This window comes from Bombus vosnesenskii, unplaced genomic scaffold, assembly GCF_011952255.1.
Source record: "Bombus vosnesenskii isolate JDL3184/JDL3185 unplaced genomic scaffold, Bvos_JDL3184-5_v1.1 scf7180000013273, whole genome shotgun sequence".
Classification (NCBI taxonomy): domain Eukaryota; kingdom Metazoa; phylum Arthropoda; class Insecta; order Hymenoptera; family Apidae; genus Bombus; species Bombus vosnesenskii.
The window spans coordinates 4,810,795-5,099,152 of NW_022882931.1; the positions used below are offsets into that span (position 1 = coordinate 4,810,795).

At 33.7% G+C, this 288,358-nt stretch overlaps 3 protein-coding genes across 7 annotated transcripts; 1 reads left to right on the forward strand and 2 right to left on the reverse strand.

Annotated features, from left to right (window-relative positions):
• Positions 1 to 21,769: 21,769 nt before the first annotated feature.
• Positions 21,770 to 26,783, reverse strand: LOC117231799 (arf-GAP with coiled-coil, ANK repeat and PH domain-containing protein 2). Its single transcript, XM_033490589.1, has 12 exons — positions 26,535 to 26,783; positions 26,303 to 26,360; positions 25,920 to 25,978; positions 25,234 to 25,407; positions 24,475 to 25,119; positions 24,164 to 24,343; positions 23,974 to 24,080; positions 23,715 to 23,898; positions 22,735 to 23,617; positions 22,559 to 22,658; positions 22,356 to 22,476; positions 21,770 to 22,288 (listed from the first exon to the last, which is right to left on the reverse strand). The coding sequence occupies exons 1-12, from the start codon at positions 26,585 to 26,587 to the stop codon at positions 22,120 to 22,122; spliced, it is 2,733 nt and encodes a 910-aa protein (XP_033346480.1). The 5' UTR covers positions 26,588 to 26,783; the 3' UTR covers positions 21,770 to 22,119.
• Positions 23,663 to 31,482, forward strand: LOC117231800 (COP9 signalosome complex subunit 7b). 5 transcript variants are annotated; one of them, XM_033490592.1, is made up of 4 exons: positions 23,663 to 23,681; positions 27,393 to 28,047; positions 28,117 to 28,291; positions 30,230 to 31,482. In XM_033490592.1, exons 2-4 carry the CDS (start codon positions 27,400 to 27,402, stop codon positions 30,277 to 30,279), a joined length of 873 nt encoding a protein of 290 aa, XP_033346483.1. In that variant the 5' UTR covers positions 23,663 to 23,681; positions 27,393 to 27,399; the 3' UTR covers positions 30,280 to 31,482. The 5 variants fall into 5 exon arrangements, with proteins under 5 accessions (XP_033346483.1, XP_033346481.1, XP_033346484.1 ...); XM_033490590.1 differs by lacking the exon at positions 23,663 to 23,681 and adding an exon at positions 26,805 to 27,106; XM_033490593.1 differs by lacking the exons at positions 23,663 to 23,681; positions 30,230 to 31,482 and adding exons at positions 27,149 to 27,180; positions 28,353 to 29,813.
• Positions 31,074 to 205,375, reverse strand: LOC117231798. Its single transcript, XM_033490588.1, has 15 exons — positions 201,528 to 205,375; positions 77,262 to 77,404; positions 57,573 to 57,743; positions 47,241 to 47,385; positions 41,563 to 41,814; positions 40,503 to 40,677; positions 40,156 to 40,262; positions 39,887 to 40,036; positions 39,658 to 39,791; positions 38,917 to 39,075; positions 37,804 to 37,970; positions 36,473 to 36,849; positions 35,459 to 35,610; positions 35,168 to 35,375; positions 31,074 to 33,469 (listed from the first exon to the last, which is right to left on the reverse strand). The coding sequence occupies exons 1-15, from the start codon at positions 205,345 to 205,347 to the stop codon at positions 33,264 to 33,266; spliced, it is 6,366 nt and encodes a 2,121-aa protein (XP_033346479.1). The 5' UTR covers positions 205,348 to 205,375; the 3' UTR covers positions 31,074 to 33,263.
• Between the last annotated feature and the right edge of the window lie 82,983 nt (positions 205,376 to 288,358).

Below are 288,358 nucleotides of genomic sequence, written 5' to 3' on the forward strand. Positions count from 1 at the left end.
TTTACTTATTAAATATCGTAAGGAGTACGTTTTATATATTTTTGCGTATTCCATGCATTGTTGCATCTTGAAATTGCCCATAAATCCGAAATCTCAAAATCTCGACTTTGTAATAGACTTGATCTTATAATAAACAAGGACCACGACTAATAATGTTCACCTATTTCTTGTACGTATGTCGAACTGTTCATACTTTTTATTATACGAAGCACCGCACGAATCGGTCGCCACGATATTTTAGCTGGTCCTTATAAATCAATGAACAGATGTTTTAAACGAAAGTTGGTTGAGTAAGAATTTATGGATGTAAAAAGAGGACTTTTGAGAGATAAAAGCATCCTTTTTCCATATAATTTTTTTTATTTATATTTCTGCTGTCGATGATATTGGAGGTTGGTAACCCGTATTTTCCATTGAAAATAAGCGGTATAATACTCTTTTGGCTGGCTGCCTACCGCTTGCGTCGTCTAAACGTATAATGTAACGTAATAAATAACACGGTGTTCGCGAATATTGAGTTTCTCTAACGTTATTTTCCTCTATTTATACTGTACGAGAAACGGAGCATCAGCATACTATTTTTCTTTCTTTTCTTTTTTTTTTTTTTTTTGCAATCTCGTATGCTCGACGATTTTAATCTTCGATCGAGTTTCTTTATTAGGTACCACTGAAACTCGTTGCATATATAGCCTATAATCAGTGTTTACAATTAATTCCCCATCTCTTTGAATTTTTTCACTGGCCGATTCAAGAGTTCATCTAGTTGATGATCGTTCGCTGATTTAACGCTATAATTTCGCCTAGATGGTTGTGTGACGTTTCGGTTTTGCGGTTGGCTGATGTGAGAGGTTGCGTATTCCGAGAAGCAAATCAGGCGAGTTCATAGGAGCAGTCACGTAATCGGGCCGTGAGATTCCTTTCGGAATTTTCATGGCTTGAATTAAATGTAATTGTATCGAGGGAGTTACGTGTGATCGCCGTGCGTATATCCCATTAAACTCGAGTAGTCTCGGATGCTGCAGTATTTTCTTGTTTCTGGCGTACTCAGGACGCGCACTACCGCTGCAATTTCTAATCAAAATAAGTCGCGTATGGTCTCATCGACCAATTTCTACGTACCTCCATTAGAATCAATTTGCAGATGAATCACGTGTTAATTGCATCGGTGCGAAAGCACATGACTTCAATATTCCCTGAGAAGATGTCGCAAACCTTCGTGAACTTGCACTTTTCTGCTATTGCGATTTCTTACCGTTAGAACTGCCGCAAAGATCAAAATGGGGTTAGGTCATAACGGCCAATTTATGGAGTATATCTTAGATTCTTCATAGATTTCCGACAGCGTAGCTTTCAAGATCCAAATTATTGTTTTCTACAACACGCAGATGCAAGCTTATTTTTCTTCCTGCATTATTTTCTTTTACATTTGACATTTTATATTTTAATGGATTTGAAAATGTATTTAAAAATTCCTAGTTCCAATGTCCACAATCGCAAGATCGTGGAAAGATTTGTCTAGCTTTTGCTTTCTCATCGATCATTCTTCAATTGCACAGGACTAAAAATTTTCTAAAGCTGCCTCGAAACATAACATAAATGTATTGGAAATATCTGTGAACGTAATTTCATAACAGGTGTAGATTGTTTAATTTTATCACGCTTGTAAGATAATCCACGCGCGAGTAATCTTTATCGGATAATAATCGAAATGATAAAGTACGTTATACCATGGACGTATCAGAAACTATACTTCAACTACATCCAACGTCTTGTCCTAGTAACGTTCTATTGCTTAGTAAAAGTGTATGGTCGAAATATGATACACATGTTGAACTATAAGGGACACGTTCACGAAAACTCGCTGCATGACAGTGATCACGTACTGGACCTCTTGCTACGGGGAACTTGCCTGCTGGTTTATCGTAGGTCCCTAATGACGTCAACATCATCCACGAATGGCAAAGAAATTCTCCGAAAAAGAACCGGCGACTGGTCCGTCGGTGATTAAGAAGAAGTTGCCAATGCTTACCTAGTTATATACACAGGGAGGAAATGCTTGAATGCCACTTCCAAATTACAGTCGATGATATAATCTCTTTGTAATCGCGTTTAAATTGCTCGAAAGTAATTAGTTGCTCTCATTTTTGAAAAATTCTCGACAGAAACTGGTTATTACCCGTTACGTTCGTGTAATTTATTGTGCATTTAGTTAAGTATAAAAATATTTAATAAAGTATAAAGAATGAAGTTTTCAGTTTGAGAGGTATTATTTTTTGTGAATCACGAAATGTAGGTACTTTTCCTAAATAACTTTCGAACATTATACGAATCCTTTTTCTTCGAACGTGTCAAAGGGAAATTATAATCGTAATCTATTTCGGTACCTGTTATAAAAGTCGTTGGTACCTGTCGCCTGTGAGTCGTAAAACTCGTTCGTCACATGTACATCTGTTTCAAAGAAGGAACGATATATTATTGGATCTTCCAGAAGCAATTACCTCTTTAATTCTTAAAAAAGAAGACGCAAAAGTTCTAAAATTAAAAAAGTATTATTTCGTTGGAAGATTCTTCTCAAAAAGAAATGTTCGCGAGAGTTTGCACATTTTTTATGGCGTCAAAGTTCTGTAATCTGTAAAAAAGAAGGAAAAGCTCGTTAAATTAAGTAAAATGTTATTTTTCATCCAAAGAGACTCGGTAGAAAGAAATATTCCCAAGAGTTGACGAATTTTTATGAATGAAAATTACACAAGTGTTCCAATGAATGAAATACAGAAAAATCTCCGACTTAATGACTCTTTCTTTCTCACTTTTTTATCATTTCCGGCAAGCGAACGCGCCAAACGATTTATGAGCTCTTTCTTAGGGAAACATTTAGGTTATCGTCTCTCTTTTTTTTCCTCCTTTTTAAATAAATATCTATGGTTGACGCTCCCCTTTTCTTCCCGTCGTGGACGCTAGAGGAAAGTGCTGGCTTCGAAAATTTCCTTCATCCACCGTTCAGTTTTTAACGCACGTAGAACTGTTCCAATGACGCACACGACTTCCACGAAGAAAGCACGCTCGAGGGTAGAAGGTGGAAGCCGATGAAGAACTACGCACTGGCCGGCACGTATCTGTTAGATAACAAGTGATTAATTTCAACACACGGACATTAATTAAACGTCGAAACTGTGCGTGTGCCATGTTCTTGAAAAAAGCGCACCACTTAGCTTGATAAATTGTCGATAAAGAGGCACGCGGGTAACACGAGTTGAAACATCGATGCGACGTCGTTTCTTCCACGTTTAAACAAAAATCCGTGTCAATGAATTTGTTTTTGTAAGCAGAGACACCCCTCTCGTACGACCAGTATATAACAGTGGCTGATGCAAGTCGGTTCTTTCATCCGTCATCGAGTTGTAACATACATCCGGAAATTCTTACCAGGCAGATAATGGTTTTTGTACTCTTCTCTGGCGACTCACTGATTTTCTTCGTAGTGACGAAATTGAATTTTATCGCCGAAATAATTGTCGACAAGTACAGGAGGAATGATCGCAGCTACACTTTTTAATCCTTTGCGAAGTTTTAGAATGATAGAAACTGCAATTCTCATCAATTATAATTTTGCAATCGGTTGCATGTTTCCCGATTTCTTACTTTGGTTTCATAATTAGGAATTAATAGCGATACAACGCAAGAGTCGAAAGTCGTGAATGTATATACTTATAGAGATGTAAGTTATCGAAATATGAAGTTTTTTGATATTTTACATCGATGAAACAATAAATTCATTTAAAGTTTCTTATTACGATACGATCAGTCTCGATTTTATAACAGCAGTACGTTTCTGAAAAGTCTCAGTTACTTCTAGCATATCTTCATTAAATGCTCTCCATTCATCGTTCTCACGAGCGATCGTGTCAGACTTTTACCCTTCCACTAGTCTGTCGGTAGATACATACATGTAAAGAAATCGACGTATCCTCACGAGGAACAGTATCACTCATTAACATATATTTCTTCTTTGCTATCAATGGGTGATTCTTACAAGTATGAAGCACAAGCTCCATAGTAATATATATGTCTGACTACTTTACAGTAGTAAAATTTTAATCATCAATATCTCGAAAAACGTTGAATATGACGAGGCATTTTCATAAACCAATTGACAAAATCTACTAGCGTACGACTGTAATATTTCTTTCTTGATAATATCGTCGAAGTGGAGTTACAAGCTTCGTAACTACTTGTATCACTACTTTACTAATATCTTGAAAAATATACAACGTCTGAATAATGCGATATTTTTATAAACCAATAATGTGAAATCTATCAATGTTACTTTAAACCAGTTACTACCAGCGTACTATAATACTTTTCTTTTCACAAGTTCTTCCTTCTGACATAAAATATTCAGACTAATGGTTGATTGCCTATTTGATGCTCAGACTAGTAATTATGGAGTAGTGACTATCAAACGGACATAAACTCCATGATTATTAATCTCATCACTTTCCCACATCACTGTGAGTCCAATAACGAATACTTTGGAAAATATCAAACATCCGATCCGACAACGCATCGTTTAAAAAAAGAAGAAAACAATAACAAAATCTACCAGTATATAAAGTTTCAACTAAAAATCTAGATTGCAGACCTAAATATCTTGCACGTTGCTTGTGAAGCAAGCGTAACAGCTCGAACGAACGAACCGAAGGTTTAAGAATACGTGATCGTTAGTGCAAAAACAATTCCGCGGTGACTAGGCTTTGTTGCGCAATGGTGAATCAGACATTTAGCGAATTGGACTAATTATCGTAGCAGACGGAGTAGGAATTTCCGAGATCCGATAGCCGATCGGGGAGGTAAGGGACAGTCGCAGCGTTGGAAAAGGAGGATGATCGGGGTCGTCTTTGGCCATTCGGTCGAGTAAAGTGTCGGCTGAGCCGCAGACGGCGCGACGCCGTTTATTTGCGTCCGTGATGGGACGTCGGGTCGCCGCACAGGTGCGTCCCACGATTCTTGGCGTTTCATACCATCTTATTCGTTGCGACGTTTGCCACCGATCCGTTGAACGCACCACGGACTTTGCGAGCTCCACCATATACGTACGGATCTATTCGCGGTGGAACAGAGATGCTGCCAAACCTGAGGCTTCGTTGATTTTCCTCCGAAGCCAACGTAAACGTCTCTCATAACGACACGCGTTGTGTAACGACAAGAGGATCCGCAGACTCAGTGCCCGATTTTCCAAGCTGTCAGCTCGAAAAATGAGTTGATGGAATTGCAGATGGTGGCAAAGTTTCTGCTCTGTCTCGTACCGATCGTGCTGGGATCCGTTAATCCGTGTAATATTATACCATTCGTACCTACAGGCAGTTTCGTTAAGATTAAAATTTTAGAGCGATCAGGCTAACAAATTTGAAATTTCTCGTAGCTTGTAGATTCTTCATAGACTTTTCATTAATCTTAGGCTCTTTCTGGATTTTCTTTCCTTTTCTTTCAGAGATTGCAGATTCTTCGTAGATTTCTTATAAATTATAGATCCTTCATAGATCTTTCATGAGTTATCGATGTTTCCAAAATTTTCCATAGATCATTGACAATGATGCTTTTTCAGGGATTCGAATGATTTTTGTAAGTTATATGGAGTGTAAATTTATTTTTATCTTTGCATTATTTATGCAGGTGTTTATTCATATATCTTTCATTTTAATTTCTTTGGAACAATTTTTATGCTCAAGCCACTGGCACTTCTAACGTTAATACCACATACACCAAGGAATTGAACATTTCAACCATAAAAGCAGGTAAAAATAGAGTTCGAATAATTGAAAAATCCTTCAAAGGAGCTTGAAGAATTCTTCGGGCTTACTAGTGACCAGTCTTGGTCTTCCACTGTCATAAGATTACGAGAAAAGGCTACCTACCACTTCCTAGAAATAGTTGAAACTTAAACTCAGAAATGGTATTTTAAAATTTAACAAATCGGACGTTCGTTTAACAAAAGTCTGTTTTCTAGAAATGTTATCGTCGTTGAAAGTTTTGTTAGTTTCTGTCCCGTCAGGTATTTCAACGGAGGAGCTGTTCTGCCGCAAATGGGAATGCGGTTTTACTGGTGTTTTATGGCGCATTAAGTCATTGATGTCGCATGATTATTAACGAGATTACGCGATTCTTAATCTACCAATTGTTCTTCCAAGCGATACACGTACGATGTCAGTATAAATCCTCTATCCAGGTAATATAAATTCCTTCCGTGTGATATAAATTTATGGAAACAGGTGGCGTATTATTAAACGTCTTACAATCGTAAATTCCATTCTCTTGAACGATGAAATATGTTCTATATGTTCGTGAAACATGTGCATTTATGTCTAGAAACAGTTGGAGACATTATTTCACTATTTAATTCTCAAGAATTAAATTCAAAGGAAGATGCGTATTTTCATGATTAATCTTCCTATCATTCCCTCCTTATTACTCGTCTTATTAAATACATAGGTACATGCGAGTGTCAAGTAAGAACCAATGAAACACGTTGTATTGCTCCATGCTCTTTCGGTAGAATTAGTATTCTCGAATAGACGTAACAGTAATCACGTTTAGGATAATTAAGAAGACAAAAATCGCCAGAACTCTGGCAGCGTTATTGTATGAAACGAATCACGGGATGCTTGTCTCTGTTTACGCGTAACTCGACGAGGAAAAAGATAGAGAGAGAGAGAGAGAGAGAAAGGAAAAGAGAGAGAGAAAGGAAAAGAGAGAGAGAGAGAGAGAGAGAGAGTCTTGTTTTCCAGGTATGGGCCAACGCTATTTTCGCATCCTCCACTCGAAACCAGTCAGTACCGTGGATTCTCTGTCTCTGTTTGTCTTTCTCGTTTCTTGCGTCTCGTGCCAAAGCGATAATTATCGTTAAGTCTGCTACGATCGACGCTCGACGTGCTCGTAAGTACTGAAGAACGGCTATTATATAGACGGCGCCAGTCTTCGTTCGAAATAAAAAAGAAGAGAAAAGAAAGAAACTCGGTGAAAATGTAAGGTGACGCTCGAGAATGATGTTACGACGACGAGATGTTCATACGCGTAGCCTCGCGCACACCGTCCATCGTAAATCGTCGTATAAGTGGGAAGATTCTATCTCGTTCCATAATAAAAAAAGATAAAAAAAAGAGAAAGAAAAAAATAAAGAAATCGAATCGAAGAATTCGTTTTCGAAAAAAATTGCATTCGAAAGTCAATGGGGTAAGTAGGCGCGAATCTGACTAATGACTGGTATTTCGCATATTTCACTGCAGATTGAAATGCAAATTCATATCTTCATGAAGTCATTGTACGTTCTATATATTTTTTGCGCGTCTAAATTTCCCATAAATGCGTAAATATCAGCAATATACAAGATCGTTATTGTGACTTTTCGTGCACGCTGTAATTTCACGGTGTAATGTCAGGGAGCAATTTCTTACAAATATTCTAGCCTTTCTAATCTCAGAATTATTTATTGATGTATACCTATAGAAATGTACAATATACATGTACTTATTTATAGCTAAGATAGTATGAGGAATACACCCATGGAAATCAGTACCTGTTAAGTTTGACCAAAGTATATCTAGTAATCGTAGAAATAAGAAATTCGAAACGCGTTTAATTTTTACGAGTTTGATAGTTGCAACTTAAAGTCTAGAAACAAATACAATGAACATAAAAAGCAAAAGCTAAGTTATCTAAAATTATAAGCAACTCCTAAACTTTAAGAACAAATTAATAGTTGATACTTCCCTATACTGACGTTTTACAGCATACGAAACTAGTCGCAGTAACGAGCCGCAACGAATCCGTAACAACAGTTATCAATCAACTGCACGTCCTAAACAACTAATTTCCAAATAAATTTCTCTCAAAAACTTTCAGTAGCTTTCAACTAGATCTTGTTATTCTTGATTTTCATCTCATTTCCAGCCATAGAATCTCTCTTACCCCATTCTCGTATCGTGAATTATATCCCACTCTGTATATTTCGCGAGTACGCACGCGGCAGCGACATATTAAAAGGTCGAAAGACGTTTTTGATGGTGGTCGGATCCGGTGCGTAATCGCGGGCGAATTTACGCATATTTACCTAGCCAGACGACGAAGACGCCGGCGCCTCAGTGAGTGAAAACGAAGTTTAAAGATGAGCCGGATGGACGTCGCCGACGACGTCCACGACCAAGACGACGACACGTTTCTCTCTCCTCACGAATGATATCGGCAACAGAGAGACGATACCTTTTCGACCCACCAGCAGCGAATCTTAAAGCTGTCGACGTGAGTTGTCGCGGCGCCATAAGATTCTCGTTTTCTTTTCGAGCTTGTTGCTGCTCCTTTTTTTATAAACGATCTCCCGCCGCTGGAAATAATACGATCGTATCCGCGGACTTTTTCTCGAATCCTCGTCGCGAATGGCCGGGGCGAGCGTCCGTCGTGGCGCCAGTTTCATTCTCGCAACACCTTCTTTTTCCTCTTGCCGATTCTCATCTTATCTTATTTGCCTGTTCATTATAAGTTTCTTTCCTCGATCGGTTTTTACTTTTACTCTGTTATTTTTCCTACAGTCTGATACTTTGCGCATGCTAATTTACGATAGTCATACGGTAATAATATATCAGTGAATCGACAAGTTGCGGGTTATAGATTATAGACTTTTTTTTCACAATCTTATTATTTTACGGTAAATAAGATAATAGGGTAAGTCGTGGTTGGTAAAAGTTATTTGTAGGATTTATTATCGCTCGATTTATCGCTAATCTCGTTGCAGTTATAGATTTATTATTATTTATGTGGTAAGTTGGACGATTTAGTTAAATTAATAACATTAGTAAATCAACAAGTTACTGGTTGTAATTCTAAGGCAGGTAGGATAACAAGGCTATCATTTGTTCTATTACCAAAGTTATCGCTTCTATGAATTTACTAGCGCTAATACGTTGTCACTTGTAAAATTTCAGTAATAATATTGCGCAACAGGATCCTGACGTTAGAATTACGTTCTCGACGTGCATGCATCATATCGATTGTTACCATTCTGCGATTTAGAGTGAAATTGGAACTTAGTCCATTTGATGAGGTTGCATCTAGTTGCGCGTAACTTTAAACGCGGTGTTCCGGCAAATCATTAACACGTTGTATGCCACGTGGACCACTTACCAACCACTTATCAATTTCTTGACAAATGCGATTATAATTCGACATTAAAGCGAAATGGAAACACAACCAGCAGAATTGTCCGTGACTCTTCCATTCGCATTCTTCTTATCGCTCTTCTTTCGAATTTCAATTTGCCATGATGATAAATGTCCTTAAATCTAATATTAAACCTAACTTCTTTTTATTCTTCTTTTTTTTCATAAGTAGAATCCTGTTTATCTAAAGTTTATTTCTTGAAACAAAACTAACGTTTGTATCTGACTAGATGCACCGACATTTATTATTAACATTTATCATCTACTTCATTTCTCATTTCAATCGTGTATCGTTTATTCTAAATTCATTTATCTGAACGTGAACTCTTATTGTTTGAACGAGAAGTCATAGACGTTGGAAAAAAATCTATGAATTCCTATTACATAATCTCTTCTGATAGATTCACATAAAAACTCATTGTACATGAAACAGACAAGATAGCGGACGGCCACATGGAGGAACTTAAAAAGTCATGTTTTTTTATCAAGCATGTCCTAAGCATGTGTAAAAAGTGTCTTTGCCACTTGTCTTAAGCATTTTGAATATGTCGATTGTCATATCTCTTGTGCCCTCGATATCGTTTGTTGATTTAGTATCTATATCTAAGAAGCATACTTAAACTTATTTAAGAATCACACCGATTAACTCCATAAATTAAGAAATACGGGAAAAAGATAATGTTACAAGTATTATTTTTTAATGTTGTTTTTAGAATTCATTATTATACACGTGGTACGTCTACAACGAATAGATTCATGGAAATCACCTATCATCATAAGAAGATAATAAAAAGTTATAAAATTTGCAGAAAGTCACGATGATTGGTTTAATTTTCGAAACACTCGTACAGTGGGCAGAAAAATATTTTCTTACCACGTTACGGATTTCATTTTCATATTACTAAATTTTCATATTCGTATAAAAGTACTGGATCTTAATTAATTAATATATAAATGTTATAATAAACGCAACGATATGCAGATACTCTTTGCACTTTATGCATATCTTTGGATCTAACAGGTTGTATCCCCTATCATAACTATGTACAATATATAAAACTATTTCCTCTTGGTAACCAAGTGACATCAAATTGTGGTCTTCGTACGTTACCTTTAAAATCGTCGAATCGCTACGATATGACTTGCACGATGGCATCAGCTCGTTCACCGATTCTCCGATCCACGTCCTTTGCCGTGTGTAGACGCGCGGCGTGAGTTCTCATCTCGTCGTCGGGGTTGTTTCGTCTGTCCGTGAAATTTATGCGTATCGGCGGGCGAGAAGACGGTATAAGTGTGTCCATCACGTAGGTTAGGCTAAATCGGTTACGCTGAATCAACACACAGCAGAAGAGACAGCCCCGAGAACACGGGGACTCGTCTAGACGCACAAATCGCCTGCCAGCCAGCCGCCACGAGCATTGTTATAAAGACCACCCGCTTTTTTGGAAGCTATAATTAAATAAAAAACGACCACCGTTCTTCACACGTGACGAATGTCTGTCAGTCGTTCGATCAGATTGCAACGGTTTGCCTTCTCATTTTACGTAGTATATCTGCCTAAAGTAACGACTTTGAAACTTCAAATCCTCGCACCATGGGGAACGCTCGAGCTACGATAGAAACTCGTACATACTTTCAGCACCACCTGTCGAAATTGTCAGATTTTGTAATTTCGTATTCGTCGCGATCCAAACGTCTTTCCAAACACATAAGCAAAATTTTCAATTCGCGAATAAATAGCTATAGATATAGAGTTTTCCAGCGAAATAATAGAAAAAACGAAGACTCGAAAAGTACATTTTTGTTGATTGTTTCATTGCAACGTTACTTTATAATTAGACGAGCAGTTTAGAAACTATCCTGATCGACTCCGTGAAAAGAAATTAGATTCACTGTGGTATTTACCATTATTTGTGTCATTTTATTGCGACGAATGAACTTACGAAAGTAAGTCGTTTATTTCTTCAAAATTAGATATTAATCGTGCACTTAAATAACGAAATTAAGAAATAAATAGAAAGCGGAGATTGATCGATTTGGTATGTGACAAGATCGAGCGTGTCTAACATAAAATGGCTAAAAATGAAAGGAATTTGTTAGGTCAAAGCAGTCTGTCGTTCGAGCAAACAATGACTGGAAATAGTCTCCGACAACGTAACGATGAATGAAACGCAATTACTACGAATTATTTCGATGGTAGAAGAGCAGTTGTTCTGAATCGAGGAAGCTCGTACGTCTGGCCAGCAACGCGGCTAAATTATCGGCATGTAAAACGAAAAGCAATGAAGCAGTCGCTTGGCGGAGGTTCTGAAATACTAGTCTCCGGGTTTCGAAGTCAACATGGTTCGCGATAGTCGGCGACAGTTCGGTATCCGGTCTTTTCGAATCGCATAATTGGACAGGCTTTCGATGGAACTAGGCAAGGCGCTAGGAACGGCCAGCTGTGTCGGACACCGGGAATGTCGCGTGGCTGATGCAACCTGTGTTCGCAATGTGCAGTTTAGTCCAACTTTACGATCTTTCTTACTGTGGAAAGAAATAATGGGTCGCGCATTATCGTTCCGTGATAAAATAATTTCGTAATCGAAAACATTCTTTGAACAAAAATTCTCGCTGCAGAAATACAGAAATAATTTATTTTTTTTCCGTTCATTGATAATGGATTCTGTCTATTTTGAATAAAATTCCATTGCCTTGGTTTACAAATAATACAGAATAGTTGCACAGAATAGTACAGAATTACACAGAATATCTTAATTATAAAATACTTCTTATGATATTTAGCGCAGAAAACAGATCCCTAAGTAGGTTTCATTTGTTTAATTACGTTCGTGAAAATATAAATTTCTATCGACATCCGCAGTCTAGTAATAATTATATTCTTCGTGGAGTAACTCAATTTCCAACTCGATTCAATGTCCCGATGGAAAATTTTAGAATAGAATTTCTGAAATTAAGACAACGAGGAATACGAAGAGTTTGTTTTCAAATACGTATCATCCTCTCTCAAGAAATTTTCTTTTCCCTACAGACGCACAACGTGATATTGATAACCGATCTATCTTGCCACATCCTAACTACGAAAATATTACGTCAGTGGCTGTTAACATGTAAATATTATTGATCTAGCGGAAACTTCGTATTTCACATGACGCTAATGGTACCGACCCACGATCGAGAATTACATCTTCATTCGTCTTTTCTGAGTAACTTAGAATCGTTTTATTTTTTATAGTTCATCCTGTTCGACCCTGGCAGCTACAATTTTTCCTTTCACCCTTTAATCGATCGATACATTGATGTAACGATTATGCTTAGCATTACGTGATTTCGATTAAACGTTAATCGACTGAATGAGCGAGGAACTCGTTTATCACACTGATGATACGTGTACATCGGATACGTGGCTGCGCATAAGAAACCGAAAACATCGTGACGATCGAATCAATTGTCCGCCATTAATAGGCTACGAATAATATCGAATTATCATTTTATTTTTCTCGCTGGCTGGATACATGGATACAGGGGTATGTATCGTCACGGATATCGACTCTTTCCACGAATTCGTCGCATCTTCTACGACTTTTATACACGCCACTCGTACACACAAATGCACTATGCCGTGTGTAATTATGAACGGCCACAAGTGTGTCATGTACAGTTTGTTATTGACTTCGTTGGAAGCGTGTAATCTAATTTCGCGTCAACGATGCAGAATATTCTTAACACATTGTCTAGGTCAGAAATCGTGCAGTTCATCGCAATATTGACCTATTTGCTTGCCCGTAAGTCGCCTTTTATCACACTATGATCCCGTGCTAATGGAATTATAATTGATAATTTCGCGGATCCCGTTATCGCCCGATTGGACAAGTTCAGCGAACTCCAGTGATGCAACTTTGATCTTAAGTTTTGGTTATCGATCAGATCGTCGATGTCAGCGAATTCTTTAATGGGCGTATTTAATTCCCTTGGATTAGTATTATAACCCAAGAGCATCTCTGAATCACAGCAGTAATAATTATGGAATAGAAAATAAATACAAATTTTGCTTTAGATGTAAATAATATAAAACATAAAAGAATAATTCTCGTATTGCCACTGTTTCATATTTATGATTTATTTTCTCACTACTTTCATATCGAATGGCGAAATATTATTTCTAATCCTTTACTGGCGGTATAATAAAATTACAAATGATCGATTACGAAGAATACTTTTCAAATTAATTCCATGCTATTTATCTTCGGATGAAAATTGTGAAAGAACAAATTTTATAGCTGTCTTTCTAAAACTTATCCACAGTTCTTATTCCGTGAATACCTATCTATTACGAAAATAGATGTACAATGATGTATATATGGGTAACGCGTGAAAGAAATGGATCTGAGGAAAAGTAAAGGAATGCGAAGGGTTAACAAATTGATGAAGATTGCTGGAATCGGTAGCAGCGCAATAAATCGTTCTAGAAAGCATCACCGCGATTTCCCACGCTGGTTGCTTCGTATCAACCAAATTGCGGTTGTAAACGCGCAATACACCAATGTACTACGTATCGATTGATCGTTGGAAATTGGAGCGAAACCGCAGTACAGGTGCACGCGATGATCCATCAGTCTGATGCTAATCAGATCGATTTTCATATATCCTGAAGAAAATGACGTAACAACACAGCTACAGGTGTACGCACGCACGCACGTACGCACGAGTCTTGATACATGAATTAAAGACGCATTTTACCGTTAAAAGAGGGCAATTTACTACGTCGAATTCCCGCTGCGTTCTACTACCAGCGTGTGTATGTACTTTAAAGGCTAACTATGCGTCAGGTGTGTGATTTCTCTTTAAATCGCCTTGGTTTAATCACCTCGCGTGAGTTTAATCACCATCGCGATAGCACGAGGAAGTTAGATAGATTTTTTATACCTTTGAGAAATTTCATCATTATCATCGTGAAGGCATCCATTCGATTGTAAAAGCTCCGATAAATCATGTATTAGATTGGTATATATATTAAGCATCATTTCCAGATAATTCGATGCATTCTTTTAACTAGTTTCGTTATTATAGGTTTATGAGAATTATCTGTTCTAAAATTTAAAAATCCTTGCAGTGGAACTATTACAGTACCTGAACTTTTTTTAAGTAGTTTATGCATTAAAAAATTTATTATTTACGATGATCAATTTATTATATACAATACTTATACATTGAGCACGCGTGATTTATAACAAATTTCTCCTCCATTAGCATGCTTGATAACTGACGATAGACCAATTACAATTGTAGCAACTTGATAAAATCTTCTTTTCATGCAAAACAATACAGCGTGTAATAAATCGAGCAATATTAAAGAAAACGGCGAAAAGTTCAGATCATCGACGCGATCTTCGTAAACTAATTTCTTTCTAATAAATTGGTGACGAACGAATTCACATTAAACGTGTGACGTCCGATCGAACAGATTGGCAACAGATGTTCACACGTGGAATGTTCGCTATGCGGAGATCACAGCGAATGACTTTAACAAGGATCAATCGATCGCTATTGGGTTAACGGCTCGGCAGCGCGAAATTGCTAGATCGAATCTGCCTCTAGCAACGATAATGCGAATCGCGAGCGTGAATCGCGAATTCCGACGATCTCCTCTCCACCTGATCGTACCTTTCCTTTCCTTTTTATATTATAAGTCTCCGTATTCAACAGGTCACCATAATTTAAGATAAGCAAGAATGAAAACCGCTTCGAAAATAATGTCGAAAATATCAAAATGATCGATGTGTATACACACAGTATGCACCCTTGTTCAAAAGTAGGATGACATTTGCCATTTTCAATCGTGTTTGAAATATATAAATTGCCAGTATTAAATCACCCATCGCTTCCAAATTTTCTACAGAATAAATAATCAAATTATGTACATTCTGAATCTTTGAAATCTCTGAATTATAATATGTTATTAACCTTCATAAATTTATTACTCGCTTTCGATGGAATTTTTCATAATTTTTTACAAACATTTGTCGTAATCAAGCAAGTGTTCTCGTATTTTTAAACGCGAGTGTAACAAAACGGTATGCGTTCGCATGTAAGAAAATTCGAAGGAGATGATTTTTCATTAAATCACAGGTGGATCGAACGCGGTCATCGGCGTAGGTGTGTATCGTTATCATTGTCGCACGTTCGTTCCCCCGATTTCTGAGAAACCTGGCCTAAATTCGAGAGGCCCTAAAAACACCTAAAAATAGTTTCATAAGACGGTTGCGTCTGGGGATTCTGGATGTTATAAATCTGTTCGCTTCTTCCCTTTCTCCTCCCGGTTTTCTCTTTCGCGGCCTCTTCTAACGAGAATTGAATTTATAAGTGGCGAAACATCGAACGTGTTTCCCTCTGCCGTTGTTCCACCTTTCCTCTTTTCCATCGTAAGTCATCTTTCCTACTTCACACGTATCGCGCCTCGTTGACCGTCGATAGTTCAACATAAACCTCTTTCATGATCCAAATTAAGGGCTAAGGTGTGAAATGATATAGAAAAGTATGAAGTAGTTAGCACATTTTCCCTAAATAGAAAAATATATTAAAAATAGTAGATACTTTTCAGAAGATCGCCGTACAAATTGGAAACGTAAAGAAAATGTTTATGATTCAAAGAGAATTTCTTCGGTATCTTCAGATTTCATAAAATTGTAGGATTTGTACAGGAAAAATATTGCGATAAAAAGGAATATAATCGAATCCTTGAAATTTTCCTTCGTAAGCGATAGTAAAAAATATAATTTAATAACGTAAATTGAGTGAAAAGAAAGTTTCAAACAAAATGTTGCGTTAATGCGATATTGGTCCTGAATAGATTAAGTAAAAAAGAAAAATTCTTTTTTCTAAACTACTTGTCTGAATTATTACAAACATAAAGATTTATTACAACAAACCAATTGACCTTCAATTTGTAAAATTTACTTGCAAACTTTTATCTTTTTTATTATCAACATTGTTACTATCGTACAAGAGAATCTTTGAAAGTTATAATTCACAATGTACAAACTTGTACACACAAATGTAGAAGAGATCTTTGTGTAAAAGGTATTTGTCAAAAAAAGATTATTGTTTCTCACTAATAAATCTATTTTTTCACTTGGACGTAAGGATCGATCGAAAAACTTGCTTTTCTCTGGATACTGAAGGTATGGATCGAAGAGAGAGCCGACGAAAGGAGCATAGGGAAACAGAGTTGTTTTGTCGCGACCGGTGTCGAGTACGAGGAACCCAGAATTTCGTAAGCCAGCCAGACAGTGTGTGATTAGTAGGGTGAGTAAGCGATACTAATTTCGTCGATCGACCAGACGTCGGACTTTACGGTTCATTCTAATCTTCTACGCAGCCAGTTCCATTCGGCGGAGAATCTACGCACTTCGCGTTATATCGAGAACGCAAGAAATGTCCACATACATAAATATATTTCGACGCCCACATCGAGGTCTTTTTCCTTCGGTGAAAAATCGCTAGATGAAAAGAATGTTGCCGCTATAACTCGAGATTGATCGTTGATCCTTTTGATCAGACTGGGCAAAGTCTTCTACGCTGGAATAATTAGAGGATTTATCATTCCAAAGATCCGAAGAATTTTTCTCTACCATTAGATAGTCTCGTAAGTAAGATAAAATTTTTATAAGAGTTTGAAATTAACACGATGGAACTCGTTAGAATAGACGTTTTATAAAAGGAAATTACAGTTCTGGTAAATTTGGAGGTAAAAGCGTTAAATAATTAGTAGAGACTCAAACTTAAAAAACTTTCGAGTGAAATAAGGGTTGAATAAAACATTAATTACTTTTTGCCAAATACAGATATTGAGAAATTTTTTAAGAAAACCTACTATTATTTATTCCCTTTTAATATTAACCTTTTGCATTGCATAAATATTAAGGATGTTGATAATATATAAATTGTTATTTAGTTCCACTAATTCTACTAATAAACAATTTTTTCTATTGTGTTTAAATAAAAATCCATTTTTGAAACATAACTTTCGTTTCTAAAAAGTGTCAAAGTCGTTAATTCTGTTGTATATCAAAAATATTTCAAAAAGGATTAAGAAGTATTCGGAAGTAAACTAGCGGAAGAAACCACAGGCAAATTAAGTGAAATGATATGCAAAAGCAAAAGATTCGCGTAACAATCGTTTAACGTGTATTATGTATAACTAAATAGGTACGCCTTGCTAGCGATTCTCTTCTGTGCACGATTAAGTTCGTCGGTTCGGTTTTTATTGTCGATTTCGACGCGAAGCTAGTAAGCATAAAGCCGACAGGGAAATAAAAAGAAGAAAAAAGTTCGTTCGTGGCCCATGGCCAATCTCAATTGTAGTCGTGCTGAAACTTTTTGCAGGAGGCTTGATTAATGACACGGCTTCAAACCAAAAGAGGCCCGCGGCCTTATCAATGCTATAATTCATACTTTCTTTCATGGTGTCGTAAAAAATAAATTACACCGATGGATGCATCGTATCGGTTAGTTTTGCCGGTTCGCTGTTTAACAATTCGAAAGGAACCCCTTGGTTATCAATGCAAATTCCCTTTCCATTCTTCCCTTTCTCTCTCTCTCTCTCTCTCTCTATTTTTCTCTGTAATTTGCCCCTAGACTGTGAGAAAAGAAACGTATAAATATATATTCTCTCGGCTAACCTTAGAACTATTGTTCCAAGAGCGAACGTGCAAGTTAGTAAGTGGGTTCATTTTTACCGTGCAATCAATTTCTTCTTTGGGTTGCCTTCTTGGAAGTCCACGATCGGAGTAAGTCATTTCGCGGCTCGTCTCGCGGAGCCTTGAAGGTTGCTGGGTCGTTCAGGGCTAATTTGTAATTCCGGTGACGTTGGTTTTCTTCAAAGAACGGATCGTGAAAGTGGCCGTGCTAAATTAATGATCGGGCCGGCCGCTTGTTCGTATCTGTCAGTAGAATTAGTGGTGCTGGCTAAGCGTGGAATGACATATGCAAACTCTCGAGGCCGCAATCGTTCGAAATAGGAGCTCTTCTAGGCATCGTAGACTGTCTGCCGCCATAGTTACAGATGGATAGAATCGTGCATCATTATCATGCTCTTCGAGCGAGAATCGGATCGCGGATTCCCTTACAAACACTCTATCCTCTATCTTTCTTTATTAGAAATCAACATTTTGATATTTTCATCTTTTAATTGGACTTATCTTTGTGCATCGTATGCGATTTTCACTTTATGCGTTTTCTTCCATTAGAACTGGAATTTTCTATCCGTCATTTCTTTCACATACGTAGCAATTTCTTTTATCGTATATTTAAAAAGTTGAATTTTATGAAGCGTAAATTATCACGTTCTCGTCGTGAGGCTCGGTAGTGAGCAAAAGGGAGAGAATGAAAGAAATGCGTGAACACAGTGGATCAATGGCGTGAAGAGATTGCATACTTGTCCCAATGCGTGCGATTGATACATTGACAAACAACGTGCTTTATCAGTCAACGAGAAGGGCACGTTCTACCAATGAGACTACGTTTCTTCTTATCATTGCTATCATCCTCGAGCCAATCCACGGTTGGTGATCGACAACGGCCGAGATGTTTTCATATTTTCAAGCCAATGAATAGGCAGAAGATCACTGTGCAACTGCGATGGCTGACCATAGTTTCCACTTTCTATGCTGAATACATTTTTTCCAATTAATTTGCAACAAATTGCCTAACCAGTTTCGATTATTCGAAAAAACTGAAGATTACAGTAGAAATTTTCCTTCTTAGTAATTATCTACGTATAATTTCAGTGGCAATCTTGACAAATTAGAAATCAGCATTTTTAATAGCTACATAATTAATTTTTGACGGATAGAGATAATTAATGGATAATTACGTTTTCGATGAACGATCTGTTTATTGAGATTTTGGTATTTAAAGAAACGCTTCACGCGATGACGTATTTCGTACGTTTTATCTTTACGGAATACGTAAATACACAAATGCTAGCAACGAAAAGTGGAGCATTCACATGTAAGATAGAAAAATTGGTGATAAATTAGTTTGGGCATTCGTGGACGAATGTGTGTGAACACACAGTGATAACTATACAGCGATAGGGTATTGACCCGTTTGGATTAATTTACGCAACTTGGCAAGAGAGCAACGCGTAAATTATGCGTACACGATGCATAAGCGTTTCTTTCGTTTAATGGGGGATTTATCAATCTACGGTTCATAAATTGCGCCGTAATTTCGATCGTTTTCACAACAAATAAAGCGTTGCGTAAGTTCCTTCTATTCACACAAAATTTGATAAAATAACGGAAAGAATTGAAAGATTGTGCTTAATTGCAACGCGCGTTCGTGAAAGATATAGATTTTTTCTAAACATCTTTTCTCCTTTCTCCTGCTTTCTTTCTCGATTTGCGTAATATTTGTAACGTCAAGTTACGAGGATAAGGATTATTAAAAAGAATACGTATACTTGCATAATCACTGCTTTATGACGTAAAGTTTGTGTATAAGTATGATACATGAATTAGACTGTTTACAATTTTATTACAATGTCGCGCAGCAGAGAAACCATACTGTTTGTTTAACTTGCCTATAGACGTATGTACCGCGGAATTATTGTAACAACGTTTCGCAATTAGGCAGTAACTGGTGACGATTCTACAATAATCGACAACGTTTCAACAAATAGAAGATTCTACAATTAAGAAATTATACGATTAATGATATTACCATTTCTAGAAAAGAAATTGTCATCTTGGAAGACGTTTTTTATTCGTAATGGAAACAATTTGTAATATCGTTATTTTCCTTTAGTTTAAACGTCCTTCCTTTCTGTCAATTGTACGTATAAAACGGGTAAAAAAAAGAACTAAGTACAAAATACAAGTACTAGAATTAATTTTTTCATACAAAAAGAATTTTTATAATATATGAAAATTCGAGTAATAAAAAATCATTCGTAACAAAGCGTAGAAAAACGCACAGTCACGAAATCGAAAGATTTCTTTGTTTTTTCTTAAAATTACTTTGCGTTGTAAAAACAACAAGTAATAAAATACTAGTATATCGTAGATTAAAAAATAGATTATAGAAGAGTTTTGTTGCTGCTATTCGCTTGTGCAACGATGAGTATCTCATTTCGTTAGAATTATGCTTACGCCACTGTAGTCTTGTTTCTTAATTAAACAAGATTCTTATATCGAATAATCGAATACCAGATTCGAAAAAGAAACTATGGTAATACTATATCAAATAAAAAAATATATCAAACCTGAAAATCATTCGCCCATCGTTTTCATAAAAGCTCTCGTCGAAAGAAATTTTACAAAGCTATGTCAATGATCACAACATTGTACCATTGAATCGTAACTATCAATAAAGCCTCTCTACTTAAACAATGAAAAAATATTCAACAATGATTGGTATTGTTTCTTTTTTTTCAATTCTTATATAAATTTCTTTTTTCTATTACGTACAAGTAGACTGAAAATCATGCATTACTCTATAAATTTCTCATAAATACTGTTCAACATAGTTAGTTATATAGTATTAAAATATGCACAAAAGGAAGCATAACTTATTCGTTGTACAAGTCACAAACAAAGAACACTAATTCAACCGTCCTAAATGGATAAAACGCAGCAAGCAGAATGAAATTGAACCTGTTATAAACATGTTGTAAATGCAAATACTTTTTATATGTTTCTTTAAATAATGTTTCTCGAGTGTTAACTTTAGAGGATTTGCACAAGTAAAGCATTTGTTCAAGAATTAACATCAGATAGCGATCAGATCTACAAGTTTGTATGTACAAATGATTAATTTTTGGCAACAAATTCGATATATATATATATAATACGGAACTATATAGAATTATTGTTATTCTATTTTGGTAATCTAATAGGTGCAGTTTACAATTTTTTATAAATGTAACTATTAGATAAACTACATAATTCTATGTATTTATAATGTCACAATTAAATCGATGCTAATTATGTAGCATCGAAATCACTACTTTTAATTAAAAAAAAAAAAAAAAGAAAAAGAAAGAATAAGTTTCTTAGTACCAGTCGCACATACATCGCTGGTAGTGTTAAGTATATAAAAACAGATATATGTATAAAATTGTTCTTCCACCGCTAGACCATATCATATCGAAAACGCGTCGGCCATTAACTTTTTCATAATGTAGAATTTAAAACTACTTTGTCACGTATCTTTCGTATCACATAAACGATATATAAATATCTACTTAGTAATACAATTTACACTTTGCCATAGGTATTCGTAAAAGTTTTTCAAATTCCAGGTTGCATTTATGCTATATGGTATATCTGTTGTGAAATTTGTTTAAATCTGTAAGATCGTCTTTAAAATATATACAGAGCGCGCGCACAAATTATTATCGCGACATTTCTTTCTGTATATTTAGTAGGAAACCAGGAGGGAAGGTATACAAAAAGATTGGCATCTTAATATTTTATCACTGGACAGCGTAAATTTCCCGTGTAAGCAAAATATAATATTTTCTTCTTTCTTCTCTCTCTCTCTCTCTCTCTCTCTCTGTCTCTCTCTCGCGCGCGCAGTACATGTGATACTTCTCTAGCTATGTGTTGTTTTCTCTTTTTCTTTAATAGGAATACAAAATGCTAATAAATTTCAATAAACCTTTGTCGCACAGAGATCAAAGTTTAAAAGATACGACTTCCACGGTGTTGTCTTTGTTTCTCGTTTTCGATTGTTTATATCGTAAAGCTTCGGATCACGTTCTTCGTACTTACTTCATTACTCATTAATCAACTTTATTACCCTGCAAGGAACTGAAAGACGACATTTTCGATGTACCGCACTCCTTCTTCTCCTTCCGTTGTAGCCTGCTTTTTAGATTTTGCAAATAAACTTTGCACGTTCTTAAACCTCATTCGGGCGGTTGCGACGGATTGTTACTTTCATTTCGTCGTTGCAGTCGTTCTGGATGAGAGCAAGCTAGCTGGCTGAAGTCGCGAACGACGTCGTTGAAAGTTTCATCGCCGCTGATTCCGATCTCCGAGTCTTTCATCTCTTCGTTTAGAAGACCAAGTCTCAATCTGAAACATACATAAAATGAAATTACAATGAAATTTCCTTAATAAAATAAATTTACTTCGCACTTACAACGTAACAATGTCCGCATTAGCTTCTTTTACAGCTATTGACAGTGGCTTTACACCACTTTCATCTTCGATGTGTTGATCGGCGCGATGTTTTAGTAACAAACATACTTGGGCAGTATGGCCTAGATATTTTAAACAAACAACCAAATTTATAGTAAACTTCTTAAAATATAGAATTTATTACAAACAGAAAAAGATATATACCTAATTCTGTAGCCAAGTACAGTGGTGTTTTCCCATCAGCATCTTGACAATTAATACGTGCTCCATTCAGAATCAGATATTCACAAGACATCACAGAACCCTGTATTAGACAAAATTAAATTATCAAGAATTTAATTTAATTATCAAAGAATTTAGACAACAATTTGTATACTTACACTTATAATTGCCTGATGCAGAGCGTTTCTTCCTCTGTCGTTAACATTCGTCCATGACTTATCAGCACCAGCTGCCAAAGCTGCGCACATCACAGGAAGATTGTGTGCTGCAGCAGCTTTGTAAAGAAGCATCTCAGGATGCAAATTCTCGATATCCTCCTCGTCTGTGAACTCTTCATCTTCGCCGGCAGTCGAATCTTGGTCAGAACTTAATTCTAAGCTATTATCGATCGTTGGCTTTGGTAAATCGCATCCGAACATTAACACGTCAGATTCTATTTTACACTGTTTTTCCGTTCCCGCGTCTTTATTCTCAAACGTATCTTTCACATCAGATACCTCTGTGCTTAAGGACACTTCGCTTTTTATCGACAGGCTATTCTCCGAATTGCTCGTGGCAATCGTATTGTCCTTGATTTCAGGAATAAGAAGTTCGTTCTCGATGTTCGATTCCGTATTGCTATCGACAGCCTTAGGATTACTTTCGTTTATGTCGCTACGTGGCCGTGCTAAAATTTTCCCATACAGTGTAGAATCATTCTTTAGATCCATATTCGTGCTGTCGTCCGAGCTTAATGAATTTCTCTCGGTTTTCTTCGCTTTATCGACCGAACTCAAACTTTCGATCGATGTATATTTGCTGTCGTCAGAGCTCGTCGAATGATGACCCTCTTTTACGGATGATAACGTTGTTGTTTTGTTGCGGTTAGCGCTATCGATTTTGTCGCAACTCCGCGGTCGACGACGCAATTTACGGACACTCCATTTGCGAAAATGCATTTTATCGCGACTCGTGTGTTGCCCAGACGAGATCATGTTGCTTAAAGGCTTCACGAATTTACGCTCTACATATTTCGCTCTTATCCAAGCTTCACGTATATTACTGTCAATTTACAACAAACATTCAGCTATATACTTTGATCAGATTTATTACTTTTGGCAGAAGAGTGAGTATTGCTTTTTATACTAGTGTTACGTACCCATTGCATTTTGGAGTAGCTCTAATAATATTAGAAGGTATTGGTAGAGCTTCATAAACATTATTCACTACAGTGTTTCCAAGCTCTGCCATTACTTTTAGTATCTCTGGTTCCCAGTCATCTAACGTCAGAGAACGAACTTTACTATAATGAACCCCTAAACTTCTATGCACTCCAGAGCATTCTGAAAAGAAAGAATTGTTGAAAGAAAGTTTTGAAGAAAATTTAATTATCATTATCGTGAAAAAGTGATTTATACCTATGCAAAGTGTAATTCCAAGATTGATACTGGCCCATCTTGGATTAGCACCACCACAATCACAGCAAGTATCATTTCCAGCAATTTTTAGGATTTGCTCCCAGACTCTATACAAAACAAAATTAATTATGATATTTTAAAAATATGGTTTAAATTGAATTAATTATTCAGTACAGTTTTTGATATATACCTTGATTTCGGTTTTGTCTGTTGCCTGTTCGATCCTCTAACATTTTGTGACTGTGATTCCCGTATGCTAACTATAGTACCAGCACCCATACCTCTTTGAATGGCAGCACCAATTGCTTGCTGCATGGCAGTTACCCATGCTAAATAAGCTTCTTCGCTATCAGCTTGTAATATGTGACTTCTATAAGTTAAATTTATTCTTTAAAGTTATTTAATTCAATAAAGCATCTAAATAGAAAATTCATGACTGTATAACCATAAAATAATCTATCACTATATCAAATTGTATTATGATTACTAATGACTGCTCACTTTGTAGGACTTAATACTTCGAAACAATTTCTTCTATCACAGTCAACTACTGGTTTCACAGTGCAAAGACGAAGATCTTCTTCCATAATAGTGAAATCATTATCACCAGTCCTTTTTCTATATACTAGTTGATGGTCTCTTAAACAAAACCACCTTCTGTTCCACGTTTTAAATGCATTACTAGTGCGTTTAAAGAGGTAGCCTTCCATCTTAGGATTACTAGGTACTGGAGAAGGTATTAAGTCTCTATTCGTAACGTAAATATGCCGATTTTCCATTTCTTTCTCGAGTTTTACGGAATCGGCCCTCATTTTAATTAAGTTCTCCCCGAGATCTTTTAGAAATGGATCCAAATCTTGCGCTAGATCGCTACCTTGATGGTAATAAGTAATACACGCATTCATATAATTAAGTAGGGTACCCAATATTTCATGTCGCTTACGCGCTTGTATCATCGTTAAAGAATGAATATAATCCAAAGCTGTATGCCGGAAACAGGATCTCGTAGCTGATAAAATATTTGAAGTTTCTTCATACTCTGCCGGTCTGGACTTTGGAACTTGGGAATTTCGGTTTAATGCTATATCTAAGTCTGCAGAGATTTTTTCAAAGTAATGGCGAGATTCTTTCACCCTCTTAATGTCACTAAAAAATAATAAGAATGTTATATAAGAACAATAAGAATATTAAGAATGTTACATGTGTATACAGATAAATATGTAGATTACATATGATTATGTAATTAATTAGTTAAATTACCTTTTGATGAATGAGTTAAGATCTTTAATTACTGTCCTAGATGCTTGATCTAATAAAATAGTATGAAACTTGTTCATTTCTTGTAAAGCATGAATTAGTTTATTGAGTAAGGCCATTATCTCTGAATCATCAGTAAAGTAAAGAGATAATTCCCACAGGCTATTGGCAAATTGGCTGGAAACAAAACAATGCATACAGTAATTTTTTAATATCTTTTTAAATAAATAGATTAGAAAAACTCTAAATAGAAATAGAGTCATCACATAAATTAAATATCAACATTAAGGGTAATTTGTTATATTAAAAAGTATTTAAAATAATACAAAAATGTTTGTTTTACAAAAAAATATTTTTATTTGAACATAATATAAAAGATCAATAGGAAGTGCATAATCCCTGAGCAGCAAGTGTTTCATCTGTATCACTGTATATGTTAAACTGGCTACCATATGTATGAGTCATTCTCAACAGAGCTGTAATTCATATGTTTCCTGACTCTTCTCTATTGCTTGGTATCACCCTCTTCCATTTTATCATTGAATATATTTCACTTGAAACGATGAGTAGTTCCTTAATGACATATTTTATACAACCAATCAAATATTTATGGTTCTGTTATAAGATTCTATTAACCATGATGTAACTCCAATTCATTAATTACATATAATTTACAAATCATAACATACCTTTGCTGTCCTACAAAAAGTTTTCCAGTGTCAATCATCTGGCTACAGTTTTTTAACACCTGTAAAGATTTTTATTTTTAGCTTTTCTCAGAAAATAGATGATTATCACAATAATTCTTTTGATAGCTATGAGATTGCTTATGTAACATAGTCTACTACAATATAATTGACAATGCAGGAAACTACTGTCAAAATAGATTGACAGTTAAAATTATTACATTTAAATTCCCTTAGTAATTTGTAGTATCAATAATTTATTTTGGAGTAATACGAAATAACATAACCTTTTTACATTACTATAAATAATATAATATGGCTAGAAAAAACTTTCATATCTTTTTCACCTCATTTCTTTTTTTTTTTTATAAATTATTTATGAATACCTTGTCTAATTTTTGTTCGAGTAGATCAACGTTTGCCTCTACTTCCTCGATGCAGGATCTACGAAATAAGAAAGTAATATTCGCAAGATACTTATTTTTATTAATCAAACGCATTATCAATGTGGTGCATTAAGTGATATTATTCGAAGTTGCGCGTGCATGGAGTGCAACAGAGTAGAGCACACTAAGCAAACACAGAGATAGAAGCGTAGATTTTTCAAGTGATTCTCACCGAAACTTTGGCGTGTCTCGCAAACATTCCTCGAACTCGATTAAAGGCTTCATTTTGTACTATCCGTTGCCAGGAATTTTCAAGCGCAGTATCGTCCGACGAACTGCAATCTTGAAATTTTTCCGTTCACTATTTCCCATCAAACAGCACGATCATTTGGAAAGACTATTAACATAAACCGTTCGCATTCGCGGAGAACAACACATTCCCCTCTCTTCTGTCAAACAGAGTACAACACATTGAAGTTATCCCAAGCACGAGCCAGTGTTTGTCAGTACTGGCAACATCCACGTAAAACGAAATAACTTCGCAAAGAACGTATTGATTCTCTCTTGAAATATGTTGGGTCAAGTTTTTTCTTTCAATGATTCTTCTGTATAATATTTTGTCGTTGTCCATCCTTCATTCGCCTTTTTCGTAAGACAATAGTTCGTAGAGATCGTCATCTGGTGAAAGTACCATTTCCTTTTCTGTGGTACGACTTGCACGATTGTATTTACATACATGCTTGCTCACTTCCGAAAGCACATACGATAGGGAAAGTCATTCGATATTTGTAAACATCGAACAAAGTAAGTTCACCTTATGTAATGAACGTGTGCTCTGTTTAAATTTTCTTGATTAACGAAATGGCTTTTGAATCTCGGTAATAATATTAGAGCGAAGAGTATATGAAGATCGAGCAGTTTCTAACCTATCATATATAATGTTACTTTTAAGTCTGAATGAATTACAAATCTATAAATAGACACTTTATAAGTCTGTGGTTATAGTAACGGATTTTTCTTAGTTATTTTTAGGAGATTCGTTAGGTACCAACACGTTGGTTTATTCCATTGATTAATGTTTATTCAACAGGTTCAATATGACTGCTGGAACTACCACAGAAAAGTCAACTAGCAATCCTTTGGAGCAATTTGTATTGTTAGCAAAAACTGCCAAAGGAGCAGCTGCCATAGAGCTTATTAAGCAAGCGGTAGAGACACCAGGAGTGCATGTATTTGGAGAGTTATTAGATATGCCTAATATCAAAGAATTAGAGAATGGACCTTATGTTCAGTATTGGAATACTCTGAATTTATTTGCCTATGGGACTTATAAAGAATATTTAGAAAATAAAGATAAGGTTTTAGAATTGACTGCCACTCAAAAGAAAAAGCTCCAACATCTGACCATTGTAACATTAGCCACAAAGTCCAGATGCATACCATATTCTTTATTATTGGAAGAGTTAGATATAAAAAATGTTAGAGATTTAGAGGACTTAATAATAGAAGCGATCTATGCAGACATAATACATGGTAAATTAGACCAAAAAAATTCACAGTTAGAGGTGGATTATGCTGGTTTAGGACGCGATGTTAGGCCTGACGATACAGGTGTTGTGGCTGAGACATTAGCTGCTTGGGGTCAGGCTTGTGATACAGTGTTAGCATGTATCGAGGAACAAGTCACAAGAGCTAACGTAGAAAAACAAAAGGCTACTTATCACAAAGAAAGGATACAGAGAGATGTAAGTAACATGTACTCTGATAAAACACAAATGCTTGTGCTGATAAATTTCTATTTTTTCTGTTGTTAGATTGCTAACATAAAGAAGTCACTTGCTGCACAAGCTGGAGGTGGTGGAGTACAGGAAGCTGATATGGCCGGAGGCAGTTCTGGATCTGCAGGAAGCGAATCAAGCAGGGAAGCATTGTCAGCTCCACCGGATGCAAAGAAGAAGCAACAAAAGGTCAAAGGTATTAAAGGCAGTGGTAAGTTCTGGAAGACAATTCAGTAATCTTTTTTATATAAAATGTATCTCACCGATGACAGGATTGTAGTTATTACATGTAATCTGCATTAAAACCCTTGCAAGCCTATGTAAAACTGCGATAAACAATGATGGTAATGCAATTAAGAAGCACCATTGTAAACAAAGGGAAAAGTTCATTGTCATATTTTGGCATACCATACCAGATTCTAGATGGATTGAATTTTCATTAATTTTAAAAGAGAATCTTGTAAATATATGTAATGAGATATGGCATTATAAGTCACTGTTATGTTTGTTTAATGATATTTATATGAAGATTTTGTTACATTAAAGTTGCAAATTTTTTCTGAATTGTCGTTTATATTATGTGTTAGAGAAAATCGAAGGAAAGTGGGAGAGGGTAATATATAAACGAATTTATTCGTTCTTTTTAAAGTAATAACTTGAGTTAACAGATGCGAGGATAAGGTAACTTAAATATTTGAGACGGAACGAAGGAAAATTATAAATTTATTTGTACGTTGTACCTGGCTTTAGGTTTCGAATCGGTATTATTAATAAATTTTATATTTTATCATTGACATTCTTGGAAAACTAAGTATATTTTAATTTAGCGACTTTGTGTTAGAAAAGTAATTCAGTCATTATTATTAAACAGTATAAGAATTTTTCATCGTATAATCGCAAATTCTCTATTTTACTGCACACTAGATTAGCTGTGGTTAAGAAATTAAAATTATTGTCAAAGAGAATTACCGAGCATTATTGAGTAAATCGTTGTAAACACGTACTCGCAACTAAACTTAATATCGAATTAGTAATCTATTGTCAGCGATTCAAAGCAGACAAATGTAAATCGCGAACGAAACCATGTCACATGTCACATGATACATGGAAAAACAATTGTGATCGTCCTCACATCGATACCTTAAAAAATGAGAGAAAATGACGAACATTCTCTTATATGAAAGAAAAAGAAAGGTACTTTTATAACGAATGAGCTTTCAAATTTTTGTAAAACGTATAGCATGTACGAGAGTTTTTTTTAGTCAGGCCAAAGATTTTATATTTTGCGTTTTAAGGTGTGAATGATAACGAAACAGGGATTTGACAAATTTTATAGGCAAGTCTGATAGCTGTTGCAATGAATCTGCATATCTGTTATTACCGTGCCTACACAGAATATTGTCATCATTGGATGACGTTAGAATTCAGTGTGATGAATTGCTTAAATGTGTCTCATACAGTATTAATCGTTTTCATCGTCTCTGTTAACATTCGTATTGTCTTTTTTCTTCTTCCCTACAAAGACGATATATAACGTAGCCGTCATGAGAGGTGATGAAGTGTAACTAGTCGGATCGATCATTGTTATTAAAAAAAGTAAGAGAAAAGGGAAGGTTGTGTGTTTAGGAGGATGTAAACGGTATACGAACGACACGTTGCTTAGTGAACAAGAAATGTCAGTCGAATTACAAAACGTTGTAATTGCTAATGGAATAAAAAGATAATTTATTTTAGCGAGGTTTTTCTATTTCTCTGCACCCTTTAACGCCTTTCCTTCACGTCTGTGTGCTACGAGTGATCGTAAGGCTTAAAATAAATTTTGTTCGTAATATATTCCCTTTGTAGATGTATTTACTTAGCGTAGGAGTAAATAGGAGTTTAAAATAGATAATAGTATCAGTATCAGTTTCCCGTTTCGATTTATGGGAATTTTCCTTATTTTTACACTTTTCATTATTCGTAGATAAGCTTTTTGTATCTAGCTTATTGGAAATAAATGCTACCGGAAATCATGGTAAAGTTTTATTCTGTCCTAGAGTGGGCGTTTGTTTCACAGTAGAAAATCTTAATTTATCCTGTTTTTCTCACAATCTAACAATGTGTATAATAGGTGCAAGTCACAAATGATACGCCTAATGGGGATTTTCAGGATCCACTAATCCGGTAAGGCACCATGAACTGAACGATGAGCCAAATTGAGAAGTTCATCTTAGGTGAAACCTCGTGGCGTATCACCAACTCGATCTTGGATTCTATCTGTCTATCTATCTGTCTGTATCCACATCATTATACGTACAGTGCATCTTTTTCTCTGTAATCTTTTTGTACTTTTTGAGAAATAAAACAGATCCTAAAAATTAACACGTCATTATTGTAAAGCCTCGTTCAAATTGGTCAAGTTAGTTGAAATCAAGTCGTTTGAATTCAAGTAACCTGACTTCAAATGGATATCTAAAGGAATATTGCGTTGAAGAGAGTGATTGTTATTGTTAATGTCAAACGTTAACGAGATATAGTAAAAATATTATATGTGAAATATGGTTTAATACAAAGTTTGGACAAATTTGATTTTGGGAACCAATATAAGTAAGTACGAAATTGAAAATATACTTATTATCATTCCTTTCAAGTTAAGGAATAATTTAAAGAGTTTCAGCTTTTCTTAAAACTTTAACGCATATTTAAAATCGAAGAAAATGATATGTTTGCATTGTTAAAATATTTCAAATTATTCGAAACCAAGTGGCTTGATTGACAAAGTCCAGTGAAGAGATATAAAAGAATATTTCAAGTCAAGAAAATAACGGGTTGATACTAGTAACGAAGTTTCTAGTTACTTGAATTAAATTGCTCGAATTCAGATAACTTGGCTTATCCGAACAAGGCTGAAAATGGGCCCAGTGCTCATGGAAATCAAAAGTTGAATATAACCGTGCCTAACAAGCTTTCTTTACTAAATTCAGGGACAAAAGGAACAAGATAATATGAATGGATAAAATAATTTCCACGATCGTGATTTTATTTCGACGACTGTTTTTCTTTCTCGTTATCTTTCGATCATTTCAACGAATACATACATACAATTTAATGTAACATCATGTAAATTTATGTCTTTCTACTGCAGTGTTCGTACGTATTTAAAATATCCTTAAATCGTAAATAGTTCGCGCGAACTAGTTTAGAGTCCTCTTTTTTTCTTTCTCGACATTGTCATTGCATTGCATCGTAAAATTCTTCAACGCGTGACATTTTAATCTTGTATTCGAAGTCTTAACTCTTATGGAATTAATTACGGCTAAATTGGTTCCGTACGAACTAATGTTTTCGTTTTCATAATTTAATACTTAACGGTATCGTCTTTATGTACCTACAATCACATATTTTCAATGTATTTACATACTCTCAAATCAAATACAATCGTTCGAACAACAGTCAAAATACATTTACGTTCCACGTATTTGTATCATATATATAGCGATTACGCTTTCATTTGTTCAGAATTTCTTTATTGAATGAAATTGTTAATTAACTCCAACACTCGGCTATCTGTTAAACTTTTTATCTTATCAAGCATCGTTGTTGAATATGATTTTGCTTTTTTAAAGAAACACAGGGTCAGTGCCAAACGATGGATACTGGGCTTATTTGTATCCAAAGTACGACACGTAAAACACCCTTTTCGATTCTATAAAAATTCAAAACGTTTACAAATCTTTTATACACACGCGCGGGAATAGGTCGACGCTATATAAAACGGTTCAGAACGAATTGTTTGAAGTAGTCGACAACTCTTATTTCTTGAATAATTAACGCTATCGAAAAACAACTACGTACACGAGTTAAATTGGATATGTTTATCGTATGACCGCGACTCTACGAAAAGGAGTTCTTAACGTATGTATGTACATTAGAGTGTCTACGAAACATATGTTTCATCGTTGGTTTGCTTAGATTTTCTCTTTCGTTATGTAGAGATCAAGCGTTAACGTTAGATTAAAATTAGGGCGACTAGATGCTACGAGAAAACGTTTCGCGATGTTTCCGATCGATACGCAATCTTTGCATCGTTTTTTTTCTAATTCTACGTGTAGCAATTCCTATAGTCTGCAGAGAAAATATCGAAAAAAAGAAGAAACGATTATCTAAGGGTCTACGTTCGTACAGTCACACTTGGAAATTCTTTTTTTAAGGATATTGTTAGCTGTTAGCTTCGAATCGTGTAATTATCCTTTCGAATGACCTATGTGTGTGTGTTATTTCATTGAATATTTACAGAGAGAAATTTATGTACAGAACAATCGACGAATAATATTCTCGAACGATTAGCGTTTCTTTCGTCTTTACTTATTTTTTTTTTTATATTTTTCTTACAAAAATTCTTAATAGAAGATCGTTTAGATGTAATCGTATTTGGCAACGATATTTTCTACATACGTAACCTGCTTCCTCTTCTTTTATACACAATAACGAATTCGACTAACGATATTTACAATATTTCAATTAATTCAATTAACAGATAAATGGTTCGTGTTAATGTGCACAAACGTTATGAAATGATAGTGTATGTACAAAATAGATTTATGTATCTCACGTGATTATTACGTGTATTACGCTATGATCACAGAAGAAACCAGAGCAGTTTTTAAAACGCCACTTAACAATTGATCATGATCGATAATTATGCGTCTGGCACGGTGCAATTTGTTGCATCTAGCGCTTTCGTGATCTCGTGTATTTATGGTAATTAACAAAATCGATGTTCCCAATTTCTTAAATATCCTTCGAATATCGTTTTGTTCCATATGTTTTATCCTGTTTCTCGATAATTTAATTCCATTTGAGATACTTTCTTTTTTTTCGCTAACAGCATCGTCCATACACGAGACGAATTTTCAATATCGTTTATGATTCGTTTTGAACGTACGATAGCAGAATTTATACGATATTTTTTGCACATTCATCTTCATCCAGCCGTAACATCGTTCAAAGCGTAGCCTTAAAGAGAATTTAAACGTACGATGCGTATCGATATCGATATGATGAAGCACGTTCAGTCGTATTTACAAAATATCGAGACGTCATATTTGTTAATATCATTTTGCGTCCCTTCAAACTACCACGGGTTTTTTTGAAATTGGTTTCAAAGTCGCCGGCAAAATTGCTGATTCTATGGAAACTTGATGCTATAATGAAACCTCACTCTGATTTACTGGCCCGTTTCCTATTCGCGCGTTGTTATTCAATTGTTTCGTTGTTGTGGTACTTTCCTTCGATTCTTTGCTTGATATCACTGCATTCGAATCTTTGTCGTTATTGGTAGTAGTCTGAGTGGATCGGGAAACGACAGGGGGTGATGGTCTGCCATTTTTCTGATCCTTCAGCTCGTAATCTATAAACAAGTATATCTTTTAATTGAGGGATTTATAACAAAAACGATCGTTATCAGATTTGTAAAATTTAAGCTCATAATTAGATTGCAGACATTTATACAAATCCATAATTGTATAAACCCATATGGAAAAATAGAACTTAAGCGGAAATTTGTTTTGACTATTAAATATATTATTTAACGAGTATCGCACTTTGGACATCTTATAACATTTTGCATATTATGTGCGCATTTTTGCTTCTTTAAATTTTCCATAGAAAATCTCTATAAAACCAAGACAATAATACATTCAAATACGCAGTCAGAAACGAGACTCGTATGATGGAATTAATATTATACAAAATAATTTCTATTCTGATTTATAGCCGAATGAAAATTGACCAGTTTTACGAAAATAGTCCTTGTCGTGATTCTACAATTTCATGATTTAATTAGATACATTTCTTCTGCGATATCATTGCAAACACATGATATGATGTAATACGATGAGTATTTTGAAACAAAAATTTGAAATTTATTATGCTAGAGCTTCTCTTTTCCGGACGAAAAGTAAACGTAGACAAAGATAGTTTTTGTTACTAGGATCTTAATTAATTTGCACAAAGAATAAAAATGTTTAATTTTATTGTAGGGAACAGTTTGGTGTGTTTATGAGAATATATAAAGAACGTTACGCGTTATAAAAAATAATTTTTTAAGCTTAGTAGTTTTTAAAAAACTGTTCTAGGCAGCCGGTTGTCTAATTAAAAATCTCTGTTGATAATTAAATGCTTTCCTTGGGAGATGTAATGTATTAGAGTGTATACTCTAAAAAAAATTAAAGAAACGTATTTTTTTGAAAAATATTAAACCATTTAGAGGAATTATTTCGTAAAAGACTTTAACGTTGAAGCGAAAATTTGTTAAAATTATTAATTTTGTGATATATTGTTATGTGAACATAGGATTTGTTTGAATTTAAGTAATCTCTCTTAAACTAATAGATTTTTAAATGTGTTTGGTGCTTGCTGAAATGTCTGTAATTATGAGAAAGATTGTGCATGAATTATTGAAGCTTTTAAAAACAATATTAGAGAGAAACAGATCACCTAGATAAAAAGAAAATAGATTGAGTCTATCAAAAAGTTTATTAAGAGGTAGCCGTAGAAAGTAAGGAAGGATATAGAATTATATCAGAATATCGGATCAGAATGATATAAGAAATTATTTTTTTTGAAAGAATTTTGTGGTTCGCTCGTGATAAAGTTAAAGAAAATCAACTTATTGTTAGTTTAAGGAGCCTAACAATCGTCAGTTAGTAACTGTTGTTTCTTTCACATCAAAAGAACTTCAGCTCCGCTTGAAGCTCGAAAGAAAAATAACAAATTTACAGAGTTTTGACAAAGTGTAATTTATCAATTTATTTCAAATTACTTTTACACAACAGAGTTGATTACTGAATAATTTGTACGAGGCTTTAGCCTTAAGAAAGAAGAATCGATTAATCAAGTAATTAGTTTTCCTCAGCATCTCGCCACAAGAAGACGTGTAATTCACACGATGGAAAGAATTCTAAGTTCTTGAAGAAACTGTTCTCTTCGAATATTGAATTTTTACAAGAAAGCGTTAATCTTCTCAGAAATGAAAGAATCTAAGAATATGATTTTTTCTAATTTCTCAAATCATCTCTCAATAATATTTCAAGTCGAGGCTACTCACATTCGCTTTGAGTCGAGCAGTCTATAGTAGTGGCGATGTGTTTCTTGACAGCTTTATTCTGGTCGCAGGTAGCCGCAGTCAATGTAACTGGCGCTATCATGCTAGACGCGTTGGTAGCCGTGACTGCAGAACTTTTCGTCGTGCTGTATCTAGCTGGCATCATACTTTGACGCACGTTCCTGTCCGGTCGTATTAAAATGATGTACAACTGTCGGAAAGTAACGTAATGTTAAAGTTTGCAGCTCATTATACATTTTAAATTTTGTCGCAGTAAATCATCAACTGAATTACCTTAGGACTGAAGAGACACGCTATAGTTACGGATGCGGATAAGCTTATAGTGACTGACATCGAGGTGATTCTCAACGCGACATTGTTTCCAGTTCCAAAATACAGCGGCACGAAAGCCAGCCATATCACACACGTAGTATACATCGTAAAACCTACAGAGGAAACATGTATAAATTTGTGCATACGTATGCAAATTTATTTATGCAACGGAATATTTATTTGTCAGCAGTCAGCAGTTTTTGAGCACAAAAGAGAATTCTAAACCAGCAACGTTACTCACATTGTTTCGTCTCACGATTCTCATAGATCCAAGTGAACTATTCTCATTAATGTCTCAAGATTCTGTGTGCGTTCAAGAGCATTCTACAAAAGGAGGCTGAAGTTTATGATTCGAGGGAAGTTCAGTGTTTTAGACGCGGACTTATCGCTCGAACCCTCGCGCTTGAGTTATATTCCAACTTGCAGTCTTAAAGCCTTTCAGACCTAAATTTTGCGAGAGTACCCGGTTGCGCCGCTAATAAAATTTTCTGTCGGGAAATATCGCGTCTAGCTTTAACGAGTTCTGTAAAAGGTTGACATAGTTCTACCGTGGAATTTAAAGACGTCAGACTTCGATATCACTATGGAGATTCGATACAAAATGGAAAAGGCTTGATGCATTCGTTGCTACAAAAATGTGACCATGTCAAAAATCGTAAAATTTTTTGATTAAATTATACGTTTTAATTGAAGCGATTCAATGTGCTTCGGTAGCAGTGAAAGGATTAAACACAATGGATGGTAGACAAATTTGAAATTTTGAAGACTTTCAGAAATGTCTTTATTTTAAGAAATCTGTAATATTTGCGTCACTATACTGCCCATTGTTTTTTTTTTTTTTTTCGATTTTCTAAGTTTCTCATCGAAACGCACAGAAGTAAAAAGTTATGAAGGAGTTAGACCCAATGGTTGGTCTACAGGTTTGAACAGGTATACACAGCATACACGGTAATGCTCAAACGTATATATACTCACCGATGTGTTTGCTCTCGTTAAAAGCTTCTGGGATTTTTCTGGTAAGAACAGCGTACACGGTGCAAACGACGATCAACATGATAGGATAGGCGAAGGCGATCATGTAACTGGCATCAATGTAACTGTTACAAACGAGCAAATTGTCTTCTCTGGTTGGATAATGATGCATCGCTTTAGCTGGATCGATTATCATCCAGACACCGTTAACTAAAATTTGTACGAAGACTAAACCGGAACAAATGATCAGTTGTGATCGTGGAGATATGAAAGATGGTCTCTTGGCGCTGTGTTTGCTCGCATTGAAGATCCTCGATATTCGATTTGTCTTCGTTAAGAGCGCAGCGTAGACGACAGTGAAACAGAAACCAGCGGCAAATCTGTGAAACGATAGTTTCGTCTCTAGTAGTTCCTGTGACGTAGGTTTACGTACAAGTTATCCTTTTTGGTACATACACGATCAATTCACCGTAATCATATTTCATTATTTACTGGGATACGTGAGTGATAGTAAATTTGGATAAAATTGGATAAAATTTTATTTTCTTCTCGAATAGACAAAAGAACATTGAAATTCTTTGTTTTTTTTTTCTTAGTGGATAAGAGAATTTTGAAGCTTTTTATCTTCTCTAAAATATCGAGAGTGCTTTGTTGAATCATTTCAGGTTTTTCTAAATGGAACTACATAGTATTTTATTACAATACAGTATGTATCGGTTTCATCTATATGCACTGTTAAATTTATTGTATTAAACAGGTCAGTATCTTTAAACTGAATTCTATGCTTAAAATGCTTGAATTCTCTGCTCAGGCTATTCTGATCAGTTGACTTTTATTCGAATGTAATATTTCCTGGAAATTATCCTCTCCTTGCTGGCGTATTAGAATATTTATCGAGGTCGAGATGCAAGTCGAACAATTGTTGAAATTATATGCTACTCAAATTTCGAATAAACGATACTTTCCAAACGATCATAATAGCCTGATCATCATTGTAACAAATGTCATTTAATACAAATAAAACAGAAGTTTTTCGAGTACGACCTCTTTGAACTTTGACCTCTAAATAGATTTGCCGACGTGCTTTATATCCTTCTTTTGATTCCCCGTAATTGAACCGAATTTAATTCACTTTCACCCATGAAATGTGGTCCCTCGATTTTATCAGCTTTGCAGGTATCGATCATGCATTCCCGTTTCCCGGTTAATGTCAATTTGCCGGCTCTGTGGCCGACTCGTTTCTACGAGGAATTGAATTTTTTCGTCGGCAGCAGGTCGCTTCTTGCTGAAGGAAATATGGGCTACGCTTTGTTCTAGGATCTTTAACCCCTTACCTTTGAATGCCACAAACGATGTCCGTCGGTCTGAGAACAAGCGTGAACGTAACGAGATAACAAAGCAGAATGCCGGATAGTAGAACGTATGATAGCTCGCGACCAGATGCACGAACTACTGGTGTGTCGTTGTGCTTCAGAAATACGCCGCAGACGCACAAAGTTATCTGTCGACAGAGAGACGTTCGTGTTTTTTTATATTGGCGTTTGCTTTTATTCAAATCTTTATTGGTTTGAGCTATGAGGAATTTGATGGATATGGATATTTGATGGTTAAAGCGTTCATTTTAAGAGAAAAAGACAAGAAAGGAAGAGAAAGGTGAGGAGAGAAAAAAGAATGGGTGAAAAGGGAAAAGAAGTTAAAGGGGAAGGAAGTGGAAGGAAAAGAAGAGACGAGAAGAGAAGAAAGAACAGAAAATACAAAAGGTGATAAAAAGAGAAGGGAAAAAGGAAAAGAAACGTAAGAGAACAGAGAAGATATTAGGAGCCTGTCTGGACTTAGATTTATTTGACTTGAAGATATGAGAATATTTTTCACTATTAAATCTTCTTTATTTATAATGCAAAATATATAGATCCCAATTATTCTGATAAAAAATAAAAAGAGCGGAAAGATATCTTACAGTAAAATAGATTTGGATCAATATTTTTAGATCATCGTTACTTTGGATCTCGAGAATGAATATATAAAATATGAATACGTCGATGGTTGCTCCCTTATCGTTCATATAATGTGTTTTCAAGATAACCTTAATTCTCAATGTGCAACTTCGTGCTACCATTTTGATATTTACAAAATAATTCGAGCAATGAAATAACGGGATCGATAATGCAAATAGTTTTTGTGGCAGCAGTTTTATCGTAAACTGTCGACTAGCCTAATCCACTGTTGTTGAAATTGCATATTACGCAGTTGAACAGTCGACTGATGATTATTTTATCGTGTGTATACTGTAGATTGCAGCATGTAATGTTTTTAGAACAAATGATCTTTATCAGGAAACTTTTTCTTTGCTACCCTAGTTCTTATCTTTCCTTTAATTTTCTCTGTAAGCTATTCGTTTATATTTTCCTTCGTAAATATATTATTTCTCATTTAATAAAATTACTTACTAGAATTCCTGTGGCAGAGAATGACATTGCCCCTATCGCCCATCCGCTTTCTGGTCGTAGGAATTCCTCGGGGATATCACGGCAAGCAGAATGCATGTCGTCAGGTACTGTACCTTGACGACAAGGAATACATTGGTTCTCGTCTATTGGATGTCGTATCTGTTTAACAGACATTCAAATTTCACGAAAAACTCGCCCAAGGCAGCTCCGTGCTATATTTATTCTAGTGGCTGCTCGAGAGGTAGAACGCTTAAAGAGAAAGTTCCTTTTAGAGATTCAAAGAGGCGATCTTCTACGTTGCATTGAAGTCGTACGTTGTCTGTTAAGTTATCCACGAAGAACGAATGCGCGAATGACGTTTTAAGTAATATAGGGGCGGGCCAAAAAATATGACTTAGATACTTATTTGATATTATAGAAAAATTCCTTCAAGAATCACTATGCAGCTATTGTAGAGGAAAAGTAATATTCTGAAAGAATTCTTTTATCAAACATGTTGTTTACTGTACGAAAAAACATTGTCTATTCCGTATATGTCACAGAAATACGTCTATGAAAGGGGATGTTAACTCGAACTCGGTTGAAATATTTTTTCACCTTTGAAAATGAAATTCTATTCCACAGGTCGTTGGGTGACAAAATTGGAAAATTCGACGCAAACAAATTATCAGGCGTCGAATGGAAAATATTTCGCGTTAAGATAACCGAAACGATCCGTGGAGCGAATATCAGGTCACAAACCTGATATTGAGTGCAGTTGAAGCAGTGCCAACAGCATCTCTCACCCTCGACGTATTTCTTTGCTTGGCCGACTTCGCAGGGTAGAGAACACACGCTTTCCGGTGGCAGAGGATGTCCAAGTTTAAATTGGATTTCTGCAAGGAATATGCGAGTAGGTAGCGAGAGCACAGGTGCTGTTCAATTTCGCCAGAAAAAGACAGGATTGCGAAACGACCAATTTACTACTTACCGGGCATATCCAAATCTAATGTACCCTCGAGGTAATTGCCGACTCGAACCCACTTATACTTGCCAGGTTCTACCTGTTTGAAGTGTATGATGTTGTATCGAGCTGGCCCGTCTCCGTTCTTGTCGAATTTGAACATGTCACCGCTCAGACCTTCAACGAAATCGAAATCGATATTCGACATCTTTATAAATATTTTTAGTAATCCATAGAACACGAAGTTTTATCATTTCGAGGATTTCTTAAACTTCTAGTTTCATTTGCATTCTTACCTTCAAAGGATACTTTCTGAAGATACCTTAAGAGCTCCGTGCCGTTAGTAGGTTTCATCGCGTCGCAAAGTCCAGGTTTTCCGCCGCAAAGATCTTTGTGCATATCCCTGAACGTGGAATAAAAATCTACGTGTTCATCGAGAAATAAAAATCTACGTGTTCATCGAGAAATATGATTGCAGATGTTTAAGCAATAATAACGAAGCGAAGCTTGAACAGAAGTATCTTATATTTGATATAGTATAGTATTATATTAGTATTATATTTTGCTTTATTATTATTCATGCATACACATTTTAGATGTAGCACTTGTTCCGCTTGAAGAGAAGCAATGAAAATTGAATTACCGAAAGGCATAGGCGAACGCCATGACAGCATCGGAAACGAATTGGAGTTGATCCTCGAACGCTGTATTCTGTTTCGTTAAACGTTCTTTGGTCGTGCAGGGTTTCGTGTACTTCGTATTGTACGGAGTTACGGATGAGTTCGGGTATTTACATTGAAAATGGTCTTCCCAGAATTCTAAAATCATTCGCAACACGTTCCACTATAACACGTTATATTCTTCATTGAAAGATTTCAATAAATTCTATTTTCTGTAATCTTTTTCTCTAATTCTCTCATAGAAACCCTATGTTTCTTAATATATTCTCATTCATTTTGTACTTATTTGCGGTGCTACTATATGTTTGTAGTTTCACGTGGTTTTAAGGAAATTACTATGGAACACACTGAATTCACCTAAATCAATTATTGTTCGAACCATTAGTTTTCGTGTGTAATAGGCGTCTTAAGGGACTAATTGTCTATAATCTGATTGCTATTGCTTACAATCTTTCATTCGAATAAGAAGATTCAGAATTAACGATTTCTATAAGCAGATTATTTTGTGATAATGATATAACAATAAAAGAAAATAATAGACAACAAAAGTATAAAGCAATTAGTGAAACACATAAACAGACGAATGTGTAAGTGTCTATCTCCATGGTGTTATGAAGAGTTAAAAAAACAGTGACTTAAGTAATGGTAAAGACAGTTACATTTTCTTGAAACATAACCAAATATATATAAAAGCTTTTAGGTCTCTTGATCTTTATTTCTCTAATCATTTTATATCGCAAGAAAATCGCTTATGAATGACACTTCTAAATGAGGATCGAAAGAGAAAGTCAGCCTTCAATAAAAGTTTGAAAGAAGTTATACTTCAAATTAGATGCAAAATTGAAAGGAAGCATTTTCTGGAACTAGGTGCCTCCTGTTGTTGTTTCATTCAGATAGTTTCGTTAATCATTTGAGCGTTTAGTTTGGTATGATAGATAGATCACGCAGCCCTGGAGTCGTTATTCACGGAAGTTAGAATTAGCGAAGTTTAACGAAGCTCGCGTGTTTCAGTCGTCCGCTTACCAACAAACCACGGATTTCTTCGGTTGTTCTCGACAGTCAAATTCAGGAAGTATTCTTCGAAACCCTTGACAGGATTGGCTTGAGGTTGAACCGATAGAGTACCTTCGACTTCCGGCTCGTTACCATTGCTAACTAAACCTCTGGCGCTCCATCCATCGCTGCCGATCCACGAAAACGCACCGGTTACATTGAGGCGTCTAACGGCTCTCATAACTCCGGCAACTTCTTGATCCGAGCCGAATATTATGCATCCTAAATAAACAGACGTTAGTGAAAGAAAAGTTGATCGATACCGTTAGCATTTCCACTTTATTTATACTATATTATATTTTATTCATATTTTATAATATTCTCTGCTATTAGAATGACGAAGTTTGGAGCGTTAAACTTTGTCTCTACTAAAAGGAATTAACTAGTTGACAAATGAACATATATGAATTTTTATCAGTTATCAACTTCGAGACATTTATTCTGAGAATTTTTTAATTCTGGAGCTAAGACTATTTTCTCCTAATTCCGTCAGCTTCTTGGTCCGAGTTGAATATTATGCATTTTAAACGAACAGACGACGACGAAGGAAAAGCTAATTGACACTGTCGGAATTTTCACGGGCTACAAGATTCGCTAAGATCTACTATCAGAATTATGAACTCTGACAAATGTTCTACTTTAAAAGGAATTGTAAATGAGATATTTAGATTTTTATCAAATTCATTGAGCTTTAATAGTTCCGTTTTGAAATATTTTAAAAGTGAGAACTGATAATTCTCATAAATGTGGAATGATGAAACTAGTTCACGTGGAAATTATTTCCGATATTTCAGGAAGTTACGAATAATTACAGAAGTTTTATTAAAGAAGACGAAATTCCATATGCATCAATGTAATAACTGTCGTAATTCTACCTCTTCGTTTTCATTCATTCAAAATTAAATTTCCATTTAATTGTACCTAAGAATAAATCGATAATATATGATTGAATATCGATTGAAATTTATATTACGTAAGAAGTAAAGTCTTTTTCAAGTCGCCACAAGAAGAAGGATTTAATTACGTAATTTCGTCTCCTATATCTATCCCTTTAGATCGTCACTCTCTCGGTTATTTGAGTTCGCGAATGGATTAATTATGAATTTTCATAGAATCAAATATTTGCAATAGATGAAACCAGGTCATTCGTAGTTCGAGCAAAAAGATTCTTATTTGCAATCAGTCAAAAATTATCTTCAGTACAAAGAGATTTTCCAGCTCACCTGCTTCATAAATAACGGGACGTAACTCGTTTCAAACATTCTACAAAAGTCCACAGACAACTAGAAAGATATTTTTTGTTGGTTGGAATCAAAGGAAATACGACGGTAGAGATACTTTACGACAGGACTGGAATTTAATTTAATGCAATTGCTGCGTATTTCTTTTTTGCTGCCGTCTCCGCTGCTTTTCCTCCCTTCGAGTCTCTGTTTCAGGGGTGACTTAATTAATTTTCTTGAGAATAGAACCTATCGAAACATCGTGAGCTGAAGACTGGTATAATTTCATTGCAACCTGTATCCATCTAAATACCAGAAACTTTCATTTCTTTTATAGACTATTTTTGTATTCTACTTTTCCCATTATTTTTTCAATATAACAAGCAGAAATTAAACTTTTCACTGTCTTTCACCAAACTTTATCTTTCAGACCAAAAACAATCTTCGATCGTCTATTTTGATACGATACAAAACGCTGCAGATATGTATTGTATCGGTTCTCCATTATCGATTTTCAATTAAGTATTATCCCCTGTATGTCAGAAGCATATTGTCTTTTACCTTTCCTTTGTCTTCATTGGTATTTGATCTTCGATAGGTCCAAGTTTCAAAAAGATTACAGTAGTGAGAAGAAGACAGTAGTGAAAAAAAGACAAACGAAAGTTTAAATCTAAAGCATTTGTACTTCATATCGTATATTTAAAAAAGAAAACAATAGCGATAACCTAAATAAAAAAAATATTAGTTTAGTTTATCCGCAAGCTGTGACTTTCGAGGTTCCCGTAGGGAAATTTTGACTAGACAGTTCTACCAAATTCTAAGCGTTACACAGATTTTGTAAGTTAAAAACAGAAAAATTAGTTTCTAGAAAAGGGAGAAAAAATAATTTCTACTCTCGTAATACTTTTTTGTAACTTCGCGTGAAATTTTCGTTAAAAGAGACAACGAAACTCGTATCTAACATTTAGTACCATTAAATGGAATCAACTAGTTGACAAATTATCATACTCGGATTTTTATCAGCTACAATTCTACGAAAGGTAAAAATTACTCAATAAAAAAGCAACATGTATTTTCCTCCATGCAAATTAATTCGCGAAGTAAACATCTTCTCAATTTTGTTTCGCATACGCCTCGCGTCCGTCCTATCATTTTTCTTCTCGTCTCACACTCTCGACCTTATGTTTCACTGGTGCATTTACGGTGCACTGCTTCTTGACGAAGTTCCGTGTAATCTAGTTCCTCACAAAAAATAACCTTGCAACGAACGAGCTGTTCTACGCGGGGACGAGAAGCTCGAGTCCTTAACTCGACCTTAACTCGAGTCTTAAACAAAGAGTGGCGGATAAATGTGAGAATGGATCTCAGATTGCTCATCGATCAGCCCTGATAAAGTACACATCGATACCGTAGCTGCAACGGTAAGTGAAACGAAGCTGTAGAAGCCGAAGTATCCTTCATAAAAGGGAGCTGGTCAAAGGTTATCCCACCTTTCAACGTTTTGTTCTGTTCGTAGAACAGAGTAATTTCAACTCTGATGAATTCTAGGTATCGCTAAGAGAACAAACAGCTAATGAGAAACGGAGAGCTTCAATAGCTAGAAACTTTGGCTCGCGAATGCCATTTAAACGTTACGAGACGCAAATTAACGCGTTTACTCGTCAGTTTGCACAATAACCGTAAAATGTCGTGATTCGTGGAACGAGGAAGGTTCACGTAATGAATGAGGCATTGATACTACGCGATTTCAAGCAAAAACGTCTGCAACTCAACCACTGAAAAGTCTTGTTAAAAAGGAATTCTAAATAACGAGCTTGGCCTTTCGCTCGGATTTTTAGATATTTTAGACTTTAGTTAATATCTGAAAACACTGGAAAAATTGTAACTATAAAGTTACAGGAGATTCGATCTGTCTGCATGCGTGAAAGTTTCTGGCGAAACAACATGAAAATCACTTTCTGTTTAATCTTTTTTGCTTTTTCATTCTAACGAACTACATGTGCGACGAGTCACGCGATCAACCAAAAGTTTTAGCTCCTATACTATTATTACGAGTATTTTAATGTAGACACATTATACATTTTTGCACCTTGATATTTTCAATAAATGCATCACGGATTTTAGTCTACGCATAATATACGCACAAAAACTTTTTATAGTAAGTGTCGAAACATTTTTGTGTGCCTTTGTTCATAGGGAACTGTTCATTATGGAAGGGTTAAGGAGAACCTAGTGAAAAGTTCAATAATGTCGAATGTTCCTTGGGCAAAACCCGTTCATACGAAATAGGTTACACATAGTTGGATTTTAACTAGCCTACTCTCGCGTCGCGGTAATTCCAGCTTTGTATTCATGAACATTGAAGAACTTTATAGATTTTTCGATACGTCGAACTTTCCTCTTCTGGAGATGCGCAATGTGCACGGAAATATTCCATAACGTGCGATAAATGTTCCAAGTTGCGTTGCAATATTTTACGGCAGGTTTGATTACAAATAAGATTTCTCTGATATCGAGATACATGAGAATTCGTATCATATAAATTATGTTATTCCAAATTAATGGTTTCCTCTATTTGAGAGATAAATTGAATAATCAAATATAGGTATGTATTGATTAAATGTTTGCATTGCTGTTGGTTATTCTAACTACTAAAATAAATTCAAGAATAATATTAAATTATGATAACGATATCGGAGATCACGAAATCAAATTATCTTGCGATCATATTTTTGAAAAGATCATCTGTTAGAAAACTGAAAAATATTGAAAATTTTTACCGATCTTAATTTCGTATAAGATAAATACGTAAATAAAATCGAAAAATTGTTCGTTAAACTTTCTGGTTGATTATTGTATTTGTCTTCGGTCGTATCTGACTCAGGATGGCCGCTTTACTTGATAAAGGAGGCGCTCTTTTAATAGAAACAAAAGCGAAGAGATTCGGTTTTCCAAGTCCTATTTCGAAGGAACTGAGAAGTTACGGGACAAGTCGATGAAATTCCAGGGATTCACGTTTTATCTGGAAAAGTATCGAGTCGTCTTAGCTTCCTCCCATTTTGATAACGAAATGGGAGCACGGTTAAGATAAGAATCTCTATCATTCAAAGCTAAAAGACTCTCTCCTTTTTCTTTTATTATGTTCCACCGGAAGCATCTTTGTTTCACCGTTCTTTCGTTTCAATTTCATGTCGATGGGCCAGTCTTCTCCCCTTCGTCTCGTTTCGATCGATCCCTCTCCCTTTAGTAGCGAGCTTTGTCGTACCAAATACACTTTGATAACTCGATAGAAGTTCGTTTGCGAAATACACGCGAATATTTCGCGAACCGAAAATGTCTCTGTAAATGTTAATTATCGTGTAGAGTGCTATCATTGTTGAGAATTCTCTAAACAGTTTTCTATCTACGTGTAATAAATGCATTTTAGCAGTTGTTTATCGAAGCTGCTTTTACGTGTCGTTTACAAATTCTTGAGAAGTTATTTTCTTGTGAAATCCTTATAAGAAATTCTTCACTTTGTCGTGCATATGTTTCAATAGCTGACTTCAAATTTTTTCTACAAAATATTTTCCTATATAGCGATCATTCTAAATTGTAGAATAAAGATAGAATAAAATTTCTTCATATATTTTTCGTTGCAGTGATTATTAGATTAGAAGAAATATTTAATTTAAGAAATTTTAAGGAATACATAAGGATACTTTAAATCGTAGGATAAAAGTTCAATTTCTTTATACATTTTTACTTTAAATAGGCAAATATATGAACACGGGAAATATTTAATTGGAGAATCTTTTCAAAATGTCTATAAGTTTGCAGATACTGTGGACAATTTTAATTATAGAATAGAAATAAAATAGAATACTTTTGTACATTTTTAATTTTAGAAAATATATGTTCCTTAGCAGTATTCAATTTTCTCCAATGATATCAGCTATTTACGTGCTAGGCAACGCGGTTATATGTAACGCGGTTATAGCCGAAAAATCGATAGCTATGTGTTTAGAGTTGTGAGCTTTCCAATTTACGATTGGTTGCTATCGAGTTGGCCAAACCGGGAATCGTTGCGAGTGGATCTTACGATTTCGGGATTGTTTGCCATTGGATCTTTAATTTATTTCTACAGTTTACTTCTGCTCTGTACTCAAAAATAAGCTAGCTGTGTAGCTTTTCTTCTATTTTATTTATATATCATTTTGATCACGCCTCCGGTTTCAATACTTTTTTTTCTCTCTAAATATTTCAACGTCACGTGAAAGTTATAAATAAAAAAAAAAAAACGATTTTTACAATCCACGTACTTTTTCAAATTTTGTTTCTTTTTTACGAGGAAAAATCGAATATTTCTCACCGAGGGATTTGAATTTCATGCGAAATTCTATTTTTTCTATATTCTGTTACTTAATATTTCGAACAAAAATGGCTTACCTCGTGCTCTCGGCTTGGTTAACAATTTCAAGACTATCTCGTCGTAAGCCTTCTCTTCGGCAACGCCAGAATCTTTCACTAATTTTTCCTTAATGGCGATGCATATGTTGTACTTTCCTAGCAGCTCTTCCAGTTCTTCGAACGCCTGTAACAAACCGAACAGTGTCTTCGTAATTACATTGAATTTCTATTTTCTTCGTTTCTGTTTATCAGTGTGTATGGCGACTGCGACTCTAAGCAGACTTTGAAACAACGAGACGAAAGAAGAAAAGACAGCAAAATCCCGTTTCAAAGACGACGATGCTGAGCGAATTAGGCACTTTGCCTTTGATACAAAGATGCACTCTTGAATACGACATAAAAAGGTTAATACATCTCCGAGATGGATTATGCTTGTAAATAGCGAGAAAAATAAAAAAAACGAACTGGTAGCTAAGAACGTGGAACGAATCTCTATACTGGAATTCGTTTCTCCAACGGTCCTTTCGATTCGTCAGGAAAAGACAAGGGAGTGAAAAAAAAGATGGATAGCCTCGTCTAATAAAGATCTACGTTCTTTTGATCGATTCTGATTTCATTCCGGGGGAAAATAGTTTAATTCGCGTCGTCGCGTAATAAGGTCGCTCGTTATCGATTTCCGTTTTACGATAGGTAAACTTTGCCATCTCTGTGTCCTTCCGTGTTGATCGATCCGCCGTTACACGTGTCTGATGTTGATCTCTCGACAGATTGCCGCGATCCGATGATTCGACCCGTGGAAATAAATTACGCGTTAGCACCCGCCCGGTTAATATCGGCTCTTAGATGTCAAATACATCCGACGTGAGCCGAGATTAATTTCTCGTTTCGTTCAAACAACTAGCATAAATGGACGTAATGCTGTCGATGATAGCGTGTATCTCTTAGGTAATTACACAGAAATGGCTGCTTGATCGATTCGATACGAGGTTTTTATTGATTTCAAGTGTTATTCGTTCAAGTTATTCGTTATTCATTGCGTTGTACTACGTAGCCTTCCTATAAATCGTATTCTTGACGGAAGAAAGACATCGATTTCGTGAATCGGAATTGTTTGAAAACGTTTATAGTGTTGTCTAAGCTTCAACGATGTATTAGTTGTCTTCCAGAGTTTATTATTATTTTGTTGCAGCGTTTAACTACTTTCAACGGTAAAACTTGTCAGATATGTATCATTAATAGTTACGTCGGATTAATTCTTACGGTACAATGATTCGATAAATAAAGATAGTAGTAGACGTGTATAAAAATATTTTCTGACTATTTTCATTTAACGAATGATCGTAACTAAAAACATGACTATATCTTCGTGAACAATTGTCCATTCGTAGAAATGGTACATAGCCATTTCGATAAGATACGAATACCAATGTAGAATGGCGGGATAATTCATCTGTCATCTGTTGATACGTTGTCATCTGTTGTTGTTTATCATAAAAAATCGTGCGATCTTATCTGAAGATGGGAATTCGCATCACATACTTTTTTCTTTAAACAAATATTTGACGAACATTATTTGCCACGTCAATTGCAAATAACGAACATTATACGTATATTTTATTTTATTTAAAATTCATATCCGGTATAGATTTTCAAATTAATCCGTTGGAAATATACTGGGCTATGGATTTGTTTAAGAGAAAATCTGCGATGTTAACGAATTTTGGTTATCCACGAATTATAAAACTTCCTATATCCCCGGAATCATCGAATACATTTTCGCGAGAACTTACGACAGGATTAGGGAGATAAAAAAGAGAACAAACACGCGGAACGGTAATTTACAACGTTCATTTTTCTTCGCTCGGTCGAATCAGTTTCTAACGATAATGAAAATGCATACGCGCGTACCGCAGCCACGCGAGGATAAGCATTATATTGAAATAAAGTATGCAGCGTGAATGTGTCGCAGAAAAAGGGAAAAATGTCGTATATCCATGCATCGTGCAGCGAGAATAATTCAAGCTTGGCAGCAGCGAGTAACGAGAATGCAGAAATCACCGGAGGGTATCGTTAAAGATTCAAGAGAATTATTAGACTAACGTAGCTCGTCGCTCTGCTGTCTGCATGATCCATCTTCCCATTTTCTTCTCCTCGAAACGTAACAGCATTTTACGCTTCTTCCCTATTTTTACGAGCAAGCAATTTTCTCAAATCACAGCGAAAAGGAAGGAAGAAAGAAGAAGTCCCGATAATTCGTCGACGATTTCACAGTCTGACCTGTTTCCTTCCGCATCGATTTAGGACCATATTATACTTATGAGAGAACCGTCACATCGGTTACAAGGAAATTAATGAGATATGTTATAGCAGGGCCGTGACTTGCCAAAGCTGTTCCCGTAATTGCTCGTTCGAACATCTTAATGTAACATATGAAGCTGTACAAGTTTTACGAATCGCGTTATTTTCATGTAGCTGTTACACAGATGGTAAATTATCATAAATATTAGCAAGTGTTGGAGTTTCGAACGAATGGCCAATGTACCATTGGCAAGTAAATTTCCCATTTACGAATGGGAAGTCGTCAATTCCATTTTTGCGAGATATACACAATAGGAATTGCATAATATCACGCAGAACATTACGGCCGATAAAATGGAACATAAAAGCAATCGTGCAAGTGTTTCATAGGAAATATAGGTGCACGAAACTTCGAGAGAGCAGCCACATGTACGAAAAGACAATGATGATGAATGGCTGTTTTTAGATGATGATATCAAATGGAAATTTTGATAAATAGTTCTGTCGTTCTTCTTTTATGAAAAGAGGAGTTAATTTGAGTGGGATGAGGAGTGAGATAGTTATCACTAATTGTGGAAGAGAATGTAGGTAGAACCTGGGAAAGATAAAGTAACAACTTTAACGTAGAATGAATCGAGAAAACAGACGCAGCTGTAGAATGGAGGTAGGGAGAAGAGAGAAGAAAGGAAAGAAGAACATAACAGCATTGTATTCTTCTTCCCAGTATCTTCCAGGGGATGATATTTGATTTCTTGAACTTTGGTCAAACTAGAATGTTTTGCAAGAAATAGTTTTAGTCCGAAAACGGAAGAACAAGAAAAAGAAGTGGTAGGAGAAGAAGACGATAAATGCCGTTGCGTTATTATATAGTATCATCTTTGTTATACTTTGCAAAGAAGATGGTATTTAAATTTTTCGATTTCAATGGAGCTGAGGACATTGCTGGAAGGACGCTTAGAAAAGAAGAAGAGAGGAAGGAGGAGGAAGAGTAAAAGGAAAAAACGAGATGGCAAAGGAGAAAAAGAAGAAGAAGAAGATGAGAAGGAAGGAGAAAAGAAGATAAATAATATTGCTTTCTCGTATTCAATACTTTGCAGATAATAATATTTAATTTTTCTAATCTCGTTCGAACTATTGTAAGAGTGTCACGGAAAGAAATAGAATTTAGGTCAAGGAAGAAAAAAGAGAAAAGAATATTTAATATCTCTGGTTTCGTTCTTCTTGTATGTATATGTACATCAATTGAAAATACTGTCTTGTATATATAGAGTGTAACGTATGGAAATGAAGGGTACATCTTAAACCCTCAAGAACAAAATGCATTCAGTAACAGTATACGTGCTTGTGTGGGAAGGAGAAAGGACGTGCATATGTCATTGTTGAATCAATATCTAGGTCAATGGCGTTCCGCCGGCCATACACCTGTTCATTGTTCTGTAGTGGTGAAGTGGATACGTGATGAGTCGCGATAAATTACAAGCGAAGTTGACAGAATGTACCACAATTTGGCTGTCACGGGTACATACGACGTGACATCGTACAACGTATAACGCACAATATGAGACGATCCACCAAAAAAGAAGAAGAAAAGAAAAGAAGAAACTATGTAATATTTTCAAAATTAACTCTAAAATTCTGTATTTTATTCGTGAAAGCAAATTATGTATAAATTACCAGTTTGACTACTTTAATGTTCTATTTGTTGCGTGTACTATGTACATGTATGAAAGAGTTTGAAGTGGACAGAAGTACGTTTCGAGATATACCTGATTTTATTTTAAAAACAAATTAAATCTATGCTGTAAGTACATAGAGTAATCTATCGCAATCTATCGAGATCTAACTCGAAACATGCAAGCATTATCGTGCCACGATCACGCCCTGTATTCACGTCCCTTTCATCGTTTTCAATCAGTACATTTCATGGAATACCTAGCTTCCCCTCGCATTGGATCGCGTGAAAATTCGATTTTACCGTGTACGTGAAAGTCAATTTTATACCATTACAGACGTCTGGTTATTATACCACGCTTTGAACGAAGAAGAGGGATAAACGTGAGATGGTTATCGAAACAAGAAAAGGTTATCCTTTCAACCGTATCTGAGCGAATATTTATCAATCTCGAAATTCCACCGTATCGCGATATTGTTTATTGACTGTGACATTTTTATAAGATATCTGTATCCACTAGATCGTTTAATGAACGATTGTCGTCGCTTTCGTCGCTTTATTATACTTTTTCCCCGCGATACAACGAGTTTATATTCATCTTGACATAAGATCGTGCTTTCACGCGACACATGAATGGTAATTAGAACACCTTCGAGATACCACGGTCATCAATCTTTTTTTGCGACATGGTAGCACTTACCGGCGGTATCAAGATTTCAGAGCTTAGATAGATCAGCGCATTGTTGACTTCGAGTCCTTTTAAGCTTGAGAGTTCGCGAGATAAGAGATGTTAGAGCTTTTTGATCTGAACGTGCCTAGATCAATATTTCTTAAAATTTAAAGCGACGTTTTCGAACCTCGAGCCTTCAAGATCTACGCTTTCCAATTTATCTATTTATCTAAGCTTTTCAGCTTTCGGGAACTGTGCTTTCAAGATTGAAGCTTCCGGACTTTGAAAATGTCGAGATTCGAGTTTTTAACTTCGACTAGAGACAACCGTTTTAAATCTGGAGCTTCTGTGGTTCTTTAAAAGAGTAAAGTCCTTAAATTTTTAATTTTGATGTTAAATCTTCTCAAGCTTGAGTTCTTGTGTTAAAAATTCTCCCATTTTAAATTTTCAATGACAACGTTTCCTGACTTTGGAAATTCCAAGTTCGTGGCTACTAACTCTTAAAGATTCGAGACTAGATCTCATTAACCACGAGCATTTGACCGTTGGCCGTAAATTTTTTAAGTCAAGGTTGTTTGGCTATCTATTGAATTATTTCGAATAGAGTTTCATACGGTTTAGGATAAGATCAGTATCAGTATGGAGTTTAATTTAGTAATTGTCCTATTATCTTAAACGACGTATACCTGTACAGCAATTTCGTGACGTTAGAGCTGCTTTTATACCAGAAGAAAATTTGGGCCGAATATTGTGTTATAGAACGGATATGCTGGTCAGAAAAATGAAATTCCAAAAGGTAAAATACGGAATTAAATAAATGTTCAAATATTTTCCAGGGCCACTATATGGCTATCGCTCATACGAATCCATACGGTTCAATATTCAGTTGGGAAATTATTAATTGGATGCATTACTTTCTACGTTCTTATGGAATTAGTAAGTTGTAAATTTATGTAATCAAAATCAAAAGACTTAACCATAGTATCTTTGCGTATAATAATAACCTTAATGTATAATTAAATACACGATTCGGCGATATATTCATCGATCTCAGGTATTTTTCTCGAAATAACATCGATAGTCTTTCTGTCAATTTAAAGAAATCTACTTTGTCCATATAAATTTAAGAAAATTTTCTACATTTCAATTTATGAAGTCGATCGGTGTAACTTTTCACCGGCACGATTAATTTTTAATAACATTAACGGACGAATATTGATCGACATTCACACGAATCCGAGTTGACTTCGATACGAATAAATAAGACAAGGCTTATCATCTATTCGAAGGAATTTTTTACGCGCAGAAAACTGCATCTGTCCCATCGGCTGGCGTGAGGGTAATGTGGGCCATGCAAGGTCGTTTGTTATGTAGCTACGTATTTCGAGAAGAACGTAATTAGGTGTGTGCCTGTTTTCTCTATCGTACGTCTGCTCCCTTCCTCGTTTTTCCGTCTATTCGCGCTGTGTAAAATGTCGCGGGATTGACTATATGCACGCGATTTAACGTGCCTAGAATGAAGTATTTAACGGACTGTAATGTAATCTCGGTCGGTTGGTGGGTACCATTCTAATTGCGTTCGTTCATTCACTCGCGCTTAACACGATGAATTTATTCGACCACGATTTCCAACTGTGCAGCTAGTTGAATGTCATGCCGATTTAAAGTACGTCGAGCTCATTAGTTCTATAATTAATTGCACTTGAATTATAATTTCGAAATATACATGTTGGATATGAAAGAAAGAGGAGATCGAATCTAGAGCTTTTAAATATTTTCTTTCATTTTTTTAGAGATTGTTTCAGGATTATATATGTTCTTTCCTTTTCCAAGGTAAATCAGTCCTGTTTTTTTAGCATTATCGTTTGATGTTGTTTCAGAGATAATTGTAGCAGATATTTAGTTTGATAGGGAACGTACACGAACAGAGAGATTTCAAAGTTTGATAATGGTTGGCGTACCTGTGTCAACAGAACGATAAATGAACAATTAAATTAGAGGTAGCCGAATGTTCCAAATCGTGAAAATCGATATTGTAGATATACATAATGCTAAATGGACAAATGGAAGTTTAATATTAATACTTGCGTATATGAATATTATTGTTATAACTTGTATTCGACACTTTTTACCACGTTACGGTAACTGGAATATACAGGATGTTCGACAACAGATGGTAGAATCAAAATAAAACGAATATGAAGAATAAAAAAGATACGACACTTCGTCTGTTATTTAATATTATAATATCTAAGAAGCTAGTAAAATATCTCTGAAGCTTGGGAAACTTCTCTAAGCGCCAGAAGATGGATGTACAGTGATTCTCAAAGCCTGTATATAACATTGATTAATTGCCCTTGTCAAATATAGTTCCATAATTTTGTAAAATTAGCAGTTGAACTTTCTTTTATCCATCATTGCACATTAAACGGTTAAATTATCTTCCTATGATTCTCCATATCTATCTAAACGTAAGTTTCCTTCGAAATTTAACATTCCAGAAATAAATCTTCTTTATAAAAGTTTCAACATTTCAATCTGTTCTGCAAAACTTGTCACAAAATTTCTTAAAACTTTGGATGGAGGTCTGGTAGGTAGCGTACGTTGCATGTTATATATCATGTGTCTGATGTAATATCACATGGTTGACATATCCAACTACTCGCTTGCACTGTATCAAACGTAACTTTCAATTCTAGCTTTACCCTCAGGAAATTTCATTCTTCCATTTCTTTCAGTTACAGACGCTAAACGTATTTTATCCTCTTTAGAAATCTTTTCTCTCCATCGAGAATATTGTACAATTAATATATTAATCCAGCGAGGGCTTACTTTCAAAATCAATGTTTATTACTGTTATTATTCTCACTTTTTGCTGAATTATCCTGATTACTTAGTGGCTTATTATTTCTCGTTTTTCCTAATCTTTCGCTCGTATATTTCTCGTTAAAACCCTTCTGCCATTCTTTTATTTCTTTTTACAATCCCATTAAACTATTATTATTACCTCTCCCTTTTTTTTAGACTTTTTCCCCTTTTAAGCTAAAAGAATTGGAGATACCAATTATCGTGGAGTTCGATGTCGAACGAGTCCATTAACATCGATATTGCAACATGCATAGTCCGTTTCGGTTGCCGATGTATATCGATATGAAATACAGAATCGTTTATTTACATGCATGCATTTACACTACGCTCGTCTATTAATTTCGTTGTCGTGGTACTCTAATGAGATGTAAAGCCGATTTGTTTTATGCACGCACGCTACTCGTTTCGTGATCGTATTATTAACAGGCGAGTGTTCAAGATTTTGCACGCGATATGTTCATTTTTCATCTGTTTCCCTCTCGCTCTCTACCCTTTCTTCAATTGTTTTCTTTCGTTCAACGAATTAATTCCGAATATTATGCATGCATGTTACAAACGTATTCTTCTTCTACATTGTTTCGCGAAAACGTAGCGAATTTTATCTTCGTGTCTCTTTTCCATTCCTCGTTTTTCCGATATCTTCATTGCACAATTGCAATTAAAATGTCGTTATCGTCTTTTTCTCCTTCATACGTTACCATCCTTTCCAGTGAAATTAAAATTGGAATAGACGATTTATAAATGGAAGTACAAAATTAAGATAAATGGAGGAATATAATTATCTGACATAAAATTTATTCGATTCGGAATATCAACGTGGAACGAGACTGTACCGTATCGGTGAAATTAGTTTGAAATTTCAAAAACAAATTGTTGAAATCAATAATGGTACATGTAAATTTATGCCAGTAATATAAAAGACAAAGGTAATAAAATTCACAATTAAGGAATAGTTAAAGAATCTTTTCTCTAAAAATTAAGACTATTAGGCCGAATGATAAGTTCATTCGCATTTTCTTAAGTAGTAATTACGAGAGATAAGGAATTGAAATAAATAAAGAACGAACGAAAAAGTATTGATATCGATAAGAAGATATTAAACATGAAATAAAATATCTATTGACTTAAAAATTATTATCTGTCGTATATACAAAGACGAACACATATAGTATCCGTTATATCGTCACGCGGTTTTAGTTCACGCACGACTAGTGTGAAGGAAAATTTCAGTAAATTTCTCTCCATGACATTCACTGCTAAGAATAATTCCCCAAAATAACTCAGTTCTCTGTGGTTTTAATTACGCTCGATTAGCATAGTGGCGGTTACGACAGCAATAGGAAGTCGTGGAGCAGGCGGGAATGAGTGACGCGCCGTCAGACCCGGAAAAAGAGGAGACCGTCCAAAAATGAATACATACGTTGGCAAGTTGCAGCCTAGAATTGTACCTTTGTGATCGTCACGTTAAACAAGGCAGCCCGCGGCCGAAACAGAGAAAATGAAAGAACCCTGACGACTAGCGCGCTCTTGCATGGAGTTATTTGATTACGTATATGCCAGGCAAATGAGATATACTACAGTTTCTGGTCTGCCGTGAAATATTTAGTGAATTGTGGTCGAGTAGCTTTCACGTTCTTTGGCTGAACGGATGCTAGAATGCAGTTTCGTGGATTTTAATGTAAATTAATGTGACTACAATTTAACGGTATCAAAAGCACTCTCTATTTTTTATATAATCTCATCCTTCTTTGCCTTTTTATTTAAAAAAGTGGGGAACGTGACAGACAACAAAAAATATAAACTGAGGATGTATAAGAATTATTTGACAATTTAAAAAAATACATGTACTGATTTACCCTTCGCAATGGAGTTTATGGTTTGGAAAATGAAGAACGATGGCAATTCTGTTTAAACAAAATAAAATTCGTGGAGTAGAGAACAGATTTATACTTTTGTTATATTCAACTACTAATTGACAGTGACAAGTTTCTGAAAATTCGACGAAATAATGTCGTATTCATTCGACTCGTGTGAAGGGTGCGTTGCGGTAATTTGATCATAGAGATTCATTTATTTAAAAATTACAATGAATACGCCATGTGTGATGGTTAAATGGATATTTTCAGGAGTTGATAACTGCAGCTGTGATCGCATTGTCGGTTGAATGCATTGTTTCAGAACACTTATCCGGCCGAATCAATTAACTGTTCGTACCGAATTTCACAGGGGCGAGATCGTATTTTTCGCGCGTATCCGCTGATTTTCTCTGTGCACATCGGCGCGATATATCCCTGTTAATTCATCACTCATCCTCATTGCAGTTACGTATAAGTTCAATAATTATCTTCACGTCGTAATTCAGGTATCGGTCATTAAAACGATAGATATTCCGCTTCACGTGATTTATTTTTTGGTAAAATGGAAATGGAACGAACGATACACTAAAGGGCGGTTTCTACGAAAATTATCTTCCCATTCATAGAAATGATATAAAAGAGAACAGTGAATTTTTACGAATCTTGTTTATGAATATATAATACCGGTCAGTATAAAATATACAATGCTTCATTTTGTAGAAAATGAACATAGCTATTTAACGAAAAATAAATACAGCTGTTTAACGAGTATACTTATGATATTTATTTATTATTACTATTATTTATTATTATTATTATTTATTAATGTCTAATGGAAATCACTATTTGGAACTTAAAAAGACCAATGACCTTTTCTCAAATTTTTCTCAAATCACACATTATATATATTTGTACACTACATTTTCAGCAATAACATAAAAATTTAATTAATATATACAATTTGTAAAATATCTGGCTTAATATCAATGGAGAAAAACATACGTTACCTTAATTCCGTAATTGCTTTCCTCGTATATAATAGATACGTAACGCCACCCTATATTCCTCACGATGTCCACCATTGCTTTTACTTGATAGTGATCGCTCGGTATTGTACGCGAGAAATATTCGAAGCGTTGCTTGTTGGACAATTCCGGGCTGGTTGAGAAGAAAGAGACCTGAAAGAAGTCGAAAGTTTTTATCTTTAATGCCCCTTTGTATTTCGAAGAAAACTATCGAGTATGCCTTTCAATCAATCTCATTAGTAACGTTCATATTCAATTCTAACTTGAATTTTCGACCTCTGAGTTTCTTCGAAACGTTATTCCATTAATTTTGTAAAACTAGAGTATTCAAAAACTTTTTATATTTGCCTGGAATATTTTAAATATTCTATAAATTTTTAAAATAATATCAAAAGAATATTTTTCTGATTTCATTTTTAGAATAATTTTCTCATTCCCCTGTGTTACTTGGCTTTTCCAAAACATACAACAAGCATTATGCGCGAGAACATGAGTTATGCATATACATTGCTCTACAAATTCGTCTAGCGTAACTCGGATAGAATTAGTTTCCGTCTCATATGCTTGGGGACAAATGTCTAGCCATAATTACGTGTCGCTAACTTATGCCGCGATTCATCGCATAACATAAAACAACTTCCCAACATTAATCTTTTCCATATATTTCTTGCATTTTTAATTCGAAACTATTATATAAATTTCATTTTCTAAAACAATATCAGATACAAATATAGTACGTATCTCTATTATCCTAAGAATAAAAGCAATAGAGGTTGATGTATTTTTCTTGTATTTCTAGATAATTTGCAAATATTTGTAGGATGCGCGCAAATTTTCTCTGTGCACGTGTATATTTACCCATAATGTCGGTCATTTCGACGTTATATCTCGCGTAGTGGAACGCTAATAGAGGCATCGTAATAACGCACGATGAATTTAATTAGGACGTGAAATTGGACTCGTTGAAATTATTAAAGTCTCGTGTTTACTCGTTGTTCACTATCAGAATAATTTTAAGAGAAATCATAGCGATAGAAGTAAGTTAAACTTTTCTTCAGATGAGAGTAGTTTTCGAGATAAGTATGAGGATTTCCTTCTAAAATTTCGTAAGTGCGTTCGAAGTTGCCTCCAAGTATTCCGACGAAAATTATCGCGAAGGAAAACTACGAGTAAGCTCTTAATATCTACCAATCCTTATCTCAGATTTTCAATATCCAGACTGTTATTACTGTTTGTTTTCTTGTCTGGACAGAATAGCTACATTAAATAATTAATAATTCTTCCGTAGAATCGAGAATCGTAGTTTATCGATCTACAAATGTTTATCGTTTTAAAATTGTGTTCACTGTTGTAGGAATTTCACCAACACGATTTTTAAATTTCCAATTATACGAACGCCTATTTCTCTCTGCCTCTCTTTGGATTTGCATAAAATGCAAATACGAGATTAAATATGCTCGAATTACAAACTCAATTTTTTTGGATGGTTAAATAGTTATTAAGAATTTTTATTCAGAGGTTACGAAACAATCTTGAGACATTTATTCTAAGTGCAATATTTTTTAGTTTCACGTCGTAAACGATTACAGGTCCAGATTACTTCAGTTCATGATTATACAATTTTCTGAAATTTTCTATAAGCTTCGCAATTTTTATGCATAATAATTCTCAAACTCCTCATTTACTACCTTTTCCGTTTTTACACGAATTTCGGTGACTGAGAGGGTTGCATTTTATTCTCTTTATTTATATTTTTTCCGATTTGCTCCCATTCATTTTGTCATTCATATAAATTTAAATGACTAACAGGATTCCATTTGGTATTTCTAATTTTCTCTATTTATATCTCTCTCCAATTTATTCCCTATATTAATTTCCTTATTTACATAAATTTAAATAGCCAACAGAATTCTCTTCTTCTCCTGTTTCCAGGTTTCTTTATAATTTTCATGTAATTATCAATTTTTCTTACCAGTGTGTTATTTTTCCTTTACGTTTTTTGACATGGATCCGAATGATCAACCGGATTCCATTTTTTAACTGGTCTCCGCGATTTATTTCGGTTGAGCGGCTCTTGATGGGCGCACGACATTTTTCGCGAGCAGTAACGAAAGAACGCGCTCGAGTGAGATTCAAGCCCGATCTCCGGCAGGATTTTCGTTCGCTGTTGTATAGTCGTAGCCAGTCCACGGGTTGCGCCCGTGGAAGATGAGTTTATGTAGCGAGAAACGAGTCTGCGTTATCTCCTGTTACGCTGGGAGCAGCTCAGCTTCTCTCCACAACGTTGCACGCCATTTTATCCCAGGCACTTTCTGCGTTTTAGCATCTGGTAAATCCATATAGAATGGACCGAATATATTTATCAATTTCTTTCAGGCACAGATTTTTCTCCATACCTGTTAACTTTTTGCTAAAATATCGCTATTATATGATATGATTTTCATTTAAAAGATGGGAACCTTCTTATGCGATAATTTACTCGTCAATGATATCGTCATAGTTAGGTAGGTATCAAGTGGCAGATTATGAATTTCTCTTCTTTATTGAAGCGATTTAAATCTCCACGAACAGATTATTTTGCAATAGATTGTATATTATAAATTACTTTTTTATGCCTTCAAGTTCCAATCCTTCAAAAACAAAAGATAGTTTGCGCAAACAAGTTCTACAATCTGATAACTTTCCAATCGGAGAGTCACTTGCGATTAATTTCTAATTTAGAGAATTCACTCGTAGAATTTTATTTCTTTCGTTATCGAACATGCTACTCTTATGTGAAATATTTGCTAGTATTAGTAATTTGTAAAATCTCTCTAAAATTATGGAAACACGATAGAGCGACTTCTTTGATGATGTTAGATATTTGTTTAATCTGCAGTAGTTTCTATAAATAAGATTTGTATAGGTTTTAACAGTTTTTACTTTTTCAATGAACGATTTAATCATCAGCTCGCAATCTTTTCGAAGATATTTTCTTCTGTCTTTCGAGTTCTATCTTTGACCATCGTATTCCCATTTATCTGTCTTTTCCTTCCGTTTTTGCTCGCCAAGATTAGTTTTTGTAGACTTTTCTTCGATCTTTCCAGATTCATTTTTCCTCTTCGGCCTTTAAGCTTCCCCTGTCCGTTCTTGAGGAACAGGAGAGGTTCAAGTAAGGGTGATAGGAGAAAGGTGAGATAAATGATGAATGAGAACGGTTGTAATGGGCTGATCTACTCGTTCATGGGACCGATAGACCCGTGTCTTAACCATAAAATCATTTAATAGCTAGAACAACGAATCTCTGCAAAAGGGGATTTCTAAAAACAGAAATCGATAGAAAGTTCTCTTTCTTCTTATTTTAAGAAAAAGAACAAGAAGAGAACAAAATTAAAATTTTAGATTACAGCTTTTATATGTATAAATTCTCGTGAATGAAATTTATAGAAAGTGTTGGATGCTTCCGCTTCTTTATTTTATTTTCATTGTTTCAATGAATCAGTTTAGTACTTATGTCGAAACGTTTTTGCGTTTTCACAGGTAGTCTCATCCCGAGGTTGTTTCGAAATTGCAAATCCCTTTGTGAAGCGACTAAATGACGTTATCGTTAATTGAAACGGACCGGCTGCGCCCAAACCGCGCGAAATTGCAGGCCCCGTTGCAGAGACCTCAATAAAAGCGAAATAAACGAACGCACTCGATCGCTTTCGAGTCTTTCTCATATCTCGAAACAAAAGCTTTCAGCAGTTTCCCGATAGTTCTACAAATCCGTTACCATTCTCAGGTATTGTACTCGGCAAGCATATAAATGACAACTAACAAAGGAACAAATTGCAATTGTTGTACACCTTAGAATACGATCGCTAGATTGCGGATTTTTATGCATTTATGGGAAGCTTTAAGATACAAAAATCCATGGAATGTACATAATTTACAAAATCATAAAAAATGTGCGAAGTATAGTTATCCCTTATGATATTTAATAGTCGAAACAATTTTCTACTTGAGCTCAATTTTTGTTTAATTACATAAAAACGCGAATTTGTACAAATATCAGTAGTTTAACAATCATTGACAAAGATCTTCATACAATTCTTATAACTAGGCTATTTTTATTTACATAAAGCATATTGTACTTATTATGTAAATCTAGATAAGTATACAGTAATATAAAAGTACAAAAGTATTTTCCAATGAAGTGTCTTTTTTCAGGTGCTATACATTTCATTCTTATAATACTAAAGTTTCGTAGTCGTAAAATATTCTAAAAATACTCATAAAAATACTCTTAAATGATACGAAATTTAATATAGTCAATTAGATCTAATTAATTGATATTTAAAAGTAATATCAAAAATGCAACGATGCGCAAGTACTTATAACCACTATGAGTGAAACAGCTTTTAATCATTTTGGAATAGTATTACACTGTAATTTTGTATCGTAATATCGTAGGGTTTTTTGTTTTAATAAAAATGACCTTCTTATAGATTGTACGAATTTAAATAATTATGTAAATTCAAACGAAAATTATTGTTCTCTGTTCGTCATTCTTTTTCGTTTCATTATAGTAATTATCATGGAGAATAATAGAGTTTTGTTTCATTTCCTTTGAGACATTTCTTTGGTGAGATTACATCGAATACTAAATGAATTTTGGCCAATGATTATGCATTTGCAAACGATATGTGTTTGCAGCAGTCGTTTCACGCTACTGGACACTGTAAAATTACACGATTTTCGATGTGTCAAAACTCGTTGTTCCGAATGAAATCACGAGACCTCTAAAATGCTGTTCATATAATCCACAAGTATCCAATAAGGCCACTGATAGGCCAATAGCGGCGCGACTCTTTACCATTTGCTGATTGTTGCTGAATTACTTATGTAATTGCAATTCGTATTGTTGGCTTGCAGCGTAGTTATTGGTTTGTTCTCTTGTCAACTGCTGCTTTTATTGCTGGCTATAATTGCCATACATTCTTTTCATTACGACTTTCTTACAATTGCGATCCTTTTTAAAACCCAGGAGATATTACACGAAATATTGCAAAATTATTGTCCCGAAGAGTATTTCGTTTTTCTTAACGCTAGAACTAAAAATGATGAGTTTTATATTTTTTGATTTTGCAAATTACTGAAAGCATGCAGATGCTTTTGGCAAAATTAATTCTCAATGTTTTTCACTTTTTTTCTCCAGAACTGTTTTCGATGTTCGTAAAGCGCAAAACTAGTCGTTAGCAAAGTTTTTTATTAATTATTATTAGGTTGTCCCAAAAGTTTCTTTCGTTTTATAAGGAAATAATCGATGCACAATATTTTTTGTTTTATATTATTTTATTGAATTATGTATGATTCATTTTGTTCTATTGGAACATATCATACATAACTCAATAAAATAATATAAAACAAAAAATGTTGATTATGGATTATTTCCTTACAAAACAATCTAATAATTTATTTCTTACTTACACTCCGGTCCACAACTGTCACAAAACTTAGGAAAACGTGATAACCCTAATTTGCAACTTCGATGTAAATAACTTTTACAAATTTCTTTTTATATATTCAAAATCGTTTCCTTGAGACCGGCAAGTATCTTAATACTTACGAAGGGAAGTGTATTTATCAGCGATCTGACACGCTAGACATGATTACGTGTATCTATTTGTTTTCATTACATCACTTTAATTTCAAACCATTCGTATATTACAAATCGGTAGTTCTAATATGAAATTTTAATATATCATTCGCAAATATCATCACTTCATCACAGTCATTCTTATTCCCGTCAGAAGTGAATTCTAATCCAGTTATGTTGAAGATTTCCTAATAATATCTAGATCTGATGAAAGTTCTATCAATGAAAGTCGAGGCCTGAATAGGATAAAAGAGAAATCGTAATGATCCTCCGTGAGAGGCAGGTGAATGAGAACTTTGATATAAATGTCGAGACAGGCTATTAGCTGAAATAAAGGGGCGTAAAAATATTCACCACCAACGCCGAAACAGTTTTTCTCCTTTGTTTCTTTCAAACTATGCGCAAGCTTTTCATTCCTGTTTCGTCTTCAATTTTATTATTTCGCTCTGAAACCCTGCCATTTTTCTCCCATTTTTCACTCGTTCGCGAATATAATACTTTCCTTGAGCTTATTCGAACAACAGCCTTCTTAACTAACTTACAGCAAGTATTCTCGTCCGTGCTTCGAGTTGTGCTAAGATGTTATCATAGAACGATGGTCGATAGAAAGTTCGTTATAACTACAGAATTTAAAAAGCGTTTAGAAGCGAAGGCAACCGTGTGAAATCGCTTTAACCTGCTCCCGTCGATCCCGGGAACAAAAGACTGAATAACCGTAGATTGTAGTCGCTTTTTTGAACGACAAAAGAAATATGAATAATTCTTTAATCTTTCATTCTTCTACGATTTTATTTCTGATGAAAGTGAGGGGATTACAGCTGGTGTCGTTTTCGATTGTTTCAACGTTGTAGCATCGAATATTTATAATTAACGGTTGAAGAAAAATTTTAATTAAAGCTACATTCGATGACAACTGGCGCGCGTGGTTCTGTTTACAATTTAATCCGTAATTTCCTTTAAATTTTAATAATTTATTCATTTAATATTCGCGTTATGCAATTCGACTCGTTGTTAATAATGTAGCAATTAAAATTTTGCGATCTTTCTCGTCTGAACTTCGTTGCCCTTTATATTCTTTAGCCAGTCACTCGAGATAATTGCCGGTTAACTTTTTCTACTAGGTTGGAAAGTTTCTTGCGAACCTGTAAACTATCGCGAAGACTAATCGACTACCGGGCTCGAGTAATCTAATCGTTTTCTTGACCCGTGTTTCTTCAGCGTTTCACGTTTTTCTTTATCACTTCGTAATGGCCGTTTTGGCTTCCTTGCCATTTCGACGCTTTTATCGTTATAAAGCGCCAGCTAGAAAATAACGTGGCGGCTATTACAATAGCTCGAAAACAACTTTCTTGTCATTTGTCTTTCTCGTTCTACAACTTGTTCTTCCCCTCTTTGTTTCTCGACATTGCTTCCTGCAATTCGATACCATTTTTCAACGCAACACTTTTTCTGATCTTTTTAACCGTGTTTCCAGCAATAAAGTTTAGTAATTTCGAGAGTGACGATGCATTTATCGATTGGCTTCGACAAGTTTTCCCGAGAATATCTGTTAAACACTTATTAGCATACAAACAGCGATTGGATAAAACATTGTACATAATAATTATTAATTACGTAGTTGATTGTTGATATTCATGCATTTATTTATGAGATAGCTAATGATAGAAAAATATAGGGAATGCATATTATTCGTACAAATATATGAAATATCTAAGGTATAATACTTGTTACAGTATTTAGTAAGCGAAACGTATTGGCATTTAGATTCCATTTTTCTGGTTACGTTCATAAAAATATGAAATTTCCCGAAAATTCAAAATAGCCGTTTATACATGTAAATATAGAAAGTAATTATAACGTTTAATAAACGAGAAACAAATCATTCAGATCCAATTCCTGGAATATTTCCATTATTTCCACTATTTTCCGGTTCATTTTACAATCCTTCTGACATTACTTCAAATAACAAAAATCAAATAATAATAAAAATGTCTAGAGTGGCAAAAGGTATTGGCAGATATCCTTGTTTTTCAATGAAAAGCTTCTTCATCAGGTTCTGCGTTTCATCTTTATTCACATTCAATTTTTGTAGTTATATGCAGGTACTATTAAATCTGTATTCTCGACCAATCGCGGGGAAACGTAATCGAGAGGAGAGACGTCAACGAGAGTCGTAAATTCCCGTTACGATTATAACAATCAACACCGCGAATTGATCGATCCCCTGATTTCCGTTGAGATAATAGGGGTGATTGAGTTTGTATAACACTGTGATTTACAGAATTATAAATTATATATTTCCAACACTTAGATTACACTGTCGAGGAAAGATAAATAGATAACAACTTGTCGCACAAGGATGAGATAGATATGTGCGCTAGAGCAGGGCTCTTATAATGAAAGTTAATGTATTAGTGGACGTAGCACTATAATATATTTAGGAGAGGAGATGTATGTTCGACAACACCGAGAACCGACAAAGATTTGCGTAAAGTATGCGACTCTCGCGCTATGTGTAGACTGCCGCGTTAGGCGTTAGTTTTTAGACTGACTGTCGCTCTTTTTCTAATACGGAAGAAAAGTTCGGTGTGGGTGTGCCCCTGTGCCTAAAGAACGCGGATTCGTTGTTCCCACTTTCGTTAGGAAAAGTGAGGATAACGAACCGCGGTGTCGATTGGTCATGACCTGCACTACTGCTCGAAGGGATGAGTAGGAAGTCTCCTACCATCGTGGTGGATAGATGACCGTGTTCGTGAGGAAAACCTAGCTTGTTTTATTAGAGGGCTATTCGGATTTTCCTAATGGGTGCATACCCGTTTTCTCCGTGTTTTAAGTGCGCCTAATAAACCCAAGGACCTCTCTAAAAACCGACTGTGTTTGGAGAATATTTTTAAGCTTTAGAAATTCTTCAAGACAAACGGATTGAAGACACATGGCGAAACAATACAGGGAAGTGAAAGTTATGGTGGGTCCTTATGGTGGCTGGCGTGCAGATGTTTTAGGCGGCGTAACAAAATCATACGAAATTTATTACACTACCAATTAATTGTAGCCATTGTATTTATTTATTGTGAACTTCTTCGTTAAACTCTTATTTGGGATTTTTTACGAAGATCGATTATTAATTACTAATTTTATTTGTGTTGTCCAATTTCGTTTGTGTGCAGAACGATCGCGGACAGTTTACGGACTATTATTTATTCAGCTATACTGCAATGGGGAAATTCAATAGCACATTATTGATTGATATCAATAGCGTCGAATTTGATTCGATGACGGAATGCTTGAATTACGGTATAAACTGATTGCAGAAACAAATTTTTCTTATTCTTCTCGCGTTTTCGATAAATTTCCAGCCTCGCAACTAATTGTGGAACATGGTTTGTATCTGACCGTGTGGACCTTTATTAAATTTTATCATCAAATATGACTGGCGTTTATTTACTCGTAAATTTCCCCACTAGCGCAATATCGTCTGGCTGTATCTTTTTGTTTCCATCGCCTCGATTTTTTTTTATATAGATGTATTAAAAGGGATGCAGAGGCGAAACGAGGAGGGGTTAATGTTTATGAGTAAAGTTGGAATTAAAGTCCGTCTTAGTTTAAGCGTGCTATAGCTCGTTGGAGAAGAATAAAATTTCTTTTCGTTAGAGCATAATTCTTTGAGCAACGAAGCACGGATATTTGTTGCAAAACAAGTAACTACTAATTATTTATTTATACTTCTTAAATCAATTCGGAATTATAATAACGGAACATATGAGGGGTGAAACATTTTTAAAAATTTTTAATATGAACAAGTTGTAGGTAAAGTTAAGTAGTAGGTAAAGTAGTATCGTGAAATAATCATGTGAAACTTGCAAGCATTACGAGCTACAGTGCAGATAGAAAGTGAAAATGCTGTCACGGCAAATGGGAAATGAGTTATCGGACCCAGCGACAGGTCTGTAGCTCTTTCAGAAAAGCGGTTGCCTGGAAAGCCGAACGTGATCATATTTGGTCATGGACGACTATAAAAATGTGTATGTGATAGGAGTATGGGAACTATTCAGAAGGGACGCTTTGGCGGTAAAAGTGGTTGTTGTCGTTGGTTAACATGAGTTGTGAGTTGTTAGTTGGGACGAGTTGTGCGTGTCGTTAGTCGTTACGAGTTGATTAGTTGTATTGATTCAGTTATTCTAGTTGAAATATGTTAATTTATTACGAAATATTTTTAGTTAAATAATTATAGTTTTCTGTTCTATCATGGTAAGTAGGTATATAAAATAAAGTCACTATAATACGTATTCATAAAAGTCTGCAAATTCATAACAAAATTTTCTAAATCAATCTGGATGTCATATAATTATCTCATTTTTCGGAAAGAATTCAGCTGTATCATCTTTTCAGTAAGTTTCACAATTCTCTCTCTCTCTCTCTAATCTCTCTTTCAATTATTATAGTTTCAATTCTTTCAGTATAAAAATGTAAGTATACAGTATATAATATAATATACAAAAGTATATTCTTATTTTTAGAAATATGTACTTGTTAAGTATCACGGCTCTTATACTATTCTTCGCGCGCAGAAATGAAAGAACCATGAAACATATTATACTTAACATTAGCTTCTATTAACAGATGAAGGATAATTTTAATTATCCTAAGCCTCAAAGACGGATCAAGGTGGAGGATTAATCTGAATTCGATATAACTCACTAGATCGATACCATCATACAATGGCTGTGAAATGCTATTATTGCTGATGAATTACCTGCTTGATGAGACTGGCTAGAACTGCATGTTATCGCGTTTCGAGAGCTTCGTGCAAATACGGTCGATAGAGCGGACGTTCATACTCTCGATATAGAGTACGAGACTTTTGACTGACATATTATGTCTTTTGCAGGTGTGCTCTTTCTGTAATTTCCGTTGCCGAGCTAAGATAAACGTTTCAGCGATAAGCCAATCGCCCATTCATTCTCATCGTTACGCTGTCACACGATAAACGAGTTACGTAACATTGGTGAGTGATAAGAAATAATCTGCGATAAAAATCGTAAATTAAATTACAAAGTTTTTAGTGTCAAGGCATTCACGATATAAAATTGCTTAGTTACTTTCCTAGCCAAAATAGCTTAATCATATTATTTCAGTGATACGTTTAAAGTCTGTAGTAGACTTTACAAGTAAAATGACGCTCTACTTGTCAGATAGTAGTAAGGGATACGAATTAATACGTGATATAAAATGAAAATTAAATTTCAAAGTTAACTATGTCTAGGACGACAATAAGTAAATAAATTAAATTTGAGAGGAAAAATTAAATTTCCAGATTTCATGTGTTCCTAGCTATTTTATACAAAATCAGAAATTATTGCAAATGAATATAGTGGTTTCATATAAAGTACATAATACAAAATTTTATATTTATATACAGACGGGTAGATTTTAATATTCATAAATAGAACGGGAGTGTCACAGCCAGACACGTCGATATATCGACATTAAGTTACGATTTCGCGTCGTGAAAAATGTATCGTTTAGTCATAAAACATCTATTGTATTTTAAAATACCTCAATGAGCAGAACGAATATTGGAATATATATAGTTAGTGGATTAATTGATGTGTCTGTATATTTATCTATTAGCTTTTGGATTATATATATTATAGAAACTATATCTGTATCTATATTTATGTGGTGTATAACGATGTAAAGCGAAATTAACTAAATAATTGCTTCGTTAATAACGATAGATCGACTAATAGTGGAATAATTGACATTTATTTCGTGGAATCAGATTCGAGATTAGAGATTGTAAACGATATTAATTATAGTAAAAAACTGCTGATAAAGTTATTAATTTTATTATTTTAGTGCGACACGAGTTTATAGACAACGAAATAGCTATTCGAATTGCAGATGGTAATAATTAATCGCGTTCAATAGTATCAAGGTCTGGTCTGTGATGCGTGATATTCGATTGTATGATGGTATTAGCCAATTCTGAAATGCAATGACAGGAATAGTTGATAGTCCGAAGGACTTGTTATTCTCACGGGACTTCTGTAAGTTAACACCTCGTGTCTGTTCCGAAGCACAAAATGATTCGATTACGCCAATACATCTTATTATCTGAATCAAATGGTATTTCTGCTAATATCTGTCTCTCGCGAAAGCTGGATATCTGCATAGCACGAATCCAATAATAGAACCATTGGTACGTGCTTTCATGGGTTTGTAAAAAAATTTAATTAACGAGAACTCGATCTAAATATTTTATACATTTTTGCATATCGCGGATATTTTAATAAATTACTTTAATAAGAAATAATCAGTAATAAAAGTTCATAAAAAATGGGAGAAACTCCTAAAGAGAGTATTAGTATTACAATCCTCTATTTTAAATAAAGATGAGTCTCAATTGTTTACGGGACTGTTCTACCATTCTGCGTTACTTATTAACAACACTTTAGGAGGAATTGTAACGGAGAAATTGGCCAACTTCTATACATAGTTAATTAACCGTAATTTCCCCCAGTATCTGACCGAAACAAGGATATTACCTACTAAACCGTGCTACCTACTTTCGAAGTTTCGTTTCGCATTTCTCAGGATATCTCGTGTCAAATAAAAGAGCGTTGCTGTCGTGCTAATTAAAACGATTCAATTCGAACTTTTCAGGAAAATAAGTTATATGGAGAAATAGGTAACTTTTTAAACATTCTCTTCCGACGTAATGAACATGATAGGCCTCTTTTCCCTTACGTGTACCTAATAATAGGCCAAGTTTGTTAGTAAGCTGGCAGGCATGTGAGGTCAGACGTGCGAGTTTAATAACAAACTTAAATCCAAAGGAGGAAGTTCGCGTCATCCCTTTGCTGACCTCTCGTATAACTCCGAGGGGTGAGAAAGTAGCTACGCCGATAAATTCTTGGCAGTTACAAATTTTCCTAAGTTCATCGCGTCGCTCCCGAATACTATACTTATTAACCTTCTCCGCGTTCCTTATCCTATCTTCTCTTAACTTATCAAAAATGAAATTATTCCTTTATTACAGGCGTTCCATTTTCAATCTAGGCATTCGCCCTTCGAACAAAATTTCTAATTATTGGAAAGTTATCACTTTATTCGTTCCAACTCATAAATTTGCAAATTAAGATCCGTCTTGCGATATAATATAAAATATGTATTATATATTCCAAACATAAAAGAGAAATAATGGTTCTGTCGCGAATAAAGCTTCCTAAAGTTGTGGTTTATTGTTTATAGATTTTTTCCACCACAAATTAAAGATGACATTCCTCGAGTTATTATTAAAATTATCTAAATAGTAATTTATAGAAAAGGTGAATATTTGCGGAGAAAAAGCATAAATAGGGAAACGAATGAAGTAAAAGTTTTCTAAAAATCATAAACTTTATTTAACGAACGAATGTCCCAGTTTAAAGTAGAATACAAATGCTACCTTCTGTTTCATACACTCCGAAAATTTTCCGAAAGAGAATACTTTATTTTTATTCGCAAAAAGATATTGTGGCGCGTTTTATGAGTTGGTAGCTCTCAGGTAGACTGTTCGAGGGTAGGTTGATTTATATTTACTTCGGAACGTTACCGGAGTTCATTCTTCATTCTCAAAGCTCTATTTAGAGAGTATCTTTATACAGTCTTTCTGTTTCACGAGTTTATACCTTCTTTCGAAAATAGATAGAGACGCCTGTCAGAAATTACGCGACGAAATTAAATTCACGCAGTCTTTTGCCTAGGATTTATAGTGTTCCTGATCCAGCTTCCTCTTTTGCAAATCCTCACAAAATCTCTTTAAAACTTTATGCTTTCGGGGGTTTCACAAGCCGAATCTGTCGAGCGTCGAGCAACAGGACAGAAGTTTCCCAGTTTCGTGTATATTCTCTTACCCGCACAGAGTTTTGATTTATCGTCCTGAGTACTTTCAACCTTATAGTCCTCTCACAGTAGCTTCGCGTGTACATCAGGATCTTTCATAACTTTGTCCCGTTTTTTTCTTCAGCCAGGAGAAATATTTTAAAATTTCTTTTTCTTCCCTATTCATATCATAGAAATGCTTAGAATTTGACGAAGAGAATTTTACCACAACTTTGCCGTTTGATCTTCGTCAAAATTTTGTCAATTATCAAATTACGTTTCCTATTAAATTTTCAGAATGTGAATACGAACCCTTGCGTAATTCAATTTATTCAAAAACTCTTACACGCATGTTGCGTAGATTGAACGCCAATTGAATATAAAATATGTAGGAATACAAATTGATACTAAAAAAAACATTTGGTATATGTACAACACTCAAGTCTCATTTTTATAACACATATACTCACTTTTCACTCTCGATGTACGAAGTTTATTCTTTGTTCTACTAAAACCGGTTCTTGGTAAATACTGATGAACATAATACAACAGTGGATTTGAAAGAACGATTATACGAAGGACCATTACGCTTAAACGAGCGTGAATAGGTGACAGCAACTTGGATGAGCAGTGTTTAAAGGAGCACTGATGACCACGATTGGTGTCGCAGAGGCCAATCGCTTGCATCATGCGAAAAACAAACCGGTATCGGATGAAACGAGCAAAAAATGAAACGCAATTGTGCGTGTGTAAATGTTCCATTGTTCGTCGATGCATACGTCTTTTCCTAACTATCTACCGAGCCATTGGCATTGTCGTGAATATTTCAGCATTACGAACAACGAGCTGGATATGCATCGAAAAGGGAAAAAGGGAAAAATCGTCTTGTTCAAGAATATGTACAGGATACGAATAAGGTTTGTCGATATATGCTAAGAGGGATGGGAAAAAGGGTGATGTTTGGCGGAAAAGAACGAAGTGGATTGTAGGAATTGGGTGACAGCGGTGGGACTAACGAAGAATGAAAAGGGATTCGGAAATTTTGTCTTTGTCTGGTCCATTTTTTATTCCCAGCGAGGCGTAATGGACAGATTTATGATACTTGTTCTTTATGGGTTTACTCCGCGGTAACTAAGATTTATCAATTTGGCTAGATAAAGGTTGGGTCATAATTTATGTGTTTTCAGACTTTTCTTGCACACGTTAAAGACTGACGTTTCATTTGCAGCTTTTACTTTAGCGAATAAGAAAGAAATATTTTCTTAGTTCATAGAAGTACTATATAATTTTTACTATTTATTTTAATTAACTTTCCGTTTACATCTTTTTTTCACGAAATTAAAAATCAGTACAGGCGAATTATTTTTTTTTCTATTTCCTATAAATGCGAGTATAATGATACGTATGTATATGAGCCTCTTAGAAACGAAACTGATCAATTCATTTTTTATTTATTCCTTAATTTCATTGCATCAATGCGTAATTAATGTTTAACAGAAATAGGAACAAATCACACAATTGCAAACCTCGTTGACATTAAGGCCGATCTAGATATTCGAAAATTGCCACTTTGTAGTCGATTCATTTAAGACAAGAAACTTAATTTCCTTTCTTTTCTCCACGCAGAATTGTATTTCTACGCCGGTGACACATGAAAGAAATACAACAAAGGGGTCACGTAAAATAGAAATTACGTTGGATTGATTAATACGATTTGTGTGCAAAACTCGAAGACGCATACAGATGAGGAAGGGCAATATTGCACATGGAAACTTGATGTGCCACGGTTTAAGGTCCACTGATACTACTATCTTCGTCACATGATTAATGATGTGAAGTTGTTTATTGCCTCCACTGAATTTTCATGCTGTTTTATGTATATCTACGGATATTGTAGATTTTTTTCTGCAAAAGGAGATATAGGAAGCATAAAGTAATATCTTTGGATTTCTGTGTGACACTTATGTCATCGCAGAATTTTCAAATCCATTAGAAGAATATGACAAGCTGAAAATTATAGCGATATAAAAGTTTGAATCATGGGTATTCATAATTTCAAAAAATATAATAAATCTCTTGTAATGATAAATTTTAAACAGAATTTTATGAGTAATAACAATAAACAGATTTACAACACTGTCGATTCTTAGCCAACTATACATCTTCGTCTATAATAGATGCAAAATTTTGACAATCTCGAGGTGTAATAGGTATTTTTATCTGCTTTTTGTTAGTCTTATTAACGAGGAGAATTAAGAATTAAACGTTTCCAGAGTTTTCTCATTTTCGTTTGCTATCCTGTCGATGTGATTTGTAATAAAAAATTAACATCGGATACGTTGCTCTGTCATCTCTGAAAATTAGAAAAATAATAATCATATTGTATATGAGACACATAAATGAGTTCGCAACGCATGATAGACCCTTTTTTTGAATCTTATATACGAATTTATAATTTATAACGTTGGAAGAACTAAATCTACGTAAGAAACCAACGAATACGTTCTTCTCATACCAAACTTAAAAATGTTCACCTCTTTGTCTGATATGGACCATTGTATTCTAAAATTATGTACGAGTGATCGATGTTAAAATAAATCGATTTTGTCGAGGTATTTAATATCCACTGGCATAAAGATTCTTTAATACACCATTAATTGTGAAATATACTCTACGAAGGTTTATCGGGATAGCAGGATATTGCGGTCTCAATGAATCGATACGTTTCCGCAAATCAACCGGCAGCTTTTGAATTTACGAGGCACAGCAGAGGCTTTTATAAACGCCAAGTGAAATGTACAGCCAGGAGAAACGATATAGCGTGGTTAACGTGCCTCATGCACTGAACTTGTTTTTTCATTTTACCTAATACAGAGATATCAATTATACGCGTAATTCAACGATGACTGATCATTATCTGATACTTTTATCGATAACATTCAAATTCCTTATTTTCCGTTTAAACATCGATTTTTATTTGCCATAGTTTATGTAAATGTAAGCTGCTTAACATAGACATTGTATAATCTAGACATTATGTAACCGAATTTACAATGTAAATATGCGCAGTATATTATAGAATGGAAATTTCGTCTATTAAAAGCTACACATATGTGTATTATTATTGTATGCATTATATATGTATTGTATTTGCATATATAACAAGGGAAATACATCTCTAGATGCATGGAGAATGCAGAAAATTTTTAATTTCATGGTCTGTAGAAGTCTATTATAAAAAATCGAAATGTCTCGTGGAAATTTTATAAACTTGGAATGGCTCGTTTCTGTTGATTTTGTGTGCTTTTTATAACCAAAATTTAGAACGTAAAATTAGAATAGTGCTTCAATAGTTTTCTATATATCTTCCAATTTTCATTTCTTTGGTTTCAAGCCTTATATTTTAGTCTTCGATAAATCTAGCGTTAGAGAAGAACTGTCAAACTGTAGTTTTAACAAACAGGCATCTGAATTTCAAATTTCCTTTTACGTTCTCTTCGGGCATGTTCGGTAAATTTATCGCGTCTTTCGTTTTTACGTAATCACATAACAACATAGCGCGTCGATAACAGACCACAATATCGATTTTAACTGACGGTGACGCGAAAGGTAGTTATGCATCCTGTCGGAGGCACTAACCAACAAGAAAATCCACCTGATAGAATGGTTCGCTGAATCTTCAAATTGATTCTGCGAGTAATTCCGTGGGGCAATTCCTGTGATACAATGACCCGACGAAGCGTTTGTCGCCTCCACGAAATGTTAGCTCCACCTCCCACGGAAAATTAGTTCCGTTCCAATACGTAACATTCTCCTTGAAGTGGCGTGTCACGATGTTTTGCTCTTCTCCGCTTAAGTTGCACAAACTAATTGAAAATTCCTCATTCTGCTGGCGATTTAAGGCTTGGAAAGATGGGTCGAACATCTTAAAAAGATCTAAAGATGAAAGAGAATAAGAATATTCGAAATAAAATAAAATAAAATATATTTTGCTCTACTGTATTTTATTAATCGCGTTGCTTAGTATTTTTCTCATGCATGTAACTTCTCTGATTATTTGGTAAAATGCATCTATTTTATCGTTTGAAAAAATATATATTTGTTTATCACGATTTGTTACAATTACAAACAAAGTTAAAACAAGAATTCAGAGTCCTCTCAGAGACAAATAATTTATAAATTACAGATTAATTATCCGATTGTTTCTGAGATGGCAAAACAATAAGAAGACAATATTCTCTAGTTCATCCAAAAAAAATTTCTTCGCCTTCTCATTTCTCATCGGGATTCTTTAAATAAAAGTCAAAGTTTACTTTGAAGGAGATTCTAGAGAGATGCAAAGATATATCGATGGACCGATGAAGTTCCTGCCACTTAATTCAAGACACAGAACAGCACTCTCTCTGTGCCGTCGAAATGCAAAATTTGTAGCTTGCTTTCCACAGAAGCAGCCCGTAGAAACGTTCAGAAATTTCCCTCTTCCATTGGAATTTTCCACTCAACATCCAAACTTGAATCATTAAATTTTAATGCAACTTCCAGAAACGTTTTCCATTTTTCTCTTCTGTTCTTTCTTCCTTCTTTGGGTAACTTTTAACAATTTCTTTAAGAGTTAGATTCTAAGATACGTGGTAATCCAACTTCAAAAGGACATTCGTAGACGGCGTTGATGGTAACGACCGGACTACGAAACGGAAGAAGAACGGACTACGAAACAAAGAAGACGTTCTGAGATAGCTTTTTATGTCGTTGAATTTTCATTTCATAGCGTACTATGAGCGTTACTTTCAATCCAGCTTATTTTACGAAATATTCGCTCCAGTTTGCTTCTTCCTTGTAAATTTTCAAGAGAAAAGGAAAATGACGGAGAATCTGCCCTCTGTTCTCCCTCCTGATGCTATCGACGAATTCGCTCTGGTTAACTTCTATCTCGCACTTTCTAAAACCAGAAGTTGGTAACTGCGAAAGCTCGTATTACACGCATACAGTTTGATGTGTGTAATCCTTTTTGCTTGCCCAGGAATAAGAGAAAAGTAGCTAAACAAGTATCGTTGCCACGCGAATGAATACTGTTAACTTATTCGTTGGTAGTGATTGCTATCTGGTGCAAATGGAGAAAGTGGTGCGTTGGGAGAAAGAGTTGCCAGATGCGTGATAAGAACTTTTTCTGACCATAATTTTATTTCGTTCTTTGTATTCAGTTAACTTACATGTGTGCGTTTTATTTCAGTATTTCTTGAAGTAGAAACGAGATTGATTTAGTTTGTACGTTGGACGTGAGCTTTTTCGAGCTAAATTTTAGAATTTAAAACATAAAGATTTATACGAATATGAAGATATTTTGGAATATTGAAATTTAGAAGAATATGAAGATTTAGTGGAGATTACGTTACAGTGGCTACAAAGAGAAATTAAAATTTCTATTTATTCGAAGAATTGTATCGCGCAACTTCCGTAACAGCCGATTTCACGCCACACCAATTTTAGGCCGTGGTTTCCTTGAAGTTCCGTAAAGTTTCACTGTGAACAAAGCTTTGTAGTTCGCTGAAGTTAGCTAGTATTTTCATTTTTTAAAAATTGCAACCGCAAGTCTTTTAACTTTCATATCCTTCTTTCCTGAAGAATATCTATAAGATCGAAACTCTTTTATAGTGAATTTTTTATTCAATCATGTCCCGACTTGGAATAAATATGATCGTGTAAACGTTTTTTCCTAATTTTGCTATTCATCTTTCTACATTGCATAATATGTTATGTAAGTTTCAATCGGTTATACGATTCTTTTAAGGTTATTGCATTTATAAATTAGATCAAATAGAGAATGCCTTTGTCCTTCATTTTACAAAAGCGTTTCTTTCATTTGATCGAATGTGTGATCGTTTCATCAGTGGCGTAATATTTATATAGAACTCGGTATTTCTAGATGAGATCGAGTAAAATGCTCCTGTCCTTGATTTTACAAAAATATTCGTTTTATTTGATCTTGTGTGTGATTTTTCACTTAGTCATATGATTCTTATGTAGGTTACAGTGTTTCGAAATTAAATTCTGTAAAATGTTTCTGTTCTTGATTCTACAAAAATATTTGCCTTGCTTGATCGTACATACGAATGGATGTGGAACTCAAGTTGATACAAAGGAATACTTTAAACGTAGTCTTGGAAGTTATAATTCAAGGCACGTACCTGCGGTATTCGGAAGAGTCGAAGAAGATTTGCTACTTGGATGGATGTGACCGAGCTTGCTGCTCCAACGACTCCACTGATAACTTTTCGCACTGCAGTTTTATTGCAGTTGTACTCAGCGCCGTCTATATTGCTTATCGATCCTGGAACATAAATCACGACACGCTGAAATTAATTTTATAATTAAGCACGCTGGTTTATAACATTGTACATGTATCAAAACGTTATTGTACTTTTTTTATATCATTCGTTTCATGCATTTTTATTTACGGTTAATTTTTGTCACGATCGTTAGAAAAAATCGCCGCGTCATTTATTACGACATAAATATAAAATAATAGAAATGAAGATTTTAACTCTTGGGATACATGTATGCATTCGCGTTTAAAGGATGAACAGTTCGAATGTTAGCTTTTAATATTCCCCGTAAAATTCAGTTTTCCATACTTTAGTCGTCCCGTGCATTTTTAAAATTCGAAACGAGTACGTTATCAGGTTTCAGTTTCTTGCTGAATTTCAATCATTATATATTTAAAAGTAGCTTGATTAAATCTGTCGTATTACAGGAATGTTCGTCTTTCATCGTTTGATCGTTTTGTTCGACTGTCAGATACACTACGAAGAATTATACAATATTAGAATAGTGCGGTTGAAAGATAAAAAGGGGAAGTTTTTGAAAATGCATTTTGTTTTACTTTAACCGCCGCGATTTACATATTTTTCTGTATAAAATCGTGAAGGAAATTTATGTCGTTCGTAAGTTTATCGTAATGAGATTTTTAATGTAATACGAAGAAGAAAAATATATATTTGTTTGTTGACTTACAACATACAAATTAAATTAACAAAAATTGATAGAATGCGTAGTAGATGATTTCGATATCGGGGCTGGAGGGTTATTTAGTTTCCAGGCAGGATTTTCAATGTCAATGTTTACGTACGAAAATTATAAATAAATATCGGCACACCGTGACCCACATTTCTCCCCCGTAGTGCGTATAATGTGAGTAGTATGTAAATAGCCTAATAGTGCTGACTCAGTTTTTGCCGTAGACTAGGTCACGCGGTGCAAACTTGGGGTAGGTTAGAAAGTGAGAGCGAGTGAGAGATAGGAGCGTGTGATAAAGACAGAGATGGCGCTCGTTACAAGTTGCGCTTCTCTTTAAACGTCGATATTTCAAGAATCATTTTAAAGATCATTCTAAACAGTGATATTTCCCATTTCTACTATATAAACCTCATTAAAGAATTGGAAGCAATTTTTGAATTATGGTCGCATAAATTTTCACTAATTTTAATAGCTGCTGGTATTAGTTTCGAAAGTAATTGCGATAAATGAACACAATTTCCAACTAACGTCGTTTACATGGAATCTGTTTGATGCTATTATCTAACGCTGTACATAATAACGTTGTTATAGCTGGCTGCGTATTTTAAAAATTATCTAATTTTCAGAGAATACACGATGCTTTTAATTTTATCGGGTTTGTGAATCTCGTTCGCAATTTCTGTTGCATTGGAAATGGGGAGAGTGAATCAAATTTCACGTAATCCGAAACGTTTTAATTCTGTCTGAGAGCACGGTCGAAGCTTCAACGTGACGAGCTTATCCATTTTTTCGGAATTTCCCTTCTCTCTGGTCCACCGCGAACGAATCTAATTTTCAGTTGTGTGTATCTTTTCGAAAGTTGTTGGAAACAGGAACGTGGTTGCGGTTTAGGATCTCGTGACGGAATTTTAGATGACTTTCTTTTTACTTCTGATTTTGGAAGAGACCGAATTACAATTTTACGCTTCGTTTGTTCCTCACACGGCTTGTCGAACGTGTTCTTATATCCTACGTGCTTGTCTAACTTTTCTTGAAATACGAACGAATTTGATTTGACATTTCATTTTCTTTAACCGCTTGCTTTACGATACAAGTTCCAATAGCACATGCTATAAACTACAATAAGGTTGGTCACACGTCTAACTATTTCACAGTTTGGCTGAGCGTTCGAAATTGTGCATATCGCACATATTTTTTGATATGTAAATACAAATGTAAGATAGAACTAATCTTATTTTGTAAGATGTTCGACCGTAGAAATGCTTTGCATCGCTGTACGATTCGAATTAGGATCAGATCAAATTGGGGTCAAACATTGAACAACTTCAAATGAAATAAAATAATGATTCAAGACGAGTATACGGGTGATTTAATTAATTTTCGATAGCAATGAATTAAATAAATTAAATTGCAATATATACATGATCGTCTACGTATTTAGTATCTAGTAATTTGCTATTTATCTTACGTAGTATACTATGTGCATATAAAACATTGTATAATAGATAGAAAAATGAATTTTCTGCATTATAAAATTCCTAGTTGCTATCGGCACCGTATTTCTTATTATAGCGTAAAACGTATTATTATTTGTAATTTATAATCGTTGAGTCGTGAATATTTTATGTCAGCCACGTTTTCTTTTTGTTCAACGATTATGGATCATTTTGCGCTCGAAGCAATTGCGAATTATTTCCAGTTTTGTACATTTCGGCACATTAAAAAGGAAATTTTGTCGATTTGTTTTATGGTACGTTAAATGTTACTCATTCTTCCGTTTCTTGCTTTCACTGTCTCTATGCGAACGAATTATTCCAACGCTTTGCGAAAATCGCTAGGAAAGTACGTTTTTCGATATCACTGCACCGTTAATTTTTTTCCCTTGAGTATTATATTGTATAGAGTTGTTAAAGAAGTAAATTTATTAACCAGACAATTTACGCATGTGGAACTTTATTACGATAGAGTTATTATTTTTGCAGGTAAACTTCGCAAAATTTCAAATATTTCTCTTCCAATATCCTTAAAATTAATGTTTTGGAAGGTTATAAATTTCAGAAGATTCTGTTAAATTGTCTTAATTAATTCCTATACTTGTGATTACTGTCTTCCAAGTAACAAAGCATGCTGCAAGAAACTTCACTGCAAGTTAACTTACAAGTACTCGTAGCGAGACCATGAATCTTGGAAACGTAATATACTGTCTTCAATAATTACTGTTGTCTGCAGGTTCATGGCGATAATTTCTATATCGTGTAAATTTGTCTTGCACCATCTGTTAATAGAATAACACTATCAATTACAATGACTGAATGTTCTTAAATGGTTTCTAAGAATTTATTTGTTCTTCGCCGACATTTACGTGACAATAAAATAACGCGAGTTTAAAAACGTATATTTCTTCATTTCTTTTTCCATCTCTGTTTAGTAACACGAGCCTTCAGTATGCTTTACTAAAAACTTCAAAGTCGATGAATATTTAATCTTCTCTTTCTATTAACTAAGAGATTCTCAACAAGAGTGCTGCTTAGTGTCAATCGAATTAAATGCTACTTAAAGTACTTAAGTACTATTTCATTTCAAAAAGGATGGCCTTGAAATATGAACGAATGTTGTTATCGATAAATGATCAATCAATCTGATATCTGTTAAAAATTTGTTGATGAGTCACTTGTGATTCGTACGTCAAAGGCTAATGCAATTTTCTAACTAACTTTGAAGCGTTGTATAATTTTACACACTGGTTTCTTGGATGAATATTTTGGAAATTGAAGATGAAGAACGAAGAATTTTTAACAACAGTCATGGTGAAATAGAAATTCTGTATGAAGCTAAGTATGACATTATATAAACTTTTATCGGATTATTAATTTTACGAATTATTTGGAAAACAATAATTTTTAACGAATTATTCCCCCACTTTTATATTGCTCGTTGAAAATATCTCGATCTTTTCTTGTTAAAAGTTTGTGACTTTCATCAGATACTACATTCTTTTGTTTTCTTTTTTCGGAGTCAATAGAACACATCAAAGTGTTTTTGACTATTTTAATAAAGAATTGAATAAATCAAAATATTCTTCCTTATCATACATTAATATTTTTTTGTGTTCATAGTCCATAGTAATTAAGCTTCAACATTCTGAATCTCTTTTTATATTTATTTCTCGGTTACAGTGAAACTTTGTTTATTCAAACACGCCGAGGGACAAAGTCTTTCGGATAATCGATGAATTTCGTAAATAATAGAGGTTCACTAGTCATACCCACCAATTGCTTTTATTTGTTACGATAATAGAAGCTGATTGGGATAACTGAGGTTGAAGAACACTTTGCATTCAAACATTCAGTTGCGTATCGAACGTCGATCACGTCAGAATAGGCGTTCGTATAACTGTAAGTAGGAATAACAAGCGCTCAGCTATGAGTTCACATAACTGACGTTAAACGATAACCTGTTCGTATAAGCGAGCTGTGTATGAATTGTACATTGGCCCTCATTCCGCGTCATGATGCACATCTTAATATAATTAATTAAACATTTCGATCGTGTTATATAATATATATTAGATATTAAATATAATATATTAAATAGTTACTTCAGTTTCATCTTTTCTGCTGATGAAATATTCGAATAGCGAAACATGTGAGCCACGAATCCCTGAAGAGTTTCTCATGCGAAATTAATTAATTAAACCCATCCAAAATTCATAGTGTCAGCTGGCAAGATAATATGACCGCTTTTATGTGTTATTCTATATCAATTCATAGTGATATTCGTCGGTCGATTGTTGTCGATCGCGTTTCAAATTAATATGGTAACGAGGACGATTTATGAACTGTGTTGCGAATTGTTTCGTTATTGTGTCGGTTATCTCGGATCGATTAATCAGTTTATGGTAATAGCGGGGACGTTTCGCAAAACGTCGACAAAGAAACATATTTGTGGCTAAATGGACAAAGTCTCATTTGTTTATTATGCGTCGAATAAATTATTACATTATCGCGCGTAGAATAAAGTGAACGAGGTTTCAATGTTATTTAGTTTCAAACAATATAAAATATAATAGTTTTCTTGAGCTATCAAACTTTTGAAGCTGTTTAAAGATATTTAATAGGGGACTTTTAAATAATTTATTAATTCGAGAAGAGGATTTTTAGTAAAACAATAAGTGTCTAACTTGATATCTTAAACGAGAATAGTGTGAAGTTTACCCTGAATACTAATATTTCTTTTAAAATTCATAATACTTTCGTTTATCCACCATGGGTCGTAAAATTCATAAAACTACTTTGGAATCTTCAGTGACTTTCCCATTGAAAAACTGTGTAATTTATTAAGACTGAATACTTGGATTTTTTTTAGTAATCTAATAGATATTACACGATATTCATATAAAATGTATATTTTTCTTTCAACTGATTACAATATCTATCGAGACTTTCAATGGAATAGAAATTTTTATAATAATAGAAAATGTGAAATGCTTCAGAAGACATTGTTTTTTAGAAAAAATTAAAATTGAACGTCTGGCAAATACATGTTATTTTGATCATTACCTCTATTTCTGAGCAGCTTAACAGTTCTTCCTTTTTAAAATCATTCATATGTCTATTAAATAAAAGCTCGATTTTCCATGACTGGTCCTTCTACCTAGCACACTGTTTCGCGTAGTTTCGCATGCTACAGTAGCACCTGTTGAATCGTATCGGTTTATATGTATATTCGACCTAACTATCCGTACACTGGGAACAAATTGCGAGGATGGAAGGACATTACAGCTACCCTAGTTCGTAATTTACGACATTATGCTAAAGTTTCGATGATGGTGCCCCTGCCACATTTGCTTACGGCGCTGAATCGAACCGTGAGATTATATATATGTCCCAGCTGGACGGTTTATCCTAATAGAAAATTCACCACATTGTATTATACCGACGTTAACGTTTCGCGAAGTGTGAAATTTGACAAATTTTATCGTCGAAATTCACGCGAACCGGTTATTTCGTTAATTAATGATTCGCATTAGCTAATGGTAACTACGTTGGTAGGTCGGTTGAAAGATTTCGATCTATGGTTTGGTGTAGATGCTTACAAAAATTACAAAGTAATTACGTTTTAGATGTAATTCCTTTTAGATTACTTTTAGATTATTTTCGCTAATGTAAAGCCAGATTTATTTTGGGATTAGATTTAATTAAGCTTTAAATTAAAGTGCAATTAAGTAGGAGAATCAAGCATAAATGTGATATGATATAATGTAGAAGTTATAACACAGTAATGCATAATATAAAATGCAGTATAATTTTAACCTGTTTTGTACGAAATATTTTGATAATTATTAATAAGATGATCGTTACTATTAAAATAGGAAAATTTATAGGTGAAACAGAAAATATTTGACGAAATGTATCTTTGTTTATTACATGTACAATGTTACCAACTTTTTTATTTTAGTATTCAATTAAATATATCATCGTTTAATACAATTATAATTTAATAATATCACAAGTACGAATATACATTTAATGTATTTTATTTCGAATCTCTCTATAGTCGGTTAATTAATTAGAACCCATCGATCGTAAAAGAGCGACTTAAACGATAACAAGCCCGAAAAGGATTAAACTCGTGTTTAACATTTGTAATAACAAATTGTATTTCGTTCGGTATACAAATGCGATTTCGCAAGCTGTTCTCATTCTTTACGCTTTATACTTCGTAAACCTCGGTAGCCTTGAGAATTTCATGATTCATAGCTTTGTATAATTGAAATTGTTCTCATTACCCTGGTTTAAATTGTGCATAATAATTTCAACGTTTTTCAGGCTAACATACTACCAAGATATTTTCAGACTTCCGATGAAACTAATTACTCAACGCGGATCTTTACACTCCCAGGTGTCTAATTACTTGGTGTGCAGATCTTCAGATCTTAGAGGATGTCGGTTACAACGTTAATAAAAAAGTCAGGACCGTTTCCCTTTAATTGTCTCCCTGATTATTTCAAACATTTCTCGGGGGGTTGGTAGCAATTACGGTAATAGTAATTTCGTTTAACATTCAACAGTAGAAATTTCTTTCCTTCTTTCTTTAATGTTCGCTTCGAAAATTGAAGATTGTGAAAATGTACATTTCCTTTATTTCAGCAGATCGTAGATTTTATGGTCGTACTGTAGATTGATTCACATAAAAGCTAAACCGATTAAATAACTCTATTGAAATTGAGAAATTTGTAGAAAATGCAGTTGGTTAATTGGACTTCTGAATGTCTCAATGTGAATGAACATTATCTGTAACAATTGTTATAGTATTGTACTTAGAATTCATTACAATTTCTGCAGAAATGGTCTTAAGTATGTCTGACTGTATACATTTCTATTTCACTTACTCGTATATTTTAATTTTCCTGAGAGTTTTATCTTCTATGTTTTAAAAACCCTTTGGCATGACAATCGTTCGTATTATTAAAGGTTCGAGAGGTAGTCTACGAGCTATTCAATATTAATTTATTCATATTCTGGTTAATAAATATATTAGGACCTACGATAGTTCTCTACATACATCCGGATAACTGGAAATTATCTGTATATACTTCTGTTGTATCTTGAGTTAAGATTTTTGTTTTAATTCTTAATTTCCATAGAACGCGCATTGTTTCCAAACTTTTGGCCAACATCGTAGTACACAGAATAACTTTTAAGAAATTCATGAAACGTAACACGTACATCACGTCCTCTCGTTTCTTGTTCTTTACATTTTAGTTGGAACACCATGTGGTTATATCGTACATTACAAGTATGTTCTTAATTTGACATACCTTGGAAAGGAGTTAAGCCTGAGCAGAAGGTCTGCAAGTGTAATAGCTTTCAATCATCCAGTCAGAAGTCGAAATTAATTAATTAATATCTACGAATTTCGATAGTATATCATTGTAAATTTCCTTCCCGTGTTTTTCTTTCTTTCCCTTTCTTTCCCTTTTCCTTCCCTATCTTCTGTATATAAAGATAATCTTTTTTAAAGTATAAAAGTATAAAAAAGTGTTTCATTTCTAATCCACGCTTATAATTCAAATAAGATATAAATGTTTTAAAGAAATTGTGAAACGAAAAGCAAATCCAAGTGTATCCCTTTCTACTTTTTCAGAAGATAACTCTATAAATATTTAACTCGACACGATCGTCCTAAATGCATATATATTTTAGCAGCAGACAAAATTCCATGAATAAACGTCGTTCCTCTGATTTTACACGGAGAAAGAACGCGATCTTAAAGCCCGATAAAAGAATCCTGCTTTTACCTCCGGCTTGCTTTCATCAGGACTTGGGATCGATCTCCGACCAGTCCATTCAGTTAGCTGTTTCTTATCAAATTTCAGACCTATAATTTAGCCCTAGGGCGGTTCGTGGCCAAGAAATTAGCTGATTTCGCACGATCCTCCTAATTCTCTATCTTTGGGTTCTCTATCGTTTCGATTCCCCACTGATACACATATACACATACACATTTTATAAGGATCATGGCAATATTTGTGGAGGAAACTAGCTGTCGCTTCTCTACATAGACAGTGCAAATGTTTACGAAAGGCTTAACATGCGGGCGGTAAGAGGGTTTCCCGTTGGGCCATGAATCTTCGTTCGGTTTCACATTCATTTCCACGTCTGCTTGGCTTCTGCGCCTCCTTTTTCTACCATTGGAATCTAACTGGTAAAGCTGAGCTGGCAGAAGAAGCAAGAATATTTCCCGGCAGACCGGTTCCTCTCGATGAAAGATCGTGTAATTCCTCTCGACTGCATCTTGTCTGATATATACAGGATGTTGGTAAAAAATTGAGTACTGAATACAGATTCGATTGTAGATATCAATATAACAAAAAAAAGTTCACGTATGATGATGTCATTCGAGCTTTAGTTTTGAAACTATGAACAAGTCTGTTTTATGCCAAAAATTTTGCAATTTACAAGTGTCCTTCAGAAGCTATATATTCATCAGCTCCATAAGTCGTAAAATGGAGAAAATGCGATGATTAGACCGGATATTTATGCAAATTCCCATTTTTATGAACATGATTAGAAAAATGGATTTTTGGTATAGCACTACGTTTTAGATTTTATATTATGCGCATTCTGTGTATTTTTGCATCTTCAAATTTCCCATGAACGTACCAGAATCCACACACTAGTGATAAAGTTACGAACACTGTTTTTTAAATTTACTTTGAAATTGCCATTATTTGTGTCACATTCTTATGAACTGATAAAAGTAAGAAGTTATTTTGTTCCTTCAGCATCGAGCAATAATGTATCTATGTAATTTATTTATGTTATTTAACTAAGAAATAGATAAAAGGTAGAGTTGATCAGTTTGGCTTATGAGAGGTATAAATAGCCCCATATATTTTATGACACCCAGTATACATCTCTCTTTTCTTTCTTTTCCTATTCTGGTAGAGTTGTATATAATATACACCTGCAGGCAGTAGCTGCCTGGTAGCTGGCCCCATTCATTTTTTTCATTGTGTAACGTTAGCACGTCTGTTCTCGGACTAAAGAACATCGGTGAAAAAGACTGTCGAGGCGAGATGCAGCACCGAGGAAAACGTACTTCGAAGAAAACCTTTGTAAACCGATGCTTTCTGCTTCCCGTTTTAATTTCACCGAGCTGCCATTTTTCGAACGTGCCTGTGAAGGCTGACGTTTAGGATTTCGATGCTCCGAGAATCTCAAAGAGAAATCTGCGCCGGGACTCGAAAGATTTTGAAGTTCGTGACTGCAAACTTGGAGATTTCAAAGTTGCGGATGCTTCAGGTTACGCACTAGTTCAAAATTTTATAGCTGCAGCGCTAAGCTTGCGAGAATTTAAGACGTAAACTTTGCAAGATTCTAGTTTCAAATATAGAAATATAAGAAGTTCCAAGTACCAGCTAAGGTTAAGGGTAAATGGTTAAAGATATGCTTCGAATTGACTTGGAAGTAGTCTTCAAAGAATCTTTTCTGATATTCGAGTATACGTTCAATGCAGTTGCTAAGATTGGATATACGAAATCTTTGAGTCGGGATAAAATACCGGCAGAGTTATCGGAGCACAGTTGCCGGCGGCATTTCAGCAAGAAATTCTTAACTGCCTCATTAGTTTGTATGCTGGAACGAGCCACGCTGCATGATGATTTGTTTGAATGTTTTTCTTACGTAATTGCTACTGTTCACGACGGTTAAACATAGCATCTACTTTGACGTGGAGATTATTTCAACGAGCCTTTCAACAAATTTAATAATGTAAAGTGCATAAAATGTATATAAGGCTGATATAGGATATAATTGGTGATATAAGTGAGAAAAGATTACTTCTGTATGAAAAAATAAATTAGAAGTATGCAACAACATTTTTGCGAAGAATTGAAATTCAAAAGTTCAATCAATTGAATCGTTTATGGAAAAATAAATCAAGAATATGAAACAATATTATTTTGCATATATGCATACTATAATTACATAATGTTGTAATAACAATGCCTTGTTTTCGAGGAAATTTATTTTAAATATTTTCTTGTTAAATCCAGATACATGGCTGACTGTATCAACCAGGTAAATATTTGAAGTACATTTTCTGAAGAAAAAGGCTGAACTTCTCTTTTCATGCCGAGCTATTGTATATCTTGCTATCGGTTACAGGACATTCCGCCAATAAATATTTGACTTACAAAATACGAAATAACATAAACATAGTAGAATACTATATTTGTTTTCAATTACTTACGTCTGACCAGTAGCGACTCTTTCTACTTGGAAGCTTTTATAATATATACATACTTTACACGATATTATAGAATCAAGTCAACTAACACGGTAAGTAAAATATTATGTTCTACTTTCAATCAGTACGTTTGACCAGTGGCAGGTCTTTCTACTTGAAAGCTTATACGTGTAATTTAGATTCTAAAGTTTGAGAAAGATTTAGGTTAGATTTATAGGATTTCACATCATGAACAAGGTCGACTGAAATTCAAGTCAAAAAATTAAATCCACTCTTGAGACCCTTATCTACTTGACCCAATCAGACCTGTTGAGGAATATCTGTCAGCTTTGATTCAATAGGATTTACGTACTAGAGAATCTCATTTCATAGGAACAGGATATGTTCCATTGCGAAGACAAATTCTTGACAAAAAAAGAAAAGAAGGAAAACAATTGATATTGCTGGAAAAATGTGTGCGAAGTTGCAATGTGTGCAATAAAAATGCCTGGCAAGAGATACTTATTTTCAGTAAGGTGCAATTTGCTTAAAAAATTATAAAATTAATAGAGAAGCATAATAGAATATTTTACGATACCGTGGAAATGATTTTTAGAAGATAACATGTAATAACAAAATCGTTTTTCGTAGTTAATTCGAATAGTTTTCCTACATTGTACAATTTTACACATATCCATTACGTGAGTTATCATAAATAGACTATGGATGCTAATGCAAATTTATATTAGCTGTGTAGCTAAAAAAGTGAAAAAAACGAACATTCACAATCTAATCTTATGACAATTATTTTAAACAGTTCGAGTTTTAAATTCTAATATCTCATAAATGGCGAATCTTTCTACTTGAAATCATATAATTTATACTATAAAGTTGGGTCGTATAAAGTATCTCCATATCTGAGATGATATCACTCGCATACCATAAACTTATGAATGTGTTAATTTTTACACTTTGGTAAAGTGCTTGTGTATTTAATAACCAATCGATCAAAGTCTCTAGATACGTACTAGCTTACGGTGCATATGTATACGCGCATGAGTCATGCAGGTGCATCAATGGAAATACTGTGGCTTTCTTATCCGAAGCACGCAAGATGGATCGACATGTATTCGATTAGGATGGCTATCCTCGAGCCAGCTCAATCTGGCGTGTCTTCCTTCAAGCGATAGAAGACGATACTTTATTTTCATGGATCTCCGAACACGATAATACGAGTTTCTCTGAGCTTTTGGGGGTGTCACGATACGATAGTCACGATCAAAGCTGCTGCTTTAGGGAAACGGAAGACCCAGAAACGTCCCAGAGGAATTAATAAACTTAAAAGTTAAAATGAAAGATCAGCTGTTGAATACCATGGTATATTCTTCGATTTGTGTCGAACTCACGGTAATCTCACGGTCACTCAATGCAATGTTGTTACGCGTTGATATTCGAGATTTTAATACGTTTGGTTGTTGCGAGATTTTTCACGGCAAAGATATAGGTATAGCAATTCCCTTTCAAGTATACGAATTCAGACTAACTGTAGTTATTTTTTTCTCACATGTACCATGAATTTGTGGTATTTGTTACGAATGGTGTAGCGAATTTGAGATATTTAGGGACTTCTGTAGCCTAAACTTCGAAAGACACTGAAATAAATAATACTGTTCAGGACTGGCATAGTGGTGTGTAGAGAGAAAGTCATGTCAGAAAAGATTTTCAAGGACCTGATGATGGAATAATCATGATAACAACACTCTTTTATATTGTTTTATAAAGCTAATATCTGGTCCCGATAGCAAATCGGAGTTTAAATAAAGCTTGAAATAAGAGGGCAAGTGACTAGCTAACAAGTGAAAATAACACAGATATATGCAGGTAGCAGCGTTTCGCGTGGCCGGTAAAAAATAAAAAAGAACTGTAATGTGAGAACACAATTAGATATGGAATTAGTTATTAATTACTTTAATTAAGCTTAGTCGGTTACTTGTCTTAGATCAAATATGTGTTAGAACGTAACGGCAACAGGTGAGTAAGAGAAAATTAAAAAAGTAGGAAGGGTGAGAACAAAGAAGAGAAATAAAGCTGGAAGTAAATTATCGATCGAAGGTTGTGAAAGCGCGAGAGATGAATTTTCAACGAGGCCTTTCTGCTGTGACTTCTCGATTCTATTTGTACCTGTGTGGCTTTAATTTCCGACTCTGGCAGCCGAGTGGCTGATCGAAATTCCCTCTTCTCGTATGGGGGAATAAACGAGAGCGATTCTTAGCTTTCGAGCGAATTCGTGTCCCGTTCGTTCCAGTTCTGAATTTCGCATTCTAAAAAGTAGGATTGAGGGAGAGCATGGATCTGTGAAACGTCAGCCACAGTCATTGCTCACGCAATTGTTCTCCCGTAATTATTTTATCACCGTGAGATAATTATTTCGTCGTCGTCCCATTCGATTTTCGTAGATTCGCTCGAGAACTCGAGAAAATTAGAAAATCAATTTACAGAATCGAATTGAGGCGTTCGGAGAAAAAAATGGTATGAAAAATAATTCATTTAAGGAAATTGGATAGATTTAATAGAAGAACAAAATTAATGAAAACATTGAAAGAGTTAGAACACTTTCGAATTTTGTAACAAAGATTGAAGGGTTTGCAGCAATAGGATTTGATGGATGGAATTATTTGTCAAATGTGATCAATCTTCATCAATAATCTATTTCATCGCTCTAAAAAAATCTTTTCTTGCAGTAGAAAGCTTATCGATTTCCTTGTCTGAGCGTATCAAACGAAAGACACAAAGGATATTGCATCCGACCAAGTTTTCTTAGAGAAACGGTCAAGACCTAATTATGGAGACTATGTAATTAACGTTTGAGACAGTTCTATCCTATTATACCTCGTAACGCGATATTTTAAAGAAGTTTCAGGTATATTAAGCCAGTAATATCGATGCAGAGAATTTATTTTTCATGAAATAGTTGGTTTATTTTCGGTGGAAAATAAAGCACGATGAAATAACGATATAAATGTTTCGATGAATCCTCGCAACAAAAGAATGAGGAATAAATTATATAACGATCAAGCTTCGAAGCTTTCAGCGGAAAGCTTTTTCATTTGTGGCTTGAGATATGAGATGGAATGTTGAGAATTTATTCTAATATTCCGAATAATTCTATATGCCACTCTATGTTCTCAATAATCGATAGTTTCGTATGAAAATTATTTCATATTTCTAAGAAGAAAGGCGAGTTTTAACATTTGCTTGCAACAATCTGCACTGAATTCTTCGTAATTGAATTAAATCCAATTACTGTTTAACGTGGTTAATTGGTAAAAAACGAATGAACGACAAATAAAAAAGTGGAACGATGGGCAGAGAATTCCGTAGAGAAACTAGTAAATAATTCAGTAGCATCGCTCTTGCGGTGTAGCAACAGTCGCTAGTTCACTTTTCTTTATGCTTTAAGCAACTGTGAGACGATGACATGTGCTACAAATCTCGAGAAACTTTAAATGTTTTTGCAGTGGAATTCTTCTGGCTAAAAGCTTCGATAGATAAACAATGAAAAATGGAAATGTCGTGAGCGTGCATTATTTGCTAGAAACTTTGTGTTATAATGGATAACGGGTTGTTTTTTGGATAATCTTTACGAAAAATAGTGATAAAAATAATATCGTAAAATAATAACCAACTAGATTGTTATTCTTACATAAATTGTTATTAGTTACTTACATTGCAACTACATACTTCAACTGTTTGTTTAACATATATCCGAGGTTTCACGATCTATACTTTATTGCATCCTAAAAAGTACATCTCAAAGGTGCGTCTTTCGTTACACGCGTAAATGTTAAAAAATTAAAGTCGTATATGAAGGAAAATTCTCAGCTTTAAAAGGATATACGTTTATGAAGGTAGAAATATTTATTGGAAGGTAAAAGTTGATACAACGAGATCAAACGTTTCATATCTTATAACCTAGTAACTATCTGGAATATTAAATAATATATAAATATCTATGAGTATTATGAATCTTCGTTTCGAGTTTTCGTTTGGGACTCAAAAGGTATATTCAGTTCTGATAATTAGCTCCTGAATGAACAAGCAACCGCAGATAATTTATATATCTTTGGTTGACAGTGTCGAGGTAGATTCAAATTTAGTAGCCAATTACTAAGTATGTAATTAATTACTCCATGGTCGTAAATATTGACGCAGCTTGTGTTAACACGTTATTAATTCTCGTATATCACTTGATCAAACTCGTTGAAAGCTGTTGTTGCCACTTCGACAAATAATTTTCCGAATAATTCAAAAACAATCGGTATACATGTTAATTACTTGTAAAAAAATAATATTGCTTCAGGTTTACAATTTGACCCCATAACATATGGTCAGATACAGTAATATATCACTCTTACCAGTAAAATGATCGTGTTATATATTTGTATTAGTAAAATTTCCTTCAGAGCGTAGGTGTATCAAGATTTTTTTTTTTTAGTCCCTTTAAACTTCTTTATGTTCTATAAATATTTGCATCGTGCTTAGACCATTCATTGTATTAACAGACTGAAGTCGCTAACTCACTGACTCCTTAAATTTGCTTTTTTTGGAATTATGCTATTTAATTAGTTTAGAATTCTCTTCAGAAATTTGGAATTCAGATTGCTTATAATTGACTCTGATTTCTCGCTGACTTCATGCAATTTTCCATATATTGTAACTGTATACAGTTCAAATTAATTTAAAACGTGAATAAATATCATAATAATATTTTGTTACTTAATTACGATGTTAGGTATTTCGATCTATTCGTTAGTGGGTCGTTCTTAATTAATCAACTTATATTAGGTTGTCCCAAAAGTTCCTTTCGTTTTATAAGGAAGTAGTAGATGCACAACATTTTTTGTTTTATGTTATTTTATTGAATCATGTTTGATCCATTTTATTCTATTACTACAAAATGGATCATACATCCATAAAATAATATAGAATAAAAAATGTTATGCATCTATTATTTCACTTATGTAACGAAAGAAACTTCTAGGACAACCTAATACTTCCATATAAGGAGAACATTAATAGCTTTTAGATTCTCTTGGAAATTGTACCATTATCGATAGTTCAATCCAAATTCTTCCTATAAAATCAAATTTTTTTCGAGAAAATTTCGCAGGCACAAATATGGATTCAAACAAAATGTTATAGAATAACAAGGAGCTTGAATTTTGTTTAATTTCGGCTCTCATAAATTTTCAGATTGCTTTTTCAGACAGTCTTGTTTTCTGTCTGTACTGTCAGATTCCATAGAGGACCGCACTACATTTATGGAAATCGAAAGCGTTTCCATCTCGCCTCGTCTCATCGTGGTACGTGCACAATGTAATTTGAAGTTAGGAGGCTCTCGTAGCTATCCCTCTTATATTATGTAGCCGTGTTATATATTTCAATGTCTTCTTCACTTTCGCGGCTCTTCCCGAGGGATGAGATTTCCAAGTAGTTATCACATAAGGCGGGTGAAAAGTAGATTATGTTAATTTCGCGCTGCTGGCTAACTCGATTACTTCTAGCTACGCCTACTAACCGCTTTGAGCTTGGGATATTGCTATTATCCATGATACGATCGCTCGCTTTGATGGGGGTGAATCTTCAGTCAAGATATAAGTCCAAGCAAGAATAAGTCTGCAAATGGGAAGTTTATGGAAATTTTTAATACAAATTTCCAATCGTAAAAATACTGCGAACTCTGTTAAATGCCTTGTTTCAGCCCAGTTGAGCTTCTATAGTGATTAACATATGAAAAACGTGTTTGTTTAGAAAAATGTAAGTAAATGAAATTCTAATCGTGGATTACTTTCTTTGAAACTTTTATTTCTATTTAATAATTCGAAGTTTGAACTTGAAATTTAAGAAAGTTAATGTAGTCTGCCGTCCAATAATTTTCCTCAAACACTGGAAATTCCACATTTTGAGAAATTACAGAAGAGATCATGCTATAACTTAACTTTTTGTTAATTTGTCAGTTTCATTACCTGTATGTGCATGATTTACATTCAGCTCTCAAGAAACAAATTACTTCATTCTACAAGTTCATTTATCCCAACAAGATGATACAAATAATAGTAAATTGCAACATAAATTTAGAAAATTGTGTTTACAAAATCACCGCTTTTTTCAGCTTCTCAATTTACAGAATTGATCAATGACTTATGAACTACTCGTATGCTGAAACATTTGTCTGATATTTTAAAATTTTAAATATATTATACGGAAATATGCCGTAGTTCAGCCTTATTCTTAAATTTCTGTTCAATGAAAATTGAATTTTCAATGGCTAAATAAGCTTATTCTGTGTAATTAAACTTTCCTGTCACAGTATCTTTAGGCGATCGTAAAGAGAATCTGAACGTCCGTTAAAATCCACAAAATAGATTCCACTGCCATCAAACTTTCCATAGAAATCAAGGATTGTTAGTTTTCAATAGTCCACCGAGAATTCGACAATGGAGTTCTCCACAATTTTCCTCATCGCGTCACATATTCCGTTCGCTTATTCACGCGACGATCTTTCCTCATTTTTTTTACCGCGCAATTTTTCTCACGGTTAGAAAAATTCACCAGTGAGGAGCGAGCTTTCACGTTCTAAAGAGGGACAAGTCGCGGTAGCGTAAACCCTCAAGTACTTCTTCGACTTTTCTGCCATTGAAAACACTCCATACACGGTGCTTTTTCTCCCCCCATTAAATGAGTTTCACGCGAAGAACCGGGAGAGTTCAGACTTTTCACACGTCGCATTACGATGAATACATTCCCGATTTTAAGTCGAACGCCAAGATAAATGCGGTCACATTCTTGCGGAACCAACTTTTCACTCTGGCTACAACGATTTACGCGAGGCCTCGTTAAAGGTTCCCTCGAATTGATGCAACGTGGCGCCAGTAATTAATTATACGCTCAGAGACTTGTTCTACATAGATACCCGTGTAGGAATGTCTCACTCGGTTTCCCGTTTCTCGTTGGTCATTAAGTGTTATTGCTTCCTTCAACGAGCAAGGGAATCAGACCTTAGGGGATGAGAAATGTGCGGTTAATAGTGGCAGCGGTGAACGTTCCGTTTTCTTAATGCATTGTTGGACTGATTGTGAGAGAACGCATGCTTTCGGCAAGAGGAAATGGTGAGAATTCACAAATGGTGGAATATTTACTTACGAAAGTATGTGTGTGGACACTTCTAGATGAGTTTTATGAATACGTTATCAGTGTTATACGAAACATATTGAAATTACATTGGGACGATAACACGAACCAGGAGAATATCATGATTACGTTGATAAAGTTTAAAATAACTTTAAAAATGCCTATAGAAGCTACGAAATAGTTGGTACAGGTACATATTTCGTAAAAATCATAAAATCATTTAAACAACGAACTGTTCATCGTATTAAGGATTTCGATATTCAGTGGAACCACCTTTAACACTTATTATATGTTTCGGATGACTATTCATATTGTAGAATTCAGTTTTTACCAAATATATCTTCAATAGATGTCCTGTAATTTCAATATCTATTGACAGGTTGGTTTCAAATTTTACCAATAGAATCAAAACGGTGTTATGACAGTGCTGACAGAGTTTCAAAATGTTGTATATAACACATAGCGTATGAATATACAATTTTTCTATGATAAGTGTTGAAGTATTTTCGTGTAAGTAAAATTTCGTTTTAGAATAACAAACATTTTTGACCGAATTTTATATTTTCATGATTGGTACTAACATTTGTTGGGTATTCTGAGAAATGTTGGTACTAATATTTGTTGGGTCAAAAATTTTGAGAAATGTTCGTTTGCGGTTATTTCAACGTAGTTCGTTGTCTAACGCAAAGTTCGTTCGAAACGTTTGTCATTCGAAGCGCGATCGTAATTATGGCCGCCGTTGCTGGAAGCCACGGCTTAATTCAGGCTCGTGTGCGATGTGCTGAAGTGTGGCAGTTTTTGCGAGTGATAATATCGCGGTCGAAATTGTGCTGTGGAACAGAGAAGTTGCGAAAATTGCTGGGAGTACGAGTATTTCTACATGTTGTGTCTCTCGTTTAATCAGTCTAGAACGTGTTCGAGTGACCCAATGAAACAAGAAGCGCCTTTAAAAAAAGCAGAGGAAATGTAAAATGCAGGAATGCAGAATGCGTTCGTTTAAGCGATTTAAATGGTTTCGAGGTTTACCGTTCGTGACTAAGAGAGAATAAAATGTCAAGAGCAGAATATTTCGCTGATGCAGTTAAAGGACAGCCCTTGGCAAAGACCTTTTGTTTTTCGAAGGGTAATCGATCGATATTGGTCGAATTTCTTTCGAAACAATCTACAGTTTCATCTTAGCAATTTTTTAGAATTGACGAAAAAAATAGTCACTTTGAATCTTCAATTAATATCGTGATATCGATAGAATTCTCCTTAAAACGATTCAATCTTTCACTTTAATAGTTTTATGAGATTTAAGAGAAGAATATTGTCAACTAACGAAGTGTGAAAACACAGAAAATTTGATAATATGAATTGATGGAAAAAAGATTGTAAATCAAATTGTACGTGTACGCAATACTTTAATCTATCAAAGGTTAAAGCGTATCGCTGTAAAGAAATTGTAATTAATAAAGATAAAAGACGGAGATTTGGCAATACGAAAGTCACATAAGTGCAAACTCCAAATTCCGTGTTCTAATAGCAAATATACAGGTAATTTTTAATCCGCATCTTCGCGAGATTCTCACGTCCCTGCTCGAAATTCAATTCACGTAGGAGTTCTTAATGCTCCCAGCGAAATTAAGAACGCTGTATTTGCCCAAACTATTTATCCCTGACAACTAGAACATCGTTCGGCGTATATTCACATGACCGAAAAATTTTAATCCTTTCAGTTAGGAAGTTACCACAATAAGCAAAAAATAGATACAACGTTCTTTGTGTATCCAGCGACGTGTTCTATTCTCATGATACGTTTCGTTAACTACTCAGTCCGTTTACAGTCGACGATCGAGAACAATAAATCTTATGCATCACTGTCATTCACCTTAATTCGCAACTCAGCAATCGCGAATTGCTCGGTGAACAAGTACGGTATAAGCTGACGATACGGCCTCATATACAGGACCAATGATATAACAGGCTCTTGTTCTGGTTGTTACATGCGCCATTGTTATGTGGCTCAATGCATGAACGCATACAGGAAATTCCTATGAAACAATCGTCGATATACCCCAGATGTAAATGAATTTAACACGTAACGCAATAGTTAATTATGATCGGCTCAATTTGCAATTTGGGTAGTCCCTTTGATAGATTTGAGTAGATTTGCTATTCGAAAATTTTGGGTGAATGCATCGCGGTTATTGAAATACAGAGATTACGGAAAGATATCAGTTTGGAGAATAATCAGAAATTGAATTCCTCGATTATGGTGGAAGATCATTTTTTAATACGTGTAAAGGTAAAATGTGTAAAGAACGGAATATTTTAAAATGAAAGGTGAAAGAAGTTTATGATTACGTTTTATGACGAAGTTAAGGCGCAAGTGTAAAAGGAACTATCGATTCAAGGAAATAGTTTTGTCAGAGATTGATCAATTAGGTGGAACGAACGATAGGGAACGGTAAATGTTGCTTTTTGTAACTTATTCAATTTCTTCTTACTAGTAGATTAGACTTTTTCGTATTCGAACTTTCAATCAGCTTCGATCATTTCTCCCTAAAGATAGTTTTTCATCTTTTGCAAAGTAAGTAATCGATTTAGTTCTATGTTCATTTTCATATTTATAGCATCGAAAATAACTTTTCCAATCTTCTTGACGTACATCCCTAACCCCGTATATGAGTACGACACAATTTGTAACGTAGAATCCTATGTTAGTGTTTGTTCGTTGTCGTAAGACAGATGAAGTCCGAAGCACCGCAAGTATAGATTTTACTCCGGTCCTTTCCCACTACACATCTACGATTCCATTACGACACTTTATTCGACACACGGTTAATAGAGGAACAGCTTCTATTCTACTATCATTCTGATCTGAATTTACTAATAACATTGGTAGCTATAGTGTAAATTGAGACACGTAAAAGTTGAATTGATTAAGTCTATTAAATTGAATCATTCAGTTTCTGAAAAGTTAAGTTCTAATCATATAGCCATAGCTATTGTATTAAAGTTGAGAAATTACGAAGAAAATGAAGGTGGTTAACTACTTAGCAGTTTAATTAATGTAAATGATTATCACTTGAAGTAGCAATGATAATAATATGTCTAGAAAAGATTATAAAGTAGTACAATTCTGACCAATGTCAAGTCAAGTCAAAGTCAATGTCTGACCATATACGTTTCTATGCTCCTTATATACACATATTTGACTTCTCCCGAAAGTTGTATTTTGTATAGTTTAAAAATTCTTTGACACGACGATTGTTCATCCTATTTCAGATTAAGTACATTTATTATTACCGATTAAACGTTAATTCGCTAACATCTTAGTTAATAATTGTATTAATACCCAGAATCCGTTCTATGTCTAAATCTTCTTTTAATTTTATTATTGAAATTAATGCTATACACTAGTTTCCTTTATTTGGATAGAATTTTCACGAAAAAATTGCTAAGTTAACGCTACTCTAAGCTGATCTTTTTACAAATTTCGTCTTATTAAGAATTTGCAATGATTCCAAATTTTTGCGTATAAATTAAAAATGCATTTAAATACTGAAATTAAATCTTAAATCAATATTAAAATTCTTGATTTTGTTACTGAAATTTTCTATCATCGTTCATCAATCTGATGCCATAAGCCTTCATCCAAGTCTAACGTATACACGCTATAACCTTACATCCATCATCAAGAATATAAAAATCGAGTTCGAATGATTTACCAATATCCGCCTCGGATTTAAAGTGCTTTTACGGAGATTTAGTAGCTTTAATGTCGCCAATCATTAATCTCTGATAAGCCACGCAGACGAATTAGTAGACGTCGAGGATACGAATGTAATTAATCCATTACGTGTATATGCCTAACGCATCAGATTTAATAACTAATTGGAACACATGTGAATTACAGATGTACGTTTCCCTGTACGTATGTTGGCACAGACGCTATGTGTGCTTTTCTGTGAGAACACAGTAATTCATAGATATTAGAGGTTTGCCCTTCATTAAGACATTGTGCAAATAAAACTTACGTACTTTAACTTTGGTTTGAGCGAAGTGTAACCAGGTATATGTATAAATTCACTTTTGTCCACAAATCACTTGGACACTTATCAATATAACGATAAAAGATATAATGACATAGAATGGAACATAATTTCAGATACAAATATATGAATATAAAGTATACAGGCAAATACAATTGTAATTTGAATAAAAAATGTAATTATGAAAATAAGCCTGCAGGGGGTAGTTACTTTAACTACACGGGCCCAGCGAGCCCGCAGACTCTAGCCACATACAACTATATAGAAAAACTGTCCTATTGGCGCGAAAGAATTCCTTTCAAAACGAATAAAACCTACTATGGATGGGAAAGTTCAGCTTAACTGAAATAACAACGAATTAGCTAGTGAAAATGGATGGAAGCTGGAAGTGCTTCGTCAGAAAATTAGCCGATCACTAAAGCTGAAAAACGAATTCAATGCATATGGTGGGCTAATGAAATACACGAGCACGTTGTCATAACAATAATAATATTTGTCAAAACTGAAAAATGTTATTTGTGTTATTTAATTTGAGAAATATTTAGGTTAAGTTAAAGTCTGATAGAAAAAATGGTTGTATATTTCCAAAGATTAAAATACATTAATATCTGTGACGTTATAATCCTTGGGGAAATTCACGAAAGATTCATCTGGATAAATAAATAATATGCGTCAGTGTCCCAATTCTATTTTATAACACGAAGGCAATTCTGTTACGTGTTCTCTGACTTGTGCATGAGTACGTATACGTGCACTTCCTAAAGTACATCACCTAGCGGAAAATTGACAATATCAAATGTATGTATATCTATACACAGTAAATAACGTTTTATCCTCAATGAAATTACATGAACCATAGTTTGCGCAGTTCCTGATTGCGTTCCTCTTTGGTTTACATTCCTAGTGAATTTCGCGAGGCTTCGTTTTGCTGTTTACTTTTTAGGATAAGGTTGGTTTTCGTTTCGTTAGATATTCCAGCAGCGTGCCCCAGTTGTAAATTGTTTTCTGAAAACCTTTCTGGGCCTTCTACCTTTCCTCGTGCTCAAACTTTTAATTGCCAAGAGGAAATTGAAATTTTACGCGAAATGCTGCTTTTTAATTGGACTAAATATTCGTTTACTATTCTTTCCGTTTGCTAGTTTCTGGTTTCTCGTTCCCGCCTCTTCGAGTATACGCCTACACGCGATAACCAGTCGCGTCAACTGCATGTTGGTCGATTTTTTCACACCAACTCTCGAAGAAAAATTAGTTGTGTATTTATTTCGCACCTTTTTCCGCTTAGCAGTAGGTTGACATTTGTTGCAGATTATTTTCACCGAAATAATTAAATCTCAAGTTTTCTACGAGTTTCGATCATAAACGCTATTCGGAACTTTCCTCTTCTATTTCTGTCCTTACTTTTATCAATTTATTGCAAAAACGAAGATCGAAAAAGTGGAGTTTTTGACTTCTCTAGATGTAACTTCGGATGTAATTTCGGAGGTGTAATTTACCAACGCTGTCGCGACTCGAAACGTGTGCAAAGCAAAATATTTCAATGTAAATGCACGGTTCAACTTAGCAAATGTAGCTAATGATATGGCATTTGCAACTATTTTGGTAATTAAGTGCTCACCAGCGGGTCGAGCTAATCCTGTTGAGATCCCCAAATTTTTGACACTTAATTTTTAAACTTCAATTTTGAATTTTTATATTTCAATCTAGATCTCATTTTAGGATACAAAAGATATCTTTAATGTCTTAGAAAAATATTTAATATAGGATTAAGATGAGAAATTATGCATACTGATGATAATACAGGGTGGTTGGTAACTGGTGGTACAAGCGGAAAGGGGGTGATTCTACGCAAAAAAAGAAGTCGAAAATATAGAATAAAAAATTTTTTCCGTCCAGACAACGATCTACAGCGAGATCCGTTATAACGAGACGTGATAAAGTGTACGCGTACCGAGCGAAAATTCAAAGTTGATTTTCTCGAAAACGAAGCTTCAAACGAAAAATTTTTATTCTATATTTTTGACTTCTTTTTTCGCGTAGAATCACCCCCTTTCCGCTTGTACCACCAGTTACCAACCACCCTGTATATTCATATTTTGTTCAAACTTCAGATAATTTTTAACGTTAGAAAACTATAATTGGTAAGTTTTCAGAATAACGTAGCAGAGTTAAAATAATTAAAAGGTTCATCGTTCAGACATTTTCTGTAATGTAACACCGTACAGAAAATTAATGTCATCGCGAAAAATAAGCAAAAGTCCACGTATTTATCAGTGATACTAATTATACACGTATCATAAACCTCTGAAATCTACGTTTAATATCCTGTGAATAGACGATATCAAACCTTTCTCGCCATTTTTTGCCTATACTTTTCACTATTGCCTATGTTCAGATAATAAATAGAGAGAATTCGAAAAATAAATTCTACTTTACGCCGAGCACCGAGTACTGTTTGCTCGTTGATAGACCGTATAATAAGTATCGTATAAATCAACTCTTGGCGAAAGGAGATCGATCGTGAGATTGAGATGTAACAAAACGAGAGACGAAGCAACCGGTGCAGCTCTTTGCAACAAATATCAGATCGATTCCCGGGGTAGTCGTATCATAAATTAAGTTCGCGTCTTCTGTCGGATTCGTTCCGTTTTGTCGAACGAACTGTCGAGCTGCCAAATATTTTGCTTGGAATCCATTTCTATATAACTGGCATGATTGATAGCATCTTTGTTCCAACGCGATCAACCGGTGTCACAGATACGATCCTTCGTTGTCCGCGCGACGAAACATCGGCTTAAAAATATAACGATATATTATCCGGTTCTGACGTGTCTTTTTCACGTTGCCAATGGAATGATGTATGCGAGAAACCGTCGCGTCTTTTCCTTCTTTTTTTTTACATCTTCCAGTCAACAATAAGCTCTTTCGACGGAGTTGTTTTTCGAAGTTAAAATAAATCAATGTCCCACCTGGCCTCGTTGAGTTATTTCCTCCTCTTCGCTGTCGGACGAAGGATTCGGATTGCTTTCTTCTCGGGGAATCTTCTTCGTTAGTCTCATGTTCGATAAAGCTTCTTTTTTATGGAAATCGTCGGTTTGTTCACGAAAAGTCAATGAGAGATCAAAGAATATCGGGGATGTGAATCTCGGAGGTGGAATGGGTTGATAGTGTAGGCGAATGGCTTTTTTAAAATATTCTTTTCTTTAATATTCTTTTTTGAAATGTTCTTTGTGAACGTTTTTCCTTTGGAAATATAGGAATAAAAGTATTTTTTTAGATAAAATATTTTATATAATTCGTTATCATTTGTACAGGTTATTATTCTTTTCATTAATAATTATAATCGTTCACAAGTTCTTGACTGCGAAGAAAGCTGAGACTTTTTTACACATTGTTTAAGATAATGGCAACTTACTCTTTAGTGATTAAAAAGGAGAGACTAATATTTTTAGTGTGAACTTGATGACGATAGAATGGTAATAAGAAATTTTACATTGAAAAAACGAGATTATAGAAAATTCGTTAACCCAATAATAAAAAAATGGCAATAACAAATCTTATAGAAAAATCTACTGCAAGTAAATTTTCACTTTGAAAATTGAAATGTTCTATTTTACACACACAAATGTGTCTAATGTCATTGATCCTTAAAAGAAGGTGAATTTTAAGGACAGTTTTGGGCATCAAAAATATTTCGGACGGCTAAGAAGCACCTATGTTGTTTTTGATTTTTCTTGCTCACGAGTTTAAATTTTTAAAATATTGTGGTACAGGAATTAATACAATTTTTCTGCAGTTCCTTTAGCATTTTTCCTTACAATATCAAGTTGCATTCATAACAAAGCTTCTAATTTCAAATTTACATTTCAATTTTTTGTACTGGGAATTATTAAGTACAAATTTGATTTATAATACTTTTGTTTCGTTACAAATAATTACTACGTCTGCAGAGATTAGGTTTATTCGGTTTATTTTCGAACGAACAGTCCATTAAGTTTATCTATACATTTTCTTTTACAAAACATTTTCATTTCTCTAGATATGACGAATGTCAAACAATATAATCTCTAATTAAAGAATTTACTTGGCGTTTAGCTTAGGGGTATGTCACTTTAGACACGTTGATAGGAAATTACACAAGTCGCTGTACATAATAAGATCAATCAATCAGCAACAAAATTCAAGACACTCAGATTCTGTGAAATGGTGAACACACACTCTATTGGATAATTATTACCTATATTCGATCAAAATAAATTTGTACAATGTGCATCATTAGTACATCTTTTATTTATCGTTAATGTATTTATACAATATTGTTCATTGCTCGGCTTATTAATGGACTCCTTAATTATCAATTTAACGTGCAGGTGTAACAAATACTAATTCTTACTTGCAACATATTGCAAGTTCTACCTGCTATACACCTACAAAAGTTCAATTTTTATTGAAACAATTTCGATGTTATGTTATCTGTTACGGTATTACAATATTAACTAGCTAACATTTAATCACTAAAGAAATTATGAGATAAATTGTAAAAAATTGTATGAAAAGAGAACATTACTATTAAAAAGTGGTTATGTACTGAAACACTGAAAAGAGAGAGAGGAAGGGGGGATGAAGGGAAAGAAAAGGAGAGTACGTTTGTGTAGATACCGTTAGTGCACTTATCAATAAGGTTACCAAGCAGTCTCGTACTTTAAACAATAGTAAAGATTACGTTAATGTATATTCTATATTAACACTTCCACAGACGAGAAACATTGGGGAATTCTGTGTTGGTGTAAAGATAGATACGCTGGCGACAGCAGAACAGCTACAAGAGGAATGACCGTTCTTGTTACAAGTTCCTAATGTGAAGAACTTACCACTTTAAGATAGAAGCTGTTCGTCATATTTTTGAACTTAGCGTTGGCTTGAAAATTGTTCGTTTTAAAAGATTGTAATATTTATGAAAGATACTTCTTAAAGAATTCTTATGAATTTTTGGACAATAATTGTAGAACTGTCATCACGATTAATCTCTGGGATTTCAATTGTTGTTACTTATTTGTTTTGTCAACTGTTACAATTATGAATTGTCCAGGTAATTCGAATTCTAAAATTAAAGTAAGAAATATGATTAAATTTAATTTTCTTGCTATGCATGTTTATTCCAAGGGTAATTTATGGAAACTCGAGAACAAAAGCGAGGTAAATCGAACGCTTCTATCAACATCAGTCAAACGTCATGTCATCGAGTTAGGAATTCCATATTTCGAGTTCAAGTTTCGTCGATATCGAAACGCGTTTGTGATTCGATAACATTACCCGACTGTGAAACAAAAGGATAAAAAATCTTCCTATGTGATTTCACGATTTTTACCTTTGCTTTTAGCTTCTGTTGACATTTTTTCAATCGATCGCGTTAATTTATATGTTGAATTATCCCCGATATTTCTTGATTCGTGTTAGCTCCTCGTCCTTCGCATATTGAGTGATCGAATTACTGTGTTTATATTTATATATGAAGATTGTACGTATAATGAAAAAGCCACAAAAATTAAGATATTTTTTAAATTAAAGTTTTAAGTAATTAAGATTATAATAATTCGTAGCATTATTAACGATACCTTCTGTATCTTTCCCTTCATAATTTCTACCGTACATACACTTCTTTCACAAGATAAAAATATCACTTCCGTTGAAATTTGATAAATCACGCAGATTTCCTCGCAAATCCGACAATTATCGAAGAATCCTGTGACAAACGGAGTCTCCGAGAAATTAAAGCCGTTAAGACGAATAGATTGCGATCGATTCAACGGTTCAGAAGATCGCAGTACGTCTTGTGTAGCAGCTGGGGCCTTCAACGTTCGTCGCAGGATGGAACCAGGTCAGAAACGAAGCTGAGCTTTCAGTCGAGAACAGATATATATAAAGAGAGAGAGAGAGGGAGAGAGAGTGGAAGTTGCTGTATCCGCTGTGAAATATCTTCTCAGCTATTTCTGACCTCGGAGAATGAGCGATTGTAGGAACACAGCGTCAACTGAAGCTCGAGCTCAATGAAAGTATTGTGAATTGGAGAGTACACCATAGAACACTTCGCGATTGTATTTCTGCTTGCCATAGCACATCTGATACATCTTTGTCTGTATTGTCTGGACTTCACCAAATTTCTTCCTCGAGAACTCACTTTCATACTGTGGTAGATGGTACATAGTAACTATACCATATATAGCTACTATGTGATCATGTGGATGAAAGTTGACCCAAACTGGTTCGTCGTATCTCGTATGCATACTGCATACAGTACGCTAAACTGCACGCTGTAACCTGGAATTCCTCCTTTTATCTAATGATCCTGCAGGCGGTGAATACGTTGCCAATTCTCGCAGTGAATGCCTCTCTTATCGTATCTTTAGTGTTTGAGAAGTTCACGAAATAGACGTGATTACTTCTCCACCGCAGGAGTAATTCTTCCATTGTTTATAGTTTGGAATATTACTTTAGCGACTGGAATATTTTTCATTATTTGGAAATTTCAAGAAGGATGCGCTTTATTTTATCATTGTTGGTAATAATAATTTTTTTGCAATACGTAATTAGAATCTTTCAGTTTGTATGGTGTTACGACCGTTCGCGGAGAAACGCGGTCGCTAGAAAAACGCGTGAGCGAGAGGCGTAAATTTTCGCTACGATTCTGTTAATCGACGCCGCGAAATAGTCGTTCCCCCGTTTCGATCAAGATAACAGAGGTGGTTCAATGAATGTAACGCTGCATTAACAAGTTAACATAAAATAATATATTTGATAATAATATGATGAACACGCCACAAATTGTTTAACAATGAATAAAGTAATATACTACAGAAAGTTGACTCGACTTTACAATATCTTTCAATGAATTCGTTAGACTATGCGTTTTTGATTTTGCTCGTTAGACCTCTCGATGTATAACGTTTTGTCTCGTTAGAAGGGACTGATTGCCCTCCGATCATTTCTTTGTCTTATTTGGAAGACGACCCCTACTATGCTCGCGTCACGCCACCGCTCGCGCCTATGATCACGTATGCCTCTTCTTGTGTGGAAAACGTAACGGACAAAAATCGACGTTTCTAGAGCTCGCTGCTTGGCAACAACTATGCTCTCGTCGATACATTGTATATGATCCGGCGGGCAGATAAGACGATCTGCGTGCGACAATGTAGGACCGCGAGCGACGGTTAGAAAATACAGCCTGTGGTAAGCCTCGTGGCGTAACAATGGTTTGCTGCTCTTGCTCTTGCTCTTTCTTGCTGCTCGTTTCTTTCATAACTTGGAATTTTTCTTTTTTATTCAACATATGAAATCTCAACGTAGGTTTGAGAATTAATTGTATATTAATGCAACAATTGTATACTTTTACGATTGAGATTTTATCCCGCGATTGAAATTTATTAATTTTGCTGCCCTTCCCTTTCTTTCAACTTAGAAATTATATTTAAGTATCAGAAGAACATGATGGAATTCGATTTGTGCAAATTTTGGAAAATAATTCTCCATGCAGAAAGAGATCATCTTCTTCGGAAAGTGTTCACAGTAACACGGTGTTTGAGAACACAAACAGCAGAATTTCTGGTCTGTACGTACTTCTAGCAAACTTAGATTCTGTGCAATAAGTTTGAAGATTACTGGTCATGAGCTAGGTTAGCTTCGACCTAGAGTTTCAGCCACGGGACAACGAGTTCCACTTATCTCTTTGGGGATTTTGACAGTTGTAACACAATCTTGTCTTGTAACACTTGCGTGTCGCTGTTGTGCAAAATAAGCATCTTATTGTACTTCTTTACCCTGTCGAATAATTATTTGACAATAGCTATCACTCAAGTAAAATTCGTTCTAATTCAAAATATTCCATATGATGCAGTATGTTACGCCACGAGGCTTACCACAGGCTGTATTTTCTAACCGTCGCTCGCGGTCCTACAACGTCGCACGCAGATCGTCTTATCTGCCCGCCGGATCATATACAATGTATCGACGAGAGCATAGTTGTCGCCAAGCAGCGAGCTCTAGAAACGTCGATTTTTGACCGTTACGTTTTTCACACAAGAAGAGGCATACGTGATCATAGGCACGAGCGGTGGCGTGACGCGAGCATAGTGGGGGTCGTCTTCCAAACGAGACAAAGGAATAATCGAAGGGCGATCAGTTCCTTCTGACTAGTCTAATGTCACGCAAAATAACAAAAAAAAAAAAAATAAAAAAGGAATTTGAGATAAAAAATAAAAAAAGAAAACTTTATTTTTTTTCTAACATCAATACACTTTACAATCTACTTCCGAACTCTAGGCGTGACTTTCTAAGACTGACTCTTATGATTTTACTTTCGATCGGATCCGATTACTTTCTTTTGTCATCCCTCAACATCCCCACCGTCCATGCATTTGCTAGGCGTCCGCGATCGTTGCCACGTGCTCTTTCTTCTAGAACCTTCGGTGGAAGGACCGTTGGGATGTTGATGGTTCATTAGGCACTTCAGCGTTATACATTGTCGCCGAGTGCCGCCACATCTTTATCTCTATCGTCAGTTCGTCGGATTTGAAGTATGCCGGTCGTGACACTAACGTGACACTTTGACAAATCTGACGAGCAAAAGAATTTATCTAGAGATATCGCAAAGTCGAGTCAAATTTCTGTAACATATTCATCATATTATTGTAAAATATATTATTCTATGTTAACCTGTTAATACAGTGTTACATTCATTAAATCACCTCTGTTATTTTAACCGAAACAGGATAACGACTATTTCGCGGCGTCGATTATCATAATCGTAGCGAGAATTTACGCCTCTCGCTGACGCGTTTTCCTAGCGACCGCGTCTCTCCGCGAACGGTTGTAACACAGTAGAAAACGACTTTTTATTAGAAATATTATTTCTAATACTTTATTATTGCATCTATTATTTTATTAGTGTAATAGGGCGAACATACAATGATTTATGAGGAAGAAAGTATTGAATAGAACTATTACATTTGGGATTACTTTGATGAATCACATTTATACGATATGCGAAAGGTCGATAATTAACGGTAAGCAGAAGTTTCTAATTATGCTCTCCAAGATAGATAGTGATTTCCAATTAGCAGATAATTAACGTATTGCAACAGGATGATCAGTATCCTGTAATCTTACCGTTAAATTCGATATCTTTCGATACTGCAGCAGCTCATAAAACGAGTAAGCGATGGATTTCCCACGCGTATTTCAATTTGTTTGTTATGTTTTAAATATATCGGGCTGACCTCTTTGACAGAACGTACAAAATGCTTCGAAAAGTAAAGAACATACGAAGTTCACACATCAGCCAATTATTTTCATCAGACGGGAACCAATTTGCACGGTTCATGAAGTTAACTTGCGTAAGCGGCTCTATAACACATTTTCGGTATTTTTGAAAAAGGAAAAGAAATGAAAAAAAGGAGCAAAAGATATCGAGGCCTGTTAAAACAAACGTAACTCGTTGGCTTGGTCGTAACTGCTTTTACGTGCTTTACTGTGATTCGTTTAGCTTTTTATCGATTATTTCCTGGGTTATCGTGATGATTTATTTAATGAACGTCGATCGTGGATACGCTACGCTACGATCTCCTGTTCGCAAAACAAAATAATTTCGTCATTCGGTTTCAAACGAAATTATTTAATCAGCCGTGCGCTGCACAAACGATCGATGTACTTAACGCGATCAATGATTTGATTTTATCTGAACCTCTTCATCGTATTCGACAATTATTTGTCCTCTTGCTTTTGTCTCCTGCTTTTGGTTGGATCAATCGTCTCTGCACCTTGATTGTATCACATTTTGAAAGCCACGCTAAATTTATTCCCGCTATTCAATCGTGAGCTTAGTTATGGAAATTGAATTTTAACGACTTCAATGGTTCTTCTTTCTTTGAACGCGTGGAATTATCTATTAGCCTAGAAATTTGTTATTTGATTTTCGAGTTGAACATGTATCGTCTCGTCCTTTTTATAATTTAAAAAAGAAGAAAAATAGTTGTATCTTTGGTTTTCATAAAACTTCATCAACTTAAAAGCGATTTTTTAAAGAAGCTTATATTTTTCGATCTTACAGGTTGTTTTCATTTTCAGCTATGTCATATCAAAATACTGTTCTTTAATCATAAAATGATATTGACCGTGAAATCAGAAAGTTAACGAAAGTGTACTTATCATGTCCTTTCTCTGTGGCTTTCGCATTTAATAATAGAATACGCTTTTATTATAACCAACAATTGTTCGAGACCGCATCCACATAACAACTATACGTAACTAAATAACTCGGATGAAATCCGTCACAAGGTTTCTCTCGCAGGAATGTTGCGTTTTCTCGACGCAAATGTCACGTTGTTCGCGAGTGATGAAAGTTATAATTCGCCAAACTATATATTCTGTGTGCCGTATCGTTGCACGAATGCGCAGAATTTAGTTTTTGAAAAATACAACTTGCAACGAGATACTGTACCGTTTTTTTATTCAGTCGGAGACACTCGGGGAAATTGCGATTTATCTCCGTTTTTGTTGGTGCGGCACGATTGAATTTCATAGCATGCGTCACGATTTATCAGCCCTTAAGCTCTAATGACTCGTGAAAGAAATCGGAATTAATCTAGCCGAGTTGAGTCAGGTTCCGTTTTATTCGTTGGGACGACACGAAGGTAAAGATAAATCTTTAACAGCGCATTTACCACCGACACTACGCTACATTTTCTTCGCGCAGGTGTACAGGATTTCCATAATTTACCAATCATTAAACTACGACCATGAGATAATGATAGCGGTCGTCATATGTTATTCATGGTGTGCATGTACAAAAGAAAACGCGATACAGCTGTTATCATTAATCTTCTTTAATGTTTTCCGAGTGCCCTATAAAGAAAACGTTGTATCCAAGAAATAAGAAATTTACGATTTGTATGCATTATTCGTTTGTATTTCTACTAATCTCTTAGAGAAATAATGGTTTAGCAGATATGTAAAGTTTCTTCTATTTGCATTCTGACCAATCCTCGTTCCCGAGTTCATTAATTCTTTTCGTATCTTTAATGATACTATTGAGGGGCTATTCTACTCCAGATCTTTGAAGACGTCGATTTTTCTTATATTTTACATAAAGAATAACATTTGAAAAATACATGTACAAAAATACAAAATTACTTAGCCTTCGAGTTTCGTCAAATCATCGAGCACTCCTTGAACAAGAAGAAAAAGTCCGTCTTTATCGAGTGATGAAAGATTTATCTAAATTTCCAGAAATATGATGTAATAAATTCTTCTAAATTACCTCAGATAATTCCACTACGAAAATGTAGAAAACTAATTCATTTGATAACGTAGTAACCAGTAACCGTGTACTCAATTTTAGCTGCAGCAATGCGAACGAGCTATAAGACAGACGCAAACGACGGAGAGGTTAATCAGTCAAATTTAACAATCCGCTCTCCAAGAGCTGGCTCGATGATTTCTCTTTAATTATACATACGTTTGAGAGTAGAATTTTATGAATATTCAGGCAGGTAATACGTGGAAAATTCGCCGAGTGGCTCTCAGTGCTACTTGAATTTTTGGCAATGTTTGCTGAAGCTGTTTTTACCGCATGCCCGTAATTGAATAATGTCGTAATAATTTGAACTTGTTTGGTAATTTTATACTGTGTTCCGATATAATTATGAAACATGTGATAAAGTCACATGTTTAATTTTTATTAATTCTGGATACACGTCAGTCGTGCCTTTTTAAAGAAGTATTGATATCATAAATAATTTTCAAACGTAATCAAGCAATAAATAAATATATAACAAGAGAATGAACCGATTTGAAAATTTGTATACAGCTATAAACTTTCTATTGTTTGCAAACTATTAGCCATCAATCATCAGAGGTTTTTCAAATTTTGCATTGTTTCATTGTTGGATTTCAAAATCAGAGTACAATATTTTCCAGCTATTTCGTTCCAGAATAAAATTACTTTTATCCTTAATAAAATTAATTAAAATATTCAGTAAAATTTTGTGAAAGAATTTCGTTCTACAGATTTTTGATATCTTTTATAAAATATTTATAATGGAAGTATTTTTATTTCTTCAATATCTTTATGTAAGTAGTCATAGTCGTTAATAGAAGTTTAATCAGCCATTTTAAAGAAATTATCAAATAGGATTATTATATTAATAAAAACAAAAATAGCTATGTATTTCTAAAATGATGCATTGAACAACTCCTTGAAATATATTTCTTAAAAAAAAAAGAGCATGAGGTATATTATAAAGCAAAAACAGAATGAACAAATGAAATCATGAGACTACTGAAATTATTTGCAATCCTTGTTTTAATGTCACGAATTTAGGATAAAGAGAGAATCGCCTTTCATTAGATTGGCGTAAAGGAAAGTGCCTATTGTCACCACAGAAACCACTTTATTCCGTATTGTGGTTATTTCTTCATATGTGTTAGGTGACGTAGTTAATCGATTTTCTTTGTTCATGTTCCCGACAATGCTGTGAATAGAGGCGAATTTCCGTTTTCTTGGGCTTAGAAAATCAATCCGCATCTCGTGCACATGACATCCTCGCACTTCCTCATTCAATCGCATATCCAAGGTCCTTATGGTTTATGCAAATCTGCTCGCTAATGCGCTTGTTCTTTTAAATCTACACTTATTCGTAATTTAAGACCGATTGAAGAAAGGCAAATACTGCTGTAATTTGTAAACACTTTAAAGCAAAAAAATGTCAATGCAGAAATTAAGCAGCAATTAGTATAGAATTTAATTAATCTTATTTCACGTATTGTTCTCAGATTCCTAGGATATTTTTCTTCAAATTCTAAAATATTCTTTATTGCTGCAACTTCTATTTCTTCATAATCCTATTCCATTCTTGTTTTAGTTTTCGTGATTTCTTCATTTTTTAACGTTTATATATTGTTATTCTTATTATTGAAAATTATATTTCTGAAATTTGACTACCTTGTTATCTAATTATGTTAGGTTTAACACTATATTACTTTGATTATTGATCTACACATGCCATGCACATTGATCATGCATCGCCTAGTCCTTCGAATATTAAGATGTAAACTTTAATAACTTGATAACGTTAATTCGGTTTGTTCAATCTAGCATATCAAGATCGAAGCTAGCAAAGTACCAAACTTCCATTCCGCGAAATAACTCATTTCTACTATTTTCTTCCGTGCTTTGATCCGTCAAACATCTTATTCTTATCGCGAATATCAATAATCTATTAATGTCTCAGTGGTCATCGGTAACCTATTTTTTTTTCTACTAAATAAAAGATAAATCTCATGGACTAAAAAATTGCCAAGAATATGAATGATTTAGATAACATCGTGAAAAAAATATGCGCAAATACAATATAATATTTTGCAAAAATAAAATGCTATGACGTAGCATACTTCAATATGCTACGGTTTTTAGGACAAAAGACACATACATAAAATTCAACGCGTTAACTTAAAATTCAGATTCGACTAGAGAATATTCCATTGTTTGAATATAATTCCACAGGAAGTTTGGTTAGTGATAATTCTGTGTAAAATTAGGTCTTCGTCGACTTATGACGATGAGAACTATTATTCAGTCGAAACTTCCTTCTTCGTTAAGAGCTCATAAAGCCATATTCATAGTTGGCTCTCATCTGATCGAGAAATTATTTAGATCCGCGAACGTGGAGGCTATTAACGTGGCCGTTTGGTGTATGCGCTTTCACAAAGTTTGCAGCTCGTGTACATCTTTTGCGATGCTTAGTCGCTGCTAGCATTGGTTTTCGATTAATTAGCAAGTCGTGACGTTTAACCGGATCACGGGGATCAAGCTGCGCATTTGCAACTTTCAATGGCGCCAATTTTGAAAGGAAGTTGAAAACTACGGTATAACCATATACGAAGAAACTGTTTATCTGCTACAGAGTATCAAAGATCAGAGTATCTCAAAGAAGAATTTACCGTTTTCGTGCGCTAATGATTAGAGACCTTGTTAAGACTGCAAATGTTATATTGAGAATCCTGTACAAATTTTCTCTTCTTTCTAAAAAATATCATTCCTGTATGATAATCATTTTTCTTTCTTTAATTGAGATAATTGTAAATTAACTTATTACAGTTACAATTAATGTGAAGTTAGTAGGTTTACTTGTTATAACTATAATTTATAAAGTACGATTATTATCGTAATACAATTTCTATTTTGCATTACTATTCGATAAATGATCTCTTTTGTTTCTCCTTTATTCTTTACTTTCTAGTAATATCAAAGTGTCAGAAATTTCATGTAGAAATTTATTTCTTTTTCATTTCCCTTCGTCGTAGACTTTCTCTCTCACTTAATCAGCCTCCTTTGCCATAAATTTTTCGTGCACTGCCTTTCCACTCTTTGGGATACATTTCTCGTATTTGAAGTAGAGGATGAAGAAGTTGGCTATGACTTATCATTATTTATTCCTGGTGGAATTTCAACCGTGGATTTCCACACATGCAGACGCTTGTATTTGCGATCACAAAAATATGAAAGGTTCTGAGCGTAAGGTAGGCAAAATACTTTGACCGGTGTCTAGATGGCCTTGCCGTTTTTCAACGAAGACATTTTCATAGGATCATGGATATCAATTGACAAACTACGGGTCAATATTAATGATAAAGATAAAAGAAAGGGTCGAAGTATCCTAAAAATCACAATGTGAAGAAAATACTGCTTTCCTCTATTGATTATAAGGCAACGAAATTATTTTTGCCTTAACATTAATGGCCAAGTTTAAATCATTTTTTCATAAAAATATTTTGCAGTTTATTTTTTTAAATTACTGATATTGATTATTTCAATTTCCAAATATTATATGTACCATCTGAAATAGCGAAATCATTCCTGTTTCAAAATTAATTTCTGGGGTTGGAGAATTTATTTGGAAAATATTTTACAATTCAGTTTTCTTCGTGAAATAATTAATATTCGTTATGTTAATTTCTAAATTTTGAACAGAATCATTATATCTATGTGAAATATCTTCTAAACAACAGCATTCTATCCAATTTCTCAGTTTCTTGTTTAAAAAACGTAACGTAACGAAAACAAGACAGAAACGATTAAATAACTGGCACACAGGGAAAATTTAAATACTACAAAAGGTTAGAAACAGTTTAAAAAACGTCACGTAGATTGAATTTTAACGTAGAGGAGGAATTTTAACTAATCTTTTTCCTTCAATTGGTAAAATATCCATGAAACAAGTAACATTGCCAGAGGCAATTATATTCAAAACATGAACAGACAATTTCAATCTTTTGATTAATTTTAAACTATTTTCTGACAACGGGAAATCATTTTCTAAATAATTTCCTGACAGTTCGATGTTTCGAATGAAATACGCGTAAGTAAGGAAAGTTTCGGTAATTTTTGTCTTTGATGTAATTCTTCGACGAACTCATTGACAAATTGAGGATTTTTGTTTTTATAACAAATTCTTTATTAAATCAACTCTAAGGGAATATAAGAATTATTAGGAAGAGACAAACTGTGCCCTCTACTGAACATAGGATTTTTATCCTATGTATCGGATGTTGAAGCGTCTTTGCACGTATGCTATTTTCTTACAAGATGTAATCTTCAAAATTTCAGCTTTTTATCAACATTTAAAATCTCGTGTAACTCTAAAAATAATAAATTTACAACGAAGAAGAATTTTACGTGGAAACTAATGTAGAGCTACACAACTCTTGGGCTTAATAAATAAAAAAAGAGAAATGACAAAATATACAAAGTATCAAAAGTATAGTGCTTTTTATTATATGAACGTACTTGATAGCTAAAATTATTTTTGTACTGAGGTTCCGTTTTCTTATCTATATTGTGAAAAATACCAATTTGCATAAAAATCTCCAGTTTACCCATCAGTATCGATTATTACGTGGTGAAGGTGCATTTAGAAGCGCCAGGTGTATAGCGATAAGAACAGGCGAGTTTTGTTGTGCGGCTGCACGCTAATGCGAATGGAAGCCCGAGGACTATCACGTGTCCTTTGAGAGTGCTCAAGGGAAAAGGTTGCATTATGTAGGGTGCTTCTGAAACCAAAGTTTACGAGTTTATGTTGGTCGGTTGCGGGGTAAAGAAAATGTTTGGATAGAGGCCTGAGGAATGCTTTCTCCCTAAATTATAAATATTTTTTGTTCGTAACGAACTTTCGAAGAGGCGCTTCGCCCCTTTAGAACTATGGTCAACAATGACTTTTATAAGTTATATTTATATCGTTATTATTAAGCTGCGAATTTTTATAAACGTAACTAAAGAAAAGTTTCATCCTTTGATATACGACGGACACGCGGGAAAGATATGCGAAGTGCATTTTTATTCATTTTTCGAATTTTATGTCACTCGGAGTTGCTGGAAATTGTTATGCTAATTTAACTTAATCAATATTAGTTTGCCTATGAAACTTCCTCTCTCTCTAATGTTACTTATATTTTTTACATATTTGGGGCAGTGACAAAACGAATATTTAATCTCAAATTTAAATAGAAATATAGTTTTTTTTACGCCTTATTGACGAATTATTTCAAGAAAAACTCTACATCCTTTCTTTCGTATTCTATCGAATAGAATTTAGTGAAACAAAAAAATTCGAAATAAGGAGAGGTTCATATTATTTTGCCCTTGAATATAAATTTTGTTTTGGATTATAAGGTCTAGAAACAAAAGAGCTATAAGAAGATTTCTATTGGTGTTTCTTGTAGCCTTCAGCTAGAGCTACATACCAAGGTTAACTTTGTGGTAATGTCCTTCGCTATAGATATATGAACGTGCTCCCTATCAGAGTCCTTCTTCTATTGTATTGTAACATTGTAAGAGTGAGGATCTAGATCAGCATACACTATACTTATATTTATATTTATACTTATACTTATAACTATACTTATTTCAATATATTTTTCTATTACAAATTCATCCACTCGTTCTTCTATCAGTTAATCTCAACAAATTTGAAAATTACTATTCTGTGAAAGATAGAAAATGTGACCCTCTTATCATGTTTTTCATACTTTGAAAATAATCGCTGGAAAATAATCCATTATTATTTTAATTAAATACATATTTATCTCTTTAAAAGTCTGCAAGTAATTCTTGTCAGCTGTACTAATGCCAATGTAGCATAATAGCTTATATTAATTAGCCTTGCTAGCGAAAATAATATTTTTTGCTGATTCGTAAATAAATTTTGATGACCCAGCTAGTCTTTTTATTATAATACTAAATTTCTCGTAAATGGATAAGCATCCACAGTTTAATTATTGCTTGTACTTTTTTTGCTACTTCCGATGTCGATTTAAAGGCTTCAGAGATTTATACAGTTTTTAAAGGATTTTTAAACAGAGAAGAGTGAAAGCGAATTATCTTAACACAGCTATGTAAATATTTAGGAAGCAGTGATTTTTCTTTCTATCGCGTTTGCATAATTACAGTAATTATACGCGTTAAGTGTTTCTATATTGTTCTACAGCTTAATTATACCGCTCGAGAGTTTCTTAAAAGTAATTACCCTGATCAATGGGACTCTAAGAGATCGGCTGCATAATTTTCTCATTTGTTCCCGTGCTTCGAAGTGCACCAGAATGGAAACTAATCGATACAGTTTGTTCCATGTTGTACAAAAACTGTCTTTGATCATCATTTTATTATCATTTACATGTTTGTAGTGAAGGAATAATTATGGTATGATCGATCTTCATAAAACAACCGCAGCAAATATTTGCATATTTTATTTTTGATCTGTCATCAAACTTTTAATGGACCATTTTATCGAGGTATCTCAAATGTTCCTGTTTCCTCTGTGCACTCATTGGAACTAATTTCTCCTCCATCGAGTCGATTAGGGGACTTATAAATTCCTTTTTGAACGATTGAAATGCATGTTGGTGTAGCTGGTGCCTTTCAATCGTAATGTCATGTCAATATCATGATCGATAAAATCATAAATTTTCGCGATAATATTGTATCTTATTATTTATACATTTATATTATGTATAGCAAAAATTTAATAATATTAAGAATATTTTATTTAATAATTCGTAATATTTTTGTGTAAATGCTGAGAAATCAAATTGAATTATTTGAACGTTCTTACATCCAAGAATAGAAAAAAGCTGTTCGCAGGAGAGACAAAATTGAAATTATTTTTCTCCAATTCCTAGCGGAAGAGATTAGTTTCAAATGTTTATAACTAAACTAGGAATATTTATGCAAATTCATATTTTCATAAATACTGGTAAAGAACTGGTAATCGAATAAGATAATAAATCATAATAAATATATACTTGAATAGAATAATCTAATGATAAATAAAATAAAATAGTATCCGTTTAATTTTTCATGTTTCTTATATTTTTCTACTTAAACTCACCTCTGCCTATCTTTCAATATTTACACTCGGATCTTCGTACATTCCTTTGCTAACGCAATCTTAACGTTCACAATGGCGGCATTCTTTCCGAAAGCATTTCAATAAAACGCAACCCCGTTTGTAATGATAAATCCGACGTAAGAATCGGCTTACCGGTTACGTAAAATAGCTGCTCACATTGCAAAATGCCTACGGGAAGAAACCATCTGTGATGGCGCAACAGATGTAAATCGAAGCAAGAGGGTACGGAATCGAATCGGGTTTTCTCACGTAAATGGAAGGCGTATTGGAAACGGCTGATTCGATATCCAGTTACGAGCACGTGAATCGACACGTAGCGGCTCGAAGACATTCGTTGCTTGGCCAGATTAACGTGACTCGTGTTGCGTTTCTTCACGAATACCTAAAGCCGATTATGCAGAGCTTCGCGTGAATCCTATTACCGAATACCGACATTCTGTGAAAGAAGCTGTCCATTTGGATTTCATTGCGTTGATTTCGATATTTAATTAAACGAATCATTGATTTTGCGATGGAAATTGCCATTTTTTGAAAATCTTCCTTTCACTACGACAATATTTATTATTAGACTGTGGACGTTTATGCATTTATAGGAAATTCAACCGTGCAGAAGTATATATTAGGTTGTCCGAAAAGTTCCTTTCGTTTTGTGAGAAAATAATAGACGCACGACGTTTTTTGTTTCATATTATTTTGTCGAATAACGTACGATCCATTTTGTTCTGTTGAGACAAACACCGCGACATTTCACAGATTTGGTTTCACGTTTGTATGAAGGTGCACTGTTGTAGAAAACACGTTTGCGAAAGAAAAACACTTTTCGGACAACCTAGCAGAATTTACAATATGTAAAAATATGTAAAATAATCCAAATTATCAATTGTAATATATAGGGAGCGAAACAAATCTATATTTAAATATCAAATTAATTAAATTAAACAATCTTTATTTAATTTCTATATTTTAAATTAACAAATCTATATTTAATTTAGGTTACTACTTCCTTAATTTTTTTTTAAACAAAATATAAATTTACATAAATACCCACTGTCTAATTGAAATAGAAATTAGCCAAGGAGCTGTTACAGTAGCCACACGTTAGTTAGCCAAAATATCATAGTACAATTTGTTCCTGCCGAGGTTTTTCATATTGTAATATCGTAGAATAGCTTTGATTGGAGATCGGCTGAAATTAGAAAACACCGTGTACGTCGTCTTTCGTGGTTTGTTTACATCCAAGAGCGCCTAGTAACAGTGACGCGAAAAAAGATAAGCAGCGTCAAAACAGAAGTACGGTTCCACATTTCAAGGAGTGGCAATCGAGAGGCCAGAGTATGTGAGCCGAAAAGTGCGTGTGTGTGTGTGTGAGAGAGGACGAGAGCAAGAGCGAGCACGACCGAGCAGGAGTGTATTGGCGAAGATCAGAGCTAATTGAGTCGTCGAAGAGTAGAGTCGTTAGAGGTTTCGAGTCGTCGAAGAGTAGAGTCGTGAGAATTGATAGAGTTGTTAGAGAGAGAGAGTGTATGTGTTAGATTCGTTGTGACGAGAGTGGTCAAATAACTGTAAAGTTATTTGATATAGATACGAGTATTGCACTTAGTTTCCGTTAAATAAATATCGTTCTCTGTCCAATTTATATTTGTATATCCAATTTAATATTAATAAATTGTAAGTAATCGGAAAAAAATTTCTATCCTTATTTTCCGATATTACAATATTAATTTTGATTTATCCTATAGTGGTTTAGATTAATGCTTATACATACTACATCTATTGAAAGACATTTTGTCAGTGTTGTACAACTTTCACACAACCTGAGAATTAATATTACACTGAAGACGATAAGGAAATCGAGTCTCGTATAAGGCAGATACCACATTATGCTGTTTAACATGTAAGATCGAACTACAACGAGGGTTGTCTGTTTGTCGAGCAAAACTATTATACGGAACTTGCGTAGTTGGGTTCGAGCGACATGCTTATATTAGACTGGAGTTTCATATCAGCGGATTTATTGAACGCAAATAAACACTTTCTATATGATTCAATAGAGATCTCTATTTTAGAAAAATGGATTATACCATAACACGGACAATTTAATTGATTGAAACGATGTTAAAGAAAATCACTAGAAAGATCTTTAGACTTTTCTTTGATCCAGCTTCTTATCTTAAAGTAGAACTTTTTCATCGATTTTTGGAATTCGTACAATTTTTTTAAGATCACGCATGCTTAATGTTTTTATTTCACGTGGAATTAAAACGGACACGAATGTAATAATTTTTGTTGTTATGATAGAAATCAAAATTCCAATGTATTTTTTTCAATAATTTGTGCAATTCATGGCTGAATTTCTTGTTTAAAACGAGAAACTGTTATAGGCCAACTGTTTTTCAAGTAATTTCTAATAATTAATTTGTAATAATTTTCTAATAACAAGAAAGCACGTAAAGAAAAGTACGTGTCGTATATTCTTTCAAGAACTACATCATAAATCATTTTCATAATGAATGAACCATAGAGATAATCTATAATCTATACGATAAGTTAAAAGTTCATCAACTGGTTTTTGAAAAATACTCGATGAAAATTTTGTTACGTTATATCGTACAATGCCTGGGAATAGGCTTAAATAGTTTCTACAGTTTCGACAAGTACACTCTAGAACTTACTACTATGCTTAAGAGCTCGAAATTCATGTAATTCTTAAGTGTACAGTCGAGAAACAAACTTACATTTTGTTACTTAGCTCTCAAAACTTTCCTCGAACAATGTTACAACCAGCACAAAATAAATTTTCTAGACAAAATTTTCCATTGGAAATTAAAGGTATTGTAATTTTGAGAAGACACAAAGGAATATCTAGGATATTTTATTTTTATTTCATATTCCCCCGAGAAATATCCAGTTTAACGAGATAACAATGAAACGAAAGCTATAGTCGAAACGTGACCAAACTGAGTTTCTCTTCCAACCAAAATCGTAGTCTATGATAAATGAAATTTGATACAATTTATTTCGTGAATCAGTCTGTTCAATCGCGAAAACCAGGATTTATTTCCCCCGATGTGAATAAAATCTCTTTTATTTCCTTATTCTTGCCTCCCTCCCCTTTTTTTCTACGATGATGCGGAGTATCGAAAATTGGTTTAATCTAGGATGGCGGTATCCTTTTATCTTCACATCTCTCCAATGTTGAAATAGCACTTTCTAGCCTCCAATTTGTTTGCGCTCAGTACACTCGCCATCGTTCCAGCTTTTGTGTTGAATGTTATTCGTGTATAATCCACGAAGCTCAGATAAAACATTCGAGTTTTCGATTTCCCGTTTAAGGGCAGATATCACGTTCGATGTATATCGACGGATATGTTGTAATTTGCGATTGTTACTGTTTCATCTATTTTCTCCATTTCAAAATATAGATTTCCTTTCGTTTTTATTTTTCAATAAATTAAACGGAAAGATGGGAAGGCACAAAGAATAGAAAATTGTGATATCAATGTTTTTGAAATTATTCATATAGAATAATATTTTATTGATATTTTATTCAGATATTTTTATTCCTCAATTGTATTATGTTTATTATCTATACCTGTAATTCTCTAAATATATCATTCCAAACTACGACAATTCATCAAACTGAAAAGGCAGAAAATTATAATGTGAATTCTTTGAAAATCATTAATATACTGTAATTATTGATATATTATTAGTGTATATAATATTATTTTATTAATATTTTGAGCATTCTCTATTCTATCTTTACATTTATTGTACCGCTGTATCTCCAAATATTATCCAAAACTGAAGTAATTTCTCAAACCGCAAACGGACAACTATGAGTGATACCCAAGGTAGCTCTCAGCGCCTTCATACTCACCGCTAATTTCACGCTTAATTATTACACGATACGCATAGCTCAATGTGTAACCTGTGGAGAGGTCGTGCGGTAAACGCTGCTACTGAATAACAGAGAACCTGCAGCAAGTTTATGCGTCGTTAATAATTACGGCATATAGATGCTAACTGGACTGTAAGTCGAATGCTATCTCGCAGAACATTCTCGTGGTAATTCAAAAGTCGACGTGACATGTTTCCTTTTGAGTTGTCTGAAACTACCAAATTTCTATCGAAGAGAAATTTTGATAAATATCTAATAGCCGAAAATTGAAATTATTATTAATTTGCAACATATACCAGAAAATATTTTGAACACTGTTTTCACTTGTTTGATGTGGATTTCGGCACGTGAAAACAAATTTTCAAATATCAATTAAATCGGCAACATTGGATCTTTGGCAGTATAATACAACGAGGAATGCGTGGAACGTATCAATTTCCTATTTTGAAAATCGGCTATCGTTTGAGTTTTATTGCAACCCTGTTAATCCCTTTTGTTCTCTTTCTATCGTTTGTATCTCTGGCAGTTGCATGAAACAGCTGTTCTTTGTTGCGTGATTTAGCATTTGCATTCCATTTATTGGGATTTACGGTGCGCGTGTTATGACGGTGATTAAAAATCGAACGTAAAATCGATACGTGCGCTTCTATCGTTTTAATGAAACGCTGTTTTGTGTTAAGCTGTCGAATCGTTTCGTTTGCCTTCAGATATAAAGGAGAAAATGGGAAATAATATGAAAGACTTCTATTATTTGAATATTTTTATTTTAGTAATTGTAACATTTTTAAAATATCTAAAACCTGTCATGTTTTGCAAGATTGATAATTTTAGTACTGAAAGTAAGTAGTTTTATCTGTTAAATTAATCTCTTCTCATCGTTGGAACGCTCTAATCTTCGTGTCTCATTCGGTTAAATTATTGCTGGAAATTTATCATAGAATTCGACTGATTTTGCCAAATCGAATTGATTTACCTTGCAGAGCGTGTTCCTGCGTTAAAGGTTCGCGTGTTGAGTTAATATTTGACATAGCACGAAAGATCGTGGCATGCAACGAGCAATCTGGAAATTCAATACCAACACGCAGACATCATTAGCGATCATCGTTCCCAAGTGTTGGCAGAGAGAAGACTAGCTTCTGGAACTTCTGTTGTAATCACCATCTTATTAATTTCTTGCCTCATGGTTTCTTTAATAGCTATGTAAGTAAATAAACGTTGACTCTTCATTGTTGTAACACGCTGTTGAGTAATTCAATTTGTGTTTGGAGAATTGAATCTGAAATTGAAGGTCAGACTAAACTTTAGTGCGAATACGTTTTGTCTCTGTTGAATCAAAACTGTAATTGCTATTACAAAAGCAAGGTTAATAAGTAACTTAAAGACACGGAAGAGAAGCGGAGAAAGTGGTAAAATCTTTAGCTCGAAGAAATTGTAGATAAAGTTAAACTTTCAAACTTTAAAAAGATTTCTACAATTTCAAATATCAAGTCGCAGTACTATACACATATACATGTATAGTAATATAGGATAGTAGTATATGTAGATAAAGTAAATACACTTATATCATTTTCCTCTAGATTTTTCTTTTATGCATGTTAGGTACCATTTCTTGTACTTTGAGAATCTACATCTACTTTGAGGATAAGCAGCGCAACAGTATCGCTTTCTCAGTCTCTTTGCAGACCAGAATCATGCTTTCAAAAAATTTTGCTTTATTGTGATTTAACGTACAATATTTCAATGGAACTCAATAACTTTATACATGAAATTACGTTCAGCTCGCATTAAAGTACAGCCTCTTTATGTATCGTGAAGAAGTCTCTTTGTGAGAGAGAGAGAGAGAGAACGGTTGCGAGGCAATTTGAGAGTGACATTTTTTCGACTTTGTTTATCTTATACTACAACACTTTTACTGAGTCTCTTTCTTTTCTTTTAACAATACGTTATGAAGAAAACGATATTCCACCGAATTAATACACGAATACGTTCATTATAATTACATTTTCACGACAATTTGATACTAAAACGAGCATTGTTTAATAACGAGCTAATTAGGATAAGAAGAAAGGTTATTAGTGGAATAATTGTCATCCCAAAGAATGGTAATACCGGACTAATTAGTCTGTTCTTTGACACATTACTCAGTGTGTTTCTTCAATCCCTCAAAGGCAGTTCGGTAAAAAATGAATCTAGACTGGTTTTTGTTTTCATTTGAAGGCTGTCCTTTTCGATCCATCGTTTCGATTTATTCGATAGAATGGTATAGCAATGGTATGACAAAAGTATAGCAGGAATAAGATCTTCGATAAGGAACGCTATTCAACTTACTCAGGGTCCAAGAACAAAGGCGATTACTCGAAGGAGATGCTATTATCGAACTAAGAAGCGGAACTTCCATTTTATCATCTCGAGCACGATGATTTCCTTCGCTAATCGCCTTCCCTCTTGTTTCTATTTTCTTTTCATTTTTATTCTATCGTTCAATCGACGAAGCATCGATGTTTTCAGAATGGATGGCGCCATTGTGAAATCTACTATTAAAATTCGTTTCGCTTCTACCAATATAAGGAACAGAGCTTCTATTTTGTCATCACCAGCACTGTAATTTATCTCCTATTGCTCAGTTTTTTTGTTTGTTCTCACTTTTTTTTCATTTTTACCGCGTTCTTTGCATCCAATAAAATACTATCTTTGATTGTAAAATTTTTCCCCGGTAATTTATCACATTCTTTTCGAAGTAAGAAATGGAGGTTTATTTATTTTTCATTTCTCTGTCTTTCTTTATATCCTTAAATCGTGTTCGAGCAAGGATATTATTAGAGGGAGAGTCACTGTCGTGAAATGTGGTCAGGAAATTTGTCTCGTTTCCCTCAAAAGCGTTAGTGGACGTAATCACCGAATGTCGGAACGAGTTACATCAAATTTGGCCGAATATACGTCCTTTGATGTCATTTCTCAGGCTACGAATATTTGAGGTCTTTTATCTAGGCTTGGGCAAAAATTGCTCGAATGAAGAATTTATTTGTACTTTGCTATTCTTAATAAATTATACCCGTAAAATATTAAAAACATTTTATATTATAATAATATAAATAATTAAAATATCATAGATAAAAATATTATAAATATGTAAAGAATTACGTTATTCTGAATATATTGACATATAACATTTTTAACTCATTGTCAGTTGTGCTATCTATTCGCAGAAGGATTCTTAATTTTGTTTATTTAATTGTTTATGTAAGGAAGATATAAAACAGTGTAGGAAAGTTTGTTATTTCTAAGAACCTTTATATATTGGCGAGAAATTGAAAATCCGAAATATATCGAGGATTTTCAAGAACAGCGAAAAGATTAAAATTGTACGGAAACCTCGAATAATATTCTATAGTAAATTTTTGTCAAAGTTGAATTAACAGTAAAGTACTACTAAGTACTTCTACAATCCTTGTTGACCATTCTAATATCCACAGGTTGCAGATATTTCGTGAGAAGGCGATTTAATGTTAAATACAAGAAGCACGATAGGTATCTTAAACTCCTGCAACAGTGTATCTTAAAAATCGCATTTTCCCAATATATGGCAAACGTGCTTTGAAGCCTTATTCAAGTTTTCCATTCAATTAATATACACGTTTCTTTGTTTTAATATTACATAATCAAATCTGGGCTAACAGGAAATGACCCGTTTTGTGTCAGATATTGTCTTAAACGTCTACATATTTATTATTATTACACGGTAGTCTTAGTTTATCGAAGCAAGACACGACAAAATGGGCACGACGTACGGGGAATTCCTTTGGGAAGGATTAATTTAGATGCTTGCAGGGAAAGGGAAGAACACGGAAAGGCAGAAATTTCTTTAAGAAACGAAACGCTTCGTGCGTAGCTCGCATTAAAACGAAAGACTTGGGATGAAAGGAGAACGAGAATGAGGTTTACTTACGAAAATAAGTCTCGCTCATTTGGTTAACTCTACTTCCAAACCAACTGACTTAACTTCCTAACAGATCAAAATTGCACAACTTTCAGTCTTACCTGCCCCTCTGGTTTACGTGGGAAACTTTTATGAAAAAACTTTCTCTTCTTTATCTGACCACATTTTTATTTTCACGTTATTGCGTGTAACGCTTTGAACGTGTCCGACGCAATGTAACAGTAAATTTTAAAAACATTGCCCTCAATTTTATTGCAGGCTATCGCAGTTTCAACACCTGTGTGTTGATCCTCGTAAATCACTTGCATAAAATATATCTTTATCTAAACAGTGTTCCAGACATACTCGTGTTCGACGTGTGCCAATATTGTACATTGAATGGGAAAGTCACTGGACAACGTTAATGGACCAGGTGATTGATACGATCACGTACAGGCTATCCTGTAATTTACATCGCAGGGTTTCAATATATTTGCTCTATTGTTGAATCTGTCCCTTTTGGGCAAAACAGTTACTAGCAGCTATTGTATCGTACGACGACCTTGTTAGAAATTAAATTTCGTTGTCGTGTGTATCTAACTCATCGTTATACCTCTTTAACAATATAATTGTTAATGCGTTATCATCTTCGAAAACTCTTAATTACACTTGTCCTTGAATGAAAGATTGAAAAATTAAGATTAAAAGATATGTTGAAAAATGTAATTCACTAAAGTCCAAGCAGTGAGATAATAAATAAAATTTAGATAAATATAACATTAGTGGAAGAAAATTTCTATGATTTATGAATTATAAATAAATAAACAGTGCATTTGACTTATTATCTTTCTATTTATATTCGATTTATTTTAACTATAATGTTAATGGGCAGAATTTAATAAAATAAATTGACCGTAAAAGAAGTGGTAAATAAAATATTGCATTAGTTCTTAATATATTAAGTACTTAACGTTCTTATATAATAATCCTTTTTCGGTAGCCTAACGTAACATTCTTAGAGTAAGGGCGCTCGAAACACGAAAGCCTCTGAGGAGAAGATATCCATCATTCAGAAATCCTGGTATTTGTGTAATTTGTAGAATACTCGCAGAATCTATGGATACCATAATACCTCATAAAATGCAACGCCGTACTAGAAATTCAATAATTCATGCACAAAATCAAGATACGGTTGCACAATTGCTATGAAACTTACATTAAAATTATTATTTTTATATTAAAATACAGAACCAATATTAAAACACAGAACCAATTATTTTCTGCTTTACGATCAATTACGAAACTATTTTTTTTTTAGTTTACATATCAAAGAAACCAAAACATATTACAAATACTTTTTAGACCAGTTTGTTTCACGTTGTGATCATTAATCGAGGTCCTGTGGCATTGTTTATGGACCAACACCGGCATGTCAACATTCTACAGAGTTTGCAAACGGTCGAGAAACATTTCGGCGCTAACTGAGTCCAGAACAGTCGAAACTTGGAAGATGAAGCGTAAACAGGAGTTTTCTGTACGATTTAGTCATTGATAAATAGTTGCCCAAGCATTTCGACAAATTGTGGGAAACGTTGTTTACAAAGAGGATTGTGCAAAGTCTAAGAAACAACGAAGGAAGTTGAAACTTTAATCGAAGTTGTGGCACAAGTAGCTAGAAACGCTATTACGCTTCTATTATTTGGATCCTTGATTAATCGTAATTGTAGAATTTGTTATGCTTCGAAAGATAAATTGCTCTTCGATAGGTTTTCGTAGAATTGTGAAAACTGGTGTCATTGTGAAGCTGAAATATAATGAACGTGTTATAATGGGATTTAAATAGGAAATGTTAATTGAAATCTGTTATTATAAAGTCGGCGACCAAAATAAGTGGACAATGTTACTATACATATATACATGTCGCAGATGAAAGGAAAAAAAACAGGAGCCATCCCTTTGCAATTTTGGGAGAGTTCTCTAATGCTTTAGCCTAGATTTTATTATAGCTGTAATTAAGCAATTGTTGTCATTCGATCTGATTGTAATTGTTCGAGATTTGTGATAGCGAAATTGGGCTCGAGGTGACAACTGGTCGCCGAACGTCACGGGATGAACGTTTTGCCTGACGGAGGTGTGGAGCGGTTGTATGGTTCTCCCTAGAAATGTGGTTGTGGCGGCATACGGCCTCAAGAACGAGCCTGGCCACATGGGATTGTACTTCGGAGGTGTCGATATAATGGGACACACGTTGTATTAATAATCAAACTCCAGACAGAAACTGCCTAGCAACGGCGTTTGGAACTTTCTCGATGCTTCCAACGAGTATACATCAAATTTTATGCAGAAACTGCCTAGCAACGGCGATTGGAATCTTCTCGATGCTGCTAACGAGCACATAACAAACAGATGCAATCGTGCAGCGAGAAAGATTTCCACCAGATTATTATTCGTGTGATCGCCTTGGGAAGTGACACATCGAGCAGTTTACCGAGCGTCTCAGCAATCGTATTTTTGTGCTTAAAATTATTCTACGCATAGTAAAGAGTTATCCCGTTGATGGTGGATTTGTTTAAACCCAAGAACATCGTTAATAGCGTTCATTAATCTCATTATTCGATAAACTTATTATTCGTAAAACATATTATTCGTTAATCTCATTATTCGATAAACTTATTATTCGTAAAACATATTATTCGTTAATCTTATCATTCGTTAAACTTATTATTTGTTAATCTTATTATTCGTTAAACTCAATATTCATTATACTTTGTAAAGTCTTGTATATATGCGTAAATAAAATCTCTGTTTTGTAAAACAATGGCTAATTTAAACGAAGAATCGTTACGCGCCCTAAATTCTAATGTTAACCCGACATACATATACATGTATACTTAAGATTTATTTATCATATGTCCACATAGAACATACATTATTTAGTAAATAAATGAAACAAATAAATATTTACATTTTGGTGTGAAAATAACCATATTTATCGAAACTTTATTCGTAGCAACTACCAGTCCGCTTATTTTTATACCCGATTGCATACATTTTATTATATAGAAAAGATGATTTTTTTTCTATAGTTTATTATTATACGTTATCATATTAAATATTATATTATATTACGCTTTTATATCGTGTTTATATAGAGGGAAAATGTGATTGGTTGTGGTAATAAAGAATATCGAGTTTTCTTTTGGAATTTATACTAATTGAAGAAGACATCGAGTGCTATCAAATTAAGACTCTCAAGTTGTTCAGCGAAATTGAGAATACCGAATCTTCTACAAAATTTTAGCTATCGAATGCATTCGAGAGATGTCGAGACTCCATTGGGATCGAGGTCACTAATTCCCAATTTTACTTTTGTTGTAGGAAAATTGCTCCAATGCACGCTAGAATTCTTCTTCTAAAAATAGACATAGTCGATCTGCTAAATTGGTGTTAGCTCTAATCAATGTAGGCAATCCGATGAACCATCTCGATAATCAAAGTATCAATATTTTTTCGTTTATGTTATCATAGTTCCAAATCACATTTGTTTGAAGACAAATTGCATAAAATATAGATATCTTTTCGTTTAACGAATGTCCAAGCTATTTATAACCATCTTCAACGAATATAAAACCATAGTTCACAAGAAGACGAATTAATCTTCCAATTATTGCAACATTAAAAGCTAGATTTGTCTGAAGAAGAAGAAATCAAATGAAATGTATGAAATTAGGGGAACATTCTCTATTTTCGTCTATCAAATATTCAAGTTCTGAATAGTTATCTTCAGCGAGAATATCCTTCATAAAGACATCATAGTTCGTGAAAAGAAGAATTAATCTTCAAATATATCTTCAAAAACTACAAGGAAATTACATAAAATATGTCATTGTAAGAACGTTTTCTTTCCCTCAGATATCGAAACTATTTATTCACAGCTATCTCCGATAAATACAATCGACAAAAACAATCGCGCGGCAAGAGGTTAGTTAATGATCGTAAGCCACTGCCGAGGAAGCAACACAGTTTTATAAGTTTCTTTTTTTATTTTTTATTTAATTGTTTACATTCACAATTTGTCCAGTTTGGACATTTGGTAGAATTTTTTAGCTGTTAGATTATCATATGGGTGACTACCCCCAGTGAGATACCATCTTCGTGTTTGTTAGGTTGTGTCCTTTGTGAGGTCTGCTGGGTGTTCAGTCTTCTATCCATGTTTGAGGTGTTGATCGTTTCCACAGCCAGCCGGTTGGGGTGTGTTCCTATTCTTTCTTTATATTTTCCTGCGTGTCTGCTAATTTCCTCTTTGACCGTTGGTATTCCCAGGCCCTTCCGTATATCCTCGTTTCTAACGTACCATGGGGCGTTTACTATTGCTCTAAAATTTTAGCTTGTACTGTCTTTATTTTGTTTATATGGCTCATTGCTGCTGTCCTTCATACGTCCAGATTGGTTTTATGATCGTTTTGTATATTTTTAATTTATTTTCTATGCTTAATTTGGATTTTCGACTTGTTAGCCAATGCATTTGTCTCCTTGTTGTCTGTATTTTGCCTATTATTGATCTAGTATGCTGTTTCTATGTGAGTTGTGTTTCTAGGTGGAGTCCTAGGTATTTGACTTGCCTTGTTTGCGGTATGTGCGTGCCGTTCAGTAGGATGTTTGGTGGTGTCTGTTTTCGCAGTGTGAATGTAATATGGTTGCATTTGTCGGGGTTTGCTTTTATTTGTTTATCTTGCAGCTACTTTTCTATTTTTGTGATGTGTTCTTGTAGTAATTTGACTGCTGTTTCTGGGTTAGTGTGCCTGACTAGTACAGCTGTGTCGTCCGCGAATGTCAGTGTTTTGCTATTGGTAGTTGTTGGTATGTTGGCCGTGTATAGTGTGAATAGTATTGGTCCTAAGACGCTTCCTTGCGGAAGCCCTGCCTTGATGTCTTTGACTTCAGAGTATGTGTCCTTGATTTTTATTACGAAGGTTCTGCTGCTTCAGTAAGATTTTATTAATTGGTATATTTGCTCCGGGAATTGTTTCCTGATTGTTTGTAGTAGGTTTTCGTGGTTTATTTTGCCAAATGCTTTCTCTATGTCCATAAAGAGGGCTGTACAGTATTGTTTGTTTTCTAATGCTAGTATTATTTCGTTAATGAGCCTGTGCATTTGCTCTATAGTGGAGTGTTGTGTCTGAATCCAAATTGGTGATCTGATATTAATTTGTCCTTCTCTATTATTGGTTTTATGTGGTCGTATATTATTTTCTCTAGTATTTTGGAAAACACAGAAAGTAGTGATACTGGTCTGTAAGATGTAATTTGGTGTGGGTCTTTGCCTGGTTTAGGTAACATTATGATCTGTGCCAGTTTCCATAGTTTAGGAAAGTATTGGATTCTTAGTATTGCATTGAATATTATTGTCATTAGTCTTATCGCTTTTGGCGGAAGGTTTTTCAAGATTTTACCATTGATTAGGTCGATTCCTGGTGTTTTCTCGATTATGTTTCTAATTTCTTGTGCTGTTGTTTTATGTATGGTGTAGTCTTTGTCAGTTGAGGTACTAGTGGTTTGCGCATCCTCGTCCGTATGGCATTTGTGGTTGCTGTTGTTGATATTATGTGGTGTAAATTTGTTGCAAATGTGGTTGCGTTTTATAAGTTGCGCGCTCCATTAAAATAGTATAGTGAAGTAGCCTCCACGGAGTTAACGAAAGTTCCAATCGCTGATGGATATAATATTAATCCCATTGCCTAGAAACCATCGAGAAACCGTGGAGAAATACGGCTTGAAGATGCTTGAAGTATACAGTGTGTATACTTCATACATATACAGTGTATTGTAGTATCGCGGACAAAAGGCCTAAGAGATATCGAGTAAACCATGGATAGTATCGCGAGAGCCGAGGCGCCGTCGGGCCTATCAATGTGTCGTCGGTACTTCAATTGAATAGTTTCGTAGAAAAGGCCTACGTGACCCTGGTCGCGAGTGGTTGCGGAACATGTGCGTGGTGGGCCTAAGAAAAGACAAAGGGATGCTAGAACAGTCAGTGTCAGTGGAGAAGCCAGAGAGTGTGAATCGAGAAGTCAGAGAGTACGAGTTGCGTTGTCGAGATAATGTTGCTAATGTAACGTCAATTTATATCAGAGACCAGGCCACACACCACGGGTAGGATGGCGCCCAGATATCTGCACGTCCTTGGCGCGTACCCTCAATAGTCTTAAGTACCCACCAGGGATCTTGGTATTTTCATACTTAAGGTCCTTCAGACCAAGCGAGTATGTCTTGTCTTAGGTTTCCTTTTACGTTTATTGTTTACTACGGGTTAACATGGAAAGTTGGTTTTCCTCACGTCTGGTATGTTCCTTTAACAACTTTCTCACGATGGCGGCTAAAGCCCTTCCTGGTCCACCAACCACCTTATTATCCAATCGGAGACGGTGTCTACTGCCCTCACTTCCTTAACCAAAATTGTCATCAACAAATCCGATAGTCCCGTGTCCTTAGACACACCCACCCCTAGCTTTCCTCAGACACAGTATCGTCAGTAAAACTTCACTTATTCTGTATCCTTAGAATAGTCAACATATCTTTACCGGTCTCTACCCTTATAACAGTCGCGTACTTTACGTATCAGTGTAACTAAGTTTTACATAACGTGGTTGGAGTGAATTGTGATTTATGTTAATTCAGCGTGTATTCCATTGTGATTGCTGAATTTATAATAAAGTTTAATTAAAACAAAATTAATAGTTGTGTTACGACTCAGCTATTTTAATTCATCATTCAACCCTCAAGTTTACGTGACACTAGCGTTGTCAAGAGAGTGAGGTCCGCGTGTGAGAGGGAGAGAGAGAGAGAGAGTGAGCGTTGGATCCGTGGTGACGAGAGTTGCAAATTAACTATTGAGTTGTCTAAATTATAGTACGTTATTACGATTAGTTCATGTTAAACAATCATCGTTTTCTGTTTATTCAACATCTGTACAATCCATTCATTCCATTGTAAATAAATCATAATATTATATTTACGATACTACAGTAGTATCGTGGACGAGGGGCTCAGGGGGGTGTCGTGCGAATTGTAAACAAGCGGTTGCTGAGCGTGTGCATGATGGGGCGTAAACAAAAGATATCAGACAAAATACAAAGGGTTGCTAAGAGACATAAACGAATTAACGGCAGTATGAGTTGAGAAGCCAGAGAGTGCAGACTGCGTTGTCAAGATAGTGTTGTTAGCGTTGTTGAGAGAGAGTTGAATCTGTGTTGACGAGAGTTGTTAATTAATTATAATACGTTGTCACGATTAGTTCATGTTAAATAACTATTGTTTTCTGTTTAATCCATTTCTTATTAATAGACTAAACTAATTATTATGATATTTACGATACTACAATTGGAGGCTCGTGCCGGGATTGGACAAAACAGAAAGCGAAACGTTTAGCAGAACTATTCGTGCTAGTTTCGAATTTGCCGGTGAGCGGTGCGATAGAAGGCGATATCGTTGAACGTTGAAATTCGTGTAGTGTTGAGAAAAAATAATAAAGATGGCAAACGTTGAAGACGAACGATTGTCAAGTGAAGAGTGTTTGACGCTGGAGGAATTGAGGAGTAAGCTCGCATAGATGAATTTGCCTATATCTGGTGCGAAGTCAGTTAATTACCAGGTTGAACCGAGCGTGCAAGGCTGGCCGATCGACTCCTAAGGGATCGAAGTGCGGCGAAGGATTAACAAACCAGCGAGACCTAAGGAGCGGGCAGAGAGCTGACCGCAATCAAGAAGGGGACGAAGACCTCGAGAAGCTGAGTACGAAGGAGTTGAGAGAACGCCTCGCTAGTTTGGTGTTAAAAGTAACGGGAGAAAAACTGAACTACGCGCACGGTTACAGGCGGCCATGGATGGAAACAATACATCGTCGGAAGAATAGAGCAACGATGAAAGTGAGGATGAAGACGATGGAAAGAACATAAGAGAATACAAGAGAGGTACACGAAGGGTGTACCAGGACTGTGATGAATATTATCGAAAGGCATGTGTTGGTTCGACGTTGAGCCTGAAAGACGTAGAGGACTGGTTAGAGAAATTCAACAGGGATGATCTGCTGAGTATAGTCGTCGTTGCAAATTATTTAAAAGTTTCTGTGCAAGGTTGATCATGGTTTTATCCTAACGCAACAATTTCAGTTTTGTTATTGCGCATATCCTCTACTATATATATTATTTAATGAATTTAGCATTACTGCAAGTATCACGCGCGTGCGTTTCCTTATAATTTAAGTTTGCCGTGGAAATGTGACGGTTTCTAACGACGACGACGCAAATTCTCCTGATACGCAGGCCCAGCATTGGTGTTTGTGCGAAAGAGTACCGTGTTGCCTCTAGGGTTTATCTGCTCGTTATCGCGTTACCGCGTTTTCTTTTCTGCGGTTCTTTCGAGAGAGATTTAGCGTATTTGGGCGCGAGGAGATGGATGTTCTTCAATCAATGTTGGGGTTTTAGGTTTCTGATAATTTTAGCGAACACTCAAAGGTTTAAGATGTCGGGCTTGGACGACTTTCCATGGTAATGTCGTGATTTTGCTGTTACTGAAGGCGGGTGACGCGTATACTGCGTAGTATACTGCGGATTTTTATGCAAATTCATATTTTTTAGAATGTAATTAAAAAAAGTAGAAAATTGTTTTGCCTACTTAAGTACTATAGAAAGTGCTATATTTTGGACATTTTATACAATTTTTTATATAATATGCATTTTATGCAATTTTATACTTTCAAATTTCCTGAAAACGCCAAATACATAAAAATCCGCAGTCTAACGCTCAACGTATTAACGGCTCGACCACGCGGTTCCGTATTAAATACAATATCAGTTCTTCTGTATCTGCTGATTCACCATTCGTTATTCAGCGTGCACAGACTAAAGTAAGAGAATCGAAATATTCATTAAATAAGCTTCATAAATTTTCAACGGACAATGCTTTGGCGAAAAAGTATTATTTCTATCCTTCTATTATCCCTTGAAATTATATATGATACGGCATTTTTTCATTGCTATATCCTTTCTTGGCCATTAAATCAAAGCATAAAAATTTCTTTCTTTCATAAAACATGTAAAAATTTCATACATAAGAGAAAAAGGAAGTATGCGCCAATTGTACTATGTAATATACTGCACCCTATTATTACTTTAATTAAAAGCAATGAAGTTTTACTCTGCTCATAATTGTAAAGTAATGAGCTGTAGGACGTGTTGGGTGTTATTAAATTACTGTGGTGTTTAACTTTAACAATGTTTAATTCGATGTCGAGTGCGCGTCGATTAACGTGACGCACGTCGAGCTCAAGGGATGACGATACAGAAGTGATACAAACTTGATTCAGAATTGATACAAACTCTGTACGAACTACTTTCACTATTTATCTGACTAAGTAACCGTGCATCTACCAGCGACTACCGTGAACTCTCTGAACGACTGTGAAACCACTATGATGGACTATCCCGAGCTTTTCCTCGTTTCCCTTTTTATAGGGTGCCGAGATCTTCGGAAGAGAGAGTTTTCTTCCGAGGTGGGGATGGAAAAACCCGTAGGCAACAAAACAATAAATTTTCTGTTCGAAGGTTCATGGGTTTTTTTTTAGTAAGTCCCAGGATTTATTCTTCTACAATGTCCTGTCCTCGGACGTCGTTTCGCGGGCCATGTGGCCAATACATATGTTTCAACCTTGGAACCTTCCCTACGGTCATGGGCCCCTACAGTAATGTATTCCAATTTCATACATTAATTTTAGTTAATTTTCCCTAATTTCCACGATTCTTTATTTATAAATTTCTAGCCATCTCTTTTTTAAAGAAAAAAAAAAAAGAAACTTAGTTCACGTTGAGTCAGTAATTTAAATCTCATAACCATTTTTCACATCTTAGTAAGGATTCATCAAACACGATGATTAGCACTCGTCACGTCACCTTCGATGGTCGCGAAGAACGTCTTTCGCAAAAATATGGGAGAAACCAACGCGAGAAATCCATTCTGTGATTAATTAAGTCTGAAGGTCTGAAGTTAACTGATGAACAGATCAGGTGTGTCTCTGTTGATTAATCGGTCGACTCGCCTGTTGAACTGATCGATCCTTAGTAGTAGCGTATGCTATCGCTTAGGAAACGAAGGTTCGGTTTTGGACATTTCTGGCGATGATATATTCCATGGCCTCTAATCGTTTGCGCTGATACAGCGATTGATGCACTAATGTTGCTAAAGTGAAACAGCGGTTTTTTTACTGATTTAAATCATTCCAGATAATATTCTTTGATCTAACTGGTCACAATTTTTCTGCTAGCGGAATTATTTCTTGCTTATATAACAATATATTTTTTTATAATTCCTGATGTCATATACGTTATTTAATACGATAAGATATGAAACACAAGGTAGAAAGTGAAAAAAGTAAAGGTCTTTATAAATATGGAAACGTCAGTGTGTTTATTAGTACACAAAATGGTTTTATAATTGAGTTGATTGATAACTTTCAAGTGCCATAAAGTAATAGCGAGTTAGTTTTCTCACATACAAATCTTTTCCGACTTATTTTAAAATAATCAAATTATGCATTACGGGATATTGTGGCGTGAATTCGTAATGATGAATGAGTAAAACGACCTAACTATCAAACAGTGGGCGTACTGACTGCATTCGTATATGTCACATGGGCGTGTGGGTTGGACAGTTTAGTCGAGGCAGCAATCTGGGTTATCGTTGAACATCAGTTGTTCAAACGGACAAGAACATAGAATTACGATTCATTTGCGTATCACAAAGAAAACTAATCGTAGTTGTTGATATTAACTCTCTAATAGGATTTGTATACTCGATAAGATATACCAGAGCACTAGGTATTAAAATTTATCTGAAATTTATTCGAAATTATTACATGTGCACCGTAAATTAAAAATTTTTTAAGAATTTATTTTTCATAAAAAATTGTTGAATGTTTTGATTTTGATAATAATTTCGGTATAACTGATAGAAACTTTATAAAAAAGCAACCAGGTTTTGCATGTCTGAAAGAGTCTGCAAAAGTTAGAACGAAATTAATTAAAATTCAACCGCGAAGTTATCAAGGGCTACTTACATATTTTTTCTTACAGCTTTCGAACTAGAGCAAGTAATAAACCACGCGCACACAGACAATAATTCGAAAATGGTCGGGATATTGTCGAAAGTTTTCATCCGCTGTTCTAAACGATCGCTTGTTTAGAACCATACTGTGGTATTTATGTTCTCAATCAAGTATCGAGTCCAAAACAAAACTTTAGCAAGGTTATATTCCTCTATTGATCTCATGTTCCAGACATAATTTTCGCGTGGAGCGAATTTATGAAGCTATGTTATTAAGACGTGTCTGTGGAATCGCCATGTTATCATACTTTTGGGAAAATATCAATTGAAGAACTTTCTGGAAAAATAACTCGTAAAACAAAATGATGAATCGAGAAAATTGTTGGACATTTCAGTTCTAGTTTTTAAATATTAACCACGTTTGAATTGGTAATTATAGTGATTTTTAAAGAACCTTGTTCTGTTCATATTTACAGAATAAATAAAAATCTCATAATAAAATTTTTCAGAGAGCTTCTCAGTCAATATCACGGATATTAATAATCCTTAATTAATTATCCTTATTTTGATAAATTTTTTACTAAAAGATATAGCGATGAATAAATAAATCGGAAAGGTTTTTGTACCAAACTCAGTTCAGTGTATGACTTTATTTTTATTATTTAATTTATACTTTACAATTTACCCAGCTGGACATTTGGTAAATTTTTCTAGTTGGGCTCATAACTCGAAAGTAACTTGAAATAAAAATTTAAAAGTTGTTAGAGAATCGTTCTTCTAAACTTATACGTAATCGATCTAATAATGTCATGTTCAATCTAACAGGCATTACCATTATCAATTAACACATAGAAGTAGGTAGAAAATTCCTTAGTTACAATTTCATTATGATGAAAATTCTTTTCTCTCAGAGGGTCCTCCGTACAATCTTGGTATGATACAAAGTTGATTTTCTTCCTCGTTAACCATACTTTCATATCTGTAAACTTCATAATCATCAAGTGTAGCGAACACTTGCTACTGTTAGCAGGTTCGATATCATCTATCGATGAGGATAGGTATCTTTTTATCGAGATGAAAGTTGGACAAGTCTCATAGATACGTTGGTTGTTACCAAGTTTCCACTGATCTGTTCCTTTCCGTTCTCTTTATTTTTGAAGTAAATACATTTCCTCTACTACTAAAACTTGGAGGTGTTAGCGATGACGTAGTGGCGGGTTTGCGATTGTTTTTTCGTCGTGTTATCGTTAATCTTTTAGACGGTTTTCTGGTTTAGACACAGCTTCGTACGAGGGGTTAAAAAATTACAAAACATGAAAACATAATGGAAATTTCCGACGGATACTTAGATACACATGAACGATACCTATCGTTATCCAGGTCACCAGTTTCAAACTTATGGTCGCCGAGGTAGGATGCATTTCACGTAGCGCACTTTGTATGAAGGACATTTACAAAGTTCTACGAATTTAGTTTGACTGATAAGATAAGCAGGTTGGCCCTAACGCGTCTATTTTCATCTTCTTGTGTCCCGTTAGTTCGCTTCTGACAATTTTCCATTGCAGATGCATCGCGCTTACAAACTTTGTGCGCTATTGCTTTGTTAAAAAGCGCACGTATCGTCAAATCTTTGTACTTTGAAGATTTTTCGGATATCATCGATCAGTAAATTCAGCAAACATTAAGAACGAACGTTCCTGCAAGAAGATTTTTTGTTTCAAGAAAAAAGTTTTTTACGTTCTGATTAGTCGAGTACAAAGCATTAATAACTATCGAATTTAATAATAGATTCCACATTTACTTCTATTTCCATACTTCCAATTGCAATAGATTATATACAATATCATACATATTATATTATAGACAATTATTATATACTATAATAATAGATTACAATAATTTTGTTATCCAAACGTTCTACTCGTCTATATTTCTTTTGCTATCCTGTGTCATCGCTACTTTAATATGAAAAAATCACTCTGAAGCAAAAGTAAGATGCTGAGGACCAGTATTAGTGCAAAGCAAGGAAAGCAAGTTGGATATTCTACTATCGAAAAATTTGTCTACTTAAACAGTCACGTCTTTCAATAAATTCGATAACTGAATTCTACTATATACATGTTCTTATATACATTATACATTATTCATTATTGTTCTTATATACATTATCTCCAGTTCTTTGAATTTTCCTGACCTTCGGAACATCATAAAAGAATCAGTAAAAAGAAGAGTTATCGCTGAAAATATCAGCAGATTATTCCGAAAAATATTGTCGAAAATCGCGTTGGTAATCTGGTGTAGATTCACCTCGAATGTATTCAGAAGATTTCTGTCTCAAAGCGCGTACGTGCGTACGTGTTGTTGACCTTGATGGAAATTTCATGGTTACCAAAACGGAGCTCCATCGTGCGGGCTTTACGGGGTCCACATTTCCCTTCTGTCGTCCGAGGGGTGGAATTCGTTCCAGACCTCGATATTCTTCGTGCTCGTAAAAAGAAAGGCAACCTTAGAGAAGGAAAAGGGATACGGAGGCTTTCGCAGAGCGATATACGAGACACCTCTTTTCTAAGGCGACTCGGTAAAGGAACCACTTTCGATGGTCACTGACAATTGAGCAAAACTAATGGTCGGCGTATTTCTCCCTTTAAATCACCCAGTTTTCGCTTTTCCATTTTTTTCTTCAATTTTCGTTTTGTCGATGCGAATGGTAATCGTCTTGCTTTCGTAATGTAATCGATCGTTGTTGCTTTAGAACCTGATCTTGTCTTATTTATTTGACAGATTAGTGCTGTTTAAATTTTCGAGAAACACCGGAACGTATAGTGTGTAAGTATTTAGATTTTTCTTCTTATTCAAAGATTTGCAGATTCTTTATATCATCTTTTAACCTATTAAATATCATACAAACGTTTTGCATTATGTCATAGCTATTTCATTCAACTTCATAGAATCGTAAAAACTGGGTGAAAGACCTAGGGATGAAGGAAATGTTAAACGAATCCTTGAACTTCTCTTGTAATAATAGTTGCGATATTATAAGAAACAGAACTTGGTAATATAATTTGATTGAAAAAAATTGCAAGTGCAACACGTTACTTAAATATTTTGGTTCGTTCAACGAATTAATGATTAATAAATTCTATTAGCGTACATTATTTTTCTTAAAAGTATAAGAAATAATCATGTTTCTCTGGTCTTAATAAATTGATCTTTGAAAGGCTTAGTTATTTGTGATTTAGCAGATTAACAATGGATGAAGAAGTTAAGACGTAACGAATTAAAAACGAAGAAAAAGGAAAGGAAATCAAATTGCACGTATTAGAAAGACTATTTGTTCTCAGATTATTCAGATCTATTGAACCTTTGAATTAGGTTAATTAAAAAAAACACTTAAAAAAGTTCAAAGTGACAATAATATAAGGACTACATAATCTATCTTCATTTAATTTTCATATCCGTGTGTTCAGGTTTACATATGTAGAATGATATAAAGTGAAAGAAATAAAGTGATATAAAGTGTATTAAATGAAACGGATAATATATTAAAAAGCAGACCAAATTCTAAAAGGTTCTCAGAACATATATGCGAAAAAGTACCAGAACGAACATTTAACGGCGAAGAAAGAAATGTTATAGCTTTCGTTTCGATGAAATTGCTCTTCGAAATTATTTTTCGAGAAATTATTCTTATGGGTGATGTGGTAGAGTGAACCAGATATCGATATGAATATCCGATAGCTTTTCGAGCAATATAGTAGGAATCTTTCAAACTTTTTAGACGAACGACTTTAAAGGATACAATATCCCTTTCTCCCTAGAAATCCCTTTTTCTTTTTTATCGATGTGAACGGTAATTGTCTTGATTTTATAGCACGCTCGTTTATATTCCTGACGTCCTGGGATAGCAATAAATATGATGTCCGAAATAATCGAGGGATCAAACTTGTGGCAAATTCAGAAGTAGCCACAGAGGACAGGTACGTATATTAATTTTTGTAAATCTAGTTTATTATAAATTAAACCACCGAAATTCTCCGATCATCCTTCTAAATCATAAACAGAAATATGTGGTTAAAAAATTCAATCAAGCTCGTGAAAAGCTTCCAGAATTTGAACCACGAGTTTTCACAAAATTTATTGATCTTCATAAATTCGTTTCGACTGAAAGGATACATGGCCCTTTCAAAGTGAAATACGATCTGTCGAATTGATTTTATTTTCAAGCTACTTTTAAAATTCTGCGCTGTTTCGTATCCATCGTATCCTCGAATTTAGTATATTTCGATCAAAGGATGTTCCATCTTTAGAAATCAAAGAATACTCTCCTCGTGTTCAAATATCATATAACATTAATAATCCGCAGACTTTTTCCAAATTTCGTGTTTTTTCATGGTCATAAGAATTTCGTTCGATTACATTTTTACTTTCGACGTAACTACTGCATCCAGTGGTTCCATTTTATTTTCTCCGATCTTCGTTGAATACGAGTCGCGGTAAACGAGGAATATTAGTGGAAAAGGAAATTTCATGGGTCGCAGAGCTGGAACAACGTAGTTTCGTGATCCATGCTCGCGTGCGGTTTTTAATATCATCACTACTCTTTATTACCTCTCTGGATTTTACCCTCTTCTGTATCCGTTATTTTATCAAGCTACTAGTGGTTCTCGTTATCAACGCGTAACAAGTCTTAGAGCGGACTCTCGAAGAAGATCGCGAGTCAAAGATACTTAGAAAAGATGTGAGACTGGTTGCTATTAGGGTCTTATACTCTCTCTAATTGGACTATATATTTTTTTACTTCTTTCGTTTCTTATTCAGTTATTTCTTCCTAAACGTATCAGAAAAAAAGGGAAAAATGCGTGCCTGTTACATTAGTATTATTAAAAATATTCACACATCTGGAATTTTAATATGCATACATATAATAATCAGAAACATACTTCCAATACGTTCATTTATTCGTTGGTGTTTATTAATTCAATTGTGAATCCTTTTCACGTTGAATTGTATAATGAGTCATGCTCTACTGATCTCGTTTAACAATTATAGTTTAAAACATGATCTATTTTTTGATAATGATGTCACAAAAATTCTAGTTCAAGTTTCCAAGAAAATATTTTTCATGAATGTTTCGAGAAACAAAGTAAAATCATAAGCTGAGGAAGATTTCAAATATGTGAATCGAGTTTCAATTTATTAAACAGTCTTCATATTGCATAAAAAAGGTTATATTTACGCGTCTTTCTGAATGACTAAAAATAAGAAGACAATTACACGGTACTTTAGTACTCGCATCTAAGAATAGAATGTAGGTACATTTCAAGATGGCAAGACTAATGAGAAGATTCTCTCGACTCGTCATTTACGTAGCATGGTTATATATTTCTTTAGTATAGGGCCTTGCTATAAAGTGTAGCCCTGTAGACGAGATTTGAGTGTGCTTAAATAAACAAGCTGGTCGCGAAACTTGCAACCGGTTCGCAGCGAGAAATAAAATTGCGTTCATTTTATTGCGTTGCAGGCCGTGAATTTCATCGAAAAACCGATACTACAGATATGAAAAGAATAATCTTATAAAGAATTTGTATCTGTATCGTGCACGTTCGAATATTTTGTTATTCAAGAGCTGTGGACAATCCGCGTAGTTACTTGATGATATGAAAGAATACGAATACCAGGATCCAGTTACGAATATCTTTTAATCCTTTCTCGTCTATGGACGAGATATTTTGTGAAATAATAATATATGCAATGTAAAATATACAGATTAAAGATAACAAAGAAATTTTTATGATTTAATATAAAAAATGATATCATAGAATTATAAGCGCCTGAAAGTTTTTAAATTTTAATAAAACATCCAAATGGAAAGAGAAAAATTAAATATTCCAATACTAAAATATTCAAAAGAATATTGCATCATAAAGTGTCAGTAAAAGATATTAAATCCTTAGGATTGCCTTTTATGACTGCAATGTTAAAAACCAAAATGAATAATATAAATCGTCTGAGAAAATTGTATATGATATGTTACATTAATGCTCTTAATAGGTTGAGATGTGAGGTACTCCCCCCTTCGATTGAAATAAAAATCAATTCATCAAACGTCTCATAAATATAGATTTCAGCATCAAATCATTTTGACACTTTTTACATGAAAACATATTTCGTCAAAAATATTAAAAATTAAACATTATATGAGAGATTATACATATTTTTTTGAAACAAATAAAATTCTATTGTGAGATATTTCTACCTCGACCGTGAAAGGATTAAAAAATTATTACATTGCAATCTCTCCTTTGTTTTCTAAAAAGCTATCTAAAATAAATTTGTTCTCCGTTGTCGTCCGTATTTAAAGAACGTGTACAATATTTTTTGTTCGCTTCTCCCAGCAGCTGTACATCCTTTCGAACCAATTGCCATGCCCGATATGGTATAATCTTTATCAGCAAAAAACAATGAATTGAGGTTTTCTAGGGAAATGATCAATATGTATGGAGGGATTCGACAAACGACGCTTTATTGCAAGCTCATTCTAGCGTCATCCGGGAAGAGAAATGGTAGCACAGGAAAAATGGCATTCTCTTGGAAGCATTGTTTCCAAAACAATGAGCACCAGCATACCCTATTGAAGTTTGCAATAATATAGTGCAACATATTTTCCGCGAGCCCTCTGCATTTCGGACACGTTCAGTTCCCCTCGGGGAAATGCGCTTTGTGACGACAGGCGTGTTGGAAAACCTAGGAAACCGTCATTTTTACCTTGTCTCCGCAATGCGTGACCGAATATTTTAAAACAATTGGAAATGCCAAGAAATGTTTATTTCTCGAATTTTTTTGGTAGTTTCGTTTCAAGCAATATTTCATTTTAAACAATTGATTTGTTATATTTCATGCTGAAAAATGCTGAAAAAATTTATACATATTCGTTAAATTGACATAAGGAATCTTTTATAAAGTTTCGTCCTAAATAATTTCCAAACGATAATAATAAAACAAGACGAACGAATCAGAATTTTATACAATTCAAAACTCTTCGAATATGTATATTACATAAATGAAATAAGAAACAAATGTCAAATAATTATTTGTCAGTGCAGTTAAATAAATTCAAATCATATTGAAAGTTAAGTATTTCGAAATATTTTACCGCACTCTAAATGCGATAAAAATAGATTTACAAAGGAAACCGTAGTCAAAGAGTATCCCATACTTTTCTGTGCAACAGAAATTGTCGAGTAAAACCCAGGGATCCTGTGATGTACGTTTTTCGTAAAGCATTTTTTCTTTTTGGGATGGTCGCGCCACTTTTTACTACGGTTGAGTTCGTGCCGGAATGTATCGAAGAATTTCGATTTACTGGCGAAATAAAAAGCATTTTACCACGCTCGAATTGTCAAGATAACGGGGAAAAACATTTGTAAAAAATTTGGACAATCCTCTAGTGACGAATTTATCAATGATTTCCTAAACGGCCTCTATTAAACGTTCCCTCGTTATCAAACGAAACAATATTATGTCGAAATTCAAATATTAAATATCAAAATTTGTTGATCTGTTCCTTATTTTTCTCGGGCGATGTTGCTTTGCAACTAGCCGTATTTAATAATAAGACTGGAGAGGATTATTAATACTTTTGTGACAGGGTTGTTTCGGATTATACAAGATAGTGTGTTTGTTCATAAAATAAAAATATATCGATGTATTGTATCAGTGATTTAAAAGCAAGAATTGCCTGATCAATTTAACGATATTTTATTTAAATACTACACTACGTTATCTGTATCGTTAATACTTTAGAGTAAAAATCTGTTCTTACTGTATGGTCGAAGAACAGTTTTCTTATTTATTTCGATATCATACGTAGTGAAATACTATTTCAATTTCTCATGTACGAAACAAGAATTCCAGTTTCTTAATGGGAATAAGACATTAGAAGTACGTATCTTCAGCGTCATATGACATATGCAGGAATGTGTTATACTTAATCGCTTGATCAAACTTTTCCCTGTGATGAAGAAGCAAAATGGAACAAGTTTCCAACATTGAACTTCCACGTCACTTCACTGTAACTTAAATACAACATCATCAGTCAGACATGATGAAAATATAGGTACCATTTAACATCGACAAGATGGGAAAGACAGCAAGTGATTCGTTTATCGTGACTGACGTATTGCCATCTGTCGTCATGACGAATGACCAGTTTTCTGATATTTCTTCCATCGTTCTTTTCCATCATTCCATCAGTAAGCAAGCCCAAGTTATCCCGTTTAATAAATATAACAACGGATCATGATTAATCACGGTCAAAGTTTAACCCGTCGAAATTAACAAGTAATACATTTCCAAGATAACTTTTAAAAAAACTGCTGGGTTGTTATAATTCTTCTGAAATTACTGAAATTTATTGGAACACAGGTTTTCAATCGTTATACTTTATGAATAATATATACCACAAATATTCAATCGATTTTCAATTAATAATTTAAATAAAATTGATTTTTGCTATCATATAATATGCATAATTTAGATATCAAACAACACATAATGCCATTTTCAATCGTAGATCGAGCTTTCAAACTATAATTTTTTGAACCCGGATATTAATTTTTGATCGAGGGATTTGGGATCCATGAAATAATGTCTTATTTAGAGAAAAGGGGAATCTTTAATTAGAAAACTGATATAAGAAACCCTACATATTAATTTATCTCAAAATTGGGGAACTTTATAATGAACGAAGAGAACAATTTTGTCAGAAATGTCTCAAGGGTTGTAACGGGGTTAGAGGAACTTTTTCTTTACTCTTGAAACGCAAAGGTAAAAATATAAGACAGTAGCAATAACTTTATGAACCACCAAAATCTAAAAATTATCATTATAAAATTTACTGTCATAAGATTAAATTACTATTAATTTTATTAAGTGAGAAACTTAATTTCCTAAAAACTATTCCTTTTCTATGAATGATCGATTCTAAAAACTCTTTCTGCGGTTAAATAAACAGTCCACGGGAGCGTCTATTCAATTTAGATAGAAAACACGATCAGAAAATTATAGAGCGAATTCCGAGGGTTCAACCCAAACAACTTTCCTTTCGCTCGAAGCCAGGCATCAAGTTTCGCGTCATCCACGCAGGGGATTCGAGGTTTCCCTGTTTTAAAACATTTGGCCACGTGTACGCTATCGATTACGCGAGACAAAGCCGCCGACCGTGCAAATTCAACGAACAATATTGATACACTGCGGATAGCCATCGGCGCGTTATCGAACCGTTCTTTTTTCTCGAATCTGTCAGTTAGATATTCCACCCTTCGGAGAAAAATAAAACGGAACACCGTCAGCCGCGTTATTCTTTCAACTGTAAAATCGTCCCCGGTCTTGTTAATCGCATTTTTCTTCTATGAAGAAGAACAAGGGAGATGTTCTAGCTTTCTTTTAGGGGAGCTCGAGGGTTGGATTGATAAAATGACCCGAAAGCTCCTGTTCATGATAGCCTTAAAGCGTTCTTCGCCGTTTGAACCGTATTTCGGGTGTTTTGTTCCGTGATCACTGCTGATCATAAAGAACTTTCAGGATTACTCTCGTTTCTTTATAAAAGAAAACGTCTTGTTAAATAGAAAAAGCCAAGTTGTTGTTATTCTGTAGGTTTCTGGCATATACGATGTTTTCTCTTCTGTTCAGATTTAATACTTTGCAGAATGGATGTACGATATTACAATTTATTAATAGTTCATTTCTTGATTGGACTTAAAAGAAATCGTATCTTGAGAATTTTTCTAGTTTTATTGATTTTATCAAAAGTACAGTCATTGTCATTGTTGAATTTTTATAAATATCGTAATTGTACTATTTTTTTTTCAGACTGTACCTTATGAAATTTCCAATCGTCTTCTTAAGTTATCCACAGTTTCATCGTTACTTAGGGTTTCTAATAAATTAAAAAAATTGGTTGCCTACTTCATGTATAAATCTTCGGCTCTCATTATTTCAACGGTTTAAAAAATTAATTCATTTCACAAGATTACCACAAAATTTCTCTATACACGTGTATCGCCAGTTATTTTTTAATAAAAATTGCTCTTGATTGATAAATAGAAAGTATGAAATATTTCCTCATCCGCCCTTAAGATGTTAACAAAAGTATTTAGTGTAGGTCACGCCATATGAGAGTAATTTATGGTTTAATATTTTCGTTGCTTCGGTTCTCCTGCGTTGGGGAAAGAAAACAAGTTATTTGGTTTCTCAAAGAAATCTCTTTTTGAAGTTGTTTTATTAAATATCCTATTGAAGCAGTTTGGAAAGTAGCCCAATATCCGTTCGATTAAATCGCATAATGGAGGTTACAGACACGTGGGATCCATTCGAACCGGTCACGTGATAATGGATCGCGCGTGGAATACATTTACGCACGGCTACTCGATCCTTTTCACCGTGTTATACGCCGTGAACAAAATCTCAACGGAACGACTCGATTCTCGTTTTCTCCGGTCCGTTTTAAAAGGAAAGATAACGCCCATTTCGATCGGCTGCTGCTCTTTTTTCCGAGGGGTGGTTTACTGTGATCGGAATCCTAAGAACGCCGCGTTTAAACTTTACGCTTCCTTTTTTTTTCTCCTCACGAAACAGTCCTTTCATTTGTTCAACGAAATTCTCTCTTCTACTTACAAGTATCCTACCCATTGTGTTTTTACCATTTGCTATCAATTGTTTCGTCGAATCAAAAGAAACTAAGGATTCCGTTATCTTCAGTAGTGGAAAATGTATAATAAGTTACTAATTAATAAAAATTTTTACGCAATTTCATTTTATTTTTATATTAATAAAAATTCTTCTAATTCTCACTGCGATTCTAAAATAATAATAATTTTCATCAAAAGTCATCCCAAACTTCTTTCTTAACCATCAATTCTTAATAAATAATTACCTTTATCGAATTTTATTTCAATTTTTAATTTAGATAAACAAGAAGTATATTTTAATGCACATATAAGCAGACGTAAAATTTGTTGTTTGAATATTCAAAGAATTTAGATGTATTACGAGCGTTGTTGGGAAATTGGATTAATAAATTTGGAGTTTAGATACTAAATCGACTGATTTGCAACTCAATTTTGTTATAGCGACACTAGTAAACTTTATATGTATGATTCATCTCTACTCGATTACTTGTTGTGAACGATAATAATTAATAAATTGATGAATTGATGGACAAAAGCTGATTGTATATTTCCAAGATAACATTTCAACATAAATATCGATGGTTCGTTATATAAACAAATCGATTGCATTGATGAAACAAAGCTATTATAGTCATATGAAATTGTCTTATCATAAGAAGTCTCACCCCCTCCCCAAAGTCAAATATTATAAAATAGAATTTCTGAATAAAGCAAAAATTGCCAAATATGAGTAATATTGCAATATAAATATTAACCAAAAAATATAGTAATAAGTATAGTAATTATTATTAAAATACAGTAACGAACAAAAGAAAGTTTAAGATATAAGTAGACGAAACGGTAATTGTAGAAGTTGAAATTATAATTAGCAAGAGTCAATGAATAGACATAGCATACATGTCAGGAGAGATGACTATTACCAATGTGGTCAACGATTTCTAATACAAAAGTTACTAATGCTCACATACATAAGTATACAAGTATAAATGTTAAATTGTCTTTTGTCCTGCATATGAATAATTTAAATATACAGGGTGGTTGGCAACTTGTGATACAAGCGGAAAGGGGGTGATTCTACGCGAAAAAAGAAGTCGAAAATATAGAATAAAAATTTTTCGTTTGAGGTTTTGTTTTCGAGAAAATCGACTTTGAATTTTCGTTCGGTACGCGTGCACTTTATCACGTCTCGTTATAATGGATCTCACTGTAGATTTTTAAAAATATTTAAAAAAATTAAAAAAAAACTTTTATTCTATATTTTCGACTTCTTTTTTCGCATAGAATCACCCCTTTTCCGCTTGTACCACCAGTTACTAACCACCCTGTATAAATTGGAAATGTTCTCATATTTCTTTAAAAATACAATCTGTTTCAGTTTCATCAACTTTCTTTCTAATTTACAATACTTGTGTATTAAAAGGGAGAAACGGTTGCGAAATTCAGGTTGGTCGAAAGTTTTTCAAGAATTTCGTAAGCTTGGCGCGATTCAACTGTTTCGTTTTATCTTTCCACGAAACATTTAGGGTTATCGAACGATTCTCCTTCGTGCTCGTGTAATATCAATGTTGAATCTTGAACGCAATGCAGGCTACGCTTCGAACGACGAACGAAATTGCAGAACGCTTCGTTCGAGTGTTCTTATACGCTTTAAACCGACGATAGCGTCAGTTAAACACGATAGAGCTCCTCAGTGGTCGGACGAACTGCTAGTAAAAACGTTCGTCACGTTTCTTGATGCTTAACGGAACTAATATACACTTGTAAGCGGTAAAAACGCGGTAAAATTCAGTTTCAAAATAAGAAAAATCTTGAAAAGAGTATCTTCCATTTTAAGTACGATTTAGAAGAGTCTGTGAATAGTTACGTTATTTCTTTTTTTATTAGTTTTTCTACTTTTTCTCAATCATGGAATTATTTTTATTTATTATTGTCTTTTATTTACACATTATTCCATTTATTATCTTATTCGGATTATTTTAAAAGAGGATGCTCTCGTACACCGCATATTTACAATAATTTAGTTTCTTTATCGTGTGTTACACTATGATTTCCGTGAAGAGATTTAATTTTGTAATTTACGTATCCTTGGAGAGATTTAACAAATTTCAATGTAGTTTTTTCGTCCTTGTAGGGATCTCATTTTAAACGATGAAAAATAATCATAATCGTTTGTTTTGAGATTATCGTCATTTGTGGAAAATTCTAAATCCAATTGTGTTAAATTTCAGCTCATCGCGTTGTTTAATATCAATTTTCAAGTTCAAAGTTATTCATTGAAAAATTAGGCCCATGAGAAATGATTCTTTAAATAATAAATACATGGAAGTATTCTTTATAGCCACTGTATGTAACTAAAATATCCGCAATCTATGTTCGAGAAATAATTTACAGGTTGGGACTGTAGAATATTTAGTAGAAATGTTTCCACATTAATCCCTGATAAATTTCGCGACATCAATTCGTCAGTGTCAGGAAAACCCGCTTTGTACTTGACTGCTTCCTAATATTTGTCTAAACTTCTCACCGGCTTTCAAATAGGAAAGCAACGACGTGTGGTGACGTTCAGTTGGTCATTTGTCACCATCAATTCGTCATCTTTTCCATTCCTCGATATTCATTTCTTCCACCGAGTTTAAATGTGGGTCACGGAATGTATGTACGCGATCAAATATCCGTTTTCGAAAGCTGCAGCGATCCTATCAATAAAAAGGAGAAAAAAATTGGAAAAGATCAAAGGCCTTGACTCAATTTAAGCAAAATCGCGAAATTTCTCGATCGTGAAATTTTTCAACTGTATGATAATTTCCTCTTTTAATTGATCGAATGAACAGTTCGTATTTTACAATTTTATTTTATAGATTACACATTTCCAGGCTAATTAACGGTTTCTGTTACGTAAGCAAGTTTCACGTGCGCGTAAAGCATTGATTATCGGATTTGATTTATCGTTCTATATATACATAATGATACGAGGTATGTAGCACTAACGAAAGAAATTCCAATTTAATAGGGATATCGAAAGACCCGAACGCGCACAAATATAAATTTGTATAAATGCTTGCCTGCTGCTCCAATCATCGTCGTCAATAATTTTCACGACTACTGATATTGCGAATTTCCCCAATAAAAATGCAAACTTCTTTTTTAAATATACTCTGCCTTTTTTAGCGTTTTATTGTTTTACGTTTTGTACGAGATAAACGTGTCACAAGCTGAATGTTTCGAAGTGAACATTGAATAGGAAATATACAATCGCATGAAATATTCAGGACAAGAGCTTTGGAAAAAGCAAAAGAAGTTGCACGAATCTCGTCTTAGTCTCCGTATTTCCCATATCATACACGTAGAACATGTCAGAGTATCATATTCCTCGACATGTGGGCTGGAGTACAATGAGAAAGTGGGATTGAAACGATATTCATTAAAGAACTCGCGTATCCACTACGATATACAGATGGAATGCAAAATGTCCGATGATTCTCCAAAGAATTTCGAAGCATGAAGTTTTATCGTATTTATTATTCGTTGTTTTCTAAGACGATTTTTTAAAACAATTTCTTAATTTTTCACTTGAAAAATGGCTAAGATATAGATATAAAATATTTGTTTCTTATTTTGAAGTTCCAGATTATATCAAATATTTTACTATTTATGATACTTTGAAATGATTGAAACGAGTGAAAATCTTTTTATGCTGAAATAATAGATGATATTCATATTTACAGTTATGTTCTCTTTTAGCAGCAACGTATTGTCACTGTGAGGCATAATCTATTCTCAAATTCATTACTACTAATCACACCTGCATCAATGCTACTGTCTGTAATTATTCTGATTGTAAATCAAATTTCGATATGAGCAGTGAAAAATTTGTTTTGAATATATTTATACTTTTAATTTCCAAGACAACATTACACTGCGCATATGGAAATCAATTTTGTTTTGGAAATGTAGCAGAATTACACGGGAATGTTTTATTCTGTAATATCAACAAAATCATTAATTCTATTTCCCTCTGTGATTTTAAATTATAACAACTTTTTAAAAAATAGGAGATGTGAATTATCCTCTTTCTTTGCTACGTGGCCTTCAAATAAAAAATATACAAAACCGTATCAAATTTTCTTTCAATTTTCAATCATTCTATGAGGAAATCACATAAACTAGTATCTATGACTGATTTTCAGATTTGAAACTTTCACGCTGATCAGAAGAAATATTTGTTGTTCTTGGAACTTGAATCCTGTTTTTATTAATATGTCATGCTTCTTTCTGACATCTCGTGACGATTCCAATCTATAAATCATTTTTTCAAGTCTGCTCTGAAATGATGCTACTCTTCTAGATTGTTCACAGAACGTTGTAAAGTAGTACAACGTATGAATAAAAACACGTTTGAAACGTAAAGAGCTACAAATATAATATATGTCTGTATCAAGTTGAATTAAAATGGAGCGTAAACCGTCGCAAAAAGCTAGATTATATCGTAAGAACGTGTTTTGCCAGGTGGATCGAAAGCTCCGCATTGTCAGTTCGACTAGTTGGACTATAAAGCCGGAAAACTCGCGCGGTTTGGCGCAATTCATTGGAGCTGACAGTGCGAGGAACTCGTGCGCGAAACTGTCGTGGAAAGTTTCGCATCCGATTACGTATCCGCGTACACGCATTTAGAAAGGACTATTTGATGGCAAACGGAGTAACTTCAAACGAAGTTTCTTACGCTTGGCTGAAATATAACGAACGCGAGTACAAAATTGAGAAACGATTATAGTCTTTAGGATCTAACGAGGATATAACATTCTGAATTAGAACACGAAGTAACTGCCTCTTGATTGATCCAGCGACATCCGAATCCTTTTCTAATATCTAATAGAGGCTAATTGCAAATTACACTTTGAACATGGAAGCTTCAGTGTTTGACTTATTTTACCATTTCGATATAATTCGCTAAATTTAATAATTTATGTGATCAATTCCTAATCATCGTGTTCATATCTTAGAAGAGAGGGAACGGTAAGTACAGTGACGAAGAAATATTCGCACATCAAGTGCCTGTTTATAAGGCCGGGGCGAATATTGCTAAATAATATGAAATTTAATATACGTGAAAATTTAATCGATTACTATGTAAATGCTATGATAAGTATAATGGCGTGCAAATACTTTTTGTAGCCAATATATATTAGAATCAAAGAGATTCCAAATTTGGATTATTTATACGTGCGATTAAATTTTTGAGCACGTGACGTTCGTATCTTTTGCGAATGAATTTTTTTAAATTTTATTGACTATGCAAGCGGTTGATGGTAGAGAGTGATGCAGTATGGCTATTATGTATATTAGATCAAAATCTAAATCTAATAAAAATTGTATTTCGGTATATACACTTAATTGAAAAATAGTGGATTCGAACGTGAAGTTATCACGAGAAATAGCTTGAAATTATACAGAAAGATGAATTGCCGTAGTTCCTATTTTCACAAGCAGTCGAATCAAGTTTCTGAATCTTATATTTTTTTTTTTACAATTATCAAAATGTGTTCAATGCTACTGTACGTTACCAATCTGTGCCTTGCCTCAAGTACTTGAACAATGTGTATATAGACAATATGAATGTTCTCCTTATGGTCAACCAATAATTACTTCTAAAAAAATAAATAATTTCTAAGGAATACTTCCACTACTGTGGATACCCTTTATAGGTTCTCTTCCGGTTCCAACTGCTTCCTTATATACTAGACACCCTTGTAGCAGAGGAGAAAGGTATTCTGTGACTCTACGGTCTTCCGTTCGGCAATATCTGCTTGGGATACATTATACCGTGACGAAATTGAGAAAAATTTCCACATTCAAAGAAGTAACCTTACTAAGGGGTGGATTCTGCGAGAAATTCTAGAGAGAATTCCCTTCAAATAAGAAATAAATTCCAGCAATAAGAAGTTTTGGAAAGACATCGAAAAAGTAATTTCAGCAATAAAAGAAGGATATGCCAGAAAGAGAAGTTGCGACAATAGAGAAAGCAAAGGAAGAACATTAAAAAAGGATCAAAATCAAAGATAGCAACATGATGATTTGCAGAAATGCTATCGCTTCAACAAAAACGGCGAACATGATACTTAGACTGCGGACTTTTATATGTTTGTGGAAAATTTTAAGATGTGAAAATTTACAGAATGTGTTATCCGTTGTGTTACGTAGCAGGTAAGACAAATTTCTATCTGGATTCTATTTGTGAAATTATATTTACGAGATTCGCGATATAGAATTCTGTTGGACAGACGTACGATTACAAACAAACATCGACAAATGTGTAAATGGGCTATAAATTTTACCACGGGCTAACAGTGTTCTTTAATATTTTATCGTCTTCGACTTTTCTTATCGGTTGTTCGATGTGTAAAACGTGCGCAAAGGTGGTTAGCCACGTCGCAATAAAAGTGAACGTAGGAGACGTTTTATTTTCCAACGTATGTCTTTACCTGCGACATGATAAATAAAATGGTCGATGGGGACTGTTCATCGGTACTGCAATTTGCAGCAGGTTTGAATGATTTAAAGAAGCATAAGTTTAAAAATTTTAGAAATTTGCACGATCTTAATTGCTCCTTTCTGAAGAGACAATTAAGTTATAGTAAGAATATAATTAAAAAGAAAAAAAAATAGTTTACTGAGAAATCTGTAGAGGTAGTTTGTTTAAAAATTAATTATTGTTTCGGTGAATTCTAATGCACTATCATTTTCATAGAAGTACCATACTGAGCAATTTATTGGAGGAGATGTGACACAAATTCCGTAGACGAAGAAATAAAGAATTTACACAAAGTAGCTCATTTCAATGCAACCTCGCATATCCCTGTAAATCGAACAAGTATTTTATTTTCTCACCTCAATTGTCACAAGATACCACACAGAATAACTTATTCTTCGCGGCCTAACAAACGGCATAATAATACCATAATTCCTTGGAAAAATATTTATCACGAAACAAGCTACAGAAAAAAGAATTTTCTTATTGTCACGAATAAAGCAGTTTCTGTAACATAAATGTCTTCGTTCCATTGTATGGAATTTCAATGTAATTTCATTCTCCGTCTGTGCAAATCGAACAAGCTATTTATGCGCGAGTACTTGTCACAAGGCGCTATGTGGAATGTGATAATCCGATTTTCACATTCCATTCGAAGGACCGACTCTGGGGCAGCTTTCGATCGAAATCTTGGTGGGAATAGCACGTGTATGAGAAGTTATCTTCTTACACGTTGCTGGATGCGTTCCTTCTTTTTCTTTGTATGGGATGATGGCCTGTTCGAATGTTCTCACAGGCTGAGAAAAAGGTCGTAATTTTGGTATGGTTGTCGTGATTATGGGGCACAGGAGCGTCGTCCACGATAAATGTTGGATTGACCTAGTATTCGTGGATCTCCTCGTGGATTCTGTTAAGAAGTTTATCTACGGTTAATCTCAACCTCCCTTGAGCGAAGGAAATACAATTCTGCTTTTTTTTCGACGGCAATCTGATTTGTGCTTCCCTTAACGACCCTACACCTTCGCCATTTTCTTCTGAATGTACCTAGTGTACTACAGTCGCCTCCTTATAACGGTGTTTGCTTTTTATTCAAACTCTCGTAGGAATTTACTATGAAGTTAGTCAGACAAGGGAATATTATAAAATTTTAAATAACATTGATGCTGTTTAGATTAATAGAATACAATTTAAGGTTCAACTTGATCGATGATAAATAGAACAATATGTCATATAGATACTATATGACAAATAGACCCCACTATTATACATAATACTATTGTATATAATTAATGCATCCCCATATAATTATACATATTTCTACATTATTATACGTATGCATCTAAAATTGGAAGATTCAGATAGAATATTTTAATTTCAAGTTCTAGAATTATTAAAATCAGGATGTTTAGTATTCTCTTGATAAAGTTTTTAGATCACATTAGTCGCATGCGTAAATTATTATATGCATAATGAGACAAGTAGTGATTCTATTTTATAAATCGTACAATTTTTTGACACACGTTCGCTCTCTTGTAGAATCTCGTGAAGTATTGTTTTCTTAAACCATTAAGAATAGTGACGCATCATATGCTTCGTGCAAAGGAGTTCGTGTTACTTTTACGAATCAATATGGGAAAAGCAAATAAAACAGTTGATAAGCTCGTTTATAAATACTGCAGATAATATTCCTAAACAAAATAGCATTGGCTTTTATGACAAAGACAAAAATAAGTTATCTACAACCAGAATCATCAAGATTTATTTTTTAATTATCAGTCACTGTAATTTAATATAAATCGATATTTCCAATTGACGAAGATCAACATTCTTCTAATCTTTTTTAAGCAAAGCTTACTTGTATACTCTCATACTTGCAACAATATCCTCAGTCAATATATCATAAAAGAAAAGAAAGAGAGACTTTAACGATACGCGATGAAAAAGAAGAAATTAGTGAGTATCTGAGTAGTAGTATAGTATTCGGTGACATAAAAGAAATATATGGTTTAGCGTAGCAGAGAAATTTGTCTGGCGCTTGCACGGTCGACTTTTACTTCTCGTCTCTATTTTTCTCTTTATCTGTTATTTGTTTAGGCAGATCCACAGTGGTGCACCTCAGCGAATGATTTGCCTTACGTGTTCTTATAGACGTTTCGCAAGACGTACGTGAATGTTCGTTCAGTATCGTGAAAATTTTTATCAGATTGCCACAAAGTAGAAGATTTCTTCCCGCTACTCAGAATGACGAAAATAGCTAGAAATATTTTATTCGTTTCTCGGTGAATATTTTATACGGCTTCTTCGCTTTCCGTGTGTAAATACTTGCATGACGTAAATAGGCGATAAATTTAAACCCTCTTCGCGATTCTTCATGTAGATTGTGATACTTGTAGCATCAAAGAAACGTGTTGTTCGTTATGTTGTCAAGTAGTTTCGAGAAATATAACAATGAAAGGACTGTAAGCGATGTAAATTGAAAAACTTTCTTGAAAAAGGACATATAGAACGAAATGCAAACGAATAAATCGCATTGGAGGTTTTAGTATATTTTTTTTAACTCAAATAGTTAGATGGCCTTTAAGAAAATTTCTTCCTCCCCATAAAATGTAAAATATCAATTTGTTCTTTACAATAATTTCATTTTCGTGATGAATTAATTTTTCTGTCACATCTTTATGGATCCTTTTTACATAAATTAGGAAAAATGGAGTTTTTACAGTTATCATAGTTCCATTCCTACAAAAAGTCCACAGTTATAAAGTGAAGTAAAAGTTTTTTTTCTGAGAAAGACCTTCTAGCGTTATTATGATTGTCTTCATCTGTATAGGAATTCAGACTTATGTTAATTGTTATTTTCCGAGAAATTTTATAGCGAACTGTCGTTCATCAAAAACAATGTCCTTATACGGAATGCAAAGAATTTCAGGAAATATTTCGTATACCTTACTTGAACAAAGCTACATGTCAGAAGCATTCGATTGGAATGCGTTTCACATGTATTTTATCTCTTCCGTCGTGGAATATTTGAGAAATATGTGTCTATCTGTGATGAATATTTCTGCAAATATTTCTTCAGTGATGATTATATTAAACTCACTGATATGATTCATTGTGAAAATATGACAAAATACCTTTTCTATGGAGTTTCTCTTTATGGAATATTGCTGTTTCACAGAAAATATAAAATATATTCTGTGAAAAGCGATGTTGTGTTATCGAAACAGTCCTGGAAATTCTGAAGGTGAAATTTTCTTAAGAAATTGAAAAAATCGTATCATATTGTTTGTCGCCATCTAATATTGAAAAGATAGTGCTTCGATAATTGAAATGTTTCCACAAAATCGTCCTGGAGAATAGCTTCGATTCTGTTTATACCGACATTAAAGTTGGGTGGAAAGCTTATAGCTTCCCTCTTATACCTTTCGCTTCGATAACCGATAGTTCCATTAAAAGCTCCACTAATGTCCTCGACGTCCAATGAAACAAGAGGAACGGAAGTCTGTTAAGATTGCGGTTACCGTGTACTTTAGCTCGAGAACAATTTTTATTCAGATTTTTCGTCTTTTATTCAGATTCGATATCACAGCTAATCATTCCATATCTTCGAAAGGAATATACGGAATATTAAACTTCCGATTCCAATACTTCTTTATATTCCTTCAAAAATATAGTGTCAAGTCGATAGAGAAGTAATATCAATTTACTGAGTGTAAAATGTCTACTTACTATGGTGGGAAAAGAATTTTAATCACTGCGTACTCTACAAAATTGTGAAAAGAAGATTCTAAAATACAATATTCTACAGAATTGGGAAAAGGTCTCGAATTTTGTTATTTTAGAACATTTTGGTTGTTTTGATACAAAATTTTGTCGAAGTAAAGATTATTCCATTATTATTCTGCATTAGTATTATCTATATTATTATTCAATTAATATATATATATATAATGTATAACAAATATATTAATAACTACAACATGTTATAAGTAGAAAAATGATTATCATATGAAATAATTTTGAAAGTATAGAAGATGAAATTTTCGAAAGAAGTGAAATATACGCGAGTAAGGAATATAGGACCGTATATGGTCAGACATGCTTAGAATCACCTCGACACAAAAATTATATTACGCTATGATTATTTTTCGACATATTACTATGAAATCTGCTGGTTTAAATCATAAAATTTTCGATAAATATAATATCTCAAAATTATTATGGATTAATTATAGAGCGCAACGTGTTACGAAAGAAAACAGAAATTTCATTAATATTGATACCGTATGAATAATAACTTTACTAATATGTGTTTACAATACGTGTTTATTAATGTTAATTCACGTTAACAGAGATATAATTAGTATCTATACATCTGATAAAATTTTTACAGTGGACAAAATGATAATTCCGTGAAATCGTGACTGAAATTGCATCATCTTTCATAAATTGCCCATTATCGTGAATTTCAATAGGAACTCAACGAAATAACATTCTACAGGATAAAACTGATCTACAACAATGAAACAGAATATGAATGTGTGCAGAGAATTTTGTTTCGCGGTTTTTGAGGTAATGGGAGGATATTGGCGAGAAATGGGAGAATATGTCATGTCACCGCGTTTAGAATTTTAATAGCCCGCGCGGACGATAAAACGGTGATTAATCGTTACCTATCGGCGTTTTTCGCGAGATTTCATGGGCACTATGTAACATGACGTTTCACGCCTTTTCAAATAATTGTTTCCTGCTTTTCTATTGATACAGATACAGACTTCATTTAGTTTTTGATATATTTTCTTTTAAATCCCGAATTTTCACGAACTTGAAATATTTTATAAAAAGATTATTACGATGTTTAACCGAATAATCTATCACCACAGTCACAAGATGTATAAAAAATATTCTATAAGTTTCTGAATTTATAATATTTTTACGAACAACAGAGTTCGAATTGAATATTACATATATTGTTCATAAATGATTTATGCGATTGAAATATCAATCAAATCAATTTGTTCCATTCAGAAAGTAAGAAAAATGTAATATTGTACTATGCTCGGGAATATTTTTAATAAAAATGCGATGTTTCAAGGAAAGCCTACAAACGCCATTTATAATTGACTTTCATTAGTTGCTGACAAAAAAAGAATTAAAATCCTGAATGGAATTGCTAATCATTTAGGTATCCATTTCTCTGTGAAGCATACTAATCAAAACGGTATGATTGATATCTTGGCTTTCGTACGTGTTGTAGTCATATTTCAATAAAAAATTCTAATAAGAGAAATTAAGCAATATTTTCTGCTATTCCCTCCCTGCCATATCTCATATTCGCATTAATATGTAGAAGCTACGACTGACTAGCTGCTGTAAAAAACAATTTTGCATTACAAAAAGAGTGAACTTTTTCGTAACGCAAAAAATGTAATCATTACTATAAAAGATATAAGAAGCGTAGAGAAATAAAAATTGTGTAAAAAGTGATTTAAGGTTAATAAAAATGGGGCGAAGAATAGAGCAATAGTTATAAAAATAGAATGGAGTCAGTATAATACTATTCTTTAAAAATAAAGTACTGTTCATTACAAATTAAATAAAAAATATCAAAAGACAGTGTTCAAACGATTAAATATAATCAGCGAATCGAAAACAGGTTTCTTGTTAAGGACAAATATTTAGAGTTCTTATCAAAGAGAAAAGTTTCGTGGCCTTACTAACGAGAAAAGGTTAAAGCAATGACTTTCGTAGTACATTCTGTCCAGAAATTCGCGTGTTTAAAGAATTTGAACTATTTAAGGAGCTGACGCTCAAATGTCTGCTTAAATATTCAACATTTGCGGTCCACTACTTTCACTGGTCGGTCAAGACGAACGTCATAGCTAAGCAGAATATTCGCAGAATGAGCCACATATGTTTTTATGATGTCCTAAACAAGGAACTCAATGATGCTATATTCAAAACTCATCGGAGAATTCTATTTCAATGAGAAGATATAGTGGTTTCTGGTCGAACGTGATTCGACTTCGAACGAACTTTCATTTAATAGTAGTCGTGCATAGACCATTAAATGCAAATGAGCAGCACTGGTTTTCCCAGAATAGTTTCAATTAGTTTGATGGATATCAAATTTATAAGGAGGAGCATGTGTATTAAAATATAATTTTAACGGGAAACGTAGAAAATTAATTTATTTTGTTCTAAGATAAGATGCTCAATGCGAATGAAAAATAGAGTTTCCATAAATTTTTTGTTATTTTAAAAAGTAGATGTAGATCTCTAAGAAAGAAATTAAACATATAATGTTAGCAGGAGATTTACAAAATTTATTGCGCTTTATTTTGAAATAAGGGCTTACGAGCATAAGATACTGAATGAAAATGAGAAATATTTAGTTTCTGTGAATTCTTCCTTCAATGTTATTTCACAGATAGAGAATTCATAAAAATGTTTATTATACTGAAAATATAACTTTAATAGAAGATTTCGAAAATTTATGTATTTTATTGTAAAGTATAGGTTTAAAGGCTCGTATAACGTTAAATGCAAATGAGAAGTACTGAGATTCTCTGAATTATTTTTATAAACTTATTTCGATAGATAGATACGAGATTCCTAAAGTGATTCCTAAAGAGATTGTCATCTAGGAATATAACTTTAATAGGAGATTGGGCGCACAAACGTATATCAGGAATATGTAATGTGTTAGCACGATGTAATAATACGTTGGAATCGGAGGCGAGTTAGTTGCAAGTTGGAAACTCAGTTGATCGTTATCTGTCAAAGATGACAGGTGGATAGTTAATCGATCGTTAAGCGTCAGAGTTTCTGGTCGGGTGTTAATTAAACTGTTAGCGATTATTCCATCCGTGGATTATACTTTTGTTGCATGTAGAATAATCTGATTTATTTTTTCGCAAGTAATTCTTTTTCTTCATCTTTTTGTATGTAATTTCTGAGAGCTCGCTAACTCGATTCATTTACATTCCTTCGAAATATTTTATCTTTATAATGTGAAGATATTTGGTTGTCTTATAAGTAATATGCAATATGTGCGTTAAATGAAAATTACTTTTACATATTGTTTATTAATTTTCCAATTAACGATATTAACGAATTGATAAGATACAATTTTTCAAATTCACAATTTGAAATAGAATAATCGCATCACTCATAATTTGTAAAGTTTATTTGTAACATTTCATTTATTTTATTACGAATTTCAGACAATTTTTATTGCTTTAAATTTAGCTTTCAGAGAAGGTTCATTACAAGTATAAATTAACAAGACTCGATATTTTCATGAATTTTCATATCAGATGCAAACCGAACAAAGATTGGAACGGGTAGTTCGAACTCAGTAGTTTACGAGATACATGCTAATGAAAATTGTATTCATGCATTGATGTATAAACTACCCATAAATTAGCTATCCTCTTAATGGAACCCTAACAAAAGTGAAGTGCCCATTCACAGAAATCCTATACTCAATAGTTTGAGCGTTGTTAGAAAATTTGAATTTCATTCATTGGGAATCGATTCGTTGCGGGTCAAGCAATGGGAGGAAGGAATAGAAATTATAGAATAAAATAGAATTCTATATCTGTGATCAGGTATTAGGTCGTCCGAAAAGTTTCTTTCGTTTTATAAGGAAATAATGGATGCACAACACTTTCCGTTTTATATTATTCTATCAAATTAGATATGATCCATTTTGTTCTATTAAAATAAAGATCACAACGTCCGATAGATTAGGTTCCATGTTTGTATAAAGATGCATCGTTGTAAAAGACGGTCTGTAAAAGAAAGACACTTTTTGGTCAACCTAATAGTATTATGTACAAATGTGTTATGTTTGACATATATGGTATCATACTTGATATCTATTTATATGTCGGAGATGAAAGAACACCGGAGCCTTTGGAATTTTGGATAATCCCGCAACATTGTAACCTAGAGTCTACTATAGCTGTAATTGAACAATTGTAGTTATTCAACCCGATTGTAATTGTTCGAGAGTCGTGATAATGAGCTTGGGCTCGAGGCGACAGTCAGTCGCCGAACGTAGCCGCGGTCACGGGATGAACGCTTTGCCTAACAAAGGTATGGAGTAATTCTATATCTCTCCTTAAAAGAAATATTCGTGGCGACACGCGGCAGTAAACATTCCAACGGTTTCTGTCCCGTGGCTGGCCACACGCAGACCCTATTCTTCGAGTAAGATGATTGCCAAATGTCGACGCGTCTCCGCAGTACATGTTCGGCTAGCCCGAGGGCCCGTTATAAATCTTAAGGTTTAGTTAACTAAAGTCCTTCAAACAGACAAACAGTCTTTGTCCCAACTACGGGAAGATAGGGGAGACATATTTTTCAACGAGCGGCGTCTCCCACTAGCAACTTTCCCTCGAGGGCGGCTAGCATCTTTTTCTAACCACCGATATGGAGATTGACCAATTAGCAGCAACGCCAATTTCCCTTACTTTCTGAACGAAGGCTTTTCTCGACGAATCCGATGATCTCGTATCCTTAGACACACCCCATTATAGTTTTCCTCTGTGGCATCATCGGGACGGGAAAGGCATTCTTTCTCGCGATCTCATTGATGAAAGGAGTAATTCTTTACGACCAGTGAATATTACGCGTCCGACTTAGATTTTGTGAGTACGTTCATCTATCATCCCGTCGACCGCGGATTCGTTATTGAACCTAGGATCATTGTCATTAGTATCTCGAGCACCTAACTACCGCGGTTACTTGTCCGGTTCTATAATAATCGTATTTGCACTAGTCAATGTCTTCTCCATTGCATAACGACAACGTGTAACCCAAACGAAGATTCGTTTCACGCCCCTAACCCTAATTCTAATGTAAACCCGACATATATTTTACATATTTGATACCTACAAAGTGTGATATTCCATCGAAAACCACGTGTAGCATTATAGTATAATTTCTAAATTCTATTTCCTCTTCTCGATGGTTTATTACCATACAAGCTTACCACTGTACTGTGAATATTTATGCAAATTCATATCTTCATGAATATATTATCGTTATAGTTAAGAAACTAGAACTTAGAAAATTATTTTGTTTATTAAATATCATAAGAGGTGCTATACTTTGATTATTTTATACATTTTATACATTATAACATTTTTATACATGATGCTCTTTTGCATCTTTAAATTTTTCATAAATGCAGAAAAATCATTCTAACACTCCATAATGTTTCGTCTCTTTAAACCATCACCTTTTATTCATAACGGATGCTATCTCGTAGGAATCGAAGCATAAAATTTTGCGAAGTTCCCAAGTTCTTTCAAATTTTCAAGCTTCTTCTCCTAGATAATCCATCGCTATAGAAAAATACCTGTTACTAATGTCTCACATTGTACGATGAAAAGCGTTCAAATATTTTTAAATGCTCTCGTATGTGGCGTTAAAGCTTTATGTCAAGAAATGACGTTTTTTAATAGGTTAATAGAGTTTGTCCATAATGCACCGCTTAAGAATATTTCACGGAACTCTCGACGCAACATATAACGTACATGAATATCATCCAAAAACAAATCGATGGTCCATGTGACAGGTCTATAAGTAATTACCCATTGTCCTACGGTGGTCAGTTTGACATCGTTATTGCAGCTCATCAGTTCGCGCGATAATAACGGCGAGTAACGATAATGGCCAAAGGCCTGAGAAAGTCGGCAAATAATTTATGTTACGCGGCGTCGACATGCAAGCTCGATTACGTTAGTATAAGCAATTTTCTCGTCACTGTCTGCGCCTTGTCTTTTGTACGCATTAATCGAATTTCCGTTGTTCCATTCCATCAACGCTTTTAATCACTTTTAGTTGTCTCATATAATTACCAACGAATGGCTGAATTTTCGCGACTTCGCAAACTTCGAATTTCTCACCGTCCTTTTTTCCCTTGTCATTTCATCCCCTTTAATGTCATTAACGAGGGAACTGCACCGTCAATCTTTTACTCTGCTTCTCTACTTTCAACTTTTAACGTTTGGTACATTTGTGCGGTAGACGATGTCTTCAGTTTTAGTTTTTGGAAATTAATGAAACGTTCACCATTTCTGCGTTGGAAACGAATTTGATAATATAGTTTTTTATGCAACATATTACAAAAGCTACGGAAATACAAAATTGTCGCTACTTTATGGAAATAAAATAGAAATTGTATTAGAGAGATTCGTATAGCATTGAGCGTTTTGAAACTTTAACGATGTTTATTTCAATTGTACTGTGAAAGCAAAATAAGGATTTCTGGCTATTATTAATTTTCATTGTATTGTTGGTTAAAAATCGTGGTTATTATATCAAATTTAAATTATTCAAGAAATGCCTATCAACCATTGAGGTAGTCCAAATAATTATGTAGCGAAGTACACGGAAAGAAATATACATACATTTGTTTATTTTCATATAAAGAATGACGTAATGAAATATTCGTGATACAAGTTTCTCATTAAAAAATCAAGTTATTAAAGTAAAGAAACATAATTTTATCAGATAAAGATATTTATCAAAAATATACGCAAATTTTCACGAGAACAGTTGTGGAACTCGTTTCATGAGCAGTTTCTGAAATTGTCATTCTTGGAACGTAACAGGAAATTGTCTTGACTACAACAGTGTCCTATTTGTACTTTGTCGTAAAAGCTCCAAAATTAACAACATGGTCGGCATATCTCGCGTTAAACCTTGTTGTTGACAAGGTTTACAACACTCTCGCAAAACGTGATTACCTTTGATTCATTTTTCATTTCTGGATTCATTTTTAAACTTTCTGGAATATCTAAAACACTTGTTGTTTCCACGATAATTGAATCATGTTAAATGAATTCAAATAAAAAGTAATTACGCTTTGTATTTGCGTTTTACTTTTCTTTGCGCTGATTGTATCCATGATCTTTTTTCTTCTCTAGAAGTTGAGTTCTAATAAGGAACAGAAATTCCTCGATGCTCGCGAACTTTCTCCAACATTTAATGCAACCCTCGACTAAAAGTTTTTATTTTTATATATAAATATATGGAATATTTTTCCTCTTTGTAAATATCGGCCCGATACTTTTCATTCTTCGTCAATATTTCTTCCTAGTTTCTGGATATTTTCCAAGCAATGACAAAGAAATAGGGAAAACCAATGATAGAAAGCGTGTGTGCAATGAAGGCCAAAAGTTAATACAAATAGGTTTTTCTTTTCAAATTTGCTGTGAATATACAAAAGGAACTGAAGAAACCTAAAAAGTTTTTATTTAATTTTTTACGTAAAATATAAGTTTCGAATTTAATATTTCGAGTGTCTGAAGTTTGAAGTAAATGTGAAATTATACGTCCAAAAGTTATATTTTAAAAAAACAGTTGGATAAAGTATCATATTTCTTACAGATTTGCACAGAATGTTGTCAAAACATCTATTCTAATAGACTATTATTCATCACCATATAAAGGATGAAAGTTCCAAAATTCTCCATCTTTGGTCTTTTGTCTTTCAATCTATTATATAATAAATAGTATTATATAAATTTACACATTATTGTATAGGAATATTTTTTCTATACCATTGATTTTATTCACCACTGACATAAATCCCAGAATATTTTCATCAGTGGTTTTTCTATGTTTCGATTTGTCGATCAAATTTTCGAAGAGACGTTAACAGTCACGATAATTATCAGTGCACATTTAAACAGATAAAAGCGAGCGCCATGCTACGAGGATTATTTTTCCTTTTGTCCGTCGTTTATTGTCGTGAGTACAAGGGGCAACCGAGGTAACATTTCAGGAAAATCGTTACGTCGTCTTAATGTCGTGGCTTCGCTATGCAACCTTGTCCTATTAAGATACAACAAACGACATGACGTTGATTATGCGGTCGCTTAATTGTTGGACCGACGACCGCAACCAGAGATTATTTCAATGACGCTTTATCTGTTCTCGAAGCTGTGTTTACTTGATTAAATATCGGCCACATTTCTATGAACAGGCATTCAAAATTTTCTTTCTTTCCACAGCAAATAAATCTCTATCTTGTTTTATTTATAGCTGTGAATTATCTTCCAGATTACTTCCTACACCTTAATATCCTTTGCAAAAAGAATATTTGAATCTCAAACTAATAAAAATATTTTATACATAACGTAAACTAACATAATCTACCAAAACCGATAATCGGGCTTTTCATCTCATCTTTTATGGGAAGGTTTCCAACTTACCTTTTATGAAATCCACGGCCATTTCGAGGCCGTACGTGTCCTTATCGCAGTCGTCTAGGATGTGTGCTCCAATTTTCACACCAGGCACAATACCCTCTTCGTTGAGCTTATCCAACGTGTAAAGCATCGCCTCGAGTGCCTGCACGCCTCCTTGCGGCATCACAGGGCCGCAGGTAACCGTTTCCCCCCTTTCATGCACCATCATTAAACCTCCCAACACCAAGTCACCCTCGACCACAGCTTCTTTTTTCACCAGCCAGTTGCCTGAGATTGGCGTGTTTTGATCCATCGATCGAAATTGCCGACGACCGTGTCGAATCAGATGATGTGTTTCCGGGTTCTCGAACCGAAAAGGATACGCCCACTCGCGAATCCAGTCATCGTGATTGTTATACCTTTCCTCGTCTATCGAACTACCACCGTCGAAACTTTCGATGAAATCCGCTGATTTCTCACGGTCGACGTAATCATCGTCGTCGAAACGAATTTCCTCGAAACTATAATAATCGTCGCTCGGCTCGCGATGGGCCGCGCACATGCAACCGAGCAGGGCAACCAGCAGAAGCTTCATGACTTCATAGTTCTGAATGGTTGGGCTCTTGAATGGTTGTGGTTAGCCGATGACACGTTTTCCTTCGCCAAGTTTGATGTAGTCGAGCTTTAGAACGGTAATGCTTGCTCTTTAGCGAAGTTGTTGAATCGACCGTTTTTGGGAAGCGTTGTCGTCGAGATACAATATTCAGTTTCTTCGTGTATGAAATCGCGCATCGTGATGGCGAATGACGATATCGTGGTCTGCCTGTTTCGGGGAAGAAATTTCCATTTGTTTCACTTTCCAAAGGAGTTGAGCTGAGCATTATTCGATGGTAATTGTCGAAGTTTCGTGAGATTAAGCGGAGGTACAAAGAATGGAAATTGATGCTGTATTGCGGCGAGTTACAGGTCAATGGTGATTGTACTAGAGAGATTTATTAGCATAATTCATGTAATCGTTCGTTCCACGGTGAATCATCATATCGTTTTCTAATTTTTAATTCCTGATTTGCGTACTTTTTTTTTTGTTATTTATAATTAATTTTATATTTATTTCATATTGTCAAAGCGTTAAAATATATTTCGATTGTACGCATATGAAGTTTCGAGTTTAGGAAAACCTTTAGGTTCGAAGCATTGATTTCTCGGAAAGAGTGTCAGAAAGCAAACAGTATGCGTAGGTACGTCGAAGTACATAAATAAAACGTTCTGTTTGGTGTTCATTAAATTGAATGTTCATTAAAATTTGAAAATCAATCAACTATTCGTGTCGCGTGTATTTTATTACTTATTCGTGAAATAAAAGCTTTTCAATTTGCGAATCGTCTTCTACGAGATTGAATGCTCGTAGTTTCATATTGTCGTCAAATCAGCATCGTGAATTTCTCACCAGTTTGCACGTAGCGGGCCCAATGGCGCTTTTCAACTTCTCACAATTAATATTTAATGTGAAATTCATAAACACTGTTTAAAACTGTTTTGTTTCACTTTTGAAGTTTTTCATATAGGGAAAAACAAATTTTGAAATTAACACGAAATTAACAAATGTAAGAATATTTAAATTGTTCACGTGGATTTATATTACGGAACAGTCTGTTAATTATTGTTTCATTACTCCTTCGCAAACAACATTTTCTTTATATTAAATTTCACACAGAAATTTAATTGACACCCACTACTAACCTTTTCTTATAACTTCGTACTTGTTACCTTTTATTTCCTTCCTATTTAATGATGTATCTCGATTTAGAAGCGAGCTTTTGATGAAACGAAAGAGTTCTGTTTGTGAAATTCTAATACTTAACGTAAATTAACTTTAAAATGAATTTAACACGAAGGATTTAGTCTTTAAATGTTGAATTGTGTAAACAGATTTTGATTCTTGAAATAGGATAATGATAACTTTATTTAAAACAGAAATAATAATTTAAATCAATTTGAAAATGTTTCGTCTCAAAAACAATTTTAATTATGAAACCTTCAATTTCGTGGTTTAATTGAGCGCCATTCTTTCAAGATATAACTTATAACGCCTACAGTAATTGTATTTTAATGAATATTTTGCTAAAAAGTGAAATAAAACTTACAGATGTCAAAATATATTTCCTTCTGAGAAACAGGGAAAAACCAAGGAGGATAATTTTTTTATAAACCACTTCGATTTTCGTTAGGTTTAAGACAAAGATAAGATTTCGGATCAGAAGTCTGAGATCTAATCAATTGATTACACGTATAGTATGGGCCAAGATATAGCGATATATCGTAAATTAGGAGGCGACGCTGTCTAATATTATTTATATTAATACTACAGTAATATTACTGACCAATTCTGTTCTTCAAGATTTCGAACAATAAAAAGGGAGCTAAACGAATGGCTAACAATAGTTCCATTACAAGTAAAAAAAGAATTGGATGTTAATTATTATTTTATCAATGTAAAATGAGATGGACAAATTGTAATATAAATATAAATTTTTATTTCAACATACTGCATAGATATGATATATTGACTCTACTAATAATTTTTACGTATCTGATATAGATTTGCTTATTTACTTATATTTCTGACAACTTACTTGTTATGCCACATGCGTTAATTTCATATCTGACTGATTTTACGGCCTCGCTATATCGTGATCTATATTACCTATAGCCCAAATAATTATAACTTTTACATATCAACGGGATCAAAGGCCAGATTACAAGTAGCACGAAAGAAATAGCGAGATTTTTTGATTGGATAATTTTGTTGGAAAGTTGTGGAACGCGCGGACCAGGCGGTACCAAGACGACGAAAGTTTAAATTGCTTGTGATTTTCATCGGGTCGGTCGCGTCGATAACGACCTGACCCCTCTACGAAACTAATTACAAACTTCGACATGCGGTCTCCTTTCGTGTCTTCCACAGCTCATCGAACTTCCTTTTTCACCGCGTTTATTCCATCGATGTTTCGTCAGAGCTTCCCGCTGGTAATTTATTACGAAAGCTAACCTGTTGCACGCAGGATTCGCGAATGTTTCGTTCGTCTTCTCTACGAAATTCATTCTCTGACACGTTATTCCCTCCCATTCTCCCCCTCCCCCGGCTCATGCATTTTTCGACGATATCTCGCGTTTTTGAAACGCGACAACCGTGACCCAACCATCGTAACTCGAACTAGATCGCGTTACCTGTTGCATTTTTCTACTGAAGAAACAGCTTTCGGTTGCAGCGGCTGTGGCTAGTCGTGAAACGATCGTAGATTGTCTAGAAAGTTCCTCGACGACGATCGATATCGAGTACCTCCGACGCCTTGCATCGCTTCTAGTCGACGTGTTCCAAGTGGCGCTGTCGTATCTTTCGATGGCCACTTTGTCAGATGCGTACAGGAGGACGGTGTATTGTGGCTATTCGAGGGTTTTCTCTCGAGGATTCACTCGACGTGGAATAATCGAGGTGGCTATTGGATGGAAATAGAGGGGTTGAAATGTGGATTTTCGGAGGACGTTTATTGGAATGGTTGGAGGAATAATCGAGCTGGTTATTGAAAAGAAAACAGAGTTTCGTAGAAGAGGTTTTGCGAAAGGTTGCTGGATTCGTTTTATAAATTGTAATTAGATGGAAAACAGGATTTGGAAGGCGAATTCTGGGAAAAATTTTGGTAGAAGATTAATGGAATACTCGAGCTGGTTATTGAAAGGGAAACAGAGTCAGGAAAGGGAATTTTGAAAAGAATTTTGGTGGTAAGTTGGTAGATTTGTTGTATAAATTATAGTTAGGTGGAAGAAAAAGTTTAAAAGATGGATTTTCGGAGAAACTTTGCTGGTATGGTCAGTAGAATAATTAGGCTGGTTATTGAAAGGAAAAAGTGTTTCAGAGGAAAATTTTTATGGTAAATTGATAGATTTATCGCATATAAATCATAATAGAATTGGGTTTGAAAGGTGGATTATGGGAAAAAACTTTGCTAAAAAATTAATACAAAAACCGGGTTGATTATTGGATAGGAAACAGAGTTTAGGAGGTGAATATTGAAAACAACTTTGATAGGAAATTGATAAATGTTTCATTCATATTAAAAAATGTACTTTCTTGTAGAGTGGAATAATCATTTTCAATCAGGATGATGAATTGTCCCCGGAAATATCTAAGTTTGCTGTTTAAAGAACGGAATTTGTTACCAAACTGTTTTACCAATTTGTTTCTAAGTAAATAATGCTCGTGTGTGGTCAGACAAGGAGTCGAAACTACATCTGCAATTAAAACTATTCTTTTACAGTTTTATTCTCCGACAGTATATTTCGTTATTTTTTTATTAAACGAATTGAAATTTTAATCAAATTATATTTAAAATTGATTTAACAAAAAATTATTGTACCTTTGTCAGTGCATATTTTTTATGGAAAATATAATATTTCGATACTCTTGCCATCTCTCTGTACTGTTTGATACTGTCATCTCATTAATTGTATAAAAAAATCGTCCCTAACAAAAGAACTGGTAATATCATATTACACGAAACGGTTCTTCCTAGTATTTAATGAGCAGTTCAAGAATAGTCATGCACAAGCAGATAGTCAATGAAATCCGAAAATTCGGCTTGTACAATTCCTGTTGCTGTATTACCGTTAATGGACACCAATAATTATCTAAACATTCTCATGCTTATTTAATATATTTCGCAATTCTGAGGATTGTAACGATTTGCTTATGTGGAAATAAAATATAAATATTTATATCCTACCACTATTCACTGATCATAAAAAATTATATCGATTAATCGAATTAATGTTATGTTACACGTAACTGTAATTTGTCCTGTATCACTGTTTGATTATTGCAGACGAGAAGATCGTGAAAACGATAGGAAATTAAATGAATGATTGTTACTAACATATCATATAACATTCATATCGAAATTCATATAAAATCAGTCGAACACAATTTCTCAATAAACCAAAAATATTTTCATTCAACTATATCATGAATTACGAATAAAATTCTTTTCATTTTTTATTTTTACATGAACGTAAATTATTTTTCCAAAATATATAAGTGAATTATTTAAAAATAAATTATACAGTAAAAACGAATTTTATATTGATAATATACAACATGACATATACGAACAAAGGACTTTTTGAGATAACTCGGCAAATATCTGTGAATAGAATTGATTCGATTGTTAACGAACTTGTTTAGGAAGAAGAGCACAAAAGAATGGAACTCCTTCGGTGGAAAATAACTGGTTCGCGAGGCGCATCTGTTCGTTCCTACGAGTATGAGATTAATCTTTAAAGCTTATTTACTCGGCTAGGGGTGCGCGGTTTGCGCGATTAATAGGCTCGGTTAGCGGTAGTTCGGCATTTAAACTTGTTTTTTTCCAAGGGAAACATTAATTACGACGCGAAGGAAATATCAATGCAATACGACTTCGCGCTCTCTTTCCCCCTATTTCTTTGATAATAAAATTTTTAATTAACAAATTTTATACTCTTAAAAGTTGGACCACTTACAAATTCCCCGTGAAAAGAAACATTTCTTTCTTTTTCCCTTCAGTTTTACAATCCTTTTCTCTTGACTCGGTAATTGGAAATTACCAACGCGGGGACCTTTTAGAAATTTCCAGGATTCTTTCAATGGCTGCTTCGGAATTACTACACGAACGTGGAAAAGTATATTTCAAAATGGTGTTCTCGCCTTACCCTTCTCGAAATGTATTTACCAGTTCATGATGGAATTGGTTCCTGGATAACGTTCTCGCGTGCGAAACGAGCACCGGCAAATTACAATAAAACCAAGCGGTTGCCGCTTAACGAATGTGATATTTTTCACCGGTCTTCTCTCGTCAAGCTCTATCGTCGAGGAACCCCAGAAGCAATCTTGCAAAGTGGTTCTCGCGTTATTTCATCTGCTAACCGTAATTACCAGGGAATTATTTTTTCCCTCATTTTCGTTTCCTGTGTTTTTTCAATGACTCTCGTTTGAGCGTGAGAGCGCGTCCTCTACTTTTTCTCGAGCAGATCGTTAAATCAGAGACTCTTCCTTAGATGTCTAAATCGTATTCTAAATATTTTTTCGAACATTAGTTTCCTAATATATTGAATTTTTCCTAGTGGATCGAACGATTACATCCTCGAATGTGTCATACGATTTAAAAGGATATTTAAATGATGCTTACGTTTCTTCGCGTTGATAGAATTTAGTAACAGAAATTTGACAGAATTCTTCGATAAGACGGAGAGAAAACGTGAAAGCGCGAGAAACGTGGGTTTGATCCTTCCGTCCACCTGTTTGATTCTTCTTACACATTTCTTTAGCCACAGTTACGACACCGCGATATACGATATCCTACGTTTTCCATCCGGTGGAGTCTTCAATTTCAAACAGTTTCTCGATTTATGCTTATAAAATTCTCACAATAAAACGAAATAAAAATTCCGTACTTCCCAAGGATAGTCAATATTCTAAAAGTTTCTTAAATTCTTACAACGGTTGAATCACAATGAAATGAAGCCGCAAACACGAGCTGGCATAGAAGAGAATCTCTAGTGACGGTGGTTTCAGTTCCGTTGAGATAGCTGATACTTCTCTGTCATGATTTCACGACTTTCCGACATCGTGCCACAGAAAGCCGCTCGAGTAGTAGGAGCACGCGCGCGCGGCTCCGTGCCGTAGCAGCTACTGACTGGCTGTGCGACTGCATCAACACTACCGTCCTGTGAAACGTATCAACCCTCCACCACCCTCTACAATCCCCGTTTGCTTCGTTCCCTACTACCCTACCTTTCTCTTGCTTCTCCCTCCAAACCGTCATCTCGTGTTTCACGCTTGCTATTATCCGAAGGCCTCTCTGTTTCTTTCATTGTTTTACCAGCAGCCGCTTAAATCGTAGATCACGATTCCTTTCCTAGGTTAGAGAGAAAGATAAATGTGCTGGTAATAAAAATACAGAAGAATGGAAAGGTTGAATGTCCTTCATTGTTTTTCCCAGAAAAAGTTTCGAGGACTGGTTCGTTCGTCGGCTGACTACCATCCTTAATCTTTTAAGAAGTACTTCGATAGATTATTGTCGTCGAACGTTAGAAGCTAATCCTGCGATGGCCAGAATTGCGAATAAGGAACTCCTGTGCTGAAGAGGTAAAAATGAAGGAGGATGTGGAAAAAAAGTAATGAGAACGAGAGTGTCTTTTATTCATTTCTCGAACAATCCCTCGGGGGACCGGATGTGTCGGTCATAAGGGTGAAATAGGCCATTGATAGGATCTAGTCTACTTTGCTTCTGCTCTGCCTGAGGATTTTTTTACATTGGCTTCTTCGCGAAGAAAGTTGGTATATAGAGATGAGAGTGACGGAAGATGAATTGGAAAATATTAGGAATGAGTGGATAGGGTGAGTTTCCTTTTTGTAAAACAACGCTAGGCAAAATCTGTTAGTGTGATCTTGGTTTCTAACCCTTTGTTCTCAAGTATTCCACATATATTCTACCGCGGTTTATTTACTGGGTCATTCCACCTTAGGTTTATTTTACTTTGCTTTACTCTGTTTTACTTTTTCTTCATTGAAATTTCTTTTTGGGTAGTTTGCGAAGAAAGTTAGTTTACAGAGGATGAGAGTGGTAAAAGATGAACTGGACTACATTAGAATATTGGAGTATAACTTAATACAACAAGTTTCTTTTATACGACATGGTGTTAGACAAAATTTGACACTGTAATCTTGATTTCTAATCCTTTGCACGTTAGTAACCTACATCTCCATTCGAGATATTTATTTTATCATTTATTTTATTTTACTTTGTTTTCTCTGCATTTATAAACTTCTCTAGAATAATTCGCGGAGGATAATCTTCCATCTAATTGATAATTTATCTTTTTCAGCATTGTATTAGGTTGTCCGAAAAGTTTCTTTCGTTTTATGAGGAAATAATAGACGTTTTTTGTTTTATATTATTTTGCCGAATTACGTACGATCCGTTTTGTTCTGCTGAGATAAACACCGTGACATTTCACAGGTTTAGTTTCACGTTTGTATGAAGGTGCACTGTTGTGAAAAATACGTTTGCGAAAGAAAAACAGTTTTCAGACAACCTAATATAATGTTTTATTGTTGTTCTAGCATGCTCAATAATGTAAATTATAAATTTTGTCAAATATATAAATGAATATATCATGAATAAATAAAGCTATAAACGAATGAGTATACAATTCTCTATATTTGTATATATTTGGATAAAATCATAGGTGTACAAGTAATAGGTGTATAAGTTAAACTTAACAACAGAACTTTCTAATAAGCCTAATGAATTTCTAGGATCTCATTGAAAATATAAGTCTTCGGATTTAACGCAGTTTAGTTATATATGTATATCGTACACCAGTATATAGTATGTTTTGTTCGAGGAAATGACGGAACTCTGCGCTTTACTGTTTCGAAGTTGGTAATGTATCGAGTTCTCATGAAATTCGGGCATCGAAGTTAACCGGTCTCGCGTACCGATACTCGGGATCCAGTTCTCGAAATAGGAACTATCCGTGAGCGCAAAACTGACGGCAGGCGTCCAATTATAGGGGTGGGTGAATCGTTTAGCTGTGTCAGGAAGACGCGCTATTGTTGAGATAGTTCGAAATCTAAGAGCACACGCACGCTACACCTTTCAGTCGCCGTCGATCTAGAATAATCCGGTTGTTGAAGTTCTCCGGTTGATCTAATGAAACTTCCCTCCTGGCGATATATATATACCTGCATTTACCGAGATTAGATGCGAACTTCTCTTCTAGTTTTATTACCTGAAACTCTGTCTACTCTTTTTCTCTCTCGTTTTATCCTTTCTTATGCCATTTTTCTTTTTTAATAGCAAGATCAATCGAGTGATTTTGACCCACTAACGAATCGGATGAATAGGCTTCGATTTTCAATACTTTGATCGTTTTTCATACTTAGTTTGATAGAGAAAAGAATAAAAAAATATGTTTCTTACGTTTTGAAGATTTGGAAGCTATTTTGAAATTGGTACAAATTTTTATGTTCACTACCAGATACGATAAGTTGCAAGTGTTTGACTTTCGAAGGAAAATAGATGTTTTTTTGAATTTTATTTAAAAAAATAGTAGGTAACTTGTCAGTGATTATTTCCATTTGTTACTCGATCATTTTAAAGTTTTAAATCCGTTTCATTACAAGATCAAAAATTAATCACCACGAAGTAATTCTAAATATGATGGTATCGTTCCTGCAGATTTAATTTGATATCTTATATTATAAATAAAAATATAGTGATGAATTAAAAGTAGGCAATCAATGACTAACTAAATTATTACGTTTGAAATATTGATTTTCACAATAACAATTCAATTCATCTTTTCCAGTTAATCAACATTTTTTATCGTATTGGACACTGTCATGTATTCTGATATTTTTTATTATCGCGTCACATATGCATTAGTATATCTTTCCATACAGCTTATGTATTAATCTTTCGTGTATTCGCCACTGTATAATAAAAGTATACTTGACAGAAATATTAATATAATTTTCTTTGCAATTCTCTCGATTAGTCATTCTTCACACTCATATTGAAAAAAGTGGAGAATTTCGATTCGATTTTCACTTGGGACGTATTTCACCGATAAAATTCATTCGATGAAGGAAAGTGACATTTTAAAAATATTGTGGTGAAAAGACGTCAGTCGAGTTTCCATATTTAAACGCCTCTTCGAATTTAGTTCTTTCCCTTCGTTCGCCAGTTATTTCTCTTTTTCGTGAAATTCTAACACATTCGAAGCTATGAAAATATGAATGCTCTTGACAGAATTTCAAAAACAAGTCTAACATTTACGTTACTGTACTTATAATAATTTTAAAAAGGAATAAAAGAATCTTTAATACTTTAACCGTTTTCTCCATGTATTTTTTAAATATACATTTCATACATATTTTCGGGTCAGAAGATATTTTTATTTCCCGCATACATATTTTTCAGGAAACTATTTCCGTGATAAACTTTCTGTCAGAACATGAAAAAGAGATAAAAAGATTAGAAAGAAGAAACGAGTAATTCAATGCAGCAAATTTCTTTCTCTTTTGGTTATTTAATGAAAGTTTAAGATCGATTTCCTTGTCGGAAAATGAATTCTCGTAAAGAAGTCGGAAGTTTTTTGTATCGTAAAGCCAGTTACACGGTTCTTGTAATCATTTCACGTCTAAAAGATTGCATAAAAGACGAATCTCTGTAAGAATATGCAGGGTACTTGATAGATAAATCTCAATAAAATATATTACGCCTTTTCTTTGTTTCTCGTTTTGCTATATATTTAAACAAAATCCTTTTCATTTAAATTTAGTGTATTATCAATTCTGAATGTTATATTTTCATAGATAGAAATACGGTGGCTACAAGAAGAATTTGTATCCTTGTATCCTTATCTTTAAATGAACAATTTTTTTATTAGGTTTTACATTTCATTTTGATAGTATTAGAATTTAATATGGACTTAATTACTTAGCATGGAAATGTTGTAATAAATAATATAATGGATTAAAAATAATTTTTGTAACACTGTGTATAGTGCCTGAAAATTACTTTTGTCATGTATCAGAATAATTTTAAAATATAAAATAATTTTATGAACTATCCACAAACATTTTCGATCACTTTTCTACAGATTTGTCATATTAAAAAGATTTTGAAAGTAATACATTTTGAGACACCCTTTATATTTTGTTATTTAAATATTAAGCGATAGCCATATCACTTTCCCTTTTATTCTCTCTCTTTCTATCTCCCTTTATCTTCCTCTCTCGATTTAATTAAGTTGGGAATTGGTACAGTCTTTTACCTTCAACCGCGAAAATGTGTTTTCCCGTGACGAATGATTCGCTTTTAAAAATCCTTCTGACAGCTCGGTGACAGTCATGACGAACAATCAAGTTTTTTAGTCGAGTCGATAAATTGATTTGTCACTCCCTCTCCGATATATCTCTTTTTTCTCTCTGAACTTTTGTCTTTTTTTTCTATTCACTCTTTTTAATGTAATTTAATCGCGCTCGTCGCGTTGAAAAAAGTTTGAAGGAGAATGAGCGCAAGTGGTGTGCCTCGAAACTTGTAGATTAGCATCGTAGAAAATATCATAACTGTGTTATTCGGGTACTATACAGCATCGGTGGTATCGATTTTCGACGACAGAAAACTGCACTTTCCTATATTACATTTCCTTGTTATATGCGTACGGAAAGAAAATTGTTCCGTAGGCAGTTTGACTTTCTTCTTTTTAACCTTTTTGTGTTACCTTCCGTTTGTATGACTTGGAAATAGATAGAGTTTCCTGAAATTGAAGTTATCTCAAACTATAGATAGTTGGAGTTTTCACGATACGTTCGTTATCGAGACTCTAACTAAAAGACTCTAACACTAGAACTGCAGTGATCTTAATAAGCAGTTCGTAATCTTTTTACGAATTTAAGCAACGAACTTCATTTAGGAATATAAAAATTTAATTCCCTTATTAATTAAAATTAATACCCCTTGTGTAGCGGCACAGGAGTCAACGAAAGATTCGAATCGGAAGAAACTCATATTGTTGTGCCTTGGAGTGTCAACGTTGTTTTGGTTTGGTAGGTTTAAAGGTAAACAAACTCCAGACAAAATATTATCGCTGTTATTCGTGATCGTCAATCGGAGTTACATTTGAACTGTTTGTGATACCACCGGTCGATACAAATAGACGAATATGTTTTCTAGCACAATCATTATAGCAAGTCATACAGTTAAATAGCGTGCGTAGAGTTGAACAGTAGCATTGAATGAGCGACGACTACAACCGGTATACATTATCTCTGTACTTGTATTTAAAGTGATTTTAATATACACAGACTATGACAATTTTATCACTCGTTTCTTTAATAAACCAACACGTATAATAATCCACCTCATTCGTAAAATATATTTATATTTTCCTCTAATTTTGTGATATTCGTTTGTTAAATCTTTTTTCCCCCGAAATGTAAATATTTATGTTTCCGTGTTTTAATCGTCGATGGTTGTAGCGTTATATTTATAGCAATAGTAATTCATCTACAGTAAGGAATTATTGGTCAGCTTCTAAGTGACGTATACAGCAAGCTTGCTCGATGAATACCTGCAACTCCACTGCATCTGGTTTCTGTGAAATTTAGGATACTGACCACACATTCCTCACTGGTATCCCTACATTTCCTATTCGTACATATTGCTTTCCTACAATGTCTTACTTAAGAATATTTATTAATCTTTATAATTATTTATAATTGATATCATATTATTTTCAAACATTGCAATTGGTAGAATTTATCAATTAAATAGTGATTGATAAAAATGTTTATACTTCATGCCCATCTTTAATTTATTTTATCTCGACGATTGTCAATCTTTTAACTTCTACAAGATAGAGAAAATCGTTGAGTTGTAAGGTATAAATTATACCAACTTGCAAACATTGTGAAAATATTTTAAGATTAACTTTTATAATATTTACTCCTCAGCGTCGAAAATAAGAGAAACTTGAAAATGTTTAACAATTAAGTTATACGCATCCTGCTATACCAATTTCTCTTACATTAGGAAATCAATTAATAATGCAGTTAAAAGATTTTGAATTTATTGCTGGAGAGGATTTAGTTATTGGGATTTTTCGACGAAAAGGAAAGCAGAGCGTATATAGTCAGACACGGTGGGCAATATATGTATGTATATATAGTATTGTATTGTATAATATGTAAATCGCTTCTGGTTTGAACATGTAAAATTTTCACAACGTTATGCATACTTAATAATAATTCGACCCAACTTATGTATAATTCGAAATTTTGTTTTTCTGTAAAGCAGCAGTTATAATTAATCACAGTTGCTTGCACTGATCTGATATCTACTTTGTTACTAATCACAGTTATTATTATCACCATAACATCAAAATCATTCGCACAGTTGAACATTTTTTTCTACCATAAAATTGATCTTACTCTAATCATTCTGTCTCATCTAACCATCGTGTCTCAGTTAACGTGTTAATGTACCTAAAGTTAATTGAACCTAACTAATTACTATGTAAATGCTATTAAAAATACAATGGCGTTCAGATATTCTTTGTAGCCGCTGTATATTCGTCAAAATGAATCGTTTCACGAACAAATTCGTAATTCCTGAATCGAATTTAACTTGGTTAAGCCTAACACGTGTACATACATAGCTGTAACGTAATAAATAAGAAAGGCAATTATACCGTATCGTGGTCTGCTACGATTTACAACCTAATAGCGGTCGTAATAAATATCGCGTAACAATGTTGGCCATCGTGGTTGGCAGTTGGGAACGAGCGTAAAAGACGACCGACATTATTATCTGGATTGCTTCGCGAAGCATCCAAGGGCTGTCGCCCCTTTCTTCCCTCTGCCCTTCTCGCTCCAAGAAAACCATTCCTCCAGAGAATCATGGAAGTGATAACTAAGTATATTGGAAAAAGCTTCTTCGGGTAGTTGGCGTCAACTGTGTCCAAACGAACCTTTTATAGATACTTTGTCGGAAGTTTCAAGAAATTCAGTACTTACTTCGAGATCATTTGAGGTTAAGGTCAGTTCGTAATGGGAATTAATTGAAAACGTATCGATATTTGATGGCTGGTTAAGTTTTGCTCTAGAAGTGCTGCCGAGTGGTTAGTAATCGAACAGAGTGAAGGGAAATTAATAGTGCTTCTTGTTGATTTTATCAACAATCTGTCGAAGAGTGTTTAAGCAAATTGTCAGATGGGGTGTAAACGAATTAAAGGATTAATAGTTGACGAAGGCATCAAGCGAAGTTTCAAAGTGGAAATTGAAACTGGATCTCCAGTAACGCTTGTGTTAAAGAACTTTTTTACGGCCTGCGATATTTGCTTTGAAATATGCCTCCGTTTTTCTTTTTTATTTTACTGTTCCGTCGTACGGTTCTTTCAAGGAAAGTAATTTCCTTGAAACCGCTTTCTCAACGCGTAGTATAGCTTACTATAAACAAGGCCTCTAATTATTTCCGTGGTTAAATTGGTCAATTATCTCGTACTATCAAATTGTTAACATAATTGTATCGTATCTCATTGCGATATTTGCGTCGCAATAATATTCACGTGTTCGAAGAGAGAAACTCAAATGGAATAGACTCGCATGGAATATTGTTAATTTCATCTCGATGAAAAATTTCTCGCAATAATCAATTGCACAATGAATTGCAACAATAAAATATCTCCATATTGTATAATTCATTTTGGTTGCTATAAAAATAAAATGTTACTTTTTCCACATGATTAGTTTCCATCGATTTTACGGAAAATATTTATAATTTATATTTTATATTTATCTACACAACTGTATGTTATTATAATTATGACTCACATTTTCCTTTTACATTTTATATTTTCACAAATTTATTAGCATGTGAAAGACGCCATATCTGCATGGCGACTGTAAATTCTATTAAACTCCAAACAATTTTACAAATATTTTTCGTAAAAGAGAAAAAGGAAAGGGAAGAATAATTTTTATGTTCATGTTCGATACGTAATGGCTACGAATAGAAAGGCGAGTGACATACGAACAAAAGTACGACTAGTAACCCTATTCGTTAAGGTCGGCCAGAAAATCTGTTCCGGACACGTTAGAAATCGGCTCGCATTCACGCCGCCGGAGGAAAATAGATTAGACATGTTTTTACGTAGTTACTTAGGAGATCCGTAGAGAATGAGGAGAACTGCCTTCGGAAATTCGTGCCGGAAGACCTGCGCTTTGCCGATAAATTTTCGCAATAGAGGGCGGAGATAAGGGCGTTGTTAACCGGCCGGAGAGTACCGTGTAATCGTGCGTGATTCGTGAAGAAAACTCAGATCTTTTTGTGGAAATCCTTCCTTCCCTTAATCGTACAACTGATCTAGGGTTTCTCAAGTTGCTAACTTGACCTTTTTCACGTAAAAAGTTAAGCTTTTTCATTGCCGATACTCTTGTGTTCTTGGCCTTCATCGAGTATTAATAAAATTTGTAACCAATAAATTGATAATAAAACACATTCATACACTTTGTTCTTGATTTTTAGTTGCTGATACTTCACTCTGTCTCTGATTGATTGATAATTCCCTGATTTTAATTTGTCATTCATGTACGCATTTTTCACAAGCATTGAAGCTTGCATCTGTATATTCTTCCTTTTTTTCTTAAAAATAAATTCCTGTGAATTTTTCATTCATACTATAATCTCAGATACTGATAACGTTTCACATCGAGTTTCATAAATATTTTTCTATCGCTTGAATTCTGTTCAATAGCTTCTTCAGCCATTCGATAAAAATCTATCGCTCCTTCGTATGAAACGTTGATAGAATAGTAATAATAGTGATTAAGGTAATCGGTATGTTGTACAGGTGCTTTATATGGCTGGGTATCTCGAGAATTACTGATTTAAGTAGTATAGGCGGGTCCCTGGTTAGACGAGTAGTCTACTGCGTCTTATCGACCATCCTTTCGAAGTCCACATTGTGTCTCTTATTTCAGGCCGATTTTCATCTTAACAGACGCACGTTTATACGCTCTTACAAACTTTCTTAAGAACAAAAGTTCTTAAATAAAAGAAACTTATTTCTCAAACTAGTTGCAAAATTGTTAGATTCCGTGTTAATCAAAATCCGTAGTTAATCTTTGTACATAGTTACATTGTTATCTTGTGATCGAATTAAAAATCTTTTATCGCGAACTTGTTAGAAAAAGAAATAAAGATAATAATAATTTGTAAATTTCTATATTCCCCGTTTAATAATAGAGGCGATCGTTGGGCACGTCGGAGAAAATTAAGAATCTCCCGATGGAGTGGTTAGAAATTTCTGCCGGCCTTGAGATTCAACGAAGAGTCATTTGCCATGGAATTGCATGCTCGCTGGTACGATTTCTATAATACACTCGTGAGATAACTCCAGTCGTTAAGCTGTCAACCGTGAATATCTAGTAATCGACTTCCATTCAGTCCGCTTCCTGACGGTTTTCGACACCTTCTCTTAGACTTTAGCCACTCCTTCAATAATTATCAGTCCTCTTTAGACGAAATTCATCTTGAAATTAAATATTGATCGTTACATTCATAATATCTACTGTTTCAGCCATTCTTTGACGGATGCATTAATTACTGACATATTTGATATAATACCTCATCGACCTCGTTAATCCTTTATGGAAGAATATTTACATTATTCAAATGTCAAAGGATCTGGTGTAATAATTACATTTTATTCATTATATATTTGTTTTTCTCCATCGTTTACAGTGTGCAATATTAAATGATATAAATTGTACGAAGATAGTTCAATTTCGAGTAAAGGTCAGGAGAAAAATAGCCATTGCCGAGGGAAGAAGTTGAACTTCTGTAGTTCACATCACTGTCACTATTCAGAATCAATTATTCATAATAATGAAAATTCACGACTCGGATGGTCCTTCGGACTTAAGCGCTATTCAATTGTGCAATGACCACGGTCACGAAGAATCATTTTGAGATTAGTCGAATTGATCAATCTCCTGATCTTAACGCGAATAACTATTCGACTGCAGATTTTTATATAAATTCATATTCTTACAAATGAAACTAAAGAAATGCAATCTAATTAAAAATTTGTTTCACATTATAAATGTTATAACCAGACGTTTGCTTGAGATATTTTATATATTTTTGTAATAATAATAACTACAAGTTTCTAATAATTACTAAATATAAAAATACGTGAACATCTGCAATCTGAAAATAGTTAAACTCGATGTAGAGGATGAAAGTAAAATATGGTAGATTCGTAATAGATCGAAGGAGAAGATTGTAGATTTGACCTCGTACGAGAGCTACAACTTACTTATTGTCCCTATCAATATCCGGTGATAGTTACCAATACTTTTTACAGTGGGATTCGCTGCTAGTTTCTGTAAAAGGATTTTTCCCCGATATCACGTTTACGTAGGATCCGGTGGGAACAGAACCGGGCCACACAGAGAACTCAGCTTTAAAATTTGAAAATCTAATTTCATCTGAGCGAGGATTTTGACCGGGAATGCTCCTTTCCCTCTACGTTCCTTTTTGCTCGAAGTAACCATCCAATATTCCTTGATTTTTCTGGATATTTGCACGCGCGAATCTACGAGAATAAAAACTGGGCGTGTTTCCGCGGTCGAAAGGGGAAAAAGCTTGGCAAGAAGGCTGTTCCGATATTAAGTGGAACCAGCGAAGGGAAGAACTCACTCGATGAGATTCGTTTCTAGGTTTTTACTAAAACTTGTACCGCTTCTCTCGGGATTTCGTTCCGTTGATGTGTTAAATCTTACGAAAGTTGATGCCGATCTCCTGCATGCACTTTTCGTTCTTATTTCGGAAGAAAGAGATAAGTCTAAAGTATAAATACGTTGCCCATCAGCCTCATGGTACTAATCTCATCTTTTTATTTGACTTTACATTTAACTTTGAGTAGAACGAAATATTTGAAATATTCATGATATAATATTCGGAACACCGAAGATCGTCACAATATCTTTTGTTTCGACAATTACACCCAGCTACTGTTGAACTGATTTACTATCTTTGAATTTAACAAGTTATCTTCATTTTCAATCCACTTGTATTAAAATTTCCTTATTTATTCGCAACGCAATATTAAAATCAAGAAATGAACAAGAGTATAGAAAAAGCTTGTGGTTATTTAGGTTTCAATGGTAGCTTTATTAGTATCCTGCGCTTTGTTCCAGCATTTGGTGAACATTCCAGTTCACTTCTTCGAAGCAGGCCTGTAAAACGCGTTGCCTTGTTTCAGCTCTGAAGAAGTGAATAGAAATGTTCATAGAAGATTGGAACGTGCATAATTGACTAATAAAAGTACGATTAAAACCCAAAAGTGAATACTCATAAATATGCCATTTAGCTATCGTGAAAGTTTAAAATCTAAAAATCGAATACTTCTAAATGTAAACAGTTATCGCATCTTTCTCCTGTAACCTTCAAACAAAAAATGTAACTTATTGTGTTCTTCTCCTTTAGTCTTCGTCGTATATTATATTTCGTCGTATATTTAGTCTCCTTTAGTCGTATATTGCCACACATAATGGTATATAACACCCAGTACATTTCGTTTTTACAATAGAATTGTATTACAGTTTGTAGGACGGTTTATTGTTAGCTCGTTACAACCGCTTGACAAAGCTTTTCTTTCGGTACACTTGGCTGGGGGATAAAAATTCTGAAGAAAGTTAGCCGGTCTTTTAATGACTGGAGAGGGTTTCGCAAGGGATGGGTGTAAAGAACAAGGCGCGTATCCTGAGGTCGTCCCAGAACACGTTGCCTGCGAGTTTATTAAGAAGAGCGTTCGCTTCTTATCCCCTGATACTGTAAGTGAATATTATCTTTTACAACAGCCAAAGACCGGTATATTTACACGATAAGAAAAGTCTACAGGGTTATTTTTTTCACAAACGGGCCACAAACTCGCGAGTAATTACACCCTTTCGCCCTTCTCTCCCTTAATCTGTCCCCACCCTCTTTTGCTTTTAGATATTCCGTGTCCGTTTGTAAAAGACTTGTAAATCAAATATCTCCACCTGTGAAGCTTCTCATAGAAAAGGAAAAAGTTCACGCAGATCGATATGAGTTATCGAAAGTTTCGCTTGGTAACGTGTTTGGCCGATGTTCAAGGTATAATCAACGATCCGGTTCAATAGAGCGTGTTCTTTCTTATCTATAATTACCATAGGTGAGGCGAATTTCCAGACTATCGACGGTTCGATCTTCCAGTGTTGAGAATTCGTTTTAACGTGTTATTTCGTTGAATACTTGTGGATTCCTAGGGTTCTTTTTACGAGAAAGTTATTTCGTTACAAATTAAGATGAACAATTTAAGATGAACTCTGAACCTACAGCCAGAACGTGTTGTGTACTCTTTCATAAAAGAATGACATTTTACATAATTTCCGTACTAAATTTTTCATTCCTTCCAATGATAAACATTTCTTTATGTTAATATAATAGTATAAAAATGATATTAAGTCCATGCCTTGTTACAACAATTATAATTTGTTCTCCTCTGAAGTTTGTAAGGTTTGGAATCCCGAATTAGAGTTAAATCAATTTTGATGCAATGTTTATATCTTTTCGTTTAGAGTTATCCTGGTCTCGTTGCATGATAATTTAGTTTACTGGAAAATATATCTGTTGATATGGCGAAATATTTTCGTTTTTCTTTTACAATATGATATTAATATATCACGTTGAAGTTGTAATATTGTAATTGAAGAATCTTTGAGATTATTTATGTAACATTTAATCATTTTATGCGATGCAATATGGAGTATTTAAATATTTTATTTAATTGATATGATAATCACATACAGGAAGAGAAATAATTTTATGTTATGAAAAACACATACATGCGCTTATTTAATAAATAATAATAATCGATATTTAGAGGGATTTGCATGTAGCAATGTGGTTAAGAGAATTACTGATAACTGTAAAAGATGAAGTAGCAGCTGTAAAATATTATTCATTTTCTAGATGTTAAATGTATTGGAGACACGTACAGATACACTTGTATCTTGTAATGCAATTGTAAAAAGTTGCTTCTTTTTCTAGATGCTAAATATATCAAAGATATATTTTAAAAGCAGAATTAGTTGTAAAATGTTAAATTTTTCTAACTGCTTAAATATATCGAATTATTTTCATATTTTAATCTGCCAAAGGAAATTTTCAAGCATTTAATTCGTAAAATTGCTTTAAAATATTTAACTAAACTGCCCATTTTCATGTCGAATTGTCCTCTATATTGTGCATAATTTATTCTATTTTTAATCCCATGATTGTATTTGTGTAAAAACTAATATTAATTTATATAAAGCACGATGATAATATTTTGATAAATTTTCGATAGGAAATTGTGTTGATCAGTGAATAAAGAGTTATATTCTAATAGCCTTCGTCGATTAACAAATCTATACCTTTTTAAATATCGAAAATCAATAAGCGAAGAGGAATGATTTCAGATTTAATTAAACTCGCGAGAAACGCGTCACGAGAGTGTAAAAATTTTAGCCGCAGTGATTATTCCTTTTTTTTTTCTTCCTTCTCCCTCCTCTTTCGGTTGGATCCAATAAAACGAGTTTAGCGAAACACGTCTGAGATTTTATTCAATAACCGACGCGTATATAGTCGATTTCATTGGCACAAAAGGAGTACGCTTGTGTTTGATGTTTCCTCTACATAAACCACGGTTGCGTTTAAATATTCTTATATCGAGAGACCATTGATCGTGCAATTCTCCAATCGTTCGACCAATAATATGTTGAAATAAAATACATCGATATATAGAGTGTCGTAGGATTTAACAACCAAATATTTTCAGTATATTCTATGGGTTAAATTAAGAAAAAGTGTTATATACAATGATTCATGAACATATTCGGACATTTCTAGATATTTTTTATGTACTCTATGTATTGTATAAAACGTTTTGAAATTTTATTAGCACTATAACGAGAAACAACTATATATGTTGGAAAAATTTGAAACGAATCCGAAAATGAGCAATAGCTATATATACGATATCACCAATAGACATTAATCTATCGTTACAATATGTTTGCTATTTCTATCTAATGAGAAATTGAACTTACCACCTCGTGAAGCTATTTTGATTTTGCTTCGTCTCAACGAAGCAGTCAACTATTTGTATTAATTCATCAGATGTGTCAATACTTGTTTGATGTATTTTTATTTTTTGAAGTTATCCGCACATAAAAGTCAAGGACACTGACATTGGAGACGATATTGGGAGTCTTATATGATCTTTTTCATAAATTTTTAAATAATTTATCACTGTACAATTTTTTTACTTAATTATAACCATGCAATGTATTGATATAGTTTGACTATTGATTAGCCTAAATACACTCTGTATATGCTCAATATTCTGCGCGCATACTCACGTTTTTACGCAATATACGGAAACGAAAAATTCAATTAAACCTCTATCGAATTGAAACCGTGCACACTGGCAAAATATATAACCGGTTTAAAGCTGGAAAATTTCGATTTATAGGAAACATCGTTAAATGTTTCTCTCGCGAATATAGACGACGAAAAATATTACTTTTTTAACTTATTTGTTTTATTTATTTTCAATTAGAATTTCTGTTTTTTTTTATTTTATCCATTTAACGATTTTTTTATCATCCGATGGAGCTTGGTCCTCCCGTATGTTTTATAACCGAACAATCTACTATTTTGCAGCGATACGAATTTTGTTTTGTTCAACGAGTGTCAATCCCCGTGTTGACGGCAAATACCGTATTTGCTAATATTTGTTTAAGCTCCTCCATTTGTCTCCCAGGCTTTGCTTCGTGTTACTTTTATCCAAGTATTTCTGATATTTCACCCTCCTTCTTCTGGCTTACAGATATAAAAAGTTTCGTTGCTTATTTTTCGGTTTGCTGTAAAAATCAACTAAATTCATAATTTTGTCTCCGCCCCTATCGTGTTCGTAAATACAAAGTATACGACCGTTTTTATTTTTTTTTTTTTTTGCATGACTGGCTCTCTGCTATGGGTCAAGTGTCGACGACTCAACGAAGGATCGTTTGACGAGAGACGGATTCTCTAGTAGCCCGTTTATGGAATATTTCAAGCACCATTCACGTGCTAATAGGCATGAACGAAAATGTTCTTATGCAATATACTCTTCTATTCCTCATTCTTTGACATCTTTTTATTTGATCTTAATTAACGTTCGATTGACGTTAGAATGATAGCCTGCATCTTTGATGTGTTATATGAAAATTTTGTTTCCATTTCGATGGTTAAATCATCATACAGGTAAAGGAGAAAAATCTTTCTTATTCTGAGCAATATCTCTTCCATATATAGAGTGCAAAAAAGTATAAATTGGCATTTTCAGTATGTCTGACTATGAGCCGATTATTCTACTTACCGTGACGTCGCGTCAAAAATAATTCTTAAATAAAGCTTGGTATATAAATTACTGCAGTCTAACCTACCATATTTATAAAAATAGTAGTATAAAATACAAGAACACTTAAGCTACTAGTCGATGCTCTGACTGCGCATGGATTATTCTACCTACTACGAGTACACGAAAAATAATTTATAAATAAAGGTGCACTTATTGATTATTGAATTGTATTTTCAAAGTTGTTAAAATTATATTCTAGAATGATATATTTCATCTAAAGAAGAAAAGTTACGTTATTACGTTATAGGGGGTAAAATTGGGATCCTTCAAAAACTCGATAACGCTGACGTATTTCCTTCTTTAACCCTTTAAAGTGCACTTGTTATCTTGTACTATAATGTCACCTCATATCGCGTGGGATTTTATAAATTTAATACTTCATTATAAATGCAAAAATTGAAGACTTCTCGAAAAAATATTTTTTATACAATTTTATAGGATAAAATGATAACGTGAAAGGTGGTACTTTATCTTAATAAATTTAGCGAGCTCCTGACTAGTTGAAGAACTTTAAATTTTATATCCTAATTGAGAGTAACATTTATTAACCATCTTTTCATTGATTCATTTTCAATAATAATTTTCGTAGATTTAGTTTCAATTTCCAGGTTTGACTTTAGGATATCAGATTCAAAATTTATTTTGTGCTTTCAATCGCGTAATTATTTTCATTACGAAAGCTCATTTAATTCGAAGCTTGAATTTTTTCAAACGTTTGTTCCACAAACGAGATCGACCCCTGCTTTTACGCGACGCGATCCGTGCTGCAAAGTACATTCTTAAAATAGCTGCACAAGAGAAAACATTTGAAAGAACACCTACCAATAATTTATTAGTTGCGAAATGTTAGTGGCGTGCTTTTAAGCAACGCGAATGGAAAAAGAGAAAAACGCTCGTAACAGAAATGCAGAAATATTTTGCTTCTACACGGACAAACCAGAAATTTCACAATTTCTTATTGTTTCTTTTTAATTCTTGTCATTTCTATAATATAAAACAGAATTCACACCATTTGTTCTAAACATAGAAAATTTAAACAAACCGGTTATTATTCTTCTAACAGATTTTCTACGAACTTCACTTCGATTTCACCATTATTTTCTATTTGGTTTGATCATTTCATGCACTTAAAATGGAATCAGGATCAGAATAAATATCATTTTCGCTTCCTCGGTCGATATATTGAACATTCAAACTTGATAATGCAAGCATTAACGATGCCATAAATAATAAAACTGATGAACAGTTCGAAAAAACATCGATCGTAGAGAAATAACAATTTCACTAATGATTTATTCGATTATAAAGGACTACAAAGTTTTTAACCAGGTAAATTGGAAGAAAGAAAATTGTGAAATAAATTTAAAAAAGATACAATACATGCATCTTTAGCAATAACTGTGTTAGGTGGCACAGATTGCTCATCTAGAAACACTCGTAACAAATAACTGCATTCATTCCTCGCACGAGCGTTATCTTTGCGTATTTGTGTGTAACCTCAGTCCGAGAATTCGTGTTTCTCGGTGGAAATTAATCCGTATTTAAGATCATCCTCGTTTACACGCGAATAATAACAACATTCGTATGTAAGCGTAGTAAAAAGAAAGCTCGTAATCAAGAGTTCGTGTTTTCCGATATCGATTGGATATTGGCGGGGAAATAAGGCGAATTGTAGTTAATTTATTCGCGTATATCTTCACGTGTTACTGAAACAAACCTTATGTTTCCAATTTATACAAACAATTAGGAAATTAGTTATTCAACGATTAGTCGTTGCGAGTACCTTTTATCACCCGAAATGATACCTAAACGCATATACATATATAATTGTTTGTTGAAATAATAGCAGTAACGTCGATGAAATTGTTAATTGGTTACTGCACTTTACTTCCAAGGTTTATTGTGTATGTAATATTTATTGAATAATGAAATAACAAAATATTTCGTGGATAAGAAAACATTTTTTTCTTGTAGAACCAGCGAAATAGCAGTAAATATACCGACGTATACCTAAGAATATATCTAAATAGTAATAAATTTATAAATTTATGAAATATTGATATTATCTATCGAGTTGCTAAGTGTTTATTACATGTTATATTCAGAGTTTACTGCGTATTATATCTTTTGTATAGAGAATGAAATAATTCGTTGAGTAGGAAACATTCCTTTTACGCAAAATTATCTTAGGAAATAGTAATTAGTGGAATGTTCGAAACATCGATTATTATCTATTCTGTTAATGCTAATTAACTTCACCTCGAGAAGTACTCGCATAATTGCATTACCACAGTGAAACAGTTGCTACGTTGTAATTCTACACGTAATTAGAAAATGCAGCGTATTGTTTTGCTTTTGAACACGCTCATTAATATTCATCAGAACATAGGTAAGAGTAACATGAGGAAAATTAGGGATTTTCAAATATTTTTAACACATTGGTAGAACTTGGGAACTAGGTCAGAAAGTTGCATTGTAACATTCAGCAGCGAAGCTTCTATTACACAAATCTTCCGTGATTTTATCTCCATGTCGTTATTAGCTTCAATCCCTGCTTCTGTATAATTCACACTGGATGGAAATTTCATTAGGTTCGTGGGAAATATGTGGTTAATTGTTATTCGGATTTTTCAATCATCATTATTCAATATAGGTATGTTTCAATCCTCATCAGCTTTTCAATAAGATGAATATTCAAACTTTAATGATATATCTTATTTGCTAGTTTTTATCAATTCGCTGTAACGTTATATGTAGATTGCAGATGTTATGCAAATCCATATTTTTGAAAATATGATTAAAAATGCAGAACCTTAATGGAAACGTGTTTAACCTACCAAGTATTTTATTACAAAAAATACTGTACTCTGGATATTTTATATATTTTTTCATATTATATTCATTCTGCGCAACTCTGCACTTCAAAATTCTTGAAACGCACAAAAATTCACAGTTTAGTTATATCAGTCGGAATATATATACTCATGTATATTTTTTAATCCCCAGTTTAATAATTTATCACTGCATTGCAGTTAAATTTATTTGATCACATGCATAATTTATTTGCATAGGTCTTCTAATGAATCTAAATTACGTATTCGAAAAAGTATATACATTATTTCTTAACTTCTAGAACTTCTTTTCTTATAAATAAAATAAGATTTCAAGAACAGAGTGTTAACAAGACAAGCGTTAATGATGGACATTTCAAAAATCGAAATAATACACACTTCCTTCATACAGTCTTTCTAAAAAATGGAAAAGAAGGATAACGTGCTTCATGACCTGTGCTTAATAGTACTTTCTTACTTTCTCCATTGCGTGTATGCTATTCTTCGACTAGTATTTATTACGTGCCGTGACATAAAAGTTCCTTTTTATTCACCGAAAAACACGTATTCTATAAAAATGTCTTCCTCATTTTTCATGTTTCGTTCTATAGTTTATGTATATTCTTGGTAGCCAAATAAAAGTAACTTTTAAATATTTATAGCGCGAAGTAATGTATGTTTCCTGTGTACACGTTTTGCGTTAACAAAGGAATGTTAGAAAAGAAAGAATAAAGAGCATAAACGAGAGTGGAATAACAACACTTTCGCGTCGGTATAGGCGAATATCCACATACACATGTTTTAAGTGCTGCTCGTAAAAGTATTAAAATAAAACCTGTTACTGTCTTGAATACCAACGAGATTGCGTCAGAAAATGTAACCAGGGATTCGAACATATAAAAATGTAAGGTACATTACATCGACCATCACTTCGTCGTGATGTTAAATGTTTGGGATTGAATGGTCAATTGAGCACAAGTAGTAAGAAACGATATTTCTCAGATGTTGCACTTCCACGGAGTAAACGGTGTTGTTATTCTTACACTACTATTATTATTTACTGTAGATTATAGAATGTAGAAAGCATGTATTGAAAATAAAATACAATAAAAATCAAATTTAGAAAATAAGAACACTGATATATAATGATATATGGAACCATAAATACAGAGAAAGGAAATAGAAAACGAGAATGAACGAAATGACCAAAGAAGAGGAAGTATAGAGAAGAATTTGAGACACAAATGATTAAATGTTAAAATATTATTATTTAAGCTCAAATACAAGTTCAATTCTCACGAATTCTACCACACTTGTGCATAGTAGCGCACGCCTAACCAACTTAGTGCAATAACTAACAACTTTTAATATGACTCTTACATATTACTCAAATAATATAATTTAAGTTGTCAATTAGATTCGACTGATCTGGGCTGGAGACATCAAAAGAAAAATTTCTTTAAAAATAAGTATTATTAGATTTCGATGAGACGTTCTTAGAAAGAGTATCCATTCGCAGCAACCTTTAAGCGATGAGACCACGTAGATTATAAATTGTGTAGCAAGTAATAGAGCTAATTGGCTGCATTCGTGATTGGATTTTTATTTAATTAGAAAGTTTATTCGACTACCAGCAGAAGTGCCATTGATTCTTAAAATTGTAATGTATCAAATTTGCCGGAAAATTTTGGAATTTTCTTTGGTTCTACGATTTCATTCTTTCTAATAATTTCCATTATATTCGACAACTTTTTTTAATGTAGTAGATTTTACTTGGAATTGCATTTTGGTCAAGCATTTTCCAATCAATTTTAATGATTGATTCGATTCAATTATTTCATTTCCAATTATAATAAAAATGAACTAGTATTCTACGTATACATATAACGTTTGTGATTATTAGTATCCTCTTCTACACCTCATTCATAATATGTGGAAATTTAATTTTACAATAATTCCAACCACTGCTAATATTGTATTCTTACTTAAACTAAGTCGATAACATCGCATGTGACATGAAAAAGCTTGTTCATCTGTGATAAAAGACCACGCGAGTTGAAGCGAAAGCTTATCGACTCGAGTTTGCAGTATGCGACGACTTTACCGACAGACGATATTTGAGTTATCAGGATATTGTAGAAATCTCTTCGGAAGCTCTGTATCGACACGATCTTTATCGGAACATTTCTATTTTCCACATCAGATTTTAGAATTTGAAAACTGATTGTCATGGAGAATAAAATCGCAGAATGAGAAAGGAAATTTGCTTGCCGATGCCACATAAATATAGTTGTATGAAATATAGTTCTTTTTAGGATTTTAATCTCACGAATTTCTTATTAACAAATAATTATCTTTTTAAATACTAACTTTAAAATTAAAATAATAACGAATAGAAATTTAAGAAATTTAATTGAATTTAGTTTTCGACATATGAACTTCCCAAAAGCCATAAACTCGGAGCGGTCATAGAGCAAAAAATACTCTAGTTTTCGTTTCTTTCTTCATTTCTTCAAATAAGTACACGTTTTTAATGTTTAATTTTCAAGAAATAAATTACTTACTGACATAAATCCATTTAGCACAAAAACATGACACAAATGGAGAATTTTAGGGAAGATATAAAAAACAGTGTTTGTCGTATCACCAATTTTCTATAATATAATTTTCAATTTATGGAGTTAATCAACATGACTCCTGAATGGCTTATCTGGCATATGGATGAAAAATGTTTTGATTCATAAGAAATTAAATTTTTGGTTTCTAAGGAAATTGCAAACATAAACGTTACATTTTACACAGTAGATTCTATAAATCATAAAAACAGAAGTAAACTATAACCTTTTTTATCAGATTTGGACCACAAATGAATAAGATGCTAAGAGTAAACGGTATTCATCCTGATATCCGTGGATTAAATATACTTTTCAAACTTTACATCAATATTTGCGTTTTCATAAATCGTCGAAAAAGATATCGGTTTGCCTTTTTCTCTCTTTGCAAAATAGCTTCTGCTATCGAGAAATATCGAGACTGCTCTCGAGATACTATTTGCACGTCTTGTTCCCTATCTTCGTATTCATGTCGTATCGAAATCATCGATTGCTCGATTATATACAATGCTTGTCGATTCGCCCCTACGTCATGATCCCTTAGAAATACATGAATAATTGTAACGTCCAAAGTAAATTCGCTTTTGTCAAGGATTACGTTGTGTTCCTTGAGAACATTAAGCTTTAAAATTCGTAACTTGCATCAAAGTCGAATTGACAGAAAATTGTTTCGCTTATTTCAATTTATTCGTTTCGTTAGGATCGTGACAATCGCAAACTGCTGTCTTTGTACACGGCTGACAATTTGCTCTAAGAAATTGGATTGTTTCAGATGTTTAGTCTAATAAGGATTAAGTGGAAAGGATCCTTGTTAGTTTCATTAAAATGTGCAATTTAATAAATTAGGAAAAATGTCTCTGTGGCTTTTTTTGATATTTTGTCATCAAATTTTTAAATTGGATCCAATTACAGTCGCAGTGAACTTTCTTTAAAACTTTCTGTGTTTCAAGAAAAATTTTAGCATAAAATTGAAACAATGACTGTTTCATACTTTCTTGGAACTTCGAAAATTTTTTAAATGATGGAAATAACAATTAGACCGAAAATGCCTATTTATATAGTATATTCTCTTTAATTTTTCTAATAAGTTCTAAAAACTAATTCTTTCTTATTTGTCATTTCTTATCACTGGGTTTCTGTCCTTTTATACGCGAAAACTTAAATAGAGAGAACTTCTTTTTGAGGATACCAAGAAAATATCCCTTGAATTCTGGACGATCTTCCTTATGAAATTCAGATTACATCGGCAATATATTTTAACTCTACATGTGTTCCATTTATTCGATTCCGTGTCCTTTTGAGAACACATAAATTTTTATAGACCGCAGAGGACAGTTCTTGCTTAATACTCACATACCTTTATTATAAATTGTGAACGAAAGGAAAGCAATTCCTTTGAATAATTCTCTTACTATTTCCTTTGCAAATAATCAGTAAAGAAGGATTTAATTTAGTAATTTCAATTTATTCCTCTTTCAGCGTGGAGATATGTGATATTGAACAATAGTCTACGTTTCGAATAGGGATCATGATTGCTTCGAGAAATAGAGGATCCTAATTACTCAATTCCGTAACAGCGAACGATGTCGTGATATAATGCATATCCATCACGAATGCAAACTGTCTCGTAGTAAACTGACACAGCGATACCTCCGCTATATCGCCCTCAAGAAAATTGAATTCTAAAGAGCTTATCGTTTAAAACCTCCGCAATATTAGGTGCTTGTAGCGCTGTATTTCCTTCGAAAATTAATCTAAAATGTAAAAAACGTTAGAAATTCGATGACTATTAAACATTTTTATAGAACCAGTTAATTTTTTGAGAATTTAATTTTGATTAAGTTATGATCAAAATTTTATTTATTAATTGTTAATTAATGATGAAACAAGACACGACATACTAAAATTGCAATCGGTTTTATCAGATACAAATAAATTTATCGTACATGCAATCAATAACTTGTTACTGTATTTGTGTTAATAACTTACGACTTTACAATGTTTAATATATAGCATTGAGCACAGAAGGATTAAGCTTCGAGATTACAATAAGTTCCATGATCATGTTTAAAAATTGAAAGCTCCATTATGAATATTTCCAGGTAATCTATGTAGAATGCATTAAAACATGATAATAATTCTGAATCTATGTTAATAATCTTCAAAGTAAAATTCTGTAGTAGCGGCAAATTGAAGGAGACTTAATAGTCTATCGTGTCTTTCGTGTTTTTAATTTCATCATCATTAATTTCACATGCTATTCGTTCAATTTTCTATTTATTTCATGCACTTCGTCTATTAAAGAGCTATATAATGGTACACCACAAAAAAGTTCCTATATGTCTCTTATCCATCATTACGGTACCTCGTAAAGGTACTTGTATTTTTCATAGAAAGCATTTAGGTATATGTTACATGTGTTATATAAAACATTTGGAAGTTTTGAGTCTTATTAGAATGCTAATGAAATTTCATGCTTCGTATGACACATATTAATACATTTATGAAAAGTGTGAAAAATTTATCTAAAATTCCATGAAAATGTTCAACTACTTTTGTGTATTTTCGTTAGTGCAGTAGATTATTCTTTCGCCTGTGCCATCCGTCGCGATGTAATAATCTGCTGTTGTATTGTTCAGGGAAAAGAGTGTACAAGAACGTAAGAGATGAAGAAAATTTAACCCTTGAACCGTAGAGGTGGGTATTTCATGTCTAAGTTATTTTGACCGAGTCGAGTTGCTCGCAAGGGAGCAGGTAGAAAACCTTCTCAGCCCCCTGCCTAAAAAAATTATTTGATAAAAGATTTATGATAACCTTAATCCAAAACATTTGAAGATATTATACGAATTTTTTGGGATTTTTCTAACAAGTGTTGCCCACTGAAAAATGCATCGGACACGAAAGTCGGAGTTAGAGTTATAGTTAGAGTATCGTAAGAACGTTTATAGTCTAAGGGTGAACTTTTGACATTTTGAATTTTCCCGGGAACGGAAATCGTTTATTAGAATCTTTCGTATTTCGGACGTTCAATCACCGCAGAATAAATTTGGTGATCTAAAACTCGGGGCTTCAAGTTATTATCAAGTTGTCCAACGTATTACGCGTAGTTTGCTATGCCGATATGCTTACTGGGGCCGATATTTCTACAGTACGAGTGCGTGGAACCCCGATATAAGTCGCCGGGGTTCGATGTATGTGACTTCCTCTTTTACAAATAAAACATTAACATTACATCCTCGTCTCAAATAAAACATTAACATTAACTGTTTATCATATTAAATTCTTATTACGCTGAATGCATTTTACATGTTGAGAATTGTGGATCCTAATCGCCGAAATAAATATGTAGAAACTTTCATTACACGTAGAGATGATAAAATAAAAAAATTTTTGTATTTATTTAACACCTGATTTACAAGAAAGTACAAAAGATAACAATTGCAAGAGATTCACTGGCGCACCACCTATTCACCCGGGTGTACCTCACAACATTTCAGTATGTGTATGCAAAGGTATGTGTTACTTCCGAAGGAAGTACGATAGTTACGCTTTGTTTGCTGTTTATATAGCAACGTACTGCTTTTGCGACAACTAGAGAGAAAACAAATATCTTATAGGCCACCTTGCGACACATCCATGTACTACAAACGCAAGAGTACTTATTATTTATTACGTCAAAGAGCTACATAACAGTGCATCACAAGCAGGTAAAAAGTTCTTTTACGTCTCCCATCCCTTAATTAGCATACTCTGCCTTTTGAGTAGTACTTAATAGCACCATCTAATTCATGTTTTCTACCTGTATAGGTTATATTCGCTTCATGTTATTCGCTACGTTTACTGTATTACCTTTTGTTCGGTAATAACGTGTAGACGAAGCAATATCGCATATATTGTGAAAACACAATAGTAAAAAACTGATTAAAACAACATTGTAGAATATTTTAATCTTTTTCGTAGAATTACGAATAATTGAAATCTTTTATTTCGCTACAATTTTCCAAAGCGAAACTTTCCAAATCAATCGTTTTCTGGCAATAGTATATTAAGAAATCACATATCAAAGAATGCGTTTAAAGAATATAGTAAAACATTTTATTTGCTCTTCGTTTTCTATTATGAAGCGACATTTTGAGGTTGAAGATTGTAAAAAATTATAGGGATGCAGATCGTCATGTTAAAAAGAGCATCTAATTATGGTATATTTATTTTAACGGAAAACAACAATTGATATTTGATACTGGCGTATCAATAACAAAGACTATTTATTCTGTCTGTATATTTTATCAAAGTGTGAAGCAAGACAAATGAAAAAGATTATTTAATTCAAATGGTGAGCGAATGAGTAGTAGAATGAGTCACTATAGTGGCACGTCGTAATGACATTCGCGAAAGCCACTATAGTGGCACATTGTACCTAAGTGGTTAAATCCATAAAGGGAAAAATATCTTCGCTAATGTTTTCGCTTGTTATCGTATACAAAAGATTTTCGAACAATATTTTTAGAGGATGTTGAGTTGAAAGTTTAGCATACCGGATTGTAGGATTATTGTGCACGTTAATTAAAATTTTGCACGTCCCTAATTGTTTTAATCGCCTGTGGAATTACGTACGAATGTCGTATCTTATCTTATTTGGAAAATGCGACTGAATATCCAACAACCTTTTAATTTATCTATATTATAAATATTTCCATAGAATTTTAATCCACGTTACACGGCTGCAAAAATTATCGAAGTGGAAGATTTTAAATAAGACATAATAAATTGAAATTTTATAATAAAGTGAAATAGCTAAAGCAAAAGAAAATAAACGAAAATTTAAAAAATTAATGCAACATTTCTATATGTTTAATGTAAAAATTCTCCTAAATTCACAGAATGGTACATAACTACATAATAAAATAAAAATAAAAAATAAAAAAATAAAATAGTATATAGTAGCACATAATAGTACACAGTAATACATATGTATATTTCATAAGGATGCAGCAGGAACACAGGATTTAACTTCCAAAGACTCGCTATAAAACTTCTAGGGATTATAGACTAAAGACTTTTGCCTCTCGAAGATCCCATTTTCTCCAAAACTGCTGCAACATGCCCGGTGATTTTTATTTAATATCGATACATCGGTGGTGCAATCGTTATCTCTGTTACACTGTTTCCAGCAATGCAGTTTTACAATTGCCGCATCGCCGTCGTGGTTTGCATTCACACGTAGGAAGCGTGAAACGCTCGTGGAATCTATCAAACCGCTTCGCGGCATCGATCGATGCGTACAAACGGTAAATTAAGACCTTGGCATTGACAAAATATCTGGGTCCGGAGTATATTCCAATGAACGGTGGAACGAAGCTTTGAAATCGTCGTCATATTTACTTAAAAAAAAACCAACCTGATAATTTCACTTGCTAAATCCACTACATCCGACCAAAGAATATAGTAATAAAAAAAAATTAAAAAGATATAACAAAGCATCTTTTGCAATGTCTGTTCGTTCGTTCGTTTATTTTTGACTCAACAAAGCTTTCTTTTGCTTGATTTATATAGTAAACACGATCCAGACATTCCACGGGATATAATAAATTAGCATAGAACACGGGAGAGAAAAAGGGAGAAGTTAGGAGAAAGTTGCTGAAATTTCACTGTTGCCTCGGGAAATAGTTCGTTAAGAGACGAAATTTTCCATACAAAATGTCGCGTCCAGGGTAGCTCGTTATTTCTTTGAGTTACTATTCGCGTTAGGCGCCAACTTTTTCCGCTAGGGAGATATGTTCAAGTTTTGTAAAGTATCTTCCTCCAAAAACAAACCCGACTTCGCACGAAGACTTTAAACTATGAGGTAACGATGGGCCGAGACTTGTCCATTCGAAAAGTTTTGTAGGAGAACATAAATGACAATTGTAATTTTCGTTTCGTTTTAAACAAAAGCAAGCTCTCATGTTTTATTCTTATAATACAACAGAGAGATCTTCCATTCCTCATGACGAATGAAATTAAGTTGAAACGGAGGTAAATTGAAATTTAGAGGAATGGATTATATATTTTTAATGCGTTAAAAATTTCTAAATCTTTTTATCTTATCTATTTATTTTATTTTATTGTTATATTAGAAATTAATTAAATAAAACAGAAAATAGAATAGAATGTTTAGAATAAAAAGCTGTTTTCAATCTCAGAACCAAAGCATAGAAACTCCGTTCAGTTTTTTTAGATTTTCTATTATTATTTTAATGGTTATGAAGATCCGATAACATTTTCTACAATTTATGAAAATAATTCACATGAGAATCGATCATTTTGTAAAAGACTTACGGAGTGTAATATTTTCATAGTAAATAGAAGATATGCCTGTATATATTATAATTCTATGTTATTATAGAACTACTAATTTATCTTAGCAATACTTTGTTTATTTTATAAATGCTTAGGAATTAATTAAATTTGAAAATCTTACATCTTTTTTCCATTCTCATACCAAATGCTACCGTACCATGGGTATAGTCACATTTGATGGAAAATATTGGGAAATACTGCTGACATCGAAAGATCAATTGAGATTGGTTATATTATTTGAAGAAAGAATAGGCAGCTTGTTTTAATTGCTTTTTATCCCTCTTTCAATACCACAAGATTGTTCATATTGACTTTGATATTTATTTAAAACTTCATCCTTCCGGTTCATGGCCATTGTTATTTATCATTTCCGAAACAATGGATTCCAAAGTAACAATGTTACGTAATTTTGAATACAATGTATTACGTGTAACCTGCATTTGCATATTTGCATTTTTTTCTTGTTTTCGACATCAGAAAGCAATTGAAGACCAAAGCTGAAAATCGTAATGTCACATTTTAAAATTCAGTATGTTAACAACCAGTTCCACCTTAAAGCTATTTTTGCATTTGATTTTGGGATTAAATTTGTGTCTTTGTCCGCTTCACAAACATTAAAAAAATGTTGATAACATTAGTTGCACAGAGTAATTAACCAAACTAATATTATTCGTTCTTTACAGCATACTGTGAATTTGTTAATAATTTTCGAAAGAATTATTTCTTATAGAAATAAAAGAATCTAGCAGATTATTCCTTTTTTATACTGTTTCATAGTTTTCTTTAGCCATTAAGTGACATGAAAGTTAGAACTTGTCATATTTTTCCCGTGTGGTTTCCAATGGCACTCAATAAAATTTAGATTAAACGGTGATTTTATTCAATTGTTGGTAGTCCTTCGTCAGATTTTCTACTACCAATTTCGACGGAACTTTTCGTATTTGCGAAGTGAATGAAATTAAATGGAATGCAAGCTTCTTCTCTTGTTTCTCATGGAAAGTTGAACCCGAAAGACGAATTTGCCATACGATGTTTCTCCCTTTTAACGCTCTCTTGCGAAGTATTGCTAAAGATATGGGAAAAGTTTCTCGAGAAGTAATTTGTAAGCACTTCTATTCATTACTCGACGAGATAACATTTTCAGGGTCGCTCAGAAGCAGACAAGTTCTGAATAATGTTTCAGCTGCATATCTAAAAAATAATATTTTTTTTCCTATTCAAATAGAACCAATATCCAAACTCGTAGTTTAATGTAATAATTCTCTTGGTGATTACGAAGATTATCAAAGTTACATATAATTCCGTATTTATAATTAAAATTATTAATACACTTTTTCCAAAAAATTTTCCCGAGCCTTAGAAATTCCATGATACGAAATTAGTCGAATCTATCTTTCGAAATATTTCGACATTTTTATATATAATTGATCTGCTCTCTATCGATTGTTACACAAATTTTTATCTACCTACAAATGAAGGGTGTGTTTACTTAAAAATTTCTTTTTCTATTATCTAATTCACCTAATAACGTTTCATGAAGAATTTATTGATCGAACATGTTTTAGAAATTTCTATAAAGAATCTATTTCAATGCACTTTCAATGCACTTTACATACAGATAATTTAACCAATATCTCCTAATGGAATTGTATCTATAAACGACACTCGCCTAATGGGTCGATGACGTTGATGTAATCAATCGAACCGAATAAACACTTCGAATCTCTAATAAGCTCCATCCGTCAATCACGCTATTAATTACTAATGGTACCGAGTATAAATTAATCAGCAGTCCTCAATCAGTAAACAAATAAACACGTGCATGTACGTACCTTTGATGAAATCTACAGCCATTTCCAAGCCATATGTATCCTTGTCGCAATCGTCGAGAATATGTGCACCAATCTTGACACCGGGCACGATTTCACGATCGTTGAGTGTGTCTAAGGTATACAACATAGCCTCGAGTGCTTGGACACCACCCTGTGGCATCACTGGACCGCAAGTGTAGTAGTCCTCTCTCTCGTGCACCATCATCAAACCACCCAACACTAAATCACCTTCTACCACAGCGCTGTGTTTAACTGGCCACGGAGGTTCCTCCGATTGCAATTTGTGCGAGGAATTATCCATATTACGTAAAGGCACATCTTCCATCGTCACACGAAAGTCTTCGTCATTTGGTTCCAATGACGTGACGATCGTATCGAAACTCAATAACTGATCCTCGTCGTTACTTAACGAAATAGTCGACGTTTCGATGTCCATTTGCATTTGATCGACTTCAGTCGATGAAAGCATTACGTTGTTTGTAGCAAGAAAATAATCCTTTGTAGTTTGATCCATTAAGGTCAGTACGATGGACGAATTCCTTGAGACAAATTTCAATGAATCGTTCAACGTAACTTGCGAAGCGGCAGTTGTATCGTTACCAGCTTCTGACAGCATGGGATCAATGTTTAGGGTCGGAACGTTGTTTTGACCAACCCCATGTTTATTCAGTATCGACGTGGAAGTTTCGCTAACTACCGTGCCCTCGACCTCCATAGTAAAATCACGTCTAAGCTTCGTGGAGGTTCCAATTTTCGACGATCTGGACTTTCGTTCTTTTGAAAAACGATCGTTGATCAGAATTGTGCTCAAGGTGGTAGAATCTTCTGACACTCGATCTTTAGGATTGTCCACGGTCTTTTTGCTCCTTTCGACAGGATTAACGTCTTTCGTAGTTTCATCAGCCAACTCGTCGGCTCCTTTGTCATTTTTCAAGGAAGATCTTATGGTCGGTTCATTAGCCTTAATTTCGTCGATGTTCGTCGGGGTATTTTGATCCAGCAGCTCTATAGGTCTCGAGCCAACAGATTTGTCTTTTCCGAGAACGATTAGGGAACCATTAAGCCGTCGTTGGTTACTTTTTCTTTTGTCGTGCCCGATTGATCTCGATTCCTGGCTGTCTGATACAGAGACCGCTTTATCATTGATTTTACTACTTTTTGAGACCACTTTATCATTGCTTCTACTACTGGTGTTTTCTTCTTCCTTAAAAGTAACGATTTTAGACACATTTGGTAGTTGAAATGGTATCAAAGACAGCTTCGACTCAGTTTGTTTCTCATTATTTACAAGTAATTGATCAGGCAGTGTATTTACGTTGAAATTCTCGGCTATTTTTCTTCCGTGTTGCATCGTTGACGAGTTACTGAATGGATCGTTAGCGTTCCTTCCGGTAACCTGGAAGAGGCCATTGCTCTTGAAGACAAAGCTTCCTTCGGCTAGACTGTTCATATCGTGCCTTAGATGCGTGGAATTCCTTTGAGCCGTAACCGAGCCGCGTGGTGAATTCACGAATACGTTCTCAGACTCCTTTGTCACGCTACTTAGCGTAGACCTTTCTTCCTCGCCTGTCTGAATAGCGCCTTCCTGGTTCTCGTCAATCTCCGCCCACGACGCGTCTAATTCCATTCCATCAATTAGATCGTTGTTCGTATTCGGACTCATTAACACAGATTCGTTGTTTGAATTTCGAGTGTCCGTGTTTAATCGCGAATTAATTGTGGTAGGTGCTGTTGATGCAAATTTTTGGTTATTTAGCGATTTCTTCAATTCTATTTTGTCAATCGAGTTTACACTTGTGTCTTGGATTGTGGAAGAATATTCATTGCTTGCCTTTAATGTATCCGTTTTTGAATAATTTCTATTTGGAATATACGATTTTACCAATAATTTGTTTATTGAATCTGGATTTGTATCGTGGTTTATTGAATCAGACTTATTGGTTAATGTGAAGATACTTGTCATTAAGCGTGAATAATTACCTTTTGATGTATTTGCGTCTTCTAATGTTGCTTGGTTAATTAAATCTAGGTGTGAATAAATTTCAACATTTGATTCTTCTAATTTTGTTCTGTTAACTGAAACCGGATTTACATCATCGCCCCTTAAACTGGATTCGTTACTCGATGTTAAAATATTCGCTACTAAATTTGAATAATTCCCACTCGATGCACTGGATTCTTCCAATTTTGTTCTGTTAATTGAATCTATACTGAAATTATGTCTTTTCGAATGTGATTCACTCCTCAACTTTGAAGTAACTGCGTGTACTTTTGTATTATTTCCATCCAATTCTTCTAACTTGTGTTTCCTTTGATCGATCAAATTTTCTGTGAAATTATCTTGAACCAAATCATACTTCAATTCTTCCACGATATTTCCCTCGTGGTTGTTTATCTCATTCTCCAAAGAACTCTTCATTGTTCCATGGAAAGTTCCATTCTCCAAAGTTTCGTCTTCAGGCAATGAATCGGTAGTATCACCGGCTAAAACGAAATTCCTCTTCTCTCGAATCGAAGAAGAATAGGTGCCTTTGTCTCCTAGGTCGTCGTGTCCTATCGTTGATCTCTGTTTCGGCGAGATTCCATTAAATTCGCGTGTATTCTCCGCGTGACGGCGCGCAGCCATTGATTTATGAGACGCTGAATGGTGCCGGAAACCCTCAGCTCTCGAAGAATGATGGTTACCGCGTCCTGTCTTGAATATGTCATTTCGTGGATCGCTATTCGAAAGCCTGGAATCACGTGGGGCATACCGCGGCCCGAGATTTATGTTTCGACTCGGTTTCTTTTTCACATACCGGACCGATCGTCTAAATCTCTTCTTACCATTCTCGCGTCTACCTTTCGATTTTCTTGCAATAATCAATTTATTCACTTTCAAATTCCCATTTAACTTTCTATTGAGAGAAACGGAGAACACAGAGTAGCCAGTTAAAAATCGTTTCTTAATGACTTTCTGTCTCTCATCTTGGCTCTTTGAATCCTTGAAAGTCTCCCCTAGACTAATATTTGGTATAATTTGCAAGGCATTCGCTTTATCAGATGTTTTTCTTTGATGAGAATCTCCCATTGAACGTTTTCGTTTTTTAACGCCTTTGATCTGCCCTTCGGAAGTCGTCAACGAGTCGTCATCGTGCGAAATCGCCCTGACGTGATCGTAATACGGATATCCTTTGTCCAGCAGCACACTTCCTCTTCGAATCGCCTCCGTCGTCGTTTTATGTTCTCGCGTCTTAGACGATTCAGGCAGTCTCACGCGGTTGATCCGCCTGGATATGTTCTTTATCGCGCCGCGAGGTATCCAGGAGGATAAACGCGGTTGTTCGGGAATTTCCAAGCTGAGACTGTTCGATCCTTCGGCAACTTGTTCACTAGACTCGCTTGCTCGAACGTTACGAGATCGTTCGTTGGGATCGACGAGTTTGGATTGGCGAAGATCGTCATGGATCGACCAATAGTTATTGAAGTTTTCACCAGGCAGATTTATATCGCTGAGCTTCGTAGCTCGCCGTGTTATTGCTTTCGTCTCGCCTTTCGACAAGATAGTATTTTTCTTATTGATGTGCAAATGAGATTGTAGTGGTGTTGTCGAGGTCGATGATTTTGATGAAATTGGAACTGATGAAGGATTTAAGTATTTCCGCGAATCTAAAGATGGTTTGTTGGAGTTGTAAGTTCCGTAAGTGGTTTTGCTGTGGTTAACCGGCAGCTTGGCGTTACCATAATCGAGCGGATAACGTTCACCCGCTAAGCTGTTACGTAGAATCGACAGCAATAGTGAAACGGCCAGGACGGCCAACCAACCGTTGTTCCGCCGCATCACCTGCCTTCCGTGACGAACATATCCTGGTCCTGAAAGCAAACGTAAGCATAGTAAGTTTGGATATATTATGGATTATTTGTTAACTTAACGTAGACGCAATTTGAACTATATAGGTTTAGTCCGGTAGAAAAATTAGTTTATTCAAAGAAATGGAAGTGGAGATTGAAAAGAATAAAACTTTCTTCAGTTCTGTCTTTAAATTGTATTATTAATGATAATTAAAGATTGACGAGAATAAACTTATTTTGATTTTAGTCTTCGAAGTTTACTATTAACGATTGCAAATTGAAAAGAATAAAGTTTGTTTGATTTCATTATTTCAGTTCTAGTATTAATGAATAAAGATTAGGAAGAATACGAGCTCCTTCGTTTCAATTTCTGAATTCCATTTTCAAGAATTAAACTGCGGATATTCGAGTATTTATGAGAAAGTCGCACAAATTTGAAGAATGTACATAACGTATACAATATTCATAGTACGACATTCATTTCGAAATTTAATGGATGGAACAAGTTCCTGTTAAATCTAGATACGATTATTGTTTTTCGAAAAGAATAATTAAGTTAATAATTTATACATTTTTGAACTACAATATATCCTTTAGAATGGATAGCTATTTTTTGAAACCACCACTAAAAGAATTTCATTCACGCATTCGATTTAGATATCAAACGAAAAGGACATAATATTATTTTGAAACGCGTCATAAAATTAAGTTTTACTTCTTGAGTTACGTTGACGAAAATATAGATTTCCATGAATATCTGTATTGTAATAATGAATAATATATAATAAATAATAAAGGTCATAAGCCATTGCCGAAATCATTGACACTCAGTTCTACTAATAGATTATAATAGGTCAATGGAAGTTATATAATCAAGATCACGAGAGAACCATCGTCAAACCATCGAAATCATGTAATAGATGCAAATCTACTTTCGTGGAATTTTTAATTAACTATCTGCTATTACGATCGTTATCGAAGTTATTAATCACGACGTATCATCGAGCTGAATATTCGAGCAAATATTGATCATTTTCGAAATTTCGGAATGTAGCCGCATTACTAGGACTCTTGCCATTAAATCCGCATTGTTGGGACGGATACTAAACCCTAACCATTGGCCAGTTAGGTTTGGAATATTGCCATTAGATTTCTTGCATCTGCGAGTGTTACGTTATATCTAGCTATATGCAGCTTTGATTGATTGGCACAACTCCAAAGACCATTTTGTATTTTTATGGTTTTATTTTCCTTTTTTTGGCGGATGGAGGGGATAAACGCATTTATACTGATTGATATTTAATTTGTTTAGCAAAGTTATAGCAAAGACTTCATAGACAGTTTGTGAACCAAATTCATTGTGTAATATTTTGGATAGGATTAGGACATAACAACATTGTCAACTTGATGTACGTACGATTAATACTAGTTCCCAAAGCAACTTTCGAAACACAATCTCTCGAAACGACACATTATCGTTTCAATGCCGTGCAATAATCCCCAAACTACTGTTTCATAAAATTATCCTTTCTATATTTTACTATCATATTTTACTATCATAGTATAGGATTATAGATTATTGCAGGGTAGTATAGGATAGATTATTGCAATTCAAGCAACTCTTACATTAATTTAACAATAGTCATTCCTTTCGCAATTTCATCGTCCATTTCTCGGTTCTCATTTCTCTCATCGCCTGGTTCTCATAGCATAGTCCTCTCAATAACATCAAATAAATTCCACGAACCTGATCAAACTATTTTCCAGGATATGCTTCTACTTAATTCACGGGAATCCTATCTAACAAAGATAGTTTTTTTCCTTCTCGTCGCGACGACCGTCGTCTTGAACACAAATCGTGACTGGAACTTCCAAACACGCATCCTGGCTTAATGCGTTCGTAACTAAATGCCCATTGGAACGATTGGTATTGGAAGGTTTCACCAGTATCTTTATCGACGAAAGGGATTGCACGATTGATAGGATTGAATCCTACGGAATGAAGCTCATTTCGGTTCGCTTTTGGGAATAGGCACGTCGGAAGTCTGTTACTGGATAAATTGATAGAATCAAAAGATTTCGTGAGAATGAAAAAGTATCAGAAGAACCGAATACCTCTCGTTGCTCGGTTATTGGAAGATAAACGTGACGTGATATAATTTACTCCCAAGAGCTGATTAACTCGATTCTTTCAAGAAGATACTTTCTACGTTAATTAAAGTTTCTTGTGGTTTGATGTGACTTGGTTGGAAAGTGGTTTAATCCATTAAGCGGCGAATAGTGTTTCTTAAGTCATTATGCATGAATGTGTGAGAGTTGGCTAAATGTTATATTGGTGAAAGATGTTAATTACGTAACTCAGTAATATCATAGTTATAGAATATTATTACATAAGTCAGAAATACCAAAAGAAATTTCTGTAGTTGGAAAAAGATTGTATATTCTTAAGAATTTTATAAACTATTTCAAACTCCATAAAGTTGTGGAATTTGGATGAGAAAAGGAACGGCGGAGGAAGAAATATTAAGCAAATTTTTGAAATTCTTTTATAATCATAATGTTAAAAATACACTATATAGCGCAACTTCTACGATTTAGAATAAGATTTATTTTCTTCCAAAGAACTGCATTTTCTTCAAACTCTGTAAAACTCCAGGATCTGAATGAGAAAAGAAATAGAGGAGAAAGGTATTCTTTTTCATAGCCACAATATTAGGAAATATAATTCAATAATTTAAATTAACTAAAAGAAAGTTGCATATAAAATGTTACGTTAAGACAACACTGAATCTTAATGAATTAAATTCTTCTTAACAATTTGAACAACAGATTACTATTAACTAGATTACTATTAACTATAGATTTTTTATACTTTAGATTGGTTCATTGAAAGGAGCAAGAAAAGTATAATACAGCTACCAAATATTATCAAAAAAGAAAGATATTGCTTGAAAGCTTGACATACTGAACTGGGTGTCGAAAACAATGCGTTCATCAAGAAACATTAAATAACCCATTTCTTACATTTTTTGTAAACCTAAACATTGCATTAAAATAATTGAATCTCTCGAATGGGAATACGAAAGAAATTTTCCATCACATATTCAGATAAAAAAAAGTGTACGCGTCTCTGGGGACAGAAGCAGACAATTCTTATTGTGAACGACAGTGTTACCATAAAAAAAAAAGCAATAAATATTCGAAACATAATATTTCTGAGTTCCTTTGTTAATCTACTTTCAACAGTAACCAGATAATGCAGCATGATTATTCTGCGATATTCATGTATATTTATCGTCCAAGATTATCAGACATCTGCCTATTTTTTTTAAGATTAAAATTAAAAATGTTAGGTTGAATAATAATTTCACTTACTTCTCGCTAATGTTCATATTTCAAAGAAGATTACAAAAATTATTTAAAAAATGGAAAAATACCATATTCTAATTGTTTCATAAAAGATATAAATTCGCAGAGAAATGGGATAAACACTTCTTAATAGTAACATTTAATAATTTACTATTAATTTACTATATATAAAGAAATTTTATATGAAGATGACGATACTTGATATGCTGTTTCAAGAAAACGCGAATGAACCTATTACTCAATTTAATAGTTAAAATAATTAATTAAAAATAAATCGAATCGCAAGTTTATTTCTTAAAATTGCATAACTAGACGTATAATAAAATATTACGGCAGGATCAAATTGGTATTTGAAAGTATGCAATAACAGAAGTGTTGATAAATGCAAGTGTATGCAAAAGAGGTGTATGCAATAATAGAATTATTTTGATAAATGGCAAGATCCTTATCTGCAGATTCTTTCATTTCTAAATTATAATTTGGATTAAAAAGATTCTTTTAAATTTTTAAATTATAATTGCATGAAGAAGGTTCTTCTTCTTGGTGGAAAAACTTTTAACGTTAATGTGGGCGGTGATATTTAAATAACATATGCATGCACTAATATATACAGTTAATAATAAAATATACCACTGCTGTGTCTTTTAATGATGTCATTTAAATTCACAGTCTGCTCACCTCATAAAAGGTAGTAACTATTGCATGTAGTTATTAACTAATCGTTAATTTACTCGGTTTGATCAAATTCAAGGTACTGTCAGCTACTACAAATCAATTTCACAGTATTTCATAGTATCTGTCAGTTCCTCGATAAGGCAGAACAGATTGATAACGGAATGCACGTGTTTCGCTCTCGGTGCTCTCTGTTTGCAAATGACTTTAGACAGTTGGCTAGCTCTATAAATGAAACGATACTTATGAGTATGTTTCTAATTAAAGTACTACGGTAAATGTTGATTAACACTCCGTCGAAGCAATTTGACGCCTTAATCCCGTCGGGAACGTGGATTGGACTGAGCTAAATATCCCGTGCAGACCAGTAGTCGTGTTATCTTGATTAATGAAGATGTCGATGAACAAGTGTCACGAGATTAATGAAGAATTGTATAAATGTAGAATCACAATGAATTTTTAATTCTCATGTTAATTCTGATTATCTATCGGAGATGAATGCAACTTCCATCTAATTATTCTTAGAAGCAACCTTTTTATCTAAACTAAATTTTTGAAAAAACTGATAACATTCTAATTCTTGTAAGTTTCTAAGATTATGGAACGTTTGAACTATTGGTATAAAATGCTTGAGTTTATATATTTTTGACAGTCAACAAATTTGCTACTTTTTAAAAAATAGTCTCAATATTTGTTAATATTTTCCTCAGATCTTTCTTCTTCCTCTCTATTTTAATAAAAGATTTTTCTGAAATTTAAAAACATATATATACATACATATCTCTTATTGAAATATTTTTAATGAACATGATCTATATCTCCATTGATGTTACATACTGAAACACGAAGCTTTTTACTCACTACAATTAATTTCTTTCTATAATTCTTCTTTTTACAATTAATAAAATAATTTGTTAGAGTAGCGTAAGATTTGCTGTAAAAAAGAAACTCTGTCTCTTTTATCAAAATTAGTTCACAGTCACCATAAAACCAATTCAAGTGAATTATTTGAAAAAATTGTCTACAATTGTCGTTGTAGCTAAAATGGTTAATCTATTTAGGCAACAAAAACTCCCACGTGATGCTTTGTAGAAGCATACGATCGCTAGGATACATTTAGAACACAAATGGCGTTTTCTTTTGATGAAGCATATTGGTATGGAACGTATAGATACTATGTTTTATTCTCTGCTGATGGCACATTCGATGTTCAATCAGATCCCTATGTTCTTTTCAAAGAATTTCAGTTGTCGAACGCGTTCTGTCGTCGATAATTGGCCATCGATTGAACTCTATGCGAACTTCATCCGAGTTATTTTTAGAGCGCTATTGTCGAAAGTATCGTGAAAAAGAAGGACGTACGACATACAGAATTCCCTGCTATTAGATGCATATATCATTAAATATTGTATTATGTATTTACGGTAGTTCCTCGTCTGAATTGCTTGTAATTCAAATTGCTGACGTCTAGGCCGTCTTCGAGAACACGTGCTGTTGTAACTTGCTCAATCCCAAATCCAGATAATCATGCCCGCCTGATCATACATATGTACGTATGTATATGCGTGAAACAGATGGTCTCGACAGTCGCTTCGATTTTCTTGTGTTCCAATTAAGGGATTTTGCACCGTGTCTTTGTAAATTATTGTATTTTACTTTAGCATTAGATTGTTCATTATTTTAATGCTCATGAACATTAACTTCATATTAATGATTTAAAAATTTTTATGTTTATTCTTATAATATATATTGTTTTATATCGCCGTATCTTTATTAAGAATTAAATCGACACTTTATTAAGAATTTTTATTCGGCTTTATTACGATATAAAAATTCAAAATTTTTAAGCACCATAGTTTCTTGTTGAGTTGAGTACCTATGAAAGAATTGTCTAATGATAATAATCTATTAAAATTCATACAAAGTGTTTTATTTCTTGTGTGTTTATATTGAAACATTTTGTAGGGTAATACTTTTCTTTACGATTACCTGAGAGCTTTAGTAGAATTTAAGTGAAGAATTTCTTCCAGACATTTAATTCGATACATGAAGTGAGATTCATGAAGCGCTTTGTTCTCCCTGTGTTTCTATCAAGAAATTCTATACAGTATTTTTGTCATAATTAATTAAGTTTAACGCTATTTAAGTGTTTTATTAATTACGTGGAACAACGTTTAGAATTTTACGTTTTACATTTTCATAAATAATTACTTTTCCACTTGAACATCCATAAAATGTTCATTAACAACAGTAATCCACGATTTGATTAATTTTTCTACATTTTCATTAAAACTTCTATTCTATCGTTCTACTAGCAATCAACGTAGGAAGATTTATCTTGTTTGAACATAGTGATTTTTTCTTTATTCTAGCATCTACAATATTCTACAAAAATTCTTTTCATCAAAACCAGTTATTCGACCATTTATTTTTCACATTGTTTCTAACGAAAATGCGGCAACACTTCCAATTTGTATGGAAATGCGAAAAACCAAAAAAACTATTTTTCAATAACAATTCCATGGCACAATTTCGAATGTGGTTGTGTTTATTCCTCCGATAGGAGAAAAGAAAAACTCGTAGAATAGAATTCCATAGCGACGCAGCATCCTGTGCGTTTCAGAAGAGAATCAAGTAAGGAACAAAAGAAATCCTTAATGCCATGTGAACGCGGGAATAAATGAAGGGCGAGCAAATGAATCGCTGGAAAATAATTGGAGGCAAAAACCTCTGTTCCCGTATTGCGAAACGGAGGATTCTTAACAATTTTTTTCAAAAAAGACAATCATCGTTCATGCATTATGATGTAGAAAAAATACGATTAATTGCAAGAATTTAATCGTAATTCCTTTATTCGAATCTTTGATTAAATGGGAAGATCGTTCTGTTCCATAAAACCATTTTACTTAATACTTTAATTTTTATTTGACCTATAAATGAATGAAATACCATTTCTCCGTGAAAAAGTTTATTTTTGCTCCAATGTGTTACTATTTTATTACTTTCGACGCAAATTGCTTTTATATTTTTATCTCAAAGTTATTCCGGTGAAAAATTGAAAAATCGTGTAAATAAATTCTTTCCACTTAAAAATAATCTCCTAAGAAATTTGGTACTTTTTAAACATTAACTTGATCTATCCCTTTAAAGAACCTAAAGAAACTGATCTATATTGAAAAGTTCGTGTATTTAAATTTAAACGAACTGAATCCAATCCGATATTGCAATTACTTTAATCGAAAGTTACTTGTATAAATAACTAAAAGTATCTCGAGCCATTTAATTTTCTCTTATATGTTTTTCATTTTAGACCACTTTAAAGATCCCCGCTTAATCGTGTACAGTTTGTATTCTCAAGAGAAAAATTTATTGAGTTCCTATTTCGTAATTGCTGCTCAGTTGATGAACATTTGCCAATCGAACGATTTTTCCGTTCGATAGATTTATAACAGCTTGACGGGAATCTTTTTGTTTTGCGAACGATTTCGCGTACTGAGCTTGAGGCTGACTTAAATCTCCCAGACAGACAGCGAGAATGGGCTTTTAATCTCTTCTCAACGAGCGATCTGTACTTACTCTTACAAAGCAAACGAGGTATCGTTAACGTTCCATCCTTTTCGATCGAATCTCTTAAATCGAGAACTCGTTTCAACTCGAAGAAAGGAGAAAAAGTAAAACGGAGGAAGAAGAACGTGGATCTTGAATCGTGCAGTGGTCGCTTGGAAGTTTTACTATCTCAATTCTCTGATCTGGTACAGGAGAATTCTATCACTGGCAAGGAATACTGACAAGGATATATTACAGCAGTTTTAATTGGAAGTTGACGGGCAAATCCTTCAGACAAAGTTCTTATAAACACAGTGTGGATAACTTACAAGTAATGGTTTGTTAAATAATTTAATAACGAATGGTGGTAAATACAGCGATTATTAGATTATGAGTGTGTATGTAATTTAGTGGTAAAATACAAACAATGTAAAAAATACGTAAAAAAATAGATAAATAATAATAATAAAAAAAATCGTTGCTCTCGTCGCTTTTCAAGATAGTCAACTTGCAGCAACTCACAGATCTCTGTGTAGATCATGGTTCCACGAAGTTTTGTACGCTTCAGTGTTCAACATCTTCATAATTCACGCGACTGCGACTAGAAATGGGTGTCATAAAAAATAGAGCTTAATGACTTTCGCCATTCTCGCAGGTGCACGCACAGGTATGCCACGAGAGTATTATGTAGAAAAGTTGGAACGCGCAAATACTTCTCATGCCTCAGCAAATTTTTTGCTTGAAATTTTCTCAGACATTCTGGAGATTTTGCAATCAACTCGAAGCACAAGCAAATAATAAAACCGCTTATATTGCGTTTTCAGGCGATTATTAGAAAAAATTCCTGTAAACGTATCAACGAACTTATAATTTAAAAACTTTTTGACGATGTGTCACTCATGAGAGAAAATTGTGAAATTACATCTAAAGTTGTTAAAACTTGTCTGAGAAATGCCAAATAAAAATTCCTTAATCCATTTCTACAACCTGCAATTTCCTTCATAAGTTTTTATTAAAAACTTTATCTACAACAAGCATTAAAATCCTATACGTAGAGTTAGCTTAAAAATAAAAAGGGCGCCTCTAAAAAGCGGAATCACTAATGCGATTTTATTATACTTTGACTACTTCTAGTTTGGGCCACTGAATCTTTCCTTCATCATTCGTTTTATACGGCGATTTACAACTCACGCAACATACATAGCGTCCCGCACTTTAGTGTATAATTTGCCAGTATGCTCTGCGAATAAAAATAAAACTAAAATGGCATGTAGCAAAAAGTTAAATGAATGCTTCATTAGAAAGTTATCATAAAAATGTGAAAACCAAATTTGTATATGTAAGTTTTATTTTATCTATACTTACGTGTGCATTTCGAAATGTCGTCTATCTTTATGAATGTGAAGTCATCGGCGTTATATTGAATTTACTGTAGACCGAATTTCACGATGACTTTGCCTAATTTTTTGCGTGTAAGTACGATAGAATCATGCGCAAAAGCAACAAATAAATACGCCGTTTAATGCAAAAGTGGTGTAAGTGAAATTTTTTACTATTTGGCTTAACACCACATCTTGAAAACGCAACCTTTATTCTGTTTACTGCAGAAGTGGTATATCTTCATTAGTTTTCGATGGATAGTAGAATAAGTGAGAATCGCTTGCTCAACTCCCTGCAAAATTTTTACTTTATTCCTCATTATCCAATAATCAATTCCTTTTTACTTGTAGCACTTTTTCATTAAGCGGCTCTTATGTACTTTCTATCAACACGTACCATAAACATTATGTATCTTGCCCTATCCTGTATTAAAACTAAGAGGAAGAAGTTCGACGTATCTACATATTTGTCGCCTTTCATATTTTCGTTATAACATGAATAATGAAGCACTAATCGACCTTTCGCTACTTGACATTTTAGTCCCATTTTCACCCATAGAATACACGGGTAAAGTTTGTACAGTAAAATATAGGACACCCTGTTTATTTCTCACAAGATCGTCACTGTATATTTTATAGCCATCCAAACTTTGCATTCCAGTTCCACATTTCTTGATCCTTTTGAGAGGTCCCAGTCCCCAAAGAAGGAATTCAAATTATCAGATCGACTGAGGGAAAAAAAATTATTGGTCAGTGCACGTTTCAGTCGTCCATCAAAGTTCAACCCTCGGTGGATGGACCGAGTTTCCTTGTCCTTCTAATACTTCTTTTCTTATACGAAAGATCGTGGCGATCGTTTTCCTTCGGCTGAATCAGTCTGCGGACTTACTTTTTTCGCTTAATTCCACGTATTCGTACTTTCCCTAGAGGGAGTAAAGCATAAAAAGGAAAGCAACCACGATATGTACATATGTGACGTACATACATTAACACAGTCGTTCGTGAAACGAAAACGTCACGTCGTTGCGTTAAAGTATTCAGAATGTTTTCATCGCGTCAATTTTGCTGAAAAATGGAAGGGAAAAAAGGTTTTATTCCCTTCGTGGAATTATCCAAGAAAAAACTTGATCTTCTCCAGGAGTACAGGCTCATAATGGTGGTTAACATCAAATTTTATTCTGCGAATTTTGGTTTGTAAATAAAAATTCTTTTGAGTTACCTATACATATATTAAGTTACGAGTTATCTTTTTTACGTAGCCGTAGGAAATTTCAGTTTTTGTAGGTGAGAAGTGGGAATTTCTTGCACCGTTTGTGCGCTATTAGAATCCAAATCCCTTTATTTGAATTCTAAATTCAAATAAAGACATTGTCGCGATCTAACCTGTTGTGATTAATTTGTTACGATCCAAGTAGTAATCTAATGCGTAAAAGCAATAGAATCGTGATATTATTTGATAATAACGAATCGAAAAATTCGAAAACTTAGAATTTTGTGCTTTGAACATTTGCCAGTTTAAATATTTGATACAAATATTAATTTTGAAGAGTTGAAGCAGTATAATTATAGTTATACAGGTCCTACATATGTTCCAAATGTAATCATAGTACGTAAAAACGTATGTGATTATTCCAAATTCATTTGGGTATTCCTAGGATTAGCTCCTTAATATCTGCATTGATGCAAAGCTTTTGGCATATCTGGTTTTGATTAGTTAGATCGTATATTAATGGAATGATATAATGTAACTGCAATATATATGTATAAATACTAACTATAACCCCAAACCGAACCCTAACCGACTTAAACCGAAAGCAGAAAATAGCAGTTTTTGAAACCTTCTATAATTCCGTAATCATATTCAAGGGCTTTTCTTTATTTCATTATTTTCATTTATTTCATTATTTTACATGTTTCATTATTTCTCATTGTAGTATGAGCGAAGCACAGAAAATGCTGGTTATATAGACTAAATAAAAATTGTCAAATTTAACATTTGGTTTAGAAGCTTTAATGTATATTTTGAATTTATGTGAAAATCAGTTAAAAAAATGAAGTATTAATCATTATAGCGCATTATTCGAAATTACAATGAATCGATCGAAATCATTGTTATAAAGTACATTTTAACAAATAAAAATTTCAGAATTTGTCGCAATATTCCGAACGTAACTAAAAAATAAATTATCGAAGATATCAGTTTCGTTGCTTTTGGTCATCGTTACTCTGGTCGATTCGACACATTTTTGGGCAAATAAATTCATGAGACGTAATTAATTACGGTACATGTATACCATATCTCTGTATCCTGTAAATTAACCGGAAATGTCCGTGAATTTAGCGGCCTGATACAATGATACTTATTCAGTACAAACAACGTGGAATTTTTCCAATCACGAAGTCGTCAATTTAATTATTTAGCAAACAAACAACAATTTATGTGGACGTTCTATTGTAGCTACGTCACTTATAACTTCCATTATGACGATTTGTGATTTCCGTTAAATGAATTAAAATGATGCTATAATTTACCAAAGCGTGCATGCGCAAATATCATTCCGCGCGAAATATTTCCTGGAATTAATTACAAAATTTGACTCTTTATTCAATTTATTACATTTTCAGAATTCTCTAACTTTAAATTCACAGCAAAATCATTTAGTACAGATTTCTTTGTTTTACTGTATTCGATAAGATTAATAAACATTAAATATTTTTTTATAATATAGCGCTAATTTTATATTTGAATTCTTCTAATTGAAAAGCATCAAATGCAATTCTAATTATTCTTAATTGAACCTATGTTATATTTATATAAACATTTAAAAGCATTTACGGGAAATTAGAAGATGCAAAAATGTATAGAATGTGCATAGTCTACGGAAATATATAAAATATGCAAAGTACAGTATTTGATGGGTCTTATTTCTTTAACTGTGTCCACAGATATACAAATTAGCACAAACATATATGTATATTTCTAACTAGTAAATCAATAAGCTTACAAAAAGTGTACCTGTTGTCATCTGTCGCCTGAATTGTTCAAAATTTCTCAAAAAAAAAAAAAAAAAAAAAAAAATGGTACCTCTTAATATACAACAACGTTTTCTGGCCGTTTTTTCTTCGTTTATTCATTGAGCATTTTTGATCTTTGAATTTAACAGTGATAAAGTATATTTGTATGTTAATTACAAGAACGTAGGTGTTCTATTTGATGATTCACTGGAGTATGAACTTTATTGAGAGTTCGTGAGCTTTTCATTCATTCGACAGTCGCATACAGTCTGTTTGCGTTTGCTAAAAGATATCTGATCGAGGCGTGGGTAAAATTTGAATCTGAGTGCTCGATAGGAGTCGATATGAAAGGGATTCTGGTTTCGATTAATACTCGTAACGGGATTGCGGCCTTTATCAATGACCAAATGACGATGGTCGATTTACGACTGTGTAGTGTTCTCGAAACACGTGTTTTCAACCGTACTGGTTTTGCTTGCCAAGAGGAAATCGATCGAAATTGTACTCTCGAATTCTAATGAAATTACACGCATCTGTTGGTTAAGCTGACAGTAGAATTTGATAGACGTCGATGAATAGAAATTTATAGACATAGAATCTGATAGCTATATGCTAGTTGCGACAACGATTTGATGAATTTTAGTTAAAAACTGTAAATTTTCAAGGAGGAAAGAAATATAATATTTTCATATTCAAGGAGGAAATATAAGAACATGAATACTTGCTTTCTCTACTTCTTTGTAGTACAGTGTTTTTAATAAATTAATTCTAGACTTAATTAGCCACCATATGAAATAAGGAGAATGTAGAGCACTAAAAATATCTTTACTTCTTACATTTGTTTAAAAGAATTAGTGATGTTCGAAATTCATTAGAGATTCGATTGATATGAATTTGGAAAAACGTTTCAACAAATATATGTAGGAAAATCTTTGCCTTTTAACATTTTGATAGTCGTGTGATTTTTAGAAATTTAGTAGACACAATCTTTCATCATACAAGATTTTTTAACTACATTAAGGAATAAAATTAAGAATTTAGAAACTTGAGAAAATTTATGACATAGTTTAAAAGATTAAAGATACAAAGAGCAGGTTACAGAAAAAACAAAGTGTACAGTTCAAGAGATTTAGGAGAGGTTTAGGAGATCGATGTAACGAGCGTCACGCAAACATGCAATAAAGAAAGCCGAGAACCGCTGTCTGTTCGAAATCTAGACAAAATAAATTTCTACTGAACGCTTTTTGGTAACTTTCCTTCGCTCCTTTTACAAAAATACGAAGTATCATTTTCCATTAAAAATATCTTTTTACGATCCTCCAACATAGAGGTTGCCAATAAAGTTTTCACCATAATTCTCAAACAAAAACTATCACAAGATTTTGTAAGTACGACGACATATTTCCCTTGAAATTTATTCGGTAGAACTTGGTAAAAAGCTATTCCGAGCTTGAAGCTCAGTAAAAGCCACGAATAACTTGCATCGATAGTTTATCGTTTTTTGTGAATCAAATGCTTTGTATGTGAAAAATTGAAATGTTTGTAATTGAGGAATAAAGTTTCACATTCAGCGAAGAAATCAAGCTTTTCCTTTCAGTGTTTTATAATTAATAATTATAATTAACTTATATATATAATAAATTATATAATTATATTGCTATATCGTAAATATATATTGTGATTATTTATTTACAATGAATGGATTGTACAGATGTCGATTAAACAGAAGAACGATGGTTGTTTAACGTGAACTAATCACAATAACGCACTATAATCTAGACAACTAAATAGTTAATTAGCAACTCTTGTCACAACGTATCCAACGCTCTCTCTCTCTCTCTCTCACGCGGACCACACTCTCACGACAACGCAACTCTCACTCTCTGACTTCTCGATTCACACTTTCTGGCTTCTCGACTGACACTGACTGTTCTAGCATCCCTTTGTCTTTTCTTAGATCCACCACGCACGTGTTCCGCAACCACTCGTGGCCAGAGTCACTTAGGCCTTTTTAACGAACCTATTCAATTGAAGGACCGACGACACATTGATGAGCCCGACGATGCCTCGGCTCTCGCGACATTGTTCATGGTTTACCGGATATCTCTTAGGCCTTTTTGTCCATGATACTACATTATTAACATAATATAATTATGTGTATAATTCGAAATTTAAATAAATTAACCATTCGTTCTTCTTCCAATATTAATTGAGTTATTAAAATTTTAACGATTGTACCTATGACAAAAAAATTTCATGATATTTTCAAAGATCTTTATTTCTTGTATTAAAAAATAAATTTCTAGCTTATTAGTTAAAATGGTTCCAAATATTGAAATATGAATATCTAGTATTTTCTAAATATCTTACATCAATAATTTAGTCAAGAGAACCCGAGCATTTTCGAATATTTTTAATCACAAAATATCTCACGAAACCTTAGTGAAGCTGAAGAATTTCTGAATAGTTTTATTTTGTCAGAGAAGTTCCCAAAGCGTAGTTTCCATCATGAAATATTTGGCAGAACTACCAGGATGATGAAAGAATAATTCACGATTTAATTTTCAGTTTACTCATGAAGATTATTACAATATTTCTTGAGAATGTTGGTTCTTGAGAACTTTGATCAGTCTCTTAAAGAAAATCAATAAAAATAAAAGAATAGCGCGTTGGATTTTAACACCGGTGCGCTTTGTTCCATTTGAGGAAGGAAATTGCTTTAGAAATTTCCTTACTCCATTTCCCAGACGGAATCACGATGTCGTTCGAATCTTATTTCCCCGAACACTCAATCTGTATTCCGAGTATACGCTTCGTCGATGGGAGATCATATTCTTAACTTAAGTTATCATAAATTCGCACACCAAACGGAATGGCAAAGCCATAGATTTAAATGATGCATGCCATGTGTATCCAATAGTATCATGCGAAAGCATCTAATGCCAGATGCTTCGAATTTATTTTAGAGCTGTTCCTCCAGCTTCGAATTTATCTTCGAGTAGTTCCTTCTGCTTCGAATCACTGCATTTCCTTCTGGTAAATTACACTTTCACTTTTAAAGCTACGCTCCATTTATATTCAGAATTGGCTCTCTTACGAACTCTTATTGGAGAATTGCTTTACAAATAACTTTTACGTCGATTATCTTTAACAAGAATTCACTGCTGAAAATTATATTATATTAGAATTCGCATTTGAATCTAGATGTACAAGATTATATGACAAATTATGGTTTTATGAGCATGAAGAAGTGGCTGATTCTAAGAAAGAATACATCAAAAATATACAACTCCTCTAAAAGACATTTCTTAATCTTATAATATAATAATAATTAATATATAATAATATAATAATCCTAAATATATATAATTCTTAATTCGATTCAATGAATTTCTAATACGTTTAAAACATTAACAAAGAAATAAAAACCCACTAATTCTTTTTGATAATCGTCCAGTCATCCAATCGGAAACCAAGTATTATTTTTTTCTCCTTTTATTCATCAAACTTGCGTAATCACTATAAATGCATGTTAAGGAAAATGTTATAGGATCGTTTGCGAGAATACAGCTGCAATACAAAGCCGTAGATGCCTTTTCTACCTCGTTGATTACTCCACACTAAGGTTTATTACGAAAAAGAAACGTTTTTGCATCTGGGTTCTCTTGCAAAATTCTACCCAATAATTAGTCATTAATTTCATTATCCCAAATTTATAAGGATTATTATTTCTACAATTAAAAAATGTTTAGAATCGGATTATTGTAGTTCCTTCTAAAATAATTTTAAAAAATTTTCTAGTTAGAATAAAAGATGTCTTTAACGTTTCCTAAATGCTGTTATGTTCCTAACAACTTTCATGGTACATTTTTATAGTGAAATATTTTCATTATTATATAATAGATATTTTTATTACTATATAAATCTGAATATTGAATATGTGTGTGGCGGATCGGTATCAACAGGACGCCGACAGGTCGAGGCATCAACGCGGTGCAACACCTCCCGGGCGATCCGCGGGTACCAACCGCCAACACTAGAGGGCTACGACGACAACGAGTCTGTCTGTCTAACTCGTTAGCGGTCGAATATACCGAGCGATTGATATAAATACCGCACCTAGTGAGATTCCCTCTACGTCTAAGGCAGGGACTACCGGGCATAGCCTTACTGACGAGTCCACCGGTAGTCCCGGGACGAAACGCACTCTTCTCTCTCTCTTTTCATCCGTCACATGTGTAATCTATAAGATGTTCCTTCTTCTTTAATGTAATTGATAATTGACAAGGTAAGTAATAGTACCTGATCGAATTCCAATTTTAAAGGAACAACGTTTCATACGAGTCAATCTACAGTTAATTAGTAAAATTACCTAATAGTTGATAAATTGTTGTGCAAGGATGATCTAACTTTGCGGTTACCTCAAAAAGAAAATACAACAGACGCCGTTCTAACTAACTTGATGTTAAAAAGAACGCGTGATAAACGCGAACCATACTCTTGGAGACCAGTAGTGCAGTAATCCCGGAGTTTAACGCGATAAATCGTAATCGTTGGAAACGGCGTTTTTCGAGGCAATGTTTACTACGTGAGCCTCGCATTAAGTCGCGACGGTGCCAGAACGTGTTCGAAATCTTCAGAGGATTTTTTTTAATTCCACTCACAAGGGGAATGTTCTTCCGGCCAGAGGTTCGCAATTAATGGAATTGAATGCAAATGGATGCAAGGGGGTGCACAGCGGAAGTCGTAGGGAAGCGAAACGATTCAAGTTCCCGAGAAATCTTGAGCTTTAATGGGGAATCGTTCGCACTACTGGTTCAACGACAAATACTTTTCTCCCTGCCATTTATCGGATATTGCTCGAATTCTAATAATGTTCGTGGAGTTTTAAGGGATTTTTAGATTTATTTCATTGATACACTTTCTCTCTCTCTCTCTCTCTCTCTTTCTGCGAAAAGTTTTAGGGCAGTTATTTATTAAATGTTGACCACAATTAGACGAAATATCTTGTAATAATTCATTTAACTTGATAAATTGTCTTAGAAAAGTGATAAGGTAGCTAAGATAAAATTTATTTAATTTACTTAGACAAAAGTATGCTGCCAATATTAAGTGTATTAAAAATCTAAGAAAATTAAAAATTTCCAATTTTATTAAAAAGTATATAGAATTTAAAATTCACAATCCACACCACGTATCAAAATCTTATGAAAAATAAGAGATGTATGATTTTTGAGCGGGAGTGTATATCCGCTGATGAAAACCTAAAACAAACTTTAAATTTTTTATCTTACTTCGATATATCTTTTTTCACGGGGAACAAACATAATCTGAATAATACTTTCATACATAGATGACGAAGAACTTTTTAACAGAAAATTATTTGAATACTACTAAAATAATGCTACTAAATGATATGAATAATAGCATTTATGAGATTTTTAACAAACCATTATTCTTAACAAAAAAAGTGAAATCTCATTCAAAAAGTAGCGTAGTTAGTTACATATTCTGTATACATGTTACACAAATGTACAAAGACGAGTACAAGAAAAGATTGTACATGAGCTTAGCTGTAACGTTAATTGGATTTCCGAGCAAATCCTGCTTTTGTTCTCTTGGATATTTTTTGTAATAAATTGTATTTTGCTTCCGTTAACCTATACATTGACACGGTCACATGATTTTAATTTCATCACACCACTTCTCGTTTGGCGAAATAATATCCTCTTTTCCTCATACTATTCACATTTTTATTCTATTTTATTATAGAGGAAATATTAATGACAATTTTTTAAATATCAGTATCAATTTCTATCTTCCTATTATATTTCTTTTTCAGAATGAAATTTACAATATGAAGTAACGGTAAATATGTACTTGTAGATAACACACAGTGAGTTACGAAAACAGTATTGACTTTCAAGGCTGCTACTGTAGAACATGTTTTTGAAACATACGAAACAAGAATCGCTCAGTTACCAACTAGTTGCAGTTTCGGTGAGTTTCATTCTAAAATATTTTTTGTAATACAGCTTTTAATATTAAAACTTGTATCTTTTGATTTGAGAAAGTTACACCTTCTATAATTATACGATATAGAATGCCTTGATGATGTTAGAATATGTTTAGTAATAACCAGAAATGAATAACTATATATTAAAATATTTTATTATGGTCTCTGATAAGGGAATTACATGTCTTTCAACAGTTACGAGTTACTATTATCTTATTGCATTGTAAGACTAAAATTTGTATAACCTTTGGAAAGATGGAGGATTGTTCTTGCATTTAAAGATCTAACAAATTTATGATTCGTTGTTTCTTATACACTCATGCGGAAATTAGTCTCTTTAGAGTTTGAGTATACTGTATCTGTTAGATTATTTGATAAAATATAGTGGTACAAGGTTCTGAACAACAATTAAAGTGAAGATCGTAAACATAGTAATAAAATGACTGAGAGAAAATAATTTACATAGCAGAAATTAGGGAATCTTTAAAATTTATTTAACTAAATTTTCGATATAGAAAATTTCTAATGCCTTTTCTTTTCCAAAATTTTTTGGTAGTCTTTACCAGTTTCCTACGTAATTTTCGTTTTTCAAAATTACTATTCGGCTGTCTACCTATGAGTCGTGAAATTCATTATTAGCGTGGGTGTAGTAACATAAAAAGTGTGAAGAGGAACGAAACTGAAACATGTCATGAAAGCAACAAGTGCAAACATGTGTTTCATTTTTAGGAACCTTGTATGAAATTTTAATAGTTTTCTCTATTTGCTATACATCATCCCTTCCAATTAGAAAGTAACACTAATTAATGTAGTAGGAAAAGAGTTTCAAGCTTTTCCACTCCCCCTCTTCAGCAATTTGAAAGAAATAATTAAGACAGTTTTTCAAGTTCATTAACAATGAATAGGAAGTTTATCAGAAATTTATAGTTTCTCATTCACTTCTAGTTTTGAATTAATAACATAATATCTCGACCTTCAATGTGTAATACATTTTTATCAAATTTTTTATATTTTATATCGCAGATAGTATCATAATTACTAAATAAACGAAAGCTTTTCCGTGAATCATTTCCTCCCATGTTGTATAATTAGATTCGTGTAAAAAAAAGCGCACGAATGAAATTTTTTTGCATGGATTTATATTTTATTGCAACTGGTACGTGTGTTGTAAATATTAATTAAAGATAGCGGCGCGTGAAGCTTGTTCATCGAATATCGATTTCTAATGGGACGTATTGAGAGTACAATAAAATTTTATATCTTCGAGTATCGTAAATTATACTTCGTCATATTGTATCATTGATCGTAAAGAAGCTTCACGTTATGAAGAAACGTAATGTACTCTAAGAATACATGTTAATAGAAATGCTTATGAAATATTTAGTTTAACTTAATCTGTTCGAAACTTCATTACACAGAGTAACATTGATAAAAATTTAATTGGTATTTTCTAGATTAATTATTTCATGTACACTCGATACACGTGTGTATGCCTTTCCTTTCATCTTTTACATTTTTATTTATATATTTCCATTTTTTTACAGCATTACTTTTTAAATTAGTTCTGTTTAATAATCATACATAGTTTACAAACGAGTTTCATTAAAAATCGAAAATCTCATTGATCAATTGATCACGTCATATCTCCTTTAAATGCAATCATAACTTTTCAAACGGTATTTTATCAAAGCATAAAATTTTCAGGTTCAGATTTAACAGGTTCTTTCTTGACGTAGTTGACCGAGAAATTCATAAAACGTTAATAAACCCGCGAATCATCGAGTAGGATTAAAACCACATAACCTCGTAACCTCCTTTCATATCGAATTAAAAGCGACCCAGTTTTCTGGAGTGATGGATGTCAATGTTTAAAATTAGTCTCCATGTTAGTGCGTAATCTCGGATCGTTAATATCAGTTATATCTAATTGGTCTTACATCTAAACATTATCAACTTAAAAAAAAAATGTGTTTTTTTGAAAATTTGTGCCTACCGGCACCATCAAATCAATATTTTATCAATTAATATTTTTCAAGAAAAAATTTCTGCCTCGTTAAGCTTTTATCTGGTGGCGTGCTTTCTTTCGTAATATTCATTTCCATATATACGATTTAATTTTTGAGAGGAATTTTTCACTAGAAGAAAGACGTCATATGCATATAATTGCTGATGTTTGAGAAGCTATGTTTTCATTGTGGAAGAAATTTTTAGTAAACTTTTCCAGCGCGATTTAATTGCGTATTTTTCTCGAATCTTCGGTTTACTTTCCAACTTCTGAAAGTTTTAGTTGTTAATCGTTTAAGAGGTAAAAATGAAAATTTAATTTTATTCCTCTTCCCTTTTTCTTTTAATGCTTGATATACTGTTATCAAGTTTTTAAAGGAAAGAGAATATCTCGATTCGATATCCGGAAAAAATTAATTTGAACCGTGTACTCGTTAGAGAAATTGTGTACTCAACGAAGAAAAACTGACTGTTGTCGCCGGATGAAACGCTTCGCCAGAATCGCTACAAGAAGTTTAGCGGGAAAGTTTAAGATTTTGTTATGAGTTGAACTTTTTACGAGACGAGTGCCACTCGTAGATCTTTGCAATTAACTTTAATGAGATAACTTTTTGAATCATCCTACCTCCCCCTTTTTTGTTTGAACGTCGGGAGGAAGTGAATCGTATTCTATCTACCATCGCATATATCGTATATTACATTTGTCATCAATATCAAAGGTATATTCCGAAACTCCAAATAAAATATACATTCGTTATTTTTTCTTTAAATCTGGAATGAAACAATCAAATTAAAGAATACTTCAATTCGCATACTAGCTTTTCACACGAAGTAGAGGTTACAAAATTACTTTTAGAATCTATATCTCATAATGAGAGCGTAATCAAAGATATATATTGATTATTGAGCATAAATAGATGACCATCAATGTTAAAACATTTATTGATATTTCATATAAATAGAATTTTCTTCTTTTATTTTCTGATTATTTCCCACTCGCATTCTACGTGTCAATTAATGTATAAGAAAGTGAAATTTGTTAAACTTTTTTCGATGAATAATCCTAATACTTATAGTTTGCACTATATGTATACCTACGGGAAATTTTAATGAAAATATTGGCAAATATATAAATATTTTCTATTTCTAATGAATATATTCATTTATTAGAAATAGACAATGAATGTATTTTTATCATGATTTTACTAGTAAAATTTTTAATTGCGTTACTTGTGAACACATTCTCTTATCAAATTAGTATATACCTAGTAAATGTACAAATTTCATTTACTTTTAAATGGACTCGTACTAATGTAGTAACATACACACGTTTACCAAAATAATTAAATTCTGTTAAATTTTCATCTGTAAATAATTAACAAATAGCACTCACGAAACAGTAGCTTAATTATGTTCCCTAAACATTGCGATTAGAAATGAAAGAAGCCGCAGAAAATCCATCCTGTGGATACGAAATCCCGTGACGTAGGAACCACGTTTGCGAAATATATGTCTAGGATATAGCATAAATGCACTTGAGTTAACTTTAATCTTTCAACATATCGTGGTTACGTTTCCTCGAAGCAACACACTCTGTGAACTACGGAAACACAGCTAGGAAACGTTGATTGGCCAACTTTAACGATATATGGCTTTGCACCACAACGAATAGCATCACGACGCACCCTAGAAGTAAATCTAACTCCTTTTACAAGCGATTAGCATAAGATTACTGGCAACCGCCTAGGACTTAATTCGTTGACCCCATATTACTCTCCTTTATTACGTAAAACTTGAGACTATATGCGATCTTGTAGACTATTGCTTCCTCTTGAAACTATGTTCCCTTAGTTCCATATTACTATGAAACCAGCGGTAATATTGCCAAAGCAATAAGTCGAGGATTGATTTATTTGAAGATGTGCGCATAAAATTGTCAGAATTTGGTTACAGCTTCTATTTGAGACTATATTATTATCATCATTCTTTTTAGGTACTATCATTTGTCGTTCGTTAGATTCTACATTTAAAAAATTAATTAATTCAATTTCACATTATTGTTTTTTTAATTCAGGCAAAGATAAATCCACAATTTAGAAAACGCGCGATTTTACACGAAGCGAAGATTCTACACTAAAAGTTTTAGTCGAGTAGATTTGAATGAAATGAGGGATGTGGCAATTATGATTCTACTGTTCGGTGGTTCTACATTTTCCTGAAATTATACTGCATTTATCGTATTAAAACTGTAATAAAAACGAGATTCGCAGTGGTTTGCTAAGTCTAGTTTAATATATAATCAGGATGATCGTATTTAAACAAGCTTCTATCCACCAACGCGCTTTACATCTTTTCTGTTTTAAAAATTCATTTTGCACCTTAATGAACGTGAACGAAACTCAGCGCGGAATCGAATTTGCAAGTTTTACGAATGAGAGTCTCGTGGTTGTGTAAAATACACCGCTGTTTTTATTCATAACGGAGAATTCCAGGTAAAGCTTCCGCATTCTACGCCACTTTCGCAAAATACATTTTCTTCTTCCTTCTTTTTATTTTTCCGCGGTTCTGTAATGCCCATTATCATTTTATGCAGATTGCGTTTCCGTGTTCATATAACGTATTTTATCTCAATAAAGATGTTCCCTCTCTCCTGAGTTTGTTCGTATTTCTTTCCTATGCTTGGTAAGTCTACACGCGTATACCGGATAGAATATAGAATGTTTGAAACACTTTGTAGAATGCATTGAAGTTAAGTGAATGTTATAAGAACGGAGGAACTAATTGCATATATGTGTGTTAACCATGAAAAATATTTATATTTATTCAACGCGAAAGTAAAGAAATAATGATTCTGAGTAACTCCAAATTTTAAGTCTACAATAGTATTTTCATATTTCTGAATCTTAAAATTTTCGGACATTTAAATTTTATATATTTTCAATTTTTTAATATTGAAATTGTTTAATCTCTGAATCTTTGAATCTTCGAATCTTGAATTTCTTAATTTTTGCACTCTGTACCAATTTAAAGACAGAAGTTAAATGAAAAAACATGAAATTCATATAATTGTATTTAAAGCTATAAGCTACATTAACTATAAAAAAAGAACATCATCAAACCAACTGGGAATAATACTCATATTCCTACACGATTAGATTTCAGCGAAAGTTAACAATCGTCCCATTTCATCTTTAAAATTATCACGCTGGGACATTAGATAGCACAAGCAGGTCCACTTTCGTCCAACTAGCAAACCGTCGCGTCGTCGGTATTCGTTTTACCGAGCCACTTTGCCTTAATGAAACCGCCAAATTCGCCGTCGTTATTTCTCTTTCATGCACAATTGCAGAACTTTGTCGTTTATGGGACGTACAGTCATGTCGTTGATGTTAAATCGAGTGCGTGCAGTCGATTAAGTTCCGGTGGAACTCTATTATTAGGTACTGGAACTTTTTTCGATCCAGTTCGTTCACCAAACTAGTCGTGCTTCTATTACGTCACTTTAGTCGTCTTTCCAGTCGATTTAAAAATCTACTTCGATTCGGATTACGTTCAGATATTTCTTTATTTAAATATTTCCTTATTTTTCCTGGCATCCTACTTTCGTCTAATTGGATTCGCGAATATCTCTCCACGTGGGATGGAGTAATTTTTTTGAACAAACTACTTGTAACTGCACTCGTCAAAACGTTTGATGAATTTTGTATTAAATTGAAGTTTGCAAATCAAGTACTCGGTTTCCCTCCCTATTTCGTATGGTACAGTCAGTCACAAAAGTTTACATACAACCCTTAAATGTAAAATATTATCGTAGAAATTTTAGCTTTAAGAATTTTTCTGACACATTGTTAAAATGTAACAATTTATTCATTTTCACCTTTATCATACTCACATTTAGTATTATAATAATAGATTTAACGTTGTATCAATATAGATTTCCCACCTTGGACTTGATAACATTTGTAATCTCTGGTGTAATTTTATCCTAAAATTTTTGTGAATTAAATGTTTCAATTTTTGAAATTTTTGTTAGAAATCCATTACTATATTGAGTGAATTCAAGGCGACTTTCTATTGATATGTAGATATACATAATATTGTGACATAGTGCTTTTTAATGTTATAATGTCATAATCGATGAATGTATATAGACTTCCCTGACTGACTCTATAACGAAACTAAAGTAAGAATATTTAAAGAGACATGGATATGAAGGTAACAAAATTCTAAATTGGTAATTTGCAGTAATTAATCACATTTCACGGTAATACGAAGCTTTTGCGATATTATACAGTTTTAAAGAGAAGTAAGAAAGTGGATCGAAAGAGAGTGAATCGAGGTTTTGCTTGATTCGAGACGATAAATTTCTTTGAGGATAATTTTACAACAAACATTCATTTGTTGCTACTTAATAGTGAAAATAAAGATATCGACATATATGAAAGGATTAATGAATGATTTAAGCTAAGAATTTCTGTGGATTTATAACGTGAAAATTTGGACCAATATTCGTGCCAAGAAAGTAAAATCTGCTCTTTCCTCAAGATTCGGGGATGTTTATTATCGTACAGAGACATTTTTTCAAAGATTCATAATGATGACAAGGGTGCAAGTGTAAGCACACGGATGTGTTCGTATTCAGGTCAGCAAGTCGTAGAGTCATATTCATTTAAAAAATCTTATACCTTTCATGGGAGTTTCATTTCCAGGGTGCAATCATATCTCTCGTGGCTGTAATAAATTGTTGGAACTGCAATGCACATAGATTGGGACGAGATTTCCTGAATGAGCTTAGGTTAATCAGAATTTAATTCGAATAATTTCGTTAGAAGATAGTCCATATCTCCAGAATAAAAAGAAAAGAACTGGGGACTTATTAGTTTAGATAAAACAAAATTTATTTAATCGAATATTTACACAAATCTCTTTAAAAAAATAATTCTTTTTCTTTATTTGATAGATTTACTTTTTAAAGTACCAATGTAATTGTTATTCCCAATGAACGTAATTTTGATATTATCGACAAAAGTTTTATAGAGAAATTGCATTGTGCGTTTGGGATTCTCTTCATTCTTTGAACGAATTGTATTGCTTTTTTATGTAAATGATCGAACATATTGTTGCATTTCTGAATAAGTATGAAAATATTGTAAAGTATCGAAATTTATAAAATTTTTCATCATTGGATAACATATCTAATAAGTTTTAATATTATAAAAAGTTACATATCATCTAAATAAATCCCAGTATTCCATATTTTACTAATTTTAATTAATCAAAATTATCTTCCTGGACAATCAATGATTAATCTTTGTATATCATCAATTGAACGTTGGTAATGGACGACTTACAAATTGTATGCATGATCTACGTAAATCAACGAATATTTGCAAGTTTCTCGCATTTCATCCTCAGGATTAGGATTTACTCGAACACATTGAACCGTGTCTATAATCCATACACATTGCCAAGAGAAATGCTCATGCAAATGTACCGTTTTGATGTACGACGTGAATACCAAACGAATTTCATATTTAGTTATTCAACCTTTGAGAAATGTATATTATGGCAAAAGATATATTTTCTTTATAAAATTCTAATCCAAAACCTTTTTATTTCATTCTTTTTATTTCTAGAATATTTTATTTCATAGAAGAATGTTTTACAATTTTTGGTCTAAGATATGTTATATTATTTGTGACCATATTTAGTTATTTTATATTATATCAGATGACTGAGTAATTTTATTTCCTTTATGAATAATTTTATAAGTCATAGTTTTCTTCTTTTTCTTTGAAGCTTCATGTCATTAAGAAGGAATTTTTATTTATATCTATATCAAAGTGTACTACGCTTTTGACCAATTTGGAAATAATTTTTCTTTTAGACTTTTCTAAATATTTTAAATATAATTGAAAGATCCATTGATTAATTGCTTCTCTCTTGAAACTTAATGTCATTAAGAAAGAATGTTTATTTATAACTATATCAAAGTATATTCTACTTTGACCAATTTGGAAACAATTTTTCTTTCAAACTCTCCTAAATATGCTAAATATGTATATATAAATATATATATGTAAATATGTATGTATATATGAAAAATCATATCACTAATACGTCAATAGAAATGAATGATTCTCCATTTAGAATCAATTCATAAAATGTTTATTTCAAACTCCACGTACGTAATAATGCACAGAACGAAACCAGAACCAGCTGCTTACGTTTCTCTCCACTAATTAAATCTCTCACACTGTCTGATTCCAAGCGTATCTTAGGTGAATTAGGTCGGCCACTGTTCTTAACGAACCATGAGTTCCTGACGAACTAATTGTACAGGCTATCGAACATCTTCAGGATCCTGGCCTAAAATCAAGTCTGCAATTAAGTACTTCATGGTAAATGATCAACATTTATGCGCGGCAAATCATCGTGTTTCTTACACATATACACACACAGTATGTACAGTTATACAGTTGAGGGTGAATTTGGCAGAGTTGAAACTTTAATGAAAGCTATTAAAATGTTTGCGTAGCAGTTACGGAAAATAGCTGACTCCCGTAAACGCATTTGATTATGTTGTTAACTCTGTGTTGATTTTCCCGTATTTTCCACTCGGATCTACCCACGATTACGGTCTATGTTTGCGTAGTAGAACGGTCGAACGATGTTTCTATATCCTGTATTTTATTTTTCACGTAGAAAAATTTCATTATAATTGGACTATAACTTTGTGAACATACAAGGAAATTAATGAAAGTTAGATTGCGAATAAAAGTTGGTGATTATAGAATTAGGAGTTCCTCAATATATAGTAGAAAAATAGATATATTCAGATATATAGTTATATTCTCTAACAAAAATTGTTTCAATTTGGAATAACTTACTATAATAAATTTATTATTATAAATTTATTATTTATTATAAACTGATGGAATGTCTATCAATATTCAGCCGGTTTTACTTGTGTGGTAATTTAAAAAACACTCCGATCATCATGTATTGTACCAGTTCAACATAATTTTTACATAAAATTTCACAAAATGACAATAATTTTACTTACAAACTAATACAGTTTTCGCACGTTTTTTCTTTTGCAAATGAACAAAGACAGTACTTCTTGTAGTTTCGTATCTCTTATCATTAGCTACAATACTTAAAAGACTGGAAGATCATATATCCAACGCTCTTGTTTCGCACGAAGGAATTAAGAAACACTCAGATAGAGTACACGCTGATCCAGTGTCATTAAGCTAACGACATTCGATTATCGTTCTTCACGAAGGAAATGTAGATACATCTCCGTACTTTAAGGAAACGTTACAGTAGTTCATAGTGATAGTGGTCCAATAAGATACTGTACATTGATCGTTGTACCTGATTAACAAATACTCTTTCTTTAGATTAACTTGGAAGCACATTAGGACCAAGTATATTATTTTATTTCGTACATATTTACACACATTTAATATCATTTTTGTTTATCCATTAATACAAATACATTCAACAAATTTATCTTCTCTCTTCTCATTTACTTAAGATTTAGCTGTCGACATTAATTTTGATGTAAGTATAACAGTTTAAAAATATACAGTGTCAGATAAAGGAATTCTTAAACGTAGAGAGTGTGAAAAATACACACTGAGTAATTTGTAAAAACTATACATTATGTGAAATGAAATTATATTCGACAAGAGTAACAAATAATTATAATATAGACGGTATGCATCAGAATAGATGACTATTACAAATATCGTGAAAAATACATAATTCAAAAGTTACTAATATTTATGTATACAAGTATCAATTTTAATCTTTCTTCTCCACTGTGTATTTTTTATAATAAATCCTTTTCTTATCACGTGGTTTAGGAAGCTACTGTATTAGATACTCTTCCCACTCAGTCATTCCAATTCGTAACAAATGAAAAATTGAATGGTCGTGCCGAGTAATTCATTCACTATTTCAAATGGAAAACATTATTCGTGGAAACGTAATTCCTATTAAACGGTGGTATACCGATCGACCATTTCGACGTGGCTCATCGTTCAATGTTCTCACGTATCAAGAGTATTTGTTCAAGAATACTAAAATAGGATTGCATTCGACGTGCTTACTTCTAACCGCGTAATCTTCCCCTGTAACAATTATATAACAAGAAATGAAAGCACAATCGAGGACAGATCGTGATCGAAACTTCGAACGTGGTTGGTGTATCTATTTTATGAACATACCGTAGTTAACAATTTTTTCGTAAAATTCTACAAATTGTCCTTAATTCACAAATTTTACTTGAATAATTTGCGCAAATTAATCGATATCTCGATGCAACTGCAGATGCATTAACTTTAATCCTTCGCACTCTGAAAATTTTTCACACGAATTCAGCACAATTTTATAGTAAAACCTTCCGGAACAAAAAATTTTGCTTCAGACAGAAAGAGGTTATAAATACATATATGTGAATTTATATATGTAGTATATGTCATTTTTCCATTCTTATCGATAGAGATGAAATAAAATAATAACATTTTATTGTTCGTATCACACAATTTTGCAAATTACAATTTTAAATCGTACAAATTCAAATGAACAATTCATATATTGTATATTCATAGAAACCATGCATAGAGGGTGAGTTTACGTTGATCAAAATTTCGATACACGTACGAAAGCAAAACTGTGTAATAAGATTGCCAATTAAATTTTACAAGGCTGCCTTGTGTAGAGTAATATTTATTCACGCAAGAACATTGGTAGTGTTGCTGATTCTAAAGGTAGGGTATTTCTAGAGGACGATGCATAATGCATAACGTGTTAATTCGACACGTAGTTCGCTACATTGATTAAAGTATACGTTTTACGTTTCTAGGACTTACAACTTGATTATATAACAAACAGTAACATGTATTGTATGTTCTTATGTGCAATGGGAAACACGTGTCGAAGATTACAGTTTGGGTGACACGTGTGTAACATTGAAGTCCACTAAGTCGCCATGATTAGTATTAACGCGTCGTAATTAATGTTTGTTATGTAACAATGTAATAGGACGTGTTACATTGAAGGAGGACGTCCTTTGCCTTGGTCCATACTAATGGGAACTTGATATCGTCGAACGTACAAATTGCTTAATTGGATATATAGTAGGTTTGGATATATAGTAGTAGTAGGATATATAGTCGTATTGGATATGTAGTAGGATTTGTAATAAAAATACTGACAACTTTTGATTTTATGGAACTTGTTCATTTGGATTTACAAATTAATTTTCCAATGTCCTAAGAATTTTATATAGATATATTTTAAAAGTTTAAAAATATAAAAATAGATTTTCTATTCTTAAGTCTTTTGGAATTAGAAATTTAGGAATTATTTGATCATTTTGTTTTGGTTATCATTTATTGAGATTTAAAATAAAAATGTTTTAATGTATGTAATGCATGCAATTAAAAATATAAAAAATTTTTTTTAAAACATTTTTTAGAAACAATAAAGGTTAATTTAGAATTACCTAGGCACTTATCTAAATAATGTAGAACGATAATTAACGTTATTCTATAAAACATAATATGGCGGTACTAAAATCAGCAAATTTCTATCTAAATTTTTGCTAACAGAATTTCAAAGCGTCGATTATATTTTATGCACAGTAATGATGATGATATACTAATTATTTTAAGTTTGTACAGATGTGCGAGTAACCGCGTAACGCGGCGTTCATTAGCGTAATGTGATTAAAATTAACATGAGATAATTCGCATATTTGCAGTAGAATGTACTTTCAGAGGACACGTGATAATGAGTGAGAACAGCTTTATTATCACTGTTGGAATTAGTAACTATGCGATTATTAAACATCAGAATTTAAGGCACTTTTTAAAAGCAATTTATTTCTATTTATGTGTTCCATTAGTTTAATGTATCCCATCTTGAAAGGTTCCATGCATTTCACAGCACCACAATTTGTTTTTAGGTGGTCATAGAGATTTCTTAGTAACATAGTATACTGCAGTTTCTAAGGATGTCCTTCCTAAACACGCGGTGTTGAAAGCACATTAATATTCTATTACGAGACTGAAGTTTCCGCAAAGTTCCCGCTTATATCTATCAAACCCTAAACAGAACTTTGTGAAATTAATTGCTTCCTTCATACATAGTTCTTCGAGAGACGGTTAAGGTTAACACTTTATTAGCGTTATCTTTTCTAAATTTCTATTCAATATGTATAATGTAGTGCTTATTAATATTAGAACCTTTAGAACTTTGTTTTACCTAAAATTTTATGCATCTTTTAACAAACATTATAGTCAAACATCTTTCTGCTGGATTAGAATATATATATAAAATATATAAAAAATTGAAATATAAGTAAGCAATTTTTTATGCACAACATGTCATCAAAAATATCAAAAATTGTTGAATATTACACTACTAATGTCAACAATACAAATAATATTATAAAGAAGAAGAAAAAGAGTAAAAAATGATCAAAATAATCACATATGAAATTCTAATATCGAGGACATTAATTTTCATTAGCCTTTGGTAAACGTAGAAAAATGAAGATAGTAGCTATGTAAATTACAAAAATCTTAAAAAAGAAAGAAACATAAATCGAGGAGCAGGTATCGCAACAGCTTATAATTTTTGTAAGACTACGAGCTACTGTTCCATGGGGTTCCGGCAATTTCGCGTGTTTCGTTCGATAGGAGTCTCAGCGAAATTATCACGCAGCCCTATAGGGAATGAATAAAATTTGTTGCTAGGGAGTAGACACGTTGGTCGTCTACACCTGCTCGACTCCCGATAAGATTATTTACAGCGCGAACAAAATCGTATTACACGCATATTTCTTTTTTTTTTTATTTATTTATTTGAATTTTACAATTTGTTCAGTAGGACATTTGGTAAAATATTACAGCGGTATACTAATATAACATGTGGGTGGCTACCCCCAGCGGGATACCATCATCGTGTTTGTTAGGTTATGTCCTTGTGAGATCTGTTGGGTGTTTCCTTTTTAATCTTCTTTTTATGCTTGATGTGTCGACCGTTTCCGCTGCCAGCCGGTTTGGGTGCGTTGCTATTCTTTCTCTGTACCTTCTTGCACTTCTGTTAATCTCTTCCTTGACCGTTGGTATTCCCAGGTCTTTCCGAATGTCCTCGTTTCTAACGTACCATGGCGCGTTTACTATTGTTCTGAGTATTTTAGATTGCGTTGCCTCTATTTTGGTTATATGGCTCATTGCTGCTGTTCCCCATAGTGCTATTCCGTACGTCCAGATTGGTTTTATTCTCAACGCGAGAATTGATTGTAATTTCAACAAATAAATAAAAAAAAAAAAAAAAAGAAAAAGATTGGTTTTATGACCATTTTATATATTTTTAATTTGTTTTCTATACTTAGTTTGGATTTTCGACTTGTTAGCCAGTACATTTGTCTCCTTGTCATCTGTATTTTGTCTATTGTTGCTTTAATATGCTGTTTCCACGTGAGTCGTATATCTAAGTGGAGTCCTAGGTATTTGACTTGCCTTGTTTGTATTATGTGTGTGCCGTTTAGTACAATGTTTGGTGGTTTCTGTTTTCGCAGTGTGAATGTAATGTGTTTGCATTTATCGGGGTTTGCTTTAATTTGTTTTGCTTGAAGCCACTTTTCTATTTTTGTGATATGTTCATGTAGTAATGTAACTGCTGTTACAGAGTTAGTGTGCCTGACTAGTACAGCTGTGTCATCCGCGAACGTCAGTATTTTGCTATTGTTAGTTGTTGGTATGTTGGCCGTGTATAATGTGTATAAAATTGGTTCTAGAACGCTTCCTTGCGGAACTCCTCCCTTGATTTCTTTAACTTCAGAGTATGTGTCTTTGATTTTTACTATGAAGCTTCTGCTGCTTAAGTATGATTTGATTAGTTGGTATATCTGCCCCGGGAACTGTTTCCTGACTGATTGAAGTAGACTAGTGTGGTTTATTTTATCGAATGTTTTTTCGATGTCCATAAAGAGTGCCGTGCAGTATTGTTTTGTTTCCAGCGCCTGTAAGATTTCATTGACGAGTCTGTGCGTTTGTTCTATTGTGGAGTGTTTGTTTCTGAATCCGAATTGGTGATCCGGTATTAGTTGATTCTGCGCTATTATGGGCTTTATCCGGTCGTAAATTATTTTCTCTAGTATCTTAGAGAACACCGGAAGTAGTGAGATTGGTCGGTAGGATTTGGTTTCGTGTGGGTCCTTGCCTGGTTTGTGTATCATTATGATTTGTGCCAGTTTCCAAGTTTTTGGAAAGTATTGTATTCTTAGTATTGCGTTAACTATTATTGTGATTTGTCTTATCGCTTTTAGCGGAAGGTTTTTCAAGATTTTGCCGTTAATTAGGTCGATTCCTGGTGCTTTATTATTTCTTGCCTTCTCAATTATGTTTCTGATTTCTTGTGCTGTTGCTTTGGGTATGGTGTAGTGATTGTCAGTTGGTGTACTAGTAGTTAGCGCATCCTCGTCCGTATGACTATTGTGGTTGCTGTTGTTGATGTTATGTGGGGTGAATGTGTTGCATAGGTGGTTGGAGAATTCTTCAGCTTGCTTACACGCATCTGTGCGCGGAAATTGGCACTTGCGTTGCTAGACGAACGTCCTATCTTGAAGAGTGGAAATCGATTCAATTGGTTTAAGGCAGTACGGGAAAGAAGCCTTTACCCTCTATCGAATCTCGTGTATTGCAAACGTGAATTACTAAACTGCGAATATTTATACGTCTAAAGGAAATTTGTAGGTCCGAAAATAATGCACGTAATATGCAAAAATATATAAAGTATCTAAAGTATAGTACCCTTTATGTAACATGTAACCAGTAAAACAAATTTTTATAATTTAATTCACAATTTACATAAACATCCGCAGTTTATTGTATACGTTTTAAAGAAGAAGATAGTTATTTTCTATTTTTCTCAAAAAGAAAAAAATGATAGTCATACATGGACGTTGAAGTAAAAGTTAAATTATAATGAAGTGTACAATTTTTAACGGTTCAACCGTTATGAGCGATAGGATGTTTATAACCTAATTATCATTAAAGAGGAAGTTATAAGACACATAAAAAATTGTGTACTAATTATGATCTTCTATTTGGGCAAGTTTATAAAACTTTGGTACTATCTAATTTATCACGAATAAAGTATATGAGTATCCAGTATCGGATTGTGTAAGAAGATATAATTCAGTGGTTTTTTGAGGTGAAATGAACGAGGCAGGATTAAATCTATGACACGATGGTAATTTATCAAAAGTAACAATTTCGAGGCAGTTGGATCCACGAATATATCTAACTATAGCGGCCCATGACTTTAGAGAAGTTCCAGAGGGTTGAAGCGCATGTGTTGGCCGCATGGCCTGCGAAACGACCTCCGAGATCAGGACATCGTAAAAGAATAAACACTGGAAAATGTATTTGTTTACACTGTTGAAGTTAAACACTGTCGAAGTTGAACACCGAGTACTTTAATAACACCCTACACGTCTTCTACCTCACAACTATCGATTTTTCCTTGTTCGATGGGATACGTGCGAATTATTGTACAAATATTCCTCATGTGAGTCTTCTTCTGTTGCATGACATTATTTGATAAAATCTTGTTCGTGATTATAGTTCGTGTTAACATAGAACAAATTATCAGTTATTCTGAATGTACGATACGAACGTAGAAAATCTTCGATAATATCGTCTATGTTCTCCTTGAATTTCGTTATACATTTATGGCATCAATTTCCTCTAGGTAAATACAGAGAAACTGAATTTATATCTTTCTATATTTTTTATAAATCTAGGACTATACTGAGGTATTTATTAACATTTCCATTATATACATATACTATAATAATTCATTATATACATATACTACAAGTCAAGCGTTTGAAACATTTTATAATAAAAATAAAAATTCTTCCGGAAGAAGTTCATCGGTAAATCATTCGTCGGAACAAATATTTAAAATATCTTTTAATAAAAATAGAAATTTCTTCTGAAGAAATTCATAAATGAAATTTCCCTTGGCCATCGAGAATCCACTTTGTCTACAAAAAGTGAATTATTAATAAAATTGATATCTTTGATAATAACTCGTATTAACGTAGGACAAGTTATCGATCAATTAAAGTCCAATAATCTATTTATATTCGCTTTCAAACTTCCAAAATATCATCTATCATTCATACGAAAAATATTGGAAATATTTGATAAAGTCCCTATACGTTAGATGTTTCTCCGTTTTCGGTGGAAGTATTGTCATTGTCTAGACGACGAACGACTCACGTCACAATGCTGTCAGGCCGAACAAGGATACATGAAATCATAAAACTGGATCACTCAGCGTTCTCGTGTGTATCTCTACCGGAAACGGGACCGTCGAACCAGACGTCCCGATGGAAATAAAAGTCTTCACTTCCGGACAAACAGACTCGTTGCAATCCGAAGATGTAGGAATTTTCCACGCGAAGTATCATTTCTCTTTTTATTGCGGTTTCACGTGAACAACGAAACAGTGGATTTTTACGTCCTGTATGAGATATTAAATTAACTCTGACTCTTCTTTTGTATGTTAAAATTATTTCGTGGTGTAAATCAAGATAATAATTTCTCGGGGATCGTGTGAAATACACATGCTCCGTGTGTGTGTTACATGATATCAATTACATAGTTCTTTGTTTGAAGAGGAAAGAAAGCTCTAGAACTAGATAAAAATAAAAAGGAAATGTATGCTCTGATATGCTTGAAGCTTGTCTATGACTAGATAGAAGTAAAAAATTGCACCTAATAGATTTAATTATAAAGTAGGTATATAAGTTATGTTTTATAAAAGTATGGAAGTAGTTGGTGAGAAATGTTTCTAAAATTCCACAATGGAATTTATATATTATTGAATTTTGTTCATATAAATCCGAGGAATACACATATGAAATTTTTTAAACAGCAATAAATAATTATACTCTCAGCAAGACTATGAAAGTATGAAATGAGAAAAGTCATAAGAATTTTATAGAAGTAGGATATACGTACTATCAGATTCCGTATAGTTAAGGAGGAAATAAATTTCTCTTTGATTCAACAGAATTGCGAGCACGTGTAGACAAGGTAGATATTCGATAAAATGTGAAATACGACGTTATGTAATTCCTTTGAGTTGTATTGAATAATGAATAGGATATTATGAACAGCGTATTAAGCGGTAATCTGACGCAACCTAAACGAATTATTACGCAAACAGCGAACTGACTGAATGTTGTTGTGACAGCCAACGTAATATTCTATGAATAATAAGTTAACCGCATTCTACGGCATCTTCTATGCACTTCAAATTATGCTAAGCTAATATATACATCATGTCACCACGATTTGCGTGACAGCTAATTTTTGGGAATTCCACAGGCAACAAATATTTCCAAATAATAAACATTCATTTAAAAAATGAAATAAAAGGTTTCTCACAGGAATTGAAAAATTACAAAATTATAATTGCTTATTTTCTTCAAAATAAATAAGAAATTAAAATTGTTTAAAATACTATTTAAAAGAAATAACAGATTAAGGTTCTTTAAAATTGTTTTTAAGAGAGATAAAAAGTTAGCACAATTTTTTAAATTTTCTTTAAATATTTTAATTAGCACAATCGTTTTCCTTGTGGTTACAATGGAATATAACAAAACGTAAGAAGTTTCATTTAAAGATGAATCAATCTGCAGAAGAACATTTATCACGGACAATCCTGTCGTTCGGCGATTTCTCTTTTTGAAACGATATATCGTTCAAGATAACTAGACACCCTTGTTCAGTAGGTGTATTTTCTTCTTTTTCTTTCTTTCGTATCTTTTTTCGCCTTAAGACAATGCTACCTGTCTGTTCTGAAATGAGACGGGAATTTAATTTATGATGGTGGAAGCTAACGCTTTCATATTTTTCTCCTTGGCTAAAGTTGTTCTTATCATGTTGGTCGAACATGGCTACTATGCTCGTTTTCTTTGCCGAAGAAAAATGATGAAATTGTAACGGAAACGACTGGGATCGTAAGTAAGACGCGATAAAACAGAATAACAACAAAAAGAAGTATGCCCCATCTATAGCCAACGCATATCACAAATCGTAAAACATCGATTCTAATTTAAAATCTCATATACCTTACATTTCAATTCGTTCCTGTGTCATGAGTTACGTACTTTCTTTGTAGACGATGTCTTGATAATGATATTGGACAAGATGAAAGGAATTATTTCAATGGATTAATTTATATTTTGTGGGAGTTGAATAAGATGAAAAGAATTCTTTTAAATAATTTTAATAATTTTTGATAAATGTATATCTTCTGAATAGCTATATTTTTGAAAAGTTCAATTCTTTAACTTTTTGTATTTTATTGCACTTTGATTTTTCAATTTTATTTTCGTAGGACATTTTTACTATTTTTTCTTTTTCAAATGTCGCTATTGGAATTTTTTAAAACGGGAGTTTCAGATTTGATGTTTTACTTTTCAAACATTCACTCCAGTACAATTGATCCTGTTTGTTATGTTGGCCATGTTCATGCGCTAAAAAGGACTTCTATTTTACAGATACATCAATTTTAGTTAAATTCTACAAAAAATTCTAATTAACGAACTTTGTTGTTGTAGAAAACTGAAATTGTATAAGTCAGTACCTATACATTCTAAGATACTTCATATATTTTGAAATTCATAAATTCATATATTAACTATCGAAATCTGCTGGGAATTAATGACTGTCAATATCGTTCCAGTGAATTCCTTTGGGTAAAAGGAAGTAAGAATTGTCGTTAATCACGCGTCAGATCGATAGAAAGAATTCATCGGGCGAAATAACTCTGCATAAGATTTCCTTAATCTTCTCAGCCAAAAAATGTCTTATCTCGTATGTATTTTTCATTTTAGCTCTTAATTCTTCCGCCAAGACTTTTTTCGCTTTTAACGAATTTTATAATTATCACAAACTGGTTAGAAAGCAAAATTCTTTGTACATCTGACATATATTTTGCCACATATTACATTTTGGTAGCGTAAGCATTGAAGATTTAACCAGGGAGCATTCCAATAGGATATAATTCGAGAGAGCAATACCTTTAATCTTTACCATAACATTTGCTGTGTATACTTCCATCATTCGTCCTTCTCGTTCACGCTTCCCCGAGAAAATTTTCGTAACTTGAGACACTTACTTTATACCGCACTGTGAGATACATTTATCACCATATCTTTTTCGTAAAAAGGTCAAAAAATGCCATCGGTCGTTCCCTTATAAACTTTTCATTTTGTTGAACTTTCAAACGTGCATTCATTAACTTTCTATTATACAAATCCTTTGTCTTTCTGTCTCGCGCCTTTTTTTTGTTTCGAAGAATGAATATTCAGATTTTTTAAAGTAAGGATTACAAATTCTGTCAAATTTTGTCAAAAATGTCAGCTATAAAATTGTGCAAAGCGCTAAAAATGGTAAAAATTCTATAAAATAGTAAAATATATGTACGTATTTGGCACTTAAAGTGCAATGAGACAAAATGCGAGTGACTCAACTGTAATGAGTGGCAGTTTACGGCGTCACGGTACATTTTATAACGCTGTAATTACGTCGTTGAAACGAATACTGCTACCTGCCATTTATTTCGACTTCACTTTACAGATTAGCGTTGAAGTATCAAGTAGCGTGTTTGCGACGTTATAAGCATAGAGTTATAAGTATCAAGTAGCCTTGTTTGGCATTATGGCTCTTTAGATGACTGGTGCGTTTAGAGTTTAGAGGATCGATTCGCCGGTGTTGAGCGATTTCCGTAATGTCCTGTGAAGGGACTTTCATTTTTGATATGCACTTTGCTAATGACTGTTTGAAGCGCCGTGAACTGGAGGAAGTTTTTGTGTTTAATATTTCGCGGATTAATTACCTAATTAATTTATTATTAATATTAATAATAGAATTATATTATAAATATATTATTAATAATTAATAATTATTAATTAAATTAAAATTAATATTAATAGTAATATTAATATTACAGATAACTTGATAGAATTTTAAACTAGATAATATATTCGCGCTATTGGTGTTTTAAAAAGAAAAACATTTGTCTTATCAAATATTTATTTGATTAAGTATGTATATATTTGAGCCATTAGTTTATACAATTTATTTTCTAAGTTTCTTACATTTCAAAGTCAACGTTCACCAATTATATTTTCATCGCAGTCTATGTTCTTAATATTTTATACGTCGAATGAAAACAATGAAAAGCTACGACACAATTTTTTAGTATCGTTCCTTGAAAAAAATATCCAGAATTATTCTATATATTTTATCTGTCATAACAAAAAAAAAAAAAAAACAAAACCTCTATATATTTCTTCTCTCAAACTGAGATTCATTTTATTTTGAAACATATTTTCATCGATAACGATTTTTACAAATCTTATACCGCAATAAAATAAAATCTTTATAGAAATCGAATAACAGGATCGCATAATACGATATGCTCGCGAAATACTGCGCATTCTGTCCTAGATTTTCCTCGAAGACAGACTTCTTTAACACCATCACGTTTCCACGAACATATCCGAAAGTATATCAGCACGGTGCATTAGTCTTTGGTATTTTCGTCACGTTGCTCGAGTGTCGATTCTTTTCTTATTTTCTCTCGCGGTGTAGAGGCGTAACGTATTAGTAAAAAATGTATGTTTCGAGTTTGCAGTTTGGCAGCGGTCTCAAGACTATCGTAACAAAGCATAGGATAAAGTTTAGATTTGTATTTGAGACATCAATGGATATTTGCTTCTATTCGTTTTAATTTATACATCTATTTAGTTATACATACATTATCGCCAAAATATTTGGATATTCTCTTTCTTTCTCATTATTACAAATATGTAAAATATACTTCAAATCACACTCTTAAATTTAATTTTGACATTTGGTGTTTCCTCGAGCAATCATATATATCTTTGTTCGTAAGTATTAGGACATTTACAGAAAATGAGGCATGTTTGAAAGATTATTAGCAAGTTATTAAATTCTGAATTTAAGTTAGAGTTCTATTATATTTGTTATTTGGTCAAGTAGATTTCTTAGAGTCTTTTACTTAGTTCATAGCAAATTTTTTCTATGGCGTCTATGTAATTGGACCTTGTAAGAGAAAAAATCACATTTCCCACTTTTTTACAGAGGTGCAAGTTTAAAATCTCTTACGTTGCCAATCAGTTGCATATTTAAAAAACAGTATTCTTATATTATTTGGAAGTTAAACATGTGTTTTTCATCTTCTTCTAAATTGTAAAAAGATTGAGATATTTGAATAGTATATGCTGTAATAATCCTATCTTGAGCTTCTGTAAAATTTCGTGAAGTTGTTAGCTATTTTTGAAAGGTTTATGATTATGAACCTAATACGTTGTTTCCATTTGTAATTAAGTCATATTAAAATTCTTCAGTTTAATCATAAAGTGAAATTAAAATCAGAAAATTAACAATAATATAATTTAAATGAATTCTCTTGTAGTCTCACATTAGCAAGATTTAAAACTGCTCTTTTGGTAGTCATTGAAAGATTTCTGCTCTTAATTATATTCCTTTAAAATTTGAACGTGTACTATCATGTTCACATGTTTGAGAGCTTTTAGAATCGCGATGCAACACGAGATTTTCTATTTATATTACACGTCTATGTGACTAAGAGTCAGATAGCTGTCGGTTTATAGGCGTCGTAGAATTTTTGGGGTCACTGTTTTATAGCGTTGTAACTGAATAGTGGCTGCACCCTATCTTTTATCATCATTTCCCGCTTAGCGTACTACAACCAGAAGACTTGCGTGAAGTACTAAAACTGACAAGCAAAAGCATGCGCCCTTCTCTCTGGAAAAACACGAGAAGAATATGATATGGATCCACTCGATGAATGAACTCGATACGAATTCTCAACAGAATATTTTGTAACCTGTAATAGGAAAACATTTTTCTCATGCAGAAAAATACAACGAAATCGGTGTACTTCGATTCTATTATAGTCTTTGTTCGCCATCTTATCCTTTTTAATTTATAAAGTTTATTGGAAATTGAATTTTTGCTTTTCGAAGATCTGGAGAAATTGAGTTGAAGTGGCCCAAGAAAATTAAATAACACTGCTTTTTTAGCGAAGTGCTGTCGATAGCAGTAACATCAAAGGAAAGAACATTCTATAAGTGAAGATAAAATAGAAACTATCGAATTCTATTTTTACAATTTTACAATACCTGGACGTTGAATTAGGAGTATCTAAAATTTTCAGTATTTTTCTATCCAAATTGAATTTGAATACTAACGAATTTTACTATTAATTATTTATTAATTACTAAAATATTGTATATTACAATGACTCACAAAAATATTGGAATATTTGTAGGATGCTTTTATGAATATATCACGTGCGTTATACCAAGCATTTTGAAATTTCTTTAGTACTTTAGTGTGACCAGACTATCATGACTATATTGAAAAATTTTGAACATATCTGAAAATGTATACAAAAACTATAAGATATTTAGTACAATTATATATTTCGTAGAAATTATAATAGTATTTAAGCAATCAGTTATTCGTTATACATATCAAGAAGCCTCGACATTCAGTTGGATTATTTTATATTTATTATTTGTTTTTAAATAACTATTTTATGATGTATATCTGCTGTATACTAATTTTTTACTAAATATATTTTTACAATAAATATCTTGTGATTTCTATACAGATCTTCAGATTGGTTTCAAATCTTATCGATATAATTATGACACTCGTGATTCATTATAGTATCAATGAAATCTCAAAATGTTTTATATAGGAGACAGAGTATATACACAAAACTTTTCTATCGTAAATGTTTAAATAATTTCGTGGTACACTGTATCGTAGCCAAAAAGTGAAATTTTTGTACATGGTCTCAATTCGACAACCAGAAACTATATTTTAATATAAAGTATTATTTGTTGAATCATTTTACAATACTCGTTAACACTTACGTTTAACAAAATACTCGTTTAACAATACTCGTTATTTTATGGATGATGATAAGAATTTAAAAACCACGTGTAGTTTATCGTTTGCTATGTCAGTTGATGCAGTCTGAATGTTTAAATAATGACGCCTTTCATTATGTAAATTCGAGGTCGGGCTTAATAAGATTTGCGAAGTCACTTCAGGGAATGCAATTTAAGCTGTGAGTCAACTTTCTCGAATTTATTTCCCACGCCTTCGTACGTCGAGGTCAGGAAAAAGGTGCACTATCTTGAATTATATAATACTAACGAACGACAACCCGGTTGAGAAATCAACGAGGAAATCGATTTCCTCTTTTTGCATCGGTTCCACCATCGTTACGGGACTGTACGTGTTGCCTTTTTGTTACTTTCCTTGTCCCTTTCTTTTTTGATTTTGTTTTTGTTGATTGTTATTTCGAAGCGGCAGCTCGTTCCATCGCCTGTTAGCCATTTTACGATCCTCGTAAATCCGAATATCGATGTAATATCGAACGAATCGAGTTGTTTTGTTTCTTTTCCCTTCCACGATGAAATATGTTTTCGAATTTATTATAAATCCTGGAAGAAATTGGTAACGCTGCAAAAATTTGTGTTCAGTGGTTAATAAATAAATCAACCATTACGTATTTTTAATCTTGTGAGCTTGTTTTAGAAAATATTGTTACATTTAATTTAGTAACTTAAAATGTAGTATATTGAAGAGTATTATAGTTAGAAATAAATAGTAGATCTCAATTTAGCTTAATAATTTTCTAGAATATGTATGTACATAACGTGCATATTGATATTTAATAAAACATATTTCTCTTATAACTTTTCATGAAATTTTTTTGACATAGACGGTTTTTAATCGAACAATCGCAAATCAAAACGAATTGCTGGCAAAATATAAAAATGAAGAGGATCATGTGTAGGTAAATATTTCTTCCGAATAACACTCTAAATAATTCTTTGCAAAATAAAATAAATCAAATGTCGAGAATATTATTTTAGTTATCTCCTGAAAAGTATTTAAAATGGCCGAAATATTTATTTATCGTATCATCCCCTAATTTGTCATTACATTCTATTACAAAATTTTCCACGTTCAAGCTCGTTTCGCTATTCAAGCTCGCTAATAGCGCTCCCTTCTCGAATTACAAGATTCATATCGATTTTCACGGGAACTTCGTTCATTTCGCGTTAATGAAAAACGTCACCAGACATTAACCTATCGAAGAGCGTAAAATGGATGCGTCGGTAAATCACATTCGATGAATCTTTCATCAGGAATATTAAAGACAGCCGAATATCATTATTTCGATATATCGTTTCGATATACGTATTTGTTTCCTAATTATATGATATCCTGATGATTTAATTAATTTTCCCCGTCGGCGTCGTAGATTCAAGAAAACGACATCACTAATTAATTGAACTCTGCTACACACATACGCTGATACGATGTGTTAAAACGGCATATATCTCGTGTATAATATTTTCCTTGACGAAAGTGTTACGTGGGATCTATTTAATCAGCGACATCGAAAAGAAAATCAATGCTTCCAATTAGTTAATGAACTTCTTCTGTCTCAGATGTTATTCGATACGATTCTCTAAATAGAAGTGTTGATTTAGCGTATCCTACGATCCGCATTTTTCCACGATTCTTCGATTGTCAAGCTTTTTTCATCAGTGAAAAATAAACAATACCTAAGTTACTAATATTTCATTTCCTGATTCTTATTCTGTGGTTTTCCTTGAAATGTCTATGAAATTTATATTAAATGTAAAATGATATATATACAAGAGATGATATAGGACATTCAAAAACCAATCTGATTACCTACATTTTCTGAATGTTATTGTATAATAATAGTACGGTCTCGTATTGATTAATTAACATACTGAATTTGCAATTCTAATGCTCCTTGTAAGAAAAATACGAAATGTGATCTATTATGTCCTTTATGTGTATTTTACATATTATACACAGTAAGTCACAGTAAGTATCGTGGACGGATTGGGAGATATCGGGTGTGTGTTGTCAACGTTGTCATGGAGTGTTGTCAGCGTTGTAATGGATGTTGTCAGCGTATTTAAAAAAGAACCGTTGTAACGAAGATAGTTAATGACGAATAGTGACTGCGTAAACATAGATTGACGGAGTATCAAACGATATTGTAACAATCATACCGTTACCAAACCTACTAGGATTATACCATTTTCCTACATTCCTTATATATGAAAACGTTAGCTTTGGAAGTTTTTTGACGCATTAAGATACATATTGTTAAAATGTGACACAATTTATTCACTTTCATCTTTATTAAAAAAAAAGTAATAAAAATATATAAAATACAATGTTTTTATGAAATCATTAATCCGTAATGGTAAGTTCAATATCATATTGTAATTTTGTAGATCTCCTATCTAAGCATCAATAACGTCCCGTTGTCTCTTTGGTATTCAACAAGTTAAAGATCTCGGAACTTTTGAAGTAATTTTTTCATGAGATTTTTGTGAATTAAATGTTTTAATTTTTTCGTTCCTTTTAAAAATACATTGAAGATAATTTTATTGGTATGTAACTATAACTATTTTTGTGACAAAGTCGGTTGTCATTTTCTTTAAAATAAAATTCGATAGATGTAGACTTTCGTTACTGATTGTACATTCTTTGCATCTTGTCCCCATAAATTTCCCATAAATGCACAAACACTCAGTCCAACTATTAACTATATTCTTCATATCCAACAAAGATTAAACCACGTTAACAGGCGACTGAAAGGGGTGATTGTATTCGTCGAGTACAGTTTAAAATTTTTCGTTTTTCCCCTCGTCTATTTTCTTTTTCGTCCCTTCTTCTGTTAAATTGCATTTCAAATGCCTGTATGTTCGCTGTGGAGTGCCGAAGCGTGCAGACGTGTCTCTAGTGCCCAGCGTAGTTCGAAAACAACACGTGTCGCCCAACCGTCGAAAGAGAACACAGCTAAGTGTCCCTTACCCCCTAGGGAGAAGAAAATCCCACGCACCTAACCCCAACACGAATACTAGCCTCACAGCCTCACGACTAGTTGTTCATTCCGAATTAACTAGCTCGATGATGGCCCAGCAACCGCGACCAGGCTCTCCGGAGCAGACTCGCAGCTACCCCGAGCTACCCCCGCCGTGGCAGAAGTGTAGCAGAACTCTCCGCACTAACGACGCTAACACTACAAAGAAGAGAAAAATAGAACCAGCAACGCAAATAAACACACACAACAGGTTCGCCGTATTGGAATCCTCAAACGACGCCATGAAAATCGTAGAACCGCCATCAAACCAACACTCACAGAGAATCCCCCCTCCCCCACCAATTTTTGTGGACGACGTCATTGACATACAGACAATGACCAAGTCCCTAGAGAGAGATACCAGCAAGGAGAAATATAACCTTAAGATAAGCAACAACAAGGTGAAAATACTACCGACGAACCCAGAAGCTTACAGAAAACTCACCAAGACACTCAGGACCCTGAACGCCAACTTCCACACCTACCAACTTAAACAGGAAAGGCCTTTCCGGGTGGTCCTACGAAACATACACCACTCAGCAGACATAGACGAACTAAAATACGAACTCTCAAAACTCGGCCACGAAGTCGTCAACGTAAGTAATATAAGGCATAGAGTCTCGAAAGACCCGTTATCCTTATTCTTCCTAGACATTAAATAAAAACCGAACAATAAGGAAATATATAACATCAGCCGCCTAATGAACGCGATAGTAAAGATCGAACCACTGCTCGTGAAAAAAGAAATAGTGCAGTGCAAAAGGTGCCAAAGGTACGGTCATACGCAGAAATACTGCAACCATACTTTCCGCTGCGTTAAATGCGCAGGCTCTCACTCCACTGACCAGTGCGCCAAATCACCGGAAACCCCAGCGAAATGCATCCACTGCCAAGGGGACCACCCTGCCAACTACAAAGGCTGCCCAGCATATAAAACACTATACACGAACAGGTACCCTAAGCTCAGAGCAAAAGAGGTATCCAACCAAACACCCAGCCCGCCGAAATTCACGACTACCCCAACCCCCTCAACCAACCAAACGCACAGTCCTACCAAATTCATCTCCACCTCAACCTCCTATGCCCAAGCAGTACAAGGCATCCAAAATAACCCGAACAGCCAAAGGAACCTTCCCCAAAACAGTGACCCCAACCCACCAAACACAGACAACTCCTCAAGGCTTGAAAAGCTAATAGAGAAACAATCGGAGCAAATAAATCACTTGCTATCGCTACTAACACTCATCGTGGAAAAATTAGCACGCCCCGACTCAAAATAAAACCAAGGCGCATAGCACTCTGGAACGCCAACGGTCTAGCGCAACACAAACTTGAACTAGAACTCTTCTTAAAACACCAGCAAATCGACGTAATGCTCGTGTCGGAAACCCACTTCACCGACAAGAGCTACCTGAAAATAAATGGTTACAAATTCTACCATACCCAACACCCCAGCGGAAAGGCCCACGGTGGCACCGGAATAATAATCAAAGCAAGTATTAAGCACTACGAACTCCCATCATTCCAGAAAGACTACCTCCAAGCAACAAACGTAGCAATAGAAGACTGTCATGGCTCAATCACCACCTCAGCAGTATACTGCCCTCCCAGACACTCTATCGCCAAAGAAGACTTTGATAACTTCCTGGACACCCTGGGCAACAGATTCATAGTTGGAGGAGACTATAACGCCAAGCACATCCAATGGGGCAGCAGACTGGTTACTGCAAGAGGCAAAAACCTCTTAAACAGCATAACAAACAACAACCTCAACTACCTCACCACATACGAACCCACATACTGGCCCACTGACACCAACAAAATACCCGACCTTCTCGACTTCTTCATAACTAAAAATATCCCATCAAGACACGTCCAGATCAACTCCTCGGCTGATCTCTCCTCTGATCATTCTCCCGTGATAGCAACAGTCAGTTCAACAATCATCGAGAATACACCTAATGGCACCATTCACAACCAACACACCAACTGGCAGCTCTTCAGAGAAGTCTTTACACACTCAACCTCAGCCTTCACCCCACTAAAAACAAAGGAAGATATCGAAGCAGCCACGGAATACTTAAACACGAGCATAATAAACGCAATCCGCCTCTCCACACCGACAAAGCCATCTAACAGCAAACAAGAATATCCCCATTACATACTAAAAAAAATAGCAGAAAAACGAAGACTAAGAAGAGTATGGCAGACCCATAGAACACCGGAGGACAAACGCAAACTTAACAACGCAACTAGAAAGCTATCCAGAACCCTAAGAAACTATAAAAACGACTGTTTCCATAAATACCTCGCCAGCTTATCCCCCACAGCCGACGCCAACTACTCACTATGGAAGGCCTCCAGGAAACTCACACGCCCCCCACAAATAATCCCACCTATCCGCCGTCCGCAAGGTGGATGGGCGCGAAGCCCCATAGAAAAAGCCGACCTGTTTGCAAAACACTTGTCAAAAGTATTCAAACCCCATTCCCCCCAAACCGCCGCGGACGTTACTGAATACCTGCACACCCCCTTCCAAATGTCCCCTCCTATCGAACCCTTCTCCTCTGCTGAGACTATAGAAACAATCAGTCGCCTAAACCCCAAGAAAGCAGCAGGACACGACCTAATAGGCAATAGAGCAATCAAGGAACTTCCCACAAAAGGGATAGCACTCATCACATCGATTTTTAATGCTATCCTTCGCCTGGAACACTATCCTAAGGCTTGGAAAATCTCATTGATTACCCTCATCCCTAAACCCGGTAAACCGATATACGAAACCTGCTCCTATCGCCCAATCAGTCTTTTACCTACCCTGTCCAAACTATTCGAGAAGATGCTCACGAACCGACTCCTTCCAATCCTAGAGAACTTGAAAACACTCCCAGATCACCAATTCGGCTTCCGAAAACATCATTCTACAGTAGAGCAAATCCACCGCCTAACTCATACGATCAGCCAAACACTCGAAAAGAAAAAATATTGCTCAGCGGTCTTCCTAGACATCCAACAGGCATTCGATAAAGTATGGCATGAAGGGCTACTATACAAACTTAAAAAGATCCTACCCCACCCCTACTACTCCATCCTAAAATCTTACCTAACCAATAGGCAATTCATGGTTAAATACCTAGACGCCACTTCCGCAACATTCCCAATAGAAGCCGGCATACCCCAAGGTAGTGTCCTCGGACCCCTACTGTACTCCATCTACACTGCCGACCTACCTATATCAAATGATATAACAATAGCGACATTTGCAGACGACACAGCGCTATTAGCTTCCCACGCTGACCCGGTAATAGCCTCATCCACTCTCCAGCGAAGTCTCGACTCCATGGAAAAGTGGTTTCACAAATGGGGCTTCAAAGTCAACGAAAAGAAATCCTCACATGTAACCTTCACGCTCCGAAAACAAACCTGCCCCCAGGTCACCATCAACAATGCAACAGTTCCTAGCAGGGACACAGTCCGATACCTGGGCATGACCCTGGACAGGAGACTAACGTGGAAGACACACATCTCAGATAAAAGGAAGCAACTAAAGGACAAACTAAAAAAACTCTATTGGCTCACGGGCCGACGCTCCAAACTAAATATACAGAATAAAATTACCCTCTACAAGACCGTAATAAAACCTGTCTGGACCTACGGAATCCAACTATGGGGAACAGCAAGTAACTCCAACATTGAAATACTCCAACGCTTTCAATCGAAAACGCTAAGATCCCTAATTGACGCACCTTGGTATGTAACCAATGAAACAATACACCGCGACCTCAAGATACCCACCGTCAAAGAGGAAATAGCAAAATATAGCAACAGATACAGCAAAAGAATCAACAAACACCGAAACCCCCTAATCACTGGACTACTCGATACGACGGACCAGACTCGCAGGCTGAAGAGGCACTACCCGCTAGACCTAAACGTCAGATTCATTTAATTATCCAAATTAAGCATATGCACTTACTTATAATACTTATAAATTATACCTATCTATAATAAGTATTAACTTATTGTAAATAAACAGCCATGTCACTGCGCCACGCCAGAAAAATTACTGAAAATTCTCAACGCGAGGATTGATTGTAATTTCAACAAATAAATAAAAAAAATGCCGTATACCTTTTATACAAAACACACGCGAACGATTCTCCGTGGAATAATATTTTCTGATGTCTAGAAATTCAACACGTGCTAGTGGCCGGGACATTATCGTTTTTCCTTCCCATTGAAGAAACCACTCGACGTTTTAACGACGTTATGCTGGTTGATCTATCATTCTTTATTTTAATATCGTTGCTCGAATTTGTGTGTTTTCTGTGTAATGTTTCGTCGTATATTGTTGCATAAATATTCCAGCCAATCGCGACTTTCGTCGTAAAATCGACTGGAATCCGGCGGAATAAGCGCGCCGCGAATACAAAACTTCTCCTTTTGGAATTTATACGATCTATGAAAATGTCGTTGATACTACGTTTTGTTGCGACCGGTTGGAAATATTTCCATAATAGGTTTTCGAACATTTCTTTATCGATGAATGGAAGGAAGCTTTTCGCTGGGTTTCATCTTGATCTATGAAAATATCGTCAATACTACGTTTTGTTGGGACCCGTTGGAAATATTTCCATAATAGGTTTTCGAACATTTCTTTACCGATGAATGGAAGGAAGCTTTTCACTGGGTTTCGTCTTGAATTTTTAATAGCCTTCATGTTCTCTATATCGGTCGAAACTTGCAGGTTGACGTTCGAGGAACCTCATAGGAAAGTCCGTGACGGCACTTAAAAATATTTTAATGTACTTAGAAAAATATTTATGTCAAGATATTCTGAGTGGCAGACTTCGTTCTAGTAAATTTCGTTTGAGTGGAGTATATTACTTTAAACCTATCTATTTTTATGTGAGTTAAGCGGAGAAAAGTAACATGCTGATAAAGTTAGCAACTATTGAGAAAATTATTATTGTTACATTTTCTAAAAAGCTGCATAAGGTGAAGTATCAGAATTCTTTGATTAATGCGGGCACAGGAAAGTGAAATAGAATTAATTAAAGTTCTTAAAAACATACATGTATAGTAATGTGTAGCAGCATTTGGATTAAATTAGAAAATTATGTGTAATCACAATATTTAAATGAAATCAAATTTTAGTAATATAACTGTGTCCATTTCATTGCATAAATGAATGTTATGAATAAAATTAATAAATAGAACGAGTAAACCGTTAAATTCTCTAAAAAAAATAGCAAGAAAATATAGTTTGAAGAAACTGTTAAAAAATACAGAAGGAATCTATGTTAACGAAATAAAGTTAGTCATCCTGTAAAATGATGTTTCTTTCACTATGTAAAAGATCACTATTTCATACAAATAACATTCATTATTACATGAACCTTAAATCTGTCACGGATGATGCATGAGCCACTTCTACATTAAAATCAGCAAAGCTTTATCGTAAGTAAAGATAATTCACTACAATGCACCAATAACAGCCTTTTATCTCAATTTAATTCACGAAGTCAGATTACTTATGATTAAATACAGAGCTGCATCTTTACAAACGCGATGTAATAATTCACGAGACCCAGTGAAAGATTTTGACAAAAGGTATTAAGAAGTCGGCTGGAAAGTATTCGAAGAATGTGAATAAGTGAAATGGGACTAATTTTCTTAACGACAACTTTATTCAAGAAAGCGAATGGAAAAAATATTGGAAGGACGGACATAAATAGTCGTGTCATTTGAATTTGCATGGGTTTCAGAAGATAGCACGAGATATTGCAGTTTTATTGAAATCGAATGAATTGATAGAAACTTTTGACCATTTGTTAACATAAAATGTATTCCGAAGTATATTAAAAACTTTATGTAGGAATTTGTTGGTCGCCAAAAGTGAAAGAACATGAGAGATTCGGCAACTCCATAAATTCAAAAATAAAGAAAGTGATAATATTTCAAATACGTCTTTGCTAACTTTATCTGGGAATTTACGAATATTTATGCCATTTTTAATTACTGGGATAATGAGATTATTAATAGAAATACAATTAACAAAGTGGCTTATATAGTCCGCTACACTTGCTGATCCGAATTTTTCGAGATTATTTTAATCTCGACTAGCTGCATCTATCATTGCAATTAAATACACTACAAATTGATAAGCCATACAAATTCTCCCACAAATATTCTCACTTGATAAAGCAATTAATATCTAAAATCTTGCAGAAACATTTCACGATATTATTATTCAAAGGAATACAAATTATTTAATTTTACAGCTTAATTTTACAACTTTGTTGTAATCATAATATAATATAGCCTTCTATTCGATACCTTAATTCGATGTGAAATATAATGAATATATTGTGATACTTTCAATACAATATAGTACCTTGTAATTTATTAAAATTTTTACATAACATGGTTAAAGGATGATACAAAATTTATAGTCCAAACGGAGTAATTAATCTCTAGAAGACATTTTCCAGCCAGAAAGATACCGCGAAAGTTTGAATTTATCGCGATGAAGTATTGACGAAGATTCCCTTATTAAATAGCGATCTGACATGTCTCGCCTGGTTTATAAATCTTGATAATTTTTCCTATAGCACTATACGCCATATTTCACTCTTTAAAATCGTATCCCTTCGCGGTGAATGGCATCTAACGAAAGAATAGACCGTTCAGTTTCACGAAGTGGCTTCTACCGAGATGCATACTTAATAAGAAGTAGATTCTCCGACTCTGTTCTTGGAATTTCAGCATCCACGTATAATAGAGTTATTGGGACGTGCTTCAATATTAGAAAGGCATTGCCAAGCGGTATGCATGGCACGACGATAATTTTCCGCATTAACTTTTTATTTTACGATCAACCCGGAAGATAGTTCCTCCTAATACTTGCAATTTTTCATTCGTTTTCGATTATATTCACAAATACTTACTACAATCAAATTTTTTTCCGATCTTTATTACAATTTTACTTTCTAAGTTTTAAAGAAAAGCTCCGGATATTTCTTAGATGAAATTTCAATCTTTTCATCGCTTTGCAATTGAACATCTGAGCAGTAAATAACATGCAATAATCGCTTTCTTTCTCAATGATTCCCTTGATTTTACCTTTCAATTTTTTGGAGAAGTAGTTCGTGTAATTTCCTTTATTTTCCCATACAATTACATGTATTTTATTTCCGATATATCGAATGTGGTTCCAAGAACGAATCTTATACAAAATCCCAAAGTCTTCACTCCCTTCCAATTAGATTTTCGAATAATAGGGTGGCACGCAACGATCAATTTCTATTTCAATTTATTGTCCAATTTTTAGAAAAGTGTTTCTCATAGTATTGAATATTTTTTCCCATAGAATTTCATCTATTTTATTTCAAAAGTATCGAATGATATTTCAAGAAAAAATCTTATTCAAAACTTTTCACTTTCTTCCGATAAAATACACAAATATTGGACAACTTATGACAATCAATTTCTTTTTTAATTGATCTACGAATCTTTAAAGAAAAGCTTTGTACAGGTTCGACAGTCTTTTCCATAAAATATCATAGGTTTTATTTCGAAAGTATCGAATGGGATTTCAAGAAGAAAATTTCTTTTCAATTAGGTTGAAGTATTGGATAATTAATAAGGATAACTAAGTATTGAATATGGCAATCAATTTCTTTTCTCATTTATGTATCTACGAATCTCAAAGAAAAAGCTTTGTATACATATACAGCCTTTGACACAGAATTCCAACCGTTTCATTTCGAAGGTACCGATCGAATGAGACTTCAAGAAGATATTTCTCACTCGTTTCCTATGAAATGTTCAAGTACTGGTAACGTACGACGATTAATTTCCTTTTCGATTCTTCTTCCAATCTTTCAAGAAAAGCTTCGTATTTATTTGGAAACCATCAAATGAGATTTCAAGAAGAAATTTTGCACGAAATCCCAAATGAGAAATAGCGTTTCTGATGGGCGGAAATTCCAAAAGTGATTGGACTTGAGTGTCTATCTTGAGAAAGAAAGGAAGCATAGGGTGGAAACAAAGGGATGGGCGCAATAGAAGCGTTGATTTCCTATTACTGTCGAACAGTTTGTTTCCGACTGTAACGCCGTAACAGAAGCGTGAAAACAGAAGTCAAGGATCGAGATAAAATCCATCGACAATAATTGTCGACCATTACCACTTGATGATCACGCGCGAAAAATAAGTCTATCCTTTTTTACTTTTCTAAGTTTATTTTATAATATCATCTAATGATATTATCAATAACTATCATTTTAACAGGGATATTCTAAATGATTACATATTTTATAAAGAATAAATATTAATAATAAATATAAATAATAAATATAAATAATATAAAATAATTATAGATAATAAATATTTTAATAGGAAATAGTTGAGTATTTTTATTGAGTATTTATTGATTTAATAGAGTATAGTTGAAGAAGTTAATAAATTCGGAGATGTAAGTCTTTTGAAAATAGTGATAAATCCATGCTATTCTGTAGGAAACAGAATGAATAATATTAGTTTAATTATTGCGTTAATTTAACTTAATTAACATGTTAACTGCCACGGTGACGTATGCTTTTTACTAATTTTTTTAAATGATTAAAACAAAATAGAATTCCTAAACTAAACAATTTTTAACAATGTGAATAATTTGGATAACAGTGTTAGAGACACAGCGTTGAAATATAATATTGTCTAAGAATTAAATGTTATGTTGTAATACACTCTATTTCACTTTATTACGATTTCCAGAACAGAATACCTAAAAATCGCGTAGCAGTCAACGTGTTCATATAAATCTACTTATAGCTGACGTTATTAATATTTTTTCGATTTTCACGAAAGTGACAAAAGCACAGAAAATGTGACCTGTCGTGTTTTTCACCTTCTTCATTTTTAGTACACAAATACGGCCAGTAGTTCCGCGTTGAATTTGCTCTTATGTACTTCTTCAGTTCCTCTGGCCCTGTTCACTCGAAATTTTTTTCACGGACTGCCCGACAAAGGGTTCTCAGCGATACAGAAGAAGATGGCAGCAAAACAACGAAGGAAACTACTCGTTAAACATAAAAGAAGAGAACGCTTCACGTTCCAATTATCTCGCATGAAAGAAAATAGTTTGTTCTTCTTATCTTTTTTATCTTTTCTTCCTATTCCTTTCTTTTTTTTTGCCTGACGATTTTAATGCACGACTAGTAATACCCTGTAACTACGAATTAGTAGAACAGTTTGTATTTCGAGTGCACCACCAAGACACGAAAATCCATCTTGATAGAATTGTTTAATAGCTTTATAAACTTGCCGCACTAAAAGATCCCATTCGAGTCAACATTGTAGGAAAGTGTAGACATAGTCATTTTCAGGGAGAAACTTTTAAGTAGGTCAAATCACCGAGGAAAGTTAACCCTTTGTGATTCTGTAGACTCTAGATACTGTTTCGCTCGATTCTTTTTACTTTACTTTTGATTCGAAAAGAAAGAAGTTAAACATAATGTTTAATGTAAGATATGTAGTCATATACTTCTAGTGGATCACAATATCCTAATAGATTTCAATGATTTATTTCGTTTCTTCTCAGATTCTTCTAGTAGAAATAATTTAATCGTAAATTAAATACTAGTTGAATCTGACAGACGGTGTAAATTATATGAATTAAATTTTATGGTGATATATATCTGGCGCAAAGTTGAATTAAATCTAATTAAATACCTAAAAATGAAAAATATGTACTATTAAATATTAAATATTACAAGTTTCCACTACCAAATAGTAAAATTAATATTATCTAAATAATATAAAGATAATATCACAGCAATGTTAAATAATATCTCAAGGTAATATTAAATATTAAGATTATCTATTAATAACTATACCATTTTAAAAAACATTTTAAGATAATATATTAATATAAAATTAATATACAATTAATTACTTATATATAAATAAATTAATAATAATAAATATAATATAATATAATTGATGTAAAAATAAAACCACAGTAATATTAAATGACAAAAGAATACTAAAACAAACGGAAAGTAGATAGAAATCTATTATCCAAAAAGTTGCACGTATTATCTTCAAACCCACAGCCCAATAAAACTGCTATAACTATTTGCAAAGGAGAGATGTAAATTGATATTTCCAAGTACAGGTAGCGAAGAATATTTTTAATAAAAAGATATCGTAGAGTATTCCGTGGGAATAGAATCACGAAGGTGTGAACTTCTATAGAGACTGTAGACAGACGTAAAATATCATAGTAAATAATGTCGACCGGTCGTGTTCGAAACATACATATTGAAAGACGAGCTCGCGAAGAACTAAAAATCGCGGCTGTTCTCTAGGGTATAGCATCGCGTAGCAAGCGTTACCATGACTCACAATGCTTGCTAGGAGATATATCATTGTAACAAGTACATATATACAAAATGTAGGAGATCTGGAAGAAGAAATATTATGGAACTTTGAAGGGGAAATTTTTTTCATCTTCGTAAGAGCGATCGTAACGAAACTATTGGAGTGAAAAATGAAATGAGTAGAGTCACTAGTACAAAAAACGAACCGCATTTATTATTTAAATGGTTGCTCGTGTTTCGATGGTTTAATAATTTTCTAGAAAAATCGTGGAATCTTTCTTGCGGGGTTTTTCGTTGTTTAGCTTACGAAGTTACTTTCCTGTGAAATATGTGTTGGCGAGATGATGTATACTCTTCAAGTATTTGGGTTAAAAGTATCCATTCTGTATGTTTTACAAGTAATGTTCGTGCGCTAGTTTTCCAGTTGAAAATATTAATATAATAGATTAATATATAGATAATAAATATAATAGATTACTAAAATCTTTCTCAGGAAGTTGGTCTTAAATCATTCGTGTAGAGAAATTAGAATTATTTTGAGAGAATTTTATACGCTGTTTGTATTTACATTTTTAGAACTTCGTGTACTGTTTGGGTGCTATTTCTTAGATTCAGGCTAACTTATTGCAAATATTTCATAGTAGGCTCACCTTGTATGATGTAAAATGAGAAACTATAATTTCTCAGTAGATAATTTCTTATTTAAAAATAGATGTCTCTTATTAATTAAAGGCACATTATATATGTTATATAATACATCTATTATAATACTATATTAATTAAAAATGTTCGACACTGACAAATTCTTTTTAATAAAACTTTCATAAAATAGGAAGTTCTATATCAACATCATTTATCAATGATAAGAAAATATCTTCTAGCAATACAGAAATGGAATAATACACGAAGATTCTTTATCAGAAGATTAGACATACGAAGATTCTTCATTCTAAGGAAGGAAAACAATTTTCATGAAGAATAATATACCTAAATGAGAAGCGACGACGAAAAATTACATTTTGTGACACTATTTTGAAATTGTAGACTAAAAAATCAATAAACTTCATTACTCTGCGAAAACAAAGGCTTTTTCTTATTACGGTATGTTCTCGAGTCCCAATGGTAAAGAGTAATTTTAAAGGTAACATTATAGTCGGTCTGATATGGAAATCACAATTATTCCCAAAACACTAGCATGATAAGAAAGATGACGACTATTTTACTTAGCAGATAAAAATGTCTTGGAAGAAAGGAGAAGGGAAATGAAAAAAGAAAAAAAAAATAGATGCGAGGGAAGAAAAACTCCCCTAACTCGTTTCTTTCCCTCCTATTCTTTATATATCTTATTCTTCTTTCTCCTAATTTCTTGCTTTTTCTTTGAAAAGGTAGAAGAAAGAATCATCCTTGATATGGTAATCACCCTAAGAAGTAGAAATATTCATTGTTAATGTTGAAGCCGGTAGTAATAATTTTCGTTGTCTTTTAGAGATGTCTCGCTTAAAAGACGCTGCTTTCCGCGAGAAAGAAAAGTCATGTATTTTCTTTGGTCTGTTTTTATCCTTCCATCTGTGTGTTTCTTTCCCTTCTACTTTACATTTCTTAAGAATCATGTGATTTTCGTCAAATAAAGTCATTTCGTGATCTAAATACGAAATAATATCCTTAAACAATTAAATATTATTAAAAATCAATCCGATACTGATAGGTCATATTTGTTTATGGTTTCCTTTAATTCATAAATTTTCATTAACTCAATTAAAATGAGTTAAGGAAACAGAAGAATTCAGAAGATAGCACAATTGTCAAATTTATAGGAAAAACAAATTGTTAATGATTATTTCTTACCACTTTCAGTAGAAATATTATTAATTATTTTATTAAAATAGCTCCAAGTATTATTCTCTTTATTCTTATAAGTGAAGTATTTTTGTTTTATAAATAGACTTTTCCATATTATTGCATCATGCAGTAGAGATATTATATTTTCTAGCTTCTCTTGGAGAATACATCTGATTAATGGCGTACGAAGCATGCAAGTATGCTTGAAATAATGCAAGATTGGTAGAAACAATTATACGATTTATTTTTACCTTTTATGAGAGAAAAATCCTCTTTAATGCTATATAATATACACTATAAGTATACTTGAAATAAAACATGATTAACGAAAATATTTATTGTATTTGGTTCAATCGTATTATATACCTTTCTTACATTCTTTAACAATAAAATAGGAAGAACGTATATTTTTGCAAACTCCATTATAATAATCTTATCAAATGAAAATTTCCTTTACATGAAAATTTCCAATAATAAAGTTTTAGCCAGAAAAGAACTCTACTTTAAACAGATCATTGTTCCGTTTTAATCCCCTTGATATGTTTGCAAATGTCGCATCGTATTCTAGTAAAGTACGCTGCATAAAATTATGCAAATCGTACAACGTTTACGAATTTTGAAATACTCATACATGATTTTAACAAGCTTATTAGCGTAGGGAATTATTTTACGTTAAAACGGAACGAATTAATTGAATTTCTTTTATTTAATAATTACGTTACTGTGCGTCACACAAGAATATAAGGTTGTTTCAATATTTTAATCTGTCCGTTTAATTAGAAAATTATATTTTAGTTAATTTCAGTTAATTTAATTTTAGTTAATTTTGCTCGGTTAAATTGGCACAATTTTATCAAGTTAAATACTTTGGCCAATGAAGTATTTATGAAGGACGAATAACGACTGTTTATGAAGTCGATTGAATAGTTTATGTGCAATGTAAATAGCATTTTCGTTGCTGCTGTGAATAATTGAAAATTTCTATTGATTTCGATATAAAATGTATCGCTATTGCTTATATTGCCAAAATATCAATCGCGAAACTTAAATTATTGCCATGTTTCCTATTTTTATGGTTGCTATAAAATCTATATAATCGATAGAACAAATCACATAATTTTTCATAAAAAATCAATTTGAAGAGTTTTGTTCCAAACTAAAGTTGTATGAAGTTTATTTATATTCGACTTATGGAATCAATTTAAAATCTTTTAAAAGTAGATGTTCTCAATTTTATGCAGGTTAATACGATATGATATGGCCGATAGTCTCATGAATTTTGAGTAAGTATATTAAATCGATAGCATGTAGAATCAGAATATTAAACGAGAACACGATCTCGAATATAGGATTTCTATTGTATATGTTCTTATTTTATATCATTCTAAAAACAAAACAACTTCGTAATGTACACGATGTCAAAATATTAGTCATATTTTTCTGTTATAATTTATTAATTATTCGTTGGACATTATAAAAAAATATAGAAAAACGTACGAATAAGTAGTGACAGCTTGACATAATCAAACCGTGTATACACATACATCGTACATTTTATGTAGGAGTACAATAATTAAAAGAACTTATTGAAGGAGAGTGACATGGTTTCTCGTCGTTTGAACAAAGCTATTTGTAAAAAACTATATACTGTATTTAAATATTAAGCGACTAAACTCAAAATTCTTTTTATTGATCGAACTCATAACGACAAAACTTGTCAATGAATTGGAAATAATAATGCTGCAGATAATTTAGTTTTTGCATATAATAATATAAACAGAAAAGTGATATTTTTCTAGAAAATAAATTAGAAGTTACAAGCCTATTTAATTAATGGTAGCGATAGTGTTTAATTTGTATATCTGATAACTACATTGTGACTATATTGTTACGTCGCGTAACACTCTACCTAGATCAGGCCACACACCGCGGGCAAGATGGCAACTAGATGTCTTCGGATACTTACTGCGTACCCTCAATAGTCTCAAGTATCCTCTATAAATCTCAGGAATTTCCTAGTCGAGGTCCTTCAAACCGAACAAACATCTGTTTTCCGAACCATTTCTAAAGACCATTGTCTACTACGGCTTGACAAGGGAAAGTTAGTTTTTCCAACGTACGATGCAACTTTCCTCCTACTAACCACTTTCTATCGAGGGCGGCTAAGACCCTTCCTAGTCCACCAACCTTCCTTTAACCAATTAACAACGAAGCCTATTTCCCTCAGTCTCTTAGCCAAAATCGTCACCAACAAATCCGATGGTCCCGTGCGCTAGACATACCCATCCTTAGCTTTCCTCCGCCACAGCATCGTCCCCGAACATCACTGATTTTCTATCCTTCGAACAGGCAATATCCTCCGACCGGGTTTACACCCGAAGATCAGTCACTCATCTTATACATACGCACCAGCGTAACTATCTTCTTTACAAGTTGTTAGACTAAACGGTGATTTATAACTTACTATACAGTGTTACATTCATTTTGTATTACACCGAAGTTGTTGGATTGTGAAAATATATAATAACCTGTTAGTAGCAGCGTTATCTTCAATTTAACTACCCTTATTATCCCAAAAGAAATAAGGGATCGAACGATTCGCGGCGTCGATTAGCAAATCGTAACGGGAATTTACGACTTCCGTTAGCGCGCTTCTTCGAGACCGTGTCTCCCCGCGAACGTGCGAAAACATTTGATCCTTCGAGCCGGATAATCAGTGGCAAGTGGATAGTTTTGACACGCATCCGGTCGAAAACGTTTGGTCCTTCGAGCCGGATTATTACTAAAGCAAATGAGTTCCTTATGAAGTAAATTTAAAGAAGAACCCAACTTTATAAATTTCCTCGCAGCCCAATGTTGAAGTCATAAAATAAATCTTTATCTTTAGTCGAAATTCTTTATTATGGAAAATACTATCATCTTAACATTCTTTAACATGCAGTGGAATCATTTCCACACGTACACATGGTCTGACGTTTAATCTTGTCTGTAACGTATAACTCACAGTCACATAGTCCAGAAATAATATTTTACAAAGGAGTTTGAGTCCAGAAATACAGATTTTAAGTGCATTATTCACAATAAGCATGAATTTTTGTAATGGTATGTTAGGTAAAGGTACCGATACGCGGCGGTACGGCGTAGCCATGCTGTATTATGTGTCGGCGCTTTACATTTTTTGTTGTATGATGCGGTTTTTGGGTTTAAGCCTCTAGGGAGCGGGGCTTTTTTTTTTTATTTTTTTTTCTGTTCTGAAAAACTTGGTCGCAAAACAGGACGCTTCGGTAGCTTGCTTTTTGGGTGCTGTGTAACTTTGGGGAGGGGTGGGATGAGAGGGATGGGGCAGGAGGGGGGTGTCAAATAGGATTATTTACAAATATTTACAATATTTACATTTTACACCTGTGTTATGCGGTGTCAGAATTGAGTTTTGCCGGTTTAATGTTTTCTCTTATTTTGTTATGGGTTCTGTATCCACCAGTATTTTTTTGTGTTTTTTCTGTGTTTGTCTTTGGTGTCTTTCCGGGGGGGGGGGCATGTTGTATCTCCATCTGAAGTCTGCGGTCTGTCCATTTATGTTTTCTTCGTAAAGTATGGTTTTCATATCTGTGTGGCGGCACGGGCCACGGAACTTTTCAACGGCTCCGGATGAAAAGCGCGACGCCGCCAAAGCGCAACACCGATGTGCCCAATGTACCATCGATATCTTCACACTCTTTCCGCCGAATTCTCGGAAGAGCATACACGTGCCAGCACTGGCGGCACATCTAATGAATGCACGCTAGTGGGGGATATCGATGGGCTACGAAGAGAAGAATCTGCGCGATCCGAAACAAAAGGGCAGGCAGTCTGTCTTACGCCATTAAATGTGTAACTCCTCGGTACTATTTGCATAGCAACGCGTCGAATGATCTCTCGGTGTCTATCGTTATTTGTTAGTTGTTACCAGTTGTCCGTTAAGTGTAATTGTTAATTGTTAATTGTTAACTCTGATTGTTGATTAGTTCTAAATAAACTATTGTTCGTTAAAAACACCAAGAGTAGTTCCTTACGCACCTATCACCATACCACCTCATCTGTTTTTCTTTTTATGTGATATATTGGGATGTTGTTTTGGTCCTGGAGGTAGTTTTTTTCGCCTAGGTATAGGAAGGCTTCTGGGGGATGTGGCCTGTTGTCAGAGTGTTTTTGTAATATGCGTTATTAGGAAATAGGCAGCTGAAAATTAAGCTGTTTTCTTTTATATTTGCCGCTTGCGCGAAGTGGTTTCTTATTAGCTTTAGGTTGTGACAGTCGATGCGGTGAATGTTGGCTAGGTCGTATATTGTTTTGTTTTTTACATATTTTTTGAATCCGCTGTGTTCGGATCTGTATGTGCTCAGGCAAGCCCTGATGCATTTTCTTTCGAATATGAGGATTGTTTCTATCTGGGAGGCTGATATGATGTTGTTCCAGATTGGGCAGCCGTAGGTAATGATCGGTCTGACTAGTGCTTGGTAGCATAGTACTTTTACTTTGCTGTCGAGATGTTTGGAGTAGAATAGTCTTTTTATTCTCCAGAATGCTTTATTGGCCTTAGCAAGTTGGATTTCGGTGTGCTGCTTGTAGTTTAATTTGTCGTCTATATTTATTCCTAGGTATTTTACGCAGTTTTTGTGTGGTATGAGTGCCCCTTTGTTTGCTTTTTCTCTTACTTGGAATTTTCTGCAGTGTTCTCTTTCTGTTGGGCCGACTTCACTTAACTTGGGTCTGAACAGCATGATTTCGCATTTGCTTGTGTTGATTTTTAGTTTCCATTCGTGGTAATAGTCGTTTATTTTTTCGAAAAGTTCTTGCAGTTCAGTTTTTATTGTCTTAGTTTTGCGGCCTGTTACGTAGATGATTAGGTTATCTGCGAAGGCTATGGAGCGTTTGTGGGTGGATGTATTGAGATTAAAGAGGTTTAGTTGTTACAGACCGTTTGTTATGGAGAATTCTTTGCTTGATGTGTTTGAACCTTCGGTCATTATGAATGTTCTGTTTGTGATCATGTCCCAGACTATTTTAATTAGGTGTTTAGGAAGGTTTATCTTGATCAATTTGTATATGAGACCTGGGATCCAGACTGTGTCAAAAGCTTTTTCGAGATCTATTAAGCAGGCGGCTACTCGTTGTTTTGCGTTTAGGGCCCAGCAGATGTCCGAAGTAAGTTTGTTTATTGCGTGGATTGTGGAGTGTTTGTGCCTGAAGCCAAATTAATTTTCTGGGATTAATCCAAAAATAATGATTATATCAAACTGATTCAGTCTCTCAAGTTTATGACATTCTGAAAGTCGATTTTGGGGTTAGAGGCAGGAAATTCGGTTCAAGAAGGTTTTAATATCGCATCGATTCGACGGATAAATCGTTTTAAAGTAAGAAGTCGAGGAAGTTGGAAGGGTGCACTCGGAGAAGCAATTTCAGTGTCTTGTCTGACAGTGTTAGGCTTCTACTACTTGTTCAACTTCATAACTGAGTCTTTGTGTGAGGGTGATGGTGGAGAAGCTGATGAAAGTAATGTTATATTACGGATGTTGGAAATTTTGTTAGAGTTCCTTTGAAATTTATAGATAAATTCAGAATCCTGAAGTTCAAGGTTATTAAGCTCTTAAAAAAATTTAAGAATTTTTATGTTGAAATTCAAAGATTTAGAAAGATCTCTGAACTACATGAATAGTAAATTATTAAATTTTAGTTGAGTAATTTTTTTTCTTCTTCGTTTATTTTCTCAATGTAACATACAGTTTTCCTTCTAAAAAAATTATACTGTTTGTTTGAACATATAGATAGTACCGAGGCAAAGCAGGTAGAATTTCTTGGGTACGCTCTTAAATTTTCATGCTCGCAGGAATTCTTCGCAAACAAGAGAGTCGCATAGTTTCCCAGTTTCAGTTCAGTTTACTTGAAACCTTGTCGAGTTTCAGATACATAGAAATTCTACTGTATACACAAACATTCTGAATATTATTAATAACAAATTTTTACATTTTATTCCATAAATACCTTTGCAAATGTTTATAAGAAAACATTTTCTTTTCTCCAGAGTTATTCTTAAACTAAAAAATTTTAACAAGTAATGATTATTGTATATAGATTATTAAAAATTCTCAAAAAATGATGTATGTTTTGTGGCAGCTTTAGCTTAAAATTTCTAATTAATTTGACTTCCAATTAAGCTCTATGTCAGAGTGATATTTCCAGTGGAATAATATTTTTTGATCTGGTTTGTAGTGAACAAGCGCTTGACAGAGTTGATTCCATCGATTACAAACCATCAAAGAAACAGAACTGAAAATATCTCCGTGTAATTTGAACCTTTGCAAAGGGATCCAGTAACACGAAGAAGCCACGGTAGTCTCAATTACGCTTGGTATGTAGTACTGAAAAGGACATCGAGGAGCGATAAGTCACAACGAATCTCACTTTGAATTGAAACCGCAAATATATTCAGTGGAAACGTAAATTAACTCTTGTTCTGAAATGTCTTGCTATTTTCTATCTGTTATTTTTTAATCATATATTCGTTTTCTTACATTTAAAAGCGTTTAAAATCCATTTTCTTTTTAATTCCAGAACAATCAAAATTTCTTTTCTTTGAATTTTAGATCCTTTGAAATTCCTTTCCAATTTAGGAGCGTTCAAAATTCATTCCTTTAATATTAAAACATTTGAAATTCTTTCTATTGTTTGCATTTGAAAGTGCTTTGTTATTTAAACACGTTCGTATTTCTTTTTTATATTTGAAAACTAACATAAAAATAGTTAAGATTCGCAGATATTGTAAAAATATTCTGTCATTATCCTTCTAATTATAGTTTATTGATTTACTTCTATTGCTTCGTTCGAGTTCTATGGCATTACATAAATCACCCGTGACGAGCAGTAAATATTCTTAATTTATTTTAATTACACCTAATCAACATCGTATATGTAGCGAGAAAGAAATGCCAGAACATTCGAGGTAATCAGTACCTTGTGCTGCCACGATCTGCAAATATCTGACACCTGATTGACCGTTGGTTAATTATAATTTCAGAAACACATTTTGCATGAATCTATATTAACGAAAATGTGCGAATGTTACGCAACAATACTAAATGTATGTGTGTATCACGTTTCAACAATCACATACGCCATAAAATCATTAATTAAATAATAATCATGTATTCTCACGTTAAAGTCTCAGACTTTTATATTATCTCAATTTTAATTAAAAAGTTTTCGTATAGCATGCACACAAACTAAAGATAGTTAAATAGCACTAAGATTATTTGAATTTTAAGAAAAGCGCAATAAGAGATAGCGTAGAAAATTTAAAAAACGAGGGAAATAGAGAATTAGCGAGAATTAGAAGATTAGACAATTAGATAATTGGAAAATTAGATAATTAGAGAGTTAGAGAATTGTAGATTTGTAGAATTAGAGAATTAGATAATTAGAGCATCAGAGAACTAGTCAATTATGAAAGTAGAAAATCACACAATTAGAAAATTAGTAAGAAGGTAAACTGGAAAGTGAGATAATTAATCAATTATAAAATTAGAAAATTTGGAAATTTGGTTGTTCAAAACTCTGAAAATTAAAAAATTTCTAAGAACAGATTGTTATTTCACAAATATTCCTAAATCATCAAACGATTTCAAATGTCAGTACCTAACTGTACCCAACTGCAGTGTCTCAACTACGTAAGACTTTGCTCGTTAAATCAATGCAGGGAATTATTAACTAGAATTTTCGCACGACAATTCCAGGCGTAAGATGTTTCTTGTTCACGCTGGACAATAGTTAAACGTAGTTACGTGTTCTTGAAGGGCTAGAGTTAAATAAACGATGTTTAATTTACTCCTGTCGTGTCTTTGTATACTCGTGCAAGATTGAGTGGTTCATTCGCCTTATTTTATTGTGCTAAAGGCGTGAAATTCAGCGGAAACGTGGTCTGCTGGGGACTTGAGCAAGGTTAACTAACATAAAGCGCTGTTCAGAAAACTTTAAATCCGGTAAAATTATCGTTTGAAACCGTCGTTACTGTAGTCACTCTGCTGCAAACTAAATTTGTACTGCTATCGTTCCATTTAGGCGTTTTTATTCAATTAAAAATAAAGTAAATTAGACAAAATACGATAAATCATTTCAACTAATTTATTATTCTTAGCTTGAATATAACATATGAAAAATATCAACATCAAATAAGTTATTTTCAAATAATAGTCTCATATATATCTTAACTTGGAAAATCAAAAATAAAATACATGTAGATGTTCCGTAAATTACTGATTGGTGTAGTCCAATCGAAAGTCAAAGTTCGCGAGTCTCTATTTTAGTTAGTCGTTTCAGCTCTGAATATAGAAGAAAGTTAAGAGAATTATTTATCACTGTGCTCTGGGGATTCTCTGTGATTTATGGTGGGTTAAATTGTATTTTAGGGATTTTAGGCTACGAAGTGAGCTGTGAAGTGATCTTCAGATATGTCAGTATTCACATTGATGTTGAATAATCTAAATTATTAAATTAATCATACAAGATTATATTTTGAATTAAAATTAAAATGGTTACTGTGGTTTCGAAATATTCTTAATAAAGATTTACATTTATTATTATGTATTTATTATCACATTGAATAACTGTCACGATAAATTAATGTGATAGGATTATATAAGGTGATATCTGGAATATAACTTTGACCGAGGGAAAATTGTATTAAGCGGTTCATAAATCAGCGCTTTTAGAAACACGGGGACTTTTGTCAACTCCATTATGCGGGAAAACATCACGTGGTTCCACTTTGGCCCATGATGTTCACAGATTTCTTTTTCAGCTTCTGTCGAAAGCTTCCGATTGATTAGCGTTATTTTTCACGATGTCAGAACTCCGTGTACAAATACGTCGAATTCCTAAACTGCTTACATTACCATCCCTCCTGTCGGAGGTGGCTGATATAGTGGCAATGAAATATCCCCACCGGAAGCTCGATAAAGTTCCTTCGAGTTTTTGGTCAAGTGTGTTCTGTCACAGAAACAGGATTGTTTCCTTTTACGGATAATATTTCATTTCTGATGTGGGTAAAAGGCTAATTTTTTTTAAGGAGGAAACTAAGAAAAGAGAACGAAAAACGGATGAAAAGAACACGCGAAAAGACGGAAAGGAAGAACGGAATGCAATGTAGAAATAAAGAGAAGGAATTTAAGAAAGGGATAGAAAACAGGAAGAAATAAAAGGGAGGAGTAGAAAAATGAGTAAAAGAACAATAAAAGGAAAGAATAGAAGGAAGAAATAGATGAAATGAATAGAAGAAAGGGATCGAACAAGGAAACAAGGAATAGAGAACAGAATAAAGGAATAGGAGGAAGGAATGGAAGAGATAATTGGAATGAAAAAAAAAGAAGTATGGGAAGGATGAAAGAATAGTAGGAAAGGTGCCTATTATCTGATTAATATCTGCTTGAAATCTTTTTATACATTTTTTTACATTTTATACATTTTTATACATATATAATTTAAAGATTACAGATTAAGTTTTCTCGTGTATAAAATTTTCAAATATTTTTTCAAGCCTTTGTCCATCTCAAATCTTTAAACCCACGAGAATTCAAAGTATTACAGGATAAAAAAAAAAGAGAAATAAGTAAAATAGCAAGCAAATGAGACGGAAGCATAGCCGGAGGGAGTGCAGCAGCTTTGAACCTTGAAACCACTTTTGACTATCTCCATTTCACAAAATGCAAGCCAGTTAGCCTATTTAACTTGCCGACTCGCAAAAATATTTACCGAGGAATAAAAGCAACCGCTTCTCTATTCAAAGTTAGTAGAAATCAGTGGAAGTTTTTCGAAAACTTTCACGGTAAATAAACGATGCGACTTAGCGATCGACTGTCGAACGAAGAAACGAGATACTTCGACGAAGAGTTGCTACTTTCAAGCTTTATAAGGCACTTTCGAACATCACGGCGCACGCCCTTTCCAGCGAAGAAAGAAACTTTTCACCGAGGCAGTTCGAAGGACGAAGAAATTTCGCAATCCAGCTCTGGTTCTCTTTGCTGAAGCCTGTAAACCTGGTTGCAGAATGATTCCTCAATGCAAGAAGTCGAAGACCGGCTACTGAACTTCCTTTCGACCCTTTTGTTTTTACTCCGATAGAAACAGTCGACCCGTCTTACTTCGTTTGTCGTAACAGTGAAGCGAATTTGTATCGGGAAATTGAAGCAGAAAAATGCAGACCAAGGAAAAAGTAATGGCGGAAAAGAAAGGTAGAACGTAAATGAGTTAAACACGATTTCTAATTCAGGAGGTTTGAGTCACTTGGGTTTGAGGTTTCGGGATTTGAATCGTTCGAGCTCCTTTTCAAGGACGTAGAATTGGATGTGTTTCTTTTGAAATTTCTTGCTTAGCATGTTTTTATTTATATTCAATGTTATATTTGAAAAGCAAGATAATATAAAAGTATATAATATAAATCCCCATAGGATAGGAGTCATTAAAATTTTTATTCAAAAATTTAGATTTCAATGTAATTTCTCTTGAAATTTCTTGTTAGATATTTAAATTTAAAAGAAAGTGGGTTACTTTTATTTACATATATCCAATCCTATGTTTAAAAAGTCGAGATGAACCACATAATGTAAATTCTCTCAGGATAGCTGTTATTGAGATTTTTATTCAAGATTTAAAATGCAGGGTACTTCTCCGGAGATTTAAACTTTTTCATTTAAAAGAAATAAGAACATTTATATAATATCACGATATTCATGATACATAATATAGCGATCTGAATTTTTATTCAAGATTGTTTTAGTATTTTTTGGTATTTTAGATTGATATACTTCTCTCGAAATTTTTAGTTGAGTATTTAAGTTTAAAAAATAGTTATGTCTTTTACCTATATTCAATCTAACATTTAAGAAAAAGGAATAAAATGTTATATAATAGTGTATAATATATTATAATTTCGAATTGTCTGAAGGAAGAATCTACTTCTTTATGAAACTATTCATTGCTAGGTCCACATGCTTTAACCTATGCGGCACAGCAGCAGTTTTTCAGACAACCACTTATTGTTAGCATCATCTGTAGGAGGCGTATTATCGAACTCTGTGCGTGACACTTCAAGTTCTTCTCTGTTATATGGTCTGTAATACTAGCACGCTACCATCGCAAACTATAGTACTCTAGGCAGTCTGGGGCCGAGCTTCCGGGTAGTAATTTGATAGCTGCAAGTACCCATTGTTCTTAGTTTAAAAGCAAGCTAGTGCTCTTGGATATTTTCTTTCTTTACGCTTCTTACGTTCTTATTATCTTGTAGCAATACAAAAAAGCACATTTCTTGAATACTTTGATCTGTATTAAGATCGATAATAAAAGAAATGATCAACAGATATTTTTATATATTTCAAATAAAATATTGTTATTTTCGTATTAAATTTGTACTTAATTTGTACTTAAACGTTTCCACAGATGAAAATTTGCAATTTTTTCAAAATTGATTTTTTCATAAACTGTGGGTCCTAGGGAAGAAACGGTTTGCAGATTCCTGTCCAGCTCACAAAAGTTTTGAAGAATCACTTATTGAAGGTTGCAGATTAGATACGTATTGAACAGTGTTATTTATCTCTTTACTATTACGTCAATTTAACGTCAATTTATGAAAAAGATTACATTTAGACGATCGCGTTAAATATTTTTATATTTTCTGTTTATCCACTGTTGGAATTCTTCAAATTTTAATTTAGCTAGAACATAACAGTTGTACTTACAATTAGAATGATTTGCTTCTAAGTTGAAGAACTTGTGTAATCGTAGAGGCAATATGCAATTCCTACTCGTCAAACACAGCGCTGCTCGTAGGAAAGTTTTAGGAACTCGAGTCCCATAGCTCTCTGATCTCTGGAGCTGTGCTTGGTATGCATCTGAGGTGGATAGGTCATGATAGTGCTACTGTTGGTGTATAAGATTTTTGTCTTTATCCGGGTTGCCTTCTTGTCAGTTACGAATTGTGCAAAACAGGACTATGAGTGCCGGGATTCGAACCTGAGTCTTAAAAGCGTTTGTAACCAATTATGTTAACCACTGCGCTGCCGTCGTCCGGCTTAGCATAGGGTCTTTGTGTAACAAGCCACGGGACAGAACCCGTTGGAAATTTTTTGCTGTCAAGTGCCGCTACACATCCAATTCTTTGACTTGTACGAACCAATTATTCTGAGAGCCTAAACTATAAGTTAGGTCGGTTTAATAGGAAATCGCGACTTTTCGTATAGAATCCTGATAGCACCACGCGTTGTTTCGCATTTTCCAAACATTCCGCTTCATTATTATGTACTTGCAAATCCTTAAACTCTCTAATTCTATAATATGAGCGTGAACAAATATCATACCCGCCATTTAGAAAGTTTCTTTTTGTTTTCTCTGATCTTTATTTTACAGGAATATACATAACTTGTTGTTTTGTGCTTTGTTTCTACGTGATTAAGGGAAAGTAGGACAAACGACGAAGAAACTTTGGGTTTAATTGAAAGAAACGTAAAAGCTGCCGAGCGCGTTTTATCCCAGGTACAGTTAACAGCTTTCGTTGAATTAAGTCTGCTAGCTGCATTATGCCAAAGACTGTGGATGTATCAGGGAATTAAGTGCACAAGTCTCTGTTTACTAGACGTATATTGCAACGAAATTATGTAGAGTGTGCACGGAGTCACAAGACAGTATTAACACGAGACACAAAATCATTTACGAAAGAATATTAACCTTGTTGCGGAAGTTGTTCATTAATATTAGGAAAAATGACAATGAGCAAAATTGGATATGAAGATTACAAAGAAAAGATACGACAAGTTTATATTTCTATTTGACGAAACAGATTTTCTCTTAATAGAAAATTCACCAAATTTTTCTTAAGAACATTTAATTGATCTAGTTCTATACTTTTGTTATTTAAAATATCGGTTTTCAAAAACAGAATTCTTTCAGACGATAGTGTAGTGTCAAAACGTAAAGTCTAAACGCACTTTGTATCCAGTTAATATCTCGCTCCGTCTGGAATATATAGAACTTGGAAGTTTATATGCAACAGAACGCATACCATGAGTAGATTGTCAGACCCCACGACCTACATTTTTTCCTGGAAACTCGCGCGTCCTAAGTAGCAATAGTAATCTGCTGACTCAAGGCTTGTCGCTGACCATGTCACGTGTACGAGCTTGCAGCAGATCAGTGAATGCGTACGCGTGAGAGATTCGAGTGTTCGATAAGAAAAGAAATAAGAAGCAGTCGAAAATTACGTTTCTCTTTACACGAACCAATTGAGAAGCTTATCTGAGGAACTGAAAGTCGTACTGGAACGAATGAAGAAGTATTGTAAAATTTTTGTAAGAAATTACAAATAATTTCGATATTAAAATCACATGAATCTTTGGTAATTTTAATACATTTGATATTTATATCTTTATACAATATTTATATAATATATAATATAATATAATTACGCAATATAGTATATATTTTCATAAACATAACTAAATAGATATTTGTTCTACCTGTCCAGTATTACAACGGGTACTTTTATTAGAATATTTTATACTCTTTTATACAGAATATATATACATATTCGATACATTTGTGCTCTTAAATTTAATTTCATAGTATTGTATTTCATGTTCGTTCATACCTGTTTCATACCTGCTAGTAATATCGGTTGGCATCCGCGACTTATGCTAACTTTCTGTGTACATTCAAGAATTCCGTCGGCTAACATTCGTTCGAAGTTTATTCGTGTCTCGTGAATAACGCCACCCTTCTTGAATGTATTTGAAGAGCGAACTACGATAAAACGTAAGAGTCTTATGGTAAGACGCTCTGTATGGGGTTGCATTATGCGCGACATATCGAACCATCAGATTTCCCCATACTGTATACTTTATTTCGTGATTTTGTCGTCAATTATTTTGAAATACTGATGTTTAAGTTTTATTCTTCGAAATTTTGTCATTGCTATCCGATAATATTTTCTTGTCGTTGATTGTGAAAATGAAAATCTTTTCGTGGTATTATCTGGTAAGGAGTTTCGTCAAGAGATAGATTTCATCGTCGCTAACAGGCGTTGATCAGTACATCCGGTTTGCTTTATGAGCATATTATGAAAGAAGGTAGTTGGTTCGAAAAGGCTTTAAAGTGCAGCAACAGCCACGGGAAGTTGATTTAAACCAAACATCCATAAATTTAGCGCAGCTATAAATTCGAGGATAGAGCAGAGCTGCTGGAACCAGACTGATCAAAACAGCATACCGTTGTTTACTTTTTTATTCGGATGTCGTACTTCTTTTCAGCTCATTGATTTATATCTTAGAGAATTTTTAAAATTTTGGGTCATCTGGTTTTTTAGGGTTCTAAATATTTATCAGTGATGATAGGAATATATATATAATAAAATATATAAAAAGTTGATATAAAATAGAATAGAGTAAATAGAAATAGATATGTATAAATAAGAATTGTAACGTTTTTTCTTGCAAATTTTCAAGCTATATACTTTCGCTATAAGGCGACACAATAGGTCACTGTGATATTAGGAAGTTTATTAATTCATAATTACAATTATAAAAAGTTATAATTATAAAAATTTTAGTCGAGATTTACTATGTTCAGGTATTTACCTTTCCTAATACAAACGCGAACAACTGTTCTTTAATATAATATGTTATTCTGTAAAAAATTTTAGACTTATATTTTTGTCATACACCTTACTAAACACAATTGAAGGTTTTGCTGCAATAAGAGAGCAGTTTCGATATTTAAATTATATGCATTACAAGAGAAAAGGAGGTACAAATTTCATATGCAAAAATGCAAATGTTTATTACTACGATTATTAGTTGACTATGAATTTATAGCAGGTTTAGGTAACGTATTTGATTTTTATTGGTTTATATATTTAAATTACTGATCATTGTAATTGTCTATTTCGATTATGAATTCATTGAACGAATTAGATCAAACGATATAAGAAATTTCAATCTTTCCAGAAGTGCAATTAAAAATTTGAGTAGAAAAGGACTTGAAACAATCTTTTGAAAATCTAAAATTTTCATTTCCGTTACCTATATTTGAAAATATTGTGTTCGGATATTAAAGTACGAAACTGTGGAAAATTCAAGCTATTCTACTATCAATATAACAATGGATTTATTCTACAAAGTGATACAAATGTCAACAAAAGAAGAGTCGTGAATAATAGATTGATACTGAATCTGATGCAGCAGTTCTCTTTCACGGCAGGAGAAATCGAACTGCATGTTGTATCAACATTTAATCTTGATTTCTTTGTTTCTCCATGAACGTTGGTCGGTTCAACAAATTGATTCGGAAGATTTAATAAAAAAAAATGCTCTCGTCAGAAATACAAAGGGAGATGTCCCATAAAAACAGATTACGATTTACACGCCAATATTTTTAGAGCTAATTAATACAAATTAATATAAACTTTTGGCAGTTTTGAATGTATTATTATGGAATAGTTTTAAAATTATTCAGTTATTACTGCAGTGAAAACAAATTTAATCGATGGCGAGAAATGAAATGACTGATGGTGGGAAATCTGATAAATTCCATTTTTATTTTTAATTTCAATTCACAATGAATTTAATACAATTTTTTAAAAACTAAATATGTAATAATGCGTACTATTTTTTAACCTAATAATAATTTTGTAAATTTCATTCTGAATATTATTAAATTGAAACGCCTGACAATTTTCGAAATATATTGAGGAATAAAGACACAGCTTATGTTAACTTTCCTACTCCATTCATTAATAGTATATACTATTAGACATTTATTTTTTTAGGAAAATTTGGCATGTGTGTGAGTTATGTCTGTGTTCACTATTTTATACTTCCAAGGGAGTTGCTTAGCCAGAATGTAGGGGTTAGAGAATTTTTGGTACAGATTGAATTTTCTTGGGATTCTATTGGCATGATGAATTAAAAGCTGAACATAAGTTTGGTATACATGTATGATACATATCTAGTATTAGGGAAAGTTAGGATGACTATAGTTTGGACAATTTATTACTCTTTTGTGTGTTGGAGCATACCGCAATTTAGAAAAGACTGTCTCAAGTTCCCAAGTCATGTATCATTTAACATAAACTCAAAGCTGAACTTCTTCTAATTAAATCTTTTAATATTTATAAATACATATGTAACACAGATATTATGTTTAATCTTCTGAAATATCTATTCGCCAGAATATATCGTTGGTTTCTTAGAAAAGTGACTCAAGCAAAAGGATGGAAAATTATTCATTAATCGACTATTTAACACTATAAAAATTTATTTCTTTTTCAATGTAGTCCATGATCTCTATTAATGAAGAAAAACTTTCTTTGGGAAGTCTTTATTATCGAAGTTTTGAATTGTGATATATCTGTGTTGCTCTAATTAAATCATATAATTTTGTTGTGTGATTATTCCATTGCCATTTTAATCAATAGCTCTCGTTTACAATTAGACCTCTGCAAATAATTCAAAAGTAATGATTTTAGAGATTCGTTACTCCTCCTTAGAACCGACTATATACTTCAAATTCATCGTAGATTTTATGAAATATTTTTTTATATCTGTTACGTGCTCTATGTTCTTTAACCTCGTCTTACTTTCATACAAAGAGTTTCATACCTAAATTAAAAGAATAATCTTGCAATGTTAACCTAGATTGTGACTTTGTTCGTTAGAGAAAGACACTTTCCTCATAGTTTCGCTTTTTATTGTTAGCTCGTCGAATTTCACAAAAAAGCATAAAGATTTCAGGAAATGCATCGATCACCGTTAGGTCGCGATTTAAATCGATGAAGCAGAACGACTGACGAGATCGCTCAAGTGTATAGCTGAAGTTGATTCGATTCGCCGGTTTACAAAGCTTTTAAAACGCAGCGCGTATTTCCTTAGGAAGCTGATGGCTTTCCACCAGGTGTGTCGTGTTAACACTAACCTCTCTTTCTGTGGAGAAACATTAGGGGTAAGATAGAACGATGGATGTAAAAGAAAGGAAAGGAGAGTAGATGTAGAAATTATTCATAAAATGAATATTCTGATACTAGAAGATATATAAATTATATTTTTTAATAATATTCTAATCATTTAAGATATAAATAAATTTTCAAAATATTTAAGAACATGGGGGAGATAAGTAGACCACGTAATTTTATGCAAATATTTTTATGAATATGATTTGGAAGAGAGCTAAGTAGAGATTTGTTTTTAAATACCATATCGTGTATTTTACGTTAGATACTTTACATAGTTTTTCATATTATGTACGTAGTTTCTCCAAACGTGGTAATTTCCTTTATATAATTTCTCTCTCAAATTTTTCCCTCTATTTTTTATAAATGCATAAATATTCATAACCCAATGTTAAATCTATTTATTAGCAATTAAACATTTTATCACATTGTGAATCAATTTTTTAACTGATTCAATTTTCCATAAGTACATAAATATCTACAATCTAATGATAAGTTAGTTACATTATTTACTTTATTTATTAGTTACTTTCTTTCTTACACAAGAATAATTATAAAATTTAATATTATGTTAACCAATCCTTGTATTGCTAAAATTATCTTCTTGCTTAGCTTTGGAATTAAATATTTCTCTGAAATATAAAAAGAATTTGATAGTTGTTAAAAATCGAAAGATTTTTATGATTCGCCTCGAGAAAAAAAGGAGAGGTAGTATAGAGTCTCTTTCTTTATAAAAATTTCCTCTCAGTTACATCTGTTCCCATCAATCTGAACGTACGAAAAGTTTCAGGGTAGTTCTTTTCCTGCTATTGCTTCCTTTGTAGCGTGCTTGCAGAAAGTAATATAGATCTTTTGTACGCTTCTAAACATTGGAAGAAGAGAAAGAAGCCGTGACTCGACCTTTATTTGATGTCGATTCGTAAGTTTGAAACGTACGAATCTCAGAGAATGAAAGACGCAAAATTATTAGCAGGCCTTGTTAAGATAAATTCATCTTTTCTTTTTCCCGTTTTTAATTCATTCTCTTTCTCACATTGTGATGGATGTTCAGGTCAAACGAAACATCTTACCTTACTTTATAACTTTGAAGCTGAAACTCGAAACTTTCTATTTAGCAATTCATTCATTCGTTGTATTTCGTCCGTCCGTGTATTTCCTTTCTATGCTACTATTTAAGATGTGCGTTGCTGCGTTTGTAATTGTACGTGGCAATTAAAGTTTCGTAGTTTCGTACGGTGGTAAGATAATTTCCTGTAGCTTCGGTTTATCTTCGGCACAAAGTTTAAACATATTTCCGGATAGCGTCGAAAAGTAAAGAGATTAAATAACCGTCAGGTCGAAGTTATTAAGCCTGTTAACACGATAAAATTTATCCTCACCTTTGCCAACCGAGCGTCATTAGTTAGGTAAAGTTTCTCAATGTGCTACGAAGTCTATGAAGTTTCATTCACTGTAAATAAAATGGCAGTCATTTTCCTCTGAAAGCCGCTTATTTATTTAAGTCATTTAAGTCTGAGTTTATATTAACTCGCACTACTTGCGCGATAACAAACGTTCATTTTCTGATTTTCATGGTCTTTAAGTTTTTAAGTATTTTGAAGATTTTATATCCCTTTTTATAAGGACGATGAATAATATAAAAATTATATTTGTAATTATAAATTTAATCTTTATACTGTACGCGATATGAATACAATACACGTATTTATGCTAAAAATTCTCTAAATGGAATTTTGGCTGAATTCTTAAATTATATTGAATTTATTTAGCTCTATTAATTAGAAATTCAGTTTAGTTTAACCAAACTTTAATTCATGTTTAACTGAAAATAAAACTATAGGATTTTAAACACTAAATTTAAAAATTAAAACATATTATAGCTTTTGTAATATATGGAGATATGGAATAGAGAATTTGGAAATGGAATTATCATTATAATAAAATAAAGACATTTTCTCCTGGGATAGGAAAATGTACAATTACGTTGGAAATTATCAGCATGTACTTGACTATTCAATTAAAGATGAAAGAATCTAAAAAGAGATTTGATGTTTTTGGTTGATACGGGGAAAATACGTGCAGTCCTCCTATATTTATGACACACTTTCCTGTGTTCCATCATCCAAGAAATTACGTACATGATGAATGCTTGATAAACGTATGTGGCCCACTTCGCTCGTAAACCATAGAAGCAGAGTACAAGAATGCATAATTGCTCGTGCAATCTCGTGCAGTACACACTTTCCTGATGCACTAAAATGGTTTCTCCACGCAAAAGGGCATTGCTTCGTTGAGTATACGCGATTAACTTCCCATCAAGGATGGTTTTAATCTCATAATCATTCCTTTAACATATTCGCTTTTATGATGTGTATGTGATGTCGACTCTCAAGCATTATATAAATATTGAAAATCTCGGAACTGAAGAAAAGTCTTATAATAATTGATAAATTCATATTCTATGTTTAATACAATTAACTTAATCAAAATTGAAAAATTTCGAAGGTAAATAATAATACATGTAACTGGAAAATATCTCTTGAGTGTTAAATACATATTATGTCAAAAATTGTTCACTTCTAAATATTTGATACAAAAATATTAATTACTGAGCTAGTTAACAATAAAATATCTAAGCCGCGATACGTGAATATCACATATCATAGAAGCATGTTCGAAAATATCATTCTTCCATATTTTCTTAATATTCTCAAAAAATTGATTACAAATCAAGAAATTCATTAAAATCGAAGAAGATAACACGATAAAAGTAGGGGCAGTGATTGGAGCGAGACTTTAAACTCTCAGGATCTATCTTGGCTAAGAAGCAAGGTCTTTCTCTAATTCAGAACTCGGACGATAGAAGAAGATGGGGGGTCGTGGAACGATAATAGGAATTCCAGTCTCGTAGCGGAAAATTTCACCAAGACGGGGACAAACAACGTCCCTTTACCGAGGGCCAACGTATTTTTTAAGCCCCATCACGCGCCAAGCCATGGGTCATAAAGTTTTGCTACCCTTCTTGGTACTTTAACGAAATGGATTCTACATTATAGTGATCACATCGCAGCGTGTCGATAACACGGCTTCCGTTCTGCCGTTGAGATATTAAGGGCAGTTTTCTTACTTCGTACTATTTTTATTTCTACTTTCCTTTCTTTATTTTAAAACACGATTCATATGTATACTTCATCGACGAGATGCATTCCGACGCATTTCCCTCAGAGTGCAACGAATACATGCGTATTCCCAGCGAAACCAACGATGCATTAACATTATTCACTTTCCCTCTTATTTTTCTTATTTCTCTATCCTTTCATATTCCTTCGCTCAGACGTTTGTTTTATTTCCACGGTGTTCAGTGGTATCAAGAAAATGTAGCCACGCTTTTACACGATGGGGAATTTATAGAAAACGCGAAGTGAAATGATGGCGGATTTATCGAACATCGGAAGTAATATTCCCTGAGAATCCGATAAATCATATATCGAATGCCGACGTCGAACAAACACGGGGTGTAACGGAACGATATTTTTATAAACAGGACATTGCTTTGCTCGATGTTCTTGCAGAATCGAGGGATTAGGAGATCATATTCGATTGTTTGGCCGCGTCGTTGTAGAAAGAACATCTCGTCGTGTATCATGAAAGTAATTCATTGGATTTCTTGGAAATTGTAGGTATTCCTTTCGAATTTGATAAGTTATACAAGTAGTCTCAATATTAGAAAGTTCGTCGACCAGAACAACATATTTTCCAGCGGACTTTAATACCCTGATACTTTTAGAATTGTTATTTGATCTTCCTTATCGATAGCAAATAGAGAAGAATTTAAAATCTGTATTCTTTCGAAACAAAACTTTTAATTTATGTAATGATCCCATCGTTTACTTTACACGAAGAAATTTCTTCCATAATTTGGTACTTGAAACATGCTAAAACGTGATTAAATACCATATTATTTCCATATGACGATATACATCTGTTGAAGTATACAATTACTTGCACATAACTTATATTACATAGAAAAAAGACATAATTATTTCCTTAAAAAGAAAAAACAATCAATCCTAATGGAACGGAGTTGATCACCACATCCATTCTAGTTTACAATCAAATTGTTTCCCATACCAATGTTTTCTATCGTAATCCAATTTTCTTCTAAAGTAATTTGATTCTCTTGAAATTCCTCACAAAACAAGATTTTATCCTCCCATTTTTATCAATCAACGCGTATATTTCACCTTTTTTACTTTTGTCATCGTGTTACATCCAATCGTCTATCGGGAAAGATCGATGTTTACCTTGGATTATTCGAAAAGTTCGTTTGCTCATTTAAACATAATATGACGTTTCGTCGGTATGTTCACGAACATAATTCGCAAAACATAGCTCGGAATTATGTTGAAAGCAAGCGTGAAAAGAGCAAGGTGAAATTTAGAATTCGATATTCTTTGCGTCAAGAGACACCGTTTAATTAGTGCTTCGTAGCATTCAGCTATACTAATGTGAAGAAGTTGAACATATTGACATAACAAAAATTGAACATGACGATATTAATTTTCTTACGATGGCTACTGAAATTATAAAAGAAATATTTCTACATAATTTTATGTAAAGAGCGTTACTAAAAACTTTTAGAGAAATTCATGTTTTCGCGAAATTAAAGAAATTTGTGTCACCTACTAAATATTGTAAGTAAAAATTTACTTTGAATATTTTATATGTTTTTCGGTTTCATCATATTCCAGTTTTAGGTTGCATAAAATGTAAAAGGCATTCGTAGTCTGGTTACAGACATTTACAAAAATCTTCAAAGATTTTATAACACGAAGACCTTCTTTACTTCATAATTCTCTTCAGAAATGCTTTAATTGACAGAACATTAAATAATTTAGAATATCCTACGAGAGGAGAAGCCAAAAACCTAAATATATTATTTGAAATATTATAAATAAAGTAGTAATACAAACTGAATTTATTGAAAAATTATTCCACAACATCAAAAGAACTCTCGTTATCGACACAGAGAAAAATTGTCTCAGTAATTAAATTAATTAATAACTTCTTAAGAAAGTATCAATTTTTCTTCGGAGGTAGATAAAAATAACATCACAAAAATCTTTATATTAATCCACAAAGTAAAAGATTTTCATTCATTGTTTGATCTAAAACTTTTACACAGTACTGTACATGTGTCGCATCTTTTCTTCCGCTTTGTCCACCTTGTTACAATTTATTTTGATCGAACTCTGACTGGTGGAACTACTCTTGAAGTGCAATTTTCTTTATTTCTTTTTCTCTTGGTACATCGTAGTTTCGTCACCTATATACACATCGTGACTCGTGAAACATTACTCACTTGTCGTCAAACTGAGCTGCCCTAATTTATCGTTGGCTTGCATGTTTGCTTGCAACAAATTTGTCGCGAGATCACACGGTTCAGATGTTTTACGTAAAATATGCAGATTTTAATGTATTAAATAATTTTAAAACACCGACGCTTCATTCTCATATAACGAAGAAAAATAAGTGATTGCTTTTTCTTTAAAAATCTTTGGAATTTCAATGAAATGTTAAAGAAGCTGTTATTTTCAATTGGAAGATAATGTAAAGAATATATGTTCGATTTGTTTAAAAAGTTTATATAAGGATAAGAAAATTGTCCTCCCGGACACACGCAATTGTGCCAAATGGGTACGAAGTTGCACGAAAGGTTGCATCACTACTATGCTATTATTGTAGTCTTATAGATGTACACAGAGATGTAAAGGAGCAGCTCCAAAAGGTAATAAGAAGAAAGTGGAGAGTAAAATGAAAGGAAGAAAATTGTAACAATCTCGAATTTGGACTCGACAAAAATGAACTAGGTTTCACAAGAAATGTATTATACAAAGAATATGTTGATATAGTTAAAGGTGGAACGAGAAACATTTTTAAGCAGTAAAATAAGGATTCTAAGGTAAAAGTTAACAATTTTCAAAGAGATTTATCAAAGAAAATATTTTTATAGATAATTAATAAAGTTCTTTGTTAGTTTCTCTCACAAACGTAAACATCCAAGACTAAAGTTACAATTTTTAAAGAAACTTCTCAGAAAAGTCTGTTAATATAATTAAAAAGGACACATATGATAGAATTCTTCAACCAAGAAGTTTTCTCGCAAAAATAAAATAAGATCCTTCATCGAAGTTAAAATTTCTTTCCGAACTTGAAGAATTAAAAGTATAGAGAAATGCAAGAAGCGGTATACTTTGAAACAAACTATGAAGAGGTAACGCGAAGTATTTAATGGAAAACTTCGCCTTTTAACAGAGCTAATAAACTCGATCCCAGCCCTATAGAAACCCTTTCTTGTCCAGAAACTTTCAACCTTCGTTTCCTTGTTTTATTCATCTCGAATCACGCTTCTCTTGACACATTTGCAGCAAGTAATTTTACAAGAAATCCTAAGATAGAGAATTGCAAGTTTCTGCAATTTAAACAAGAATTTGAAAAGCTTGCTTTTAAATATCATGCATTGTGTCACTTACCACTTTTAATTGGAATAAATGCAAGTTCTTCTTTCAATAAACCTGGAAAATGTCCAATTACAAATTATGTTTATTTCCATCATTAAGTACCACTTTTGATTCAGAAGAAAAGTATCTCCTTCTTCATACTAAAAGACAGACTGTACGAAAAGATACAACGTCACCTTTACGGAAACAGATATCAATGAATAACCATACAGCATTGTTAATATAGTGTAGAACACATTAGAACCAAAATCAAGAAGAATTATATAATAGTTTGGTCAAAGTTAGGAATCGATTAGACTCGTAGAACTAAATCATCACATGAACAGAAGTCGCTTCAAACTGAAACTAAACTTAACTAGAACTCAGTCAGAACTTAGTCAGTCAGTATGTATAGGCTTCTACATATATTATATACACTACTGGTACGGGTAAGGAGAACAGAAAGGTACGTGGTCAGACAACCGTGAAATTATTGTTACAAAGATTATACTAATTGGACAACTGACGTATCCAAGAATTTTTAAAGTGAAGAAGATGAGAATCTCATAAATATAAAACATATTTGACTATTGTAAGGAGTATAGGAACATATATTATCACATATTATGCATTATACATATGTAATATACATATATTAATTGAATAACTTGAACGAGTAGAAAATGTGTTATATCTAATTTAACAAATTTTCAAATATAAAAGATGAAACACTTGGAAGAAGTGAATTATACACCAGTAAGTGGAATAGAAATATATGTGGTCAAACATACTTCAAATTATTTCGCTCGACTGTTCCATCTATTGTAACAAATCGATATCCAAATCACTGCAGTCCACTAGTGTATATCATTTTAAAATGATCAGTTTTCGCTTTGCCGATATTTTTAATCGTTCAAGAAGCCTTAGGAAGAGATGTATAGATGTATGAACATATCCGTATATTCGAATAACGACTGAGTCTCGATACGGATATAGCTACAGAGCAGCAGCTTTTGACAGTCTAAATCGTGTTTTTGATGCATAAAGTGCGATGCACGTGAAAAGGTGCTTTTAAATATTCTACTAGCAGCTTTTCAAGCTCGTATAATCCTTTGAGGAATCCGATGACCAGATTATACGGTGTAATTCACCGATTCATTAGGATGTTGCGAATGGATGGGTACCAAAACGGCTACGGATCCAGACGAATACATGAACACGTGTATCGTGCGTTTGTATGGTAGACTCGAATACGCTCCGAGTGTGGTTCGGTTGCTTTCTGTCACGATTTACATACACCATTCTGCTGAGTAATATTATGCCAATGTATATATAGCAGAAAGGCACTTCTATTTCTAATTATTCGTACCGTTAGAATTGATGAGAAACATATCTTGCTTCTGAAGATATTAAATCGCGAATTAATTAGCTATATTGTAAATTTGTGTTTTATTGATTTTATTGCTTTCGTATGACCATTTATGTGTGTTGAAAAGTTAAGTAGAATCATGATAAATACATAAAACGATATCTGGTAAAGTGTTGCATACATGTTTCGTTCAAAGGAAGGAGGATGAGAGATGCTTGAATGGGAGGATTTGAGATAGGATTCCGTAGTGTTTGCTCTGTTATTGTTGTTGTTTGTTGACTTGTGTGTAGTATCTCTTGTATTATAATATAATAGCGTTTGATATAACGGAATCTTCTAATGATCAATGAATACTTGAGCCACTCAGAAACCATGCTAATCAACTCCAAATATTGAGGAATACACAATCTTTTCATCCTGTTCACAGTAAATTGATCACCCATGCACTATGCACTATGCACTATGCTCGTTCCATTAAAAAAATCTTTCATCAATTTTTCAAGCACAGAATCGACTTCCCGTCAATTTCTTCATAATTATATTTAGATCGCTTGCATTAAAAAGGAAAGTCTTTAAAAAACGTGCTTTCGAAAGATTCTTCTTTCTTCTTTCGCTTAGAAATTTCCAATAGAAAAATAAAAATTGTTCCGCTATCTAGTCTCACTAGTAATACATCATTAAACAATACTGAATTATTAGTATGCGGATATTTATACAAAATTCATATTTTTACGAATAAAAGTGGGATATAGGCAGAAATATTATAACAAGTACTGCACTCTGAATACACTATATTTTTGTTATTATGTCTGTTCTGTGCATTTTCGTACTTTCAAAATTCCTACAAACGCATAAGGATGCATTGTCTATTATTTTCTGCAACCCAAGCAGTTCTTTTTATCTTTTTCATATCTTTTCCAACGAAATAATTTTTGAAGCATAACCAATAATGTCTCCAGCCCTCATTCACGAATCACTACCATCTTTATTGGCTCTGTCAAACTATATATTGCATCCCATTGGGATTACGAATCGCGGCATTGGCATGGTTTTCTTGAGAACCTCGATGTTTGAATCGATCCTTAACCTTGTGCCCTTCCAGTCACACAACCGTTCGCTTATCGCATAATGATCGTTCCGTAGTGTAACGATTACCTTGTCACGAGAATCTGCGAGATCTTAGAGTGAAAAATAGCTCATGGTTACTCTGAACGAACCTATCAACAAGTAGCCTTGTTTTAACGTTTTGTAAAATTGGCAATTCCAACGCGATATTTGCAAATCGCTTATCATAATAGAAAATTGCATAAGGAGAACTTATTAGTTGTTTATTAATTATCTTATTCTGATCAATGAACAAATATTAAACAGGACCTTTAGTTTACAATCTTTGCGATTAAACGTAACTGGTGGACATATTTTGTAAGAAAGCGGAAAATGTCAGTTTCGAAAACGGAAATAAGAATTAGCCTCAGATATAGTTTTGATATTATGGGATTAAGTAAAAATCATCATTAATTATCTGACTGGACCTTCTTACGAAATTTAATTGGTACAAAAATAAAGCAAGTTAAACGCAATCCGCTAATGATTAGGCTGCGGATGTTTATGGATTTATGATAAATTTAAATATGCAAACATATACAAAGCGTTCATAATAGGTAAAAAATGTACGACAAAATATGCAAAATATCCAAAGTAAAGTACTTTATTCATTTAATTAACGTTTAGTGGGCGCAATAGATCTGTATTTCTCTAATAATGTTCAAACAAATATAAATTTGCATAAA

Excerpts from the sequence above, each read along its gene's own strand:
- LOC117231799 (XM_033490589.1), bottom strand. The coding sequence starts at position 26,587 with ATGAAGCCTTTAATCGAGTTCGAGGAATGTTTGCGAGACACGCCAAAG. Across the intron at positions 24,344-24,474 it reads GAAGTATTAAGTCCTACAAA|AAGTCACATATTACAAGCTG; the intron begins GTGAGCAGTCAT and ends TTTAACTTATAG. Across the intron at positions 23,899-23,973 it reads TGGAATTACACTTTGCATAG|AATGCTCTGGAGTGCATAGA; the intron begins GTATAAATCACT and ends CTTTCTTTTCAG.
- LOC117231800 (XM_033490592.1), top strand. The coding sequence starts at position 27,400 with ATGACTGCTGGAACTACCACAGAAAAGTCAACTAGCAATCCTTTGGAG. Across the intron at positions 28,048-28,116 it reads AAGAAAGGATACAGAGAGAT|ATTGCTAACATAAAGAAGTC; the intron begins GTAAGTAACATG and ends TTCTGTTGTTAG. Across the intron at positions 28,292-30,229 it reads CAAAGGTATTAAAGGCAGTG|GATCCACTAATCCGGTAAGG; the intron begins GTAAGTTCTGGA and ends GGGGATTTTCAG.
- LOC117231798 (XM_033490588.1), bottom strand. The coding sequence starts at position 205,347 with ATGCGGCGGAACAACGGTTGGTTGGCCGTCCTGGCCGTTTCACTATTG. Across the intron at positions 41,815-47,240 it reads AACCAAGCCGAGAGCACGAG|GATGCATAATATTCGGCTCG; the intron begins GTAAGCCATTTT and ends CTGTTTATTTAG. Across the intron at positions 40,263-40,502 it reads GCGTTCGCCTATGCCTTTCG|GGATATGCACAAAGATCTTT; the intron begins GTAATTCAATTT and ends TTCCACGTTCAG.